Here is a 267,461-nt window from a genome sequence, read left to right on the forward strand (position 1 = left end):
GCAGGAGCCGCTAACGTCACCACCACTCCGCGGCCTGGAGGCCACCGCTGCTCCCTGCTGCTGCTTTGTTGCAGCAGGACGCTGTTGCTATACGGCCTGGAGGCCGTCCTGAAGCCTGCCTTCCTTGTGGCGCGAGCCCGGTCTTTCCTGCGGCAGGGAGACGCTCCCAGCTTCTTCTTGCAGCTTGAACGCCGCAGCTCCAGCGTCGGGGCCTATTCCACGGCCCAGCCCTGCTCGCTCAGCGGCAGGGACGCCGCTCTCCATGGTCCTGCCCACGTCCTGTCTCCTTAGGCGCGGGGCTGCGCCTCTCTTCAGTACTTAAAGGGCCAGCGAGAGAGTAGTGCTCCGGTGATGTCATTGAGGGAGTCTCCTCTTCAGCCCTATAAAAAGGGCCTGTCTTCATTGCTTCATTGCCTTCGCAAGGAGCCAGTCCTCCTTAGGACTTCTCATCATCTTGCTTCTCGTTGGCACTCTGTTCCATGTTGGAATTCCATGTCTTCGTCTCTTGTCGGATCCTGTGTCTTGTTCGTTCAAGATCCTGATGCGTCATCCTTCAGATCCACTGAGGTCCTGATGTCCTCTTCTTTGGATGTCTTCTCGTCCTCAGCTTCCTTTATCAAGATGTCCTCTGCATCGGCAGCGTAAGCCTCCAGAAGATTCCGGCTTTTAATCCGCCGAGCTTCACGTTCACACTCCGAGTTCGCTTGAACTTTGCGCCGAGCCTTTTACTCCGAGTCCCTGGGATCCTGAGGCCCTTCTCCTTTTCCTGAATCTAGTCCGGGTCTTCGGAGCCTCTTGCGTTTGCCTCCGTCCATATGAATTGAACTCTGCATAACCTGTATCGTATTAGCGTGGTCTGTGCCTTGCCTTAACTGGCTGTGGAGGGCGCGCCTCGGTGCAGGCCTCGTCAGAGTCTTCGTTGTGGAACCTCCAAGTAACCTGAGATGGGAACTGCGACCAGCCTTGATTGGCTGTGTAGAGCGTGTGGTGTGGCAGTACCTATTCAGAGTTCTTCAAGTATCCTTGTGACTCTTTCAAAAGAGTTCTTCTCTTCAAGCAACCTGAGTCCGCCTCAGTTCTTCAAGTCTTCGTGTCAATTCTTTAAGTATCCTGAGTCTTGTCTCAACCTTCAAGTCTTCGTCTCAATCTTGAAGTATCCTGACTCTTCATGTGAATCCCTCGCGTACCCTGAGTCTTCGTCTGATGTCTTCGCCCTTCAGCCTCCGTCCTTCCTGTCGCATTCGCTGTTTCCTTACGGTAGGTCCGAAAGGGCTATCGAATGGCCGGAGGGCTACCCCAAAGACCAACATTGCGTTGCTGGGTCTCTGATGCGATCAGGTTTGGCAGAGGCCAGGGTTCTTCATCTCCAGCCTGTGCTTGGACACTCCTTGCCTGCCTCAGCACTTCCCGGAGCTCCTCTGTGGTTGCGTTGTGGCTGAAGGGTACACAATCTCCCAGAAATGGGACCGCCTCCAGCATTCCCACAACAAGCCTATGCAGCACAAAGCTATTCTTAGTTCAGGCCGGCTCATACCCTTTGATTGTTCAGCATTAATTTAATTATGTATTTATTTTTTATTTAAGCTTTATTCATAGGCAATGCCTACTGTAAAACTAGGAGGCCAGGGGAGGTGAAGGGAAATAGTAAGATAACCTGACAAGGGGAGGAAAGGAGCAACAGGAAGAAATACTCAGTCCAGAGGTCCACCAGTGATCTACTAGATGCACGCCTAATGTTCAACCAGGGGAGGATCAGACAAAAAAGGCATCTTCCCCAAGCATTTCTCTTTTTCAAGCCGAAGCCTAAATCCAGAGTGTCACGTGTATACTATCCTTCCATCTGCTAGAGGCAGAGAATATTGGCAGGTCGAGGTAAGCATAGAATTCTCTCTCCCTCTATATACATATACATACACACACACACACACACATCTATGTATGGTAACATCAGCAAAGCTGTCACTCTGCCTCCATGTGTTGGTAAGGAAGCATAATACACTTTTCTGAACAAGCCAGTCAGAATGATGATTCAAATTACTTTATTGGCATGACAATTTAACATGTGTTGTGAAAGTAATAGAATGATTAAAATAAAAAAGAGTAAGAAAAGAAGGGAAAAAAATTATAAAATGGTAATAAGGGCTAGCAAAATGATAAGGGGCATGGAACGGCTCCCCTATGAGGAAAGGCTAACGAAGTTAGGGCTGTTCAGTTTGGGGAAGAGATGACTGAGGGGGGATATGATAGAGATCTGCCTGAAATCTGCGCCGTCACAGAAACCTGGCTCAAGGATTCCTACATTGTCCTCCTTAATTAGTTCCCCACGCTCTCCTACAATATTTTCACCATCCCTAGACCTAAGAAAAGAGGCAGGGCCTCCTTTTAGCAGTTAGAAAGCATCTAAAACTCAAACCTGTGAACACTGATACCCCTCCCAGCTTTGAAATTGGCCTGTTCAAATCCCCTGAACTCCAAATCTGCCTTGTCTATACCCCTCCTGGCCTTCTAGACCTCAACCCTTCCCCCCTGATTGAATTCATTTCTGACAACATCAATATCAAAATCCCAGCCATTATACTAGGAGACTTCAATCTCCATGTAGACTCCTCCCCCCTCATCATCCTGTGAAACCTTTCTTAATTCACTCCACACCATTGTATTTAAACAACTCATCTCTTCCCCCACCCATAAAGCCGGGCACACCCTAGACCTTATTTTCATTAATTCCTGCATCCATTCACCTAACACACCCTCATGCAACCCTGTTCCCTGGTCAGACCATTCCCTCATTGAAACCCTACTCTCTATAAATGTCCGGACCTTGTGCAACCCTGCACAAAGTGCCACCATTGTCTTCAGAAAATCCTGCTCCAGCGAGGACCTAATCTCAGCTTTCTCCACCTCTCTGTCCAAACTTGACAGTACCAATCCCGAAGCTGCACTTGCCTCGTGGAGCAACCTCATCCATGACATCGCAAACGATTTATGTCCAGTCACCAGCCGAGACTTGCACCCAGCATCAAAAAATAAGAAACCATGATACACTGCTGAGTTAAAAATGTAAAACAATCTCAGACGGAGTGAGAGAATCTGGCGTAAAGACCCCTCAGCCCAACATGCTTCCATCTTCATATCTTCCCTGCACTCCTACAGACTCTCCACACTTAAGTCCAAACGTGACTTTTATGCATCTAAAATACATGAATACAAGTACAACCCCAAAGCCCTTTTCTCCTATGTTGCGGATCTCACTATGTCCTCCACTCCCCCCATCCCTGACAACGAAGCTAGTAACAAATGTGAAGAACTAGCACTCTACTTCCACAAAAAAATAGCAAACATCCTCCTCAGATTCCCCCTCACCCCACCGGGTCCAAGCTCAACCACTGCCACCTTGACTAATCCATTCTTAAAAAGATTAAACCTGCATCCCTCCCTACAGACACCATCCCCACCAAAGCACTCCCCAACATCCCTAACACTATCGCCAAACCCCTAGCCAACATCATCAATTGTTCCCTCTCCTCTGGCACAGGCCCAGACACACTCAAACATATAGTTGTCAAACCCCTGCTCAAAAAACCATTGCTAGACTCCAACGACCCAACCAATTTTTGTCCTATCTCAAACCTCCCTTTTATTGCCAAAATCATGGAAAAGGTAGTCCATTCCCAACTCATGGATTACCTCGAAAGCAATATCCTACACCCTTCTCAATTCAGTTTTCGCAAGCACTTTAATACTGAAACTCTCCTACTCACCCTCTCTGACCACCTCATCAGAGGCATGGACCAAGGTCATTGCTACTTTCTCGCCCTATTTGACATCTCCTCGGCGTACGACACAATAAGCCACAACCACCTCACCTCCCGCCTATCTGACATAGGCATCTCAGGCTCAGCCCTTCTTTGGTTTAAATCGTACCTGTCCAATAGGCAATGCTGAATCCACTCATTACTCCCTCTCCCAAGGAGTTCCTCAAGGTTCTTCCCTCTCATCCACCCTATTCAATATTTACCTCACCCCCCTCTGCCATCTATCTGACCTTGGCCTCAAATTCTACCTATATGCCGATGACGTCCAAATCATCATACCAATTCACGACTCAATCTCCGATTCTCTAAAATTCTGGGAGAAATGTCTCGCTTCCATTAACACCATACTCACAAATCTCCACCTCACCCTAAATACCTCTAAAACTGAACTGCTCTTCATCTCCCAACACCATATCTCCAAACCCTCCCTTGCAAGTGGCTCGGCATATAGCTCCATCTCCTCTCAGCTCTTCGTACGAGACCTTGGTGTCCTGACTGACCAGCAATTGAACCTGAAAAAATTATCAATTCTATCCTCAAGGAAGGTTTCTATAAGCTTAATGTCCTGAAAAAACTAAAACCTTTACTCCATACCAATGATTTCCGTACAGTCATTCAAGCCACCCTCTCATCCAAGATGGACTACTGCAACTCCCTACTCCTAGGCCTTCCCTATTCCACCATAAAACCGCTTCAAATGCTCCAGAATGCGGTCGTGAGAACTATCACAAATGCCTGTAAATATGACCATATTACCCCTATCCTTAAAGACTTACATTGGCTCCCGATCCCTTCGCATATCCTCTATAAAACCCTTACTATTATTCACAAATCCATCTACAGACACAACTCCAACTGGCTTGATGAGCCGTTCCGTCTCACACTCTCAGACCGCCCTACCAGAGCAAACAATATAGGAACTCTCCATATTCCATCCCTCAAGAAGGCACACCTCACCTCCACGAGGGACCGAGCCTTCTCCATTGCCGGTTCCACCCGCTGGAACTCACTACCCACAAACCTCCGACTTGAGCCTTGCACCATCAAATTCAAAAATAAGTTAAAGACCTGGTTTTTCAAACAGGCTTACCCAGATTAGATCCCCTGCGCCTTAACCCCCTGCTGCATCAGTATGTTACTTGAACTTATTTGTTAAGTTATGTTACATTGTTTAACATGTTATTTCTTTATTCTGATTTCTTGTTTGCCAGTTCCCGGCTACCCTTCTCTCCTGTTCCTTGTAGTCCCACCCCCTGTCCCTATTTGATGTACTTTCTACTTTCAGTTCGGATGTAAACCGGTATGATGTAACCACTAATACCGGTATAGAAAATAATTAATTAAATAAATCTACAAAATCATGAAAGAACTTGAACAGGTTAATATAAATTGGTTATTTACTATTAGATAATAGAAGGACTAGGGGGCACACCATGAAGTTAGCAAGTAATTCATTTAAAACAAATCAAAGAAAATTCTTTTTCACTCAGCGCATTGTTAAGCTCTAGAATTCATTGCCAGAGAATGTGGTTAAAGCAGTTAGTGTAACTGGGTTTAAAAAAAGTTTGGATAAGTTCCCAGAGGAAAAATCCATAAACTGCTATTAATTAATAAGAAATAGTAGTTTGAGATCTATTTAATGTTTGAGTACTTGTCAGGTACTTGTGACTTGGATTGCCACTGTAGGAAACAGGATGCTGGGCTTAATAGACCCAGTATGGCATATCTTATGGTCTTAAGTCAAGTAAAGATACAGGTAAGCACAGCATCAGGGATATATCTAAGGTTTTGGTGCTGATCCGTGTTGTCCCTGGTCAGATTTTATTTGTGGCCTGGTGACAGGACACCACATATTTTGAGCTATTTCTCCTAAATTATAAAGAGTTTTTTTTGTTCATTCTTTTGTAAGAAGCCTTGGATTTCCTGTCAGTTTTGGGAAATGTGCACCTCATAACTCTGATCTCTTTGTTTTGCACAGAAACATTTCTGTTTCAATTTCCATGGTGTTAGTTACATACAGATTTTGCCTTCTTGAGGTTTCCAGTTTAGTTTTTATCTGAACCTAAGAACATAAGATATGCCATATTAGATCAGACCAAGGGTCCATCAAGCACAATATCCTGTCTCCAACAGTGGCTAATCCAAGTCACAAGTACCTGGTATGTACCCAAATGTAAACTAGATCCCATACTACTAATGCCAGCAACAAGAAGTGTCTATTCACAATTAACAGCAGTTCATGGACTTCTCTGGGAACTTTTCCAAACCTTTTTTTAAACCCAGCTATACTAGCTGCCTTAACCACATCCTCTGGCAACAAATACCAGAGCTTAATTGTGCACCAAGTGAAAATGAATTTTTCTCAGATTCATTTTAAATGAATAAACTTGCATCTTTCTATTTCAAATGAATAAACTTGCATCTTTCTATTTCAAGTCTGTGATCATTTATCCTGTATTTGATGGTCTGTCTGTGTTTTGCATTTGTGAGTGAGATAGAGTATTCTGCTAGTGTGTATTTTCTGTTTAGGGATCTGTAACAGTCCAGCTTGTTCTGTTTTCCAGTTTGCTCCTCCCATTAGGATGTGTGTTGGTGTTCTAATCTAGGGCACAATACAATATTTGCATTGCCCTATTTTTGTTTGCCGGGTTATAATGGTTCGAGCTCCAAGTGTTAGGGCTGGATTGGTTAGAACAGATTTACTTACATGGGTGCTGAGTCAGTTTTTTTTTCCTCCCTTGGTTTTGTGTTGTTTCACAGAGAGCCTGGTAACAAAAGGAGTTTGTGTCGCTGTTATTGAGATGACACCAGAATTTGTTTTTTTGCATGGGTAGTAGTAAACGACATAAGAGCTGAAATAAAGCTGGACCGACTCCCCGGTTTGTCCCTGGGTCTCCAGCACCCTCTCTTACAGCACAATGGAAACCAGCAATTCGGTGGTTGGCGCCAATTTTTTCATCCTGTAGCGCAGTTAGGTCATCAGCCGTGGCTTAGCCCTCCGCGCAATCGATCGCAGCCAGTCGGAGTCGGCTGCCTGGCCTCCCTGCGCGCCGATGGCTCTGGGAGCGGCTAGCGAGCCCTGCGGCCCCTGACCGTTTTTCACGTTGGGTGCCACGCGCGCGAGGCGTGCCATCTGTTGCCGTTCAGCGCCGGCCCGTTCCGACACCCTCCCCCCCACCATGGCAGACACGGAGTCCGCCGAAAAGCTCTACCGTGCCGAGTACGCGAAGAGCGGCCGGGCCTCGTGCAAGAAATGCCGGGAGAACATCGCCAAGGACTCGCTGCGGCTGGCCATCATGGTACAGGTAAGGAGTGCGCTCGCGGGGTGCACGTGGAGGGGCAGCCGGGAACTTGCTTTGCCTGAGTCATTCCTGCAGTCCTCTCGCATCTTTTCTTGGCATTTGATCCTTGTGGGTTAAGGGGAGATCAGGACGGGGAATATTGCAGATGTCCCCACTGGTGCGCTGCAGCCCTGCTTTAGGCCTTCTTTAGAGATGATTCAGTTCTGCAGAGGTTTGTGAGAAAGAGAATACGGATAGAAGCTGGGATTCCCCCTAAGGAGGTACCCCCAGCTCCAATGTGCTTTTAATGGAACTGCAAAATATCAAACAAACCCAGAAGTGTAAGAATAATACCAGTATCCACAAAAAAGATCTCACTTCGTGGCACAATAAGATATGTTATAAAGAGATAAGAACATGCCATACTGGGTCAGTCCAAGGGTCCATCAAGCCCAGCATCCTGTTTCCAACAGTGGCCAATCCAGGCCCTAAGAACCTGGCAAGTACCCGAAAACTAAGTCTATTCCATGTTACCGTTGCTAGTAATAGCGGTGGTTATTATCTAAGTCAACTTAATTAATAGCAGGTAATGGACTTCTCCTCCAAGAACTTATCCAATCCTTTTTTAAACACAGCTATACTAACTGCACTAACCACATCCTCTGGCAACAAATTCCAGAGTTTAATTATGCATTGAGTGAAAAAGAACTTTCTCCAATTATTTTTAAATGTGCCACATGCTAACTTCATGGAGTGTGCCCCCTAGTCTTTCTATTATCCGAAAGAGTAAAAAAACGATTCACATCTACCTGTTCTAGACCTCTCATGATTTTAAACACCTCTATCATATCCCCCCTCAGCCGTCTCTTCTCCAAGCTGAAAAGTCCTAACCTCTTTAGTCTTTCCTCCTAGGGGAGCTGTGCCATTCCCTTTATCATTTTGGTAGCCCTTCTCTGTACCTTCTCCATCGCAATTATATCTTTTTTGAGATGCGGCGACCAGAATTGTACACAATATTCAAGGTGCGGTCTCACCATGGAGATCTAATATAATAAAATAATTTTTAATTTCTTTGAATGACCTTCATAGTTATAGCACAGGTACAAGCACATGGAACACTGCTTTAGGTACCCTTGTGAAACCTGGGGGATAATTGGAGAAAGCCCCCCCCCCCCTATTTGCTAATAGTTATAATCATCAGTCATTCATATTGTGAAAAAAATATACACTTAACTATGTGTGGTGGAGTGATAAAATTGACACCGGGAGATATAACTTCAAAGGAACTATCCAAAACTGTCAGGAAATAACCATCTCTTTTCAACCCAACATTGCAATGTTTTGGAAGGGTGAATACCTTCCTTACTCAGGGGAAATACAAATGTTCTGTGAAGAACAATATAACTTGGTACTTTATTGTGAAAGCCAGAGAAAATTAAAAAGGCACTCCCCTTTGTGCACCCCTTCGTGCAACCCTTGGTGCTACCTTTTTTCGTTTTTTTTTCTTTTTAACTTCTATGTTTCTTCCACTTTTGTTTACCTTTCTCTTTTTTCATAGTTGTTATCCCTTGTTAACAATTTTCATTGTTATTAATGTTAAATGTATTTGACAAAGGTAACTTTTTTCCTGCATCTCCTGCTTTAATGTAAACCGGTATGATTTGTATATTATACAAGAATGTCGGTATATAAAAATTAAAAATAAATAAATAAATACATCTTGATACTTTTGATGCAACTCAAAACATTGATCTCTGCTTCAATGGCAGGGGAAAAGGGGAATTGGATTTAGGACAGCAACCAGGGAGGATCCTGACTTTTACAATCTGGGGAACTGATGAGCATGTGGGGTAACCAGCACAGAGCACCTGTTACTGCCTTTTAACAGAAGGCTTGGTATTTCTACCCTTCACCAATAAGCCTTGATGCTTTTGATGCAAGTGCACAAGAAACAGTAGGGCAGAAAACAGCCTCCAATGTCCATGTATTTGCAGACTTAGAATATCTTTTAATCATAATTCTCAGATGTATCATCAAGATGTTTCCAAATTAGGTGACAGAATTACAGGGTCATTCCCCCCCCCCCCCCCCCCCCGACACAGACCGTGTCTCGTACAGAGAACTGTGTCGGGCGGGACCGAAAATCACAACTTTGCAAGTTATTTATCTGCTGGGTGACAGTATGATTTTGATGGCAAAATAATTCTAGGATTCAATACATGTATTATGAATGCGATGAGGACTTTAAAAGTGTATATATTTAAGAACATCCAATCAAAACAATGAGGTTATCTAGGAGTTAAATGATAACATCGGGGAAAGCAAACAGTTCAGAGCTCTACTGTTTGTTGTGTATTGACTTTGGTTAGGGCAGTCACCTCCCTTTGATTTTGCATTTGATGCATCTGCAACATTGCTCTCTGCTTGGAAGGAGTGGGGTGGGGGTTGAAAGGCAAGAGAAATTTGGATACTGGGACAACAAACAGGAGCCATAACTTTTTCAATCTGGGGTACTGATGCTCAGACATTAAGGAAAAACAGGACTTCTACGGCCAAGCCCATAAGCAAAGCACGTCAAGCAATACTGACTGATACAAGGGGGTAACCTGCATGGCAAATATTTCCATTGGAAGTTTGCTAGGCAGACTAGATGAACCATTGGTCCTTTTCTGCCATCATTTCTATGTTTCTGTGAACCGTGGCGCGATGGAAACAGTGCAGAAAGCTCTTGTTCTGTTCATACCCTGGATCAGTCCAGACAAGTGGGTTTATGCATCCCTACCAGCAGATGGAGGCAGAGAGCAAAACTTTGAGTGCCACTTGCAGTCCCTCAGTATTTCTCTGTTTCCAGTAGATGGTAGAGGTGCAAACCTGCAGTCTGGAGTTTAAAAAAAAAAAAAAAGAGAGAATTTTTAAGAGATTTCGGCTCCCTGAGGTGCTAGGTTCCTTCATGGGCCATCCCTCGGGTTGAGCAGGGGGTTAGATATGGAAGCTTTTTCCACGGATTTTGTCCTTCTGCTTCATAAGGGCTATTTGGCCAGAAAGGGAGCAGGGACCAAGAAGCTTTTTCCCAGGAAGTCCTGGATAGCTAAGAAACCTAGGGATCGGGAGCATGCAGAGTCCGGAGGGATCCTGCTGTCTTGGGTCTCTGTTGGGCCGCAGTAGAAGAAGACTCTTCAGAGAAGACAGATGATCCGGATCAGATGCAGGGAGGGTCGGTGGATCTGGACACAGATTCTGTTAGTACTTTAGTGGATCCGATGCAGGATCTGGATCCTGTTAGTGCATTGGGGGATCCAATGCAGGATCTGGATGAGGTTCCAGTCATGGACAGTGATGACCCTCGGGTGGGTTCGGCTATTCCGTAGGGATGAGCTGTGCCACTTATTCCCCAGGCGCTGGAGGAGCTGGGGATTAAGGTCACTCAGGAGGATTCGGATAATGAAGGAGTAAACCCGGCCCTAGAGGAATTACGGGGACCCCTAAGGGTTTTCCGTTTCCAAAGAAGGTGAAGAAGCTGGTGGGTCGGGAGTGGGAATCTCCTGAACCGGGCTTGAACATGGCCAGGGTGATAGCTAAATTATATCCCTTGCCAGAACAGATGTTGGAGTTGTGGAAGATTCCCAAAGTGGATGTGGCAGTGTCCGCGGTTATCAAGAAGATGACCATCCCGGTTGCAGATTCAGCTGCACTGAAGGATGTCCAGGATCGGAAACTGGAAAAATTACTTAAAAGGATGTTTGAGGTGTCAGCCTTGTCTGCATGCGGCGGTGTGCGGAAGCTTGTTGCAGAGAGCCTGCTTGTGCTGGGTGCAGAAGACGCATGATAAGCGGTCGGGATTGGCGGCTCAAGCTATCTGCTTGGAAGCGGGAGTGGCCTATGTAGCGGATGTCCTGTATGACATGATCTGGATCTCCACCAGGAGTATGGTCTCTTTGATGGCAGCGCGGAGATTCCTATAGCTGTGAAATTGGTCGGTGGATGTGTGGTGTAAAGACCAACTGTCTAACCTCCCCTTCAGGGCAAGCTGCTGTTTGGGGAGGATCTGGAGCGGCTGGTAAAGCAGTTGGGGTAGTTGAAGGGCAATAAGTTTCATGAGGACAGGAAGACCCCCAAGAAGTATTTTCCTCCGCAAGCTCACTTCCAAGAGGCGAGGAGGTTTCATGCTGGCAGGAGCCCTGGGCCGGTGGCAAAAAAATAGAATTCGGGCAGGCAGCAGTCCTTTTGAGCCCAACGCAGACCTCCAAGGGATGATGGGTCCCAGAGAGGGGGCAGAAATAAGATTGGCCAAGGAAGGCAGGCTGGTCCGCTCCACTCTGGTGGCTATCTGAGGGAGACTGTCCCTCTTTTATGAAGACCAATAGGTCCTGGAAGTGGTAAGAAACGACTGCGCTTTAGAATTTTCTCGTATGCTCAGGGATGACTTTGTAATCTCCCGCTGCGTCTCCCAGTCTAACCAGGAGGCAGAGTGGGATACTTTGCAACGGCTGCAGCTCCGGGATGCCATTGTTCTAGTGCCTTCTCAGCAGAGGGGGCAGGGTTGGTACTCTGTGTACTTCGTGGTGCCCAAAAAGGAGGGGACTTTTCATCCCATTCTTGATCTGCAGAAGGTCAATACTGCTCTCCAGGTGCTGCGGTTTCGGATGGAGATGTTGCGCACGATGTTAGTGGCAGTGCGCAAAGGGGAGTTTCTGATGTTGTTGGACTTGTTGGAAGCTTATCCCCATATCCCCATTTGTGATGAACACCAGAGGTTCATGGGGGAGCATTTCTAATTTCGAGCCCTTCCCTTTGGGTTGGGGACAGTGCCGCGCATGTTCACAAAGGTGATGGTGGTAGTGGCAGCAGTGCTTAGGAAGGAAGGTATCCTGGTGCACCTGTACCTGGATGATTGGTTAGTATGGGCAAAGTCGGAAATGGAGTGGTGTTGCTTAGTCCAGCGAGTCCTGCTGCTTCTGGATTCATTGGGCTGGGTGATGAATCTGGTAAAGAGCCATTAAGCCGACCTAGTCATTGGAATATCTGGGAGCACACTTCAATACCTGGATGGGGAAGATGTTTCTGACCACGGAGGGGGTTGTCAAGTTGCAGAGTAGGGTCTTTCGCCTGCTGCGTATATTGGTTCCCAGGGTCTGGGACTATTTGCAGATCTTGGGTTCCACGGCTTCTACACTGGAGTTAGTTCCATGGGCCTTTGCTCGCGTGCGCCCGCTGCAGAGGGCACTGTTATCCCATTGGAATCCGCTTTCAGAGGAATTTCAGCTTCCTTTACCACTTCAGGGGGATGCCAGATCCAGTCTCGTGATGGCTGTCTCGGCACAATCTCGAGAAAGGGATGGATTTGGAAGTGCCCGACTAGGTAGCCTCTCTGGTTGGGGGGTGATGTGTCAAGGAAAATCGGCCCAGGGGCAGTGGTCATCAGACACGGTGACCTGGTTCATCAATCAGCTGGAAACCAAGGCAGTGCGCAAAGCCTTACTGGAGTTTTTCCCACTCATTCAAAACAAGGCAGTGCGAGTGTTCTCGGACAGTGCGACAACAGTGGCATATATCAACTGGCAAGGTGGAATGAAAAGTTGTCTAGTAGTGCTGGAGGTGCAAGAACTATTTATTTGGGCGGCAAAATATCTGGCAAAAATAGCTGCTTCCCATGTAGACGGAGTGGACAACGTGCAGGCGGACTTCCTCAGCAGACAGCGTCTGGATCTGGAGGAGTGGGAGATGTCGGCGGAGGCTTTTTCCTTGATTCAGGCCAGGTTGAGCAGACCAGCAGTGGACCTCATGGCGAATTCAGGAAATGCAAAGATGGATTGGTTTTTCAGTCGCAGAAGGGAGGTCGGATCGGAGGACATCGACGCTCTTGTTGAACCATGGCCAACACATCTGCTGCCATATGTGTTTCCACTGTGGCCTCTCATAAGTCAAGTGCTGCGGCGCATCAAGCTTCATCCAGGCAGGGTGATTCTGGTGGCACCTGAGTGGCCGCACCAGCCGTGGTTTGCAGTCCTTCTTCGTCTAGCGGTGGACGGCTCCGTTCGCTTGGCCCATCTGTCAGGGCTGTTGTGGCAGGGGCCCATATTTTCCGACTGGGAGGATTGCTTCTGTCTAGCGGCTTGGCTTTTAAGAGGCAGTGGCTCCGCATGAAGAGTTATTCTGAGCTGGTGATTGCAACTTTGCTTCTGGCAAGGAGGCCTTCCACATCATTGGCTTATGTCCGAGCATGGAAAGTGTTTGAATCATGGTGTTTGCTGAATAGGGTGCAGCCTTTGAATGTGGACGTTCTGTAGATTCTGGCCATTTTGCAATGTGGCTTGGCTAAGGGCTTGGCCTATAATTCCCTTTGAGTTCAGGTAGCAGCTTTAGGGTCCCTTCAAAGTAGGATTCAAGGAATACCATTGGCGTCTCATCCGGATGTGGTTCGTTTTCTCAAGGGGGTAAAACATCTTCGTCCTCTGATCCAGAAGATTTGTCCAGCATCAAATCTGAATTTGGTTCTTCGAGTGCTGGGTGGTCCTCCCTTTGAACCGGTTAGAAGGGCTTCTTTAAAGGATTTAACCCTGAAGGCTGTTTTCCTGGTGGCTGTCTGCTCAGCTAGAAGGATTTCTGAACTGTAAGCATTGTACTGTAGGGACCCTTTCCTGCATTTTTCGGAGGATTGATATGTGTGCCTGAGCTTGAGACCAACATGGAGACAGCAACTGACCGAGAATCCTCTGCTATCTTAGACTTCCTGGCTATGTGAACTTTAAATGCCTTACTGAGCCTGACCTGGAGGAATTCCAAGGACACCTGGACAGCAGTTGAAGCTGGTGACACTTTGTGATGCCTAATTATAGGGTCACAAAAGCAGAAGGCAACAGTTGGAACTTCAGGCTAGACTGTCACTACAGGGGCACAATTAACAGGAGCATCTGTAAACACAGCCTAAGATGTGATAATTGCCCTGACCAACAAGGTTCTAACAGAACAAAGGACTATCTAAAGAGTGATGGTAAATGGGCTCCACCTTGGACAAATAATCAGGGTAAGTTAGGGATAATCTATCATGCTGTTGACATGACAACTTATGTAAATGATTCTCTAGGTGGTCACGCACGTACAGAATTTCTGACCTAGTACTGTATTGTATTTTACCTATAAAAGAAGGATCAGTTCATGTATACAATGAGATGCTGGTCAGTTTGTTAGAGAAATGGCATCTCCCAAGAATACTTATATTGCTCAATAAAAAATTATGCTTTCTACAAAATCTAAGTGTTCTTGCATCCCTGGGTAAGCGTCATAAAGAATGACTTGGCACTTAACAGGATGGAGTTTCTTTAAGTATGCTTCCTTCCTTTTCGCTTAAGGTTGTGTCCTCTTTTCACCTTAACCAGGTTGTCGAGCTACCGGCCTTTCCAAATTTTAGCAGCCAATGCTCCGATGGCAAGGGAGCTTCACTTATTGGATGTCGTCAGATTCTTTTTCAATATCTTAAGGTGACTAATACCTTCGGAGATCTAATCATCTGTTTATCCTGTTCAGTGATGCAAGGAAGGATAATAAGGCTTCTAAGGGCACTATTGGTGATGGTTGAAGGAGACTATATGTTTGGCTTACATCTATAAGGGCCGGTCAATGCCGGAGGGCTTGAGAGCGCATTCCGGATGGGCAAGGGCAATCTCATGGGTGGAGTGTCAGCTGCTTTCTCCGCAGGAGATTTGTTGGTCGGTGATGTGGTCTTCTCCTCACACTTTTACCAAACATTACAACGTGGATGTGCAGGTGCCGGAAGAGGCGTCTTTTGGGGAAAGTGTGTTGCACGTGGGTATTTCGAGTTCTCGCCCAGAATAGAGGGGCTTGGGTTCATCCTACTTGTTTAGACTGATCCGGGGTTCGAACAGGAAAGGAAAACTGGTTGTTGCCTGCTAATTTTCGTTCCTGAAGTTCCCCAGATCAGTCCAGAGACCCATCCTCATTTTTCGAAAGACTTCCTTACTTCTGGATGTTGCTGAGCTGGTATGTGATATACTCAGATTAATGAAGAGTGTACATAGTTTGGTATATGCCTTATGTTAAGGGGCCTAGTTTTCAGGGGGCTCCAACTTTTAAGTCTCTATCCGCCCATGGTTTATTGGGGTTTGTTAAGGTACACATCTTGGCTTGGGTACAGGTCAATTCTGAGGGACTGCAGGTGGCACTTTTGGTTATGTAGCAGTGCCTCAAAGTTTTGTTCTGTGCCTCCATTTGCTGGTAGGGATGATTAAACCCACTTGTCTGTACTGTTCTGTGGTATTTCAGGAGCGAAGATTTGCAGGTAAGAACCAATCTTCCTATTTTATTTGCCTGTGTCAAGCGGAATGTGCTGAGATCAAAGTGAAATAATCAGTGCACAGAAAAATATGTGCTATGATTATTTGGTTTGTCAGTTTTGTTTGCTAACAACTCCACAAACAAAATGTGCCAGTTAGAACGTGAATCAATTCGTGCTTCAATTTATAAATAGAAAACGTAGGTAATGCTCCAGCACTTCTTGCAGCCTCAGAGTACCCCGCTGCATGTGCTTGGCACTTCAGTCACATCTTTTAGAGTAGGGTAGACTTACAAAATCTGCATTTCTGTTTGGAATCGGATTAAGATGTTATTTTATTGTATTATTTATTTGTAACTTGGAAAACTAGTTACTGTACATGTGGCATACGAAGGGAACATAATAGGATCTTGAAAGTGTGGGGGAGGAGGGGATGTTGTCACTCCTGACGCATCTCATTGTTGTTCTTGGCATTTAGTTTGTGTTCTTAAAAAATTATTGATGCTGAATAATTTTGGGGCAGATGTGCCAAGCTCTTCAGTAAATCCAGTCCCTTGAGTGGTAGAAATTCTTCTTTGGAGACAAGGTTATGTAATTTAGGTTTTTCTAGGGCCTTAGCCATGAAGTCTACATTTTATGTAACGCCCATTTTCCTAGCATGTAGCCAGATGGACTCAGGACCAATGGGTTATGTGCTCTCTTGATAGCAGATGGGAGACGGAGTCAGATTTCAAAGCTGACATCAGCCTACATATACCCGTGCTGTCATGGGAACTGTCCATCAGGGCCAGGAGGCGGAGCTTCTTAGTAGAATACAGAGCTTTGCTCTGTGCGGCTGCGCGTGCCTTCCCGCGCAGAAAAACAGTCTCTCCTCAGTCTGTGATGTTGCAGTTTTTGAAATAACTTGCAGACTATCCAGGGAGGTGGGTGGGTCAGCATGGCTAATTCATCCTGCTATCTACGGAAACACCGTTTACGGTAAGCAAACTTGCTTTTTCCTATTGATAGCAGGCTGAATTAGCCATGCTGTCATGGGAGTCCTAAGCTCCCGATCACGCTGCCAATGGTTTTCTGTTTGTTTTGTTTTGGGGGGTTTTTTGCGTGATCAAAGGTGTGGATAGTTGGTTGTAACTCAGGTGGACATCATTTGCAATACGACTCTTCCTAGCTTAGCATCTTCAGTTGTCTGTTGGTCCAGATAGTAGTGGGACATGAACGTGTGTAATGAAGACCACATCACTGCCTCACAAATGTCTATGGGCGGTACCTGAGAGAGGTGCACATTAGGGCGAGAATCTAATGGTAGGTTCTTCTTTGTGTAACAAAATTGAATGCATTGAACTATCCAGCTGGATATAGTCCTTTTTGCTACCGGAAGGCCGGGAGCGTTCGGGTTGAAAGAAACAAATAATTGGGACACTCATGTCTCTGAATGTGTACGTCGTTTATAATACGCCAACGCTCTCTTGCAGTCTAATGTATGCAATAACCGTTCCCTATCGTTCTGATGCGGTTTGGAAAAGAACGTCAGTAACTCGATGGATTGGCTCAAGTGGAATTGGGTGACTACTTTTGGTAGGAAAGATGGGTGCGTTCGCAGCACTACCTTGTTATGGAAGAATTGCAGGTATGGACTGTAGTGCACCAAAGCCTGGAGCTCACTGACTCTGCGTGCTGACGTTAGGGCGACGAGGAATCTACTTTCCATGTGAGATATTTGATGTGGGCCTCATCCATTGGTTCAAAGGGTGCCACCATCAATTGTTCCAGTTCTAAATTTAGATTCCACAGCACCGGAGGCTTTGAGATTGGAGGCCGTAGGTGAGTGAGGCCTTTCAGAAATCGTGAAATGAAAGGATGGACGGAGATGGGCTGTCCTCTATATGGGCGGTGATAAGCTGCTATCGCACTGAGGTGTACTCGAATAGACGAGTTGCGAGGCCCGTAATATATAAGGAGTGAACCCATGGTTAAGGAACTTCTATGTTTTCCCAAAGTGGATGCTATGATCTGTGCAGTCTCAAAACGCACTACGATTCCAGTGGAGGGGGGAGAGGCACTGAAAGATACCAAACAGAACAAGGTCTACCTTCCCCCTCCATGGAGAAGGAAGCTGAAGGGTCAATTACAAAAACTGTTGACCTCAGCCCGCCCCAAGGTATGGGACTACCTTCAAGTCCTCGGCCTCATGACATCAACTCTTGAAGTTGTTCCATGGGCAAGGGCCCATATGCGGCCTCTACAATGTTTCCTGCTGTCACGATGGAACCCAGTGTCCCAGAGCTACTCAATTCGCCTCCAGCTACCGACAGAGGTTCAGGAGCAGCTTCAGGTGGCTACAGGAAGAACACCTAAGCAGAGGCATAAACCTATCCGCACCAAAGTGGATCTTGCTCACCACGGACGCAAGTCTGCGAGGGTGGGGAGCCCACTGTCAGGAACTGATGGCCCAGGGACAATGAAACAAGGAAGAGGCGGGATGGAACATAAACTGCCTGGAAGCTCGAGCGGTCAGACTAACCTGCCTACGATTCAGCCACAAAATTCGAGGCAAGTCCGTCAGAGTCATGTCAGACAACTCAACAACCATTGCCTACATCAACCGCCAGGGAGGAACCAAGAGCCAGCAGGTGTCTCTGTAAATAGACCCCCTCATGGAGTGGGCGGAAACAAATCTACAAGGGATTTCAGCCTCCCACATCGCGGGAAAAGACAGCATCTCTGCGGACTACCTCAGCAGAGAAACCTAGACCTGGGGGAATGGTCGCTGGTGGACACAGCCTTCCAGCTAATAGTAAATCGATGAGGTCTCCCAGCCATGGAACTACTAGCAACTTGTCGCAATGCCTCAAAAAAGGAAAGAATACTTTAAATAATAAAATGGGAGGTCGACTACCACTACTATATGATCACGCGACAGTGAAGACTCATATTAATTAGCGTGATCGGGAGCTTGGGGACTCCCATGACAGCATGGCTAATTCAGCCCTGCTATCAACGAGAAAAAGCAAGTTTGCTTACCGTAAACGGTGTTTCCATAGATAGGAGGATGAATTAGCCATGCTGACCCTCCCTCCTCCCTGTTAGTCGACCCTTTTTTCTTATACTGCTATGCCTAAGCTTAATTACAGACTGAGGAGAATCTGTTACTTTCCTGCGTGGGAACACACACGCAGCCGCAGAGGACACAAAACTCTAACCTCTGCTTAGGAAGCTCAGCCTCCCGGGCACTGATGGACAGTTCCCATGACAGCATGCCTAATTCTGCCTCGCTATCAATGGGAAAAATGAGGCATGAATCACCCAGTTAAGTGGCCAGGAAAATGAGGAGTGTTCTCACAGCCGTGTTCTCTGATCTTCCTGACATGATTCAAATCATTGAAGCATAGCTCCACTGCCCCTCCCCCAAACATAGGCCCTTCAGTCTGTTTATAAGCATATTGTTAACTATAATCAAAGGCAACGGTCAGATCTGAAAGGGCTGATACAGAGACCTTCCTTTTTTGCAATTCATCTGTTAAGGCAACTAGGGCTATTTCTTTACCATGGCCTGGCTTGAACCCAGATTGCAGAGGGTGCAAGAAACTAGTCTTAATTAACAAGGCCTGCAGCGGGGACGCAACTGCACTCCCTATTCATCATCCCTAAAATAGGATATTGGATATTAATCTGAAGTTACCAAAATCTCTGGGTCCAGAGGAGCCTTTTTTCAATAATGGACTAACCAGAGTATCTGTCAAAGGGTTGGGATAATGCCCTTATTTAGGGAAGCATTCATAGATGGTTTAAGCCAATACGCAAGTCCGTTTGGACTGATTTAATTAGCCAGAAGGGACACAAGTACAACGGGAAAGTAGTGGGCTTTGGCTTCATAAGAAAGCCTCTTCATAGAAGAGAGTAAACATGGCTGAGTTTGTCCTGGGCTTATCAGCATTTATACTAGGTTAAGATGGGCTCACTGTCAGAAACCTTAAGCTGTGAGATACACTCTGAAATGAAATTTAAAATCAGAATGTAAAAGGGGGAAGGTTTTGTCTTGGCGGGCAGTTGAATGGAAGAAAATTTGTGTGCCTTGGGCGTTGTGTACAAATATCTATCCCCAAAGAGATCATAAAAAAGGATAGGTGAGAGAATGACGATTTTAAGTTGAACCTTGCATTATGACCGTCTGTGCCTTGCACTGAGCCCTCAGCGAGACACCTCATGGACTGGAATGCAGACAGCATGAAGGCAGTGTTTGGCTGGGAAGCAAGTGCATAATGTTAGAGGTTAATGCTCTCTCCTTGTTGCAGGTGATGTCGTGGTGGGAGGTTCGCCATCCTCTCTCGCGCGATGTTGTGACTGTCTTCTGCTACTGCCTTCTCTGCGTTAATGGAAATCCAATTACATTTTCTTTTCTTGCTTTTCTTCCTGCCAGTCCCCCATGTTTGATGGGAAAGTGCCACACTGGTATCACTATGCCTGCTTCTGGAAGCAGACCAGTGTGCACGCCCCCGGCGACGTCGATGGATTTTCAGAGCTGCGGTGGCAGGATCAGGAGAAAATAAAAAAGTGCATAGAAACCGGAGGAGACCCATCAGGTACGTGCAGGCCCCCTGGCAATGCCCTCATGTCGGAAACCAAGTCATTGAGCAGTGTTTAGTGCTCTGTAGTGCCAAAGGGAGACCTGGGGGGGGTCTGTTGTGGACTCTGGCTCCTGCTACCCATAGGGCTGTAATGAAAAGTGCACTACTTTGTTCTCTCCTTCCCCAAGAATTGTTAAATGCAAAAAAAAAAAAAAAGATCCCTGTTGAGCTCTCTCTGCAGTATTCCTTGGACAGGATGGGATATGGGACCTAATGTAATAAGGTGCACACATTTTATTCCCGATGCAGCAAGGAGTTTTGTGCACAAAATGTATGTAAAGCAAACATGATTTATGTGCAGAGAATAGCTAATACCTCCATTAGCATGGGATTTCCATGAGAGGGCACTAACTTAAAATTTGTGCACAGGAAACCGATTTGTGCACAACGCATAAATCACTCTTAGCCTGTGCATGTTTTCAAGTCGGCACACCTTTTAAAAACTTTGGATGCATTAGCTTGCTATTCGCTTACTGCATCAGGGGTTAAGATTTTTTGGAGCATGTGTGTTAAAAAAAATAAAATTCTGCACTGACTTTTGGCGCACGGTTTTAACATGTGGCTTATTGCATTGGCCCAAGGAGAAGCTACCCTTATGTGTATGATACCTGCAATATTTCTTCTCTCGAAACAGAGAAGCTGGACATGATGTGGAAGAGCTAAGTATACCCCATGTGTCCTTCGGCATCTTCGGATTTTCGGTGGTTAGTCACCAGTGTCCTTTTTGTCAGAAAAATCAAAGCAAGAGTTTAAAATGATATTATTCACCAGTCTCTCTGCATTCTTACAAGCTCGTTGCAAGCCTATGGTGTAGGTGTCCTGCCGGTATTGCACACAATCTCTGGTCCTGGCCTCCCATTTTTGACTTTTGTCAGGAAAATGTTGACTTAATATCATAACATTATCAACGATGGCAGATAAAGGCCACTTGGCTCATCCAATCTGCCCAGTTGAGGTTCTTCCTCTCTGTGGGGAGATGAGCACCTGCTTACCCCCTCGTCTTTTATATAATCTCTTGATGCTTTTCCTTATCGCTCTCCATAGCAAGCTCAGGCATGTTAAATTCCATTTCAGTGCTGACCACAGCCTCCGTTGGCAGGCCATTTCAGGCCTTGACTTCCTGTTTGATTCTTACAAGAGCAATGCTTCATCTAAAATCCAGGCCCCCTTCTACAAAATTAGTGAGGACTTTGTCCAGACTGTCATCCTCCCCGTGCTTGGGTTTGAATTGCCCTATGCTGGTTATCCCAGCCACTTTGGAAGGCTGATGGGCTGCACCGCCACTCTGCTTGCCAGCTTTTACTTTACCCTTTTTGGTCCTCAAGTTTCAAATGACTGAGCACTCAAGCCTTTCCTTCATTTCTTCTGTTATTACCTCTCTCCCCCCCCCCCCCCCACACACACTCACTCTTACTACATCACACTTTGCCCTGACCCAGACATGTTTAACTTCTGGGATGCTTTTCCTGGACACTGCCTCTACCATTAGGCTGTTCCAGGCATCTGCCTACCTCTCAGTAAGGAAGTGTTTTCTTTTGGACCTTCCCCCCTGCAACTTCATATCATGACCCTCTTCTCCTTGAATTTCCTTTTCTGTGGAAAATTGCACTTTCCCTGTACGTACCAGGATCAGTCCAGGACACCTGGGTTGTGACTCCGCACCAGTAGATGGAGACAGACTAAAACTTGTGGGCGGAGCCATATATGCCCCTGTGCCAGTCACAGCCCCTCAGTCTTACTCTGTCTCCAGTAGATGGTGCAGGTCCGGTCACAGCCCTGCCTGCCCTGGTTCTGGTACTCCGTCAGGGTCGGTTCTTTTTTATTCCTTTAGGCCAGTTAGGCTACGTTGTTTTTCTGTTTGGGTAATTTTCCAAATTGTCCCTTAGGTCCCTTTCGCCCTGCCTCCCAGGGGGGTTGTGAGGTTCTGAGGGGACCACCCCCCCCTGGTTGAGGCCGCTGCTAGGGTCGAGGACCCAGCTGGCCTAGTAGCAGCGTCAGGGGTGACACCGGGGAGCCCGGTTCACTCACCCCTGCTGGATTAGGGCTCCAGGACCGTGGACAGCGACAGGTTTTTTTGTTAAAAAAAAAAAAAAAAAAAGGTTTCGTTTTATTTTCTGCCGGCTCTCTCTTGCTTCGCAGCGCCGCTCGCAGGGGGGGGGGGGCGCCGCCGACGGGGGGAGGGCCGTTCGAATTTTTCTTCAGTTTTCGTCGCTCCTGCTGCTCCGTCTTCGCGCCTCTTCGCCGGCATGCCTCGCGGCTCGGTCTGCCGGGCCTGTGGCTCGGCGCGCGCGCGTCTTTCGCGCGAAAGTCTCTGCGCGGCCTGCATCCCGGGCGGAGAGGGGTCGTCGGGGGCGCCTCGGGGGGCTCGTTCTCGGCCCGCGCGATCGCCTCCGCGCGGGGGGGGGCGCCGTAGAAAAGCCCCAAGAGCTTTTCCCGATCCGCGCGGGAGTGGCGGCCATTTTGGCCACGGGCCGCGAAATGGCGCGGGAATCGGCAGGGCCTTCGGCCTTGCCTCCCGCGCTTTCCCCGCAGCGAATCGCGGTCGGAAGGGGTCCCTCGGGGGACACAGGGTCCCCGGGGAGTCCCGATGATTTTTCATCGGATTCGGGCTCTTTTTCGGAGGACCTTGCGCTTTTGTTGCGCAAGGTCCTAAAATACAAAAAAAGCAAGCGCGGCCGGAGTGAGGCTCGCAGAGCTCCACCGCTGAAGAGGTCCCGGAAGCCTTCGGGGGTCGCGGAGGGGCCCCAGGGCACCTCGCGGGGGAAGCGGCCTCCACGTGGCGTCCCACAGGAGGCCGACACCGATTCCTCCCCCGAGGAGGACGCTGATTCCCCTGAAGAGACCCAGAAGGGGCCCGACGATGTAGGAGCGGACGGCTCCGCTACGTCCGGCGTAGCCAAAGGCTCACAGGCTGTGGAAGGAGACGATCCCAAAGTGGTCAGGCTCTTCCGTAGGGATGAATTGCCACCTCTAATTCCAGCTATTATCCAGGAACTGGGAATAAACCCCCCTCCGGCGGTGGTTCGTCAGGAAGCGAACATGGATCCGGTCCTGTTAGGCCTCACGGGTCCAGCAGTTGCTTTTCCGTTCCATTTTTCCTCAACAGACATCATGTTCCGGGAATGGGACACCCCGGAGTTAGGGTTGAAGGTCAGCAAGGCCATGGACAAACTTTACCCGCTTCCGGAGGATGCGCTGGACCTTCTCAAGTTTCCCAAGGTGGATTCGGCGGTTTCGGCGGTAACGAAAAGATCTACTATCCCGGTTACGGGTGCTACAGCCCTTCGGGACCTTCAGGACAGGAAGCTGGAAGTACAGCTCAAGAAGATTTTTGAGGTTTCAGCGCTAGGAATTCGGGCCGCCATGTGTACGAATTTCGCTTTGAGAGCGGGCTTACGCTGGGCTCAGGTCCTTCAAGCCAATGCGGACCTTTCGGCAGACGAGGCAGCGCAAGCGGATAAGTTGGAAGCGGTAATAGCATATGGCGCAGATGCACTCCACGATCTACTGCGCACTTCGTCTAGATCCATGGTGGCGTCGGTCTCGGCTCGCCGCCTCCTGTGGCTACGCAACTGGGCGGCGGATGGCTCTTCAAAGGCTCACCTCGGGGCGCTGCCATTCAAGGGTAAATTGCTGTTCGGCAAGGAATTAGATGACTTGATGGCTTCCCTGGGGGAAAATAGGGCTCTCAGGTTGCCCGAAGATAGATCCAGGTCGCGGCCTTCCTTTTCAGCCAGGTCCCGCTTTCGTGGGCCCAGGAGGGCGCGGCCTCAAAGGTCGTCGGGGCACTCGTTCAGGTCTTCCTCCTCCCGTACCCCACAGTGGCAGCAGCAGCAGCAGCAGTCCTTTCGTGGGAGGCGTTTTGGTAGGCCAGGGGGTGCCCTGGCCATCACGGCGCCCAAGTCTTCACAATGAAAGAGGGTCGGCCCTTCTCCCGCAGCAGCCTCGGCACGCTGTTCCCAACGTCGGGGCGCGGTTGCTGTCGTTCTACGAGAGATGGGCCGGGATAACGTCGGACCAGTGGGTCCTCACCGTGATAAGTCACGGCTACGCGTTAGATTTTGCTCGCATTCCAGTGGACAAGTTCCTTGTGTCACCCTGCAAGGCTCCCGAGAAGAAAGTGGCGGTGCTAGCCACCATCCGCCGCTTAGAGGACTTGGGAGCCATCTCCCCCGTTCCTGTCAGCCAACAAGGAAAGGGCCGTTACTCCATTTACTTCATCGTTCCAAAGAAGGACGGCACGTCCCGACCAATTCTGGATCTCAAAGGGGTGAACCGATGCCTACGCGTTCCTCGCTTCAAAATGGAGACCATCCGGTCCGTCATCGCCGCGGTCCGGCCAGGCGAGTTCCTGGCCTCCCTGGACCTCACGGAAGCGTATCTTCACATAGGTATCCAGCCGTCATTCCAACGCTTCCTCAGATTCTGCATTCTGGGTCGGCATTACCAGTTTCGGGCGCTCCCCTTTGGGCTCGCAACGGCCCCTCGTATTTTCACGAAGGTGATGGTCGTGGTGGCGGCTCAACTGCGCCGAGAAGGTCTCCATGTCCATCCGTACCTGGACGACTGGTTGATTCGGGCGAAATCCGAGGATCAGTGTCGGATGGCGGTGGCCAGGGTCCTCCATCTGTTGCAGTCCCTGGGATGGGTGGTCAACTTCAGCAAGAGTCATCTGACACCAACGCAGACCCTGGAATATCTGGGAGCTCTTTTCGACACAAAGCAGGGCAAGGTGTTTCTTTCCCTCGAACGGATGGTCAAATTGCAAACTCAGGTACAACGCTTGTTGTCTCTCCGCCAACCACGAGTCTGCGACTACCTTACGGTCCTAGGGTCTATGGCTTCCACGCTGGCGCTGGTGCCATGGGCGTTCGCTCATCTGCGACCCTTACAGTCATCCTTGCTTTCCCGCTGGAAGCCGGTCTCGGAGGATTTCCACCTACCACTTCCTCTAGCGGGACACGCGAGATCCAGCCTGCGTTGGTGGCTGGACCCCAGTCACCTTTCCGCCGGAGTCTCCCTCCTGGTGCCCAGTTGGACAGTGGTGACCACAGATGCCAGCCTCTCCGGTTGGGGAGCGGTCTGCCTAGGGAGCTCAGTTCAAGGCCTATGGTCGGTGTCGCAAGCCCAGTGGTCTATCAATCGCCTAGAGACCAGAGCGGTCCGTCTGGCCCTGCAGGCTTTTCTACCATTGCTGAGAGGAAAGGCGGTCCGAGTGTTGTCGGACAATGCGACCACCGTGGCATACATCAACCGGCAGGGGGGGACCCGGAGCCCCCAGGTGGCGGAGGAAGCTCAGCGCTTGATGGCCTGGTCGGAGCTACATCTCAGCAACCTCGCAGCGTCTCACATTGCGGGAGTCGACAACGTGCAGGCGGACTATCTCAGCCGTCATCGTCTAGATCCCGGAGAGTGGGAGCTGGGGGACGAAGCGTTTCTTCTCATTTGCGAAATGTGGGGAGTGCCCCACATGGATCTGATGGCCACGTGGCACAACGCGAAGGCCCCGCGATTTTACAGTCGACGTCGAGAGCGGGGGGCAGAGGGCGTCGATGCGCTGGTGCTTCCCTGGCCGACGGATGTGCTGCTCTACGTGTTTCCCCCATGGCCGATGATCGGCAAGATTCTACGGCGCATAGAGTTGCATCCGGCCAACGTGATCTTGGTGGCACCGGAGTGGCCTCGCCGGCCGTGGTTCGCAGACCTCGTACAACTGGCAGTGGCGGCACCCCTTCGGTTCCAGGGAATGGCGGCCCTACTCCATCAGGGCCCCGTCTGTTTGGAGGATGCGGATCACTTCTGTCTCGCGGCATGGCTTTTGAGAGGAATCGACTGAAGAGAAAAGGTTATTCAGATGCGGTGGTGGCCACGCTACTGCGTTCCAGAAAGCAGTCGACGTCTTTGGCTTACGTCCGTGTCTGGGTTGTCTTTGAGGACTGGTGCGTGCAGCGCGGGGTGGACCCCACTTCGGCTTCCGTCGCTGAGGTTCTGGCGTTCCTCCAGGCGGGTCTGGCCAAAGGTCTGGCGTGCAGTTCCCTACGGGTCCAAGTGGCGGCGCTGGGGTGTTTGCGAGGTAAGTCTCTGGCGATTCACCCGGATATTGCTCGTTTCCTTCGGGGTGCTAAACACCTTCGCCCCCCGTTACGTCTGCCTTGTCCGGCTTGGAACCTCAATTGGGTTCTCTCCGCTCTATGCATGGCGCCGTTTGAGCCCTTGAAACGCGCGAACTCTTAAGGATCTCACTTTAAAAAACGGCATTCTTAGTGGCGATTGCCTCGGCACGGCGTGTTTCCGAGTTACAGGCCCTGTCCTGTAGGGAACCTTTCTTGCGTATCTCTGAATCGGGGGTTTCCTTACGGACGGTCCCTTCCTTTCTACCGAAAGTGGTCTCATCTTTTCACGTTAATCAATCGGTGGAGTTGCCCGCTTTTGCGTGCGGAGACTCCTCTGCTACTGAAGAGAGGGAGTTACGGAAGCTTGACGTGCGGAGATCCCTTCTCCGATATCTGGAGGTCACTAATCCGTTTCGGGTCACAGATCATCTGTTTGTACTGTTCTCTGGACCAAAGAAAGGAGCTACAGCGTCCCGCACAACGATTGCTCGTTGGCTCAAGGAGGCCATTGGTTCGGCTTACTTGATCCGGGGCAAACCTCTTCCCGTGGGGCTGCGAGCTCACTCGACTCGTTCTCAAGCAGCGTCTTGGGCGGAAGCTTCTCAGGTGTCGCCTCAAGAGATTTGTAGGGCGGCCACCTGGAAGTCGTTGCATACTTTTATCCGGCATTACCGGCTGGATGTCCGGGCTACCGATTCTGGGGGTTTTGGAGAGAGGGTACTCCGAGCGGGACTCTCTGCTTCCCACCCTCAGTAGGTTGCTCTGGTACATCCCAGGTGTCCTGGACTGATCCTGGTACGTACAGGGAAAGGAAAATTAGTTTCTTACCTGATAATTTTCGTTCCTGTAGTACCAAGGATCAGTCCAGGATCCCGCCCGCAGTGCTGCGCTGAAGTAATGGAGAGTCCGCTCTGTGTTTTTGATTTGCTCTGTTCCGCTTGTTCGCTCTCTCGGTTGGAGAGTCCGTTTCCAGAAGGGGTGTTTCTTTCCCCGTTAGTTAGCGGTATCTAGTTTGGTTTACTTCTCTGGTTGTGTTCTACTTTGACATTCCGTAAGACTGAGGGGCTGTGACTGGCACAGGGGCATATATGGCTCCGCCCACAAGTTTTAGTCTGTCTCCATCTACTGGTGCGGAGTCACAACCCAGGTGTCCTGGACTGATCCTTGGTACTACAGGAACGAAAATTATCAGGTAAGAAACTAATTTTCCTTTCCATTACTTTATTGGAGCCTGTTGATGTGATTTAAAAAAGGGTTGTGATTTAAAAAAGGGTTGGAAAAGACCATAAGCAGTTAGCCCAGTAGACTTGGGAAAGTCAGTGCTTATCCCTGGGAGTATGATGCAAGAAATAGACCAACTGTTGGGGATCTGCTGGGTATTTGTGACCCGGACTGGCCACCGTCGGAGACAGCATGTCCCTTTATCCTATTGTTTTTCCATTTTGAGGGAGCTGGCCCTGTGACTTGGTGGCAGGAGCTGTAACTCCTGGGTTTGAGTCCAGTGCTTGGCTTTCATTCCCTGGATCGGCTGGGGAGGTGTGGAAACATCACTTATGGTCCCTTTGGGGGGGGGGGTGTCATAATTCAACACCTAGTGGCTGGACTTAGGACCTATGATTGCAAGGTTCTGGAAGGAGCCCTTGTTCACGGCCCTGACTGAGGAAAATTTGTTGCAATGACTGAACTGAGGAGGCAGCTGTAAATAGGGGGAACCCCTGGTTCGCTGTGAATAAAGGCTGGTGGTGTTGTATCGCAGTGGAGGCCAATGCAGATTGAGCTGGAAAGCAGGAGGAAACTGCCAGGTTCAAAGAAGACATTTCTTTTAAGTCGCCAGATGAACAGGTCATCTGTTTTGGAAGTCGTACGCCCTTGCATGACTCTGCAAATAAATGTGAAACTTTGCAGCCTATTATCATTGTAGTTTAGAAATTGAGAATCCTAAAATAATCCAGCAGAGATCACATCCTATGACATGTCTAATATGAAGGTGTGTGTGGTATGCGCTGCTGTTGGCTCTTCATGACTTTCTCTCCCTTGCTGTGGTTTATATTTCTAATAACAAAGATTTTAATGAACAGATTTCTTATTTCTATAACGTGACACCCCCCCCGTTAGATTTGGATAAAACAAGGTTGTAGGAATTAGATCAAAAGAGGAGTAGTAAAGTGAAGCTATGAGAATTCTGTTGGAATTTCCAATGCTGCTTTAATGTTCCGGAATGTCTGGGGGCAGCTATCTTTGGGAGAATGTCTGCAAGTTGCTTGAAATAGAAGCATGTGGTTGGCTTATGCTCTGTGTGTGAAGTGTCCATGATGACATCACAGCCAGAATGAATGCAGTGTGTCAGGTGATTTGTGACAATGCTGGGAATTGGAGGGGAGCAACACGGGGAGTTCTGGTTCCCTGTACGTACCCGGATCAGTCCAGACTCCTGGGTTTTGCCTCCCCTCCAGCAGATGGAGACAGAGAAGTTTTGACAGACTCTGCCTTATATGCCAAGGTGCCACCTACAGTCCGTCAGTATTTCTCTGTCTCCTGCAGATGGTGGAGGTGCAAGACCTACAGATCTGTTCTGGTTACTTAGATTTAAAATAGACTTAGACAGGTTATTTAAAAACAAACACAAAAAAAACAAATGAACGAACAAAATAGTAATAATAATAAAGAAGGATTGAAAGAAGACACTGTTCAGCCTCCCAGAGGGTTGCCAGGTTCTGAGAGGACCATCCCCCCTGGTTGCAGAGGCACCTGCGACTAAGAGCTGAGAGCTCTATTGGTCTGTGAGTAGCAGCGCTGGGTGTGAAACCAGGGAGCCCGGCTCACTCACCCCCAGATGGTCCAGGACCCACAGAAGACTGGGCAAGTGTCATTTCATGGAATTTAATTGAATTTATTTCACCGATTTAAAAAAAAAAAAAAAAAAAAAAAAAAAAAAAAAAGTCTCTTTCGTCTCTTCTTTGCCTCATGGTCGCAGTTTCTGGATTGACGGCTCTCAAGGACTTGCAGACTAGAAAACTAGAGCTTCAGCTCAAAAAGGTTCTTGAGGTCTTGGTTCTGGGGGTCAGAATGGCGATGTGTAGCAGTTTCTCGTTGAGAGCGGGCTTTCGTTGAATTCAACAACTTCAGGCCAAGGAATCCCTATCTGCACAGCAGGCACTTCATGCGAGGTGTTTGGAAGCATCAATCGCGTACAGTGCTGATACTCTTTATGACCTGTTGTGGTCTTCTGCCAGCTCCATGGTTTCCGTAGTCTCTGCTCAGAGACTCTTATGATTAAGAAACTGAGCTGCGGATGGTTTCCTCTAAGCCTCAGCTTGGTTCTCTGCCATTCAAGGGCAAATTGCTGTTTGGAAAAGAGCTGGAAGATCTGATAAGGTCTCTCGGAGAGAATAAGGTGCACTGGCTACCAGAATATTGGCCAAGGCCGGGAGGTGCTTTTTCTTCTAGGTCTCCTTTTTCGAGGCGGTCGTAGATCTCGAGTGCCCCGTTCATCCACTACCACCTATACTCAAGATACCGGCAGACAACAGTCCTGGTCTCAGTCTTTCGTGGATGATTGTGTTTTCCAGGCTGGAAACTCCCAGTTGGCGCAAGGGGTTAAGCCTTCACGATGCTGGGCGACCGGTCCATTCTTCGGTTCTGATCGTACTGGGCAGACTGTCTCTTTCTGCGAGGCATGGACCAAAGTGACATCGGACCAGTGGGTTCTGTCAGTGATAAAACACGGCTACACTTTAGATTTACATGTTGCCTCCGGCATCGTCTTCCAGTCTCCCCGGGCGCCTATGACACGAAGAGTCGAGCGGTATGAAAGACATTGCAGCACCTTCTTGACCTCTGCGCAATCACGCCAGTTCCCCAGGCAGAACAAAGAAAGGGCCGTGACTCCATTTGTTTTATGGTGCCAAAGTAAGAAGGACTCTTCCGACCCATTCTCGACTTAAAATGGGTCAACAGATGTCTTTGCATACCCTGCTTTCGCATGGAGACTTTACGATCCGTCATTGCTTCCATTCGAAGCAGGGTGTTACTAGCATCGCTAGATCTGACGGAAGCGTACTTGCACATCGGAGTTCGGAATGACCATCAGAAGTTTTGAAGGTTCGCCATTCTGAGAAAGCATTACCAGTTTCGAGCTCTACCATTCGGACTTGCTACCACTCCCAGGACCTTCACCAACATAATGGTAGTTGTAGCAGCACAGCTACGGAGGGAAGGTCTGTTGGTGCATTCCTACCTCATCGAGCGAAATCAGAGCCGGGTGGTTTGTCAACCTTTTCATGAGTCATCTAGTGCCCTCTCAATCATTGGAGTTCCTGGGAGCACGGTTCGACATACAGCAGAGTAGATTGTTCCTTACGGCAGAGCGCATTCTGAAGCTGCAGGGCCAGATTCAAGTGTTGTTGTCCAAACATCCTCCTCAAGTTTAGGATTACTTGAGGGTCATTGAATCGATGATGTCTACTCTGGAACTGGTTCCGTGGTCTTTTGCTTTCATGCGTCCTTTGCAGTCAGCGTTGCTTTCTCGGTGAAGTACACTTTCAGAGCAATTTCATCTACCCCTGCCTCTTACAGAGGCCACGAGATCCAGCCTCGATTGGTGGCTGCTTTCCGACAATATGGACCGCAGAGTCCCCTTGGTACTACCAGAGTGGACAGTAGTTACCATGGATGCCAGTCTTTCCTGCTGGGGAGCAGTCTGCGGAAATCGGTGCAGGGTCAATGGTCCTGAGAGGAATCTCAGTGGTCCATCAAATCGCCTGGAAACCAGGGCGCTCCATTTAGCTCTACAAGCCTTTCTCCCGATGCTTCAAAGGAAGTTGGTATGGGTGTTCTCAGGCCAGGCGACCACAGTGGTAAGGAGGGACCAATAGCCGGCCAGTGGCTTTAGAAGCTCATCAGTTGATCAGCTGTGTGGAACGGCATCTAGGTGGCTTTATGGCGTCTCACATAGCCAGGGTCGACAATGTTCATGCAGATTTCTCAGTCGACACTGTATAGATCCCGGGGAATGGGAATTGGCCGAGGAAGTCTTTCGGATTGTTCCAACCATTGGGGCTCACCCAGAATGGATTTGATGGTGTCGTTTCAGATTGCCAAGGTTCCGCACCTCTTTGTTCGCCGCAGAGAAACGGGCTGCTGGAATAGACGCTCTGATTCTTCCTTGGTCAAGAGATGTTCTTCTGTATGTTTTTCCGCCTCGTAAAGTGCTCAGGAGAATAGAACATCACATAGTGGAGATAATACTCGTAGCTCAGGAATGTCCGAGGCAACCATGGTTTGCGGATCTAGTCAATTTGATGATGGCAGGGCCCCTATGATTTCAGGGTCTTCCGAACCTTCTTTTTCAGGGACCCATCTGTTTTGACGGGGCGGATCGCTTTTGTCTAGCAGTTTGGTTTTTGAAAGGCAGCGTTTGAAGAATAAGGGTTATTCGGATGCGGTGGTCAATACTCTCTTGAGATCTCGCAAAACATCCACTTTTCTCACGTATATCCGTGTGTGGAAGATCTTTGAGTCTTGGTGTGTACAACTTGTAGTTCTTCCTCTTCGGGCGTCGGTGTCTGATATTTTTTGTTTTCTTCAAGCCGGTCTATCCAAAAGCTCTTGGTAGTTTGCGTGGAGCAATTCATAGAGTGCTGTTAGCTTCACATCCAGATGTGGCCCGTGCGAACCATTTATGTCCCCCGGTCAGACATTCTTGTCCTTCCTGGAATCTAAGCTTGGCACAGCGCCCTTTGAACATCTAAAGAGGGCGACGTTGAAAGATCTCACGTTGAAGGTGATTTTTTTTCTGGTGGCAATTGCTTCAGCGCGTAGGGTGTCCAAGCTCCAAGCGTTGTCATGCCGTGAGCCTTTCCTGAGAATTTTTGGTTCTGGAGTTTCTTTGCTGTCTGTTCCTTCCTTTCTTCCAAAGGTAGTTTCGGAATTTCATGTGAATCAGTCCGTGGAGCTTCCGTCCTTTCCGAATCTGGACTGGTCGGATGCCGTCTCTAGGGCATTACAGAAACTGGATATCTGCAGAGCCTTGCTGCGTTGTCTAGAGGTGACAAACAGTTTTTCGTCGTCTGATCATCTTTTCGTGCTCTGGAGTGGACCGAAAAGAGGTAATATGGCATCAAAACCACTATAGCCCGCTGGTTGAAGGAAGCTATAAATTCAGCATACTTATTGCGTGGTAAGCCCTTGCCGTTGGGAGTGCGTGCCCACTGTACCTACTCGCAGGCGGCATCTTGAGCGGAGTGCTAACGGATATCTCCACAAGAAATTTGTAGAGCAGCTATTTGGAAATTTTTGCATACCTTTGCGAGGCATTATAGACTGGATGTCAGTGGTTCTGAGGGATTTGGAGAAGGAGTGCTCTGAGTGGGCCTCTCTGGATCCCATCCCAGGTAAGAAAAGCTCTGGTACATCCCAGGAGTCTGGACTGATCCGGGTACGTACAGGGAAAGGAAAATTAGTTCTTACCTGTTAATTTTCGTTCCTGTAGTACCACGGATCAGTCCAGAGTCCCGCCCATTTCGTAGATGGAACAGAGAGTCCGCTTGTTTTAGCATTTCTTGTTCTTTTCAGGTCTGCAGATCAAACTTGTTTACCAGGTTCTGTTCCCATGTGGGCCTAGTGATCCACTTTGGATTATAGCTTTGCTTATATAGATAGTTTGGTTTTGAACCATTCTGCTTTGATACTGAGTAATACTGACGGACTGTAGTTGGCATCTTGGCATATAAGGCAGAGTCTGTCAAAACTTCTCTGTCTCCATCTGCTGGAGGAGAGGCAAAAACCAGGAGTCTGGACTGATCCGTGGTACTATAGGAACGAAAATTAACAGGTAAAAACTAATTTTCCTTTACCATGCCAAATGCTGGAGGGGTGAAGGGGGTACTGTTTCCTATTAAAGCTGTTTTTGATGTCTTGGTTTCTCAGAGCCGGGAGGTAATCAGAAAGGAGGTGGCAAGGCGGAGAAGACCCTGGTTGATTTTACCGTGGAGTATGCCAAGTCAAACAGAAGCACCTGCAAAGGATGTAGCCAGAAGATAGAAAAGGTAAAGGGACAGAGCATATAAAAACTGAAAGGTGTTCTGAAGGCTTTTTCCCTTTTGAAATCCCATTTTACTGTTATATAGCTCTTTGATCTTATTTTCTGCAGAGCTGCTCAAATTTCCCTCCCTTACCGGGCTGCTTAGCTGCATGCAACCCCTGGGAGTCTGAAGAGAAGCAGCATGCAAGGAGTGCTCTGTAGCTTGCCTGGGAGGAGAGGATGCACTTGGTGCTTTAGAAATATGTGTGTGTGTGTGTCTATATTTTAGGTAGAAGCCCCAAGATCAGGCACTCAGCTAACCATCATCTAGCAATGGGGCTATTTTTATTTTACTGCTGCCTAGAAGGTTTAAACAGAATGCTAATCAACATTGGTGAGCACAGGAGCTTTGCTCTATGGCTCTGTCCACCCCAGCCTCACTCTCTCCCCTCCTGGTTGCTTTCAGGTGACTGGCATATTTGATTAACTTAGCATGGGACTATTTCCCATACATGCTTGATAATTGAACTTTTACTGTATATGCAAGTATAATATTTATTTATATATTTAGCTTCACCATTACAAAATGGTTTGCTGTACATCTGTGGTTGAGTGGGTTCCAGGCCAACTGGAATGGAAGGGTATGCTTTGGGATGCTAGCCCCCCCCCCCCCCCCCCGAGCAGGAGGAAACTGTCTGATGGATTGTTACAACTACGTGTCAGATAACCTCCCCCTGAGTAGGGAGTGCAAACCAAACCAGCTTTCATATATTCAGGTTGGCATTCCAGAGCTCACCTTGATGTAAAAGTGCATTGGCAGCATGCCAGCCACAAGTTTACAATAAGTTGCCAAGAGAGAGAAGGTTGGATTTGCTAAGCATTTTATCAGTAGAGACAATGGGGGAAAAAAGCTTTCTTACAGGTCGATACAGTACACTGCGCTCTGGTGGAGCGCACTGTTATCCCCGCGTTTGGACGCACGTTTTCGACGCGCGTCCAAACCCCCCCCCCCAAACTAATAGCGCCCACAGCATGCAAATGCATGTTGATGGCCCTATTAGTTATTCCTGCACGATTCACTAAGTAAAATGTGCAGCCAAGCCGCACATTTTACTTTCGGAAATTAGCGCCTACCCAAAGGTAGACGTTAATTTCTGCCAGCACCTGGAAAGTGCACAGAAAAGCAGTTTTTACTGCTTTTCTGTGCACCTTCCGACTTAATATCATGGCAATATTAAGTCGGAGGTCCCAAAGTTAAAAATAAGTAAAAAAAATAAAAAATAAATAAAATCGGTCCGCGGCTCGCGGGTTGAAAACCAGATGCTCAATTTTGCCGGCGTCTGGTTTCTGAACCCGTGGCTGTCAGCGGGTTTGAGAACCGACACTGGCAAAATTGAGCGTCTGCTGTCAAACCCGCTGACAGCCACCGCTCCTGTCCATATCTATGTTTCTACCAATATCAATGGGCCTTATTTACTAATAGTCCGATAGTGTAAAAATCGCGCGCACAGGCCACTCTCCTGTGCGCGCGATTCAGTAAATAAAATTATTCAAATTAGGGCCCACGGTACAAAGAGGCGCTAGAGACGACTCTTTGTACCGCGCCTCTTTGTACCGTGGGCCCTAATTTGAATAATTTTATTTACTGAATCGCGCGCACAGGAGAGTGGCCTGTGCGCGTGATTTTTACTGTATCGGTCTGTTAGTAAATAAGGCCCATTGATATTGGTAGAAACATAGATATGGATAAATATATACCTTAATTAGCAATAAAGATCAACTTACAAGTTGCAGAAGATTGTTTTATTGGACCAGCTTAATGAATTTGAGGCTAGTTTTGGAGAGCTGTGCTACCTTCATGCTGTGCTCTGCAGCTATGGGTTAACCTGCTGCTTACCCCGAAGGGAGGCTTGGAATGCAGGCTCCTCACAACTCTAAACAAGGTGTAATGTTGCAACCTTTTGTGTTGCTCTTGGTCAGGAAGCCGATGCCTTGGGCTGCCTTTGGCTGTACAGGGCCAGCTCTAGTGGTGACTAGCCAGATCTTGCTAAAACGTTCCAGGCTTGGCTGAAAGTGCAGAGGAAGCAGATTTGTGCCAAGCCCTTGCCCCAGCTCCATATATCCTAGTGAGGAAAGCCTACCCTGAACCTTCCCAGCCATTGGCTAAGTAACACTTGTTTAGACAGTGTTAGTTGTATAAGTCCCATTTATTTTACATGTTGCTTGCAGATTCAATCTTTTTTTTTTCTATTCATTGTTCCAACTGTTAATCACCTTTTCAGTTTGTTTCTGTGACTGACTGGTGATTCCCAGTGTTTTTTGTTTCTGGTATGTAGGTGCATTTCCTGGGAGCTGCATGACTTATAGGCTTTGTGGGTTGTCACTGTCCCTAGAAACCCAGGGGATAGCTTGTGGGGCAGAGTACTGGCCCAGTGCCAAATGGGAATCCAGGTTGCCAGTGCAGGAGCACGTGTGCGTGTAGGCAGGGCAGGGGCAGTGCTTGACAGGACCCTTCAAGTGTCCACAGGGTTAACCCTGAGTGGGTGTTAGGGGTAGCATTTGGCGGTTAGCATTTCATGACAGTGGGTGCAATAGCTTTTCAGCCACAAGATTATGAACTCCCTTGGGGATGTGGCCAGGCAGACAGGGCTATCCTCAACAGGAGCCAGCAGAATGTAGTTGCATCCTTGCCTTTTGGTTAGTTGAATATTTTTTATCCATGGTTTGCATTTTTAAATGTCCGCTTCCGTTTCAGGATCAAGTCAGACTGTCAAAGAAGATGGTGGATCCCGAGAAGCCCCAGCTGGGGCTGATTGATCGTTGGTACCACGTGGACTGTTTTGTCAGCCATCGGGCAGAGCTGGGCTTCATGCCATCTTACAGTGCCAGCCAGTTCAAGGGCTTTGCCATCCTGACAGCGGAGGATAAAGAGGCTCTGAAGATGAAGCTGCCTGCTGTCAAGACTGAAGGGTATGTGAGACCCCAAGGCCCCAGGGACTGGGGTTCTCAAAACTACTTCCCTGCCCCTGCCATCCCCCCCCAGCCCAGGGCTTGTTATGTGGATCCCTGAAATAAAATATGCAAATATACCCAGGGACATTAAAGTACAATTGGTCTAAGAACATGGTTGGTTCGTGTGTTTTGGATACCCCGAAACCAGACCAGTTTGGCAGGCTTGTGAAGGACCAGTTCTGAGAACCTTTGGCGTGAGGGAAAAGGAAAAAAATCATGCCAAGTTGCTTATTTTGCAAGTTCACACCACTCTCTGTTGAGATAAAAGTTTACATTGTTTATGCATGTAATTAAACATGAAGATTAAAAATTTGTTTGAGTACTGCAGAATAGAAAGTGTTAATGCAACAGGCACTATGCGATCAGTATCTTAGCCAGACAGAGCCTGAATTTTGAATTTGCTGCCCTTTGTGGTGGATTCGTTTTCTAGCTGGGTAATTCATTACCCGGATAAAAGAGATGCAACGCTGGGGGAATTTCAGGGACAGGGCTTAAATTTTATTCAGTGTTGATATTCAGTGCCACCTGGCTGAGGGGTAACCAGGTAAGCCCGGTTGTGGTAGAGAGCAGGTCCATAGCTATCCCGATAATTTTATGCTGGAAAACTTGAAACCTATTAGGCTATATTCAGCATATAGCCAAGAGAGTTTAAAAACAAACAACAACAAAAAAAAAGCCCTCACAGCTCAGCAGTGGCCTTATCCATCATCCATTCCCCAAACTAATTTAAAAAATGTTGGGGCTTTGGCATCAGGTTTCTAATTGATGATCCCAGCTGCAGTGGAGTGAATATCTGAAAATATCAAAGTGCCAGTATCTGTCAGCTGTACCGGCACTTGGATGATCACCCCACAGGGCACAGGGATAGTTTGGGGAGTTCGGGGGGGTGGGGAGTGGGAGTGGTACCCCACTTTTGTAAAAAGGGGAAGGGTGGATTGGACTGGGGCAGCCACCTTTAAACACATGGAGAGGAGGTCGGAGAGGGGTGCACAGTGGCCACCTTTTATTTAGAACACTTGTGGGGTGGGGCTTGGGTCCTACAGTGGGGGAGGGGCAGATAGGGCCACTGCTGGCCTGAGAGAAGAGTTTTTGTTTTCTAGTCTTCAGTAAGCCAGTGAGGGGCATAGTTACTCAGATAACTTGAGCTGAAAATATTCACCAGAACATGGATTCAACTGAATATTTGGCTGAAGTTATCCGGGTAACTTTGCTGCTCACCAGGCTACTAAATATTGACCCATTAATGCCTATGTATGGTGCATTTGGGTTTAGTGAAAAAAACCTAAATACTAGAGAGAGAGAGAACTGCAAAACCAATACAATAAATGGCAACCTTTATTTTGATGCCAGCGATGCAATGAATATGATACTATCCCCTTAATTTTAGGATTTTCCAGCTTTTAAAATGTGCTAAATACGAAACACTTTTTAATCTTTGCAGGTCAGGCAAGGCAAATCTATGACAAAGACACCCTGGAGGTGTCTGGGGGTGTCAGCTAACATCTGTTGTGCTTTGGGTTTTCCTCTATTGTCAGCCTTTTTTCTGTTAGCTGTGCTTTTGCCTTGCCTTAGTTACCCCCCTCCTCCGCCAGCCGAATCTTTCAAAGCTCTGATTTCCTCCCCTCATTCCCCCCATCCCTAATCATCCATGGCATACATATCATCAATGCTTACATTATTTTTTTAAAAAGCACAGGTAGGGGAAATGTACACTCAACACCATATTAAGGTGGTGGCTTGCAGGGTGCTTGGGCTTCTAGAGCCTACTAGTTGTGGGAATCAAATATATCGTTCAGACATGTTTTAGAGTTCAAATTCTAGTCCAGTACCTGGATTAGATAGAAGGTCCAAGGGGTCGGAACACTTTTGAGTAATTGCTGTTTCCAGAAGTTTAGAACAAAGGTCCCTTCACGTGGGGAGGGGGGCGGGAGGGGACAATAACTAGAACTTAACGTCCCTTCAGACAAAGCACTGAACAAGGTAACAAAAATGAGTCTCTGTGGTTTGCTTGTGATAAGTGCTAATTGAAAAACGAAACCTTATATGTTACCATACCACTTATTTATTTATTTTATTTAACAGTTTTTTATACCGACCTTCATGGTAAATAACCATATCGGATCGGTTTACATTTAACAAGGGTAAACTGAGGTAACAATTCTGGTAAACAATAGATAACAATGGAAAAAGGAATAAGTCAAAGTTACAATCAACAAGGAATAGAATAAACTTGGAAGCTTAAAACAAGCTGGAAGGAAGATGAAGGCAGGTAGAATAAATATAAAGTGATACGATTAATTTAACGGGTTAACGCTTATGCTTTAACCTGGAAATGCTAGTGTCCATTTTCAGGAGGAAGAGTGCCAAGGACCTTGTAAGAAGTGAGGCTCAAACTAGTGATTGTCTGGTGGATCCGGGAAGGCTTGGTGAAAGAGCCACGTCTTGAGTCTTTTTCTGAAGGTTAAGAGGCAGGGTTCCAATCTGAGATTTGATGGGATGTTATTCCAGATAGATGGGCCTGCTATTGAAAAAGCTCTGTCTTTGGTCATAGAGAGGCGTGTGGCTTTAGTAGGGGGAAATTTCAGAGTGCCTTTGTGAATATCTCTAGTTGGTCTGTTAGAGGAGTGGAGTTTGAATGGGATTTCCAGGTCGAGTTGGAGTTGCTGATGGATGGTTTTGTGTATTAGGGTAATAGATTTGTACAGGATTCTAAAATTCACTGGTAACCAATGTAGGTTTCTGAGGATGGGGGAGATGTGTTCACCGCGGCTGGTACTGGTCAACAGTCTCGCTGCCGCATTTTGTAACATCTGCAGTGGTTTGGTGGTAGATTTGGGGAGGCCTAGGAAGAGGGCACTGCAGTAGTCTATTTTGGCGAACAGTAGTGCTTGGAGGACTGTCCTGAAGTCTTGGAAAAATAAGAGAGGTCTAAGTCGTTTCAAAACCTGTAGTCTGTAGAAGCAGTCTTTAGCAGTTGTGTTGACCATTTTTTTAAGGTTTAGTCGATTGTCTAATATTGCCCCAAGGTCTCTAACGTGCGTACAGGTGATGTGAGAATTGTGTGGTGAAGGTGGAGGAAAATTGTTTTCATTTGAGGAGATGAGGAGAAGCTCCGTCTTTGAGGCATTGCGGACCAAGTTTATGCTGTTGAGAAGATTAGTAATGGATCGGAGGCAGTTATTCCAATAGGTGAGAGCTTTTGAGATGGATTCTGTTATAGGGATTAAAATCTGTACGTCGTCTGCGTACAGATAGTGGATTAGGTTGAGGTCTGTAAGCAGTTGGCAGAGGGGGAGGAGGTATATATTAAAGAGGGTTGGAGATAAGGAGGATCCTTGTGGTACGCCAAGGGTAGATTTTGTTAGAGGTGACTCCTTGTTATTGATTTTGACTTTGAAAGTCCTATTGCTGAGGAAGGACTTGAACCAGTTGTGGACTGATCCGGAGATGCCGATATCCTCTAGGCGATCCAGAAGGATGGCGTGGTTGACGGTGTCAAAAGCCGCCGAAATGTCTAACAGAACTAATAAAAAGGAGTGTCCTTTGTCTAACCCCATTATAATATGGTCTGTAAGCGAAATGAGAAGGGTTTCCGTGTTGCGTGATTTCCGGAAACCATATTGCGAAGGGTATAGGATCTTATGGTCCTCTAGATATTCTGTCAGCTGGGTGTTTACCAGTTTCTCTGTAAGTTTGGCAACGAATGGTAGATTGGAGATGGGTGTGAAGTTGGCTAGTACATTAGGGTCTAGATTGTGTTTCTTTAGGAGGGGCTTGAGTGAGGCGGTTTTTAGGCTGTCTGGGTAGCTTCCTTGAGTTAGAAGGCTGTTAATAATACTTGTTAGAGGTCCTGAGATCGTGTTTGGGATGAGAAGCAGGAGTTTCGATGGGATATTATCAGCCGGATGGCTAGATGGTTTCTGTCTTTTTAGAAGGGATTCAATCTCTTTGGTGGAGATTGATTCGAAGCTGTCAAATTTGGATTTAAAGGAATTGAAATTCTCGCCTGACTTGAGAGGTGTTGTATTTGGAGGAAGGAGGGCGAGAGTATTTAGAATCTTCCGTTGAAAAAATGAGGCGAGCTCATTAGCCTTGGATAGAGCTTGTTCGTCTGGAATAGGTGGCGGGGTTGATTTAGTGATTTGTGTTACGTAAGCAAATAGGGCCTGGGCGTCGTACTGGTAGTGGTGTATTTTGTTGGCGTAGTATTCCTTTTTTTTTTTTTGTAGTATGCAGGTCCTATAGCGATGTAAGAATCCCTTGTATGCTGAAAGGGTAGTAGAGTTGGGGGTTTTTCGCCATCTATTTTCTTTATGGCGTAAGTCCTGTTTCATCTGTTTTAGTTCGGTGCTGAACCAGGGTTGATTTCCCTTTTTTTTTTTGGATTGATTGTTTTGGAGGTTATTGGGTTACTTATGTAGTTTTTCTCCTGTTCATACCCTAATTCAGTCCATATGACTGGTTTTTGCCTCCCTGCCAGCAGATAGAGACAGAGAAGAAAAGCTATTCAGCCTAGTGTGCTACTTGCAGTCTCTCAATATTTCTCTGTCTCCAGCAGATGGTAGAGGTGTAAAACTTGCAGTCTGGAATTAAAAAAAAAAAAATTCTTTCAGGAGCTTCCTCCTAGGGGGTTGTTAAGTCCCTGGTGAAGGCCATCCTCGCTGGTTGAGGTGGACCCTTTGTGGTGGCTTGTCCCTGCATGGTGAAGGGGTTTCGATTAGCTGGTGGCCCACTTCCCTCGATCCCCTGGAGAGCCTTTGGGAAACAGCAGCTACTCTGCAACATTCAGGAAAGACTGTTTTACTCTATTCTGAATATATGCAGGAGGGTCTGTGGAGTCCTTCTGGTTCTACTGTGTTGCTCCTGCATGAGAACTTGGTCTTGAGTGCATTCCTGAAGGATTTCATCTTGTAGGCATAGAGAACTGGGTTAATGGCAGAGTTGGCATGGGACAGGATGATGGCCGTCTGCAGGAGAGGTAATGGGATTTGGAGCTCTGGGCAGAAAAGGATCAGGCAGTTGATGATGTGCAAGGGGATCCAACAGACTGTGAAGAGGAAGACCACCAGGAAGAGGGATGTGGCCGTCTTCACCTCTCTCTTCATGGAGGCTTCTTGGCTCCCGCTGGCTGCAAGGCGCCGTGTCTGCTTTCTTACCACAATGAAGATTCGGGCGTAGATGACAAACATGATGACAAGAGGCACAAGGACACAGCCGAAGAAGTTGAAGTAGACCATGTAGGTCATGTCCACCACCTGGGCAAAGAAGCAGTGGCTTGTATCACTCACGGGCTTGTGCCATCCCATCATGGGCACCAGCCCAATGAGGAAAGCCAGGATCCAGGTCAGAATGATCACGGTTACTGCTTTTTGGTGAGTTACAATGATGCTGTAACGGAGTGGGAAGAAGATGGCCACATAGCGTTCCACGGCCACTGCGAGCAGGCAAAAGATGGAGCTCTGTGTCAGCATGATGATCACAGACAGCATCAGAAGACACAGTTTTAGGTTGTGCTTCGGGAGGCCAATGTCAGACATGATGGCGCAGGGAATGGCGAGTGCTCCTACGCAGACATCTGCAGCGGCCAGGGAGACCACAAAGCAGTTTGTCACGGTCCACAGCTGCCTGTCCTGGAGAATGGCAACGCACACCAGGGCGTTGCCAATACTTGAGAGGACCGCGATGATGACCTCTGCTGCAGTGTACGGGATATTGAGGGAGGCATCTGGGAAGTCGGAGTGATGGTCCTGGGAGCTGCCGTTTGAAGGAACTCTGCTTGCGGAGACTGTTTCCATGGTTCAGAGCTGATGTTCGGTGTCCGGCGTGCCCCAGGCATCAGCTAAAAGGAGAAAAGACATTTTTCCATTAGCTTTTTGCATCATGAAGAAAAAAATAAGAATGGTCTGTGTCCTAGATTTGATCATCATCATCATTCTTATTTATTACCCACCTTACTATCGTAAGACCCAAAGTGGTTTACAGCAATAAATAATTGTCTTGGAAACTCATGAGAATTTTCACATATGTAATTAATAAAGCAGTCCAAAATCCACAATATCCAAATAAATAAAAGCAAAACACTCGCTCCCCAGTTTCATCACCAATCCCATAAACCGTAAACTAAAATGATTCTACAAAAGCTGGATTAAAAAGCCAAGAGGTCAGTATTCCAAAACTGTTTAGCCAGATAGCTCACAAGTTACCTGTCTAAATGGTGTATTTGACACATTCAGGTTCTTATCTGGCTAAATTATAGCTGGATAAGTCATTATCCAGCTATAATTGAGCTGGATGATACGGGAGTGTTCCAGGGCAGGGGTTTAGTTATTTGGCTGACTTAGCCGAATTTCAGATGTATCTGGTTAAGTTGCTTCAGAGCAGGCCTAAAGTTATCCAGCCTTGTGCGGTCGGGTAACGTGCCACTTCTCCAGATATCCTTTAAAGAAACTTTGCTAAGTAACGCTGTCAAAACTTGAAAAAAAAAAGAAATAAAAGGGCTTCCCCGCTGTTGGGCTGTGCTTCTTACGCCCTCAAATCTCTCTCAACCCAGTAAACTTCCTCAGCTTTGTAGGCGCCAGGCCCCCTACCCCAGTTTTCTGCAGCAGTAAAGATCGGGTCTCTCCCCCTGTGGGGGGGGGGGGGGGCACCCACCTGCACTGCTGATATAATGTGGAGGCCCCCCCAATATCTTTCAGTTCCCTGCTGGGAGCGAGGGACCACCTTTGGGAAGGAGGGAAGCGGATTGGGCCACAGGCCCTTTTGTTTTCAGTTTTAAAGATATCCGGTTGAGCAGAGCATTATCCAGCCACACAAGGCTGGATAACTTAAAAACCTACCTGGCTGTATTCAAATATAGCCAGTTAGGTTTTAAAGCTTTTTGGCTACATGTAGCCGGATAATGTCAGGCAAGTATTTTGACCAGGATCGTTTACAGAAGCGGCTCATCCAGCGGTCAGGCCTGTGCAATCGGCGCCGGCGTTCCCACTGGGGTAAGGCCTTCTCTGGTCACCGCTCCTCACCCAGGCAGAGCCGCCGCCGACCGTGAGGCTAAGACAGCAGGATCCCGGCCCCGACTTCGCTGCGCCCGAACCCCGCCCTCCCCAGCACAAGCATCCAATCAGGCGACGGCTACAGGGCAGCCAATCGGCTGAGGCCAGGCAGGACTTTTAAATCTTCTTACCAGCAAGCGAAGTCCCTCTCTGCCTCCAGGATCGTTTACAGAAGCGGCTCATCCAGCGGTCAGGCCTGTGCAATCGGCGCCGGCGTTCCCACCGGGGTAAGGCCTTCTCTGTTCACCGCTCCTCACCCAGGCAGAGCCGCCGCTGACCGTGAGGCTAAGACAGCAGGATCCCGGCCCCGACTTCGCTGCGCCCGAACCCCGCCCTCCCCAGCACAAGCATCCAATCAGGCGACGGCTACAGGGCAGCCAATTGGCTGAGGCCCGGCGGGACTTTTAAATCTTCTTACCAGCAAGCGAAGTCCCTCTCTGCCTCCAGGATCGTTTACAGAAGCGGCTCATCCAGCGGTCAGGCCTGCGCAATCGGCGCCGGCGTTCCCACCGGGGTAAGGCCTTCTCTGTTCACCGCTCCTCACCCAGGCAGAGCCGCCGACGACTGCGAGGCTAAGACAGCAGGATCCCAGCCCCGACTTCGCTGCGCCCGAACCCCGCCCTCCCCAGCACAAGCATCCAATCAGGCGACAGCTACAGGGCAGCCAATCGGCTGAGGCCCGGTGGGACTTTTAAATCTTGCTTACCAGCTAGGTGCCGAGCGTCGCGCGCCGAAGGAGCGCGACAAAGGGGCTGGCCCCTTTGTGCGCCCCTTCGTGCAGCCCCGTGGTGCGGCCCCGCAGTGAAATACTCTATTCGCTCTAAATCGACCACCTATGTTCTAACCTAATACCTCCTGATACTACAACTTTTCCTATTGAAAAGCGGACCCTTCCACCATTCCCAAGGGGAACTAAAATCCTCTATTACATTCCTTTGCTAGACCAGCACTCATCTATTGACAGTCTACTCCACAGGAAACCTACATGCCCTTTCCCACACACATACAAAGATTAAAGAATAAACTTACGTGCCAACATTTGACGACGTTGTCTCACTCTACCTATGATGCAAAGATACACAATACCCATCCTATACCACTGTCCCTCTACTAAGATGAAATTTCCAATGCAATACCAATTCAAACCATATAGAAACCTCATTCCAGTCATGATCTCCCCACTTACCCAATTCCTCGGGCTAGCCTTATTCTCTCTAACTCTATTCAATGCGCAAACAATTACCAAAAAAACCCATATCCTACATGACTACCTGCTTGATTCCAAACCAGACATCTGTGCGATCACAGAGACCTGGCTGAAGCCGACAGACACAGTCTTAATAAATCAACTTCCCACCCAGATATATGACGTCTTTTCAATACCTCGACAAAAGAAAAAAGGAGGAGGACTTCTCTTAGCAGCCAAAAAAGATCTTAATCTTACCCAACAACCCATCAATTCAACATCTAAATTGGAGGCAGGCTTTTTCAAATCAAAAACTCTCCAGATCCTCCTCATTTACGCCCCCCCTGGGGTGCTAGACCTCGATGTATCGCCTTTAGTGGAAATCATAGCTAAATACTTGACCTTGGATACACCTTCCATCATCCTTGGGGACTTTAATCTACACATTGACGTCAGGCCTCAATCATCTAATTGCGAAGCTCTCCTTTCCTCACTCTCAGCCATGGGCTTTACCCAAATTATCACCCAACCCACTCATAAAGGGTGTCACACCCTTGATCTTATCTTCACAAATAATAGCCTCATACAACTCTCATCCCCTTCCTGCCTTCCAGTATCATGGTCAGACCACTTTATGATCACCTCCACTTTTAAAACGACGACAGGATCTCTTGCACCCCTGCTACCAACAACACTGCACTATAGGAAATCCTGTCCTTCAGAAGCCCTTGACAATTCTCTATGCAAAGAACTACCTAACTTGGATCTTTCGAACCCTAACGCAGCTATATTTTCCTGGCAAAATATCACTGAAACCATAGCAAATAATCTATGCCCTCTATCATCAAAGAATATCAATCCATCTCAGAAACATAAACAACCATGGTTCTCTTTGGAGCTTCACACATTAAAACAAAGCCTAAGACAGAAGGAAAAGAAATGGCGGAACTCCCCCAATCCTCAATCTCTAGCCATCTACAAAGCAGCTCTCCACCATTACAGAACCATGACACTGCGAACCAAAAGAGACTTTTACGCCCACCGTATCCATGATATGTTCTTCGATGCAAAGGCCCTTTTCGCTTATGTTTCAGACCTCACCAAGATTACTTCAGCACCGATTTCTGATGATATAGCCCAATCAAAGGCCAATGAACTGGCCATCTTCTTCCAGAGTAAAATCGCTAATACCTTGGCTAGATTACCCTCCAATCCTATCACACCTTCTTTAGATCCCCTCTACCGCCCCAACTCATTCACAGCATTGGAAACATTCGAGCCCACCTATTCTACAGAGGTGGAAACTATCCTCAAAAGAATGAAACCCTCCACTCACCCACAAGATCATATCCCATCTAAATTACTGCTTCTAATACCAGACTCCATCTCCAAATACCTAGCAGACATTATTAACTGCTCACTTTCACAAAGTATCTTCCCAGACACTCTCAAACTAGCAACTCTCAAACCTATCCTCAAAAAACCAAACCTGGACCCAGATGATCTAAAAAACTATCGACCAATATCTAATTTGCCATTTATAGCCAAAATCATGGAGAAAGTAGTAAATAATCAACTATCAAATTACTTGGAGGAAAATAATATCCTTCATCCTTCACAATAATAGTTAAATGTAACTTTGCCTTATTCTTCTCTTGTTAATTACTATTTTATTTATTGCTTCAGTTATACCCTTGTTCTATGTAAACCGATCCGATATGGTTATTACTATGAAGGTCGGTATAAAAAAATGTTAAATAAAATAAATAAATAAAATATGGATTTCGGAAAGAACATAATACGGAATCACTCCTCATATCACTCCTTGATCAAGTATACCTGGGAATTGACAAAGGATGCTCCTTCCTGCTTGCACTCCTTGATATCTCCGCAGCCTTCGATACAGTCAACCATACTATATTATTAAACCGGCTATCCGACATAGGAATCTCAGGATCTGTCTTCAGATGGTTCGACTCATTCCTCAGTAATCGAGGTTATAAAGTTAAAATCAATAACATGGAATCTCCTCACACTAACTCCCCACATGGAGTCCCCCAGGGCTCCTCTTTATCTCCCACCCTATTTAATATATATCTCCTCCCTCTCTGCCATTTCCTCTCGTCGCTAAATTTGAAATTCTACGTATACGCAGACGATGTCCAAGTTTTGATTCCTATAACAGGCTCCTTGGACTCAGCAATGAAATCATGGGAATCTCACCTTCAAACTATTAACCATCTCCTTACCAGCCTCAACCTGGTGTTAAATACTGCTAAGACTGAACTCCTGCTTATCACCCCTGAAAATAGTCTACACTTACAACAATTGCACACTACCTCCCACATCACTCATGCTAGAGATCTTGGAGTTATAATTGACAATCATCTGAGCTTAAAGAAGTTTATAAATTATACTATAAAGGAATGCTTCTACAAGTTACAGGTGCTCAAAAAACTCAAGCCTCTCCTATATCACCATGACTTCAGGACTGTACTCCAAGCAATCCTGTTCTCTAAGGTCGATTATTGTAACTCGATCCTGCAAGGTCTACCAGCTGTTACATTAAAACCTCTGCAACTACTCCAAAACGCAGCTGCAAGGATTTTGACCAACACTAAACGCAGAGATCACATCACGCCTATACTAAAAGACCTACATTGGCTTCCAGTTAATTTTAGAATTATTCACAAATCCCTCACCATCATCCATAAAAACATCCACCACCAGACTCCCCTAGACCTACTACACCCTCTCAAATTACACTCTTCAGCTAGACCTTTGAGAGATGCCTATAAGGGATCCCTTCATGTTCCCTCAATCAAAATGGTACAAAGATTAACAATCAGGGACCGGGCTTTTTCAACAGCAGGCCCCACCATTTGGAATACACTACCCCCAGACCTCCGACAGGAAACCTGCCTCATAAATTTTAAAAAGAAACTGAAGACTTGGCTTTTCGGTAGAGCCTTTCCTGTCTCCTAGACTTATTCTACTAAGATATTATTCAATCAGCTGTGCTTCAATAACTAGCAGAATTTCATATAATCATGTTATAATGCTAGAGTTATTCTCCTGAGGTTGGCTTCAAGCCCCTTCTCTCTGTTATTTCTCTCTACTTTGATTATCTTTCTCTTCATTTCCAATTCCAAGTTACTCACCCTTGTTATAATGTAACTTTTTACCTTCTGCTCCCAATCTGTCTCCTCTTTTGAGGTTTGACTAGTTATTGTTAATGTACTATCGTTCTATGTAAACCGAGTTGATTTGATCTGTATCAAGAAAATCGGTATATAAAATCCCTAAATAAATAAATAAAATAAAGTATATTGGTGGGACGTTTATCCCGCTGAATATACAGGAAAAGTTATCCGGATAACTTGTCCACTACCTGCCTTACTGAATATGATCCCCAGCCCCCAAGTGTTCAACTGTTTAATTAAGGGCAAACTAGAGCTCAGACACAGTTCTCTAGGTAGCAGGTCCCACAGAGCTGTAAAAAAAAAAAAGAAAGCCCATTTCCTTGTTCGTCTGTCAAGCCAACTTTACTGAGGGCGTAGTAATAACCCCCTCCCACTTTTGAACATCAAGAGCAATTAGGATTATTATACCTTGTTGTTTCTGAACTCAGATAGGCAGATGCTAAATTGTGTAGTGCACGAAAATCTAAGACCAAAACTTTGAATTGAGTTCTAAATAAAACCAGTGAGGGTCATTTAAGATCGTGGTAATACAATCGACTCTCCTAACCCCCGAAATCACCCAAGCAGCAGAATTTTGAACTAGTTGAAGTTTGTGACACAAGTTTAAAGTTAGACCTGAAAGAATGCTATTATAATAATCTTTCCTAGAAGTGATCAGGCTTTTACTACCATTTCTAAAGCTGGTCTTGTTAAAATTACTCACATTTTCCCAAGAGCTCTGTCATATACAAACCTTTACAGATCTTAGCAATGTGCATGGACTGAGAGAGATCCTCCTCAAAAGCAATTTCTTCCTATCGCAAGAACGGCAGTCTTTGAGGGTTTAAAAGCAGTCTGGTTTGAAGCAAATCGAGAGCATTATCCTGGTTTCAGCTGATTGCAGTTGGTGCTGTGTTCCACTGAAATTTTAGGAGGCACAAGTTTAAGAAAATCAGTTTTCAGTGCTGAGAGAGGTGGAAATAGGTCCAGGCCTGGGCTTACACATGAGCCTACTAGGCCTGTACCTAGATCAGTAAAACTGTGGAAGTAGCAAATTTCCTGATCCCTGCTGTTCAATATTCCTGTTCCAGGCCTCCCGCTGCCCCCACCCCCTGTCCAGTGCAAGCCCTGCCCTCTCTGGGCTTCCATGTGGAGGCAGGGTCTGTGTTCGCACAGGCTTTAGTCCCCCACACTCACTGTGCTGTGAGGACCTGAGGTCCAGTGAGGAGTGGAGGGGGGAACATGGCATTGGCATTGAATCAGTGACTTAGAGACAGCATGGGACCAAATCTGTCCCCACGTAGAGCGACTCAGTAAAGTGTTTCCTGCATTGAGTAAGATTGCGGACATCACCTGGCAATTCATAGGATGATTTATTACATAGAAACATAGAAATGACGGCAGAAAAAGACCAAACGGCCCATCTAGTCTACCCAGCAAGCTCCCACACTTGTTTTCCCATACTTATCTGTTTCACCGACCACCAAGTTCAGGGCCCTTGTTGGTAATTGTTTGATTCAAATTTCCTGCCACCCCCTGCCATTGATGCAGAGAGTATTGTTGGAGTTGCATCAAAGGTGAGCATAAGGCTTAATGGTTAAGGGTGATAACCGCTGTATCAAGCAAGTTACTCCGATGCTTGTTTATCCAGATCAATGCCTTGTTGGATGTTGCCTGAATGTAAATCCTCTTTTCCACATTTCCCCTTGCCGTTAAAGCAGAGAGCAACGCTGTATATGCATTCAAAGTGATGTATCAGGCTTAATTGGTTTAGGGTAGTAACCGCTGCAATAAGCAAGCTACCCCCACGTTTATGTGTTTAACCAGACTGTGAAGTTCAGACCTTGTTGGTTGTTGTCTGAATGCAAATCCCCTTTTCCACATTTCTCCTTGCCATTGAAGGCAGAGAGCAATGTTGGAGTTGCATTAACCGTGTGAAGGCTTATTGAGTAAGGGTAGAAATCACCAGGTAATAACCTCCACTCCAGCAAGCCACCCCCGTCTCAGAGCATTTACATTGTGTGTGCACACTGCTGGATGGATTGAACCAAGATCAGAGGTCTGCTGAGCTCGTTCTTCTCCTTTGTCAAAGAAGTTTAGGTACCCCCTTTCTCCCCAGTTTCCTCCCAACGAGAGCCCTGATATCCCTCTGCTCTTTGGATTCTGTTATTGTAAATGTGCACATACTGTTAGGTCTCCAACAATGGGTGGAAGTAGACATCGCCAGCGCAGGTTTATTTTCACAGAATTATATTACTGGTGAGGAGGAGTTTGTTTCTTTGAATTTTAAACTTTTTTTGCATTGGTGCTGTGGGTTTATAGCCCTGTACAGCAGCTGACCCTCAGGACTTGTATTCAGCTAGCAGCAACATCCATAGCCACTGAAAATATGGATTTAAACACCTAGGATACCACCAGGAAATTCAGTTAGGATGCGGAACAATATATTCCCCTTTTCTGAAATGAAAATCATGCCTCCTGATAATTTTCACAAGTCGAAAAGATGGTACTCCCATAGGGTGTACAGAGGGAGTCCACAGCGTTCCTTATTCCTGGCACTTTGTCCTCACTGCCCTTGGTAACCTGTCCCTCTCTTCCTTCCCAGTCAAGAACTGTGTCTCTTACCCCTGTGAACCAGCATAGGCAGCCCAAAGTTCACTGCAGACATGTTATCCTCTATCCTCATGTGTGCAGTCCAACAGAGCTCTTGTCCTGTCCTAGGGTGCGCCGGCAGCTCTGGTCGGCGATTGCCGAGAGGCACAGCTGCTAGAATGTCTTTCTGCCAAGTGGGGGAGGTCACAGATGGCTGGATGGACAGGACCTCCTCGTAAGGCATCCTTTACATTCGTTTTGTAAAGAATGTCTAAACATTATGTTCGGAAGTAAAAAAAAAACCAAACCCAAAGTTGGCTTGCTGTCCTGTTTTGGTAATTGGGTTTATAGATTTTTTTTTTTTTGAAGCTCATAACTCTATTATGCAGTTTGAGGAAAAGCTAAAAGAATACATTTAATGTATATGTATGAATTCCCTGAAATGCTGCATTGAACATTGCGCCATATCATGATATTCGACTAGCTTTCACCTTGCAATTAAAGGTAGATTTCCTGGATGAGAGCGACTCAGTCTTACTGAACTTTACTTACTTGGCTTCCATATCTATCCACAAGCATCCTCTGGAACCTTACCATGCACTGCTGGGTGATGCATTTCTGCTTCCAGTGAGAGGGTCTGACAGTGTCCCCGCTGGCTCAGGCTTTGTGGTTACTTCCTACAATGAGGAGTCTGGCTGTGACAGGATGCAGTGCCCTCAGGTTTTTTCCGATCGTGTGCGGCCGAGGTTCAGTGTGAGGATTCTGTGTTGAGGTCTTTGTGTCTGTCTACTTTATAACACAGCAATCCTCTTGTTCTGTTACTGCTGTTTGACTGCTGGGATGTATGGCTCATTAGCATGGATGGGAAATTGCAGTAATTGGTTATCAGGAGAGAACTGATCATGGCCCTCGAGCCCTTGGAAAAAAAGCGACCAGAGGGCCTAATTAACTCCTCGAGGGTGTCTAGATTTGGACTTGATGTCGGCATGTTATTTGGGGCATGACTGGTGCAGCAGCAGATCATGTTTTTTGGGGGTTTTTTTTTGCCTGGGCATAGACATCCTCCCTCCCCGTGATTACTTGCAATGGTTTGCAGGTGTAAAACTCCTGTCCCACCACCATTTTTCAGTGTCCATCGGGAGTCTAGTATGGTGGATGAAAGGAGCAGCCTGGACTGCCTTTTATGACGTTTGTTTATAATTAATTAACAGAAGAAAGTAACTTTTTCATTTGAAAGGGTGCATGGAGTGAGTAAGATTAAGATCTCGCTGCTTATCTAGTTTTTTGCTAACCCTGCACATCATCTGGGCCCCCTCAGAGAGCGTACTGATATGGGAAGAATGCAGGCGTAATACAGGAACTAATTATTAATGCCTTCTCATGCGCACACAGGCTTCTGTGTACGTCTTTGGTCAACTCTAGACAGTTGCATCCTGTTTAGCATGTGTTGCTAGGGTTCTTACAGTGCTGGAACGCCGAGTGCCGCAAAGCGTGGAGGATACAGAGTGACTTAATTTGTTCTGCCCACTTGTTTTCCTCTCCTAGTTTTCTAATACTTTTGAGTAGATGACCATATTAATTCCCATCTTTAAAGCAACGCCAGCTCCCCCCCCCCCAATCTTTTAAATGACCTCTCCTCCCTGTTCCTACCACTATCCTCTATATCTGTTTCAAGCATGCTCGTCGTCATTGGGGTTAGTTCAAATCATGGCTGCTCCTTATCCTGAGAATGGTGGGAATTTGCAATACATTAAAATAAGGTAAAAATGATCATCTGTATGATTTATGGTATGCATATTTGGAATGTCTTATCTCTCAATATAATGAGCACAGTTTGTGAGACATGCAGTATAGAAACTTTTCAGTGTACACGTTATTCCATATTAGTTGTTCAAGTTGAAGCTAAAAGAATGATAACATAGAGGTTGATATTCCAAAAAAGCTGAACATCTAAATTTAAGGTCCTAAGTTAAGTGCTTATTTTCATCCAAACTTAGGAGCCTAAATGTAGACCTGCTGTTCATTTGCCTAGTTAAGCTAGATATTGGCTACTAGTGGGGGGTTCGTTGCTGGGGAGGTTGGGTGGGGGTGGGGGGGGGGGGGAATTGGGGATTGTATATATTGTATGATGATGTTGTATTTATGGTTTTAAATTGTTATACACCATCTTGGGCAGGTTTGTCCTGGAAAGGCAGTATCTAAATAATAAATGAAAGCCTAGATTAAGGCCTCGTAAGTTAGCATTGCAGAAGTATATATACTTGACGTCAGTTTGCTCCATTTCCTTGCTGGCAGGGGAACATAACTCACTGTTCCTGAGTCCATCAGTCTGCATGCTAGGAAATTATATATAATATATTATGGACTCAGGAACAGTGGGTTATGTTCCCCTGTCAGCAAGAAAATGGAGCAGTGGACTTAGCTGATTGTATAGCTGAAAGGCATCGGGTGCAGGAGGCCGAGCGCTGTTGTAATGGCAGTTGCCTTCTCCCCATGCAACCAGAGACCGTCTCTGTACTCAGCCGGTAAGCGCTGAGCTCGGGTAAGTTTAAAAAAAAAAAAAAAAAAAAGGAAGTTTTACCTTCAGAGATGGAGACAGAGGGGTTTTTAGGACTTCTCCTGTGTCCGTGCTTGGCGTGCTGTACCGACGTTTGTTCCCACTCCCATTGGATAGGTGAACTGGGCAGCTTAATGGGTTGAGCAGCCCCGGTGTGCTAGGCCCTGCAATTAGGCTTTTTTGTCTGTGCGCCGCATGGTAGGCTGTGGCGGCATTTTTGTACATCTGTGTGCACTTTACTGCCCTCTACAGGATGTTGCTGTGCGCAGTGCACTCAGTGTTAGTTGGGCCATTTGCATACACAACTTTTTTAAGCTTGTTGATATGCTCCAGCTTGGCACACAAAGTATGTGTGAACCTTGCTGCGCTTATTTCCAAGGCGCCTAAATTTTGCGCATAACTTTTTAAGCGTGAACTGTTTGGACACACAGTTGCTGCCGGTAAACAAGAAGCCTAAGTAACTTCCTTTTTTCGTTGCCTTTCATATTAGGGCTTCTCAGCCTGACCTGTCGTCCAATATGTTTCAGAGCTGTACAGATTTTCAGGGAGAGTTGTCTTCCTCTGATTTTGCTAAGCCTGGATCCTCCCATTCTGATGATGGTCTGGTTATGGTTTTGGCTGGAAGTACACCAGATCTTGGTACTTCCTTGACTGGTTCCTCTGCAGGGGATGGCAGTTCAGTTGGGCCTGCTCTAGCACCTTCTGGGCTTGGCTTGGATCTGGCTGCTTTTTCTTGTATGGAGTTTTTTCAGGGTCTGCAGGCCTTTGTTCAGGCACAGTCCTCCACTTCGCTCACTCCTGTCAGGTCGGACCTTCAGCCGGTGGCCCCTCCCTCTTTCGTTCCTACGGTTAAGCGCCGAGGCAAGCTTCGGTTTGCCACAGGTATCCCCAGTAGGGACCCGGTGGATCCTGATTCCTTGGAAGATGGAGAAATTCCTCCTGGTTTGGAGCCATGTTATGGTTTTTTCATAGTAATGAACTGCCAGCTCTGATTTCCCAGACCCTGAAGATGCTGGTAGTGTTTGGGGCAGATTCCATGTCAGAACCAAAGAAGAATCCCATTTTGGTTTCCTTGCGTAAAGCCTCTTGCTTTTCTCCTGTTATGGACGCCATTCAAGAGTTGATTGATCTTGAATGGGACGCCCCGGAGGCAAATTTCAAAGGGGTCGGGCATTGGAAGGCCTATACCCTCTGGATCAGCTATAAAAGAGCATTTGTGTTTTCCCAAAGTGGATGTGCTGGTCTGCACTGTCTCTAAACAGACGATTATTCCTGTGGAGGGAGGAAAGCGGCCTTGAAGAATGTACATGATAGACGGATTGAGTCTATCCTTAAGCAAGCCTTTGACACAGTGGTAGTGATCTATAGGTGGCTTCCTGTTGCGCTCTGGTGGCATGTTCTTGTCTGTTTCTCTCTCAGGACGTGGATGATTCTGGTGTGAATTCCAGAGCAGTTATGGAACCTGCTGCTGCCTTTTTAGCAGACGTGGACTGGATTTGGTCCATATCTCAACCAGAAAAGTGGCTTTGGTGGTGGCTGCCAGACATCAGCTATGGTTGCGGAATTGGTCTGCTGACAGCCTCCAAAGCTAATCTAACAAAAATGGCCTTTAAAGGCTCATTCTTGTTTGGGAGTGAGTTGGAAAAGCTGGCCAGTAAGTGGGGCGAATCTCCAGTTCCCTGGTACCTGAGGATAAGAAGCAATTGCAGCGCCCCTTTTTTATGAGAGGTCTTCTCAATGGTTCCAAGCGTTTTCGTCTCTACAGAAACTCGATATTTCAGAGGACTCGGCCTTTCGGTAGGTCTCAGTCCTTTCAGCCCCGACAGTCCAAGAGTGAACATAAGAAATTGCCATGCTGGGTCAGACCATGGGTCCATCAAGCCCAGCACCCTGTTTCCAACAGAGGCCAAACCAGGCCACAAGAACCTGGCAATTATCCAGACACTAAGAAGATCCCATGCTACTGATGCAATTAATAGCAGTGGCTATTCCCTAAGTAAACTTGATTAATAGCCGTTAATGGCGGATCGTCCCGAGCTTCCCAGTGAAGGTTTTTCAACCCACCTTCGGGAAGTGGAAATAGGGGGATGCCTATCTCTCTTTCATCAGAAGTGGGTCGAGATCACATCGGATCAATGGGTCCTGGAAGTGATATGGGAAGGATATGCACTGAAATTTTGCAGCATTCCTTGGGACATGTTCATGGGGTCTCCTTGCCACTCCCCACAGAAGAAGCAGGCGATGCACTCTACGCTTCTAAGGCTCCTCCGGCTGAGGGCTTTGGTTCCCCTGCTTAGGTCTCAGGAAAATATGGGGTGCTATTCCATTAATTTTATTGTGCCCAAGAAGGAAGGTTGTTTTCGTCCCATCCTGGATCTCAAGAGTTTCAACCAGCATCTGCGGGTGACTCATTTTTGCATTGAAACCTTACGCTCTGTGATAATGGCCATGCAATTGGGAGAATTTTTTACCTCCCTGGATCTGATAGAGGCCTAACTTCATATTCCCATCCATTTGGAGCACCAACGTTTTCTTTGTGTTGCGATGCTAGGTCGCCATTATCAGTTTCAGGCGTTGCACTTTGGTATAGTCGCCGCCACCCAAACATTTTCCAAGATTATGGTGGTTGCAGCGTGGCGTTGAGGAGAGATGGGAGTCTGGTGAACCCATACTTGGACGACTGACTGATCCAGGCCAAATCTTTGGCCTGATGTCCCACAATGTGATGTCTTTGTTGCAGAAACTCGGTTGGGCGGTGAACCTGGCCAAGAGCAGTCTCCAGCCTTCTCAGTCGTCGTAGTATCTGGGAGTTCAGGTCGACACAAGGCAGGGCAAAGTTTTTCTGTCGGATGCACGGATCCAGAAGTTGATGTCCCAGGTGCATCAGTTATTGAACACTATATGCCCGACAGTGTGGTGCTATCACTGCTGTCTAGCTGGAACCCACAGTCTCAGGACTATTCATTTCACCTCCACTTGCTGATGGAAATTTGTTCTCACCTCCAGTGGTGGTTGCAGGAGGCTCATTTGAGCAGGGGAGTGTCCTTGTACTCCTCAAACTGGTTTGTTTTCACAACAGATGCGAGTCTCCAAGTTTGGGGAGCTCACTGTCAGGACCTGGCGGCCCAGGGATATCCTCTGGCACATCAATCGCCTAGAAACACAGGCGATCCAATTGGCTTGCTTGTGGTTCAGCCACAGACTACAGGGTCAAGCGGTCTGTGTGATGTCGGACAACGCGACAACTGTGGCCTACATGAATCGCCAGAGAAGAACCAAGAGCCAGCAAGTGTCGCTGGAAATAGACCAACTTTTGGAATGAGCGAAAGGACATCTACAGATGATCTCGGCCTCCCACATCGCAGGAAAGGCCAACATGAGAGCAGGACCGCACGTGCAAAGTTTGCGTCCTCCCGGGCCTGCACATCCATACGGTAAAACCTGGAAAAGACGTGTAAGGAAGACCACATCGCAGCTCGGCAAATATCGACAGGAGACAACAGTCTTAACCTTGGCCCATGATAGCGCCTGAGCTCTAGTGGAATGAGCCCTAAACTGAGAAGCAATGACTGTAGCCTAAATCAACCGCCAGGGTGGAACCAAGAGCTAGCAAGCGTCACAGGAGATAGATCTCCTTATGGAATGGGCAGAAATGCATCTACAGATGATCTCAGGCTCCCACATTGCAGGAATAAATAACATCAGAGCAGACTTTCTAAGCAAGGAGAGTCTGGATCCAGGAGAATGGGCATTGTCGGCCAAAGCCTTTCAACTGATAGTAGATCGCTGGGTCCTCCCGTCCATCGACTTGCTGGCTGTGTCTCACAATGCGAAGGTTCCCCGATTCTTCAGTCGCAAAAGAGATCTGTGCTTCCTGAGGATTGACGCTCTTATTCAGACCTGGCCAGAAGAAGAGTTGCTATACGCCTTCCCTCTGTGGCCCCTGCTGGGCAGGGTCATTCACAGAATTGAGCACCACAGGGGATCAGTCCTACTAGTAGTTCCAGATTGGCCCAGGCATCTGGGTTATGCAGACATGCGGAGACTCCTGGTGGAAACCCCCCTGTGCCTCCCACCACACACGGACCTGCTACAGCAGGGACTGGTCCTTCACGAGGATCCCATTTTATTCTGTCTTATGGCCTGGCCCTTGAGAAGGCTCGCCTGATGAAGTGAGGATATTCTGTGGTGATAATTGCCACCTTACTCTGTGCCCAGACGTTTTCTGTGTCCCTGGCGTATGTGCGGGTCTGGAGAGTATTTGAGGCCTGGTGCGAGGCACATGGAGTCGTCCCCCGACCCCCCCCCCCCCCCCCCCCCCCTTGGGCGGTCAAAATCCCACTTATTCTGGAATTTTTGCATGACAGCTTGAATAAAAGTTTGGCCCTTAACTCCTTGAAGGGCAGGTAGCGGCTGTCTCCTGTTTCGGGGGTGAGTGAACAGAACCTCCATGTCGGCTCATCTGGACATGGCCCTTTTTCTGAAAGGGGTGAAGCACCTTCGACCACCCGTATGGTGGCCGGTTCCCTTGTGGAATCTTAATCTAGTATTGAAAGTTTTGGCAGGGCCCTCCTTTCGGCTGCTGTGCAGTCTTTCCTTGCACTTATTAACCTTGAAAACGGTGTTCCTGGTGGCTATATGCTTGATATGTTGCATCTCTGAACTGCAGACGTTGTCGTGTCAGGAACCGTTCCTCTGGCTAACTCCAGGAGTGTTACAGCTTTGTACCATGCCATCCTTCTTGCCCAAGGTAGTGTCGGAGTTTCATTTGAATCAGTCCATTTCGTTGTCATTCTTAGATAAGCACAAGAACGCGGAGGAATTCCACCGCATCCTTCATTTGAATGACAGTAGACTTTTGGAGTGATATCTGGAAGTTTTAGAACCGGTCCGAAAGACAGACTGCCTTTTTGGCCTTCACGTTGGAAGGAAGCAGGGCGAACCAGCCTCACGGGCTACCATGCTTGCTGGATTAAGGAGGTGGTCACAGGAGCCTTTGTGGAGGCAGGAAAGCCATCACCTTCTCAGGTTAAAGCTCATTCTACTAAGGCTCAGGCAGTCTCATGGGTGGAAGTTAGACTGCTGGCTCCCGTCGATATCTGCTGAGCGGTGACATGGTCTTCCTTGCACACCTTCTTCAGGTTCTATCACCTGGATGTACAGGACCAAGAGGACACAGCCTTTGCAAGGGCAGTGTTAACCAGACCGTAGGCAGCCTCCCGCCCCAAACGGGAATAGCTTTTGTGTATCCCATTGGTCCTGAGTCCATCTGGCTGCACCCTGGGAAATGGAGAAATTACTTACCTGATAATTTCGTTTTCCTTAGTGTAGACAGATGGACTCAGCATCCCGCCCTCGGTTACCCAAGAACTGTGTCAAGGATTTGCCCATGGAGTGGATATTGAATCCAAGACATTATGGGTAAGCCGTCATCCAGTCCCTAGATCAGTGCACCTATATTCTTATTGGGGTTCAGTGATTATGATTGGTTGAGTACAGTTAAGGTTAGCCGTTTTTAATCCTATTTTTATTCAAGCTTTTTCACTAGTAGGTCCACAATGGCTTTTGAAGAGAATACTGAAGGGCTTAGGTCACTGCAGGGTTGTATGTAGGGTGATCTCAACTTTGAAATCTGACTCAGTCTCCATCTGCTGGCAGGGGAGCATAACCCATTGGTCCTGAGTCCATCTGTCTACACGAAGGAAAACGAAATTATCAGGTAAGTAACTTCTCCAATGTAGTTTTTCTTTTGTTACTGAGCAGTCTGTAAGTAAGGTGATGAAAAGATACTTTAGAAATATTTCTTCATTGTTTTATGGGCAGGTGGTGTGGATTTTTCTGGATTTAGCACGAGTTACCCAAGAGAGAAGAAAAGGTTTTCTTGCTTTTAGGCAAAAACCCATCACCTTAGGATGTTCTTTCAAACTCTGGTATCCTTGTAAATGAGTTATTAGGTTTCAAAATGATTTGTTTTTTATTTTTACCTGAACAATTGAAGTCATTTTTGGCCTCCAGAAACTTAGTGACGACCTCTCCATGTTCAGTTAGACCTGTATTTATGATCCGGTATTTATAATGCAGCTTTGTCTCATGTTACACTAGTTTCTTTTGAACTTTATTTTCCTTATATCTCTCTTTTTTCATTGACCTCTTCTTTTCGATAAGTAATTTTGTTTATGGGTATCTATATTTAACTATTTCTTTTGTTTAATTTTTTGCGATATTTCATTATTATGATATAGATCATGTGTTTCTTTATGCAAGATTTGCATGCTTTGTATATTTTTAAAAAGCAATAAATTAAAGTAAAAAAGGCTAAAAGCAGTCAGCTTAGGAATTTTTCTCTCTTCCTCAGAAGTAAGCCATGTCATGAGTTTTGTCGGGCACTCCCAGGTACTGGTGTACTTAAGTCACAGAAATACAGGGAATCTCTTCTCTGGGTGATAGAACACCAATAAGGGGAATTCCCTGTCCCTCAGGGTAGGCATATGACCAAATTAGTGCTCAGATGCCTTCTCCTGGAGCCCTCAAGGACAGCAGGAAGGGCATCTGGAGTCCCAGTTTTCCTGCGAGACAATGGGGGGGGGGATGATTAAAGCCTCCTTATACCAGGAAGGAAACTATTTCCTCCTTTTACGCAGGTATTAGTATAGGGCCGAGGTGAAGCCTTCTGCTCACAGATCAGGATCTTTAATACTAACTAGTCTTCACTATAGAGCAGTCCTCAGTTGCCCCTTCTGCACTTGCACCCTTGGCATTAGCCATATAAGTTGAAGGAGCATATGGTCAGAACTAGCAGAAGTTTGGATGGGAATCCTAGCGGAGAACCAAGGCGGCTGGGCCCAGGCAGAGAACAAGAGCCAATGGTCTAGAATTTCCCTAATGGTCTAGAATTCCAAAGTATCAGCCACTAGCTCAAAGTAGGCAGCCTAGGAGATAGTAGCTAATAGTGTACCCTTCGTGGCTGGGAGCCAACTGAAAAAATGATTAGCTCTCACATACCCTCAGAAGTTAGTCAGATTCAGGCTTATGATGCAGTTGTTTTGCAGAACTGAGCAGCAACACACGGCCAACATAATCGTCCTACATATGAGGTACCTGGATCTGAAATGCTGCAGACGCAGAATTGTAAGATCTGGCGGAAATAGCCTTTGTCTTACTAGAGGTCGGGTAATGTGCTGTCATAAGGGTTTTGGGTTAACTTCATTAAGTTTTAGACAAGTAAGTTCTTAGGTCAAAAAGGAAAAATAGGAAACCAGGATGTTCAAATATTTTGGGAAGACCATAACTGGCATCCAGCCTTTGGAGGATTGAGGAGCCAGAAGCCCATATGGTCCCTGGACTTAGTCCGGAAGGGGCACAAAAGGACGCATTTTTCAATATAGCCAAAGAGACAGGCCATTGCCGTCCCCTTTACAGGTAAAGGGGACGGCAATGGGGTGGCCCCCATTGCCGTCCCCTTTACCTGTAAATAAAAAGTGTCATGAAAACGGAAAAAATTCTTAGTGAGCGCCAGGCTGGCTAACGTGACCAATAAAGAAGTGGGAACTCGTTGAGGACCAGTCCGGGTATTTAACACACTTTCAATGACCCGCAAAGCAGCAGGCTGGTATAGAGGGAACTTATATCAAGGGTCACAAAGAGAAAAGGCTCATGAGGGACCGGTGTCGTATCCAAGATAGAAATGAAATGTGCAGAGTCCCTAATATAGGATCGAATGAGGGGAACAAAAGGTTTCAAGAAAAGGTCCACAAATTGGGACAGGGGTTCTAAAAGCGAACCGATACCTGCCACAATAGGCCGTCCCGGAGGATTCTGTAAATTTTTATGGACCTTCGGTAAGGTATAAAAGACAGGAGTAGTAGGGTATTCTGATATTAAGAATTTAGCCTCACGGGGTGTTAAAATGCGGCGTTCCACTGCCTGTTCAACTATACCTTTAATCTGCTGGTGTAACTGAGGGGTAGGATCCTCCGTTAAAGGGAGATAAAAAGAAGTGTCACTAAGTTGACTCAGTGCTTCTGACATATACCGATCCCTATCCTGAATTACAATCCCACCCCCCTTATCCGCCGGTTTAATTATAATAGACTGATCATTCTGAAGGGACAAGATTTGGTAAGAGAGGTAACTGTGGTGGGGTTGCTTGGCAATAGTGATCATAATATGATCAAATTTGAATTAATGACTGGAAGAGGAACAGTGTGCAAATCCAAGGCTCTCATGCTAAACTTTCAAAAGGCAAACTTTGATAAAATGAGAAAAATTGTTAGAAAAAACTGAAAGGAGCAGCTACAAAAGTAAAAAGTGTGCAATAGGCATGGTCATTGTTAAAAAATACCATTCTAGAAGCACAGTCCAGATGTATTCCACACATTAACAAAGGTGGAAAGAAGGCAAAACGATTACCGGCATGTTAAAAGGGGAGGTGCAAGAAGCTATTTTAGCCAAAAGATCTTCATTCAAAAATTGGAAGAAGGATCCAACAGAAGAAAATAGGATAATGCATAAACGTTAGCAAGCTAAATGTAAGACATTGATAAGACAGGCTAAGAGAGAATTTGAAAAGAAGTTGGCCGTAGAGGCAAAAAAGTTGGCCATAGAGGCAAAAACTCACAGTAAAAACTTTTTAAAATATATCTGAAGCAGAAAGCCTGTGAGGGAGTCAGTTGGACCGTTAGATGATTGAGGGGTTAAAGGGGCACTTAGAGAAGATAAGGCCATCGCGGAAATATTAAATGTTCCCTGTACGTACCTGGATCAGTCCAGACCGTGGGTTATGTCCCCAATCCAGCAGATGGAGTCAGCCCAAAGTTTCGAGGGGGCGTCACCATAAGTACTACTACCCCCTCTGCAGGAGTTCAGTATCTTCTGACTCCAGCAGATGCGAGTAGGGGAATCTGGGCTTGCTCCCGATTTCCTGTAACCTATTCTGTTTTTCCTTGGTTAGAACTTTCTTCTGTCTCTGTCTTGTCTTGGATCAAGTTGTGCTTTATTTAAAAAAAAAACAAAAAAAAAAAACTAACTAGTTGATTAATTGGGGAGGCGGGGCTCCTTCCTTGTGCTGGCTCTCTGTCTCCTTTGTTTTCCTCAGCGCGAGCCTGTGGTCTTGCCGTGGTAAGTTGTGTTTTCAGCTTTGCTGGGCTGTAGTTTTTATTTTCAGCTAGCTGAATTACCACTGCCGGTGTGTCCGGCCTACCAGCGGGTTCCCTCGCTCCCGCGGCCATCTTGCGACGCTCCTCGTGGGCTGCAGGGAGCAGGGTGAGTGTTTTCAGCGGGTTGCGAGGCCAGGACAGGCCCCCCCGCGGCGCCGCTTGTTTTCTCCGCGGGTTGTGCAGGCCGTCCGGGCCCCCCCGCAGCGGCGCACCTTCTCGCGGCCCCCCCCCTCCCGCCCTGAGGCTCACCGAGTGACTTTAGTTGCCGGGGGTGGTTTTTCTGGGCGCCGGATATGCCGCGGCCGTCGCGTTGCTCGGCCTGCGGCGAGCCCGGTTCGCGCATCTCCAGGGAGGGCATCTGTGCCAGGTGCCTCCCAGGGGGGGAAGGCACGTCCGGGCCCCGCACTCGTTTTCCATTGACAGCCTTGCCCGGGCGCCGTGGGCCGGCCCCTCCCCCATTCATGGCGGGAACGGCGGCCATTTTGCACGCGCTGCACCGCGAGGAAGATCGGACAGCGCTGGGGGATGGGGAGGCTTCAGGGGACTCTCCCCCGAACCTGCTGACGGAGGAAGATCCGGAGCTGGACTCACAGGAGCAGGGCCCTCCGGGTCTCTCCCCCGCGGAGATTCCCCCGAGTAGGCCGGGGTTCTCCCCAGAGTTTATTCGTCTGATGCACACAGCGTACCTGCAGGAGCTGGCAGCTCCCACGGGGCCTCCGCCCCCCAAACTACCGCGACCTTCGTCCCTCGCCTCGGCCCCCCCCCCCTCCGGGGGGCGTGGGGGCCCCACAGCTCCCCGCACACGTCCGGCTTCCTGTGGGCTCGGGGGGGGGCTGGCTCGGACCCAGTTTCCCCGGGATCGGACCCTGCCGGTTCGGGACAAGGGGAGTCTACCTCGGAGGGAGAGGATCCACGCACGCTGCGCCTATTCCAGCGGGAAGAGCTGGATGACCTAATCCCACAAATCATTCAGGGGTTGGACCTCGATCCCCCGCCGGACCCGCCAGCTCCCGTCGCGCCCGCTGTCGTCACTTCTTCGAAGAAGGGGGACCCGGTCCTGGCGGCACTTCGTCCGCGGGCGCGGGCCTTTCCCATCCACGAGTCGTTCCTGCAACTTCTTACCCGGGAATGGGATTCCCCGGAAGCTGCGCTAAAGGGCAGCAGAACCATGGAGAGGCTGTACCCACTGCCGGAAGATTTTCTGGATCTCATCAAGGTACCCAGGGTGGACTCCGCGGTGACGGCGGTCACGAAAAGGACGACCATCCCGGTGACGGGTGGAGCGGCGCTGCGGGATACGCAGGATCGCAAGTTGGAAGTATTCCTCAAGCGGGTCTTCGAGGTCTCCGCAGTGGGACTGCGGGCAGCGATGTGTAGCTCTCTTGCCCAGCGAGCCAGTCTTCTCTGGGTACAGCTACTGCTCACTTCTCAGGTGCTGCCTCCCGAGGAGGCCGCCCAGGCGGATCGGCTCGAAGCCGCAGTGGCATACGGGGCCGATGCCTCCTACGATCTATTCAGGATCCTCGCCCGCTCCATGGCCTCGGTAGTGGCGGCGCGTCGACTCCTCTGGCTCCGCAACTGGGCGGCGGACACGTCCTCCAAGTCGAGCCTGGGTTCCCTGCCCTTCAGGGGTAAATTCCTGTTCGGAGAGGAGCTGGACCAGATCATCAAGTCGCTGGGGGAAAACGCGGTCCATCGCCTGCCGGAAGACAGATATCGCTCCACCAGGGCGTTCTCGTCCTCCCGGACCAGAGCCAGACGCAAAGACACTACAGGAGTTTCAGGCCGGCGGTCTCCCGGCCCCCTCCCTCCAGGGCTCAGCCCTGGTCCCGGTCCTTTCGCGGGCGCCGCCCAGCACGGGCCGCGCCCACGGCGGGACAGCCCTCGCCCAAATCCTCGCAATGATGTTCAGCTCGCCCACTCCGCCGTTCCCAGGATCGGGGGACGGCTGGCGTTCTTTTACGAGGAGTGGGCACGGATCACCTCGGATCAGTGGGTTCTGGACACCATAGGACACGGCTACGCGTTGGAATTTGCCCGCCCTCCGAAGGGACGGTTCATCTTCTCTCCCTGCGGTTCGGCCATCAAGCGAAGGGCGGTGCAGCTGACCCTGGACAGACTGTGGGAGATAGGCGCCATTACGCCCGTACCCTCCGGAGAGGTGGGCTCGGGCCATTATTCCATCTACTTCGTCGTACCGAAGAAAGACGGTTCCTTCCGCCCCATCCTGGACTTGAAGGAAGTCAACAGATCCCTTCGGGTGGTCCGGTTCCGCATGGAAACGCTACGTTCGGTGATCGCGGCGGTTCATCGAGGGGAGTTTCTGGCCTCCTTGGACCTGACGGAGGCCTACCTTCACATTCCCATTCGCCAGGAGCATCATTGTCTGCTACGGTTCAAGATCCTGGATCAGCATTTCCAGTTTGTGGCTCTTCCGTTCGGATTGGCAACGGCCCCGCGCACCTTTACCAAGATCATGGTAGTTGTGGCGGCTGCCCTCCGGAAGGAGGGGATTCTAGTTCATCCTTATCTGGACGATTGGCTCATACGAGCGAAGTCTTTTCGACATGGACAAGCGGCGGTAGCCAGGGTGATAGAGTTTCTGCAGTCCCTGGGATGGGTGGTGAACTTCTCCAAGAGCTCCCTCGTGCCCTCGCAGCGCTTGGATTTCTTGGGGGCGACCTTCGACACCCGTCTGGGAGCGGTTTTTCTACGGCAGGACAAGGCGCACGCCCTACGGGAACATATACAGCGATTCTCTGCATTACCAGCTCCCACCTCCTGGGACTATCTTCAGCTCCTGGGGGTGATGGGCTCCACCATCGACATGGTTCCTTGGGCTTTTGCGCACCTCCGTCCTCTACAAAGAGCTCTTCTATCCCGTTGGAAACCGCTCTCGCAGGACTACCAGGTGATTCTTCCGCTGCCCCAGTTCGCCAGGAACAGCCTGAACTGGTGGATGGTACCGGGGAATCTGGCTCGCGGCGTGTCCCTCGACCTACCAAATTGGGTGGTGGTGACCACCGACGCCAGTCTCGTCGGCTGGGGAGCCGTCTGCGACCGAAGCGCCACGCAGGGGACGTGGTCCGCGGAGGAATCGAAGTGGTCCATCAATCGCCTGGAGACCAGAGCGGTCAGATTGGCGCTCCTCCATTTCCTGCCACTCATTCGAAATCAGGAAGTCAGAATCTTATCGGACAACGCGACCACGGTAGCTTACATCAACCGTCAGGGCGGCACTCGCAGTCCGCAGGTCGCGCTCGAGGCAGCGATGCTGATGCAGTGGGCGGAACGGCATCTGCGCCGCCTCGCGGCCTCACACATCGCGGGCGTGGACAACGTCCAGGCCGACTTCCTCAGTCGCCAGCTCCTGGACCCCGGAGAGTGGTCGCTCTCCGACACGGCCATGCAACTACTCGTCCGGCGGTGGGGCTCCCCCCACCTGGATCTCATGGCGTCCGCACAGAACACCAAGGCGCCTCGTTTCTTCAGTCGCCGGAGAGAAAGGGGAGCGGAGGGCGTGGATGCTCTCGCGCTCCCGTGGCCGGCCGATCTGCTCCTATATGCGTTCCCACCGTGGCCGCTGGTGGGAAGAGTACTCAGGGGACGGTGATCTTCGTCGCACCGGAGTGGCCGAGACGACCCTGGTTTGCGGATCTCCTCCACCTGGTAATCGATGGACTCATCCGGCTGGGACATCTTCCCCGCCTCCTACACCAGGGACCGGTATTTTTCGACCAGGCAGAACTCTTCTGTCTTGCGGCCTGGCTTTTGAGAGGCGCCGCCTCCGCCGACGAGGGTACCCAGAGGCGGTAGTGTCAACTCTGCTGCGGTCTCGGAAGACTTCGACGTCGGTGGCCTACGTGCGGGTCTGGAAGGTGTTCGAACTGTGGTGTACCGACCGGAACACAAGACCCACGGAGGCGTCTGTCCCGCAGATTCTCCAGTTCCTACAGGCGGGAGTGGAAAAGGGGCTAGCTTACAACTCACTTCGGGTTCAAGTGGCCGCCCTTGGCTCCCTCCTGCGGGGAGGGGGATCTCTGTTACACCATCCGGACATCCTCCGTTTTCTCAAGGGCGTCAAGCACTTGCGGCCTCCATTGCGGGATCCTTGTCCCTCTTGGAGCCTCAATTTGGTACTACGTTCCATGTCAGGACCTCCGTTCGAACCACTGAGGAGTGCGACGATCAAGGACCTCACTCTCAAGACGGTGTTCCTGGTGGCCATATGTTCCGCTCGGCGTATTTCGGAACTGCAGGCTCTGTCCTGTCGAGAGCCTTATCTGCGGTTCACCGATTCGGGCGTTTCACTTCGTACTGTGCCCTCCTTCCTCCCGAAGGTGGTGTCCGCCTTCCATGTGAATCAGACGGTGGAATTGCCTTCTTTCTCTTCGTCTGAGCCGCGGGCTCTTCGTCTCCTCGACGTCAAGCGCACTCTGCGGGTCTACCTGGAGGCTACGAATGACTTTCGGACTTCTGACCATCTCTTCGTCCTTTGGTCTGGTCCCCGGAAGGGATCCCAGGCCTCGAAGACTACTATTGCCCGATGGCTGAAGGCCGGCATTGCCGCTTCCTACATCGGGACGGGGCGGACTCCGCCACCCGGTATTGTGGCGCATTCTACACGCTCTCAGGCGGCCTCCTGGGCGGAGAGTCGATCGGTATCTTCGCAAGAAATCTGTAGAGCGGCCACCTGGAAATCGTTGCACACGTTCTCGAGACACTACAGACTACACCTCACCTCGTCCGTCCATGGACACTTTGGCGAACAGGTTCTACGAGCAGGCCTCGCAGAATCCCACCCAGGTTAGGGAAGCTTGGGTACATCCCACGGTCTGGACTGATCCAGGTACGTACAGGGAAAAGAAAATTATTACTTACCTGCTAATTTTCGTTCCTGTAGTACCATGGATCAGTCCAGACGCCCACCGCATTTGGGTTCTACTCCTGCTCGGCTGTCTTGGGGTCTGACTTGACTCAGCTGTTATACAGTAGTGGGTTTCTTTCTTCTCCTACTATGTTCTCTCACGTGTTCCCCGTTTCACTGTTTGTGATTGTTCTTTTCCTGGGGGTCGACACGAGTTGTGACCTCCCATCCGTTGGTGGGATGGTACAGTTCTCTCTGTTTTAAATTCAGCGGCTCGTTATTGCCGTCTTGTTTAAACTTGATCCAATTCAGGGGGTTTCTGATTACTCGGGCTTTGATATTCTCGATACTGAACTCCTGCAGAGGGGGTAGTAGTACTTATGGTGACGCCTTCTCGAAGCTTTGGGCTGACTCCATCTGCTGGATTGGGGACATAACCCACGGTCTGGACTGATCCATGGTACTACAGGAACGAAAATTAGCAGGTAAGTAATAATTTTCTTATTTCTGTGCTTCGGTGTTTACTGAAGAGGATGTTGGGGAGGTACCCGTACTGGAGAAGGTTTTCATGGGTAATGATTCAGATGGACTGAATCAAATCACGGTGAACCTAGAAGATGGGGTAGACCTGATTGACAAACTGAAGAGTAGTAAATCACCTGGACCGGATGGTATATACCCCAGAGTTCTGAAGGAACTAAAAAATGAAATTTCAGACCTATTAGTAAAAATTTGTAACTTATCATTAAAATCATCCATTGTACCTGAAGACTGGAGGATAGCAAATGTAACCCCAATATTTAAAAAGGGCTCCAGGGGCGATCCGGGAAACTACAGACCGGTTAGCCTGACTTCAGTGCCAGGAAAATTGTGGAAAGTGTTCTAAACATCAAAATCACAGAACATATATAGAAAGACATGGTTTAATGGAACAAAGTCAGCATGGCTTTACCCAAGGCAAGTCTTGCCTCACAAATCTGCTTCACTTTTTTGAAGGAGTTAATAAACATGTGGATAAAGGTGAACCGGTAGATGTAGTATTCTTGGATTTTCAGAAGGCGTTTGACAAAGTTCCTCATGAGAGGCTTCTAGGAAAAGTAAAAAGTCATGGGATAGGTGGCGATGTCCTTTCGTGGATTGCAAACTGGCTAAAAGACAGGAAACAGAGTAGGATTAAATGGACAATTTTCTCAGTGGAAAGGAGTGGGCAGTGGAGTGCCTCAGGGATCTGTATTGGGACCCTTATTTTTCAATATATTTATAAATGATCTGGAGTGAAATATGACGAGTGAGATAATCAAATTTGCAGATGATACAAAATTGTTCAGAGTAGTTAAATCACAAGCAGATTGTGATAAATTGCAGGAAGACCTTGTGAGACTGGAAAATTGGGCATCAAAATGGCAGATGAAATTTAATGTGGATAAGTGCAAGGTGATGCATATAGGGAAAAATAACCCATGCTATAGTTACACAATGTTAGGTTCCATATTAGGTGCTACAACCCAAGAAAGAGATCTTGGCATCATAGTGGATAACACATTGAAATAGTCTGTTCAGTGTGCTGCAGCATTCAAAAAAGCAAACAGAATGTTGGGAATTATTAGAAAGGGAATGGTGAATAAAACGGAAAATGTCATAATGCCTCTGTATCGCTCCATGGTGAGACCGCACCTTGAATACTGTGTACAATTCTGGTTGCCGCATCTCAAAAAACATATAATTGCGATGGAGAAGGTACAGAGAAGGGCTACCAAAGCGATAAGGGGAATGGAACAGCTCCCCTATGAGGAAAGATTAAAGAAGTTAGGACTTTTCAGCTTGGAGAAGAGACAGCTGAGGGGGGATATGATAGAAGTGTTTAAAATCATGAGAAGTCTAGAATGGGTAGATGTGACTAGGGGGCACTCCATGAAGTTAGCATGTGGCACATTTAAAACTAATCGGAGAAAGTTCTTTTTCACTCAACGCACAATTAAACTCTGGAATTTGTTGCCAGAGGATGTGGTTAGTGCAGTTAGTATAGCTGTGTTTAAAAAAGGATTGGTTAGGTTCTTGGAGGAGAAGTCCATTACCTGCTATTAATTAAGTTGAGTTAGAAAATAGCCACTGCTATTACTAGCAACAGTAACATGGAATAGACTTAGTTTTTGGGTACTTGCCAGGTTCTTATGACCTGGATTGGCCACTGTTGGAAACAAGATGCTGGGCTTGATGGACCTTTGGTCTGACCCAGTATGGCATATTCTTATGTTCTTCTTGTAGAAGTCCATTAACTGCTATTAATCAAGTTGACTTAGGGAATGGCCTCTGCTACTACTGGCATCAGTAGCATGGGATCTTCTTAGTGTTTGGGTACTTGCCATGTTCTTGAAGCCTGATTTGGCCACTGTTGGAAACAGGTTGCTGGGCTTGATGGACCCCTGATCTGATCTAGTATGGCAATTTCTTATGTTCTTAATTGTACACTGTATTAAGTGAGCAATTGCGGGAATAGGTATGATGAAGTCAAAGCTGACAGCCTGAGGGCCTAAAGCACTCTCGACGCAGGCCCAGGCTTCATCCTGGGCATAGTATAAACTAGTGAACCCAGCAGAAATCTGCAGGGCAGATACAGGGCATTTCTGCATGCATTTACAGAACATTTGAAGCTGAACCTTCAGGAGAAGGACACAGCATTACCTTGAGAATCATGGAAGCAGGTCTAAGTTACTCCCACCTGGGATAGGTACAGCTTTGGTACACCCAACTTGTACAGACTGGCCTGGCAGGATGATCAGGAAGATTCAGTTAGGTTCTTGCCTGCTATTTGGCTTTCCTGGAGCCCTGTTAGACTAGTCTCGGGAAAAGAATGGGGGGGTTTAACAAAAAAAAAAAAAAAAGGGGGGGGGGGGGGGCTGCCTGTGTGCATATATATACAAATATATATATGTATGTAACTGGATAGGTTGACTTGCACATAGAAATGAGCGAAAGGATGTTTGTGTCTAATGTCTTTCTTTGAGTTCCGCTGGATCCTTATCCTCGGAAAACCAACAGCGAGAACGTTGTCCACATGGAAGCAGCAATCCTAATTGTGAGCGTGGAGTAGGAATTCTTGCTGCTGGTCTAGTAACCAGAGAGCGTATATTGGTGATGGTAACAGTTTTGTTTATGATGGGGATTTGGAAACCAAAACTTACAATTATCTTTGGATGTTTTAAGCTTTGGCATAGGCAGCACCGGGACCCTTATATGGAGAAGGGGCTCAATGATGAGCTTTTGGCCTCTGCCTCCATCTGCTGGCCGGAGGATAATCCCACTTGTACAGACTGGTCTGTCAGGACTCCAGGAAAGTCAGTCAGCAGGTGGTAACCTAATTGAACCATACAGCTTCATATCTCGATTGTTGCACCAGAAGGATGATAACTACATACGTCTGAAACTCCACTAATGTTATTGATCCTTTCATGGTACAGTGGAACGTCAGCACTAAGAGAACTGGGCTGAAGTAGAATTGTTAATGCGCAATGCCTCTGAGCTTAAATTAGCAGGCTTGCTTTCGGTGTGCAGGGATCCCCTTTCTCTTGCTGTATGGCTTTAATACAGGATGTGTCCTGTATGCAGGGCCGTCTCTTGGTGAGAGAAGTAGAATAATAATAATCAGGTCTCGCGAGAGGTAATGGGCAAAGCAGGTGGGTAAAAGTGCAGGGTGTGGCGCCCACTTTTACGTGAATTGTCTTTACATGAATTGTCTAAGATTTTGTAGTACCTGAAATGCAGGCACTGTGGGCGTCTTATGTGGCGGGTGGGGTTGGTGAGTGCTCTTTTATCAGCATTGAGGCTTAACATCCAAGCCGAAGTTTATGAACAGAGGATGGTCCCTTCTCCTTTTAGCTGAGAATAAGATCCTGTATGGGGGGGGAGGGGGGGATGGTTTTAATGCTCTGCGCCCTGATCTCATCAGGGACACACACACATTACCAAAACATGAAGATTAAATCTCTTTAAAAAAAAAATTCCCCAGAACTACAAGGAGGTGGCTGTATAGTTTTGAAATTCTTTGATTTTTTTTTTGCCCCTTAGTACCCTCTATGATCTCTGTTGTTCCTTCCCCTCTCCAGGCAGCCAGGGACCCCATTCTGACCCTAAATCTGGAGAGGAAGTGACGCAGAGATGCACCCTGAATGCCACTGGTTGGCTGGTAGGGGCCACCAGAGTAGCAGCAGCAATCTTTCTTCCCTCTATAAGCACAAGTTTGCCATCTCTACAGTGCACCCAGGCCCAATTGGGCCCATCAGGGGGAGGGGGGGGGGGGGGATCTGAACTCTTGTCTCCCATGCTGCAGCCTAAGCCACAGGGCCAGCCCTGAAATCCTTTCTTCTTTACTCAGAGTGCACGTGACACTTTTGAGTGAATGTTGTGAAGTAGATGCAGGGCAGTCCTTGACTAGGTCTCTACACACCCTGTTTTGTGAAGACCAGGAGTGTGGGGGCTGGAGGCGGGGAAGCTCGATGCACAGTACAGAGCTGCTGTGCTGGCATAGGAGTGAAAAAGAGCCTTTTGGGTTTTCTAGTTTGCTCTTTCCTCTGCTTCTTTATCATTTTTAATGATGTTCCTCTTTGTTGGAACAGCAGCTGGTGGTGGGATGTGGGGTAGTTATAGGTTTAGCTTAGTTTGTCTCATTGCTCATCTACCTTATAAATGGGCTCTGACCGAAGGCTCGCAAATGCGCAGTAGAGAGCAGCTCTACCGCGCTTGCGCGGGCGAGCACGTCGATCAGAACGGAGCGTGACCTGCTAAAAAACATGGCTCTGGGAGGAGCAGTGGCGAGGTGCACGCGAGGGAGGGACCCATGGAGATCTTCCGTCTGCGCCGTCCGAGGGTGACTGAGGGGGAGAGGGGGAGTGACTGAGGAGAAGGGGGGGAGTGACTGGGGTAGTGACGGGAAGGGGGGAGTGACTGAGGGGAAGGGGGGACAGAGATGTGAGTGAGTAAGTGGGAAGGGTAAGAAGTTGTGGAGAAGAGAAAAAGAGGGAGTGGAGGAGGGCTGAGGGAGAGGGAAGGGGTTGTAGATGAGCTGAGAGGGGATTGGAGGGGATGAGAGTGAGGAATGGGATTGAGAGAGGGTGGGGAGTGACTGAGGGAAGGGGAGGGAGGGGGAGGTGAGGGGAGGGAGGCAGTGGGAGACAGAGGGTGAGTAGGACTGAGGGGAGGGAAGGGGTGAGTGACCGAGGGGGAGGGAAGGGTGAGTGACCGAGGGGGAGGAAGATGAGTGACAGAGGTGAATGAGTGAGGGAGAAAAAGTGTAGAAAGGTGCTGTGTTCGAAAATGGATGGAAAAAAACAATGTAATGTAGCCCGTAAAACGGCTTGTTAAAAGATGCACCAGCATTGTCTGTGGTTGGTGATTTGGGTGAATAAGGTTCTCTCTGTGTTTCTCGGTTTGCACTGCTGTAATGGGATATTAATTACATTGTTCATTTTCAGCTAACATTTTTTTGGGGATGGGGGATGGTTAAGTTTTTGGTCTTTTAATTCTGTCTCACCTCCCTCCATTGCTCAGCCATCTCTGCAACAGTCCTGTGGCTGGGAGCTCCCTTTGGAGATTGTAGAGAGAGATTGGGAGGGCGGGGGAGCTGTGAACATTGCCTCGTTGACAGCTGCATCTCCTCCACCCAGCCCCTTGCTGGTGCGAGAAGCAGGTGCCAGGTTTGGGAAGAGTCCTGCACTGGGCCTGATGCGGTCATGTGTATATGTTTGAATCAGTAAGGCACAGTGGGGACTCTGCATCGTGGGACAGCTGTTCGAAAGTGCATTTTTTCCAGACGGTCACATTGTGTTTGGTGAGATTTCCTGGCAGGTGATGAGGTGCTCTGTGGCTTGGGATGGAACACATGCCTCTGCTACTTCGCACCGTGTAGGGGTTGGAGAGAGCTTTGGAATGTAATTCATGTTTTAAACTCTTTTTTTTTTTTTTTTTTAATTAATAAAGGCTGTTTGGTTTTCATTTTTTATTTCTGGCTTTTTCTATTTTGTTTTTGTTCTTTTAATTCAGGAAGAGGAAAGGAGATGAAGTGGATGGACCACCTGTATCGAAAAAGAAGCAGAAACAGGAGAAGGAGAAAGAAGCCCAGCAAGAGAAGCTACTGAAGGTGAGAGATGAGCCGATGGCCTCCCAGGGGGAGTCGCAGAAGCCTCCTGTACACAACAGTTTGCCTCATTAAGTTCACAGGAGTAGCTCAGACTTGAAGTTGCTACCCACCGGGTCCTAGCCAAGGGCATCTTGTTCTGCTGTGGCCAATTAAGGTCATAGTAAAAGCTAAAGTGCGATGCAGCAGGAATCTTAATATACTCCTTGCTGCCTCTGATCCTATATCTCAAGTAGCGCAGCTGGGCGGGTGTGCCTGCCTCAGTCCCAGGCTAATAGTCTCTCCCACCCTCATGTCCACTGCTCTTGGCCATGCCTTCCTTTCGTAGCACCTGTGGTGACCAGTGCCCTATCTGTTGTCAGAGCCATTTAACCTAGCAAGGGCGATGCCCTGCATGTAACTATAGAGAGAGAAGTCTGGATAAATCATTGGAAAACAGAGGTTTTGTGCCAAAGCTCCCAGTCGAGGAGCAGGTGGTCCCATCCCGATTTTCTCCCAATGCATAATCCTAAACATTCTCAATCAGAACTGCGAATATCAGCCTGCAGTAGGCTATGAGCAGGCCTCTTTGCTCCTTGTAATTCTGCAGATGCAGACACTTACATTGTCATTTGCTTAACAGATGCGAAATCTTTCCTTTGGTGGGAGGGGAAACTATAATTTTACGTTAGTAACTGGAAAAAATAAAGATAAAAGTTAACGATCCCAAAAGATCCATCTGGGAAATGACTTTATTCTTACAAAACATTTTAGGCTTTTTAGATTTCTAAGGAAACTAGACTGAGAACATTACGACCCTTAAATGCTTGAAAGGAGGCATGTAGAGGTAAACCATGGTTTTTGACGTGTATTTGGCATGAGTGCTCGGTCAGACTTAAGGTGCAATGGAACTGGGATCTGAAGGAAGCTGCAGTTTCTAGCCCCGGCTAAGAATCATCTCTGCAACAACTGAGTGGGCTATCCAGGGGAGAAACACCAGCTTGCAACTGAGCTGGAAGCCCTAAATGTTGCAGGGGAAAATTACTGGGCCAAAAATATATCCTTCTTCTCCATCCAGTTAGGCTAGTCCACACAAGTGGGTTATGCACTCCAGCCAGCAGATGGAGACAGAGACCAAAAGCTCGTTGCCGTCAGTCCTCATATACCTCTGCTCTGTCATCAGCCTGTCAGTATTCTCTGTCTCTAGCTGATGATGGATGTATTTCCCTTGCTGGAAGCTGAGACCTGGTTAGGCCGGACGAATAGGACGATTCTGGTGCAGCTCCTGAGGCGATAGATGATTGTCCCTTTTTCAGTTGAGCAGACGGCGAACATTTTCAAGGTGCTGGGAAGAGGGCTGGCACCTGCAGGTTGTCTTCCTCCATGGAAGTTCTCCAGAGGTGATAGCAGTAGCTCCCTTCCTCTGAGGAGTAAGATAGTACTAAGGCACTTGCAGAAATGAGGGTCTTTCATCCTTTCCTCCCTGATGTTTTCCCCCTGCCATTTGTTGCCCCTCCCCCCGGTCCGATGTTTCATCCTGGAGCTAAGCGGAGTATGTGGAAAAGAAAAAAAAGACGACCATGTAAAGGTTGGCAGCAATAGCTTTGTCGCAGCAAATGTGCTGAGCGTGTCAGCAGGGTGAGTGTTATCTTTCTCCCCAGCCATGTTTGTACAGGGCAGGACAGTGGGCTACCACATGGCCATGTTGGCAAACTGAGGGAAGAGCTTTGCATTGCTCTTGTTGAGGATGAGTGAGCCCGGTTATTTCTCCTATGATCCCTGCAGGGCCTGGTTGAGTTTGGGAAAAGTGAATTAGCTTGGGAATTTTTTTCCTTGGAGCAGGTAGCTCTCTCCTGGGATTTGTTTACCCACTATTGAGCCTTACATAGCTTTGTCGCAGCAAATGTGCTGAGCGTGTCAGCAGGGTGAGTGTTATCTTTCTCCCCGGCCATGTTTGTACAGGGCAGGACAGTGGGATACCACATGGCCATGTTGGCAAACTGAGGGAAGAGCTTTGCATTGCTCTTGTTGAGGATGAGTGAGCCCGGTTATTTCTCCTAGGATCCCTGCAGGGCCTGGTTGAGTTTGGGAAAAGTGAATTAGCTTGGGAATTTTTTTCCTTGGAGCAGGTAGCTCTCTCCTGGGATTTGTTTACCCACTATTGAGCCTTACCCCCCCCCCCCTTCCCCCCCTCCCCCCCTTGGGAACCTCTTATCTGGGAGCATGGCCTGGTAGGTGGCTCCCAGGTTCTCTTCTGGGGCTGGTTGAGCCAAAAGAGTCAGCTGGGCTCAGGTGTTCTCTCTTTTTTGGGGGGGGGGGGGGGGGGGGTCTGAGTATCCTTTTTCTCAGGGCCAAAAGCTGCAAGGGGATGAGTTGTGGAAGGGGGGGGGGTCGGGGGGGTGGGTTAGTTGGTGCCCAGGTCCCGGTTGGGCCTTTTGTTTTTTTGCAGCCATAGAGGTAACATTCTGGGGCTGTCTTCTTGGTGAATGCATTGTATGCCTGTATTTGGATTTCCCCTTTCTCAATGGGGTCAGCAATTACAATATGGACATAGTTCTACCAATTTCATACCATATTAAATGATAATTATCTAGTTAATTTCTGTCGCTCCTACTCCTACTTCACTTATTCCTAGCTACTCTAGCTCCCAAGTTTTAATACCCCTGTTTTATTGTAACTTTGATTGTTTCGACCTTTCTTATTTATAGTTACTTGGTTTTTCCCTTGTTTCATGTAAACCGGCCTGATATGAATCCCATTCATGAAGGCCGGTATAGAAATATTTTAAATAAATAAATAAATAGTTAAGGCCGCGTAGCTGGGTGGCAGTTTCAACATCTAAGGTCTGGCTTGGCAAGCTTTCTTTTATAGGGTGTGGCGAAACAGGGGTTTTGCATGCCTTGTAGTTTATTGTTCGCCCTGTGACACTTTTCCCCAGAGAGCTCATTTCCTGTGTGCTGGCCTGCAGGTGGTGTTTGACCTCTGCACTGTAGTTCAAGCAGAGGCTTTAGATGCTGGCTTGACTGAAGGTGGCATTGATCAGCATGCACATCCCAGCAGCCTTGAGTGCTTGTAACACTTAAAAACTCTGCCATGCCATTGGCCAGAAAGCTAATTGTTAATACATTGTGCACTGATTGGCCCTGTTTTTTCAGATTTACAGGCGTTATCTTGCAGAAATCCCTACTAGTATTTTTCCACATGGCTAGTCTTTTTGGCCAGTTAGACAATTACTTTCCCTACATTCCCAAAGGGGCAATGTCAAAATAAGGATAGGTCTCTCCACTTCTTAGTTCCCTGTACGTACCCCGATCAGTCCAGACTCCTGGGTTTTTCCTCCCAGCAGCTGGAGACAGAGAAAGTTTTACTGACACTGGCATATAATCTAATGTGCGACTTGCAACCCTCAGTATTTCTTTGTCTTCAGCAGATGGTGGATGTGAAAAACCTGCAGTCTGGACTTAGTTTAAAAAAAACAAAGAAAAAGAGTTTGTGATTCCTCCCAGGAGGTTGGCAGGCCCTGGTGGGGCTATCCCTTCTGGTCTTGAGGTGGATGAGCAGGGGGTTGGGGACCTTTAGTTTGTTCGGTCCTTAGTCGCTGGGGGTTTGAAAGCTGGTGGATCCAGCTCCCTCTGCCCCAGGAGGATCAAAGAAGCTGCTGCCAATCTTCAGAACAGGAAAGTGTGCCTCTTGTTTTTCTTTTTCCTTGTTAAAGTTTAAAAAAAAAGAGAAGAGAGTCACGGTCTCTTGTCAGTGGTGCAGCTCACACCAAGTGGTACTCAACGTTAGGAGGCTTTGCCCCATGCTCCTTTCCTCCAGCATTGGTTTCCCGCGGGTGGTCGCTTTTGAAGCATGCTGCGTGACTCAAAGCATGCTGGCTGTGGAGATTCGCACGCGTGACTTGGGCAAAAGCTGCTGCTCCCAATGCCTCCCGGAGGGAGAGGGCAGTTTGGGCTTGCCTGTGGGAGGAGGGGGGTGTCTGAACAGCAGTGCGAGTCGGGAGGACTTGTGCAAGCACCATGGGAAGCCCTTGACCCGTTTCCTGTCACTGCGGGAACAGCAGCCATCTTGGACACATTCGCGGGGCGGCAGGCTGCTGCAATTGAAGCCGCGGAGGGGAAGGAGTGCGGCTGCTTTGAAGGATCTTCAGGACAGGAAGTTTAAGGTCCATTTGAAAAAGATCTTTGAGGTGTCAGCGCTCTGCATTTGGACTGTGGTGTGCAGCAGTTTTATACTTCGAGCAGGGCTACATTGGGTACAACAGCTGCAGTCCGATAGGACCATATCCTCTCAGGAGACAAAACAGGCTGAGCGGTTGGAGGCTGTGGTAGCCTATGGCGCGGATGCACTGTATGACCTTATCAGGATGTCCTCTAGGACCATGATGTCTGCTGTCTCGGCAAGGAGACTGCTGTGGTTAAGGTACTGGTTGGCTGATGTCTCGTCCAAGTCTCAACTAGGAGTGCTGCCTTTCAAGAGGAAGCTGCCTTTTGGAGAAGATTTGGAGGAACTGATAAAACATCTCGGGGACAATAAGATTCACAAGTTGCCTGAAGATAAGCCTAGAGGGGCGAGGAATTCCTCTTCTGGACTTGTTTGCTTCCGAGGGAACAGGCATTTTCGTCAAGGAAGGTCCTCTGTAGGTGTTCAGAGACAGGCCTTGGGGAGGCAGCAGTCCTGGAACCAGTCATTTCATGGGCGAAAGCCCAACAGGGGTGGCTCTGGATCCAAGTCAGCACAATGAAACAAGATTGGTCTACTCCTCTGTCTCGCTTTTAGGGAGTCATTTGAATCTGTTATACAAGGAGTGGATCACAATCACTAAGGACCAGTGGGTCTTAAGCATGATAAAACAAGGTTACGCTTTAGAATTTGCTTGTCCACTTTGAGATCTGTTCATGGTCTCCCCTTGCACCTCTGCGGAAAAGAGACTGGTCGTTCAGCAGACTCTGAACCAGCTTTGGATCCTGGGAACCATTGTCCTGTATCCGTGGAGGAGCGCGGGAAAGGACATTACTCCATTTACTTAGTGATTCCAAAGAAGGAAGAGACTTTTTGTCCCATTCTGGAATTGAAGAAAGTAAATGTGGCTCTCAAAGTCCCTGGTTTTCGCTTGGAGGCTCTCCACTCCGTCATTGCGGTGGTACGCAAGAGGGAGCTCTTGGTGTCCCTGGATCTGACCGAGGCCTATTTGTACATAGGCATCTGGCCTGATCATCAGAGGTTTCATAAGAACATAAGAAATTGCCATGCTGGGTCAGACCAAGGGTCCATCAAGCCCAGCATTCTATTTCCAACAGAGGCCAAACCAGACCATAAGAACCTGGCAATTACCCAAACACCAAGAAGATCCCATGCTACTGGGATACTGGGTTTGGATAAGTTCTCTTCCAAGAACTTATCCAAACCTTTTTTGAACCCAGCTACACTAACTGCCCTAACCACATCCTCTGGCAAAACATTCCAGAGCTTAATTGTGCGTTGAGTAAAAAAGAACTTCTCAGATTAGTCTTAAATGTGCTACTTGCTAACTTCATGGAATGCCCCCTAGTCCTTCTATTATCCGAAAGTGTAAATAACCGATTCACATCTACTCGTTCAAGACCTCTCATGATCTTAAAGACCTCTATCATATCCCCCCTCAGCTGTCTCTTCTCCAAGCTGAACAGCCCTAACCTCTTCAGCCTTTCCTCATAGGGGAGATGTTCCATCCCTTTTATCATTTTCGTTGCCCTTCTCTGTACCTTCTCCATCGCAACTATAACTTTTTTGAGATGCAGCGACCAGAATTGTACACAGTATTCAAGGTGCAGTCTCACCATAGAGCGATACAGAGGCATTATGAAATTTTCTGTTTAATTAACCATTCCCTTAACTACTCTGAATAATTTTGTATCGTCCGCAAATTTGATAACCTTACTTTCGTTTTCCTTTCCAGATCATTTATATATGTATTGAAAAGCACCAGTCCAAGTACAGATCCCTGAGGCGCTCCACTGTTTACCCTTTTCCACTGAGAAAATTGACCATTTAATCTTACTCTCTGTTTCCTGTCTTTTAATCAGTTTGTAATCCACGAAAGGACATTGCCTCCTATCCCATGACTCTTTAGTTTTCCTAGAGGCCTCTCATGAGGTTCAACATCCTCTGCAGGCATTTTCAATTTTGCACCCTGCCTTTTGGGCTGGCGACAGCCCCAAGGACTTTCACCAAAGTGATGGTGATTGTGGCAGCAGCCCTTAGGAAGGAGGGAGTGCTAGTACGTCCGTATCTAGATGGCTGGCTGCTTCGGACGAAGTCGGAGACCAAATGCAGGCAAGCGGTAGATCTGGTGCTGCAGCGCTTGCAGTCCCTCAGCTGGATAGTGAATTGGACCAAGAGTCATCTTGTCCCATCTCAGAAGTTGGAGTTCCTAGGAGAGCGCTTCAATACCAAACTAGGGAAGGTTTTCCTGACGGAGGCGTGCATAGTCAAGTTGCAGTCGCAAGTGTACAGATTGTTGGAGAGCCTTGTGCCCAGGGTCTGGGTTTACCTTCAGGTTCTTGGCTCTATGGCATCCATGTTGGAGCTTGTGCCTTGGGCGTTTGTGCATATGAGACCTCTGCAGGTGGTGTCCCTTTCCCAGTGGGATCTGTTATCAGAGCAATTTCAGCTTCCTTTGCCACTTACGAAAGTAGCCAAGTCCAGTCTTTCGTGGTGGCTTGGTTGGCACCATTGTGTCAAGGGGTGGACTTGGAGATCTCAGAGTGGACGATGGTCACTGCAGATGCTAGTCTCTCCGATTGGGAGTGGTCTATCAAGATCAGTCGTTGCAAGGCCAGTGGTTGGCGGAAGAGGTGTCATGGTCTATCAATCACCTAGAGACGAGAATGGTGCGTTTGGCGGTGAGGGTTTTTCTCCCCCTCGTGCGTGGCTGTCCATTCAGAATCTTGTCTGACAATGACAACCAACCTCAAACCCTCTCTCACTAATTCCTGCTGAATATTTATCATACTATTACCATTCACAACTGTGTCATATTTATTCATTTGATTACCTATGTACCGTTTCATAGTCTTATGTTTTCACTTGCTATTCTAATGTATCAATAGGCTGAAATGTAAATATTGTGCTGTTCAATTTCTCCCCTTCCATCCCAAGTTTATTTTCCTTGTTTTTTGTAACTTTCCCTCTCCCTTTTTCTGATTCACTGTATTTAAAGTTCAAGGTTCTTATTGAAAATATTGTTTTTTACGTTACGTTATGCTTTACACTCCTTGTTATTTGTAAACCGGGTTGATGTGATGCCTATCATGAAACTCGGTATAACAAAAACAATAAATAAATAAATAAATAAAATGCGACAATGGTGGCTTATATCAACCAGCAGGGTGGTACCAAGAGTTGGGCGGTGGCTCAGGAAGCTCTGGAGCTGATCCACTGGGCAGAACAACATCTGGTGTTAGTGGCTTCTTACATATCCAGGGCCAACAAGGTGCAGGCGGATTTCCTTAGCCATCAGAAAGTGGATCCCGAGGAATGGGAGCTATCGGAGGGAATGGCTCTCATCAGTGCCAGATGGGGTGAACCCCGCATGGACTTAATGGCAACTCAGCGAAATGCCAAGGCGGTCCGCTTCTTCAGTCGCAGAAGAGAGCATGGAGCAGAGGGAATCGCCGCCTTGGTTCTTCCTTGGCTGAGGAAGAACGTTCTGCTGTATGTGTTTCAGCCGAGACCGCTAGTAGGCAAGGTATTGCGGCGCAAGGAGGTCCATCTGGGAGATGTAATTCTGGTGGCGTTGGAGTGGCCTCGAAGACTTGGTTTGCTGATCTGGTCAATCTAGAGATAGCTCGTATAGGCTCTCTAATCTGCCGAACTTTCTCCGTCAAGGTCCCATATTTTCGGATCATCCGGCTCACTTCTGCCTCACGGCTTGACTTTTGAGAGGAAAAGCTCAAGGGACAAAGGTTACTCAGAGGATGTTATTTCTACTCTTTTGCAAGCTAGGAAGTCCTCCACCTCCTTAGCCTATGTGAGGATCTAGAAGATGTTTGAGGATTGGTGCACGGAGCAAGGTGGTGTTCCTATGCGAGCTTCTGTGGTGGATATCCTTACTTTTTTGCAAAGAGGTCTGGTGAAGGGTTCGTCCTTTAATTCCCTTAGGGTTCAGGTGGCAGCCTTGCGATGTCTCTGGGGCAAGGTGCATGGGGCAACTCTAGCGGCATATCTGAATGTGGTGCCTTTTCTCCGTAGGGCGAAGCATTTGTGGCCTTTGGTTCAGAAACTGTGTCCCTCTTGGAGCCTTAGCTTAGTTTGAAAGCCTCTGAAGCGGACTACAATAAAGGATCTTATGTTGAAGGTTATTTTCTTGGTGATGATTTGTTCTGCTAGGAGGATTTTGGAGCTTCAAGCTTTATCATGTTGAGATTCTTTCTTGTGAATTATGGATTCAGGGGTTTCTTTGCGGACGGTTCCTGCCTTTTTACCGAAAGTGGTGTTGTCTTTTTACTTAAGTCAGTTTGTGGAGCTCCCAGCTTTTCCAGTTTTGGAGGGTTCAGCTTCTCATGCGAGGGAGTTGTGGCTTTTGGATGTCAAGCGCACTCTATTGCAATATCTGAAAGCTGCAAACAGCTTTCGCTTGTCAGATCATCTTTTTATACTGTGGAGTGGTGCAAAAAAAAAAGGGGGGGCCATAAGGTGTCAAAGGCCCCTATTGCACGCTGGTTGAAGGAGGTCATTGGCTCAGTGTACTTCTGTCAGGGACGTCAGGTCCAGGTGGGCTTAAGGGCTCATTCTACTTGTTCCCAGGCGACCTCCTGGGCTGAATGTCAGCAAATTGTCACCACAAGGGATTTGTAGGACGGCTACTTGGAAGTCTTTACACACTTTCACCAGACATTATCGTTTGGATGATCAGGCCCCAGAAGCCAAGGGTTTTGGGGGAGAGTGATTCGAGCGGGGCTCTCGCAATCTCACCCCAGCAGTTAGGGAAGCTTTAGTACATCCCAGGAGTCTGGACTGATCCGGGTAAGTACAGAGAAAGGAAAATTGGTTCTTACCTGCTAATTTTCGTTCCTGTAGTACCAAGGATCAGTCCAGAGTCCCACCCAGTGGATATGGGGAGTTCAGGAGAGTCCACTTGACATGTTTTTGTAATTAATCTGAAGAATGGCACAGGTTTTGTTTAGTCCTTCACGTTTTGTTATGGGACCAGTCTTTCTTTATTCTAAGTTTCCACTTCCCACTGCTTGTTCAAGGGATATTGATTAATATTTGTTATTCTGCTATCTTGGCTTTGATACAGGTCAATACTGAGGGACTGCAGGTGGCACACTAGGTTATATGCCAGTGTCAGTAAATATTTTCTGTCTCCAACTGCTGGATGGTAGGCAAAACCCAGAGTCTGGACTGATTTGTGGTATTACAGGAACGAAAATTAACAGGTAAGAACCAATTTTCCTATATTCATCAAATTCTCAGGTATCTAGGATGACTAATCTTTCAGGAATATCAGTAGGTTGGATGTTTTGTCCTGTGGATTTTGCAGTCCTCAAAATTATAATGGTCCAGGTGGATCATAAGATTGGTCCCTCAGCATATTATTGAAGAACCTTCAGGTTCTGGTGATGCTTTGCACTCATTTTATCAGAACTCGGGCATTCTCTGAAGCAGAGGCTACAGTGATGGCCATGGAGGAGATTTATAAGGTGGCCACTTGGTCTTCCTTAAATTTATTTTTTCACATTGCAATTTAGATCTGCAAGCCAGTGGGGATACTGCTCTGTGGGAGGCCTTTTCAGGGCAGCTTGCTTTCTTTCACCTGAGCGAGAGTGGGCTTGGGTACCTCCCATGTATTTTGGACTGGTCTAGCAGGATAGAACGGAAGGAGAAATTTAGTCTAACCTGTTAATTTCCTTTCCTTGAATCCTGCTAAACCAGTTCAGGACTCTCCCAGGAAGTTTGTGGCTGTGCTGTTTTTCATAGTTGTAAATCTTGGGTCTTTCAGAAGTTTTCACTCACTCCTTATGGGGAGAACCAGAGTACTATCCTTACCGCCTACTTTCTGTTATTTCTTTCACTGGATCACTGGTTGGGATTTCAAGTAGGGATTTATCTTGGAGGTTATTTCTTGTATACATTTTGATATTCTTGATGTCAGTAGTAGTTTTAGGATCAATATTTTTGCTTCCATTGCTTTGACCAATTTGTATATCAGTGATGTCACTGAAAAAGATGTGTCCTCTGCTTCCATCTGCTAGTAGGCGGTGTAAACCTACATGTCTGGACTGGTTTAGAAGGATTCACTGAATGGAAATTAACAGGTAAGACTAAATTTCTCATTGAGCAATGAACCTTTGACATTAAAAGAATGAATGTGTACATACCACGCTTACCATATGGTCTCAGTGGAGGGGTCAAGTGGTGGGCTCCTTCATATATTATCAGTTAACGCATCTTTCACAACATTTGTTTCCCAGCAGGCCTTCACTCCTGGGTTTTCCATAAATGGGCGAATTGGGGTATAGTCAATGTTAGTCACTTCTGGAAGGAGGGTGATTTAATGTCATCTCATGCTCTTCAAGATAGGTTTAGGGGGGATTTACAGGACTTTCTGGGGATTGCACAGGTTCGACATTTCCTGCAGAAGATTAGGGATACCCAGGCGGTCCGTCCTACTAAATCCCTGTTCGAGTCATATTGCGACCATGCTGACAAGATCAAGGGGGTTACCTCTAAACTGTACTCACTTTTATATACGCATTCTCCTTATGTCTTTTCACATGTACGGGCCTGGATGGATGAAATTGGGGATGTATTAACTGAGGACGATTGGAATATTGTTTTTCAGAGGACAGCTAAATGCTCTATCTCTGCAGCCATTCAAGAGCACTGTTACAAGTTACTGTACAGGTGGCATTTGACCTCGGTTAGATTGCACACTATGTATACTCATGTCACTGATAAATGCTGGCGGCAATGTGGGCAGGTGGGATCGTATATACACACTTGGTGGTCATGTCCTGTAGTGATCCCTTTCTGGGATAACATACAAGGATGGCTGAGGGAATTGATTGCGCTAGACATCACTTTCCATCCCGCCCAGGTTTTACTGAATCTCTCCTGCGAGGACGTGGCTAAACCAACGCAAACATTCGTTTCTCATGTATTTATAGCGGCTCGCTGCCTACTACACCATCTTTACCTGCAGTGATACACAGACTCCATTCATGTTAAAGGATGGCACATCTCACTGCCATACGACGAGACAAGCTACCTGCTTTTCAACAGACGTGGGAACCTTTATTAAGTGGATTAAGCTCAATCAACTGTTAGTGGCCAGTAAGCTGGCTTTTCGTTATCCAGTTTCCGTCGCAACCCCAATGGAGAAGTAACCACCAAGAGCTAAAATTGAGTCTTCATGAGCTTTATTCTTCAAAGAGTCCCAACAAACTGTCACCTTGTTGTTAGCGATAAGATGAACTGGACAATACAATATAATTAGCATACTGGACATTCTTCTGCTTGGGTCTTAGAAATCGGTTTTAGAGAAAAGAAGAGACAGGGGGCGTGGGGGGTTTACAAGGCGAGAAGATATTTTATTTGATTATTGAAGTTCTTTACATGAAAACTGTTTTGACCTCAATGTTTTGCTGTACTTCTATATTTGTTTCTTTGGTTCAATAAAAAATTTACATAAAAAAAAAAAGAATGAATGTGGGGATTTAAATAGTGTTTAAACAACCTTCTCACAGGACAAGCAGGATGGTAGTCCTCATATATGGGTGACATCACAGGATGGAGCCCAGTCATGGAAAACTTCTGTCAAAGTTTCCAGAACTTTGACTGGCCCCTACTGGGCATGCCCAGCATGGCACTAACCCTGCAGCCAGCAGGGGTCCCCCTTCAGTCTTCTTTTTTCCGTGCAGCAGTAGCCTCGCAGTAAAGGAGCTCTGCAGAGATTCCTGACAGGAATTTTCCTCACGGAATTACTAAAAGTTTATTTGCCCCACAGGGGTCCCTCCTTTAACTTTTTTCAGTCCGCGGTACTCAGGTAAGTTTTTACCCATTTTCCGTCGATTACCGTCTAGTTTAGCTCTCGCGGCCTACTGGCCGTCGACCATACAGCGGCTCGATTTTTTGCCATGGTGTCAGGGTTCCGTCTATGCCTGGACTGTAATCGCACCATGTCCATCATAGACCCCCATAAATTCTGTGTTGAAAACCGGACGCTCAAATTTGCCAGCGATGCCAGCAAAATTGAGCATCAGCTGTCAAACCCGTTGACAGCCGCCACTTCTGTCCAAAAAGAGGTGCTAGGGATGCACTAGTTTCCTAGCGCTTCTTTTTACTGCTGGCCCTAATTTAAATATTTTAGTTTACTGAATCTCGCGCACAGGACAGCAGGCGCTCTCCCGCGAACTTTACTGTATCGGCCTGTAAGTACTTAGACTGGTCCATAACTGAAAGCAGAGCCATTGATTTTGGATTCAGTTAAGTAGATGCAATAACATGCTTTTCAGTGTCAGACCTGAAAAAGAAGAGTTTTTCTTATGTGTGGCATGGCCTTTTTGTTTGGGTAAGGAACATGATGTCTGGAAGCATGTTTTCTCTTCCGACTTGCTGTAGAGTTTTGGCATTTTCGACTTGCTTTATCACAAGGTCTACCCTTGGGACTTCGACAAAGAGCTAGGGTTCTCAGTGGTGAGAGAGGATATAATAGAAGTTTATAAAATAAGTGGTGTGGAATAAGTTAATAGTGAATGGGTTATTTATTCTATCAAATAATACTAATACTAGGGGATACCCCATTATCAAATTAACTAGTAGCAAATTTAAGAAAGCATTTTTTCTCTTCGGCGCACAATTAAACTGTACTATATGTTGTCAGAGGATGTTGTCTTGGTAGTATTCCTTAATGTGTATTTATTATTCCTGGATTTAAAAATGGATTTTATAGTTATTAGGGACGGACCCAAAAAACAAAGCGGTAGCCGATCCAGTGAGCTGTGTAACAGTGACGACAATAGGAATCGGATGATAACAAGCCTTCGGTGCAGATGTGTTCTCACTCAAATAGACTTTCTCTAATCAGCATAGTATTGCTACGTAATAGCTGCTTTGAAGTCAAAACGTTCTGTACATGACAAATTTAGATTGACGAGCCGTATCTTAGCTAGTCAAGAGCTCTTGACTAGCTAAGATACGGTCTATTTGAGTGAGAACACATCTGCACCGAAGGCACAATCAATACGATATTTTCTGCATTGATCAAATCAAGTCCTGGTAAAATGAATTGCCCCTGAGGCAGCTCTGTGCAAGGGAGCGAAACTCGGCCAGAGTCGGCATTTTAATAAAGGGCTTGTTATCATCCGATTCCTATTGTCGTCACTTTTATAGTTATTAGCCGGGTAGACTTAGGGGTTGTTATCTCTTGCTTCTGGGAGTGAACCAACAGGAAATGGATCTTCCCAATAGTATCTGCCAGGTACTTCCAAGTGACTCGGATTGGCCTCTGTCTGAGACAATGCTGGGCTCAGTGGACCATTGGTCTGACCCAGCATGGTGGTACTTATGAGTTAAGGCACAAGTTGATGATAATGCCCACCTCTTGGCTATTGGGACTTCCCTGCTCATCTCTTCATATGTATTTAGACTGTTCAGGTGGATGGAGGAATAAGATCAGAAGATGAGTAGTAATGTGCCTTTGTACTCCTGTTATCCTCATCCAACAGGAGCAGACACAGTTGATCTGGAAAATCAAAGATGGGCTGAAGAAGAACTGCTCCACCAATGACCTTAAGGAACTGCTGATCGCCAATGAACAGGAGGTGCCCTCAGGGGAGTCTGCGGTAAGCTGTAGCTTCTATGGTTTTCAATCCCTTTATATATTCTTTTATTGACTTTCAGAACTTTGATATGAAAATAGCTCCAAAGTCTACTTGCCCTTAAATAAAAATGTATAGAGCTTCTTGTAAATCAGACTCATTTTGTACTTTTACACCTCTGATTACTCCATCCCAAAGGTCATAGTGCTTTTTATTCAAACAAAATGTGATCTTGCGCAATTCACTTTATCTTCCGTTGCCTCAGGCAAAAACTTAGGTTGAAGCCTTCTGGGGACAGGGAAATACCCACAGTACTTGAATGTAATCCGCTTTGAAAGTGCCTGAAAAGTAGAACATAAATAAATAAATAAATAAATAAATAAAATAAGATGTTGAGCATCTTGTCAGTTCGACCGCATACTTTGAATGCCCAAACTACATCACAGTAAAATTTGAAAATGAGAATTAGGAGGCATCCTCATAAGTGCCCCTGGTCAATAGTGTAATGGGCCCAGAGGTCTCCTCATAGAGTGCCATCCGGTTGGTAGTGCAATGATCTCAGGAGGCCTCCTCACAGAATGATCCCTGGTCTTTAGTGTGATGGGCCCTGAGGTCTCCTCACAGAATGACCTCCTGGTCAGTAGTGTCATGGTCTTCTAGCTTCTCCTCGCAGAAGGCCTCCAGTCAGTAGTAAAATGGGCCCCTGTTGCCTTTTTGTACTGTCCCCCAGTCAATAGTGTGATGGGCTCCGCAATCCCATAAGTGCTCCTGGTTGGTAATATAATGAGGGATTTTTAAAAAAATTATTCTCTTATTTAACCTTTCCAAGTTTGATACATGTATAAGAAAATAATGCAATTCTTTTACATCATGCCGTATAAAATTGAAGCATCCGTCTTCCTGATCTCTGTGTCAATAGACAACACTCCTTCACACCATCTGTTCTTTCCCTTAATTCATCAAACAAGTCCAGAGCATCTGATTTTCAGGTTGTTTTTGCCCAGATTTTGGGTTAAAATCTGGTGTGAGCAAGTTTTGGATTTCCAAGGGAAAAAATTTAAATGTTTCTAAAACCTAGAGTTCCATGACTCTCCTGTTCCCTTCATCTTCAGGATAACATGCCATCGAGACCTCCTGGCTTTAAATTCTGTCAGTGTTGAAAGATTATGTCCGCCACTGATGGGCATAATTACTGTTATTTACCTGTTGAGTGACTATGAATAAAATGTTAATTAAAAAAAAAATGTTGAATTTTATTTTTAATTATTGATCCTTTCTACCCACTGGTCATGATTTTATCTTGTTTCTGAAGATTCTGGATCGGGTGGCAGACGGAATGGCATTTGGTGGCCTTCTCCCCTGCAAGGAGTGTAGTGGGCAGTTTGTCTTCAAGAGTGATTCATACTATTGCATGGGAAACATCAGTGCTTGGACCAAGTGTGTGGCCAAAACTCAGACCCCCGACAGGATGAACTGGACAATCCCCAAGGTGAGCTCTGAGATGCTGGGGACACCGGAAAGTTGCTTACTGCGGGGGCTGGGGCTCTTCGAAACAAATTTCAGCACCTGGACATTAGGGACCTAGAAGGGTGGGTGTTGTGATAATTTCACCCTGGTTCATGTGTGGTTATTTCTTTGTTGTATTTTGCTCAGGAGTTCCATGAAATTCCTTATCTCAAGAAGTTTAAGTTTAAGAAGCAGGATAGAGCTTTCCCACCAGTCACTGTCTCATCCGTGAAAGTGTCAGCTCCAGCTGCCCCTGCTCCTTTGCTGGAGGCACCGATGCCAGCAGGTAAGCCATCAGTTGTGCTATCATTTCCTGGTTGTTGTTAGTCATGTTGAGAATGGCTGGTTGTGACTTGGGGAAAAAGAGGCAGCTGCCAGTGTGTTCCTGGCTTGAGCAGCATTTTTGAGGTGAGACATTTATCTGTGTCCCTGGCCCTCCTCCTGACACTCCTTGTGACCTTGTTCGACTTATTTACCCTCTATGGCCTGAGGTACAAACTTAGATCATAAGATCTTTGGGGCAGGGAAATAATTACCCTTCCCTGTACGTACTAGGATCAGTCCAGACCGTGGGTTATGTCCCCCGTCCAGCAGATGGAGTCAGAGCAAACTTCCGAGGGTGCTGACATATAAGCAGGTGCACCCTCCAGGGATCCTCAGTATCTCTCTGACTCCAGCAGATGCGAGTGGGGGAACCTTTGCTTCCCCAGTTGGTGGCTTCTGCCCCACTATTTCTATCTTTTTCTTCTCAGGACAGGATCAAGCAGGCCTGGGTTCTAAATTATTAAATAGAGTTTAAAAAAAAAAAAAAAAAATATTTTCTCTTCTCTTCAGGGAGTCTCTCTGAGCCCCTGCCCGGGTCTTGCAGCCCTGGTTAGCTTGCCAGCAGGACTAATTTTCTCATTTGTCTGCCCTTTGTTCTTCTGTTTTTTCCTCCTCTCTCCGGCGGTAAGTTTCTGTTGCTGTTATTTTACTTTCACAGCTTCGCCGTCGGACGGCTCAGGGGCACGCTGGTGGAGCCAGCCTCTCCCCTGTTCGGAGCGCCGCGATTCGCACCCCTCCCCCTCGGCCCTGCGACGTGTTCATTCCCCGGGGCCGCGGCAGCAGGGAAGTCCCATTCCCCTGCTGCTCCTGAGGGGAGGGTTCGCGGAGTTGAGCCTGGGCGGACGAGCCCGCTCCTCCCGCGGCGCGGTTTCCCCGGATCCGGCCCCAGGGGCGGTCGCTGAAGGGGTTCTCCCTCCCGACCGGACGCCATGCAGCGATTTCAGGGGGCTACCGGCGCCGACCCGGGGCAGGGCGGATCGCGGGATGTCTCCTCCGGCGTCGCTCTCCCCGGGGGGGAGTCCGGACCGGCTTCCCCGCCTTTTTCGCCGTCAGGCTCGGAGCGCCGCGGCTTGAGGGGAAAGGCCCCGCCCCCTTCTTTGGCGGGAGCGGCGGCCATCTTAGAGCTAGAGAGCGCTGCTGACTCGGAAGCTGAGGAGTCACAGCATGGGTTTTCGCCGCGCTTGAGGCCGATTCGAGCCTCATCCTCCCCCCCCCATCGCTTCGGGCCCCTCCACGGACCTCGCCCTCGCCGTCCCTCCACCGGCAGGGGGGTTTACGGCGGATTTTGTTCTCCTAATGCACCAGGCGTACCGCCAGAGCCTGCAGCCGGTGGGGGGGTCGCCTGGCGGTGGTCAAGCGAACCCCACGCCCGCGAAGATGCCCCGGCTGGTGGGGGTGGGGGGGGCCAATCCAGCGCCCTCGGGGGGCGGACAGAAGACGCTCCTGGCTCTTCCACCCAGCGGAGCGACCCCACCGCAGGACCCGGGGAGTGACCCGGCTTCGGCTGATGAGGATTCGCTACTGGCAGCGCACCTGGAGTGTGACGACCCACGGGTGCTCCGGATCTTCCGAAAGGAGGAGCTGTCTGACCTCATCCCACACGTCCTCCAGGAATTGGATCTCGACCCGCCCGTCGAACCGCCTGGGCCTCCGGCTCCCTCCGTTGCCTCAGCAAGCTCCAAAGGGGACCCTGTCCTGGCGGGCCTACGTCCCCGGGCGCGAACGTTCCCGATTCATGAGTCTTTCCTACACCTTTTGGTACGGGAATGGGACACCCCGGAGGCGTCGCTCAGAGTGGGCAGAGCCATGGACAAGCTTTACCCTCTCCCCGGAGACTTCTTGGACCTGCTTAAAGTACCCAAGGTCGACTCGGCAGTCTCTGCCGTCACCAAGAGGACCACGATTCCCGTTACAGGGGGAACGGCCCTCCGCGATGTCCAAGACAGGAAGTTAGAAGTCTGCCTCAAGAAGATCTTCGAGGTCTCTGCGCTGGGGGTCCGCGCAGCTATTTGTGGTTCACTCACCCAGCGTGCGGGGCTACGGTGGGTGCAGCAGCTCCTTACTTCACAGCAATTGCCACCTGAGGAAGCGGCGCAAGCGGACAGGCTGGAAGCCGTCATTGCCTACGGGGCCGATGCTCTCCACGACTTGCTGCGAGTCCTGGCGAGGACCATGGTTTCGGCTGTTTCCGCCAGGCGACTGCTGTGGCTTCGGAATTGGGCGGCGGACGCCTCGTCCAAGTCCAGCCTAGGCTCTCTACCCTTTAAGGGGAAGTTCCTTTTCGGCAAGGATCTTGACCAGATCATTAAATCCCTGGGGGAAAACTCCGTACATAGGTTGCCCGAGGACCGCCAGAGGTCATATCGTCCGCCCAATTCCTTCTCCAGGAATCGGTCCCGCTCTCAACGGCGATTTCGGAGCGCCAAGCCCCAGGGTCCGAGAAACCCCTCGAACAGGTCTCAGTCTTGGACCCGGTCCTTTCGTGGCCGCAGACCACCAAGGGATTCTTCGGCGCAGGGAGCTTCCGGCAAGTCCAACCAATGATGTCAGGCCGGCCCACTTCCCCCTCCCGAGGATCGGAGGACGACTAGCCGGGTTTTACGAGGAGTGGGCCAACATCACCACGGATCAATGGGTCCTGGATATTCTAAGGCACGGCTACGCGTTGGATTTGCGGCATCGCCCCAAAGACAGATTCGTCTTCTCGCCCTGCGGGGCAAGTCACAAACGCCTGGGAGTACAAAGCACGCTGGACCGGCTCCTAGCCCTGGGGGCCATCTCTCCCGTCCCCTCCGGAGAGGTGGGCTCGGGTCATTATTCCATCTACTTCGTGGTGCCCAAGAAGGATGGATCCTTTCGTCCCATTTTAGATCTCAAGGAAATCAACAAGGTCCTCTGGATACCCCGGTTTCGCATGGAAACCCTCCGCTCGGTAATAGCGGCCGTTCATCCGGGGGAGTTCCTAGCTTCCCTGGATCTGACGGAAGCCTACTTACACATTCCGATACGTCCGGACCATCACAGGCTCCTCCGCTTCAAGATACTGGGACAGCATTTCCAGTTCCAGGCCCTCCCCTTCGGGTTGGCGACGGCACCCAGGACGTTCACCAAGATCATGGTGGTGGTGGCGGCTGCGCTCCGGCGAGAGGGCATTCTAGTACATCCTTACCTGGACGATTGGCTCATCCGAGCGAAGTCCCTCTCTCAGGGGCAGCAGGCGGTCGACCGGGTGGTCGGATTTCTGCAGTCTCTAGGCTGGGTAGTCAACTTCGGCAAGAGCAGTCTCCTTCCGTCTCGGCAGCTGGACTTTCTCGGAGCACGCTTCGACACCGCTCAAGGCAAAGTCTTCTTGCGGCCGGACAAGGCCCAGTCGCTGAGGGAGCAAATCCTCCATTTTGCTGCTCTCCAGGTCCCAATAGCGAGGGATTACCTGCAGATCCTGGGCTCGATGGCCTTCGCAATCAACCTGGTACCTTGGGCCTTTGCACACCTGAGGCCCCTACAGATGGCGCTACTCTCGCGGTGGAAACCGGTCTCGCAGGACTATCAGGCGATACTACCTCTGCCGCCGGCGGCCAGACTCAGTCTTCGGTGGTGGCTAGACCACAAGAACCTGGCGCAGGGCTGTCCCCTGGAGTCGCCGGAATGGATTGTGGTCACAACCGATGCCAGTTTGACCGGCTGGGGGGCCGTGTGTCTCAGAAGCTCAGCTCAGGGGCAGTGGACACAGGAACAGGCGTCCTGGTCGATCAACCGCCTGGAGACCAGAGCAGTCCGTCTGGCGCTCATTCAATTCCTGCCTCTCATCCGACAACGTGCGGTCCGGGTTCTCTCGGACAATGCGACCACGGTAGCCTACATCAACCGACAGGGAGGCACCAAGAGCCCGGGGGTGGCCCTCGAAGCGGCCCATCTCATGGCCTGGGCAGAGCGGTTCCTCGACCGCCTGGCGGCCTCCCACATCGCAGGCGTGGACAATATTCAGGCGGACTACCTGAGTCGGCAGACGTTGGACCCGGGGGAATGGGCTCTCTCCAACGAGGCAATGTCACTCATCACTCGGCGCTGGGGAGCTCCCGCCATGGACCTCATGGCAACGTCGGGCAACGCAAAGGCTCCGCGGTTCTACAGTCGGAGGAGAGATCACGGGGCGGAAGGAGTGGACGCCCTGGTGCTACCCTGGCCTCCTCATGTTCGGCTGTACGTCTTCCCGCCGTGGCCTCTGGTGGGCAAGGTGGTGCGAAGGATAGAGGATCATCCAGGGCAGGTCATTCTGGTGGCGCCGGAATGGCCGCGGCGCCCGTGGTTTGCGGACCTGCTCAACCTGGTAGTGGACGGACCTCTGCGATTGTCACACCTTCCGCGGCTACTCCATCAGGGTCCGGTATTTTCGGACCAGGCGGAACACTTTTGTCTCGCGGCCTGGCTTTTGAAAGGCAGAGTCTGCTGCGCAAGGGATACGCAGTAACCGTGGTAGACACTCTTCTCAAGGCACGTAAGACCTCCACTTCAGTCGCCTATGTACGGGTCTGGAAGGTGTTTGAGGTCTGGTGTGCTGGACATGGAGCCTCCGCAACGGCGCCTTCGCTCCGTCAGGTCTTGGCCTTCCTCCAGGAGGGCTTGGAGAAGGGTCTCTCCTACAACTCCCTGCGTGTGCAAGTCTCTGCTCTAGCCTCCCTGGCTCGTACCACGGGAAATCCAAATCCTTCGTCTCACCCGGACGTCTCGCGCTTCCTCAAAGGAGTCAAGCACCTGCGGCCGCCGGTGCGACATCCCTATCCCTCCTGGAATCTCAACCTGGTGCTCCGGATCCTTGGTAAGGCTCCCTACGAACCGCTGCGACAGGCCTCCCTTAAGGACGTCACCCTTAAGACGGTGTTCCTGGTTGCCATAGCCTCGGCAAGGCGCATCTCCGAGCTTCAGGCGCTCTCGTGCCGGGAACCGTTCCTCCGCTTCACGGACTCGGGAGTTTCCATTCGAACGGTTCCTTCGTTCCTACCTAAGGTGGTGTCCTCCTTCCACTTGAACCAGTGGGTGGAACTGCCGGCCTTCCCGGCAGATGCGCCCCAGGCCCTCCGGCGCCTCGACGTGAAGCGCTCTCTGCTGCGCTACCTGGAAGTGACCAATGAGTTCCGGACGTCCGACCATCTCTTTGTGCTTTGGTCCGGGAACAAGAGGGGACTGCAAGCGTCTAGAACTACCATCGCAAGGTGGCTCAAGGAAGCGGTGTCCTCGGCCTACATAGGCGCCGGGAAGGCTCCCCCGGAGGGGGTCCGGGCTCATTCGTTGCGTGCCCTGGCCACGTCCCGGGCGGAGTCTCAACATGTTCCAATTCAGGAAATCTGTCGCGCGGCTACATGGAAGTCGCTACACACCTTCTCGAAGCATTACCGGTTGCAAATGCCGGTAGATGAGGCGGGTTCCTTTGGGGACAGGGTCCTCCGAGCAGGGTCTTCAGGGACCCACCCGGTTTAGGGAAGCTTTGGTACATCCCACAGTCTGGACTGATCCTAGTACGTACAGGGAAAAGAAAATTATTCCTTACCTGCTAATTTTCGTTCCTGTAGTACATAGGATCAGTCCAGACGCCCACCCGGGTTTTCTTTTCTTCAGTAATGGTCAGACGCCTGCTCGTGTACGTTCTATCTCCTGTCCCTCCAACTCCTGCATTCTGATGTTTTGTTGTGGTTGCCTAGTTCTTCACAGTTCTCCTTGCAAGTTGCATTGGTTATATGTTCTGTGGTTACAATTTGATTGGCGCTTGATCCATCCTACTTTCTGTCTAGTGTTGTTTTTCGCTAGGCTTTGATATTCTCGATACTGAGGATCCCTGGAGGGTGCACCTGCTTATATGTCAGCACCCTCGGAAGTTTGCTCTGACTCCATCTGCTGGACGGGGGACATAACCCACGGTCTGGACTGATCCTATGTACTACAGGAACGAAAATTAGCAGGTAAGGAATAATTTTCTTGTACTAATGCTTTTCTTTCTGCACGGCAGTTTTCAGAGCTGGATGCTGCATTATGTGAAAGTTAATGCCCAAATTCACATCTGCCATTTGTAGCACAAATGATTTGATGCTGCTGTAACAGCACAGCTACAGGAATTCTTGGAAGATGCTGGGGCTTTAGATCTGGCTTAGTCCGGTTTTTGCTTCACCTTAAGTACAGAGGCAGTATTGATCTTGTTAATGGATGTTCCTGTTCGTACCCCAGATCAGTCCAGACAAGTAGGTTTTGCATCCCCACCAGCAGATGGAGGCAGAGAACTAAAAATTTTAAGGTACTGCTACATAACTGAGAGTGCCACCTGCAGTCCCTCAGTATTTCTATGTCTCCAGCAGATGGTAGAGGTGCAAACCTGCAGTTAAGAAAAAAGAAAGAAGGGACAGAAGAGAAATTAAGACACTCCCCGAGGTGTTAGGTTCCTTTGTGGGCCATTCCTCAGGTTGAGCCAGGCAAGCAGAGGGGTTGATAATCTCTGATCAGCTTTAGTCCGCAGCAGATCCAGGGATCTGACAGCCAGGGGTCCTGTTCCCTCTTCCCCTGAAGGCTCCTTTCTAGAAGTATTGCCAGCAGCAGGGAAATATTCCTTTTTTTGCTTGAATTTCTTTCTTCCTTTGCTGTGGCTGTTGTTTCTTTAGAGGGAAAAAAAGGGTTAGTTTTCTTTTAGTAGCAACTGCTCTGGCTGTTTCTGGTTTGATCATCAGGGCAGTCCAAGGCTGGGGGAAGAGAGTAGTGTAGCTCCTCTGTGGCTTCGGGCTACTCGAGCTAGAGGCTACTTTGTGCCGTGTTCCCCTCCTCTCCCGCATGCTGCAGTCACGCGGCTTCTGTACTTCTGTAGCATGCCCGGCCACTCTGAGACAAGATGCAGGAAATCTTGTCAGGCCGGCAGCCTGGCTTAGGGATAGCTGAATGCAGTGGTGCTATGCCGCAATTCATTTCTGAAGGGGACAGGCCCTCTGCGGGGTGGGGGGGGGGGAAGGAAACAAGGCTGGTAGGAGAGCCACAGGTTCCCAAGGCCCTGTCAAGATCAATACTGGGAGGCTAAACAGCGTGTCACGCAGGAGAAGGGCTACAGCTCGGAAGTTGACAGACTCCTGGGAGCCCAGGGACTCCCTTCCCTCATTTCCAAATAGGAAAGGCCAGTGTACCATGTCGAAGGCCTTCTCCGCGTCTATGGCCAAGAGAAAAGATGATCAACCTGGCAATGTGAGGCCCCCTATATAATGTTTATGATTTTTCAGACATTATTTATTTTATTTATTTATTTAGATCTTTTCTATACCGACTTTCCAGTAACAGAATTACTAATCAATTCGGTTTACATTTTGAACAATAACAACAGTGACAAGTAAATGTCTTACAAGGAACAGGAAAAAAATAACTTGGAAATAAATATATGGGTTGATAACATAAAAGTACTATATACAAAGCCTAAAAGTGGGTAGAGGCACTAATCAATGGCGTGGGGCTGTCAGGAGGGCGGGTATTGGGTTTTGGACTGCCAAGGAGTTGAAGTTGGTTAGAAGAATTCTTTTGGTATTCTTTGTGGTATTTTTTGGGGTATTCTTTGGGGGTTCAAAGAAGTTCTAGAGCTGAACTTGTATAGTTCTTGTGTAGTTCTCTTGTAGGTTGTTGAAAATAAACTGAAGTTCTTATATAGCTCTCTTGTAGGATGATTGAAAATAACCTAGAGGGGTCCTTGGCAGATATTATTCAGCAGGCTGATGCTATGGAAAAGCTTGATGGAAGAGCCAAGTCTTAAGTTTTTTTTTGAAAATAATGGGGCATTGCACTGATTTGAGTTCTGGCGGGAGACTATTCCAGAGTTTGGGACCAGTTGTGGAGAATGCTCTTTTGCTTAACGTTGATTTCATTGGTGGAGTCTGGAGGTTGTTTCTGTAGGCTTGTCTCACTGGTCTAGTAGATGTGTGGAGTTGGAAAGGGATTTTGAGCTCAAGTGGTGTCAGGTTATGTAGTGCTTTGTGTATTGTTGAGAGCACTTTGAAGCGTATTCTGAAATTGACGGGCAGCCAATGTAGGCTTTTTAAGATTGGTGAGATGTGGTCTCTTTTGTTGGTCTTGGTTAGAATCCTTGCCGAAGCGTTTTGCAACATCTGTAATGGTTTTAAGGCGTTTGCGGGGAGGCCCACTAGAAGAGCGTTGCAATAATCTATTTTCGTGAGAATGATTGCTTGTAGAACCAGTCAGAAGTCTTGAAGATGGAGGAGTGGTCTAAGTCTTTTTAAGACTTGTAATTTGAAGAATCCGTCCTTTACTATATTGTTGATGAGAGCTCTATAATTCATTTGGTTGTCAAGTATAACTCCAAGATTTCTGACTTGTGGTGACAAAGTTAGTTGAGGAACGAGGTTGGTGCTGGGAAGTGAGTATGTTCCATCTTGAGAAATGAGTAGGTATTCTGTTTTGTTTTGATTAAGGATAAGATTTAGGCTTGTGAGTAAGTTGTTGATGGCTTGTTGGCATGTATTCCAGAAGTCCAGAGTTTTTTGGAGAGATTCAGTGATTGGGATTAGAATCTGTACATCGTCTGCGTATAGGTAGTGGATGAGATTTAGGTTGACAAGGAGTTGGCAAAGTGGGAGGAGGTAGATATTGAATAAGGTTGGTGAGAGTGACGATCCCTGTGGGACTCCCAAGTCGCAAGTGACTGGTTGCGATTCTTCCTTGTTGACCTTGACCTTATATTGTCTGTTCTTAAGGAACGATTTAAACCAGTTGAGAGCTGTATCTCTAATTCCAATGTCTGAAAGACGATCTATTAATGATTGTCACTGGCCATGCGACCTGGTATGAAACCAGCCTGGTCGGGGTGAATAATATGCGCTATAAAGCAGTTTATCCTGTCGGCCAGAATTTTGGCTAGGATTTTAAGATCTAGGTTTATTAGCGAGATTGGCCGATAGGATGCGCATAAGGCTGGATCCCTGCCAGGTTTGGCTATAATGGTAATACTAGTGATATTGAAATCTGGATTGAATGTTCCCCCTCCCCTTATATAATTAAAGTGACTCTGTAAATGCGGAGCCAGGGTATGGCTGAATGATTTATAAAATTTGGCTGTTAGGCCGTCGGGTCCCAGAGCTTTTCCCACTTTGAGAGTTTTTATAACCTCAAGGATCTCCGGAGTCGTAATTTCCGCATTTGGTCTTTCCCGCATTTCTAAAGTAAGTCGAGGTAGGGGGAGAGCTTGGAGATATTGAAGTATGTCTGCAGACTGGATATGGGATTCTGCTGAGTATAAGTCTTGATAAAATTTAAGAAATTGCTTTGTTATGGCCGAATTAGTAGATTCAATCTGCCCCTTTTCGTTTTTTATTTTAAGGATATGATTTTGGAAAGGCTGTTTTTTTAATTGATGAGCTAACACCCTGCTAGCTTTGTTGCCTCCCTCGAAGTGTAATTGCCTAGTGAGATTTAGTGCATGGGTAATATGGTCCAGTTCGAGTCTGTGCAAATCCTCTCTGGATTTGGTGAGCTGTGTCAAAATATGTTTGGAGCGTGATTTACTGTGCTGGGCGGTGAGGTTCGCTATCCTGGCCCTTAGTTGAGAGCAGGCTGCCTCCCTCTTCTTCTTAATTTGAGATGAATGGGAGATAAAGTGACCCCTTATATATGACTTAAAGCAGTCCCATACTGTGACTGGGGAGGGGACAGATCCAGCATTTATTGTAAAGAAGTCACGGATGACCTGGGTTGAGGTCTGTATAAACAAGGGGTCTTGTAAGAGGGAGTCATTAAGCCTCCAATATTTATAGCCATGTTCCCCAACAGGTATTCTGAGTTGAAGTGAAATGGGAGCATGGTCGGACCAGGTCACTATTCCTACTTCGGGCCTACTGATCATATGAAATAAATTTTTGTCTACCATCAGGTAATGGATGCGGGAGTAAGAATCATGAGGCTTGGGATAGAATGAGTAGGACCATGAATGTGGGAAAGTGGTTCTCCAAGAATCTACTAGGTTATGCTCTGATAGGAGATCTTTAAGAGCCCTGGTGTGAACCATTGCTGTATGGGTAAGACCCTTAGAAGTGTCCAGTGATGGAGACAGAGTGACATTAAAGTCTCCTCCTACAATAAGATGGCCCGAGACATGTTGGGTAATGATATTTTGTAGGTGTCTGAAGAAAACAGCCTGCTCCCTGTTAAGGGCATACTCAGTAAGTAACGTGAAATCGAGGTCAAACATCATTATCCCTAACAATAGATATTGACCTTGTGGATCTGAAATGACTTTCTTACACTCGAACACCATATGAGATGCAAAAAAGATGCCCACTCCTGCATACTTGGCCTGTTTATTAGCAGCAGAGAAAAACTGATAAGGAAATTTAGGGGACTTCATTAAGGCTTCGTATCTACGGGTAAGGTGCGTTTCCTGCACAAATACAATATCCGGCTTGGAGGATGCCGTCTCCCTATAGAAGAGGGATCGCTTCTGGGGATTATTGAGACCTTTAACATTTAGTGAGATTACTTTTATCATAGCCATTCATATATTGATGACTTGTTCAGAGAACATGTAAAGGGTGTCCATGCCCCTTAATGAGCAGTGGATACCAGCCATGATAGTAGCGAGTAACATAGAGGTTTCAAGAGACCTAAAAGTCATCTATGGAGATATATCAAAAGTGATATGGGATGAGATAGAAAAGTCAACCTGCCATTAGCAAAAAATATGCAGCATGGAGGAGTGACACATCGACAACTACAACAGCAAAAAGACAAGTTAGCATGATCCCTATGGGGACCCAAACATTCCTGTGATCCCCTGTAACAATGTCTGCCATAACCTCCAAGCAGACTAACTCCCATTCCAAGTTGGGGAAGTGGGTGAGATCACGAAGGAGAGAGATGGTGCATCACTGTCGTCCCCCCCCCAAATCCACAGCTTCAAATACACAAAGTTAAGGTGAACAATTCAACCACGTTCCATATTCAATACAACATTTTAAATACATACTGAATTAATTAAATGACCCCCTGGCAATAAAGGATTTGAAACTCCTTGCAGTTTATGCAAATATGAAGATCAGGCCAGACCCTGAATTGGAGGGGAGCCCCCTGATTGTCGGCGGAGCCGGCTATTCCGCTTCCCAACTCGCTGCCATGCTGGGTGGGGAGGGCGAGCAGGGTAGGATCCGGAAGTCTTTTGGGAAGGCTGTGGCTCTGCATAGCCCAGATTGGAGAGGCTTGGTATGGCTTCCTCCGGGGTCAAGCATCTATGCGTGATGCCATCATGAAAAAATGAGGCCAAATGGATGAGGCCATCGGTATCTCACAGATTTGCTGCGAAGAAACGTAGTAACATCTCTGAAGGACTGCCGGTTTTGGAGGGTCGCCAAAGAGAGGTCTGGAAAAATAGCTATTTTATGATTTTCCCAAGACTATTCATTCCGTTCCCATGCTGCAGCCACGATCTGCTCTTTGACTTTGAATGAAGTGAAGCAGACAATAATGTCACGCGGTCGATTAGGCTGGAGGGCGCGCAGGGCCCTGTGCGCTCGATCAAATTGAATTTCAGGGGGTTCAAATTCCCCATGCTTGTTTGTCTCCCGTAGCATATAGAGGCAAAAGTCGCGAGCTAATGCATGGCAATCTTCAGGCCCTGTCGCCTCGGTAAAGCCCCTGAAACGGAGATTGCTCCGTCTTGCTCTATTTTCCAGGTCTGCGATTTTAGCCGTGAGTTGGGCATTGTCGGCTCGGAGCATGTCATAGGCATTTTTATTGGCAAGTATTTGTTCAGACTGTCCCTCGACCCGCACATCGATATCTCCTACCCGATGCCCCAGGGCTGTGAGGTCCTCCCTCACTTCTTCTACGTGTGCTAATAGTTCCTGGCGGTAAGCTTTTAAATCTGACCTTATCCATGCGAACTATTCTCTGAATTCGGCCCAGGTCGGGTGGTCTGTTAGTGCACCGTCTGCGGAGTCGGAGGCGACTAGGGATGTCTCCGGGAGTTCAGCGCGCGAATCTCCGCCATCTTGGCCGCCGTCCTCCCCATCAAGGGAGCTGCCCACATCTTTGTTGCTTTCCTTTTGGTAAGAGAAGCGTTGGAGATCCGGATTTTTTTTCTTGCTGGTCATGTCGCGCTTCAGAGACAGACTCCCAGAGCTAATTGAGGCCAAAATGGTCAATTGGAATGCGGATTGCAGCGGATTTGTCAGATTGACAGCGGGAGCCCAAGGATCAAGCTGCCATCTCACAGCGTGACGTCACGCTCCCCCAAATTTCTACTTTTTAAATTGGAGAAGATCGAGCTTTGCTTCCCCAGTTGAGAATTCCTGAGGCGATTACCAAGATTCTTCAGAGGTTTGCCTTGGTCCGGTAGCTGGCTCAGCTGAAGCAGCTGAAAGGCAGCGGGTGCAGGAAGCCAAGCGCGGTGGTGATGGCCTAAGCCCGCCCCCCCCCCCCCCCCCCCCCCCCCCCGCAGCCGGAGACCATCTCTGTACTCAGCCAGTAAGTGCTGAGCCCAGGTAAGTAGAGAAGAACTCCTCTTATCCAGAGACGTTGAAGGGCTTCGGTAAGACTTTCCTCCGGTCTCCTTGCTTGGCACGCCATACCGATGTCGTTCCCAACCCCAATAGGGCAAAGGAAGGGGTTTCTGAGCGGGCTGCGTGGCCCTCCAATGGGCTAGGCCCTGCTTCAGGCTCAGTGGGCACTCCATGTGGCGGGCCCCGTTGACAATCTTGTGCACAGTTTTGTTGCGATGCCATTTTCCACCATTGTCAGTCGGTACGTGCAGTGAGGGCCGACCCTTGTGTGCCTAACACGCGCACTCCTGTGTGCATAACTACGTGCATAACTAAGAGCATAACCGAGCACATAACTACACGCACAAAGGGCCGCTCAAATTTAATCGTGCCAAGGTGGGCCTGTGCGCACTCGAGCATTATCTGGCTGAATGCACAAGATACAGAGTATATGGCCCCGGCAGCAAAGAAGCACAAATGACAATCCGTTTGTGCTGCCTGCCATATTAGGGTTGCTCAGCCTGTCCTGGAATCACTGTGTCAGCACCATGAGGAAGCCCAGGGAGGGATGGACTCTCAGAACTTTTCCGGCCCCTCCCAGTCGGAGGATGGCTCAGCCATGACCTGATCTGGCAGCCCTGGACCTGAACAATTCCGGGGCGCCCCTCCCATGAGAGGGCAGTTCAGCGGCACCTACCCCAGTTGTTCCTGGGCTAAATATGGACCCAATGGCCTTCTCTTGATTGGAATTCTTTCAGGGCCTACAAGCCTTTGTTCAGGCACAGTCTGCTACTGCCTCTGCCCGGCCAGAGCCCTAGCTGGGAAGGCCTCGTCCTCCTTGCCCTATCAGCATGCCTCGGAACACACCTCGCCTCACCAAGGGTATCCCTGACAGGCACCCGATCACCACAGACGACAAAGATTACTACCTCCACCTTCCTCTATTCCTGATGCCTTTCAACTAGCTTGATCACTCCATTCTTATACTTCACTTTCAATGCATATCCAGCATAGTTCTCTGCTTCAACAGCAGGGGAAAAGAAAAACTGTTACTTCACACATCCAGCAGAGCTCTCTGCTTAAACGGCAGGGGAGAAGAAAAAAGGGTTCGCACTCACAAAGCGGGGAGTAGCTGGCTTGTTACGGCGGTTACTACCCCAAACCAAATGTACCTGATACTTCACTCTCGACGCATATCCAGCATGGCTCTCTACTTCAACGGCATCGGAGAAAGACTGATACATCACGAATTTCCAGCATAGCTCTCTGCTTCAACGGCAGGGGAAAAGAAAAACTGATACTTCACGCATATCCAGCATAACTTCAACGGCAGGGGAGAAGAAAAAAGGATTCACACTCACAAAGCGGGGAGTAGCTGGCTTGTCACGGCGGTTACTACCCCAAACCAAATGTGCCTGATACTTCACTTTCGATGCATATCCAGCATAGCTCTCTGCTTCAACAGCAGGGGAGAAGATAAACAACCAATAAGGGCTGTATAACATAATCTGGGTAAAAACAAATAAGCATGGGTGTAGCTTGCTTATTGCGGCGGTTACTACTCCTACTACCTCTAACTAATCAAGCTAGATATTTCACTTGGATGCAGCTCCTCCACCGCTCTCTACATTAATGGCGGGGGTGGAAGGGAATTAGAACCAAGAGCTAAGAGAAACAGATAAGTATGGGAGAAGAAATGAGGGAAGCTTGCTGGGCAGACTGGATGGGCCATTTGGTCTTCTTCTGCCGTCATTTCTATGTTTCTATGTTTCTATGTTTCTATAAAGGGGATGCAGATTCATTGGAGGATGGGGAAATCCCTCCTGGCCTGAAGCCATACCGGACTATGCTTCGATTTTGCCACAGAGATGAATTACCAGTCCTGGTCTCCCAGACCTTGAAGACCCTGGGAGTTCCTGGCACGGACCCTAAATCGGAACCAAGGAAGAATCCCATCCTGGTGTCTCTACGGAAAGCCTCTTACTATTTCCCGATGCTGGAAGCCATCCGGGAGTTGATTGTTCTGGAATGGGACGCCCCAGAAGCCAGTTTTAAAGGAGGTCAAGCCTTGGAGGCGTTATACCCTCTGGACCTAGTGGCCAAAGAACACCTGCGTTTCCTGAAAGTGGGCACCCTGTTCTGCGCCATTTGAAGCAAACAACTATCCCAGTAGAGTGAGGTGAGGCCTTGAAGGATGCTCATGTTGGAATCCATCCTTAAGCAAGCCTTTGACGCGACAGCAATGACACTGAATATCGCTTCCTGCTGTGCCCTGGTGGCTCGTTTGTGTCAGCTTCTCTCGAGAGAGGCAGATAGTTCAGGGGCACATACCAGAGGATTGATTGGGCCCACCGCAACCTTCCCTTAGTGGATGCAAGCTCGGACCTAGTACGCACCTCTGCCAGAGGAGTAGCCTCAGTGGTGGTGGCCAGAAGACAGCTATGATTACGAAATTAATCAGCGGATGTGACCTCTAAGGCGAGCCTCACAAAGATGCCCTTTAAGGGATCCCTCTTTCAGGGCCTACAAGCCTTTGTTCAGGCACAGTCGGCTACTGCCCCTGCCCGGCTAGAGCCCTAGCTGGGAAGGCATCGTCCTCCTTGCCCTATCGGCATGCCTCGGGACACACCTCGCCTCACCAAGGGGTATCCCAGACAGGCACCCGATCACCACAGACGACAAAGGGGATGCGGTGAGTCGCTCAGCAGTGCATGGTTCGGAGAGAGGTATCTTCAAAGGATGCTAATGATGCATTAGAATTAGGGCATCCCGACAGTGAGGTTCCAATAATTAGAAAAATAGTCCAAGTGCCTGTAACTAAAGACTCACCTGAGCTAAAAAATTCTAACTTATCCCTATCAATTAAAAAGCAGAATGAAAATACAAACAAAAAACAAACTTTGAAATGTCTGTATGCTAATGCCAGAAGTCTAAGAAGTAAGATGGGAGAATTAGAATATATAGCAGTGAATGATGACAGACTTAATTGGCATCTCAGAGACATGGTGGATAGAGGATAACCAATGGGACAGTGCTATACCAGGGTACAAATTATATCGCAATGACAGAGAGGAGCACCCGGGAGGAGGTGTGGCGCTTTATGTCCGGGATGGCATAGAGTCCAACAGGATAAACATCCTGCATGAGACTAAATACAAAATTGAATCTTTATGGGTAGAAATCCCTTGTGTGTCGGGGAAGACTATAGTGATAGGGGTATACTACAGTCTACCTGGTCAAGATGGTGAGACGGACAGTGAAATGGTAAGAGAAATTAGGGAAGCTAACCAAATTGGTAGTGCAGTAATAATGGGAGACTTCAATTACCCCAATATTGACTGGGTAAATGTATTATCGGGACACGCTAGAGAGATAATGTTCCTGGATGGAATAAATGATAGCTTTATGGAGCAATTGGTTCAGAAACCGACGAGAGAGGGAGCAATTTTAGATCTAATTATCAGTGGAGCACAGGACTTGATGAGAGAGGTAACGGTGGTGGGGCTGCTTGGCAATAGTGATCATAATATGATCAAATTTGATTTAATGACTGGAAGAGGAACAGTGTGCAAATCCAAGGCTCTCGTGCTAAACTTTCAAAAGGAAAACTGATAAAAGGAGAAAAATTGTTAGGAAAAAACTGAAAGGAGCAGCTACAAAAGTAAAAAAATGTCCAAGAGGTGTGGTCATTGTTAAAAAATACCATTCTAGAAGCACAGTCCAGATGTATTTCACACATTAAGAAAGGTGGAAAGAAGGCAAAATGATTACCAGCATGGTTAAAAAGGGAGGTGAAAGAAGCTATTTTAGCCAAAAGATCTTCATTCAAAAATTGGAAGAAGGAACCAACAGAAGAAAATAGGATAAAGCATAAACGTTGGCAAGTTAAATGTAAGACATTGATAAGACAGACTAAGAGAAAATTTGAAAAGAAGTTGGCTGTAGAGGCAAAAACTCACAGTAAAAACTTTTTTAAATATATCCGAAGCAGAAAGCCTGTGAGGGAGTCAGTTGGACCGTTAGATGATCGAGGGGTTAAAGGGGCACTTAGAGAAGATAAGGCCATTGCAGAAAGATTAAATGATTTCTTCGCTTCGGTGTTTACTGAAGAGGATGTTGGGGAGGTACCCGTAATGGAGAAGGTTTTCATGGGTAATGATTCAGATGGACTGAATCAAATCACAGTGAACCTAGAAGATGTGGTAGGCCTGATTGACAAACTGAAGAGTAGTAAATCACCTCTTCAGCTTTTCCTGCCATCTTATCCTCCGGCACATTTAAAACTAATCGGAGAAAGTTCTTTTTTACTCAACGCACAATTAAACTCTGGAATTTGTTGCCAGAGGATGTGGTTAGTGCAGTTAGTGCAGTGCTGTGTTTAAAAAAGGATTGGATAAGTTCTTGGAGGAAAAGTCCATTACCTGCTATTAAGTTCACTTAGAGAATAGCCACTGCCATTAGCAATGGTAACATGGAATAGACTTAGTTTTTGGGTACTTGCCAGGTTCTTATGGCCTGGATTGGCCACTGTTGGAAACAGGATGCTGGGCTTGATGGACCCTTGGTCTGACCCAGTATGGCATTTTCTTATGTTCTTAACATTTAAATTTCAAATCTCACATCCACAATACCATAAAAACAGGTTTTTTTCAAATTGCACATCCTAAAGAAACTTAAACCCCTGCTATATACCCAAGACCTCTGCACAGTCCTACAGGCAATTATCTTAACTAAACTGGACTATTGCAATTCTTTATTTCTGGGCCTCCCTCTCTCCACTATCAAACCCATCCAACTATTACAGAATGCCATGGCCAGAATTCTCACAAAGACACGTAAATCTGATCACATTACCCCTATCTTAAAAGACCTCCACTGGTTACCCATAGCCTCCCGCATAAAATACAAAACACTCACCATTCTCCACAATTTATTGTTCAATCAAAATCACACTTGGCTCGAGAATGCACCACTTTTCCGATCATCAACCCACCCCGCCAGATCCAACCTTGCTGGAACTCTATACACCCATTCCCTAAGAACCGCTCACCACACCTCAACCAGAGAAAGGGCTTTCTCCATTGCCGGCCCTTCCCTATGGAACACCCTGCCCATGGCCCTCCGTCTAGAACCTAACCTGTCTAAATTTTAAAAAGGGCTCAAAACCTGGCTCTTTACATTAGCGTATCCAGATGTTGACCAAACTTAGCTTGCACTCTAACTCCTTAGCCCATTCACTCTCCCCTCCTCCTATCTGCCTCTCCTCTTTCTCCCCTATTCTTCCCCCCAAGCAAAGACTCCTAAATACTGTTATAAGTTCCCCTCCTCCACTCTAAGCTTATCCTACCCTGTCCCTCCCTCCCCCCCCCCCTCACCTTTCCCTTCACTGCCATCAATGGTCTGATACCTACCAGCCCACCTGTACATATATTGTCTATTGTTAATTTATATTCTTTGAAAGTTCCTTTCAAATTTCTCTCTTTCTCACAGAACAAGCAGGATGGTAGTCCTCACATATGGGTGACATCACAGGATGGAGCCCAATCATGAAAAACTTCTGTCAAAGTTTCCAGAACTTTGACTGGCCCCTACTGGACATGCCCAGCATGGCACCAACCCTGCAGCCAGCAGGGGTCCCCCTTCAGTCTTCTTTTTTCCGTGCTGCAGTAGCCTCGCAGTTTAGGAGCTCTGTGGAGATTCCTGACAGGAATTTTCCTCACGGAACAAATTAAACTTAACTTGCCCCACAGGGGTCCTCCCTCTAATTTTTCTCAAGCCGCGGTGTAAGTTTTTGGACTGTTTTCCGTCGATTACTGTCGAGTTTGACCCTTGTGGCCTACTGGCCATCGTCCATCCCGCGGCTCGATTTTTTTCTATGGCCATGGCGTCGGGGTTTCGCCGGTGCCCGGACTGTACTTGCACCATGTCTGTCACAGACCCTCATGGCGTCTGTGTAATGTGTTTAGGCCGTGAGCATGATGTCCTGACTTGCACCAAATGTGTCCTCATGACACCCAAAGGTCGCAAGGCGAGAATGGAGAAGATGGGACTCTTTTTCCGTGCTCACACCTCGATGCCGTCCATTGCATCGACGTCATCAGAACCGGCACCGTCGACGTCGCACCAGTATCGACTACCGTCCGGTGACCATCTACCATCGACGTCTTCACGGCCATCGCCACCCGTTACTTCCCCTGGGGAACGAAGGGAGAAACATCGGCATCGTAAGACTCGGACCATCGAGGGAGCAAAATCATCGACCTTGCCACCGTCCGAGCCACCATCGAAGAAACCCTGTCCAGGAACGGCACCGACCATTCCTGTGACCGGGGCATCGAGGCCACCCTCACCTGATTGGGGTTTGGGAGTCACGATTCCGCCTGTAAAGGTGGTCCCTCCGACTGTGCCTCCGCCTCCCTCTTCCGTCACGGAGCCGGGGCTGCTTGCTCCAGGTCTCTGGGAAGAACTGGATCTGCTGGCCCAGGAGGCCATCGACAAGGTGATGCAACGACTCCAGGTCCCTTCGGCACCGGCACCGATTGTGGAATCGCTGCTATCCCGGATGGAGGCGCTCATGACCGCCCTTCCACCGGTGATTCCCGGGTCTCCGATGGCTTTGGTGCGCTCCCAGTTGACAGCTTCATCGGGAGGAGAAACACCGTTCCGCATTCCTCCTTTGGGAGTTTTGCCTCAGCCATCGATGCCAATTCATCCCTCGCCACCGATCCATTCATCAGGGGCGATACGTACTTCGGCGCCATCGATGCCTTCAATGCCGGCACCGATGCTCTCCAGGCCATCCACAGTGCCCCCGGCGATTCCTTCGATTTTCCCGGAGCCTCAGCTGGGGCCTTCGGGTATCCAACCCCCTTCTCGTCCCACAGGTCAGTCTGCTGATCCTTATGACACCTGGGGTGATGATACTACTTAAGACACCGATGACTTACCTTCACCTCCCTCTCCTGCTGAAAGTAGAAAGCGTTCTCCTCCAGAGGACCTTTCTTTCATTAATTTTGTGAAGGAAATGTCTGAGTTGGCCCCTTTTCAGCTTCGGACGGTGCAAGATGATAGGCACCAGATGATGGAGCTACTCCAATTTCTGGATGCCCCTAAAGTGATCACTTCTATTCCCATTCATCAAGTTCTTCTTGACCTCAAAAAGAACTGGGAAAACCCTGCATCCGTTGCCCCCGGTTCATAGAAAAGCTGACACTACCTATTTAGTACAGACAGCCCCTGGCTTTCAAAAATCTCAGCTCGACCACCACTCAGTTGTGGTAGAATCGGCTCAAAAGAAAGCAAAAAGGACGAAGCCTCACTCACATATACCCCTCCTGTTAAGGAACACAAATTCCTAGACAATATTGGTCGACGAGTGTTCCAAGGGGCCATGCTCATCTCCAGAATTGCTGCTTACCAGCTGTATATGACCCAATACAATAGGGTCATCTTCAGACAGATACAGGACTTCTCTGAAACCCTGCCTGAACAATTCCAAGACCAGCTTCAAATCCTTGTCAACAAAGGGTTTGAGGCAGGAAAGCATGAGATAAGAACAGCTTACGATATCTTCGACACCTCTACTAGAGTGTCTGCAGCTGCCATTTTGGCAGGACGATGGGCCTGGCTCAAATCTTCTGACCTTCGCCCAGAAGTACAAGACAGGCTATCTGACCTGCCATGTGTAGGTGACAATCTGTTCGGTGAGCAGATCCAGCAAATGGTGGCTGAATTAAAGGACCATCATGAGACCCTTAAACAGCTCTCATCGATACCTTCTGACTTCCCTTCAAGACAGCCCTTCAGGAAGGCCTCTTAAGAAGTCTTTCTTCTGTCCAAGGAAGTACTTTCCTCCACCAGCAAGATCCCGAACTACGAGGCCTTATCAGAAACCTCAGCCTCGCCAGGCCCGAAAGCAAAAGCCACAAGCAGCGCCTCAGCCGGGGCCTGCTTCAGGTTTTTGACTTTCACTTGGAGAGCAGCAGCCTGATTCCTCTGCCAAGCATACCAGTGGGAGGTCGATTGTGCCACTTTCACAACATGTGGCGGTCAATCACAACCGACCAATGGGTGCTAGCAATCATTGCTCAAGGTTACCACCTAAACTTTCTTGCTCTACCACCGGACTCACCACTTCTGCAGGCATGGAGAGTATCAGACTACTCTGTCCTTCTGGAGCAAGAGGTTTCCCTTCTTCTCCAGTTGAGAGCAGTAGAACCTGTCCCACTCTCGCAGCAAGGCCTAGGTTTCTTATTCTCGGTACTTTCTGATCCCCCCCCAAAATCTGGGGGGCTTCGTCCAATTCTGGACCTACGTGCTCTCAACAAGTTCCTCCAGCGGGAAAAGTTCAAGATGGTGACCTTGGGCTCGCTTCTACCTCTTCTTCAAAGAGGAGACTGGCTCTGCTCTCTCGACCTCCAAGACGCATACACACACATTGCGATAACTCCAACTCATCGCAAGTACCTCAGGTTTTCAGTAGGCCCAAAGCACTATCAATATTGAGTGCTTTCCTTCGGCCTAGTGTCTGCACCACAAGTCTTCACCAAATGCCTCGTAGTTGTAGCAGCTTTCCTCAGGAAAGAAGGTGTCCACGTCTACCCCTATCTGGACGACTGGTTAATCAGGGCTTCAACCCAGCAAGCCGCTCGGTCGTCCCTTGTTTTGACCCTACACACTCTAACTTCTCTAGGATTTCTCATCAGTTACGGGAAATCCTATTTAATCCCATCTCAAAACTTGTCGTTCATTGAGGCAGACTTGGACACTTTACAAGCAAAAGCCTTTTTACCTCGACAACGAGCGCTAACACTCATGTCTCTCGCTCACCAGTTGCAGTCTCAACATACAGCAACAGCTCACCAGTTCCTCGTCCTGCTGGGACACATGGCGTCCTCCGTCCATGTTACACCAATGGCCCGTCTGGCCATGAGACTCATACATTGGACTCTGAGGTCACAATGGATTCAAGCTATTCAGCCTCTGTCGACCATTGTCCACATCACCAACTCCCTCCGTCTGTCTCTCACCTGGTGGAAAGATCAGACCAATCTCCTCCAGGGACTGCCCTTTCAAGTGCCAGATCCTCAACTCATTCTCACCACCGACGCTTCCAACCTCAGGTGGGGAGCCCACGTGGACAATCTACAGACACAAGGATCTTGGTCTCCAGAAGAAGCCAAACATCAGATAAACTTCCTAGATCTTCGAGCTATGCGATATGCTCTCAGGGCTTTTCAGGATCGCCTATCAAATCACGTCATCCTGATTCAGACGGACAACCAGGTGGCCATGTGGTACATCAACAAGCAGGGAGGCACAGGCTCCTTCCTCCTGTGTCAGGAAGCTGCGTAGATTTGGGCGGAAGCACTCTCCCACTCGATGTTCCTCAGGGCCACCTATTTGCCGGGAGTGGACAGTGTCTTGGCAGATAAATTGAGTCTCGTCTTCCAGCCACACGAGTGGTCTCTCAACCCCTCAGTGGCGACCTCAATTTTTCGCCAATGGGGAAACCCCCCAAATAGACCTCTTTGCATCCCCTCAGAACCACAAAGTAGAAAATTACTGCTTCCTCATTCGGAGCAAGCGCTCTCAGCCCAGAGATGCATTCTCCCTCTCATGGGCAACTGGTCTGCTCTATGCATTCCCTCCACTTCCTCTTCTCTCAAACTCTCGTGAAGCTACGTCAGGACAAGGAAACCATGATCCTGATAGCACCTCACTGGCCACGCCAAGTATGGTTTCCCATACTCCAGGATCTCTCCATCCGCAGGCACATTCCCCAGGGAACGGACCCGCATCTGATCACTAAAAACGACGGATGCCTTCGCCATCCCAATCTTCAGGCATGGATGTTGAAAGGTTAATCCTTCAACCTCTTAACCTTTCAGATTCAGTTTCTCGTGTCCTGATTACTTCATGGAAGTCTTCCACGAGAAAATCTTATTCCTATAAATGGAAAAGGTACACATCATGGTGCACTTCGCAATCCCTTGATCCCTTTTCCTGTCCAATCCCAAGGTTTTTGGACTACCTCTGGCATTTGTCTGAGTCAGGTCTAAAGACCTCTTCCATCAGAATGCATGTCAGTGCGGTAGCCGCCTTCCATAAAGGTGTCGGGGATGTCCCTATATCAGTACAACCCCTTGTAACACGCTATTTGAAGGGCTTGCTCCATATCAAGCCACCTTTACGTCCTCCGGCCCCTTCTTGGGACCTTAATCTGGTTCTCATGAAACCTCCATTCGAACCTCTTCACTCCTGTGACCCTAAATAACTCACATGGAAAGTGATTTTCCTTTTAGCTATTACTTCAGCTCGCAGAGTTAGTGAATTACAGGCCCTAGTTACCTATCCGCCTTACACTAAACTCCTGCAGGACCGGACGGTACTCCGCACTCACCCTAAATGTTTACCTAAGGTAGTTTCGGAGTTTCACATTAATCAATCCATCATACTACCTACCTTCTTTCCCAGGCCCCATTCCAATCCAGGGGAGCAGGCTCTGCATACCCTTGACTGTAAACGAGCTCTAGCTTTCTATCTAGACCATACAGTTGCCCACAGGAAGAACACTCAGTTATTCGTCTCTTTCCATCCCAACAAATTAGGGCAACCTGTGGGTAAGCAGACTCTCTCCTCCTGGTTGGCGGACTGCATATCTTTTTGCTATCAGCAAGCAGGCATTCCTTTTCAAGACCGTGTTAAAGCACACTCTGTGAGGGCCATGGCGACTTCAGTAGCACACCTGCGATCAGTGCCGCTTCTTGACATTTGCAGAGCTGCCACCTGGAGTTCTCTCCATACATTCACAGCCCACTATTGCTTGGACAAAGCCGGAAGACAAGATTCCATCTTTGGCCAGTCTGTCCTGCGTAACCTATTTCCAACATGTGACGTACCAACACCCTTCCGCCTGCCCGGTGGGGTTCAGGATGCCCTCTGCCAAATTCCACCCCAGTTGTTGTGCCTGTTGCACGCCGTTGGGTACATTTGGTGCATGTTCGGACATCCTCAGCTCGGTACTCACCCATATGTGAGGACTACCATCCTGCTTGTCCTGTGAGAAAGCAAATGTTGCTTTCCTGTAACAGGTGTTCTCACAGGACAGCAGGATGTTAGTCCTCACGAAACCCGCCCAGCGCCCCGCTGCCTGTAGCTTTCAAAACAAGACTGAAGGGGGACCCCTGCTGGCTGCAGGGTTGGTGCCATGCTGGGCATGCCCATTAGGGGCCAGTCAAAGTTCTGGAAACTTTGACAGAAGTTTTCCATGATTGGGCTCCATCCTGTGATGTCACCCATATGTGAGGACTAACATCCTGCTGTCCTGTGAGAACACCTGTTACAGGTAAGCAACATTTGCTTTCCCTATCCTTCCTACTGCTGTCCTCTCTCCTCCTTCATTGTTGCTCCCCCTTCCCCATCCCTGTTTATTGTATTTCACTCTCTTGTTAATTTGTTACAGTGTAAACCGGCATGATGTTCCAACGAATGTCGGTATATAAAAATCAACAAATAAATAAATAAAAATAAGTTACTGAACCTTCTTGACCTCTCTGTTGCTTTTGATATTATTGATCATGCTATTTCACTGAATCATACAAAGGGGCTGGGTATTGTGGGAACTGCAGCCAACTGGTTCTTGTCATTTCCCTTTGGCAGGTCACAGATCATTACTATGATGGCATAATGTCTAAACCTTGCCCTCATTCCTGAGGAGTGCCATAGGGATTTCCCCTATCGCCTGTTCTATTCAGTGGGCACTTTCAACCCTTAGGAGCTATTATAAGGAGTTTAAGGTTGAAGGTATACATCTAGGTTGCTGATAACCAACTCCTTCCATCTTTACACTGTAAGCCTGCTATAATCTATGCGGTAACTACCTGGACAAAAGCTAATGGGTTAATACTGAATGCTGAGACAAAAGGGTTTATGGGCTGGGAGTTCATTCCCCCCCCCCCCCCCCCCCCCCAAAGACCCTCCTTAGATTTTGAAGGAATCAGTTTTAAAGTGCCAGAAGTGAAAACTGGGTATTATCCTGGATTTGGCTCTTACTTTTGAGATCTAGATGTCTGTAGTGATCCGAAAGGCGAGTATGTTGTGAAGTTTGAGTGTTAGAACCCTTAACTGTGCATGTAACAAAATACCATAAGGTGGGCATGGGGGAGGAGTGGAATACAAGCTAATACATTTTTAAAACCTTTCATTTTCATAGGACTCATAAGTCTAGTTGAAATCTCAGTGAGGCTGGAACACGTTATGATGATGTCATGACATTGTTAAAGCTGTCCTGACGTTAGTTGCTGCCGTCAGAGGATTTCTGTGCAGTCCCATGATGCTCTCGGATGAACAGGATGTCTCTGACATAGAATACTGACAGTTTGCTTTTGAATTTCAGGTAAACCTTTGACCAACATGAAGATTCTGATCCTGGGAAAACTGTCCAAGAACAAGGATGAAATAAAGGCTTGGATTGAAGAGCTGGGAGGAAAGACCACAGTCACGGCTAACAAGGCCACGCTGTGCGTTAGCACACAGAGTGAGTGGGAACAGGGTGGACAGCTGTGCATTCTGGGGTTTAGGTAGGATGATTGGGTTTTTAGGATTACATTATCTCAGGTGGCTAGGTTCTGTGAAGGGATATTGGAAGAACACATTTTCATAGGTAATGTGGTCTGTGTCGTTCAAGTCCTTTAAATTTAGAGTGTAACATAACACACACAGATGAAAAAAATGTGAATTCCAGGAATCCCTTTTAGGCTGTGGCTGCATTCCTAGCTGCAGTGCTCTCTTGTGAAGGTAGGCATTTCCTAGTGAGCTGACCATATGCATGTGCTTGACAGCAAGTGATTAAGTGTGCAAGGTACTTTTGACACTAGAGGGGTGAGTTTGGCTGAAGACTAAAGCGTGAAAATCCATGGCCCTGCTTGGGCTGAAGTGTGACTTTTTCCTGCAGCTTTTATAGGGGAAGCTGCAGGAAGTGCAGGGGGATGGTGGCTTTGTTTCCCTTCTTTAATGTGTCATTGTTCATTTGTAATGAGCCTCTACCACTTCTGAATGTTCTGGTATTGCCAAATAAATCATGGGCAGTGGGGAGGAGGGAACATGAGTGAAAGTGAAGCACGATCTGCAGTCAGAACTGATCTTCTCATCTTTTCCTGCCCCTTCCCAAAATAAAACAGAGGAAATTGACAAGATGAATAAGAAGATGGAGGAAGTGAAGGCAGCCAATGTGCGAGTGGTGTCTGAAAGCTTCCTGAGCGAGGCAGAGTCTGGGAAGAGTTTCCAGGAGCTGTTGACTTTGCATGCTCTCTCGTCTTGGGGAGCGGAGGTGAAGAAGGAGGACATGGATGTGGCGACAGCGCAGCAGACCCTTGCCCCCTTCTCAGGGAAGAGTGCTGGCAAGGTGAAGGAAGAGCAAGGTAAAAATAACAAACAGATGCAATTCTCCAAGGACAAGCAGGATGGTAGTCCTCACACATGGGTGACATCATCAGATGGAGTCCCGATGCGGAAAACGTATGTCAAAGTTTCTTGAACTTTACTAGGCATGCTGGGCATGCCTTATGCCACGCTTGCACGCAGGGTCCCTCTCCAGTCTCTCTCTTTTCACAGAGCTGTAAGCCTCGCAGTGTGTGTGAGCTCACGTTGGCTAATTTTGACTTTGTGGAAAACTTTTTTTCTTGTGCTTTTCGCGGTTTTTCATCATTGTTCCATTGACGGGTCCCTCTTGGTGTCCTCCCATAGAGTGTCTCCTAGTCAGGGTTTTTGGCTATTCAGGTAAGTTTCCTTTCGTGGTGGATTCCTTGTGGCAGTGGTGCATCAGTGTATGCTAGCCATCGCTGCACGGCCATTATTGCCTTTGGTTTGTGCCCCTTTTGTTTCGTCTGTCATGGCCACAGTCCGGTTTTCGGCAATGCCCCCAATGCCTGAGGACCATATCTATCACAGATCCACATGAGATATGTGTCCTCTTCTGGGGGGCATCGCATGACGCCCGGGGATGCCGCTTATGCACCCAGATGACCGAAAAGGGACATCTGCTTCGACTCAACAAGATGGAGCAGCTCTTCGTGTTGAAGAAGTCCGAGCCATTTGCATTGGCGGCATCAAAGGACTAGGAAGCCGCACCGATGGACATTGAGTCATCGACATTGGTGGTATCATCTATTCTGTTCCATCGATGTCACCGGCAGATAGGGACACTGGAGACCGACCATTGTCAATCTTCTCAAGTCCAACAACATCCGTTCCTCATCATTGGCCGTGGCACCGGGGAAAGACCGGGCCGAGCATTTAAGGAAGCAAAAGAAGATTCAGTACCAGTCTCCTTTGAGGCACGGTGCTGGGCACAAGGATTCACCGGCTTTTGCTGCAATGCCCCCGAAGCAATCCTATGGAGAGGGGTGCCAATCCTCCATCGGTGCTGGGAGTCTGCAATGATCTCCGCCAGTCCTGATGCCACTCACCGATCCACCTTGTGGGTCTGAAGAGGGATCTGGCCATCCCTCCTTCCTCAAAGTCGGTATTGGCATCGGTAGCATTCAGGGAGGCGCTGGAGCGCTGAGTCTAGCTAGCAGTCGACCGTGCACTGCAGGACTTTGGTCCTATGGCACCAACAGCACCGGACCCAGTGCCACCCATCCTCGTACCACCTCTAGAGAAGCTCAATGTGCGCATCGGTGCGTTACTGACCCAGCTGGCACCGGTTCCCAGGATGGCTTCGGTGCCCGACGGGGCACCAAGGCCTCCCCTTTCTGATTCTGTGGTCATTGCCGGTTCCTCCGAGGAGGAAGCTCCACTGTGGCCTGCAGAGATGCTGAGGCCTGCCACCCCCCGTCCAGTTCTACTGGTGCCTGCATCCCTGGACAAAGGCTGAGCACCTAGGGACCTATCCCCTGTGGCTTACAATAAGGATGAGGAAACCTATGACCCCAGGGGGGATGATGCTTTGGAGTCTTCCTCTGAAGGATCTGAGGGTCTTTCTTCAGAACCTTCTTCTCCAGAGGAGCGAAGGAAGTCTCTGCCTGAGGACTTGACCTTCGCAGGTTTTATGAGGATGATGGCAGAAGCTGTACCATTTCAGTTATTGACAGAGGAGGATGCCAGGCACAAAAATGTTTGAGGTCCTCCAGTTCATGGAGCCTCCAAAGGAGATTGTGGTAGTCCCTGGTATACGAGATCCTTAAGGAGTTGGTGCTGAGGATATAGGAACACCTCCTTAATATGCCTCTCATTAATAGGATCTACCTCATCCAGAAGGCTGCCGAATTTGATACGTGTCAGCTGCCCCACCAGTTGGTGGTGTTCAAATCCACCCTCAAGAGGGCCAAGTGCTCTCAGACTCATTCCTTGGCGCCCACAGGGAAGGACATAGAGCAATGGACACTCTTGGGAGAAAGGTGTTTGAAGGCACCATGCTCCTTGCCCACATTGCTGCCTATCAGCTCTACATGAGCTAGTACTCGCAGGACATCTGGAAGCAGGTGCAGGAGGTGGCTGAGCAGCTGCCTCAACAGCAGCAGGATACCCTCATGTCGCTGGTGTATTAAGGACCTGAAGTGCAGAAAAACACGAGGTCAGTGCAACCTATGATATTTCAAGATGGCATCGAGAGTCTGTGCAGCAGGAATTGGCGCCCTCAGAATGGCATAGCTGCAGGCCTCGGATCTATGACGAGTGGTACAGGAACAATTCGCTGGCCTGCCGTGTATTGGAGAGAATCTCTTCGGAGACAGGTTGAAGGATGCTGAGGCCCAACTTCAGGACCACCTTGAAACCCTCCAAAAACTCTCTGCCAGTACTCCGGACCCGTCGTCCTCTTCTAGGAAGCAGACATCCAGGGCCAAGGAAGTCTTTCTTTCACCAAAGGAAATACTATCCTCCACCTTCTTTCTCCTGTCAACACCATCAGGGCTCTCATGGCGGTCCCAGGCAGTAGAGAGCCCCAAAGCCCCAGCCGGCGCCTCAGTCAACTCCGGGGATGGGCTTTTGACTGGGTCATAGGGAGTGTCCGCCAGTTGCCTGGACCCTCTGGTCAGGGGAGTACTGCGGTTCTTTGCGAACCAGTGGCCCAGTATAACCTTGGACCAGTGGATTCTGTCCATCTTCCATCAGGGGTACCAATTGAATATATTCAGTGTTTCGCCAAATTGCCCTCTGTGTCCATTTTGGAAGCCAGTAGTGCATCAGGAGGTACTGCCAGTGGAGCTCTCCTCCCTCTTAATGGCCAGAGCGGTCGAGCTTGTACGCAAAGAAAGTGAGGATTCTACTCCAGTACTTCCTGATTCTAAAGAGAACAGGAGGACTCCGTCCCATTCTAGACCTAAGGACCTTGAACAAGTTTCAAAGAAAAGTTCAAGATGGTTTCCTTGGGTATCTTGATCCTCTTTTTGTAAAAGGCTATGCTCCCTCATATCAAGATCTTCCCCGGTCACAGGAAGTATCTCTGATTTGTTGTGGGAAAACAGCACTTCCAGTACCGGGTGTTGCCATTCGGGCTCGTGTCAGCCCCACAGGTCTTCACAAAATGCTTGGCTGTGGTGGCGGCACACCACCGCAGGCTGGGTCTGCATGTTTTTCCTCTGGACAATTGTCTGGTCAAGAGCACATCTCAGGCAGGGGCCACCAGGTCCATGCACTTTACCATCTGTTTGTTGGGAGTCACTAGGGTTCGTTCTCATCTACCCAAAGTCCCAGCTCAGCTTTGCACTTCAAATGGACTTCATAGGAGCCCTGCCAGACATGGCTCAGGCGAAAGCCTTCCTGCCTTGCCAGAGGGCTGTTACCTTGACAACCATTGCAGCAAAGATTCAACAGAGCCAGCAGGTGTCAACCTGGCACACGTTGAGGTTGTTGGGCTATATGGCTGCACCTGTCCATGTCACTCCCTTAGCACATTTACACATGCACAGAGCCCAATGGACCCTGAGGTCGCAGTGGCGTCAGGCCACTCAGAGCCTCCAGAATTGCATCCGAGTCACCCTGTCTCTCTGGGATTGGGGGATCTCATTTTGAAGTCTCCTACCCAAATTGTCCTAACCATGAATGCATCCACCCTGAGGTGGGGAGCTCATGTAGATGGACCGAGCACTCAGGGTCTTTGGTCCATCCAGAAACACTCTTGTCAAATCAACTTCCTGGAGCTTTGGGTAATCAGGTATACGCTATGGGCTTTCAGAGATCAGCTGTCCAACAAAGTTGTCCTGATCCTTACTGACAATTAAGTAGCTATGAGGTATATCCACAAGCAGGGAAGCTTGTTATCAACAAGCAAGTATTATATTATATTAAGTGCCTTGTAATTTTATATTATATTAAGTATTATATTAAGTTTTCTACCCATGTAACCTGATCCAAGTTTTATGCCCTGTTCTCTGTAATTGCATTTCTCATGCCAGTTTTTCAGTTACAATGTAAACCGAGACGATATGTAACATTTTACATGAATCCCGGTATAGAAAAATGTTAAATAAATAAATAAATAAATATATCAACAAGCAGGGAAGTGTTCCAGATCTGGTCATTGGCCCTGTCCCATGGGATCATGCTCAGGGTCATATACACATAGCTGGTATGGAGAATGTGGTAGCAAACAGGCTGAGTCTAGCCTCCAGACTCAACGAATGGTCCCTGGACCCAGGGGATAGTGAATCAGATATTCCGCCTCTTGGGGAGCCCGGATGTAGATCTGTTCGCAGCCCCCTGCCAACAGGAAGTTGCCTCTTTTCTGCTCCCTGTACAGGACAGATGGCAAACCAACCTTGGATGCCCTTGCCCATCATTGGGACAAGAGTCTTCTGTATACGTATCCTCCCGATTCCTTTAATGGCTAAGACTCTATTGAAGCTTTGCGGGGACAAGAGGGCTATGATCCTCATAACCCTTCATTGGCCGAGACAGGTCTGGTTTCCACTCCTACAGGAGTTGTCCATCTGGAGACAGATCAGTCTGGGGTCTTCCCCAGATCTCATCATGCAAGATCAGGGCAGGTTATGGCATCCCAACTTCCAGGCCCTGTTGCTCACAGCCTGGATGTTGAGAGGTTAATTCTGCAGCCTCTTGGTCTTTCAGAGGATGTGTCTCGAGACCTGGTGGCTTCTAGAAAGCCTTTCACTAGAAAATCCAATGGACTGAAGTGGAGGAGGTTTTCCATGTGGTATGAGCAGAAGGCCCTAGATCTGTTCTCCTGCCCTCCACAAAAACTGCTTGACTATCTCCTACGCCTAACGGAGGAAGGCTTAAAGATCAACCCCATTAGAGTTCATCTCAGTGCAATTGGCGCATACCACCAAGGTGTAGATGGTACATCCATCTCTGTACAGCCTAAAGTTGCATGCTTCATGTGGGGCCTGCTTCAATTGAAGCCTCCCCTAAGGCCTCGTGCTGTGTCTTGGGACCTCAACATGGTGTTAGCTCATTTGATGAAAGCTGATTTGGAGCCACTGCGCACCTGTGTCCTGGAAGTACCTGACCTGGAAGATCATATTTTTGTTGGCGGTCATTTCAGCATGCAGGGTCAGCGAGCTCCAGCCTTAGTGACTTAGCCACCTTATACTAAGTTTTATCATGACAGGGTGGTCTTGCGTATTCTCCCTAAGTTCCTGCCTAAGGCAATGATGGACTTCCATCTTAACCAGTAAATTGTCCTGCCAACATTCTTTCCCAGGCCCCATTCGTACCAAGGTGAACAATGACTGCATAGTTAACATAAGAACATGCCATACTGGGTCAGACCAAGGGTCCATCAAGCCCAGCATCCTGTTTCCAACAGTGGCCAATCCAGACCATAAGAACCTGGCAAGTACCAAAAAACTAAGTCTATTCCATGTTACCGTTGCTAGTAATAGCAGTGGCTATTTTCCAAGTCAACTCAATTAATAGCAGGTAATGGACTTCTCCTCCAAGACTGCAAGTGAGACATAACCACCTATCTGGAGCGGACAGAAGCCCATAGATAATCCACCCAACTTTTTATTTCTTTTGAAAAGAATAGGTTGGGCAATGCTGTTGCCAAACAAACACCATCCAATTGGCTAGCAGGTTGCATCTCCTTCTGTCATGCCCAATTGGGACTGAATCTTGGGGGATCATGGCAAGGCTCATTCTGTCAGAGCTGTGGCAGTGTTGGTGGTCCACTTGCCAGCAGTTCCCGTGCAGGAGATCTGCAAGGCTGCGACATGGAGTTTCCTCCACACATTCACATCTCGTTGTCTGGATAGGGATTGCCCTCACGACAGTAGGTTCAGCCAGTCTGACCTTTGGTACCTGTTTGAGGTATAGAGCCCAACTTTCCTGCCTAGGGCCTGTTTGGGTACAAACAGCACTGGTGGTGTGCCCGTTTGCATCTAGTTGGTATCTGTTGGTCCCCTTTTGTGTTGGGGAGCAGCTTGTAGCTATGGATTCACCTATGTGTGAGGACTACCGTCCTGCTTGTCCTTGGAGAAAGCAGAGTTGCTCACCTGTAACAGGTGTTCTCCTAGGACAGCAGGATATTAGTCCTCACGAAATCCACCTGCCACCCCGCGGAGTTTTCTCCTATTTTTTATTTTAATTATAATTCTATTTTACAAGACTGGAGAGGGACTCTGCGTGGACGCTTGGAATAGGGCATGCTGAGCATGCTCAGTGTGTCAAAGTTCTGGAAACTTTAACATGATTTCCACATCGGGGCTCCGTCTGATGATGTCACCCATGTGTGAGGACTAACATCCTGCTGCTCTTGGAGAACACCTGTTACAGGTAAGCAACTCTGCTTTCTGTTCAAAGGAAGGTTTACAGGAGGTGATATCTGGCTTTTTACTTAGAAAGATATCCCCTTATTAATTGTTTTTTTTCTATTTATTAATCTTTATTTCAGTGATTTTTAAAAATATATTGCAAGGCTCATCTAGTTTGCCTGTGTTCTCTTCCTGCTTCAGTACCATGGATTTTGCTTAGTATCTGCTATCTTTTTCCCCCTTCTCATAGGTTTCTCTGTGCTTGTCCCTTGCTTTCTTGAATTCTGATATTCTTTTTTTATCTTACCACTTCTATCATCCTTAATAATGGTTGGCATGATGTGTTATTTGGAAAGGAAACTTTTTTATTTATTCCTTTTATTCCTGTTTGTTTTTAAGCATAATGATGGTTTGCCCTGCTTCCTTCCTCTGTGAAGGACAATCAGGACAGGCTCTGAGACTTGCAGATACCGCACTAGGAGTCTCTCGACCTTCAAATGATGGAGGAGACTATATTCCTCCGCGTCCTTGGGTTTATCTAGGGATGGCAGCGAAATAGACTGATTGAAATGAAATTTCAATACTACCTTGGGCAAGAAGGATGGAACCATATGTAGCTGTGATGCCCCTGGAGTTATCCAGAGGAACTGCTCCCGGCATGACAATGCTGCAGTTCTGAGATGCAACTTGCCAAGCATATAGTCACCAGGAGCACCGTTTTCAAAGTCAATAAATGCAAGGACAGACTATGCAGCAGTTGAAAGGAAGGACCTGCCAAAAAATCCAGTACTAAATTGAGATTCCACAAGGGAACTAGCAACCATAAAGGAGGTCGAAGGTGCTTCTTTCCCTTCAGAAAACAGATCATGTCAGGATGAGCTGGCAGGGCGGCCCCATTCATCACACCCCTGAAATAGGAGAGAGCCACTACATGCACTTTCAAGGACATAAGGGCCAAACCTTTATTCAAGCTGTCCTGCAAAAATTCTAGAATAAGTGGGATTTTGACCTTCCGAGGGAGAACACTGCTTGCTTCGCACCAGGCCTCAAATACTCTTCAGATCCGGACATGCGCTAGGGACATGGAGAACTGCTGAGCACGGAACAAGGTGACAATTACCACTGCAGAATATCCCCGCTTCATTAAGCGAGCCCTCTCAAGGGCCAGTCCATGAGACAGAATCGAGTCGAATCCTCATGAAGGAACGTTCCCTTTTGCAACAGGTCCCTGTGCGGTGGGAGGCGCAGGGTGTTCACCAGGAGTCCCCACATGTCCGCATACCACGGACATCTGAGCCAATCTGGAGCTACTAGTATGATTAGTCCCTGTGGTGTTCGAGTCTGCAAATGACCCTGCCCTGTAGGGGCCACGGAGGGAAGGTGTATAGCAACTCATCTTCCGGCCAGATCTGGATGATAGCGTCAATTCCTAGGGACAATGGATCTCTTCTTCGAATGAAGAATCGAAGAGCCTTTGCATTGTGAGATGTGGCCAGCAGGTCAATTGATGGGAGGCCCCAGCAATCTACTATCAATTGAAACTCTTTGGTCGACAACCCCCACTCTCCTGGATCAAGACTCTCCCTACTTAGAAAGTCTGCTCTGATGTTGTCTTTTCCTGCGATGTGGGAGAGTGATATCCTGTAGATGTACTTCTTCCCACTCCATAAGGAGCTCTATCTCCTGTGACACCTGCTGGCTCTTGGTTCCTCCCTGGCGGTTGATGTAGGCTACCGTCGTTGCATTGTCCGCCATCACGCGGACCGCTTGACCCTGGAATCTGTTGCTGAACTGTAAACACTCCTATCCGACTGCCCGGGCCTCCAGGCGATTGATGTTCCAGAGAGCTGCTTCTTCTGTCCAATGTCTCTGGGCCTGACAGTGAGCTCCTCAGCCCCGGAGACTCGCATCTGTCATGAGAAACTGCCTGTTCAGGGAGGACAGGGACATGCCCCTGCTTAGATGAGCTGCTTGCAACCACTACGGGAGGTGAGAACAGACTTCCGTCGGTTAGTGGAGGTAAACCACATAGTATTGAGACTGTGGGTTCCAACATGATAGTAGAGAGCATTTAAGTGGACGCATGTGTGCCCTCGCCCATGGCACTACTTCCAGGGTTGCCGCCATCAAACCGAGGACTTGGAGATAACGCCACACAGTGAGGCGTAGCGTGTTCACCAACTGATGCACCTGGAACACCAACTTCTGTATCCGTGTGGTCGGAAGAAAGACCTTGCCCTGCCTGGTGTCAAACTGGACTCCCAGATACTCCAAGGAATGGGAAGGCTTGAAGCTGCTCTTGGCCATGTTTATTATCCAACAGAGTTCCTGTAACAAGGAGAGCACCCTGTTAGTCACCTGGAGACTCTCTTTCATGGGCTTGGCCTGGATCATCCAATTATGGGCGCACCAGGATCCCATCTTTCCTCAATGCTGCCACCATGACCGCCATAATCTTGGCCAAAGGACAGCGCCCGAAACAGTATCGCAAAATGTAGGAAACGTTTGTGTTCTTGTTTGATTGGACTATCTAGGTAGGCCTCAGGGAGGTTAGGAACTATCCCAGTTGCACGGCCGTTATCATGGAACATAAGGTATCCATGCGAAAATGAGTCACTTGCAGGTGACGGTTGACACTCTTGAGGTCCAGGATGGGACGAAAGGAACCTTCCTTCTTGGGTTTGACAAAATAAATAGAATAATGCCCCATATTTTCCTGGGGCGTAGGTACTGGGATCACAACCCTCATCCTGAGGAGTCTTAGAAGTGTATTCCTGTTCATACCCCAGATCAGTCCAGAGGAAGTGAGTTTTGCATCCCTACCTGCAGATGGAGGCAGAGAACAAAACATTCAGGCACTGCTACATATCTGAGAGTGCCACCTGCAGTCCCTTAGTATTTTGCTGTCTCCAGCAGATGGTAGAAGTGCAAACCTGCAATCTGGAGTTTAGAAAAAAGAAAAAGAAACAGAGCAGGAAGATAGAAGATTCTTGGAAGGCTCCCCAAAGTGTTGGGTTCCTTCATGAGCTGCCCCTTGTGGCAAACGCAGAGGGTTGGAAACTCCTGATCTAGATCATCCCTTATCGGTCGGGGTGGGTGGGGGGTGAAAGCCAGGGGTCTTGGTTTCCTCACCACCAGTAGCTGCTCTCTCCTGGTGTCCAGAAGCAGAGACGTAGTCATCTTTTTTTTCTATTCTTTCCTTGCTTGGGCTTTGACTGTGTGTTTTTAAGGTCTGAGCCTTAAAAAAAAAAGAAACAAGAAGGGAGAAAGTCTGCAAGCGACTGTGTTGAGCGGCCGTTCTGCCAGGAGGCAGGGCGGAGTAAATGAGAGCAGAAGCCTCCCGATCGTGGGGCTGGGTGCTCAGTCGAGGTTAGGAACGTGCTGCCAATGGGTTTTTTAGCAGCAGGGGCTGTTTTTAGGCCTGACTGCATTTCAGCCTGATGCCCATTCAGAGCTGGAAAAGTTGCCACGGCTGCAGTTGGAAGGGTATTCATCTCTCTGCAACCGCGTTTTGTGCGGAGTATGCCTTGGGTGGGACTGGAACCTCCGCAGGACCCTCGGGGTGGGGGTGGGAGGTCCAAGCACGAGATTGGCCGGGCCAGTGCTGCAGGCCCGGGGGTGGGACTGTGGTGGAGAAGGTACAGAGAAGTGTGACCAAAATGGTAAAGGGGATGGAACAGCTCCCCTATGAGGAAAGGCTGAAGAGGTTAGGGCTGTTAAGCTTGGAGAAGAGACTGCTGAGGGGGATATGACAGATGTCTTTAAATTAATGAGAGGTCTTGAACGAGTAGATGTGAATCGGTTATTTATACTTTCGGATAATAGGAGGACTAGGGGGCACTCCATGAAGTTAGCAAGTAGCACATTTAAGACTAATCTAAGAGAATTCTTTTTCACTCAACGCATAGTTAAGCTTTGGAATTTGTTGCCAGAGGATGTGGTTAAATTCTTGGAGGAGAAGTACATTAACTGCTATTAATCAAGTTGACTTAGGGAATGGCCTCTGCTATTACTGGTATCAGTAGCATGGAATCTTCTTAGTGTTGCCAGGTTCTTGTGGCCTGGTTTGGCCTCTGTTGGAAACAGGATGCTGAGCTTGGTGGACCCTTGGTCTGACCCAGGATGGCAATTTCTTATGTTCTTATGTTCCCCTTGCATGCTCGTTTTCAAGACACAAGAAGATTTTGCCCGAGCAGATCATTGGTGTCTTCAGCGTCAAGGCAAGCATCGGGCAGTAGTCCTCTTAGGCGCAGTTTAGACCTCCTCGGACGGTAGTTACCGGGGGTGGGGGGGGAGCAAAATTGGACAGTGTATGCAAGCAGATCCACTCCTCTCTGGAGGCGATCGGAGGGAGGCTGTCCCTCTTTTACGAGGAGTGATCACGGCAGACCAATAGGTGCTGGAGAAGAGACAGCTACGCCGTAGAATTTTCTCTGCTGCTTAGGGACGCCTTGGTAGTCTCCCACTGCGTCTCCCATTCCAAATGGGGAGGCGTTTCAGGACATGGTACGTCTTCTCCGCCTACCGTTCATTGTTCCGGTTCCACTTCAGGAGAAGGGGACAAGAGAGGTACTCAGTGTATTTCGTAGTTCCCAAGAAAGAGGGGATGTTTCGGCCTAGTCTCGATTTGCAAAAGGGTCAATGTTTCCCTCAGGGTGCCCCGTTTTTGAATGGAAATGTTGCAGTCAGTGATTGCGGCCGTACACAAAGGGGAGTTTCTGGCCTTGACAAGACCTTCCTCCATATCCCCATAAGTGTCGGTCACCAAAGGTTTCTGAGATTCATGGTTCTCAGAGAGCATTTTCAGTTTCGAGCCCTTCCCTTCGAGTTGGTGACAGCACCACACAAGTTCACCAAGGTGATGGTGGTGGCTGCCCTCAGAAAGGAGGGGATTCTGGTGCACCTGTACCTGGACAATTGGCTCATCAGGCAAAGTCGGAGGCGGACTGTTATCGTTCAGTTATACATCTTCTGGAATTGCTGGGCTGGATGATGAAGCTTGCGAAGAGTCATCCCAGTCGGAATATTTGGGAGCTTGGTTTGATACTCGGTTGGGGAAGGTATTTCTGACCTCTGAGAGAGTGACCAAGTTACAGGGGCAGTTACTCCATCTTCTGCGATTGTCTGTTCCCAGCGAATGGGACTACTTACAGGTCCTGGCTTCCATGACTTCTATGCTGCAGTTGGTTCCATGGGCATTTGCTCACATGCGTCTCCTACAGAGGGCCCTGTTATCCCCGTGGAACCGCTTTCAGAGGAATTTCAGCTTCCTTTACTGCTTCAGGGGGATGCTAGATCCAGTCTGTCATGGTGGCTATCCCGGGACAATTTAGAGAAAGGAATGGCCCTGGAGGTCCCTGACTGGGTAGTGGTGACCACAGATGCCAGCCTCAAAGGATGGGGAGCAATTTGTCAAGGCAGATCAGCCCAGGGACTGTGGTCGCCAGAAGATGTGTCCTGGTCCATCAATAGTTTGGAGACCAGAGCAGTTCGCAAAGGCTTGCTTGCCTTTCTGCCACTTACTCAGGGGAAGTCAGTGCGAGTGTTTTCAGACAATGCAATGGCAGTGGTGTACATCAATCGTCAAGATGGAATGAAGAGTCATGTGATAGAGCAGGAGGTGCGGGACCTGTTTGGGCGGGGAATCATCTAACGAGGATCACGGCATCACACTTGGTCAGGGTGGACAACATGCAAGCGGACTGTCTAAGCAGGCAGCAGCTAGATCCTGAAGAGTGGGAGTTGTCTGCAGAGGCCTTTGCCCTTATTCAGGACAGATGGGGCAAGCCGGACTTGTACCTCATGGCGGTTCTTCAGTCATAGGAGAGTCATAGTTCTTGTTCAGCCGTTGCATAGAGCTTCATCTGGGCGGAGTAATTCTGGTGGCACCCGAGTGGCCACGCCGGCCATGGTTTGCGGACCTGGTTTATCTAGCAGTGGACGGGCCCGTGTGCCTAGCACATCTGCCAGAATTGCTGTGGCAGGGATCCATATTTTCAGACTGGGCAGATCACTTCTCTCTAGCGGCTTGGCTTTTGAGAGGAGGTGGCTCCACATGACTCTGAATCTGTGATTACCATCTTGCGCAAGCACGAAGGACATCCACATCTCTGGCTTATTACAGGTTGGGAGAGCATTTGAAGTTTGGTGCTTGCAGAATAGTTTGCAACTGTTAAGGGTGGAGGTTCCGCAAATTTATTCTTTTTGCAAAGTGGTCTGTCTAAAGGCTTGGCCTATAATTCCCTCCGGGTACAGGTGGCGGCTTTGGGGTCTCTTCTGGATAAGGTGCATGGAAGAACATTGACTGCTTATCCGGATGTGTCACGTTTCTTGAAAGGGGCAAAACATCTGCATCCTCCAGTCCGGAAAGTGTGTCCGGCCTGGAACCTTAAACTGGTGCTTAGAGTTCTGTGTGGTCCTCTGTTCAAGCCAGACCAAAGGGCATTCTTGAAGGATCTAACCTTGAAATCTGTGTTCCTAGTGGGTATCTGCTCAGCCAGGAGGATATCGGAACTGCAAGCATTGTTGTGTAGAGATCCTTTTTTGAGGTTTTCGGAGGATGGGGTGTTGCATACAGTCCCTTCCTTTTTGTCAAATGTGGTTTCGTCTTTCCATCTTAACCAGATGGTTGAGCTTCCTGCCTTTCCAAATTTGTCGTCTACCGATCCGGAAGCAAGGGAGTTGCATCTTTAGATGTGTGGTGAGTGCTCTTGCAGTATCTCAAGGTGACAAATGCCTTTCGGAGGTTGGATCATCTGTTTATCCTTTTTAAAGGAAGCAAAGAAGAGAAATAAAGCTTCCAAGTGCAAGATTGCCAGATGGCTTAGAGAGGCTATAAACTCGGCTTATATATGTAAGAGTTGTTTAGCTCCGGAGGGGTTGCAAGCGCATTCTACCAGGGAGCAGGCAACTGCCTGGGCGGTATTGAGTGCTAAATCAGCTTAAAGGCGCTCCATGAACACAAAGGCACCATACCAAATTTAGTAGAAACAAATTTAAATGTATTATTGCATATCAATAAGCAATGCAGGCCCCTTTGGGAAGAACATAGGGACAGGACCTCTCTGGCCAAATGCTCAAGAGAAGCTCTACCCTTTGTTTCTTTCCGTACATTAGTAAAGTCTTCTTTTTATAGATAACACAGTCTCAATCCGCAAATTGCTTAAATCCATGGGAGTATCATATACAAGGTTTCTTGTGTCAAAACAAGATAAATTAAACCTAAGTTACCCTGATCCCCCTCCCAAATTGCAGCCCACTTCCCTGATATTTACATCCATCTTCTGTTAGTCCTTTTGTCCTGTCAGGTTTTCACCCTCAGGGAGGTTTCCAAGACTCTGGTTACACTGGTACCACTTTAGCTGGAACATTAGTCCGTGAAATGCTAACCTTTTCCTTCTGCTTTTTTGTGACCCCCATTACCTTCCATCATACGTTTTGACGACATCTGCTGCGGTCAAGATGTCTCCTGTAGTTTCTCCAAATCAGGGTCAGTAGGGCATAGAAGGTTCCCATGGCCAGAACTGCAAGCAGGCCAAGGCAGCAGAGGATTGTGGGTGAGTCATAGTCTCCATGTTGGTCTCAGACTCAGGCACACATATCAGTTGTTATCTCCGCAAGAGATTTGTTGAGCTGTGACATGGTCTTCTCTTCACGCTTTCACCAAGCATTACCACTTGGATGTGTGGGCATCAGATAAGGTGTCTTTTGGGGAAAGTGTGTTGCACACAGGTCTTTCGGGTTCCCGCCCAGTATAGGGGAGCTTGGGTACATCCCACTCGCCTGATCTGATGTGGGGTATGAACAGGAAAGGAAAATTTGTTCTTACCTGATAATTCTCATTCCTGAAGTACCACAGATCAGTCCAGAGACCCATTCACTTCTTTTGAAAGACTTCCTCACTTCTGGATGTTGAGACAGCATTTAAACATATGCAGAGTTACTGGAAGTGTACATTAATTATTATGTTCCTTTGTTTTTGATGCTAAGGGTCCTGGTTATAGGGGGCTGCAACTGTATTCTCTGCTCGCCCTTAGTTTGCTTAGGGTTCATTTATTGGAACATCTTGGCTTGGTTACAGGTCAATACTGAGGGACTGCAGGTGGCAGTCTCGAATATGTAGCAGTGCCTCAAAGTTTTGTCCTCTTCCTCCATCTGCTGGTAGGGATGCAAAACCCACTTGTCTGGACTGATCTGTGGTACTATAGGAACGAAAATTATCAAGTAAGAATAAATTATCCCAGGACAAGCAGGATGCTAGTCCTCACATATGGGTGACATCATTGATGGAGGCCTATTGCGGAAAACTTTGTCAAAGTTTCTAGAAACTTTTGACTGGCACTCTGAGCCCACTGAGCATGCCCAGCATGCCATGATATTCTCAGCCACAGGGGTCTCCCTTCAGTCTTCGTTTTTCCATGCTGCTGTTGGCATCGCAGAGCAGGAGCCTATGTGAGTTTCTCACAAATTATCTGACTAAAAATCAGATATAAAAAACATTTATTCTCTCCCATATCGGGGTCACTCGTGTTACCACCGGCTGGTGAGTAAATTGTCTCTTTTTTACTCTCTGGAGTAGAAATAATTTTTCTCTCAATTTTTCTCTCATTTTCATCAACGGCTGTCGGTGAAAATATGGCCACGGGATTTAAAAAATGTCCCAACTGTAATCGGACTATGTCTATTACAAATCCACACCTCGAGTGTATCCTTTGCTTTGGTCAAACACAAGACTTAACAACCTGTCCCAAGTGTGCTGAAATGACAGCGAAGGGTCAAAAAGCCCGTCAAGAAAAGATGGAACATTTATTCCATCTACAACTTTTGCCTTCCCTGTCGACGTCTACTCAGTCGTCTCTGGCCAGAGTCTCGAAGCGTTTAATACTCAAAAAGCATCATCCAGAAGGCTCAGGGGATCGTTCATCGCTGACCCCATCCGTAGCATTGACGAGGTCAGCGGTGGAACATCGACCAAAGCATCGGCACCGACACCCATCGATCCCGGAGGCGCTTCTCTCCCCAGAGAAATCGACTGCAAAACGGCCTTGACTCCAAGAAACAACGAGGCCTTCACCGAGGCCTTCACCTCCTATCTATCATCGAACCTTCACAGGGACCTGTGGAAGGACCATCAACACCTCCACTGCCACCATGTGTAGCTGCTCTGCCTGCCCCAACTATCATGGAGGAAATGACAGATTTTATCCGTCAAGCGATGCTCCAAGCATTAAAGGACCAGCAACCGTCGATGCCCTCGCCGACGTCTATGCCGGTGCCATCACCGATGCTGGTGCTCCCGCCGATGCCGGTACCAACACCGAAGTCTGCACTGACACCGAGGCGGCCATCGATGCCGATGCCTCTACCATCGCCGATGCCTGGCCCAATACCAGAACCAATTCCGTCGATGCCGATGCCAGTACCTGAGGCCCCAGGACAGCCGGAATTAGTGTTGTTCCAGCTTTGATGAACAGATTCGATGCAATAGTCGGTGCTCTACCATCGATTCCAGCCAAGCCACAAGAAGATGTCCCTGGACGGATACCACTAGATGATCCACAGCCAGGTCCTTCAGGGCTTTCTTGACCGCCAAGGTCTTCTCCCACGTCTCCACGTCAAGAAGACCCTTACAATTCCTGGGAAGACAGACATACAGATACTTCTTCTGAAGGGTTTATGTCTGATCCTTCTCCTCCAGAAGAAAGAAAGAAAGAAATCTCCACTGGAGGATTTATCCTTTACAAATTTTGTTAAGGATATGGCAGACACCATACCATTTACTTTGGTATCAGAAGAGGACACAAGACATCAAACATTGGAAGTCCTTCAGTTCGTGGACCCTCCAAAGGAAGTCTTGGCCATCCCTGTCCTTGAAGTTCTGCTAGACTCTGGGAGCATCCATGCTCAGTACATCCATAAATAAGAGAGTGGACACCACTTATTTGATACAATCTGTCCCCGGATGCCAGAAATTGCAACTATCACATCAATCAGTTGTTGTGGAGTCTGCACAAAAGAAGTCTAAACGAATAAGACCTCATTCCTCCACTCCTCCAGGCAAGGATCAAAGATTCCTGGACTCCTTGGGCAGGAAAATCTATCAAGGAGCCATGCTCAGTACAAGGATTGCGTCATATCAGTTATATATGACGCAATACCAGAGAAACCTGTGGAAACAGATGCAAGATCTCTCAAATTCGTTACCACAACAGTATCAAGAAGCAGCTCAAACCATAATACAAAAAGGGCTTGAAGCTGGTAAGCACGAAGTCCGAGCCGCTTACGACAAATTTGAAACTGCTTCTAGAGTAGTGGCCTCAGGCATAAGTGCACGTCGCTGGGCATAGCTTAAGGCCTCGGACCTCAGGCCTGAGGTCCAAGAAAAATTGGTTGATTTGCCATGCATAGGGGACAACCTTTTTGGCTTAAAGGTGCAGGATGCTGTGGCCCAGTTGAAGGAACACACAGAAACCTTGCATCAACTGTCGTCCAAACAAACCGGGAAAAGCAGTGGGTAAACATACTCTGTCCAATTGGCTAGCAGATTGCATACAGTTTTGCTATGAAAAAGCAAGCCTTCCTCTCCAAGGGCGAGTAAAGGCACATTCAGTAAGAGCAATGTCAACCTCAGTAGCACAGTATCGTTCAGTGCCAATTCTTGACATATGTAAAGCAGCAACATGGAGTTCTCTTCACACCTTTGCAGCTCATTACTGTTTGGACAAAGATGGATGACAAGATTCAGCTTATGGGCAATCTGTCTTAAAGAACTTGTTTCAAGTATAATCCCAACTCCTTCTACATACAACCTGCTGTGATCTTCGGCTGCCTCATTTTCACCAACAATACTTCAGTGTTGTTTCACTACAAAATGACTCAGCCTCTAGCTTGCTAATCCTGCTTATCCTGGGATAAAGCAAAATTGCTTACCTTGTAATAGGTGTTATCCTAGGACAGCAGGATGTAGCCCTCACGAAACCCACCCACCACCCTGCGGAGTTGGGTCCGATACGTTTTATTATTTTATTTTTTGCTGAAGCTTATTGCTACATACGAGACTGAAGGGAGACCCCTGTGGCTGAGAATATCATGGCATGCTGGGCATGCTTAGTGGGCTCAGAGTGCCAGTCAAAAGTTTCTAGAAACTTTGACAGAAAGTTTTCCGCAATAGGGCTCCATCAATGATGTCACCCATATGTGAGGACTACATCCTGCTGTCCTGGGATAACACCTATTACAAGGTAAGCAATTTTGCTTTTTCCTATCTCTACTGCCTGCTTCTTGTGCTGGGAGTGCCAAGGAGACGATATGAATATGTCCCGAGGAGTGCTGCGAAATTCCAGCGCATATCTTTCTCATATGACTTCCAGTACCTACTTGTCGGAAGTGATCTTGACTGACCTTTGGTAAAAGAGACAGTCGACCCCCATCTTGTTTCGAAGATGGGTCGGTAAAATTTCATTGGGAGGTTCAGGTCAATCCAGAACCCAAATCTGCCTCTTTCTTGGGCTGTCGACTATGAAAGGACCGAGTTCTTCCAAAGGGCCGAGTTTCTGTAGGGGCAAAAACGTTGAGAGCCCCTGGATTGGCCCCTCATGGGCAAGGGGCGCTGCATTTCCTTCCTCTTATCTTCTGGTAGCCAGGGGAATGGAAATTTGCCCCATTTACTGGCCAGTTTTTCCAATTTTATTTCCGAATAGGAGTGATCCTTTAAAGGTTGGCCTTGGAGGTTGTGTCAGCTGATCAGTTCCGCAGCCATAGCTGTCTTCTGGCCACTACCACTGAGGCCACTCCTCTGGCTGAAGTAAGGACTAAATCCGCGGCAGCTAAAAAGGCTGCAGCAGCTTCCATTGCTGTTCTGGGGTTCACCCCCAAATCATCCACCTTCTGAGAGAGAAGTAGGCACGAACGAGCCACCAGAGCACAACAAGAAGCAATCAGAGGCAAAAACTCATAATAAAAACTTTTTAAAATATATACAAAGCAAGAAACCTGTGATGGAGTCAGTTGGACATTAGATGACTGATAAGTTAAGGGGGCTCTTAGTGAAGATAAGGCCATTGCAGAAAGACTAAATTAATTCTTTGCTTCTGTGTTTACTAATGATAGTGGAGAGATACCGGTTCTGGAGATGGTTTTCAAGGGAGATGATTCAGATGAACTGAACCAAATCACTGTGAACCTGGAAGATGTAGTAGGCCAGATTGACAAACTAAAGAGAAGCAAATCACCTGGACCAGATTGTATGCACCCCAGGGTTCTGAAGGAACTAAAAAATCTATTTAAAATGTGTAACCTATCATTAAAATCATCCATTGTGCCTGAAGACTGGGGTTACATTGGCCACCTTCCAATGTTTAAAAAGGGCTCCAGGGTGATCCAGGAAACTATAGGCCAGTGAGCCTGACTTCAGTGCCGGGAAAAATAGTGGAAATTATTCTAAAGATCAAAATCACAGATCATATAAAAAGACATGATTTAATGGAACACAGTCAGCATGGATTTACCCAAGGTAAGTCTTGCCTCACAAATCTACTTCATTTTTTTGAATGGGGTTAATAAACATGTGGATAAAGGTGAGCCAGTAGATGCAGTGTATTTGGACTTTCAGAAGGCGTTTGACAAAATCCCTCATGAGAGGCTTCTAAAGAAACTAAAAAGTGATGGAATAGGAGGCGATGTCCTTTCGTGGATTACAAACTGGTTAAAAGACAGGAAACGGAGAGTAGGATTAAATAGTCAATTTTTTCAGTGGAAAAGGGTAAACAGTGGAGTGCCTCAGGGATCTGTACTTAGACTGGTGTTTTTCAATATATTTATAAATGATCTGGAAAGGAATACAACGAGTGAGGTAATCAAACTTGCAGATGATACAAAATTATTCAGAGTAGTTAAATCACAAGCGGATTGTGATAAATTGCAGGAGGACCTTGCGAGACTGGAAGATTGATCATCCAAATGGCAGATGAAATTTAATGTGGACAACTACAAGCTGATGCATATAGAGAAAATAATCTATGCCGTAGGTACACGATGTTAGGTTAGGAGCTACCACCCAGGAAAAAGATCTAGGCATCTTGGTGGATAATACTTTAAAATAGTCAGCTCAGTGTGCTGTGGCAATCAAAAAAGCAAACAATGTTAGGAATTATTAGGAAGGAATTGTGAATAAAAAGGAAAATGTCATAATGCCTCTGTATCGCTCCATGGTGAGACTGCACCTGAGTACTATGTCCAGATCTGGTCACTGCATCTAAAAAAAGATACAGTTTTGATGGAGAAGATACAGAGAAGGGTGACCAAAATGATAAAGGGGATGGAACAGCTCCCCTATGAGGAAAGGCTGTTCAGCTTGGAGAAGAGATGGCTGAGGAGGGATATGATAGAGGTCTTTAAAATCATGAGAGGTATAAAAAGGGTAAATATGAATTGGTTATATACTCTTTTGGATAATAGAAGGACTAGGGGGCACTCCATGAAGTTAGCAAGTAACACATTTAAAACTGATCGGAGAAAATTCTTTTTCACTCAATGCACAATTAAACTCTGGATTTGTTGCCAGGGGATTTGGTTAGTGCAGCTGTTTAAAAAAACAAAGTTTGTATAAGTTCTTGTAGGAGAAGGCCATTAACTGCTATTAATCAAGTTGTCTTAGAGAATAGCTACTGCTATTACTGGCATCACTAGTAAGGGATCTACTTAGTGATTTGATACTTGCCAGGTACTTGTAGCCTGGATTGACCACTGTTGGAAACAAGATGCAGGGCTTGATGAACCCTTGGTTTGTACTCCTTTGTCTATGGGCACTTAGTTCCCTCCAGCACCCACCTTTCCCATGTTTGACCCCAAATCTCTGTTATAACATAACCTTGGTCTTATGTTCTTATGTAGTAAGGTCATTGCTACTGCGTCAAAGGCTTATTTAAGGATAGACTCGATCAGTCTATCTTGCGCATCCTTAAAGGCTGTTCTCCCTCCACTGGGATAGTTGTTCGCTTAGAAGCGGCACAGATCAGTGCATCCACTTTATGGAAATGCAAACGTTCTCTTACTGCTGGGTCCAGAGAATATAGAGCTTCCAGCGCTCAGCCCCCTTTAAAACTTGCTTCTGGGGCATCCCATTCCAGATCAACTCCTGGATGGTGTCCATCACTGGAAAGTAGCAAGAAGCTTTCCTCAGGGAAATCAGAATGGGATTTTTCTTTGGTTCGGTCATAGAAACTGCCCCAGGAACTCCCAGCTTCTTCAGGGTTTGGAAAACCAGGGCCAGCAATTCGTGTCTGTGGAAGAACCGTAACATGGTCCGATACGATTCCAACCCAGGGGGGATTTCCCCATCTTCCAAGAAATCTGGGTCCTCCTCTTCGTCCGTGCCATCAGGGTCCCCACTAGGGATACCCTTGGTCAGGCAGGGCATGCCTTGAGGTCTGCCAACGGGAGAGGGAGCCGGCTGGGGTTCCGTCCGGACAGGGGCAAGCGAGGAAGTAGACTGTGCCCATACAAAGTAGTCCCTGGAAAAATTCCACCCAAGAAAAGGCCGCCGGGTCCATGCCTAGCCCAGGGGGAAGTGGGGTGGGGCCAGCTGAGTTTCCCTTTCCCATGAAAGACCCAGCCCAGAGTACTTCCAGTTAAGGCTGCCAGTCCATCTTCTGAATGGGCAGAGCCAGGCACAGCAAAGTCTGGGGTGGCCAGATCCCCATGGGCTTCCTCACAGTGCTGACACAAGTTGGAATCCAGGTCAAGCTGAGAAGCCCTAAAATGACAAGCAGCGCAGAGAGCAAGACGCTTATGTTTCTTGGCTGCCGGCGCCATTGGTGGCGGTAACTGTGCGTTCGATCGGCTTGTGCTTAAAACTTTATGCACACACATTTTGGGCGCCTAGGCAGGAGCGAGGCGTATGCACAGCCCATATGTCTGGCTTTTCCTGTATCTTGTGCTTTCTTTATTGTGCGTTTAAGTACGCGCACGAGGTTATGCGCATGGTGCAGGTGCAGAGCCGATGCACTGTGCGTACTGATGGCGGGCAATTCGAGATGCACAAAGAAGCGCATAAGATGGTGCTGCTGCAGCACACCACATGGTGTGCCTACCGAGCTTTAAGCAGGGCCTAGCCCACCAGGGGGCCGCTCAACCCACTCATAAGCCCACTTCCCTATGCCCCAATGGGAGCGGGAACGATGTCGGTACAGCGCACCGAGCAAGGAGACCAGAGGAAGTCTTTCCGAAACTTCTCTGAAGGTAAATCTTCTTTTTTTTTTTTTTTTTTTTAAACTTACCTGGGTTCAGTGCTTACTGGCTGAGTACAGAGATGGTCTCTGGCTGCAGGGGGAGAGGGCTTCAGCCATCTCTGCTGCACTCTGCTTTTTGCACCCGCCGCCTTTCAGCTGCTTGAGCAGCAACGTCCACACCGGGAACCGGCTACCAGACCAAGGCACACCTCTGAGGGATCTCAGAAATCACCTCAGGAATTCTGAACTGCTGGAGAGACCTTTAGGTATCACCGCAGGGGAGCAGGGCTCAATCTGTTCTCCAATTTAAAAGAATTTCTTCCAAAAGGTACAGCGATTCCCAAAGGGAAAGCATGTCTACATCTGCTGGAGACGGAGAAATACTGAAGGGCTGAGATCACTGCAGGGGTATATCTAGGGTAACGTCAGCTTTGAAATCTGATTCCATCTCCATCTGTTGGCAGGGGAGCACAACCCATTGGTCCTGAGTCCATCTGGCTACACGCTAGGAAATATTTTGTTATGGCAGCGCATTTATGTTATAGAAAAGTGTATATTTGATTCAACCAGAAAAGATGCTCAGAGATACTACCTGTAATGTAAAAACGCCAGTAAACTCCAGATATTTTTTGTACCATCAAGGAACCCTTAATTAACTGGAAAATGAACACCTGCATTTAGAAACCCTGAATATGATATTCTCAGTTTTATTCTCTCTTCCTGTCTGAATAATTCCTAACGTTCTGCTTGCTTTTTTGAATGCTGCTGCACACTGAGCTGAGGATTTCAGTGTATTGGCTGCACTATAGCGCCAAAATGAACAATCTGCTATAGGAATGACACAGATGGAAAAACACTTTACGCAGCACTCTGTCTCCAAATTAATATGCAATGGATTCATTTTGCCTAACATATTAATTTGATAGCAGGGTGGATGACGGCAGAAAAAGACCCTGTGGCCCATTCAGGCTTTCCAGTTATTCTGTCCACTCCAATGATGTGTACCCACTATCCAGCTGCAAGATTTCGCCTTATCAGGGCAGTCTTTTATTTATTTATTTATTTATTTATTTATTTATTTATTTTGCTGTCCTCCTTTGTCTACGGGCAGAAGAGCATTCTAGATCCTCACTTAGTTCCCTCCAGCACTCACCTTTCCCATGTTTAACCCCAAATCTCTGTCGTAACCTAAATACCCAGCCAAACTGATGTAACTGTTGCCTGAACATCCAGCCTCTTAGGTGTGTGTGTGTCTCTCTCCCTCCTGCCCAAATATCTGGGGCCAGTGCACTGATGCCACATGCCCAGGTCTCTGACCAGCACAGGTTGCTTAGGCACGCTCCTCCTGAATATGTAACGTACATCTTCTCTGCTTCAGGACCCAGCAACTTGGAAAAGAAAATGAAGCTGACTGTGAAAGGGGGAGCAGCGGTGGACCCAGACTCTGGTGAGTATAGAAAGTAACGCAGCAGGTATGGAGGTAGGATAGCCACAGGTGCATCCCCAGAATACAGGAACCCCCCCCCCCCCCCCCCCACTCCACCCCACACACACGTTTACATGGCAGACCGACCTCCCGGACAGTCTGATTGCTGTCAGTGATGGCGGACCCGTAGCATGAGAGGGGAGGCGCAGTTAGTACACTTTCCAGGTCTTTGGGGGGAGGGGAACTGAGGATGAGATGGAAAGGAACTTGAGTAGGTACAGAGATGAGTTCAAGAGGGATGGAAGAAGCGGAGGCATCTGAGGAGGAGGAGGGTGGAGACAAAGAAGAGAAGTGGAGAGGAACCTATAAGCAGCAGAGTGGGAAAGAGGAGGATAGTTTAAAAAATAGCTATTAGAAATTAAAGATCACACCCTACTTCCCCCACCAACCAAGATATTTCCTACTTCTAGAATTTATCATCTTTCTACTTTTTAAATACAAAGAGGTAATTTTCACCATTTTAAGCTTTGGAAATTGCCATCTTACCCCTTCCCTCCCAATAAGAGGAAAAGGGGCACTGCTGAGGGCAGAATTAGAGCAGACCCCAGGGAAGCAAATTCCCACGCCTTCTTCATCCCATGCAAAAAGAGGCGGGCCTATGAGGGGGATGCATCAGCATGAAAGGTACAGACTCTGGGGTATAGAGAATAAGAGGTGGGCCTTTGGGGGAATGCATCAGCATACAAGGTATAGACTCCCCGGGGTACAGAGAATAAGAGGCGGGCCTTTGGGGGGATGCATCAGCATGTGTGTTCTGTTGGTGCAAGTTTGTTTTTTTTTCCCTGAATTTTGCATATAAATATATTGTTAAATACCAGGGAAACCAATCTATTGTTTTCTGCTTTTGTTCATTTATAACATTTTTCTTGTGGTTAAGCGTGTTCAAGGTCACTCCGCTGTACTCAGAGATGTGAAATCTGAACCTTTGCTCTATGGGGTAGTTTATGGAAGCTTTAAAGAGCGTTGGTTCATTTCAATAGTTAATATGCTAGGTGTTTAGCAATAATTGGATGCTTTCCCTGTACGTACCCAGTTCAGTCCAGACTCCTGGGTTTTGCCTCCCTTCCAGCAGATGGAGACAGAAAATTTCTTAGGCACTGTCCTATAACCCGGTGTGCCACCTGCATCTCTTCAGTATTTCTCTGTCTCCAGCAAATGGAGGTGGTGTAAAACCTGCAGTTCTGAACCCGAGTTAAAAAAAAAAAAATGAAAAGGAGAGCGGATTTATCCTCCCAGGGGGTTGGCAGAGCCTGGTGGTACCATCCCCCTTGGTAGTAGGGTGAGGATAAGCAGGGGTTGGGAACCCCAAATTTGCTCTTTTTGAGTGCCGCAGGTGATAGTCCAGCTGCCTCCCCTACAGCGAGAATTCTGATCAGCCTCTGCCACCTTTCTTCAGAAAAGTATGTCTTTTTATTTACTTCTAATAAAGTTTAAAAAAAAAAAAAAAAGAAGAGAAAGGTTAGAGGAGAAAGGAAGTTGAGACACACTGGTTGAGGTGCTGCTCGCCCTGTGGTGGGGAGCAACGGAAGGCAGTGTGTTCAGTCTAATTTTGTTTTTTCTTTGGTCGCAGCTGTCAGCTCCCATTTCCTGTTGCTTGCTGACGCCAGCTGCACGGTCTTGGTCACTCGACGCTATGCTCGCACAAGCCGCTGCTCGCTCTGTGGAGAGCGACTTTCTGGTCTTGCCCAGGCCAGCCAATGCTCCCGCTGCCTCCCGGGGGCTCTTCGTGGGCGACTATGACTGCACCATCGAAGCAGCGCAGCCCTGGACAGTTGCCGGCTGCCCCGGAGGATGAGGCCAACCGTTTCCTCTCAGCAAGGGAACGGTGGCCATTTTGAGAACACCTTTGGGGCTGCTGAAGGAAGAGCGGGAGGGATCTCCATCAGCGCTGTCGCCTCCTGATTTAAGCCTTGATGAGGCCCGGGAGACTAGTCAGGGGAGGATCCTGATTACCTGGAAGGGGATTTGGGTGGGTCGTCCTTACTTTTCTCCGGACATTTTGCTTTTATTGCACCAGGTATATTTAGCCTTGTCCCCTGAGGGGTCTGGCTAGCCCATCGATGCGGACCCCGATACGGGGGTGAGGGTTCGTCCTCGGACTCTTCTTTCTCCTCTGATTTTGTTTTATTAATGCATAAGGCCTTTAAGGCCCGGAAGGCGGGAAAGAAGAGACCTCACAGTCATGTTAATTGTAACTGTACTTTCGGTCACCTGAGTTCTAGTTTGATGTATTTAATGCACTCCCGTTTCATGTAAACCAGCAAGATATGTTCTCATGATTGCCGGTATATAAAAACCTTAAATAAATAAAATAAATAAAAAATATTTCTCTGCCGGAGGCCCAGAAGCAAGCCAGGTCTCTCGGGGGGACAGCGTCACTTGCGCGCTCAGGCACCAGTAGGGGACACGGATACCTCTTCCAGTACAGATGACCAGGATGATCAGGATTTGCCCATCCCACCACCTCGAGGGGTGGAAGGGGATGCCGAGCTGGTACAGAAAGGTCTGCGGGCATCCCATGGAGCGGATGGCGACGACCCGAAGGTAGTCAGGCTTTTTCGCAGGGATGAACTGGGTCCACTCATTCCAGCGATACTGGGAGAATTGGGGATCCAACTGCCCCAGGAAGAGTCGCACTTAGGGGCAGTGGTGCTGGGTCTCCGGGGTCCACCCTCGGCTTTTCCTTTTCATTTTTCAGTAACGGATTTGCTCTTCAAGGAATGGGATACTCCAGATTTGGGCCTTAAGGTGGCGAAGGCCATGGATAAGCTCTATCCCCTGCCGGAGGATGCCTTGGAGCTACTGAAGGTTCCTAAAGTGGATTCTGCGGTGGCGGCGGTCACGAAGAAAACAACCATGCCGGTTACCGGGGGGACGGCCCTTAAGGATTTGCAGGATCATAAGCTGGAAGTTCAGCTCAAGAAGATCTTTGAAGTTTCCGCGCTGGGAATTAGAGCAGCTATTTGTAGTAATTTTTCCTTGCATGCAGGTCTTCATTGGGTGCAACAGCTCCTAGCCAATGACTCACTTTCGCAAGAGGAAGCGCTCCAAGCGGGGCGCCTTGAGGCAGTCATTGCTTATAGCGCGGATGCCTTTTATGACCTGCTTCGCACGTCGGCCAGGTCCATGGTATCTGCTGTGTCAGCACGCCGTTTATTGTGGCTTCGTAATTGGGCAGCGGATGTGTCCTCAAAATCTCAGCTGGGTTCTTTACCTTTTAAGGGCAAGCTGCTGTTTGGCAAGGAACTGGAAGATCTGATCCAGTCTTTAGGCGAAAATAAGGTACATCGGTTGCCAGAAGATAGACCGAAATTGAGAGGGGCCTTTACTGCCAGATCTAGATTTCGTGGAGGTCGGAGACCGTGGACTTCCCAGGGGTCCGTTTCTTCCTTTCGCCACAATGCCAACAGGCAGCAGACTTACACTCGGTCCTTTCACGGGCACAGTTTCGGTAGACTGGGCTCCACCCCAAACGTGTCGGGTGGCAAGTCTTAATGATGTACAGCTGGTCCATTCCTCTTGTTCCAGTAGTAGGAGGTCGTCTGTCCCTCTTTTACGAGGAATGGGCCAAAATTACGTCGAATCAGTGGGTCCTCACTGTGATAAGACACGGTTATGCGTTAGATTTTGCACACCAGCCCCGACAACGATTCCTGGTTTCGTTATGCGGTCTTGCAGCAAAGCGCTGGACAGTCAGGGAGACTATACGGCGTCTTCTCGATCTCGGCGCTATTATTCCGGTGCCCTCCGCAGAGCATCGACGAGGCCGATACTCTATTTACTTCGTAGTACCCAAGAAAGAGGGAACCTTCCAACCCATCCTCAATTTGAAACGGGTCAACAGATGTCTGCGAATTCCTCGGTTCTATATGGAGACATTACGCTCAGTCATTGCGTCCGTTTGGCCGGGAGAGTTCCTGGTGTCCTTAGATCTCACCGAAGCCTATTTACACATCGGGATACGGGCAGATCATCAAAGGTTTCTAAGGTTTTCCGTACTGGGGCAGCATTATCAGTTTCTGGCGCTACCCTTCGGCCTAGCCACAGCTCCCCAGACTTTCACCAAGATTATGGTGGTGGTAGCTGCTCAGTTGCGCAGGGAAGGATTGTTAGTACATCCGTACCTGGACGATTGGCTGATTCGAGCGAAGTCGAAAGTGCTCTGCCAGGAGGCGGTTTCTTGGGTTCTTCAGTTGTTGAGATCGCTCGGATGGGTAGTCAATGAGACCAAGAGTCATTTGGTACCCTCTCAGTCTCTGGAATTTTTGGGAGCTTTGTTCGACACGAGTCAAGGGACAGTGTCCTTCACGGAGGAGCATATGCTCAAGCTCCAAGGTCAAATACGAGCCTTGTTGTCCAACCATCTTCCGATGGTCTGGGATTACCTTCAGGTCCTGGACTCCATGACTTGAACGCTGGAATTGGTTCCGTGGGCTTTCGCTCATATGCGGCCTTTACAATCAGCATTGCTGTCCCGATGGAACCCGGTTTCGGAGCAGTTCCATCTCCTTCTGCATTTGACGGAGAAAGCTCGGTCCATCCTGGTTTGATGGCTATCCCCGGTCAACTTGAGGCGGAGTGTTCCGTTGGTAGGTCCGATCTGGACGGTGATCACGACGGATGCCAGCTTGTCCGGCTGGGGAGCGGTGTGTTTGAGAAAATCGGTAGAGGGACTATGGTCTCCGGAGGAAGCTCGTTGGTCCATCAATCGTCTGGAGACCAGGGCAGTCCCATTGGCATTACAGGCGTTCTTTACGCTTATCCGGGGCAAAGCGGTCAGAGTGCTTTCCGACAATGTGACCACAGTGGCTTATGTCAACAGTCAAGGCGGAACCAGAAGTCGACCAGTAGTATTGGAAGCCCGTCTCTTGATCACGTGGGCATAACAGAACTTGGCCTGCATAGCGGCTTCTCACATTGCTGGGGTGGAGAATGTTCAGGCAGATTTCCTCAGTCGACATTTTCTCGACCCAGGCGAGTGGGAATTGGCAGACGATGCCTTTCAAGTCATTTGTGCCCAGTGGGGCATTCCCGGGATGGATCTCATGACGACATTCAAGAATGCCAAGGCTCCTCTGTTCTTGGCTCGGTGCAGAGACACGGAAGCAGAGGGCGTGGACGCCCTGGTCCTTCCCTAGCCGACAGATGTTCTGCTTGGTGTTCCCACTTTGGCCTGTCATAGGCAGGGTCCTGCGCAGAATAGAGTTACATCTGTCGGAGGTGATTTTAATAGCGCCCGAGTGGCCAAGTCGTCCATGGGTTGCGGACCTGGTGAATCTGGCGGTGGTGCCTCCATTATGCTTTCCGGACAGGCCGAATCTACTTCAGCAGGGTCCCGTCTGTTTCGACCAGGTCGAGCACTTCTGTCTAGCGGCATGGCATTTGAGAGGAAGCGGCTGAAGTCTCGGGGGTACTCGGATGCTGTGGTAACCATGCTCTTGCGCTTCCGTAAAGTCTCTATTTCCTTATCTTCTGTAAGGGTCTGGAAAGTCTTTGAGGTCTGGTGTATCGACAGACAGATTGTTCCTGCTCGAGCGACCGTTCCAGAAATTTTAAGCTTTCTTCAGGATGGTTTAGCGAAGGGATTGTCATGCAGTTCCTTGCATGTGTACAGGTGGTGGCGCTCGGCTCCTTACGCGGTACCATACAGGGAGCGTCCTTGGCGAGTCACCCTGATGTGTCTCGTTTCTTTCGGTGGGTGAAGCATTTGCGTCCTCCAGTATGCCAGTCCTGCCCATCTTGGAATTTGAATCTGGTTCTTAAGGCTTTGTGTAGATCACCGTTTGAACTATTGCGTAAAGCAACCTTGAAGGACCTTACTTTGAAGGTAGTGTTCTTGGTGGCTATTACGTCAGCACGCCAGCGGTCTGAGCTTCAGACTGTCTCCTCTAGGGAGCCCTTTTTGCGCATTACTGACTTTGTGGTTTCTTTGCGTATGGTTCCCTCGTTCCTAGCTAAGGTGGTGTCTTCCTTCCATTTAAATCAGTCGGTCGAGCTGCCGTCATTTTTGGATCTGGATCGGTCGGATCCCGTGTCTACGGATCTTGGGAAGCTCGATATTCGTAGAACATTGCTGCGATACCTGGAGGTGACCAATGCATTCCGGGTTTCGGATCACCTTTTTGTGCTGTGGAGTGGTCCCCGCAGGGGCAATATGGCTTCCAAGACTACCATCGCTAGTTGGCTTAAGGAGTCCATCAATTCTGCCTATTTGTTGGACAGTAGATCTTCACCAGTAGGTCTACAGGCTCATTCTACTCTGTCTCAGGCCTCATCCTGGGCGGAATGTCAACAAATTTCCCTGGAGGAGATTTGCCGGGCGGCTACGTGGAAATCTTTGCATACTTTCGCTAGACATTATCGCTTGGATGTGCGGGCACCAGAAGCAGGTGGCTTCGGAGAGGGAGAGCTTAGAGCGGGCCTCTCTGGATCCCATCCCAATTAAGGTAAGCTCTGGTACATCCCAGGAGTCTGGACTGATCCAGGTACATACAGGGAAAGGAAAATTGGTTCTTTACCTGCTAATTTTGTTCCTGTAGTACCACGGATCAGTCCAGAGTCCCACCCATTTATTTCCTTGTAAGGGAATGGAGAGTCCGTGCTCTTTACTGCTATTTTCTGACCATTTGTTTCAACCTTGTTATTTTGACATGGCACGGGTTCTGTATCCATTTGGGGGGTGTTGTGCCGGTTTGCGGTTATTAAGTTACTGTATATAGTTAGTTTGGGTTTTGTTTGATCCATTCTGCTTTGACATTGCGTAATACTGCCAGACTGTAGGTAGCACCAGCCTATATGAGGCGGAGTTTTGTTTGATAAACTTCTGTCTCCATCTGCTAGAGGGGGGGGCCAAACCCAGGAGTCTGGACTGATCCATGGTACTAAAGGAACGAAAATTATCAGGTAAGAACCAATTTTCCTTTTTATCATATTTTTACCTACTTTCCAGCAAAGCATTTTTGCTCTCCTCGCTTCTTAGTGATGGTTTGTGTCTTTTGTTCTTGTTTCTCTACTCCCAGTTTAAGGACTTGATTGAGCATTGTTGTGGGCAGCCGGGGGGGTGGGGGGGGCATGTTTCTTTTCCTATTTCATTTGGATCACTGGAAACATCTTGTGTTTCTTCAAATTATTCGTTATGGATTTGTCTGAATTTATTTGCATAAAAATAAAATTACTGGAAAAAAGTGCCAACTCAAAAAACATTTTTTAGGAAACTATTTTAAACCAGTAACCTGAACAGATAAGTTGCATAAATCAGGGGTAGCAAACTCCAGTGCTCAAAAGCCACAAGCAGATCTGCTTTTTGTTGTATCCACATTGATTATGTATGAGATTTATTTGCATACAGTAGAGGTAGTCCGTGTATTGTGGATATCCTGAAAACCAGACTTGTTTATGGCTCTTGAGGATTGGAGTTGGCCACCCCTGTTTATTTATTTAACAACTTTTTTTATACCGACATTCGTGGGGACATCATATCGTTTTACAGATAACTAGGAAGAGAAAATACAGAGAACAGGGCGGAAGTGAACCACAGAGATCATGTTGACCATGTGCCTTTTTATTGCTAGAGGCCCCCCTTGCTGTGAATGACACTGAGGCTAGTACAGGTTTTAAACTTGTCCTCCCCACCATGTACCCCATGTGCTTTTGGGTGGTGGGGATGTGCACCCCCTTTCAAATCTCTCAAATCTCTGGTGAGCATCATCCCTGTTCCTCCAAGGGAGTGTTCTGTTCTCAGCCTCTTTCACAGTGGAGCGGGTCCTGCTCAGGGCCCCTTAGATAAACTAATTTCTGACTGCAGCAGAATGTGACAGCTGTTTGTCATCCGCAAAACCGGTTCATTGTTTTTATGTATTACAATTAAATTGGTGTGGTGGAAGGACAACACAGGACCTGGGAAACAGACCGGCCTCTTGGATCCAGCAAACGTCTTGATATCTTTCCTCAGGTCTGCAACATTCGGCTCATGTCTTAGAGAAAAAGGGCAAAATATTCAGTGCCACACTTGGTCTGGTCGATATCATGCGAGGAACCAACTCCTACTACAAACTGCAGTTGCTGGAAGGTGACAAAGAGACCAGGTACTTTTTTTTCAGTTCCCTTTCCTGTCTTGGTATCTCAGTATCGCTCCCTTGCTTGCATCTTCCACACATAGCACCATCCCGTGCAGATAAGCAGCTTTCATACAATAAGTGCTGCCAGTGCTGGTGCCTCCCTGATGCAAGAGCTCTTCTGTCAGAGCACTGTCTCTTATAACCCCCCAGGCTGGTCACCAGTCTCTTCTCCCCTCGCCACCAACTATTTTTGCATTTGGACTTTCCTGTTATCCTCTACCCCATAGCCCATTTTTAATACCACCTGATTCTGCTTTGTTTGCGGCACCACCTCTGCTAAAATCCTGTTTCCTAGCATGTAGCCAGATGGACTCAGGACCAATCGGTTATATGCTCCCCTGCTAGTAGATGGAGACAGAGTCAGGTTTCAAAGCTGACAACACCCTAGATATACAACCTGCAGTGACCTCAGCCCTTCAGTATCTCTCCGTCTAGTAGCAGATGTGGACGTGCTTTCCCCATGAGGATCGCTGTACCATTTAGAACAAGAAATTCCCTGTACGTACCAAGATCAGTCCAGACCGTGGGTTGTTCCCCCCCCCCCCCCCCCCAACTAGCAGATGGAGTCAGAGCAAAAAAACTGAGAGAGCACTCTCTCATAAGCTGGTGCACCCTCTGTAATCCTTCAGTATTTTCTCTGACTCCAGCAGATCGGGTCTCACCTTCGGTTCCCCACTGTCTTTAGAGATATTTGTTGTTTCTTTCTCTGACACTCTTGCCTGGATGGATCATAAGTAAAAAAAAAAAAAGTATCAGGGAGGATTTCCTCTGTAGATGTTCTGCTAGAACTTGCAGGCAGAACTTTTGCTCAGTGGCAGATTTGTCTTCTTATTATGCTTACTGTTTCTCATTTGGGGCTAAGTTGTATACTTTCCCTCCTTACATGGGTTTCTTTGGCTGCCTTAGGGGTGAAATTTGGTAGTCCAACCTCTCCCCCTCGATCTGCTGCCTGAGAGGTCAGTTTCCTCAGGTCAGCCAGAGTTCCAGAGACGCGACACCCCTCTGACTCTTTAAAAAAAAAAAAAAAAGTGTTGTTTTGATTGCAGAGCAAGCGCAGCTCTTATTGCCTGCAGTCTCCGGAGATACTTGGATCTGCTTACCTCCATGCCGCGTCCATCGCGATGCAGTGCCTGTGATGAGCCTGGGTCGAGGCTCTCACGCGAAGGCCTGTGTGCCAGGTGCCTCCCCGGCAGGGAGGGCACCTCAAGGCCTCAGGGGAGGTCTGTTTCGTGCGCACACCAGGCTCAGGGAGGTCGGCTCCGGCAGCCATCTTTGATTCCACAGATGCTCCAGCGCAGCCCCCTGCTGACACAGACACAGACTGGGATTCGTTACCGCCGGTTCTTACTCCGGCTCATCTTCCAGACGCAGAGCCACCCTCGGGGGATCCCCCTGCCCCTCCCTCTCCCATTCCTCCTCCGGAACCCTTCTCGGCTGAATTTATTTTGCTGATGCACAATGCCTATCTGGCAAGGCTTTACCAGCACCAGGACCCTGCCCTAGCCCCCCCCACCCCAGCCAAGGTGCCCAGACTGGCGGACCCTCCAGACCTGGCAGGGCTGTCTCAGGCCTCTGTACCACCTAGGTTAAGTACCGCACCAGGGTTACCTCCTTGCCCGCCAGCCCCAGGGGCTCCTTTAGGGGTCCTGTCGAGTTCCAGCGGGGGCCCGCCCGGCTCTGCCTGATTCCCCTCCCCTGGGGGTCCCGGGGGTGGACCCAGACTTGGATGACTCTGGTCTTTTGGCGGACGTGGACGGAGATGACCCTCTGGTCCTACGCCTTTTTCAGAAGGAGGAGTTGGACTCGCTTATTTCGCATGTCCTGACAGAATTGGAAATCGATGCTCCCCAGGATACCCCTGGACCCAGTACTGCGACACAGAAGAAGGGAGACCCAGTCCTGGTTGGCCTTCGGCCTCCCTCGAAGACTTTTCCTTTTCATCCTAGGCTTCTCCAATTGTGGTCCAGGGAGTGGGACTCTCCGGAAGCCTCTCTGTGGGTCGGCAAAGCGATGGACAAGCTGTACCCGCTCCTGGAAGTGTCCTTGGACCTGCTTGAAAGTACCAAAGGTGGATGCAGCCGTTACAGCAGTCACGAAGCGGACAACTATTCCAGTAACGGGAGGAGCAGCCCTCAGAGACCTGCAGGACCACAAGCTTGAGGTTTACTTGGAGAGGGTCTTTGAGGTATCCGCCCTGGGAGTTAGGGCTGCAGTGTGCAGTTCCCTAATGCAGAGAGCTGGTCTCCGGTGGGTCCAGCAGCTGCTCGGCACACAAGAGCTTCCACCAGAGGAGGCTCAGCAGGCAGACCGGCTTGAGGCGGTTATTGCCTATGGGGTGGAAGCTCTCTATGATCTCCTCAGAGTACTGGTCTCGGCTAGACGCCTCCTCTGGCTCAGAAACTGGTCGGCAGATTTTTCTTCCAAGTCTCAGCTGGGCTCTCTCCCCTGCAAGGGTAGATTTCTGTTTGGTGAGGAGTTGGATCAACTCCTTAAGTCACTTAGAGAGAACAGAGTTCATAAATTAAACCGAAGCGATATGTACTAGTACATGATCTTCGGTATATAAAAGTCTTTAAATAAATAAATAAATAAATTACCAGAGGATCGTCCTCGGACTGCCAGGACATACAACACCACGCGATACCGTTTTAGGGGGCAGCGTCGTTTCCGCCAGGCAAGGCCTGTCCCTCTCAGACCACCCTCTTCAAGATCACAGTCCTGGTCTCATTCCTTTCGGGGTCGACAGCCAGCTCGAGACACCCTCCCCCAGGGGGCTGCTGCTAAATCCTCCCAATGAAGCTTTGCCGGCCCACTCCTCGACGCCTGCCCTATTCTACAAGGAGTGGGTCAAAATCACCTCAGACCAATGGGTCTTGGATATTCTACGGCATGGTTACGCTTTAGAGTTTGCTCGTCCTCTCAGAAACAGGTTTGTCTTCTCCCCGTGCGGATTAAGAAAGCAGGATGCCATGCTGCAGGCACTGGAGCATCTCCTGGATTTGCGAGCCATTCTCCCTGTGCCGCTCCTGGAGCATGGGTCCGGCCATTATTCCATCTACTTCGTCGTTCCCAAGAAGGAAGGCTCGTTTCGACCAATCTTGGATCTCAAGCTAGTCAGCAGGGCTCTCAGGATTCCACACTTCAGAATGGAAACCCTGCGTTCGGTTATTGCTGCGGTTCACCGGGGGGAGTTCCTGGCGTCCCTGGATTTGACAGAGCCTTATCTTCATATTCCCATCCTGATGGACCATCAGCGCTTCCTTCGCTTCAAGGTGCTAGGACAGCATTTCCATTTCCAAGCCCTGCCATTCGGCCTAGCGACCGCTCCCCGCACCTTCACCAAGGTAATGGTGGTGGTGGCAGCGGCCCTGCGGAAGGAAGGAATCCTGGTCCATCCCTATCTGGACGATTGGCTAGTCTGGGCAAAGTCCAGGGACCTGTGCCAGCAGGCGGTTGAGAGGGTCTTGTCCCTTCTCCAATCACTCGGCTGGGTCATCAATTTTGTCAAGAGCAGCCTAACTCCGTCGCAGTCCCTCAACTTCTTGGGAGCTCATTTCGACACCAAAGTGGGCACGGTCTCTCTTCGCATAGATCGGGCTCAATCCTCCTCAGCCAGGTTCAGTGCTTTCTGGACCTCCGGCTTCCCACAGCGTGGGACTATCTCCAGGTGCTTGGCTCCATGGCCTCCACTATCGATGTAGTGCCTTGGGCGTTTGCCCACATGCGGCCCTTACAAAGAGTGTCACTCTCCCGTTGGAAGCCGGTGTCTCAGGAGTTTCAGGCTCCGTTGCCGCTAACACCCTTAGCCAAGGATAGCCTGGACTGGTGGCTCAACCTCGATCATCTTCTCCGGGGGGGTGGACCTGGAGGTTCCGCAATGGGTGATCGTTACGACCGATGCTGGCTGAGGGGCAGTAAGTAGGCGGCAATGGACGCAGGGTTGATGGACTTCAGGTCAGACTGCTTGGCCCATCAACCATCTAGAGACGAGAGCAGTCCATCTTGCACTGAAGCACTTCCTCCCCCTAGTCCAGAGTCGCTCGGTCAGAATCCTCTCCGACAACGCGACGACAGTAGCGTACATCAACTGTCAGGGGGGGGGACAAGACGTCTCCATGTCACTCGGGAGACGAACAAGCTCATGCCATGGGCGGAACTCCACTTGTCCCGCCTGGCGGCGTCTCACATTTCGGGAGTCGACACTGTTCAAGCGGATAATTTGAGTCGCCAACGCCTGGACCCCAGGGAGTGGGAATTGTCCCACTCCTCTTCTCGCGATGGGGGACTCCCCATCTGGATCTCATGGCCACTCAAAAGAACGCGAAGGCTCCACGCTTCTTCAGTCGCAGGCGAGAGCACGGCGCAGAGGGCATCGATGCCTTAGTCCTCCCGTGACCAGGAGACCTCCTGCTCTAAGTGTTCCCGCCTTGGCCCCTGGTGGGAAGGGTGCTCCGAAGAATAGAGTGTCACCAGGGGTCAGTGATCCTGGTCGTTCCAGAATGGCCTCGACGACCGTGGTTTGTGGACTTGGTCAATCTAGCGGTGGATGGCCTGCTTCGGCTGGGACATCTGCCGAATCTGCTACGACAGGGTTCTGTATTTTTCGACCAGGTAGATCGCTTCTGTCTAACTGCCTGGCTTTTGAGCAGCGCCGGCTGAGAAGACGAGGGATATCCAGAGGCGGTTATCTCCACTCTTCTTCAGGCTAGGAAGCCTTCCACCTCTGTGTCCTATATCCACGTTTGGAAAGTTTTTGAGACTTGGTGCCAGACCGCGCAACTTTCTCCGCGCCATGCGACCATATCCCAGATCTTGTCTTTCTTACAGCGAGGACTGGAGATGGGATTAGCCTACAATTCTCTCAGAGTTCAGGTGGCAGCCCTTGGTGCTCTCGTTCATCATCAGGATGGATCTCCTCTTGCGACGCACCCGGACATAGTCCGGTTCTTGAGAAGGATAAAGCACCTGAAACCACCGGTCCGCAGTCTCTGTCCTTCATGGAGCTTGAATCTGGTTCTTCGAACGCTAGGGGGTCCGCCTTTTGAACCCTTGAAGAGGGCTACCCTCAAGGACCTCACACTCAAGACAGTTTTCCTAGTGTCCATCTGTTCCGCTTGCAGAGTTTCTGAGCTGCAAGCCTTGTCCTGTAGAGAACCTTATCTACGTTTCACGGATTCAGGAGTATCCTTGTGTACTGTACCATTATTTCTACCAAAAGTGGTTTCTTCTTTTCATTTGAATCAGTCAGTGGAACTACAGTCATTCCAGGCCGAGGAGTCCAAGGACCTTTGACACCTCGATGTCAAGCGAGTTCTCCTTCGATACTTGGAGGCTTCCAATGACTTCTGTGTGTCCGATCACCTCTTCATCCTCTGGGGTGGTCCCAAGAAGGGGCCGCAAGGCTTCTAAGACCACCATTGCCCGCTGGCTTAAGGAATCAATTTCTACGGTGTATGTTGGCGCTGGGCGTCCTCCGCCAGACTGCATAAAGGCTCATTCGCTCCGGGTTCAAGCAGCCTCCTGGGCTGAAAGCCGAGCGGTCTTGCCACAGGAGATTTGCAGAGCTGCTATCTGGAAGTCGTTGCACACTTTTGCACGTCACTATCACTTGAATCTTCCACCACCGAGCATGGGCTCCTTTGGAGCTCAGGTCATTTGAGCTTGGGCAATCATTGGCCCACCCTACTTAGGGAAGCTTTGGGACATCCCACGGTCTGGACTGATCCTGGTACATACAGGGAAAAGAAAATTATTCCTTACCTGCTAATTTTCGTTCCTGTAGTACCATGGATCAGTCCAAACGCCCGCCCTATGATTCTTTGGGGGTTCTGTTGTGGGGATACACTTTTCAGCTCGACTGTCTACTCCTTTTAGGACCGGTATGGGACTGATTAAGAGTTCTTGTTGCAAGTTGCATTTCTACGGGTTCTTATAGTTATTGTAGTTATTGTTAACTTTGTATTGATCCATCCAAGGTTTTTCTTTCTGGCTTTGATATACTTTTTACTGAGGGATTACAGAGGGCACACCAACTTATGAGAGAGCGCCCTCAGTTTTTTGCTCTGACTCCATCTGCTAGTAGGGGGGGAACAACCCACGGTCTGGACTGATCCATGGTACTACAGGAACGAAAATTAGCAGGTAAGGAATAATTTTCTTTTCTTGAACATATTCAGATCAGTCTAGGTCAGTGGGTTATGCATCCCTTCCAGCAGATGGAGTCCGAGAACAAAACTCTGAGGCACTGCTGCTTAACCGAGAGTGCCACCTGCAGACCCTCAGTATTTCTCTGACTCCAGCAGATAGTAGAGATGCACACCTGCAAGCTGACAAAAAAAAAAAAAATCTAAGATTGCTAGATAGTGAGTGTTAGGTACTAGAACAGCAGACACTCCCTGAGGTGTTAGGCATCTTTGTGGACCATCCCTCAAGCGGAGCCGGGTGACCAGGGTGTTGGATACTCTTGGCTGAGTTCATCCGCAGCATACCGGATGGTCCAATAGCCTGGGGTCCTAGCTCCCTCGACCCTCTGAGTCGTCAGTGGTGAACCTTGTCAGTGGGACTGCCAGCCAAGAGCAAGGAGTGGAGAAGAGCACAGCGGTCGGCAAGACATTGGCCCGGGGCTCTGTGGGATTGCGGCAAACAATGCTGCTTGTGCCCGGGAGGGGACCTTGTTGCCACTCCACTCTCGGTTGCGATCTCATGCACTGGTGGGGCAAAAAGTGAAGTGACCGCGCTCCTGGGAGCACCCCGGTGGAGACCGCATCGTTTTCCCAGCGGTGGCCTGGTGGTCAGGATTGTGCCGTGTGCAAGGCGCCATGCCATGTGTGAGGCCTAGTGGGGGTGCGCCGCACAGCGCCTTTCGGGGATATAGCACCAAAACATAAAATGTCCATGTGCCGCGCGACTGAACTTTTGTTCCCTCTGCCCGGAGTGCATATTGAGCAGGAGGGTCCCTCAGGAAGCACAGGATATTGCAGCTGGAGGTTGGCAGGGCCTGTTTCTCTTTCTGCTGGAGAGGCTGAGCAGGAGATTGCGGTGCGATTGGAAGACTCCTCCCACTCTCTCCCCTGTGAGGTAGAGTGCCTGGGGAGGGGGAGGCGGATGACAGTCCCTCAGGATTGGGGGATTTTTCCCCAAATTTTATCCTTCTACTGCACAAGGCTTATCTGGCCAGGAAGGGTGCAGGGAGAAAACAGGCAGAGGAACACCTACGGTTCCCCGCAGGTAAGAAGGCTAAAATGGCCCCTCAGGGGGCAGGCAATATTTTACAATGCCTGGGGTTATGTCGTGTCTGCTGAGGCCTATCCCAGGGACAGGGGAGTACTCGGATCAGTCGCAGCAGAACCACCTCAAACCTGGAGCTGATTCGGATGTGACACAGACTCCCAATGCGGATGAGTCTAAGGATGACCCTGATCCGAACAAGCTTCCAGTCCTGGAGGGAGATGATCCGTGAGTAGTGCATCTGTTTAAGAGGGAGGAGTTGCGGCCACTCATTCCTCAGATGCTGGAGGAATTAGGAGTGAAGGTCACTCAAGAGGAGTCGGATAATGAGGGTGTCAACTCAGTCCTGGACGGACTGAAAGGACCCACTAGCTCCTTTCCGTTACCCAAGAAGATCCGAAAGTTGCTGAACCGGGAGTGGGACTCTCCGGTTGCTGGCCTGAAGCTGGGCAGAGCGATGACCAAACTCTATTCCTTAATGAAGGACTCCCTGGAACTGATGAGGATTCCGAAGATGGATGCAGCAGTTTCAGTGGTTACCAAGAAGACTATTCCTGTGGCAGGGGCAGCGGCCCTAAAGGATGTCCAGGATCGTAAGCTGGAGGTGCAGGTCAAGCAGTTGTTTTAGGTCTCATCATTGAGTCTACGAGCAGTTGTTTGTGCTAGTTTGATGCAAAGGGCCTGTCTCTGTTGGGTTCAGAATGGTCCGACACAGATGACCTTGGGAGATGGCGGTGCCTTCCAGGCTGCTCGTCTGGAGGCAGGCATAGCCTATGTGGCGGATGCTCTGTATGATTTGGTGCATATGTTGGCTCGCTGCCTGGTCTCCTCAGTGGTGGCCCATAGGCTTCTGTGGTTATGTAACTGGTCGGCTGATTTGTTGTCCAAGGTCCAGCTCTGTAACCTTCCCTTTAAGGGGAAGCTGTTATTTGGAGAAGATTTGGATCAATTGATGAAGGTCTTGGGGGAGTCCAAGGGGAACAGATTGCCAGAGGACAGGAAGCCCGGTAAGAAGGTATTCCCAGCTCGAGCCCATTTTTGGGACTCTCGTAGGTTTCGATCCGGCAAGTCCTTGTCTGGATCTGCCTCGAAGCAGGGCGGTGAGTGTCAGTCCTTTCGTGGAGCCTGCAGGTCAGGCAGAGAAAGCATTGGTCAAGGTGCTGGGAGCAGAAAGTCAGCCCAGTGAAGCCAGTGATGCCCACTCTTACGTAGAAGCTGTAGGAGGCAGATTGTCCAGCTTCTATGAGGAGAGGGAAAAGATTACCTTGGATCGCTGGGGGCTGGAGGTAATATGAGAGGGCTGCGCTCTAGATTTTTTGTTTCCACCTCAGGAGGCCTTTGTAGGTGGGAGGCAGTGGGAGGGACTCTGTGGAGGTTGCTCGCCCTAAAGGCTGTTGTTCCAGTCCCTCTGGAGGTGCAGGGACAGGGAAGGTATTCCACTTACTTTGTGGTGCCAAAAAAGGAGGGCTCCTTTCCTTCCATTCTCAGTTTGCAGAAAGTAAGCCGGTTCCTTCGAATCCCACGCTTTCGCTGTGTACCGTGATTGCAGCGGTTCACAAAGGAGAGTTTCTAGCCTCCCTGGACCTTACGGAGGCGTACCTGCATATTCCCATTCAGAAGGAGCATCAGAGGTTTCTTCGCTTCAAGGTGTTGAGCCAACACTAAGAGTTCAGAGCCCTTCCATTCAGCTTGGCAACAGCACCCCACACGTTCACCAAGGTGATGTGGTGGCTGCGGCTCTTCGCAAGGAGGGATGATTGGTTGATTCGAGCGAAGTCCAGAGAGGAATGCGAGAGGTTTCTCCGAAGGGTGATGATCACCTTACAGTCGCTCGGTTGGTTATAAATGTGCAGAAGAGTCATTAGGAGCTGACTCGGTTGTTGTTTTATTTAGGGGCTCATTTCAACACTCAGCAAGACAGAGTCTTTTCTGGCAGCGGATAGGGTGACAAAGTTGCAGTCTCGGGTGAACCTTCATCTGGAGGTGCCCATGGTGTGGTATTATTTACAAGTCCTGGGGTCCATGGCATCCACGTTGGACTTGGTCCCGTGGGCGTTTGCGCAGATGAGACCGCTTCAACACGCGCTGTTGCCCAGGTGGAGTTACAGTTCGGAGGAGTTTCATCTTCCCTTGCCTCTGCTTCAGAAGTCCAAGTCCAGTCTCTCGTGGTGGCTGTCTTGTCCCAGTTTAGAGAAGGGAGTGGACGTGGACCCTCCAGACTGGGTGGTGCTTTCCACAGACGCAAGCTTCTCCAGCTGGGGAGCAGTGTGCTTAGGCCAGTCAGCGCAAGGTCTGTGACAGCCAGAGGACAAGTTCTGGTCCATCAATCATCTCGAGACGAGGATGGTCTGTCGAGCCCTGGAGGTTTTTATGCTCCTGGTCTGGTGTCAAATGGTTCGGGTGTTCTCGGACAACGCGACAGCTGTGGCATACATCAATCGGCAGGGTGGTACAAAGAGTCTGGGCGCCGGAGGCCCAGAGATTATTTGCCTGGGCGGTGCGTCATCTTGAAGGTCTAGCCACATTGCACGTAGCGGGGATAGTGTGCAGGCGGACTTCCTCAGCAGGCAGCAGCTGGATCCCGGAGAGTGGGAGTTGTCCCCAGAGGCATGGAACCACATCTGTGCGAGGTGGGGCGCTCACCAGTTGGATCTTATGACGACACAAGTCATCTTTAAGACTGAGAGAGTCTTCAGTCGAAGAAAGGAAATCGGTTCGGTGGGCCTCAATGCTCTGGTGTGCCCTTGGCCGACAGGAATCCTTTTGTTCGTTTTTCTTCCTTGGCCTCTTATAGGTGGGGTCCTCAGGCACATAGAGTCGCATGCAAGGAGCGTAGTTCTGGTGGCGCCGGGGTGGCCACGGAGACCATGGTTCGCAGATCTGGTGCGGTTGGCGGTGGAAGGTCCATTCAGTCTGGCTCATCTTCCAGATTTGTTGCGTCAGGGGCCCACATTTTCGGATCGGCAAATTTCTTATAGAAGAGGGCTGTGAAACCGTCTAACCCCGGTGACTTCCCATTTTTAAGGTCTTTTATCGCCCATAGGACCTCTGCCCCATTGATATCCTTATCCAGAATCTCCTGTGCCTCCTCGCTCAGAGGTGTGGCAGGGAAACGTCAGATAGGTAATTAGTGATCGCTGTGGGCTCTATGCAGTTGTCAGTGGCATAGAGATCAGAATAAAAGTGAATGAATCGTTGGCGGATATCTGCATTAGAAGTTAACATTGTACCTGATTCATCCTTTATGCGAACTATATTGTTTTGTATTTGACGTTTTTTGAAAAGTCTAGCCAACAACTTGCCAGCCTTATTTCCACCTGCATAATAAGATTGTTTAGTTAATGGTAAGTTTATGAGCTATCTCTGCAGCCTCGAGCGCTCCCAAGTGTGCCCTCAAGTTGTCCATTTGGGTGAGGATAACTGGATTCCCGGTTCGGGAATGTTCTATACTCAAATGCTGGAGACGACCCAGAGTCTCCACTTTGTCTCTAGTATTTTGTTTCTTTAAATATGCTCCCCTCGCAATACATTTTCCCCGGAGCACCGCCTTAAGGCAGTCCCATAATGTCATGGGGGAAATACCCTCCTTATCATTGTTCTGCATATATTCCTTAATATCAGTCTGCAATTGAAGGCAGAACTCAGGACATTCCAATAGGCTTTCATTCAGTTTCCAATATTGCGTGCCTCTATCATAAAGACCAATGTCAAATTGTAAAGATAGCGAGCCATGGTCTGACCACATAATTGGATGTATCTGAGGGTCCCCACCAAGTTAACACAACTTCTAGACATTAGCAAATAGTCTATTCTCGAATAGGAATTATGTGCCCTGGAGTAAAATGTATATTGGCGAACTGAAGGGTGCCAAAGTCTCCAAACAGCCAGGAGGTAAAGGCTATTAATGAAATTTTTAAAAACCATGCCATCCCCCTTGGACGATGTTTTTGCAGCTGCGGAATTATCTAAATAGGGATTGTGCGTGAGGTTGAAATCCCCGCCAATAATCAGGTTACCCTCGGCATAATCAGCTAACATTTGAAGCATCTTCTGCAAGAATAAGCCCTGACCAGTGTTAGGTGCATAAAGATTAACCAGTACATATTTTACGTTCCCAATTGAGATGATAAGTATTAAATAACGGCCCTCAGGGTCCCGAAAACAGGCCGCCTCCTCAAATATCAAGTCTTTGGCAATTAATATGCCCACCCCCAGATATTTATGAGCTAAAGGTCTAGCTGACCAGTATTGAGCTGGATACGAAGCCCGAGCCACCAAGTGCTCATGGTGCTTTTTCAGGTGTGTCTCCTGCAAAAAGGCAATGGACGTCCTCTTAGCCTGTAATTCAGCAAAAAGACAATGACGTTTGTAAGGAGAATTCAGGCCCTTTACGTTCAAGGTGAGAATGTTAAGCTTAGCCATCTAGTGTATGAGTTTACCTGTTGTAATAGTAAGCATAACAATGAAAAGAGATACCATTCTTATATCCCCCGGGCCTGTTTAAGTATATATACATCCATATATGTATAGTGCAATCCCTTTCAGTAATCGGAGTTTCCTGATAATACCCCAGGAAGCATTTCCCCACCCCTGTATCCCTAAATGCCCTTACCCGCTTTACCATCCCCGTCACGACAAGGATCGCAATGATCACCCCCGTCGCTATTAATAAGGAGGAGGACATCATCCTGGTGAGTTCCCACCCATTCAAACAACATATACACTTTATGGATAACTATAATCTCCTGTACTAGGCTGAAACTAGAAAAAATAAACAGATCAACCATCCAGCAGCACGATACGTCTCGTGCTAGTTCCTATGAGGAGCTAACATGTTTCCCTGTAACCGGAAACCAAGTTAGAGAGATAAAAAAAAATTAAACTGTGAGCATAATGTCTTAGCTAGAGTCAACCAGCTTCTGAAGTGAAATTTCTGTGTTTTGGTACCCCTCAGATAGTCCTCATGGTGGAGCCGTAGGTGTTGTAGGGTTATCAGTATGGCGCCGCAATCTCTTATCACCCTTGTGCACTCTCTGCCATCTGGGCTGATCCTCCCGTCGACTGTGTAACTTCGGCCCAGCTGCAGCTTGCTCAAATCCGGGGTAACCCGCGGCCTGCAAGACCCCTGCTGCTTCCTTTAGAGTTTTCACCCGATGCAGTTCCCCCTGTAGTGCAAAGCTCATCCCGAATGGGTATAGCCAACGATACCACACATTTTCTGACCTCAAAAGGTCAGTAATAGGTTTTAAGTCCTGACGTTTCTTGATCGTGATCGGAGAGATGTCAGTGAAAATCATAATGGTATGCCCTTTCCAGGTCCACGTGGCCTGTTTTTTCGCAATCATTGCTAGTTTGTCTTTAATAGTGAAATCGTGATAACATGCTATGATATCTTTAGCTTGGTTGTTACTCAGTCTGGGTCCATAAATGCGATGCGCACGGTCTATTTTGATAACCGTACCTGAGTCTGCTGGTAAAGTCGTGTCTTCCGTGGCCAGTAACATGGCGCTGATTTTTGTCACCACTGCCGCGCAGTCTGCGTGCTCGGGTGTTTCCAGTATTCCATGAAAATGTAAATTGTGCCTTCGAGAGAGGTTTTCTAAATCCTCCAGCTTTTCTTGTAATTTTTCAATCTCGCTCTTAAGCACAGTTTGTAATTCTCGCTGAGTTTTTATGTCCTCGCTTTGGGCGTCCACCGGAGTCTCCACTTCGAAAATGCGGCGGCCATGTTCAGCCATTTCTCCTTTCAACTCGTCGATGGACTGCATGATATCTTTAGTATTGTTGGCGTTTTCGCTCTTTAAGTCGGCAAACCAGCTTTTCATTTCAGCTTTAGTTGGTAAGTCTCCATCCTCCGATGTCTGATCCTCTTCAATATCTCGCGTGTCCGGTAAGATTTGCTCTATGTCCGCCATGCTGTCTTCCGAAGGTTCCTCATTCCTTATCATTTTTTTATAGGAATATTTCCGAAAATCCACAGGTTTTCGCCGCGTGGTCATCAGAAATGTTTGCTTTACCAGTGCAATGCCCTAGTGTGGGTTCTGAGCTCCGGATGGTTGAGATTGTAAGGAGATTAGTTTAGTAGGTGCAGGAGCCCTTGTTTTAGGCTGCCATTCACCAGGATGACGTCCCACATTTTCGGATCGGGAGGATCGCTTTTGTCTTGTGGCTTGGCTTTTGAGAGGCAGAGACTACGCTTGAAGGGTTACTCTGAAGGTCATCTCCATACTTCTTCAGTCCAGAAGACCAGCCACCTCTATGGCATATATTAGGGTCTGGAAACTGTTGTATGGTGTCTTTATTGTCGACTAGATCCTCTGACGCTGGAGGTGTCGCATGTGCTAGATTTCCTGCAGCAGGGGTTGTCCAAGAATTTGGCATACAGCTCACTTCGTGTGCAGGGGGGCTGCCTTGGGAGTGCTCAGAGGCAGGTTTCAGGGTTAGACTCTGTCCACTCATCTGGATGTTGTTAGATTCCTCAAAGGGGTTAAACTGTTACATCCTCCTGTGCAAAAGATTTGTCCAGGCATCTTAACCTGGTATTCGTGTCCTCTGCAGATCCGCCTTTGAGAAGAGCGACCCTGAAAGATTTGATGCTGAAAGTGTTTCTGGTGGCTGTTTGTTCATCTAGAAGGATTTTGGAGCTTCAGGCTCTGTCTTGTAGGGACCCGCTTTTGCGGATTTCCAGGGACGGAGTCTAGTTGAGAACAGTACCTTCCTTTGTTCCTAAGGTGGTGTCTTCCTTTCATGTTAATCAGACCATAGAGCTTCCGGGGTTTCCAGAGTGGTCGAAAGATTCTCTTCAGGATAGAGAATTACATCTTGGATGTGTGGCGGACTCTGCTTTGATATTTGGAAGTTACTAATGCATTTCAGTCGCTCAGATCATCTGTTTGTTCTCTTCAGTGGATTGAAGAAAGGGGACAAGGCCTCTAAGGCTATCCTATCTCATTGACTTAGAAAGGCCATTTGTTCGGCTTACATTTGTAAGGGGCAACAGATCCCTGTGGGTTTGAGGGTGCAGGCAGCGCCCTGGGCTGAGTGTCAGCTTCTGTCACCACGGGAGATTTGTAAGGCTTCGGTGTGGTCCTCGATTTATATTATCATCTGGATGTCAGGGAGCAGGACGAGCCGTCCTTTGGGGAGAGTGTTCTGCGTGCGGGTCTTTCGGGGGCCTGCCCAGTTTAGGGGTGCTTAGGTACATCCCACTGGTCTGGACTGATCTGGATATGTTCAGGAAAGGAAAATTGGTTCTTACCTTCCAATTTTCGTTCCTGTAATACCACAGATCAGTCCAGAGGTCCTCCCAGTTGACGCCGAAAGACTAATTTTCCTGCCAAGTTTTTCTTATTAGTGAAGATTATTTCTCTTAGAGGTGAGTTTAGTGGGGCAAGATTCAATTCCTCTGCGTGTTTTGTTCTCGACGAACAAGGGTGATAGTTAAGGGGGTATCCAACCCTTGGCTCCCTATGTCTGTTTGAAGGGTTTCTAAAATATCTTGGCTTGGGTATAGGTCAATATTGAGAGTCCGCAGGTAGCACTCTTGGTTAAGTAGCAGTGCTTCAAAGTTTTATTCTCTGACTCCATCTGCTAGAAGGGATGCATATCCCCCACTGGTTTGGACTGATCTGGGGTATTACAGGAACAAAAATTAGCAAGTAAGAACGAATTTTCCTTTCTAATTTTAAATTGGAGAAATATTGAGCCCCGCTCTCCTGCGGTGATACCTAAAGGTCCCTCCCCCAGTTGAGATTTCCGACATCCCTGATTGGTTCCACTTACATTTGTTGCGGTCATCCTGTCCCTGGGGGGGGGGGGGGTTAAGGGCTCATTCAACCCGGTCCCAGGCGACCTCCAGGGCGGAATGTCAGCTAGTCTCGCCGCAAGAGATTTGCAGGGTGGCACCTTGGAAATCTTTGCATACCTTTGCCAGACACTATACATTGGACGTTCAGGCACTGGAAATTGCTAGTTTTGGAGAGAGCGTCCTTCGAGCAGGACTCTCTCAGTCCCACCCAGGATAGGGAAGCTTTGGTACATTCCAGGAGTCTGGACTGATGTGGGTACATACAGGGAAAGGAAATTTGGTTCTTACCTGCTAATTTTCGTTCCTGTAGTACAACAGATCAGTCCGGAGTCCCGCCCAAAGGGTGTATACTTTGGAGAGTCTGCTCGATCTGGCTTTTTGTCTCTTGTCCTCATTGTCTGAAGAATGGCACAGGTTTCCTTTTCTCCATGAGGTTTTTCATTAGTTTTTGGTCATAATTGTTTTTTCCTCTGCTTGATCAAGAGGGTTAATGTCTAAAATTTGTTAGGGTTGTTTGTTACTGTATTTACTCGGGTACATAGTAATACTGAGGGACTGCAGGCGTTACACCAGGTTGTATGCCAGTGGCTGTAAAAATTTCTCTCTCCATCTGCTGGAAGGGAGTCTGGACTGATCTGTGGTACTACAGGAACAAAAATTAGCAAGTAAGAACCAATTTTCCTTTCCCTGTCAGGCAGAGAGGCACTTACATTGAGGAGGAGTCTCTGCTGCTGGTAGAGGTCTTCTGCCGGTTTTAATTTATTTATGCGCAAAGCGTGTTTAGCAAAATACTGGCTTTTGGCCCCAGTCTCCATGGATTCTTGGCCATTCAAGAGGCCTGAGCTGTTGAGAAGCTCTTCAGGCCAATGATTTTCAATGCTGGATGTTAAACGGATCCGGGCCTAAATATGCTGAAGGTGCAGGCAGGCTTTACTTAGTTGTGTGGTAGGCCTCTACAGCGTTTCTTTTCTCGCATGCATAGACATGTACGTGCATTCTCACCGTGTGGCAGTTGCATGTGCTGGGTTCTACGCGTGTAAGGCCACGGCCTAGATTTGAGCGTGTACGTCTGCAACCTAGACTTGAGTGCATATTTGCACACGTACTTGTGCGCTAAGGCCGCCACCTAGACTGGAGCACGTATTTGCGCAACTACTTGTGCACATACGACCATGGCCTATATGAACACGTATTTGAGCATATACTTGAGCATGTACGCCCGCGACCTAGTCTTGAGCTCGTATAAATGTCATGATTCCCAATAGGGGGTTAAATGAGCCTTGAACTTCCACATACGGGGAGGGGAGAGGGGCGCTTTCATATACAGCAAGTTGTTTTCTCAGCCCTGGATGTGGCGATTGACACATTTGCCCAGTCTCTAGTCCATGGCTGCTAGGTACTACCATCTGCTGGAATGCTAGCTAAAACCATCTGCTGGAATGTGCCCACACTTGGCACCGAGAAAACTGATCAAGTGCTCCCTTGGTTTTGCAGGTACTGGGTGTTCAGGTCCTGGGGCCGGGTCGGCACAGAGATCGGCAGCCACAAGCTGGAGAGCATGCCTTCCAAGGAAGAGGCCATCGATCACTTCTTAAATCTGTATGAGGAGAAGACTGGCAATTCCTGGCATGACAGCAATTTTACCAAGTTCCCAAACAGATTCTACCCCCTGGAAATCGACTATGGACAGGTGATTGTGCTATTGCGTTTCCTGTGATGGGGAAGAGAGTGGTAATATTTCTAGGGCAGGGGAAGAAGAAATGAGTTGATGTAAAATACTCTCTGTCACCTATATAATACCATGATGGAGATGAGGGGAATGTCTGAGAGAGAATCAGCAAGGAGCATAGCAGCGTGATTGACACCATAGGAAAGCACAAATATGTATCTTCGTTTTCTGGACAAAACACTTTAAAAAAAAAAAAAAAAAAAAGTTTAAATATTTATTATTTCCATAATACCCTGAGAGAATACCGATGCAGAAACATATCCACAGAGAGGCCATCAGCCAGATCCAGGGTGGGGAAGGCTTGCAGGAAGTTAAGAATTGCTTTTCTAATCCTTCCCTGTGATACTGTCCTCACTTCACTTCTATTTCTCTGTAACATGCAAGCATTAGATTCAGTCGCTGACGTGTTCAGGTAATTAGAACAAACACGATAAGGCTGGAGATACACAAATAATGTGAAACTTGGTGATGAATGGGAGACTTGGGTCAAGGAGTACGTTGATGCCCCTAACCTGGGATAATTCGTCATGTCTGGCATCGATGGACACAGACCTCCTCCTGACCCTGCTACAAGACACCAGCTTTATACCAACCCCCAGCTGCTTTGATAAGCAGTGTGATTGTTGCACTTACTGATGCAGTCTCTGAGAGAGAGCACGGTGGACATGTCAGTCTGTGTACTACTTCCAGAGAAACCCACAAGTTCTTCTGCTTTATGTAGACATTCTAGTCAAGGTAAAAGAAGAGCCAGGAAACACATTTTTCCTGTTCATACCCCAGATCAGTCCAGACAAGTAGATTTATGAATCCCTACCAGCAGCTGGAGGCAGAGAACAAAACTTTGAGGCACTGCTACATATCAGAGAATTCCACCTGCAGTCCCTCAGTATTTCTCTGTCTCCAGCAGATGGTAGAGGTGCAAACCTGCAATCTGTTAGTTAAAGTAAAATAAGATTAGTTAGCTCCCTGAGGTTCCTTCTTGGGCCATCCCTCTGGTTGAGCAGGGCAAGCGGGGGGTTGGAAATCCCTGGCCAGACTCAACCCTTGATTCCAGGGAGAGGGAAAGCCAGGGGTCTTGGTTTCTTCGCTCCCCCTGAGGTCCTTTCACCCAGGCTGACCAGCTGCAGCGTCCTGGAGCTTCCAGAAACAAGAAAGTAGTATTTTCGTTTGCTTTTACTGTTCTGTGTGGCTCAGCAGGCTGTTTCTTTAAGAGCTTAACTTTGGGGGGGGGAAAAAAGCTCAGCAGCTTTGAGGCTTTTTTATTTTTTCTCCGTCGTAGCGCCTGAGGTGTGTGTTGGGGTGATGAGGAAACCGCGCGGCTGGGGCTGTTTTTTCAGCACCTGAAGCAGGGACAGCAACGATGGCTTTATTTTCTCGTGCTTGGGGTTATTTTTAGCCGTGTTGCGCACAATACCATCTCCCATTGAGCGCAGGAAAGCCTGTCTGGCCGGGGGGGGGGGGGGGGGGGGGGGGGAGGCGCTCTCGCCTCAGTGTGGCCCTTCTCTGCTCTGCCTTTGTCTCTGGAGGCGAGGGAGTCTCGGCAAAAGGATCAAGGGTCAGATGCTGCACATGTGCTGCAGGTCCTGTGCAGGAGGACCGGGGAGGAGGGTGTGAATTAGCTCCACATGGCAGGAGCCCTGACATAGATGGGGAAGGCAGGTACTCCCCTCCCCTGCTTTCTCCTGAGCATCAGGAGCCTGGAGGAGGGGGAGATGTGCCAGCGGAAGCCGGGGAGGACCCGGCACCCGTGGAGCAGGGAGACCGCTGTGCATTTTCAGCGGATTTTGTTTTATTAATACATGAGGCCTGTCTCGCCAGGCAGGAGCTGGCAGCGAAGAGGCTGGCTTTCCAGACAATCTGAGGCAAGGTTAAGAAGGCTCGGGCTGAGGCGCCTACCAGGACGGGGTGCATTTTGGATCTGTTGGGTCTGGATCGATTTCGAGGGGAGGATTTTTCCTACGAGGATTCCGATGGTGGTGATCCACAGGGCAGCGATCAGCAGGACCTGCAGGTGGGCCAGGGCTCTGGTCAGGGCGTGGATCCGGTGACTAATCTGCTGGGTGACCCAAATGTGGACGAGGTCCCTCGCAGACGGGGATGACCCAAGGGTGGTCAGGTTATTCTGTAAGGAGGAATGGCGGCCTCTCATCCCTTAGGTTCTGGAGGAGCTGGGGATTAAGATTGCACAGGAGGATTCTGACAATGAAGGGGTAAACCCGGTGCTGGAGGGACTGCGTGGACCTCCGAGGGCATTCCTCTTGCCAAAGCAAGTAAAAAAGCTGATTGACCGGCAATGGGATTTCCCAGAAACTGGTTTGAAGGTGGCCAGGGCTATGGCAGGTTGTATCCCCTGCCGGAGGACACGTTAGAGCTGTGGAAACTGCCAAAAGTGGATGCAGTGGTGTCAGCAGTCACAAAGAAAATGAATATTCTTGTGGCAGGGTCAGCGGCCTTGAAGGATGCCCAGGACCGGAAGCTGGGGATCCTATTGAAAAGGCTGAAGTCTCAGCTCTGAGCCTTAAGGCTGCAATCTGCACTAGTCTAATGCAGAGGGCCTGTTCCCTGTACGTACCTGGATCAGTCCAGACCGTGGGTTATGTCCCCATTCCAGCAGATGGAGTCAGCCAAAGCTTTGAGGGGGCGTCACCATAAGTACTACTACCCCCTCTGCAGGAGTTCAGTATCTTCTGACTCCAGCAGATGCGAGTAGGGGAATCTGGGCTTGCTCCCGATTACCTGTAACCATTGTTCCCTTGATTGGGTTTTTCTTCTCTGTCTATTATATTTAGTTGTTTTGGATCAAGTTTGTTCTTTAAAAAAAAAAAAAAAAAAGTTAATTGGTTTAATTGGAGAGGCGTGGCTTCCTTTTGGTGCTGTCTCTCTGTCTCTCTCTCTCCTTTCCCGGCGACTAGGCTGTTGTTGTCCACCGGGGTAAGTTGTATTGGTTTTGCTGTATTTTTCTTTTGCAGCTTATTTGGACGCGGCGGCCGGTGGAACCGGCCTCCCAGCGTTTTCTCCCTCTCCCGCGGCCATCTTGCCGGCTCCTCGTGGGCTGCAGCAGGGAGCAGGGAGCTCTTCGGCGGGTTGTGAGGCCAGGAAGGCCCCCCCGCGGCCTCGTGGCCTGCAGCAGGGAGTAGGGAGCTCTTCGGCGGGTTGTGAGGCCAGGAAGGCCCCCCCGCGGCGCCGTTTTTCAGCCGGCGGGCAGTGCAGGCCGATCGGGCCCCCCCGCACCAGCGTTTCTCCTCTCGGCCCCCCCGAGGCTTTCTGATTTTTTTTTTTTGCCTGCCTGCTCCGTTTTCGCCAGCGCTCCCGATGCCGCGGCCGTTGCGTTGTTCGGCCTGCGGCGATCCGGGATCGCGCATTTCGCGCGAGGGGATCTGCGCTCGGTGCCTCCCCGGGGGGGAAGGCACGTCGCGGTCCCGGGACGATTTTTCCTTTTTGGCAGGCTTGCCCGGGCGGTGCGGGCCGGCCCCTCCCCCATCCCTGGCGGGAACGGCGGCCATATTGCATTCCCTGCGCCCTGAGGGGACTCAGGCAGCGCGGGAGGACAGGGATTCCTCCAAAGTTTGTTTTACTTTAAAAAAAAAAAAAGTTAAAAAGGGTTCAATTTGGGACGGCGTGACTTCCCTTTGCGTTGTCTCAATCCCCACCAGACCCGCCTGCCCCAGTAGCTCCCACTGTCGTCACTTCTTCAAGGAAGGGAGATCCTGTCCTGGCGGCACTCCGGCCGAGGGCTCGGGCTTTTCCCATTCATGACTCGTTTTTACAACTTCTCACCAGGGAATGGGACACCCCGGAGGCCTCCCTGAAGAGCAGCCGGGCTATGGAAAAGCTGTACCCGCTCCCCGAAGATTTTCTGGACCTCATCAAGGTCCCAAAGGTGGACTCCGCAGTGTCGGCGGTCACGAAGAGGACGACTATCCCAGTGACGGGAGGTGCGGCGTTGCGGACACACAGGATCGTAAGTTGGAAGTTTTCCTTAAGCGGGTTTTCGAGGTCTCCGCTCTGGGTATGCGGGCGGTGATGTGCAGTTCGCTTGCCCAGCGGGCTAGTCTCCTTTGGGTACAACAACTCCTCACGTCTCAGAACCTGCCGTCCGATGAGGCTGCCCAGGCAGATCGGCTAGAAGCCGCAGTGGCGTATGGAGCGGACGCCTCGTACGACCTTTTTCGGGTCCTCGCAAGATCCATGGTTTCGGTAGTGGCAGCACGACGACTACTGTGGCTACGCAATTGGGCGGCTGATACGTCCTCTAAGTCGAGTCTGGGCTCTCTTCCCTTCTCTATGCGTTCCCGCCATGGCCTCTGGTGGGAAGACTACTCCGCAGAATAGAAGCTCATCGGGGACTCGTGCTCTTCGTCGCACCAGAATGGCCACGGAGACCCTGGTTTGCGGACCTTCTCCAACTGGTGATCGACGGCCCCATCCGCCTGGGACATCTCCCTCGCCTCCTGCATCAGGGCCCGGTATTTTTCGACCAGGCAGAACTCCTCTGTCTTGCGGCCTGGCTTTTGAGAGGCAACGTCTCCGCTGCCGAGGTTACCAGGAGGCGGGAGTGTCAACGCTCTTGCGTTCCAAGAAGACTTCGACGTCGGCGACCTACGTTCGGGTCTGGAAGGTTTTCGAACTGTGGTGCACCGACCAGAACACGAGACCCACAAAGGCTTCGGTTCCTCAGATCCTTCAGTTTCTACAAGCGGGGGTAGACAAGGGGCTCGCCTATAATTCACTGCGAGTTCAGGTGGCCGCCCTTGGGTCGCACCCGGATATTATGCGTTTCCTCAAGGGTGTCAAGCACTTGCGACCTCCGGTCCGGGAACCTTGTCCCGCTTGGAGTCTTAACCTCGTGCTCCGCTCTATGTCGGAACCTCCGTTCGAACCATTGCGCAATGCGACGATTAAGGACCTCACTCTCAAGACAGTGTTTCTGGTGGCCATTTGCTCCGCTCGACGCATCTCGGAACTGCAGGCCCTGTCGCGTAGAGAACCCTATCTCCGCTTCTCTGACTCCGGAGTTTTGCTCCGCACTGTTCCCTCCTTCCTTCCGAAGGCGGTGTCTGCGTTCCATGTGAATCAGACGGTGGAACTGCCGTCTTTCTCGTCGTCTGAACCAAGGGCTCTCCGACTTCTGGATGTCAAGCGCGCTCTGCGTATCTATCTGGAGGCTACGAATGAGTTCCGGACTTCCGACCATCTCTTCGTACTTTGGCCCGGTCCTCGGAAGGGTTCCCAGGCCTCAAAGACGACCGTGGCCCGATGGCTGAAAGCCAGCATTGCCGCTCCTTACACTGGGGCGGGGCGGACTCCCCCGCCCGGCATCGGGGCGCATTCTACGCGTTCGCAGGCGGCTTCCTGGGCGGAGACTCGTTCGGTCTCCCCACAGGAAATCTGTCGTGCGGCCACCTGGAAGTCGTTACATATGTTCTCGAGGCACTATCGTCTACACCTCGCCTCTTCTGTCTCTGGGCATTTTGGCGAGCAGGTTCTCCGAGCAGGCCTCGCAGGACCCCACCCGGTTTAGGGAAGCTTGGGTACATCCCACGGTCTGGACTGATCCAGGTACGTACAGGGAAAAGAAAATTATTACTTACCTGCTAATTTTCGTTCCTGTAGTACCATGGATCAGTCCAGACGCCCACCACTTCTGGGTTGTAATCCTGCTCAGCTGTCTTCTATGGGGCGATAGTGATCATTCCTGTTTTTCACGATTTCTCAGTTCTCACTGTATTTCGCAGTCCCTCTTGGGGTTGGCGTGCTGTATTCATGTCCTCCTACCCGTTGGTGGGAGGGTTACAGTTCATTCTTTGGGTGTGCGGCTGTTTGCGGCTGTTTGTTGCCGTTCACTTTAAACTTGATCCAATACGGGGGTTTATTTGTTTACTCGGGCTTTGATATACTCGATACTGAACTCCTGCAGAGGGGGTAGTAGTACTTATGGTGACGCCCCCTCAAAGCTTTGGCTGACTCCATCTGCTGGAATGGGGACATAACCCACGGTCTGGACTGATCCATGGTACTACAGGAACGAAAATTAGCAGGTAAGTAATAATTTTCTTTTTGTGCTGGGTGCAGAACGCGCAGGTGAAGGTAGCGTAAACGTCTGTAGAGCCTGGCCAGGATGCTCGGTTGGAAGCGGGGGTGACCTATCTGGCCAATTCCTTCTTTGATATGCTTCGCACTCTGGCTAGGAATATTGGGGTCCATGGTAGCTGTGCAAAGGCTTCTGTGGCTACGTAATTGGTCGGCGGATGTTTGGTCGAAGGCACAGCTTTTTAATCTCCCCCTCAAAGGAAGGTTATTGTTTGGGGAGGATCTAGAGAAGCTGATGAAGCATTTGACAGATTTTAAAGAGAATAGATTGGCCAAAGATAAGGGAACTAAGAAGACCTTCCTGCCTTGCACTCGCTTACGTGAAATAAGGAGATTTTGCTCCAGCAGAGGTTCTTCAGGCTCTACGCAGAAGCAGGGTTCAGGAAGGCAGCCCGTAGACCAGCCAGAGAGAGTTCCAGACAGGGCTCCGGAGGTGCGAAGCCCATCTAATGAAGGCAGGCTGGTCCACTCCTCTCTGGTGGCAATCGGAGGAAGATTATCCTGGTTTTATGAGAAGTGGACCAGAATCACTTCGGACCAGTGGGTGTTGGAAGTAATAAAGCCCCCCCCCCGACACTTTTGTGGTGTCCCTTTGCGCTACGCATGGCAGCAGCAATTGAAGGCCATCCACCTGGTGCTGCAAGAGTAACACGGTCAGGGAAGTTATTCTGTGTACTTCATGGTTCCCAAGAAGGAGGACTCGTTTCTGCCCATTCTGGATCTGCAAAGGGTCAATGCGGCATTACGAGTGCCACGTTTTCAGATGAAAACGTTTAACAGTGAGTGATTGCAGCGCTGAGCAAAGGGGAGTTTCTGGCCTTCTTGTGTCTTACGGAGGCATATCTCTACACTCCCATCAGAGCAGACCATCGGAGGTTTCTACTCTTCACAGTGCTAGGGAAGCATTTGCAGTTTTGAGCTTTTCCCTTCGGGCTAGCTACTGCTCCGAGAACGTTCACAAAGGTGATGGTGGTAGTGGCACCGGACCTCAGAAGAGAAGGTATACTGGTGCATCCATACCTGGATGATTGGCTCATTCAAGCAAAGTCTGAGGTGGAGTGTCTCTGTTCCATTTGGCGAATGATGGAGCACCTGGAGTTCCTGGTCTGGGTGATAAACCAGACGAAGAGCCACCTGGAACCATCTCAGTCCTTGGATTATCTGGGAGTATGATTCGACACCCGGTTAAGCAAGGTGTTTTTAACCCTGGAAAGGGTGCTCAAGTTGCAGTCACAAGTGGTTCGGCTGAGCAACCTGTCTGTTCCCAAGGTCTGGGATTATCTTCTGTTGCTAGGGTCCATGACTTCTGTGTTGGATTTGGTGCCATGGGCATTTGCACACGTGTGTACACTTCAGAAGGTACTCCTGTCCTGTTGGAATTCGATATCAGAGGAGTTCCAGCTGCTATTACTGCTCCAGGAGGAATAAAGGTCCAGTCTCTCATGGTGGCTGTCATGGTCCAATTTAGAGAAGGGAGTAGATTCGGAAGTTCCGGACTGGGTGGTAGTAACCACAGATGCCAGTCTGAGCAGTTGGGGAGCGATATGTCAAGGATCTACAGCCCAAGGGCAGTGGTCTCCAGTGGAAGCATCCTGGTCAATCAACCGTCTAGAAACAAGGGCAGTCCAGAGAGCGCTGTTGTTCTTTCTTCCTCGGATTCAGGGATGGGCGGTACATATGTTCTCGGACAATGCAACAGTGGTGGCCTATATCAATCAACAGGGCAGAACGAAGAGTCGCTTGGTGGCTCAGGAGGTTCACAAACTCTTTGCCTAGGCGGATCTTCATCTAGCAGCCTCTCACATGGCAGGGGTGGACAATGTGCAGGCGGAATATCTCAGCAGACAACAACTGGACCTGGAAGAATGGGAGCTGTTAGCGGAGGCCTATGCGCTCATTCAGCGCAGGTGGGGTGAACCTCATGGCAATGAAGAAGAATGCCAAGGTGACCAAGTTTTACAGTTGCCAAAGGGAGTTTGGCTCCACAGGGATCGTCGCCCTAGTTTGGCTCCACAGGGATCGTCGCCCTAGTTCGGCTCCACAGGGATTATCGCCCTAGTTCAGCCGTGGCCAGAAAGGCTCCTGTGATATGTTTTTCCTCTGTGGCCACTCGTAGGTCAGGTGTTGTGTCGCATTGAGGGGCATCAGGAATGAAGGATCCTGGTAGCACCAGAGTGGCCGCACCGTCCATGGTCTGCAGATCTGGTTCAGATACCGGTAGATGGGTCCATTCAGTTAAGCCACCTGAAGGGAGTGCAACGTCAGGAACCCATTTTGTCGGAGCAGGCAGATTGCTTCTGTCTAACGGCTTGGCTTTTGAGAGGCGACGTTTCCACATGAAAGGATATTCCAAGCCAGTGATTACTACTCTTCTTCAGGCTAGAAGATCCTCCACTTCTTTGGCATATATCAGAGTCGAAGAGTGTTTCATTCCTGGTGTGGGGTTCATGATGCTGATCCTTAAGAACACAAGAAATTGCCATGCTGGGTCAGACCAAGGGTGCATCAAGCCCAGCATCCTGTTTCCAAGAGAGGCCGAAACCAGGCCACAAGAACCTTGCAAGCGAACGTTACCCAGGTCTTCACCTTTTTGCAGGAGGGCTTGTCAAAGGGTTTGGCCTATAATTCTCTCTGAGTCCAGGTGGCAGCCTTGGGTTGTTTCAGAGGGAGGTTGTAGGGAAGACCCTTAGCACCTCATCCGGACGTAGTGTGTTTTCTGAAAGGAGCGAAGCATTTGCATCCTCCAGTTTGTGGACTTTTTTCCATTCTGGAATCTTAACTTGGTCCTGCGAGTACTGTGTGGTCCTCCCTTCGAACCTTTGTGAAGGGCTACTTTGAAGGATCTTACCCTGAAGGCGGTGTTCCTGGTAGCAATTTGCTCGGCAAGAAGGATTTCTGAGCTCCAAGCCTTACTGTGCATCAAGCCTTTTTTGCAAATCTGCCGAGAGGGTCTCGTTGCAGGCGGTTCCTTCTTTTTTTGCCCAAGGTAAAGTCGTCTTTTCATCTTACCCAGGTGGTGAAGCTGCCAGGGTTTTCTCACCTGACGCCCGATTCTCCCCATGCGAGGGAGCTTCATCTTTTGGATGTGCGTCAGATTCTCCTTGGATATCTCAAGGTGACCAATGGATTTCGGTGCTAGACCATCTTTTTGCGGTGTTCAATGGATCAAAGAAGAGTTTCAAAGCGGCTAAGAGTATGATTGCTTGTTGGTTGAAGGAGGTGATAGTTTCGGCTTATATTAGTAAAGGTCGGTTGATCCCTGAGGTAGAATGCATGTGCATTCTACTAGAGCACAGGCAGCCTCCTGGGCGGAGTGTCAGTCAGTGTCACCACAGAAGATTTGTCAGGTGGCAGCTTGGTCCTCTGCACGCTTTTACCAGGCATTACCGTTTGGATGTCAGGACCCCAGAAGAGGGCTCAATTGGTGAGAGTGTACTGCGTGCAGGTCTTTCAGGATCCCACCCAGGTTAGAGGGGCTTGGGTGCATCCCACTTGTCTGGACTGATCTGGGGTATGAACAGGAAAGGAAAATTGGTTCTTGTCTGCTAATTTTCGTTCCTGGAATACCACAGATCAGCCCTGAAACCCAGTCCATTATAATGCTTTTCGAAAGACCTCTCCTGATTTTGGACACTCCTGGTGATGCAGACTTAAGTTGTGTGCTGCAGAATAATATTGTATGTAGCTCTCACTTGTTTGAGAATCAATTCTTTTTCTTGCCCCTAGTTCTGGGGTCAGTTTGGTTGGGAATTTGCAACTTGTGCCCCAGCTTTTTTTTTTTAGAGGAAGAGATCCTGGAGGATGGGGTTAGACATCTTGGCTTGGGTACAGGTCAGTACTGAGGGACTGCAGATGGCACTCTCAAAGCAGTGCCTCAGTTTTGTTCTCTACCTCCATCTGCTGGTAGGGATGCATAAACCTACTTGTCTGGTCTGATCTGTGGTATGCCAGGAATGAAAATTAGCAGGTAAGAACCAATTTTCCTTTCTGCAGCACTAATGTAAGAGAGTGGTGAATAGGGTAAGGAAGGGTGCATTCCTGGATCCTATGTCTCACATATTCTTCCTCCTTCCTTCCCTCCTGCCTTTTGCTCATGCTTTTTTTCCGTCCACCTCTGGTTCATGCTGTGTCCTCCCTGTGCCTTTTCCTTGTTCTTTTTTTCTCCCTCTCTCTCGCTTTTACTCGTGCTCCCGCCTTGCTCCTTCTGCTGCTTGAGCTCTTCTCGCTTTCCTCATTTTTACTCAAGCTCTCTTCCCTCTGTCCTTTGCTCATGCTCTTTCCTCCCTCCCTCCCACCTTTTGCTCATGTGCTGTCCTCCTCTCGCCTGTTGCTCTTGCTCTCTCCTTTACCTCATTCTTCGTCTCCCTTCACATTCTGCTCATACTCACTTCTCCCTCACCCCCTCCCTCTTCCTATTGCTTGTCCAATTCCCCACCCTCCTCTTGTCACTCATGCTGTCTCCCTCCATTTTTCTTGTGTGTCTATAGGAAGAGGATGTCGTGAAGAAGCTGTCCGTGAACTCCAGCACCAAGTCCAAACTTGCTAAAGCCGTACAGGAGCTCATGCAGCTCATTTTTGATGTCGAGAGCATGAAGAAAGCCATGGTGGAGTTCGAGGTACTAACATATTCTCATAGACCTTTAACCTGCACTAAGGGCTTTCGTTATCCAGAATTTGGAGGTGTTTTATTTATTTATTTTGAGAAACTTTTAAAGATAAGAGGTTGTAAGGCATTTATTTCTAAAATCCTATTATATTTCATTGAAAACTAGGACATCTTATTGTTTTTTTTTGTTTTAAGCACACATGAATATTTGAATGCACGGATGTAAAATTAAATCTGGCCCGCAAGCAGGTGCTTCATTGAAAAATAGCCAGGCTTGTTGGTGAGACCCACAGTCCTTGTCTGCCTCAGGCAGCAACACCCATTGGCTGTCTGGAGTGCACACTTTTCCCAAGGTCCAAAGTGGGTCCATGTGCTTACCTTGGAGGAGGTAGGAGAAGACTGACGTCAGGGAGAAATCTCCCAATACCATGTGCAAAGAGAATCTGTGGTACCTCTACATGGCTGTGAATGGGGCCGGAAGAGCTACCAATGGTTAGATGGAGGCAAACCAGTGAAAGAACTTTGGTCAGACTTGCACGTATGCACTCGGCGGCTGCACATCACAGAGTTCAAGTGTTATCACAGGACAAGCAGGATGGTAGTCCTCACATATGGGTGACATCATCAGGATGGAGCCCAATCATGGAAAACTTCTGTCAAAGTTTCCAGAACTTTGACTGGCCCCTACTGGGCATGCCCAGCATGGCACTAACCCTGCAGCCAGCAGGGGTCCCCCTTCAGTCTTCTTTTTTCCACGCAGCAGTAGCCTCGTGGTAAAGGAGCTCTGAAGAGATTCCTGACAAGAATTTTCCTCACGGAATTATTAAAAGTTAAGTTGCCCCACAGGGGACCCTCTTCTATCTTTTATAAGTCCGCGGTACTCCGGTAAGTTTTTACCAGTTTTCCTTCGATTACCGTCGAGTTTGGCCTGCATGGCCTACTGGCCATCGACCGTACCGTAACTAAATTTTTTCCATGTTGTCGAAGTTTCGTCGGTGCCCGGACTGTACCCGCACCATGTCTATCACAGACCCCCATAAAGTCTATGTAATGTGTTTAGGACGCGAGCACGATGTCTTGACGTGCACCAAATGTACCCTAATGACACTGAAGGGTCGCAAGGCCAGAATGGAGAAGATGGAACTTCTCTTCCGTGCTCAAACCCCGACTCCGTCCATCGCATCGTCGTCAGAACCAGCACCGTCGACTTCGCGCCAGCATCAACCACCGACTGGTGACCGACCGGCATCAACAATTACACGGCCATTGACACCCTCTACTCCCCCTCAGGATCAAGGAGATCGAAGGGAGAAACATCACCAACGACACCATAAGACTCGGACCATCGAAGGAGCGAAATCATCGACCTCGCCATCGTCCGAGCCGCTGTCGAAAAAACCCCGTCCAGGAAAGGCACCGACCATTCCTGCGACCGGGTCACCGAGGCAACCCTCACCCAATCGGGGATCGGGAGCCGGGGCCCCTCCGGCTATGCCTCTGCCTCCTTCTTCTGTTCCGGAGCCGGGGCTGCTTGCTCCAGGTCTCCGAGAAGAACTGGACCGGATGGTCCAGGAGGCCATCGACCAGGCGATGCAACGTCTTCAGGTTCCTCCAGCACAGACTGTGGAACCGATCATTGACCTGATTCCAGCAGTGCTGGCACTGCTGCTATCCAGGATGGAAGCCCTCATGACTGCTTTTCCATCAATGGATCATGGGTCTCCGATGGCTCCAATGCCCTCCCCACTGACAAGCATCATCGGGAGGAGAAACACCATTCCTCCATCCGGAGTTATGCCTCAGCCATCGAGGCCTATACGTCCCTCCCCACCGATCCAACCATTGGTGCCGACACGTCCATCAGCGTCACTGAGTCATCCATCGATGTGCTCGATGCCTATGCCGGTGCCTTCTATGCCATCGTCGGTGCCTCTGTTAATTCCTCCGATTTCTTCGGAGCCTAGACCAGGACCTTCAGGTATCCAACCACCCTATCCCCCTCTACTTCCTAGAGGAAAGGATATTGATCCTTATGATACCTAGGGAGATGATACCTCATCAGACACTGATGATTTACCTTCACCCACTGAGAGTAGAAAGCGTTTTCCTCCAGAGGACCTTTCATATATAAATTTTGTGAAGGAAATGGCTGAATTGGTTCCTTTTCAATTGCAGACGGAACAGGATGAAAGGCACCAGATGATGGAGTTGCTCCAATTCCTGGATGCCCCGAAGGTAATCACCTCTATTCCCGTACACCAGGTCCTTCTTGATCTTCTCAAGAAGAACTGGGAAAATCCAGGAACAATTGCTCCAGTACACAGAAAAGCTAACACTACTTACTTAGTGCAGTCAGCCCCAGGATTTCAGAAGTCACAGCTTGACCACCACTCCGTCGTGGTGGAGTCTGCACAAAAGAGGGCAAAGAGGTCAAAACCTCACTCATCTACCCCTCCTGGTAAGGAACAAAAATTCCTGGACCACATTGGACGCCGAGTTTTCCAAGGAGCCATGCTCATCTCCCGAATTGCTGCCTATCAGCTTTATATGACTCAATATAATAGGGCCATATTTAAGCAGATAACAGGATTTCTCAGACTCCCTGCCTCAGCAATTCCAAGACCAACTACAAACCCTTGTAAGTAAAGGGTTTGAGGAAGGCAAGCTTGAGATCAGAACATCTTATGACATCTTCGACACCTCTACCAGAGTGTCTGCAGCTGCTATTTCAGCGAGACGCCTGGCCTGGCTCAAGTCTTCTGACCTTCGTCCAGAAGTGCAAGACCGGTTGTCCAATTTGCCCTGTGTAGGAGATAATCTGTTTGGCGAACAGATTCAACGGACGATGACTGAATTAAAGGACCATCATGAGACCCTAAAACAGCTCTCTTTGATGCCTTCCGACTTCTCAACAAAGCAGCCCTTTAGAAAGGACTCTAAGAAATCGTTCTACTGTCCACGAATCGTTCTACCCACCACCAGCCAGATCCCGTGCTACGAGACCTTATCAGAAACCTCAGTCTCGCCAAACCCGAAAACAGAAACCACAAGCAGTTCCCCAACCAGGGCCTGCTTCAGGTTTTTGACTTTCACTTGGAGAGCAGCAACCAGATTTCTCTGCTGCACATACCAGTGGGAGGTCGACTGTGCCACTTTCTCAACATGTGGCATTCAGTCACAACCAACCAATGGGTATTGGCAATCATTGCTCAGGGTTACCATCTGAACTTTCTCGCCCTGCCACCGGACTCCCCACCTCTGCAGACATGGAGAACATCCGACCACTCTATTCTTCTGGATCAAGAGGTCTCCCTCCTTCTCCAGTCAAAAGCAATAGAACCCGTTCCACGCTCTCAGCAAGGCCCGGGGGTTCTATTTCCGGTACTTCTTAATCCCCAAAAAATCGGGAGGCGTCCGTCCTATTCTAGATCTATGGGCCCTCAACAAGTACCTCCAGCAAGAAAAGTTCAAGATGGTCACTTTGGGCTCGCTTCTATCTCTTCTACAAAGAGGAGTCTGGTTCTGCTCTCTGGACCTCCAGGACGCATACACCCACATTGCGATAAGTCCTGCTCATCGCAAATACCTGAGATTCCTAGTAGGCCTCAAGCACTATCAATACCGAGTGCTTCCATTCGGCCTAGCGTCTGCTCCACAAGTCTTTACGAAATGCCTCATAGTCGTTGCAGCATTCCTCAGGACACAAGGTGTTCACGTCTACCCTTATCTGGACGACTGGTTGATCAGGGCTCCCACTCAGCAAGCTGCTCTGTCGTCCCTCAACCTAACCTTACACACTCTAATTTCGTTAGGATTTCTCGTCAATTATGACAAATCCTACTTAGCCCCATCTCAAACCTTATCATTCATTTGGGCAGACTTGGACAACTTACAGGCAAAGGCTTTCCTGCCTCGACAACAAGCACTGACCATCGTGTCTCTTGCTCACCAGCTGCAATCTCAGCACTCTGCGACTGCACGCCAATTTCTCGTCCTCCTGTGACATATGGCGTCCTCAGTCCATGTCACGCCAATGGCCTGCTTGGCCATGAAGCTCATGCACTGGACTCTGAGGTCTCCATGGACTCAAGCTGTTCAGCCTCTGTCGACCATTGTCCACATCACCGACTCACTCCGTCTGTCTCTTGCCTGGTGGAAAAATCAGAACAATCTCCTCCAGGGATTGCCCTTCCAGGTTCTGCATCCTCAAATCATTCTCACCACCGACTCTTCCAACCTCGGGTGGGGAGCCCATGTAGCCGATTTACAAACACAAGGCTCTTAGTCTCCAGAGGAAGCCAAACACCAGATAAATTTCCTTGAACTTCGAGCAATAAGATATTCTCTCAAGACTGTTCAGGATCACCTGTCAAATCAGGTCATCCTGATTCAGATGAGCAACCAGGTGGCCATGTGGTACATCAACAAACAGGGAGGCACAGGCTCCTTCCTTCTGTGTCAGGAAGCTGTGCAGATTTGGGCGGAAGCCCTCTCCCATTCAATGTACCTTAAGGCCACCTACTTGCCGGGAGTGGACAATGTGCTGGCAGACCAGCTCAGTTGCATCTTTCAACCACACGAGTGGTGTCTCAACCCTTCAGTAGCGAACTCCATCTTCCAGCAATGGGGATATCCGCAGTTAGACCTCTTTGCGTCCCCTCAGAACCACAAAGTGGACAACTACTGCTCCCTCATTCGCAACAAACAATCTCAGCCCAGAGACGAATTCTCCCTCTCATGGGCAACTGGTCTGCTTTATGCATTCCCTCCACTTCCTCTTCTCTCGAAGACTCTCGTGAAGTTGCGCTAGGACAAGGGAACCATGATCCTGATAGCACCTCACTGGCCTCGCCAAGTGTGGTTTCCAATACTTCAGGATCTCTCCATCTGCAGGCACATTCTCTTGGGAAAGGACCCGCTCCTGATCACTCAAAACGACGGGAGCCTACGCCATCCCAATCTTCAAGCCTTGTCCCTGACGGCGTGGATGTTGAACGGTTAATGCTTCAACCACTTAACCTTTCAGATCCAGTTTCTCGTGTCTTGATTGCTTCGCGAAAGCCTTCCACGAGAAAATCTTACTCTTACAAATGGAAACAGTTCACGTCATGGTGCTCTTCTCAGTCCCTTGACCCCTTTTCCTGTCCAATCCCGAAGTTTCTGGACTATCTTTGGCATTTGTCAGAATCAGGTCTAAAGACCTCTTCTATCAGAATGCATGTCAGTGCGGTGGCCGCCTTCCATAAGGGTATTGGGGATGTTCCTATATCAGTACAACCCCTTGTAACACGCTTTTTAAAAGGCTTCTCCATATCAAGCCACCATTACGTCCTCCGGTCCCTTCTTGGGACCTTAATCTAGTTCTCGGTCGGCTCATGAAACCGCCATTCGAACCTCTTCACTCTTGTGAACTCCGATATCTCACATGGCGCAGCCGACGGCCCTTTGCCCTTACTATGTCACAGGGGTTACCGCCGCCATTGGTCGACCCCAGTGACATAGTGAGGGCAAAGGGCCGTCTGCGCCATTTTGACTATTGGCAGCCGACAGCCCAAGTCCAGGAGATCACTCCCGGACCGCTCCTGGACCCCCGCTGGACCACCAGGGACTTTTGGCAGGTCTTGGGGGGGTCAGGAGGGTGGGGGATTGTAGTAAATTAATTTGGTAGGTCTTGTATGGCTCTCACGGAATTACATTTTAAAATATGTGGCGTTCATGGCGCTCTCAGCCAAAAAGGTTCCCGACCCCTGCATTAGACTGTGGCAGCAATGCTCTCTCACCTTCAGCTGCTTAATCAGCTCGCTTCCGAAGGTCTTGTCTGCCAAAGTTTCAAACTCATCCTAATAAGGATTTCTATCATGCAAGGGGCAGGGTAGTTCAGGCAGCTCTGGAAGGGGAGAGTCATATTGTCTGACTTCATGGACTGCAACCATTTACTTTCCCTTCTCACTCCTGCTGTTTCCTCTTGAAGTATACCAAAGCATCAGTCTTGCACGGTAAGGAAAAAGTGATTGAAAGTATATTTCATTGGATGCATGAAGAAATAGACTCTGTCCTTGAAAGCTCATGATTCAATAAATTGGTTAGTCTATAAGATGCCAGCCAGCTCTTGTCATTTTTTGCTGTACCAGACTAACATGGCTACCCCTCTGAAGATATTTCACTGGATTTGTCCTGACCTGAGACACAATGTAGCTCACCATCAGGGAGGGAAATAGCTGTAACCTTGTCAGCTGGAGATCATGTTAAGATCTGACATAATATCCTGATGAGGGAACAGTGTTTATTTGCTCAGTGATCACGCTGCCTTTGCATTCTACAGCAACCTCGACTACAACCAGAATAATGTCTCTTAACATAAAAAAAAATCAGCAACACAGCAGTGTCCTTTTCTTGATTGTACCCCAGATCAGTCCAGACAAGTGGGTTTTGCATCCCTATCAGCAGATGGAAGCAGAGAACTAAAAACTTTGAGGCACTGCTACATAACCGAGAGTGCCACCTGCAGTCACTCAGTATTTTTCTGTCTCCAGCACATGTAGAGGTGCAAACCTGCAGTTAAGAGAAAAGAAAGAAAGAAGGGACAGAAGAAAAGAAGTTAGAAGTCACTCCCTGAGGTGATAGGTTCCTTCGTGGGCCATCCCTCAGGTTTAGCCGGGCGAGCGGGGGGTTGGTAATCCCCGATCTGCTTTAGCCTGCAGCAGATCTTGGGGTCTGACAACCAGGGGACCTGGTTCCCTTTTATCCCCTGAAGGCTCCTTCTCAGAGATGTTTCCAGCATGAGGGAAACATTCTTTTTTTTTTTTTTTTGGCTTGAATTTCTTCCTTTGCTGTGGCTGCTGTTTCTTTAAAGAGAAAAAAAAAAAGTGTTACATTTTTCTTTCAGCAGCAACCACTCTGGCTGTTTCTGGTTTGATCATCAGGCTGGGAGAAGGCAGCAGTGTAGCTCTTCTGTTCGCGGCATCGGGCTGCTCGGGGAGCTGGAAGCTGCGTTGTGCCGTTTTCCCCGCGTGCCACGATCATGCGGCTTCTGTGCCTCTGCAGCAGGCCCGGCCGCATGGAGACAAGATGGCTCCGACGGCGATTTCCCAGCATGGGAAAGCTTCGGGCTGCTCAGGGAACTGGAGACTGTGTTGGGCTGTATTCCCCTCCTCTCCCATGCGCCGCAATCACGCGGCTTCTGTGCCTCTGTAGAAGGCTCGGCCAAATGGAGAGAAGATGGAGCTTACAGTGGTTTCCCAGTGCAGGAAAGTTTGTCAGGCTGGCAGCCTGGCTCGGGGACAGCTAAATGCAGTGGTACTTTGCCGCAATTTGTTTCTGGAAGGGAGGGGCCCTCCGGGGGGGGGGGGGGGGAATGAGGCTGGTAGGAGAGCCACAGGTTCCCAAGGCCCTGTCAGGATCAATACTGGGAGTCTAAACTGCCTGTCACACAGGAGAAAAGGGGTATAGCTCGGAAGGTGACAGACTCCCGGGAGCCCAAGGACTCCCCCCCCCCCCCGTTGTCTCTGGCGACCCTGTCAGGGGGAGGGGGGGATGCAATCTCTGGGCTGGATAGAGGAGAGGATGACATGCAGTCTTCCTCAGAATTTGTCTTGCTTATGCATAAGGCTTTTTTAACCAGGAAAAGCACTGGCTATAAAAAGGCATTTCTGTCAGCCATCTCGTCCTGCTGCAAAGAGGCCAAAGGGGCTCCTTGGCCGGGGGTCAGGGAAGTTCCTTCGCCGGCTGGACGTGGACCATCCTGAGGGGCCTGGTGGCTCAGATGATTCAGACATGGATAACCTAGAAGATGGTCATGGGGTTGGTTTGAGGGTGGATCAGGATGACCCAGCAGCTCTCACGGTGGATGATGATCAGGCTGATCCCGAAGAGGTCCTGATAACGGAGGGAGATGACCCACAGGTGGTTCATCTGTTCTGTAAGGAAGAGTTGAGGACTCTTTATTTCCCATATTCGAAAAGTGTTAGCGCCGCTGGCACTAACGGGACGTGGCCACCTCCCCTTACCCGCGGCCCCATCTGTTCAGGGATCTGTGCAGCAGCGGCAAGCCGCCACCGGCCCCGATCTCCCCGGGCATCCCCTAGCTCGTGTGTGCTCCGAGATCCCGTCTCTTAAAGGGGCCGTGGTGGGAAAACCAGGTCCAGCTCCTAGCTGACGTCAGGACTCCTGGGCTTTTTAAGGCAGCTTCCCTGGCCACACTTCGACTTGGCAACAGGTCTCCCTTGCATGCTTTTGCTTGCTCCAGTGTTGGATCTTGCTTCTGCCTTCGACCGCCTGTTCCTGCCTCAGCCTCCCTTCTCCGGTCCCGGACACTGGTTCCTGTTTTTCCTTCAGACAGATTTCCCTGGCTTGACCTTTGGACTGGACTGGACCTCTTTACGCCTGATTGCCGCCTACCAGTGACCATTGGACTGGATCTTACTTTGCCTGCTTACGGAGCCCTCCTAAGTCCAGCCGGTCCTGGCACCCAAAGGCTCAACCCGCGGGGAATGGGATTGGTATTGGTGAAGTTTCAGCCGGCCCCTGTCGTCCGTATGCCTCGCCTCCTGACTGCTTCTCCTCCCCTCTCCTCCCCTCTCCTCCCCCTCCCCCCCCTGTGCTCACCCTCTCCTCCCCTCCCCTCTCCTCTGCTCACCCTCTCCTCCCTCCCCCACCCCTGCTCACACCCCTCCTCACTCTCTCCTCCCTCCCCCCTCCTCACTCTCTCCTCCCCCTCTCCTCACTCTCTCCTACCCCTCCCCTCAGCACAGCTCACTCTCTCCTCCCCCTCTCTCAATCCCCTCCCCTTTCAGCTCATCCATAACTGGCAGACGTGGGGTGTCGCCGCCGCTCCTGCTTGCCGCCGCCGCCGGTACTGCTACTCCTGCTCCTCGCTGCCACCGCTCCTGCTCGTCGTCGTCGCTGCCGCCGCTCCTGCTCCTAGCCACCGCCGCTCCTGGACTCAGCGCCATTTTTTTTTTCGGGCACGCTCAGCTCTGACCGACGTGCCTGCGCATGCGCGGTAGAGTTGCTGTCTACTGCGCATTTGCGGCACGTCAGTCAGGGCTCCCTTATCTAGTAGATACAGTACATATATTAAAATTATAACTTTGTTATTAATTAGAGCTACAAATATCACAAAATTATGGATTTTTCTAGAAGTGACACACCGCCCGAGTTATGCTCGGGTTTTTTATGAATTTTGACACACTGAGCTCAAAAGGTTGGCCATCACTGATCTAGGGCATATCTTCCCCTTCTGGTTGAGGTAGTAAGAGGTGAGACATACCTAGCACTGGCTGCAGCAGAAGTCCAGTCCTTTGATTTGTGGACAGTCACAGATAGAGACTCCAGCTTTGTCACTGTCACGGCACTGGGTGATGCACTGACATGGATTACTCTCTCTCTCTGGTAGATCGACCTGCAGAAGATGCCACTGGGGAAGCTAAGCAAGAGACAGATCCAGAGTGCGTACTCCATCCTGAGCCAGGTCCAGCAGGTGAGTCATTTTCGGTCTATGAGGTGGGGAGGGGAGATTCAGATGTCACTCTGGGCTGGAGCAATGGAACCTCTCAGTGGTTAGTTAAATAGTTTAACATTTAATATATCACAATCCTTGTTATGTATGTTTAGAAATGGAGACTTTAAAATAAGTGTCTCATCAGATGAGCCGATTCTTCCAGTTGTTTTTTGCGATTAACTTATTCATGATCTCCCTCCCATTCTTTCCTCATGCACTTTTCACCCTCTTTCTCATTTTTTATCTTTCGTTCTCTCTTGATCTCCCTCTCCCTTTCTCCATCTCTCAGGCAGTTTCCAATAATGCCAGTGAGCCCCAGATACTGGATCTCTCCAATCGCTTCTACACGCTCATACCTCACAACTTTGGGATGAAGAAGCCTCCCCTTCTGAATAATTTAGAATACATTCAGGTAATTGGGTTTATAGATGGACATCTACAATTCTTAGTGTGAGTAGCCTTGGATGTAGTTAAACATTTAGTAATTTGTTTTATCACTCTGCATTTCTACAGCCCTTTTTGCCTTAGAAAGAAATGGCAGAGTCCAGGAAGCAACCATAGAAATGGGAAGGCAGAAAAAGACCGAACGGCACAACCACACCAACCATAATGAGCAATTTTTAACTAGCTTTGTCTGTGCTGGTTTCTATTTATTTATTTAATTTTACATTTGCAGGCTAGGAGCTGCTTTACTTGTTGAAAAATAGGAAATTAAGATTTGAAAGAGTAGAATTCCTGATTCAAGCATAGCATCTTTCCTAGAGATCAGAAAGTGCTTTGTGGAGCTCATTCACACTGAGCCTGAGCTCAGGGTTATTGGCAGCAGAAAGATTCCATCCTCGGTGAGCAGAGAGAGAGAACTGCCATATTCTTGCAAACCGTTTCATTTCTGCACTGCTACTCCACTGTGTGCACCACGCTTGTCTGGATCGTGTGGCCTCTTTCCTCAGCATAGCTGGAAACTAGCTCCCAAGCACAGGCTGCAGATTCTCAGCTGTTTATGCTTTATAGAGTCATCAAAACATGCAAATTAACCTGACTCTTAGAAACATAGAAATGATGGCAGAAAAGGACCAAATCGTCCATCTAGTCTGCCCAGTAAGCTTATGGTAGTATCTGCTGTGCTGTGTAGGTTACCTCATGCTTATCAGTTGCCCAGGCTATAAAAGGCAGGGCTCTCGTTGGTGGTTGTTCCTGTTTATACCCAGATCAGTCCAGACATGAGGTTTTGTATCCCTACCAGCAGATGGAGGCAGAGAACAATTAGAACTTTGAGCACTGCTACATAATGAGTGCCACCTGCAGTCCCTCAATATTTCTCTGTCTCCAGCAGATGGTAGAGGTGCAAACCTGCAGTTCTGACTGAGAGTTAAAATTTTTGGAGTTAAAGAGAAGTGTTTGGCTTCCAGTCGATTGGAGTGGCTTCCTGAGGTGCTAGGTTCCTTTGTGGGCCATCCCTCCTGACTGTTGTAGCCCGCTGGTACCAGAGGCTTTGATGGCCAGGAGACTGGCTCCCTCTGGGTCTCTGAAGGCCCCCTCCTGCCTGCCACTGACTTTTTCAGGAAAGTACGCCTGCTGTTGTTTATGGGAAATTAAGTTTGTTTAAAAAAAAAAAGTCGTAAAGGGGAAAGAGACAGGAGATTCAGTCTCTGTTCAGTGTTGTGGCAGTCAGCCAGCTGGGCTGCTGGGATCGGCAGGAGGGTGAATTAGGAGGGCGCTGCTTTTTTCCTGTTTTCACCAGTGGGGAAATTTTCTTTGGTGCGCGGCAAGCCTGCTTGCGAGTTGCGTCGGCCCGCCGAAGGTTTCCTGCACTGCGCTTCTGTCAGCAGAGGAGCGTGGCTCAGCGGGGCGGCCACGTGGTGCAGCCTACTTCGGAGCAGTGCGCTTGGACCGCGTTCTGTTTACTGACTGCATTTTGTCATGGCGGTGACACTGCACATGGCAGCTTGCAGGGTCTGCGGTCTCTGGTCAGCCCAAGTTAATTCCTGCTTCCTCTGCACGGACTGAACATTGGGGGAGGGAGGGTTCTTCCACCGGGGGGGGGGGGGGGTGCGGCTAAGACCAGAAGGGCCCCCCGATCCTCTTGAACCACGACTGTGGACAATGTTGGGGTCTCTGCTGCCTCAGTGCCCGCGGGGGATTGTGCTCAGGGAGTCCAGTGTTTCTCATCCTCTTCTCTCTGGTGCAGTGCAAGGAACTGAGGAAGGCCAGGAGGGGGGAGCAGACTCAGAGGACAGTTTTTTTGGAGCAGGGGGCTGAGGATCCGGAGGGATCGTCTCCAAAGTTTGTTCTGGTGTTGCACAATGCCTTCCTGGCTAGGAATGGTATGAGAACAAAGAGATCAAGTGAGAGACGGCCTGTTTCACTCAAAAGACCAAAGCTGGTTTGACGGGCGGTTCTGACAATTTGCTCAAGTGCCGGGGGTTGCATCACGCTAGTGCAAGGGCAGTCCCAGGGACCTGGATGACTCAGAAGAGGTTCCAGATGATCCTGCGTCTCTGCAGGGGGTGGATCGAGATGGGGGGGCCAGACTCCTGATCCTGATTTGGATGAAGGTGCCATGCCCGAGGGTGATGACCCTCAGGTGGTCCATCTGTTTGAGGAGCTGCGCCCTCTCATCCCTCAGGTGTTGGAAGAACTGGGGGTTAAGCTGATTCAGGAAGAGTCAAACAGTGAAGGTGTGAATCCGGTCCTGGATGGGCTGTGTGGTCCGCCTGGTGCTTTCCGTTACCTAAGAAGATTCAGAAGCTGATCAGCCAGGAGTGGGATTTCCTGGAAGCAGGCTTGAAGGTCGGTAGGGCTATGGTGAAGTTCCCTATATGTACCCAAATCAGTCCGGACTCCTGGGTTTTGTCTTCCCTCCAGCATGAGACAGAGGAGGTTTTACTGACACTTAACCCGAGATGCCACCTGCAGTCCTTCAGTATTTCTCTGTCTCCAGCAAATTGGAGGTACAAAGCCTGCAGGCTGAGTTGCAAAATAAAAAAAAACCAAAAACGAGAGAAATCTGCAATTTGCAGCGGTGCAGGCCCCCCAGAGGGTTGCTAGGTTCTGATGGGCCCATCTCCTCTGGTTTTTGAGGCGGATGAGCAGGGGGTTTGGAGACTCTTATATGGCTCGCTCTCTTTTTCTTGCGGGACAGGGCTGAAACTCGGGGGACCCGGATAACTTGCCCTAAGGGACCAACGGAACCTGCAGCCATTTCATGGGAAGTGCTTGATTAAAGTTTTTTTCTGTTTACAAAAACAAAAAAGATGAGAACATAAGAAAATGCTATACTGGGTCAGACCAAGGGTCCATCAAGCCCAGCATCCTGTTTCCAACAGTGGCTAATCCAGACTACATGTACCTGGCAAGTATCCAAAAACTAAGTATATCCCATGCTACTGATGCTAGTAATATCAGTGGCTATTTTTTAAGTCAACTTTTATTTTATTTATCGTGTTGTGTATACCGTCATTCGGTTTCGCCATCAGAACGGTTTACAGAATCATGGAGCAGGTTGTATAAACATCATCACAGCATCTTATCATGTAGTGTAAGTTGATTACATATAATAGTTATTAATTGTAAGGGTCATTATATTCAGTAAAGAGCTACATATAGCAAAGATATTACATATATACTGTTACATATAGGCTTGGGTTAATAAGTGAGGGAGAGAGGAAGGTGTATAGGTTGGGTGAGATATTATACATTTGGATCTGTAACAGGAGGGGTTTGACAACTCAAAGTGTCTTTCTGATGACGTAATATATACTTGATTAATAGCAGGTAATGGACTTCTCCTCCAAGAACTTATCCAAACCTTTTTTAAACCCAGCTACACTAACTGCACTAACCACATCCCCTGGCAACAAATTCCAGAGTTTAATTGTGTGTTGAGTGAAAAAGAACTTTCTCCGATTAGTTTTAAATGTGTCACATGCTAACTTCATGGCGTGCTCCCTAGTCTTTCTATTATCCGAAAGAGTAAATAACCGATTCACATCTACCCGTTCTAGACCTCTCATGATTTTAAACACCTCTATCATATCCCCCCTCAGTCGACTCTTCTCCAAGCTGAAAAGTCCTAACCTCTGTAGTCTTTCCTCATAGGGGAGCTGTTCCATTCCCCTTACCATTTTGGTAGCCCTTCTCTGTACCTTCTCCATCGCAATTATATCTTTTTTGAGATGCGGTGACCAGAATTGTACACAGTATTCAAGGTGCGGTCTCACCATGGAGCGATACAGAGGTATTATGACATTTTCCGTTTTATTCATCATTCCCTTCCTAATAATTCCTAACATTCTGTTTGCTTTTTTGACTGCCGCAGCACACTGAGCCAACGATTTCAATGTATTATCCACTATGACGCCTAGATCTCTTTCTTGGGTGGTAGCTCCTAATATGGAACCTAACATTGTGTAACTACAGCAAGGGTTATTTTTCCCTACATGCAACACCTTGCACTTATCCACATTAAATTTCATCTGCCATTTGGATGCCCAATTTTCCAGTCTCACAAGTTCCTCCTGCAATTTATCACAATCTGCTTGTGATTTTGTATCCTCCTGCAATTTATCACAATTTTGTTTCCTCCTGCAATTTATCACAATCTGCTTGTAATTTTGTATCCTCTGCAAATTTGATTACCTCACACGCCGTATTCCTTTCCAGATCATTTATAAATATATTGAAAAGCACAGGTCTCAGTACAGATCCCTGAGGCACTCCACTACCCACCCCCTCCACTGAGAAAATTGTCCATTTAATCCTACTTTGTTTCCTGTCTTTTAACCAGTTTATAATCCACGAAAGGGCATCGCCGCCTATCCCATGACTTTTTACTTTTCCAAGAAGCCTCTCATGAGGAACTTTGTCAAATGCCTTCTGAAAATCCAAAGACACTACATTTAGTGGTTCACCTTTATCTACATGCTTATTAATCCCTTCAAAAAAAAGTGAAGCAGAATTGTGAGGCAAGACTTTCTATATGTTCTGTGATTTTGATCTTTAGAATACTTTCCACTATTTTTCCTGGCACTGAAGTCAGGCTAACTGGTCTGTAGTTTCCCGGATCGTCCCTGGAACCCTTTTTAAATATTGGGGTTACATTAGCCACCTTCCAGTCTTCAGGTACAATGGATGATTTTAATCATAGGTTACAATTTTTTACTGATAGATCTGAAATTTCATTTTTGAGTTCCTTCAGAACCCTGGGGTGTATACCATCCGGTCCAGGTGATTTACTGCTCTTCAGTTTGTCAATCAGGGCCACCACATCGTCTAGGTTTACCGTGATTTGGTTCAGTCCATCTGAATCATTACCCATGAAAACCTTCTCCGGAACGGGAATCTCCCCAACATCCTTTTCAGTAAACACTGAAGCAAAGAAATCATTTAATCTTGCCGCAATGGCCTTATTTTCTCTAAGTACCCCTTTAACCCCTTGAACATCTAACGGTCCAACTGACTCTCTCGGAAGCTTTCTGCTTCGGATATATCTTAAAAAGTTTTTACTGTGAGTTTCTGCCTCTACAACCAACTTTTTTTTCAAATTCTCTCTTAGCCTGCCTTATCAATGTCTACATTTAACTTGCCAACGCTTATGCTTTATTCTGTTTTCTTCTGTTGGATCCTTCTTCCAATTTTTGAATGAAGATCTTTTGGCTCAAATAACCTCTTTCACCTCACCTTTTAACTGTGCCGGCAATCGTTTTGCCTTCCCTCCACCTTTCTTAATGTGTGGAATACATCTGGACTGTGCTTCTAGGATAGTATTTTTTAGCAATGTCCATGCCTCTTGCACATTTTTTTACCTTTGTAGCTGCTCCTTTCAGTTTTTTTCTAACTATTTTTCTCATCTTATGAAAGTTTCCCTTTTGAAAGTTTAGCACTAGAGCCATAGATTTGCTTACTGTCCCCCTTCCAGTCATTAATTCAAATTTGATCATATTATATATAGAAACATAGGCTGGCATCTGTGGTCACTTCTATCTGGTTGGGCAGTTTGTCAAGGGAGATTCGCCCAGGGTCGGTGGTTGCCGGAGGAGGCGACCTGGTCCATCAACTGTCTGGAGACCAGGGCAGTGCGAAAGGCCTTACTGGCTTTTCTTCCACTCTTTCGAGGCAAGTCAGTACGAGTGTTCTCGGACAACGCGACGACAGTGGTGTGCATTAGTCACCAGGGTGGTACGAAGAATTGTCTAGTTGCGCGGGAGGCACAAGAGCTATTCGTCTGGGCGGAGAAACATCTGGAGAGAATAGCAGTCTCCCATGTTGCGGGGGTGGATAATATGCAGGCAAACGTCCACAGCAGACAATGCCTGGACCCCGGTGGAAGCCTTCGCCTTGCTTCAGACGAGGTGGGGCAGGCCAGGGGTGGACATTATGGTGACTCTGGGAAATGCAAAGGAGGTTTGGTTTTTCAGTCGCAGAAGGGAGGTCTGATCAGATGGCATCGACGCTCTAGTTCAGCCATGGCCGACATGGCAGCTCCTTTATATCTTCCCACCGTGGCCTCATAGGTCGAGTGCTGTGCCGAATCGAGCATCATCCGGGCAGGGTGGTTCTGGTGGTGCCTGAGTGGCCACGCTGGCTGTGGTTTGTGGGCCACCGTCAGCTCGCTCTGGGCAGTCCCATTCGCTTGACCCATCTGGAAGGGCTGTTGTGGCAGGGACCCGTATTTTCAGACTGGGAGGATTGCTTCTGTCTAGCGGCTTGGCTTTTGAGAGGCGGCAGCTTCGTTTGAAAGTCTTTTCAGAGCCGGTGAATGCAATTTTGCTGCAGGCAAGAAAACCTTCCATTGCGATAGCTTATGTCCACGTATGAAGAGTCTTCGAATCTTAGTGTTTGCAGATCAGGGTGCAGCCTTTAAAGGTGGACATTACTCAGGTCCTAGCCTTCTTGCACAGCGGTTTAGCGAAGGGTTTGGCCTATAATTACCTTCGGGTCTAGGTAGCAGCCTTGGGTTCCCTTCGTGGCAGGATGCAGGGTAGGCCATTAGCGTTGCATCAGGATGTGGTTCGTTTTCTATAAGGAGCAAAACATCTGCGTCCTCCGGTACGGAAGATCTGTCCGAATTGGAATGTAAATTTGGTTCTTCATGTGCTGTGTGGCCCTCCCTTCAAACCAATGCGAAAGGCTTCATTGAAGTATTTAACCCTGAAAACTGTTTTCCTGTTGGCCATCTGCTCAGATCAGCGAATATCAGAGCTATAAGCGTTATCTTGCAGGGATCCCTTCCTCCGTTTTTCAGAGGATGGAGTTTCCTTATGTACAGTTCCTTGTTTCTTGCCGAAGGTGATATCTGGAAACCGATGTGATGTCTCGTGCGAATGTCGGTATAGAAAAATGTTAAATAAAAATGTTAAATAAATAATAAATAAATCTTCCTTTCACCTCAATGAGGTTGTCGAGCTTCTGGCCTTTCCGAATTTGACAGCCGATGCTCCGAAGGCTAGGGAGCTTCAGTTTTTGGATGGGCGTCAAATTCTTTTGCGATATCTCAAGGTGACCAATGCCTTTCAGAGATCGGATCATTTGTTTTCCCTATTCGTTGGAGTAAAGAAGGGAAATAAGGCTTCCAATGGCACTATTGCTTGTTAGTTAAAAGAAATGATAGCGTCTGCTTACATCCTTATGGGCTGGTCGGTGCTAGGGATGTGAATCGGGCTTCGGACGATTGAAAATATCGTCGATATTTTCAAAATAGTCAGAAATCGGGGGCTCCCCAAAACAATAGGAAAACCCCACGATATTGTTCGTGAGGGTTCTCTTATCATTTTGGGGGAGGGCGGGAAAAACAGCACACAAAAATAACCCCTAAACCCACCCCGACCCTTTAAAACTAATCCCTTAGCTTCCCCCACCCTCCCGAACCCCCCAGTGGGGGTCCCGGGAGTGATCTCCCGCTCCCGGGCTGTCGGCTGCCACTACTAAAAATGGCGCCGATGGCCTTTGCCCTTACCTTGTGACAGGGTATCCGTGCCATTGGCCGGCCCCTGTGACAGGGTAAGAGCACTGGATGGCCCGCGCCATTTTTAAAGATGGCACCGGCCATCCAGTGCTCCCTCCATGTGACAGGGGCCGGCCAATGGCACGGATACCCTGTCACTTGGTAAGGGCAAAGGCCATCGGCGCCATTTTTATTAGTGGCAGCCGACGGCCCGAGAGCGGGAGATCGCTCCCGGAACCCCCACTGGACCACCAGGTACCTGTAAAATGTTTTTGGGGGGTTCGGGAGGGTGGGGGAAGCTAAGGGATTAGTTTTAAAGGGTCGGGGTGGGTTTAGGGGTTATTTTTGTGTGCTGTTTTTCCCGCTCTCCCCCAAAATAATAAGAGAACCCCCACAAACAATATCGTGGGGTTTTCCTATCGTTTTGGGGAGCCCCCGATTTCTGACTATTTTGAAAATATCGACGATATTTTCAATCGTCCGAAGCCCGATTCACATCCCTAGCACCGACCAGCCCATACAGATGTAAGCAGACGCTATCATTTCTTTTAACTAACAAGCAATAGTGCCATTGGAAGCCTTATTTCCCTTCTTTACTCCAACGAATAGGGAAAACAAATGATCCGATCTCTGAAAGGCATTGGTCACCTTGAGATATCGCAAAAGAATTTGACGCACATCCAAAAAAGGCCATCGGCGCCATTTTTATTAGTGGCAGCCGACGGCACCGAGAGCGGGAGATCGCTCCCGGAATCCCCACTGGACCACCAGGAACCTGTAAAATGTTTTTGGGGGGGTCGGGTGGGTGGGGGAAGCAAAGGGATTAATTTTAAAGGGGCGGGAGGGTTTTTTGTTTCGGCTCGGGCGCAGCCGATAAACAAAACCGCGATCGGGCCGGACGGAAAAAAAAACACATGTGAATCGGAACCGGAATCCGAACCGATTCCGGTTCCAATTCACCTCTCTAGTCGGTGCCAAAAGGGTTATGAGCGAAGGCAACCTCATGGGCCGGAGTGTCAGCTGCTGTCTCCACAGAACATCTGCCATGCTGCGACAAGGTGTTCTATACACACGTTTCTCACAGGACAAGCAGGATGGTTGTCCTCACAAATGGGTGACATCGAGGATGGAGCCCACCACGGAAAACTTCTGTCAAAGTTTAACAGAACTTTGACTGGCCCCTACTGGGCATGCCCAGCAAGGCACTGACCCTGCAGCCAGCAGGGGTCTCCCTTCAGTCTTCTTTTTTCCGCGCAGCAGTTGCCACGCGGTGAAAGGAGCTCTCTAACCACGTTCCTGACAGGAATTTGGAAGTTAATTTCCGAAGAAAATTTGCCCCTCAGGGGTCTCCCTTCGACAAATTTTTTACTCATCTTACGGAACCCGGTAAGTTTTTTGCCTTTTCCATCGACTACCGTCGATTTTGGCCCTCGAGGCCCGTTGGCACTTACCGATCCCCAGCCTAAATTTTGGCTTCCAGCCATGGCAACGGGGTTCCGTCGTTGTCCGGATTGCACCCGGACTATGTCCATCACAGACCCCCACAGGGTTTGTGTAATGTGTTTGGGTAGTGAGCATGATGTCCTGACTTGCACCAAATGTGCCTTAATGACACCCAAGGGTCGCAAAGCCAGGATGGAGAAGATGGGGCTCCTCTTCCATGCACCCACCCCAACGCCATCGATAGCATCGACGTCATCGGAACCGGCACCGTCGAAGTTGTACCATCATCGTCAACCCTCCGGTGACCGACCGCCATCGATCGCTTCTCGGCCGTCGACTCCCGTCCCTTCCCCGGATGGGCGAGAGGATCGGAAAGAAAAGCATCGCCATCGACGGCACAAGTCTCGGCCTGTCGAGGATCCACAGCCATCGACCTCCGCTCAAGCCGAGCCACCGACAAAGAAGCCGCGAACAGACCGGACACCCTCCACGTCTCGTTCGCCGGCATCGAGGAAACCCTCACCCTCTCGGGGTGTGGGGGCCGTGATCCCACCGGTTACGGTGGTCCCTCCGGCCCTGCCTCAGCCTCCCTCTCCCGTCGAGCCGGGTATGGTTACCCCTGGTCTCCGGGCAGAACTGGACCGGCTGGTCCAGGAGGCCATCGAGAAAGCGATGAAGAAATTACAACCTCCATCGGCACCGTCTCCGGCACCGGTTCCAGTGCCGCCCCCGGCACCGACGCCGGCGCTGACTTTGCCACCGAGGAGGGAACCGACCACCGAGCCGTTGGTGCAAGCTCTAGCACCACTACTACGCCGCATGGAGGCACTTATGACGGCCCTTCCATCGGTGATTCCAGTACCATCGACAACACCACCATCTCCAACTGGTTTCTCATCGGCAGGAGAAACACCGTTTCGAATTCCCCCTTCCGGAGTAGTTCCATCGGTACCTTCTGGTATATCTCCACCGATTTATCCTTCGGCTCCATCGATTCCGTGCCAGACACCGATTCCATCGGCAGCACCGAAGCCATCGATGCCATTTTTGGTTCCACCTACCGCACCGATTCCACCTAGGTTTCCATCGATGCCTTTAGAGCCTCAGCCAGGTCCATCAGGGCTACAAGCCCCACATGATCCCTACGATACCTGGGGTGATGATGATGATACATCTTCTGACACAGATTTGCCTTCGCCACCATCTCCTACAGAGAGTAGAAAAAGATCTCCTCCTGAGGATCTATCTTTCATTAACTTTGTGAAAGAGATGTCAGAAGTTGTACCGTTTCAGCTCCAATCTGAAGCTGATGACAGACACCAGATGATGGAATTACTTCAATTTCTGGATGCTCCAAAAATCATCGCTTCCATCCCTATACACCAGGTGTTTTTGGATCTGCTAAAGAAAAACTGGGAATCTCCTTCATCGGTGTCACCAGTTAACAAGAAAGCTGACTCCACATACCTTGTCCAGTCAGCACCAGGTTTCCAAAAACCTCAACTGGATCATCGCTCTGTTGTGGTTGAGTCCGCGCAGAAGAAGGCCAAGCATCTTAAGCCACACTCTTCTACCCCACCTACCAGGGACAACAAATTCCTAGATAGTGTAGGATGGAAAGTGTATCATGGAGCTATGTTGATTTCACGCATAGCTTCATATCAACTCTACATTACTCAATACAACAGAGCCATCCTTAAGCAGATGCAAGACTATGCTGACACGTTGCCGGACCAATACCAACCGCAGCTTCAAGCCCTTCTTCACAAGGGATTTGAGGCAGGGAAGCACGAGATTAGGATTGCCTACGACATATTCGATGCTTCCACGAAGGTTTCAGCCACAGCCATCTCAGCCAGACGTTGGGCTTGGTTAAAGTCATCCAACCTTCGCCCAGAGGTCCAAGATCGTCTTGCTGATTTACCCTGCTTAGGCGACAATTTGTTTGGAGAGCAAATTCAACAGATTGTGGCGGAGTTAAAAGACCACCATGAGACGTTGAAACAACTCTCATCTGTTCCACCTGAGGTGTCCTCCAAGCAACCGCAAAAGAAGGACTCTAAGAAGTCGTTCTTTCGACCACGTCGCTACTACCCTCCGTCAACTAGGGCTCGTCCTGCACGGTCCTCTAACAGGCCTCAGCCTCGTCAGCCGAGAAAACAAAGACCTACTGTAGCCCCACCTCTTGGGCCTGCGGCGGGCCTTTGACTTCCCTGTATTGAGCACATGCCAACTCCCTCTTCCACACATCCCTGTGGGAGGTCGGCTGTACCATTTCTTACATCATTGGAAACAGATCACCTCAGATCAGTGGGTGCTAGCAATTATCGCACAGGGTTACCACCTCAACTTCATAACACTTCCGCCAGACTCCCCGCCCCTTCAGGCATGGAGTCTAACCAGCCATTTGACTCAATTACAACAAGAAGTATCCCTTCTACTACAATCAAATGCTATAGAACCCGTCCCTCCTTGTCAACAAGGGAAAGGATTCTATTCCAGATACTTCCTAATACCAAAGAAATCAGGGGGGCTACGTCCAATTCTGGACCTTCGGGCCCTCAACAAGTATCTGCAAAAAGAAAAGTTCAAGATGGTAACCCTGGGCGCCTTGCTCCCTCTGTTGCAAAAGGGGGATTGGCTGTGCTCTCTCGACCTCAAGGACGCTTATACCCACATTGCGATAACACAATCTCATCGCAAGTATCTGCGTTTTCTGATAGGCCACGACCATTATCAATACCAGGTACTGCCTTTCGGGCTGGCGTCTGCTCCACGAGTATTTACCAAATGTCTCGTAGTGGCAGCAGCATTTCTCAGGAAGGAAGGTGTCCACGTCTACCCCTATCTGGACGATTGGCTAATCAGGGCCTCCACCCCTCAAATTGCACAATCCTCCCTAAAGTTGACAATTCACACACTCCTCTCCTTAGGGTTTCTTGTCAATTACGAGAAATCTTGCTTGGTCCCATCTCAGACCTTATCCTTCATTGGAGCAGACTTGGACACCTTACAGGCAAAAGCCTACCTTCCACTTCAACGAGTCCAAACTCTCATGTCCTTAGCTCGCCAGCTCCAGTCTTAACACACTGCCACAGCTCGCCAATTCCTCATCCTCCTAGGACACATGGCATCCTCGGTTCAAGTCACTCCCTTGACCCGACTAGCCATGAGAGTAACACAATGGACTCTGCGACACCAATGGAGTCAGGCTCTTCAGCCTCTGTCCTCCATCGTCACAGTTACACAAGCGCTACGCCTCTCTTTAACCTGGTGGACGACTCAAGTCAACCTCCTTCAGGGCTTACCCTTTCTCCAACCAGATCCACAGGTAATCCTCACCACCGATGCTTCCCATATCGGCTGGGGGGCCCATGTGGACGACTTACAAACCCAAGGGTTATGATCACCAGAGGAAGCCGATCACCAGATAAATTTCTTGGAACTTCGAGCAATCCGCTACGCGCTCAGAACTTTCAAAGATCATCTATCGAGTCAGATTATCTTAATTCAGACAGACAACCAGGTGGCCATGTGGTACATAAACAAGCAGGGAGGCACAGGCTCCTTCCTTCTGTGTCAGGAAGCTGCGCAGATTTGGGCAGAAGCCCTCTCCCATTCCATGTACCTCAGGGCCACTTACTTACCGGGAGTAGACAATGTATTGGCAGACCAGCTGAGCCGTGTCTTCAAACCACACGAGTGGTCACTCGATCCTCTAGTAGTGACCTCTCTGTTTCACAAGTGGGGTTTTCCCCGCATAGACCTCTTTGCGTCCCCTCAGAACCACAAAGTGGACGATTACTGTTCTCTCATTCGCAGCCAGCACTCTCGGCCCAGGGATGCCTTCTCCCTCAAGTGGACGACAGGTCTGCTTTATGCATTCCCTCCACTTCCGCTTCTGTCAAGGACTCTCGTGAAGCTTCGCCAGGACGGAGGAACCATGATCCTGATAGCACCCCACTGGCCACGCCAAGTGTGGTTTCCCATACTCCAGGATCTCTCCATCCGCAAGCACAGCCCTCTGGGAACGGATCCGCATCTGCTCACTCAAAACGACGGATGCCTCCTCCATCCCAACCTCCAAGCCTTGTCCCTGACGGCATGGATGTTGAAAGGTTAGTCCTTCAGCCTTTCAACCTTTCAGATTCGGTTTCTCGTGTCCTGACAGCTTCACGAAAGCCCTCCACCAGAAGATCATATTCATATAAATGGAAAAGGTATACATCATGGTGCACTTCTCAGTCCCTTGATCCCCTTTCCTGTCCAATCTCTAAGTTCTTGGACTATTTATGGCACCTTTCAGAATCCGGTCTAAAGACCTCTTCCATTAGGATGCATGTCAGTGCGGTAGCCGCCTTCCATAAAGGTATAGAGGGTGTCCCTATTTCAGTACAACCCCTGGTGACACGCTTTCTTAAAGGCTTGCTCCATCTGAAGCCACCCTTACGTCCTCCGGCCCCCTCTTGGGACCTTAATCTGGTTCTTGGTCGTCTAATGAAACCACCCTTCGAACCTCTGCACTCCTGTGAATTGAAGTATCTCACATGGAAAGTATTATTCCTGTTGGCCATTACTTCAGCTCGCAGGGTTAGTGAGTTACAGGCCTTAGTCACCTATCCGCCTTACACTAAACTCCTGCAAGACAGGGCGGTACTCCGCACTCACCCTAAATTTTTACCTAAGGTAGTTTCTGAGTTTCATATTAATCAATCCATCATACTACCTATCTTTTTTCCCAGGCCCCACTCCAACTCCGGGGAACAGACTCTGCATACCCTAGACTGCAAACGGGCTCTAGCTTTTTATCTAGACCGTACAGTTGCTCACAGGAATGGCACTCAATTGTTTGTCTCCTTCCATCCTAACAAGTTAGGACAACCTGTGGGTAAGCAGGCTCTTTCCTCCTGGTTGGCGGACTGCATTTCTTTTTGCTATCAGCAAGCTGGCATTCCTTTTCAAGACCGTGTAAAAGCACACTCTGTGAGGGCCATGGCGACTTCAGTAGCACACCTTCGATCGGTGCCGCTTCCTGACATCTGTAAAGCTGCAACCTGGAGTTCTCTCCATACCTTTGCAGCCCACTATTGTTAGGACAAAGCTGGAAGACAGGACTCCATCTTCGGCCAATCTGTCTTGCGTAACCTTTTTCCAACTTGATGTACCAACACCCTTCCACCTTCCCGGTAGGGTGCGGATGCCCTTTACCAAATTCCACCCCAGTTGTTGTGCCTGTTGCACATCGTTGGGTACATTTGGTGCAGGTCAGGACATCCTCAGCTCGGTACTCACCCATTTGTGAGGACAACCATCCTGCTTGTCCTGTGAGAAAGCAAATGTTGCTTACCTGATGTAACAGGTGTTCTCACAGGACAGCAGGATGTTAGTCCTCACGAAACCCGCCCGCCACCCCGCGGTGTTGGGTTCGTTTTAGTTTTTACTTTTTTAGGCACTGCCTGTAGCTTTGAAAATCAGACTGAAGGGAGACCCCTGCTGGCTGCAGGGTCAGTGCCTTGCTGGGCATGCCCAGTAGGGGCCAGTCAAAGTTCTGTTAAACTTTGACAGAAGTTTTCCGTGGTGGGCTCCATCCTCGATGTCACCCATTTGTGAGGACTAACATCCTGCTGTCCTGTGAGAACACCTGTTACATCAGGTAAGCAACATTTGCTTTACCAAACATTACCGCTTGGATATGTGAGCCCCAGCGAAGGCGATGTTTGGGGAAAGTATTTTGCGCATGGTTCTTTCGTGTTCTCCCCCAAAATAAAGGGACTTGGGTACATGCCACTTGTCTGGACTGATCCAGGGTACGAACAGGAAAGGAAAATTGATTCTTTCCTGCTAATTTTTGTTCCTGAAGTACCATGGATCAGTCCAGAGACCTGTCCCCATCTGTCGAAAGATTTCCTCACTTCTGGGTACGGCTGAGCTGACAGAGCTGGCATATGATGTACTCGGAATATTAAGCAGTGTACATAGTTTTAGTTTCGAGGTTAAATCAAGGGGGCCTAATTTGCAGGGGGCTCCAACTTAAGTCTCTGTTCGCCCAAAGTTTATTGGGGTTTACATCTTGGCTTTGGGTATGGTTCAGTACTGAGGGACTGCAGTTGGCACTCTCTATTATGTAGCAGTGCCTCAAAGTTTTGTTCTCTGCCTCCAGCTGCTGGTAGGGATGCATAAACCCACTCGTCTGGACTGATCCATAGTACTTCAGGAATGAAAATTAGCATGTAAGAACCAATTTTCCTTTCCTAGCCATGTTTATAAAGTTTGTATAAAAAAGGAAACTGAGGATGGGGGGGAAAAAAAACCTGAAATCTGTTAGACTTGAAAAAAAGAGTCCATAAACATGCACAGACTTCAAGAGGCAGGAGAGAGATGATCAGATGTGGGTTTATTTTCACATTTCTTTAGGCCAAAGTACAGATGCTGGACAACCTGCTGGACATTGAAGTTGCCTATAGTCTTCTGAAAAGTGGAGGAGAGGATGCTGGGAAAAACCCTATAGATATCAATTATGAAAAACTCAAAACCGACATCAAGGTAAGTGGAAGGGCAGCTCTACTGATTCGGGGCTTGATGCTGACAGGTCAACACCAGAATTTCTTCTTTGATCTTGCAATCCTGTATGAAGAAAGAGAACAAAAAATGTAGAAATTTTCCTAAGAACTTATTTCCAAATTGTTAAAGTAACCTTTCCACAGCCCAGTCTACGCTGTTTCAGGTCATTGGAGCACAAGTAAGGCTCGTCATCCTGGGAACGCTTTTGGCCTCACAGCATACCAAAGACATGCTATCGTGCCTTGCCAGGAACAGCACTCTTGCTGCTGGGAAAGCTGATCTGTGGAGTGGATCACAAAGATGCAAACCAATTCATCTCCCCTCCGCCATTCAGTGTGCGACCTGCAGCAGGTTGTTTCTTGGGGAACACATGTTAACATTTGATTGACAGGTGCCAGTGTCCACCCAGTTGGACAATGTGTTCGGGAACCCAAGTGTGTGTTGGTTTACCAGGAGGGAAGGCTCCTTGCCACTCCAAGCTCATCAGAGATGTTACGTTGCAATTGTGGGAAGGGTGGAAGATGATGGCATCCCTGATTGCGCTGTTGTGGGCACATGTGTGAGTGAGCACTCTCTTTGGTAAGCTAAATCAGAATCTGCTTGGATCTAAACATATGTTGCAACATAACAGTGAGCCCTTTGGGGAACAAACATTGAAACTAGCTTGTTTTTTTACAATGCTATTTTCTCTCCCACAATCGCTTCCCAATTGTCTCGTATTAAGGATAATTTTAAGAATAGTGGCAGCTGGTAGTGAGGACCAAGTGGTAGCTACATCCCACAGAGTGATACTGAATGTAGCAGAGCTGTAAACCCAGTCCTAAGAGAGAGCATTTGCCAAGGAAGCTCACTGATCACCTTTCTTCTTCCCCAGGTCATCAAGAAAGACTCAGAAGAAGCCAAGATCCTGGAGCAGTATGTCAAGAATACGCATGCTGCGACACACAACACCTATGACTTGGAAATTGTGGATGTAAGTTGTAACCTTTAAATGTGTGCTTTGCTATTTTACAGGGAACACTTTGGGCTGGGTAATTGATGTGTCTGAAAATTTTGAAGGTGTAGCTGAAAGGATAGTTCAGAATCCAGAATTCATTGTTACCAGAATCTAGGTACAGCCTGCTGAAACAGTGGTGAGCCAGGCTCCCTCCCACTAATTGGCAGAAAATAAAGCTTTCCTCTGCACTAAAGCAGGCAAATCCACAGCAATGGGTTATGCAACTCTACCAGCAGATGGAGACTGAGTAAAGCTGGCTTGATGCCATCACGGACATATAGCCCTGCCTTGACAGCCCGCCAGTATTTTCCATCTCCAGCAGATGGTGGACATACATTTCCCTACTGAGGGTTGCTTGAAGTTAAAAAAAAATAAATAAAGTTGACTCCACTTGTCATTGGAGCTGAGCGTCCAGTTGCAGTGGTAGTTACAAGCAGATCATCTCAGGAAGGTTTCCCTCTACATACCCAAATCAGTACAGATTCCTGGGTTTTGCCTCTCTTCCAGCAGATGGAGACGGAGAAAGTTTCACTGACACTGTACATAACCCAGTGTGCCACCTGCAGTCACTCTGTATTTCTCTGCCTCCAGCAGATGATAGCAAATTAGTCCTCACTCTCTCTCAGTTGGTGTCAGCACTATATACTCAAAGCAATTTGACTACTACAGCTTTTGCCCATGTTGGGACATCCCCTCAGCCTATGGTGCTTCGAGGGGAGTGGAGTGGGAGGTGAGGCAACGGTCAATTCTTCTCCTCCCTTGTTCCCGAGGGCAGAAGCTTCCCTGAGACAGAAATGTTGGGCTTATGTGCTCTGATTATAGATCCATCCTCCATCTGGGTGGAACGTTTCCAGGGCCTGCAGACCTTTTTGCAGGGGCGTCCAGTGAAAGCAAAGCAACCTATGTAGGGAACGCAAACTCTGGCCTCCCATTTGTCAAATGCCACAGGGAGGCTGTCCCTGGTACTGTTCAAGGGGTTGTTGATCATGAGACGTCGGAGGATTCCAATGCGGAATTGGCTTTCTCACTTCTAGAATAGGTGAGACTCTGCTCAGATTTTTTTTCTTTTTTCACAGAGATGTCTTGTTCCCTGTATGTATCCAGATCAGTCCAGGCTCCTGGGTTTTGCCTCCCTTCCAGCAAATGTAGACAGAGAAAGTTTTACTGACGCTGTCACTTAACCTGGTGTGCCACCTGCAGTCCATCAGTATTTCTCTGTCTCCAGCAGATGGAAGGTGGTTCAAATCCTGCAATCTGAGAAGATATTAAAAAAAAAAAAAAAAAAAGGGCAGAAAAGTTAGAGAGATTTAGCGGCAGTTTAGGGTTAGGATGGCTTCTTCCCTGTACGTACCCGGATCAGTCCAGACTCCTGGGTTTTGCCTCCCCACCAGCAGATGGAGACAGAGAATTTTTGACTGACTCTGTCCTATACCCTAAGGTGCCACCCACAGTCTTACCAGTGCAAGGTGATGCATATAGGGAAAAATAAACCATGCTATAGTTACACAATATTAGGTTCCCTATTAGGTGCTACTACCCAAGAAAGAGATCTAGGCGTCATAGTGGATAACACACTGTAATCATCGGTTCAGTGTGCTGCGGCAGTCAAAAAAGCAAACAGAATATTGGGAATTATTAGAAAGGGAATGGTGAATAAAACGGAAAATGTCATAATGCCTCTATCACTCCATGGTGAGACCGCACCTTGAATACTGTGTACAATTCTGGTCGCCGCATCTCAAAAAAGATATAGTTGCGATGGAGAAGGTACAGAGAAAGGCTACCAAAATGATAAGGGGAATGGAACAGCTCCCCTATGAGGAAAGACTTAAAGAGGTTAGGACCTTTCAGCTTGGAGAAGAGATGGCTGAGGGGGGATATGATAGAGGTGTTTAAAATCATGAGAGGTCTAGAACGGGTAGATGTGAATCGGTTTAGTACTCTTTTGGATAATAGAAAGTCTAGGGGGCACTCCATGAAGTTAGCATGTGGCACATTTAAAATTAATCGGAGAAAGTTCTTTTCACTCAACGCACAATTAAACTCTGGAATTTGTTGCCAGAAGATGTGGTTAGTGCAGTTTAAAAAAGGATTGGATAAGTTCTTGGAGAAGAAGTCCATTACCTGCTTTTAATTAAGTTGACTTAGATAACCACTGCTATTACTAGCAACGGTAACATGGAATAGACTTAGTTTTTGGGTACTTGCCAGGTTTTTATGGCCTGGATTGGCCACTGTTGGAAACAGGATGCTGGGCTTGATGGACACTTGGTCTGACCCAGTATGGCATGTTCTTATATGATACTATCCTCCACCAGCTCGGTCTCGTCCTTCTAGACCTTACCAAAAGGCTCCGCCTAGACAGCCTAGGCCTCAGAAGATGCAGCCACCTGCTGTACCTGGTCCTGCTTCAGGGTTTTGACTCCCTACTAGAGAGCGATTGTCATCATCCCCCGCTGCCATCCCTGCCAGTCAGCGGCAGACTCTGCCACTTCACCACCATGTGGCTCAAAGTCACCATAGACCAGTGGGTCCAGTCGGTCGTAGCTCAAGGTTACCATCTAAACTTTCTTTCCGTACCGTTGGACTCTCCACCCCAGCAGGGTGGACTTCCTCCAACCACTCTCAACTCATGCAGGGGGAAGTTGCTGCCCTCCTGCAGTCTTAACGCCATAGAACCAGTTCCTCCCTCATAAAGGGGACAGGGCTTCTACTCCCAATATTTCTCAATACCGAAAAAGACAGGAGGCATTTGCCCCATATTGGACCTTCGTGCCCTAAACAAACATCTTCGAAAGGAGAAATTCAGGATGGTAAGCTTAGGCTCTTTACTCCCTCTTCTCCAAAGGGGGGATTGGCTTTGCTCTCTAGATCTAAAAGACGCCTACATGCACATAGCAATTACCCCGTCTCACAGAAAGTACCTCCGGTTCCTCGTCGGAAACCAATACTTCCAGTACCAAGTACTTCCATTCAGCCTGGCATCGGTCCCTCGTGTCTTCATTAAATGCCTGGCAGTAGTAGCCGCATGCTTAAGAAAACTAGGCACTCGCGTCTATCCCTACCTGGATGACTGGTTACTGAGTGCTCAATCTCCAGAGGTGAGTCTTCACTCCCTCCATCTTACCGAGTGGCTCCTACTATCCTTGGGATTTCTAATCAATTATCAGACAGTCCAATCTGATACCGTCTCAATCACTCTCCTTTATTGGAGCAGATCTCGACACCATCCAAGCAAAAGCTTTCCTTCCCAGGGACCGAGCTCATACGCTGGCAGTGCTTGCACGCACTGTACAGTCTCACCGAACCACGACTGCTCGTCATGTCCTCGTCTTGTTGGGACATATGGCGTCCTCGGTCCATGTTATCCTAATGGCTCGACTTGCCATGCTAGTAACGCAGTGGACATTAAAATCCCAGTGGTCCCAGGCCCCACCATTCAATGTCCAACATTGTCCATGTCACCAGGCAGCTTCGTCTATCACTAGCTTGGTGGATCCAAGAGTCCCACCTGCTCAAAGGGCTACCATTTCAGGCTGTAGAACCTCAGGTCATTATGACAACCGATGCTTCCACTCTAGGTTGGGGAGCACATGTCAACCACCTGCAAACTCAGGGAACCTGGTCTGCAGCAGAAGCGCAACATCAGATAAACTTTCTGGAACTCAGGGTGAACAGAATGCCCTTCTATCCTTCCAGGATTGCTTATGCAACAAAACAATCCTAATCCAAACAGACAATCAAGTAGCGATGTGGTACATCAACAAGCAGGGGGGGACCGGTTCCTACCTCCTATGTCAGGAAGTAGCGCAAATTTGAGCTTTAGCGCTCTCTCATTCCATGCTACTGAGAGCAACCTACCTGGCAGGCGTGGACAATGTTCTAGCGGACAAACTCAGTCGTGTATTTCAGCCCCACGAGTGGTCCCTAAACCCCGCGGTAGCGGATCAGATATTTCAGAAATGGGGGTATCCAAGCATCGACCTCTTTGCGTCGCTTCACAATCGCAAGGTGGAGAACTTCTGCTCCCTACATCGCAGTCACAAAACTCCACCGAGGGAAGCCTTCGCCCTCTCTTGGGAAACAGGTCTCCTGTATGCCTACCCCCCACTTCCTCTCATCAGCAAGACTCTCGTGAAGCTACGCCGAGACAGGGGCCTCATGATTCTCATAGCCCCCTACTGGCCGCGTCAGGTTTGGTTTCCCATCCTTCGTGACCTCTCAGTCCGTCCACAAATTCGCCTGGGCACGGATCCGTCCACAAATTTGCCTGGGCACAGATCTCAGAAGAACGGACAACTGCGCCATCCCAACCTTCAGGCCTTGTTGCTGACAGCTTGGATGTTGAAAGGCTAATCTTGTGGCCTCTCAATCTCTCGGACTCGGTATCCCAGGTCCTGATAGCTTCATGAAAGCCTTCTACTAGAAAATCTTATCATTCTAAATGGAAAAGATTTTCATTATGGTGCATTTCAAAGGAGTTAGATCCCTTTACCTGCCCCACTACGAAGTTTTTAGACTACCTCTGGCACCTCTCGGAGTCGGGTCTACAAACGACCTCCATTAGAGTACATGTCAGTGCGGTGGCCACCTTCCATAAGGGTACAGGGGATGTCTCTATTTCGACACAACCCTTGGTAGTGCGCTTTATGAAGGGCTTGTTTCACCTCAAGCCCCCTCTCCGTCCCCCGGCCCCTGCTTGGGATCCTAATGTGGTTTTGGCGCGACTCATGAAACCTCCGTTTGAGTCTCTGCATTCCTGCGAGTTACGGTATCTCACGTGGAAGGTGCTCTTCCTTCTTGCTTTGACCTCTGCTCGCAGAATCAGTGAGCTGCAGGCACTGGTTACTTACCCCCCTTACACAAAATTTCTTCATGATCGGGTGACCCTTCGCACTCATCCTAAATTTCTGCCGAAAGTAGTCTCTGAGTTCCATTTAAATCAATCTATTGTTTTGCCTACTTTCTTTCCAAAACCCCACTCACATCCAGGTGAACGGGCTCTGCATTCCTTAGACTGCAAGCGTGCGCTAGCCTTTTATTTGGAACGCACTGCAGGCCATAGGAAGTCCACCCAGCTATTTGTCTCCTTTGATAAAATTAAACTGGGAATCTCGGTGGGAAAGCAGACCCTGTCCTCCTCGCTGGTGGACTGTATTTCCTTCTGCTACCAGCAAGCAGGCCTTCCGCTCCAGGGACGCGTTAAAGCGCACTCCATTAGAGCAATGGCAACGTCGGTAGTACATCTTCGGTCTGTACCTCTTGCTGACATCTGCAGAGCTGCTACTTGGAGTTCTCTCCATACCTTTGCAGCCCATTATTGCCTGGACAAAGCTGGCACACAAGATTCTATCTTTGGCCAGTCTGTTCTGCGTAGTTTATTCTCAGCTTAATACCCAACTTCCTTCCAACATCCTGCTGGGAATTTCAGGCTGTCCGTTATCCAAAATCACCTCTGTTGCATGTCTTTGGGTGCTTTTGGTACATTGCTCGGGCATCCTCAGCTCGCTATTCACCCATATACGTGAGGACTACCAGCCTGATGTCCTGTGAGAAAGCAGAGTTGCTTACCTGTAACAGGTGTTCTCACAGGACAGCAGGATGTTAGTCCTCATGAAACCCACCCGCCACCCCGCGGAGTTGGGTACGCTTGCGATTTATTTTATTTTTCGCACATACTTTTTACTATACATGAGACTGAAGGGAGACCCCTGCTAGATGCAGGGTTTGTACCATGCTGGGCATGCCCTGTAGGTGCCAGACAAAGTTCTAGAAACTGACAAAAGTGTTCCATGATTGGGCTCCATCCTGATGATGTCACCCATATGTGAGGACTAACATCCTGCTGTCCTGTGAGAACACCTGTTACAGGTAAGCAACTCTTGGAGGTGTTTGGGATTGAGGTCCCTCCGGAAAATTCCCACATGGGCTCCATCGATTCAGTCATGGTCGGTCTCCATGGTCTGACAAAGACCTTTCCTTTCACCTCTCAGTAACGGATTTGTTATTTAGAGAGTGGGATACTCCAGGATGTACATATTTAGAGGAAAGAAGGAGCAGAGGTAATATGATACAGACTTTCAGATACTTGAAAGGTTTTAATGATCCAAAGACAACGACAAACCTTTTCCGTCGGAAAAAAATCAGCAGAACCAGGGGTCACGATTTGAAGCTCCAGGGAGGAAGACTCAGAACAAATGTCAGGAAGTATTTCTTCACGGAGAGGGTGGTGGATGCCTGGAATGCCCTTCCGGAGGAAGTGGTGAAGACCAGAAGTGTGAAAGACTTCAAAGGGGCGTGGGATAAACAATGTGGATCCATAAAGTCTAGAGGACATGAATGAATGTGGAAAAAAAGATTTGCATTCACAAAATTGCAGGGAGTAGCTTGCTTTTTACGGCAGTTACTACCCCAAACCAAATAAGCCTGATACTTCACTTTCAATGTATATCCAGCATAGCTCTCTGCTTCAATGGCAGGGGAGTAAGACTGATACTTCACGCATATCCAGCATAGCTGTCTGCTTCAACGGCAGGGGAGAAAGACTTATACTTCACGCATATCCAGGATAGCTCTCTGCTTCAACGGCAGGGGAGAAAGTCTGATACTTCACGCATATCCAGAATAGCTCTCTGCTTCAACGGCAGGGGAGAAAGTCTGATACTTCACGCATATCCAGAATAGCTCTCTGCTTCAACGGCAGGGGGAATGAAGAAAAGGGGATCTATATACAGACAACCAACAAGGACTGAATTACATAGTTTGGGTTAGAAGTGTGTCAAGTGGCTGGAAGCTCATCTAGTAAGCATAATGTCGGACAATGCCACATCGGTGGCCTACATCAAGCATCGAGATGGCACCAGACGCCAACAGATGTCGGTGGAGGTAGCTGTGCTCATAGTGTGAGCAGAACAATATCTCCAAGATATATTAGTCTCCCACATTGCCAGGAAAGGCAATGTACGGGCCAACTTCCTCGACGGGCAGGGCTTGGACCCAGGAGAGTTAGAGTTGGCATCCAAGCCTTTCAACTCCTAGTGGCATGCTGGGATCGTCCATATCTGGATTGCTGGTGAACTCAAGCAACGAGTAGGTACCAGGGTTCTTCAGTCGTAGAAGGGATCTGAGAGTGTTGGGTTTCGATGTCCTCTTTCAGGTCTGGCCGCAGAGCTGGGTATTGTATGCCTTCCCACCATGGTTGAGTATAAACGGGCTTATTCGCAAGATTGCAAGTCAGACTAGAACTGTACTTCTGCCATGGTAAGCCGATCTTCAGAGTCTTCAGAGACTACTGGTGGACAGTCCTCTCAGGCTGCCACTCAGGGAGGATCTCATGCATCAGGGGTCCATCCTGCACGATGATCAGGTCGTTTTTTTGTCTTATGGTTTGTCTCTTGAGAGGGCCCGGTTACTGGAGCTTGGTTATTCTTATTCTTCTGCAGGGATTTCCACTTTGCTCCAAGCCAGGAAATTTTCTGCATCTATAGCTTATGTTTGGAGAGTGTTCGAGAGCTGGTGTAAAGAGCAAGGCTCTCATTCTCTCAAGCTTGAAATTCCACTGATAACTGGAATTTATATAGGACAGCTCCCTTAAAGGCTTGGCCCTTAACACTCTGAAGGTGCAAGTAGCAGCTCTTGCTTGTTCTAGGACAATGATGGTGAACTCCAGTCCTCAAGTGCCACAAACAGATCAGGTTTTCAGGATATCCACATTGAATATGCATGAGATAAATTTGCGTGCACTGCCTCCATTGTATGCAAATCTAGCTCATGCATATTCATTGTGGATGTCCTGAAAACCTGGCCTATTTGTGGCACTCGAGGACTGGAGTTCGCCATCACTGTTCTAGAGTCTGAGTCAGTCGTGGAACATTGGACACATCTGGATGTGAAGTCAAGTTTAAAAAATGAATTAAATATTTACGTCCTCCCTTGTGGCTATCAGTACCTCTTTGGGACCTTTATCTGGTCTTGAGTTTTTTGGCGGGTCCTAAATTTCAGCCACTGTGTGGTCTATCTTTGTGCCTGCTCATCTTGAGAGCGGTTTTTCTGGTAGTGGTCTGTTCAGCACGCTGGGTCTCCGAGCTGCAAGCTCCTCCTTGCCATGAGTCGTTTCTATGAATGACTCTGGGGATGGTACAGCTTAAGACTGTACCTTCCTTTTTGGCCAAAAGTCGTTTCGGAGTTTTATTTGGATCAGTCTATTTCCCTGCTCACCTGGACAGGGATAGAGAGGAGCATGATAATCCTCTGTTACATGCCTTGGATGTTAAGCAGGGTCTGATGTGGTACTTTAAAGATTACTAAATCTTTCAGAAAATCTGATCATCTATATGTGCTCCATGGTGTGGAGGTAAGCAAGATGAACCAGCGATGCGGGCAGCTATAGCTCGTTGGGCACTGCCGCCTATGTGATTGCCAATGTCCCTTTGCCTAGTTAGGTTAGGGCACCTTCTGGCAGTATCATGGGCAGAGCTTCGATTATTGTCTCCTGTCGAGATTTGCCAAGCAGCAACACTGTCCTCCTTACACACTTTCTCCAAGCATTGTTGCTTGGACGTGCAGTGTTGACAGGACCGCAGGCAGCTTCCCACCCTTTTTGGGAGTAGTTTTGGTACATCCCACTGGTGTGAATTGGTGTGGTGGAGTGCAGAGGAATGAGAAATTACTACTTACCTGATCATTTCCTTTCCTCTAAGGAAGGCAGGCCAATCCACAGCCTGCCCCTGAGTTGCCTAATTGCTTTTTGTTCGTGCCTTCTATGCAGACGACAGAGTGTTATTTCTATTCATTCGTTTGAATGACTGGTATGTGACATAACCAACCCCTAAGATTAGTGCATGTTAATTCTTTTGGCTGAGCTCAGTGTTCTTGATTGGTGGAAGCATGAGTGGTTGACTGTTAATAGTCATGTTTTAGTATAATCAGTTTGGCTTTTCCAGAGAATACTGGCGGGCTGATGTCAGGGCAGGGCTATATGTCAACGAGTCAGCTTTACTCCATCTGCTGGTAGAAGTGCATAACCGACTGGTGTGGATTGGCCTGCCTTCCTTAGAGGAAAGGAAATTATCCTTTCCATTTTGGCCTCCCCAGCTAGCCCGCGCGAACCCATCGGGGTTAGGGCTCTCCCAGCACCTCGCGGATCTCCCCGCTCCGAGTGCGGACTAACCCCAGGGACCTACCGGACGGCCAAACACCGGCACACCCGAACGGCGGTAAGCCCCGCCCACTGACGCAGAACGCGACCTCACTGAGCCCTTTAAAGGGACCACGCCAGACACCGGTGTCGTGCGCACGAAGGAGCGCAACAAAGGAGCCTGCCCCTTTCTGTGCCCCTTCGTGTGCTCCGAGTGCACCTCCTTAACTCAGTCTTCATTGGGATCGCTAACTGCCTCTAACTAACCCATTGTTTGTGACTGCTAACTGCTCCTCTGTGCCTCCTGACTCTGGTGCTCACACTGCTCCCCTAGATCTCAGCACCTCTACTGCAACTTCTCTCCAGCGTGTTTGTATACCTTGCAGTTCCTAAGGTAATTCACACTACTGTACAAATTTTCACACTACTGTACAATTTTTCCGCCTCCCATACTGCAGCTCTGATTTATGTGCCCACTGTATTGCTGCTCATATTGTAATTCAGATAATTTCTCCTTTGCAATGCCCTCCCTCTGTAATTCAGACTACTAGGGTAACCAGCTTCCTCTTGATACCTTCTGCTTCAGCCCACCACACCAGTCTTTCTGATTCAAGTTCTCTGACACACTGCACTTCTCCGCCCAAGAAACGTCTCTAAAGGAACTACACCGCCTTGCCCTCCATCCTTGGCGTCTGTGTCCCTGGGCCCTTCTTCAGGCGCTCACCCCCCCTTCCCTCTCACAGTGCCTCCGCCGTGGATCGCCTCTATCCCGGAGCAGCTCCAGCTCCACTAACAATAGCGGCAAGATGCAAATCTACCCTATCCCCATCATGAATCACCTTGACCGCATTCCCAAAAAAACACCCACACACAGACCCACCCCACAAGAATTCTCATCCCCATTATGATTTCGCCCCTTACTCAACTTCTGGGACTCACGCTCTTCACTCTAACACTGTTCAATGCACAGTCCCTCACAAAAAAAACACACATCCTCAACGATTACCTACTTGACACCAAGCCAGACATTTGTGCTATCGCGGAAACCTGGCTCAAACACACGGACATAGCCCTGATAAACCAACTACCGCTACAACTTTACGACATTTTTTCACTCCCCAAACAAAAAAAAGAGGAGGCGGCCTTCTACTAGCTGCCAAAAAAGAGTTTAGACTAAGTCCTCAGTCTGTGAAGACCACCTCGAAATTAGAAATAGGTCTCTTCAAATCCAATCAGTTACAAATCATGTTCATTTATTCTCCTCCTGGGTTACTAGACACGGATGCCTCCCCTCTCATAGAATCCATTGCGAAATACATAAACACTGACTCCCCAGCTATGATCATGGGGGACTTTAACATCCACGTGGACGCGACACCGCCATCCCCCAACTGCGAAGCCATCCTGACCTCCCTCAGGGCCATGGGTTTCAAGCAAATCATTATCAAACCCACCCATAAAGCGGGCCATACCCTAGACCTTATCTTCATAAACTCTGGCCTCACACTCACAACTTCCCCGGACTGCACCCCAGTACCCTGGTCTGACCACATAATGATATCTACTATCCTCTCAGTGAAAGAAAGACCTCCCCCCCCAAACTACCATCCACTTCAGGAAATCATGCTCATTGGATGATCTCAACACCCATCTCTCCGAAGAACTCCATAACCTAGACGTCTCCAACCCCAATTCAGCCCTCTCCTCCTGATACAATATCACAAACTCGATAGCCAACAAAATATGCCCCCTGTCGGCAAAAGTATCAACCCAGCCCTTAAGAAAAAACAACCGTGGTTCTCTCCAGAATTACAGAAACAAAAACGAGAACTTAGACACAAAGAATGCAAATGGCGCAAAGACCCTTGCCCCAACACTCTGACCGCCTACAAAGCCTCCCTTCACTGCTATAGGAGCTCCATTCTACGAACAAAAAGAGTCTTCTATGCCCGCAGAATCCATGACTTCCAATTCGATGCCAAGGCTCTGTTTTCTTGTGTGTCAGAACTCACGAAAATATCTGCCCTGGCCATCCCCGACAGCCAAGCCCAAAGTAAGTCCAATGAACTCGCAGCCTTCTTTCAGAAAAAGATCTCCAACCTCTTAACACTTCTCTCTCCCAACACTACTCTCTCCCACCCACCCCCCATTCGCCACCTCGTCTTACTCGGGAGCCAGCTTCGACTCCTTCGAAACTGCATCTTCACTGGAGATCGAGTCCATTCTTAAGAAAATGAAACCCTCCACCCACCCTTCAGACCACATCCCGACAAAACTTCTTATATCTATTCCGGACACTATATCCAAGCCACTGGCGGAAATTATTAACTGCTCCTTATCGCAAGGAATCGTCCTCGACGCTCTAAAACTCGCCACCCTTAAACCCCTACTGAAAAACCTAACCTAAATCCAGGAGACCTCTCCAACTTCCGTCCCATTTCCAACTTGCCGTTCATCACAGAAATTATGGAGAGACTGGTCAATTCCCAACTCTCCGACCACCTGGACAATCACAAAATTCTCTATCAGACTCAATTTGGTTTCCATAAATCTTTAAACACTGAATCCCTCCTAATCTCTCTCACAGATTACCTCGTTATGGGCCTAGACAAAGGAAAGTCATACCTACTAGTTCTACTTGATATATCGTCCGCCTTCGATACAGTGAACCACACTGTCCTACTAAATCGCCTATCAGACATTGGTATCTCTGGAACAGTCCTCAGTGGTTTGAGTCATTCCTCAGTAACAGACACTATAAAGTCAGAATAAACAACAAAGAATCCCCCAGCATCAAATCCACCTTAGGAGTACCTCAAGGCTCGTCCCTCTCCCCCACCCTCTTTAATATCTACTTACTGCCCCTCTGCCAGCTGCTAGCAAATTTGAAATTAAAGCATTTCCTATACGCTGATGACGTGCAGATTTTGATCCCCATAACAGAATCCCTACCCAAAACTCTCAAGTTCTGGGACAGCTGCCTGCACTGTATTAACCTCCTCCTCTCCAGCCTAAATCTGGTCCTTAACTCAGCTAAGACTGAACTCCTCCTCATTTTCCCAGAGCACAACGACCTTTCGCAGCAGACCTCCTCCTCCACCATGGTGACTCAAACGAGAGATCTTGGAGTGATTCTAGACAACCGTCTGAACTTAACGAAATTTGTCAATAACACAACCAAGGACTGTTTCCACAAATTACAAATTCTAAAAAAACTTAAACCACTCCTCCACTTCCACGACTTTAGGGCGGTCCTCCAGGCTACCCTATTTTCCAAGATAGACTACTGTAATGCCCTCCTGCTGGGACTCCCGCTTCTACCACCAAACCCTTTCATATGCTTCAGAATGCTGCCGCCAGAATTCTGACAAATTCCAACCGAGGAGACCACATCATGCCCATTCTCATGAATCTCCACTGGCTCCCTATAAGCTTCAGAATCCTGCATAAGTCCCTCACCATTATTCACAAGACAATACACAATCAGCACTCATTCGACCTACATATCCCGTTACGTTTACACACTTCCAAAAGACCTATAAGAGAGGTCTATAAAGGAACCCTCCATGCCCCCACTTCCAAATCCACCCTTCGTAAATCCACCAGGGAACACGCCTTCTCCACAGCGGGGCCATCCATCTGGAATACCATGCCTCCAGACCTCAGACAGGAACCCTGCCTGTTGACCTTTAGAAAAAAACTCAAGATCTGGCTGTTCCATCAAGCCTTCTCATAACTTGATACTCTCCCCCATGCCCCTGGGACTGGAAAGTCATAACCCTATCCATTTTGTTAATCCTCCTCCAGTACTGCCACGGCTCTGCTCCGTGGTCACCCTTGATTTCTTGTATAGAGGTTCTATTTTATTTATATATTTATTTTTGTATTGTTGTATAGAGTACGCGATATGTGATTCTTGGCACATACAGTACTTGTTAAGCTTATAATGGTTTAAACTTCTGCTGTCTGCTCTCTCAGTTTCCCAAGTTACCATGACACCTTGTTTTTTGTAACTTTTTCTTTTTTTCTTCTCGTTACCGCTAATGTTATAATACCCCGGTTCCTTGTAAACCAATATGATATGATAATTTCATGAATGTCTGTATATAAAAGAATTAAATAAAATAAATAAATAAGTAGTAATATCTCTATATGCACCATCTGGTGCAGATATTAAGTGCTCAAAAATATAAAGCTTTGGGGGAAAAACATTTTTAATCCCTATCCAGGGATCTTTGTCAGGACTGAAGATTTTTTAAAATTTTTCTTTCCTTGCCCCCCACCCCCACCATTAACCAGATCTTCAAGATAGAGCGTGAAGGAGAGCGTCAGCGCTTCAGACCATTCCAGGAGCTGCACAATCGCCAGCTGCTCTGGCACGGCTCTCGCACCACCAACTTTGCAGGTATCCTGTCGCAGGGCCTCCGCATTGCCCCGCCTGAAGCTCCCGTGGTAAGCAGAAATTGTACCCTACACACGCCTAAATGGGACCACCTTTTGGGATAGTGTTTATGAAACTGGGAGGGGGGAGGGAACGAGGTTCGATTTGATGTAACTAATTGCAGTACGTTAGCTATTTCCACCCCCTCTGAATTCACAGAACAATTTTATCACTTCTTTGTTGGAGGGACGAGGGGGGAAGGCAGCTGAAAACATTACAAAGAAATAAAATGGGAGCATGATCTGACAAGTTTGAGAAACGCTGCGCTAGAAGAGGGATGCTCGGAGACTGCCAGCGGGTCTGATGTTCCTGAAGCAAGGATATGTAGGAATATTATCTGTATTCATTATGTGTCCCCTGAAAGCCTGCTGGCGGCTCTCGAGGACTGGAGCTTAGAACCTCAGTTTTAGGATATGTTTGAATCTCATCAGCTTCTGGGATACATCCTGAAAGCCACAGTCTCTTCCACCTGCTGCTGACTTGTCACTGAGGTGGAGCTTCTTTTTCACTAGTGATCATGTACAACATTTGGCCATCAGTGTAGCATGTACAAGATGCTTCAACTGACCTTTCTTGCTGTACATTAACCAGAGGTCTTAGAATTGGCTGTCTCATCACTGGGCAATACACAACCCTGTGTGCTTTATTTTTTTCTCAGTAGATCGATACCTGGGTTAATCCAATAATGCCGAACTTAAAATCAAATCCTTCTAATGGCACTCGCTAATGAAGCCCCCTTTATTGTGTTATAATTACCTGGGAAGGACTTCTGATATAAGTACAGTCAAAATCACTGCTAATGTGAAAATAAAGAACTTTCAGACTGAGATTAAACATCCTTTATCTTCTTGTCTCCCTCCCCAGACTGGGTACATGTTTGGTAAAGGGATCTATTTTGCAGACATGGTCTCCAAAAGTGCCAACTATTGCCACGCGTTCACTGGTAACCCTATGGGCTTACTCTTACTGGGAGAGGTGGCCCTTGGAAACATGTAAGTGATTAATTTACTGACTGGGGTTGGCTGGCTATGCTAGCAGCACAATGTGTGTATATAGCATTGGGCTGAGAAGAAAGATGGATCTCTCTGCCGTATGTGAAGCAGGGCTTCCCCGAAAGTTAGCAGAAGCAGCAGGTCACTGAAAGACAGAACCAAACCTTCCCTTTTGTTCAGTAAATGAGAATGAGGCTGGAGAAGAGGGAAGGGCCATACAAGAACCAATGTGATCTTCAGCATATGTAAATAGTTGTTGGGGGCAGTCTGTACTCAAGAAGTCTGATAGTAAGGTTTTGATGGCTTATAAAGTTTGTTTAAGTCACACTGTTGCTATAATAAACTACACCTTTCCTGTTCATACCCCAGATCAATCCAGACTCCTGGGTTTTGTCTCCCTGCCAGCAGATGGAGACAGAGAAGAAAAGCTTTACTGACACTGCTATTTAACTTAGTGTGCCACCTGCAGTCCCCCAGTATTTCTCTGTTTCCAGCAGATAGCAGAGGTGTAAAACCTGCAATCTGGAATACTGGGGAAAAAAACCCCCCAGCAACAAAGGAAGTTCTCCCAGGGGGTTGTTAGGTACCTGGTGGGGCCATCCCCCCTGGTTTGAGGTGGGCGGGTGAGCAGGGGGTTATGACCCTTGGCTTAGGCTCATACCCAGTTCCCTGTACGTACCCGGATCAGTCCAGACAGTGGGTTGAGCCTCCTGTCCAGCAGATGGAGCCAGAGAAAAACTGAAAGAGTATCCTATATAAGGACAGTACTCACCCTGCACCCCTCAGTATTTCTCTGGCTTCAGCAGATGCAGACGGACGAACCTGCGGTTCCCTCTCCTAAGTGATATTTCTTTATTTCTTCTTGCGAAGTCTTCTGTTTTCTTTTCGCTAGGTCAAGCAAGTATTTCTAAAACAAACAAAAAAAATTCAGGAACAGTGAATTTTCTTTTCTCTGGAGACAGTTCTGTCTCCAGGCTCTTGTAGAGTCCTAGGGGGTTTTTTTCCCCTTGAGTAATTCAGCCTAGGTGTCTTTCCCAGTAGCCTAATTCCCTGCTTAGGGATGATACTGGTAGTCCAGTCATTCCTCCTCTTTTGCACTGGTGACCCTGAGATGTGACTATTCCTCAGGTCCTTTGCAGAGATGTTATAATTCCTCTGCTGTGGCCCAAATCCTTCAGCCTATTTAGCTGTTTCTCAAAAAAAAAAAAAAAAAAAAGAGACAGACAGAGGTGAATTTTTTAATTTCAGTATAAAAGTTGGAAAAAGGCAGTTCTTCACGGCTCTGGGCCGTCTGGCAGGGAAAGCAGCGGCTCGAAGCCATTCAGTCGGCTTCCCCACTTCACTGCAGTCAGGCTGGTTCACTCACAGCTGATTTACCAATGCCGAGGTCTGCGTTTTGTCATGCCTGCGGGGAGCCTGCCTCATGGCTCTCCCGCGATGGGCTCTGCTCGCTCTGCTTGCCCGGAGGGGAAGGACCCTCTGTGGCTCTTTTGAAATCGACGACCCGAGTCAGCTCGGCAAGCATGCGTCCGGGCCGTCCTCCACACAAAAAAAACGCAGGAATGGTGGCCATTTTGTGCCCTGACCTCGCAGCAGACTCAGACCCTCAGGGGGGAGGGGAGCCTGATTTTTGTTGTTTGCTGCCTGACTTAAGCCCTATGGGCTCTCCTGATGCTGATTCTGACCCTCCTCGAGGGGCCCCTCCCCCCCCCCCCCCCCCCCCCCCCCCCCCCCCCCGGGGCCCAGCAGAGCACATCCTCCTTTTTCACCAGAATTTGAGCTCCTTTTACATAAGTCCTTTTTAGCAAGCTTGGAAGTGTAGGAGGATCCCACTCCGGGCCCCCACACCGCCAAAAATCCCTCGTTTGGTTGTTAGCCAGGGCTCTGGCATCCCAGACTCGCAGGGTACTACTAGGGTCAGGACTGTACCTGGTGGGTCGGACCCACCTGACCCTCCTCCTCCTCCCACTCCGTTGCCCGATCCAGATGCCGACCCGGATCTTTTGCTTGATAATCATCCTGTGAATGGAGATGGGCTCTGCTTGCCCGGAGGGAGATGACCCAAGGGTTTTGAGGTTGTTCAAATGGGAAGAGCTGAACCTGCTTATTCCCTTTGTTCTGGGTGAACTAGGAATCGATGTGCCCACGGAAGAGCCCGCCACTGCCTCCACCTCCCATACCGTTGACCTAGTCCTGGTGAGTCTGAGGGCTCTGCCCTGTACTTTTCCCTTCCATCCTATTCTTATGCAGCTTCTGCTCAGGGAATGGAAGTCTCCCGAGTCTGGTCTCCGCGTGGGCAGGGCAATGGATAAGTTATATCCCCTCCCCATCCCAGCTCTTGAAATGCTCAAAGTCCCCAAGGTTGATGTTTCGGTGTCGGCTGTCACCAAACGCACCACCATCCCAGTTGTAGGGGCCACAGCCTTAAAGGTTCTTCAAGATCACAAGTTGGAAGTACATCTCAAAAGGATCTTTGAGGTGCTGGCTTTAGGTGTCCGGGTGACGGTTTGTAGCAGTCTCGTGCAGCGGGCAAGCCTCAGGTGGGTTCAGCAACTACTCAGCATCCAGGACCTCCCGTCTGCAGAGGCCGAACAAGCGGAGCGGCTCGAAGGTGCGATTGCATATGGAGCTCATGCCCTTTATGATCTCCGGGTGCAGCCAGGTCTACGGTCTCCGCCAGACGGCTCCTCTTGCTGCGTAACTGGGTAGCGGACTCCTCTTCCAAGTCTCAGTTAGGCACTCTCCCCTTTAAGGGTAAATTGCTTTTTGGGGAGAACCTGGATCAGCTTATTAAATCCTTAGGTGATAACAAAGTTCATAAGCTGCCCGAGGACAGCCCTAAACAGTCAAAATCCTTTTTTTTCTTTGTGCTCTCGATTCAGGGGTCAGCAGAGGAACAACAGAACGAGGGGGTCCTCTCAGCATCCTGCCTCCTCCAGATCACAGGCATGGTCTCATTCCTTTCGAGGACGTCGACAGTTCCGAGATGGCAATCCCCATGGATCTGCCGCCAAGTCCTCGCAATGAGATGAGGCAGGCCCGTTCCTTCGCTCCCTTTTTTTGCTGGAATGGGCCAAAATCACCACGGATCAGTGGGTCCTCGACGTGATTGACAAAGGTTATGCGTTAGAATTTGCTAGGGATCTTCCCGACAGCCACCTAATCTCTCCATGTGGCAGTCGAAAATAGCCAGCGGTGTGCCAGACTCTCGACAGGCTCCTGGAACTCGAGGCCATAGTCCCTGTTCCCCAAGAGGAGCAGGGATCCGGCCACTATTCCATCTACTTCATCGTCCCCAGAAAGGACGGTTCCTTCCAACCGATTCTGGACCTCAAGAGAGTCAACCAGGTGCTCAAGATTCCCCATTTTCGGATGGAAACCCTGAGGGCAGTCATTGCGGCGGTTCGCTCCGGCAAGTTCCTGGCTTCGCTCGACATCACAGAGGCTTACTTTCACATCCTGATTCACAAGGAACACCAGAAGTATCTTCGCTTCGACATACTGGGCCGGCACCTTCAGTTCCAAGCTCTCCCGTTCGAGCTCACCTGCGCCCCTCGCATGTTCACCAAGGTGATGGTGGTGGTGGCGGCTTTTCTCCAGAGGGAGGGGGTCTCGGTCCATCCCTTCCTGGACGATTGGCTCATCCGGGCGAAGTCGAAGCAGCTTTGTGTGATGGCGGTCAGTCGGGTGGTGTCGGTGCTCACCTCCCTCAGGTGGATAGTCAACTACTCCAAGAGCAACCTCTTGCCTTCTCAAGTTCTGGAATTTCTGGGAGCTCGTTTCGACACTCACGTGTCCAAGGTCTCCTTGCCCAAGGTCCGTGCACTCAAGCTCATGTGGCAGGTACAGCATCTCTTATCTCTGCCGATACCCACGGCCTGGGATTACCTTCAAGTTCTGGGCTCTATGGCTTCCACTATAGATCTGGTGCCCTGTGCGTTTGCGCATATGCGTCCTTTACTGGCCCGTTGGAAGCCGGTCTGTGAGGAGTTTCGAGCGCCCCTACCACTTCCCGAGCCTACCATCATCAGCATGCAGTTGTTGCTCTCTCTCGAGGGGCATGCCCCTGGAGACTCCCCAGTGGATCATCGTGACGATGGATGCCAGCCTCTCCAGCTGGGGAGCAGTTTGTCAGTCTCAATTGACACAGGGCTCTTGGCCTCCGATCCAATCCAAGTGGCACATCAACCGCCTGGAGGCCCGGGCAGTTCGACTGGCACTCAAGTTCTTTCTTCCCTTGATCCGTCGCAAAGCGGTGAGAGTCCTTTCCAACAATGCCACCACAGTAGCTTACATCAATCGCCAGGGGGGCACCAGGAGTCGCCTGGTAGCCCTGGAGGCCAGCCAGCTGTTCGCTTGGGCAGAGCGCCATTTGGATCGCCTGGCAGGAAAAGAGAATGTTCAGGCCGACTTCCTCAGTCGTCAGCATCTCGACCCCGGAGAGTGGGAGTTGTCAGACAAGGTGATGGATCTAATCATCTGCAGGTGGGGGGGGGTCCCCCACTCGGACTTGATGGCCACCCTGAAGAATGCGAAGGCTTCCCAGTTCTTCAGCCGCAGGAGAGACACTGCTCGGAGGGCGTGGATGTTCTGGTCTTGCCCTGGCCCAGCGATGTCCTCCTTTACGTATTCCCTCCTTGGCATCTGGTGGGAAAAGTTCTCAGAAGGATAGAACTTCACCACGGGCCGGTCATTCTCATAGCACCAGAGTGGCCTCGGAGACCGTGGTTCGTGGACCTCGTGAATCTCACGTCGGATGGCCCTCTTTGTCTCGCTAACCTCCACAACCTCCTGCGACGAGGTCCAGTATTTTTAGATCAGGCAGATCGCTTTTGTCTTGCGGCCTGGCTTTTGAGCGGTGGCGGCTGAGGAAGAGGGGCTACAAGGAGGAAGTGATTTCCACACTGTTGCGGGCCTGTAAAACCTCGACATCTTTCTTATGTTCGGGTTTGGAGGGGTTTTGATAATATGTGTATGGAGGCTGGGGTATCGACGCGCAGGGCCCCCCGGTCTCTCTGGTTCTTTCCTTCCTTCAGAACGGACTCTCCAAAGGTTTGTCTATCAACTCCTTGTGGGTTCAGGTTTCGGCTCTCGGCTCAACTATTGATGTGGTACCATGGGCATTTGTGCATATGCGGTCGTTGCAGGGGGCATTGCTCTCCCGTTGGAAGCTGGTGTCCCAGGATTTTCAGGCACCTCTGCCGCTCGCGGAGGCTGCCTTGAACAGCCTCTCCTGGTGGCTCCATCTGGACCACCTGTTGCGCGGGATGGATTTGGAGATCCCGCAGTGGACCGTCGTTACCTCAGATGCCAGTCTCTCCGGGTGGGGAGCTGTGTGCGGCAGGCAATCGACACAGGGGAAATGGACTGTGTCGCAGGCGGCGTAGCCGATCAATTGCATGGAGACCAGGGCGGTCCACCTTGCTGTGAAGCGCTTCCTCCCCTTGATCCAGGGCAGAGCCATGCGGGTGCTTTCTGACAACGCAACCAAGGTGGCGTACATAAACCGCCAGGGAGGAACGAGAAGCAGACAGGTCTCGCTGGAGGCGGACAGGTTGATGGAATGGGCAGAGCTCCACCTCGCTCGTCTGGCGGCCTCCCACATAGCCGGGGTGGACAATGTCCAAGCGGATTTTTTTAGCCGTCAACGCATCGATCCGGGAGAGTGGGAACTTTCCACGGATGCAGTGAATCTCGTTGCCAAGTGGGGTCTCCCACACCTGGACCTAATGGCCACTCGGAAGAATGCGAAGGCCCCGCAATTCTTCAGTCGCAGGAGAGAGCATGGGGCGGAAGGCGTGGACGCTCTGGTCCTTCCGTGGCCAAGGGAAATTCTACTCTGTGTTCCCTTCGTGGCCCCTAGTAGGCAGAGTGCTTCGGAGGATAGAGTGTCATCCAGGGCCGATGATCTTGATAGCCCCAGAGTAGCCTCGACGTCCATGGCTCGCAAACCTGGTCAATCTGGCGGTGGACGGGCCTCTTCGTCTCGGACATCTTCCAAACCACCTGCATCAGGGTCCTGTATTTTTTGACCGGGCAGATCGCTTCTGTCTTGCGGCCTGGCTTTTGAAAGGCACAGGCTGAGGAAGAAAGGTTATCCTGAGGATGTTATTTCCACCTTGCTTCAGGCTCGGAAGACCTCCACGTCTGTCTAATGTGTCCGGGTCTGAAAAGTATTCGAGGCATGGTCTTCACTGGCTGCCAATACACTACAGAATCCTACACAAGTCCATCACCATCATCCACAAATCCATCCACTCACAGGCCCCTCTCAACCTCCAAATCCCCCTCAGAATGCACTCATCATCCAGACCTATCAGAGACGCCTACAAAGGCTCCCTGACCGTTCCTCCAACTAAATCTACACTCCATAAGGCTCTCAGAGACCGGGCCTTTTCTACAGCGGGCCCCTCTCTTTGGAATACCTTACCACCGGACCTTAGACTTGAACCCTGCTTACCAACATTCAAAAAAAAACTTAAGACTTGGCTATTCAGGCAAGCCTTTCCGGAGTCAAATATCCATTGAGAGACCTCACTGCACAATGTTAATATCCATAAAGAGACATCACTGCACAATGTAAATAAGTTACCTCTGTAAATTTTTACGCTACTATCCTTATTTCCTTCCTCTCCCAGTTCTACAACCTTGTTTTATTGTAACTTTTGCTTCCGTTGCACTTGTTAAAAGAACAGTTTTTGCACCCCCTGTTATATGTAAACCGGCATGATATGATCTTATCATGAATGCCGGTATAGAAAAACCTTAAATAAATAAATGGTGTACCTCACTTCATATTTTCCTGCGTCGGGCAACAGGTACATACTTTCTTGCAGCGTGACTTGGAGAAAGGTCTAGCCTACAATTCTCTGCGGGTCCAGGTGTCCGCGCTCAGGGCCCTGGTACCTCGCCTGGATAGGGCATCTTTTTTCTCCCATCCTGACATAATGTGTTTCCTAAAGGGTGTGAAGCATGTCAAGCCTCCAGTCCATGCGGTGTCTCCTTCCTGGAATTTAAATCTGGTCCTTCGAATTCTCGGGGGTTCCCCCCTTTGAACCTCTGAAAAAGGCTTCTAACAAGGATCTCACTCTCAAGACTGTTTTCCTGGTCTCTATTTGCTCGGCTCGGAGGATCTCAGAGATTCAAGCTTTGTCCTGCCGGGGTTTCCTTGACCACTGTGCCTTCTTTTTTACCAAAGATGGTGTCGGGCTTCCATTTGAATCAGTCAGTGGAGCTGCCCTCCTTCACGGACGACGAGCCCAGAGAACTGCGTCAGTTGAATGTCAGGCGTGTTCTTCGCTACCTGGAGGTCACGAATGATTTCCGTCTTTCAGATCATCTGTTTGTGTTGTGGGGCGGACCCAACAAGGGCTGTAAAGTGTCTAAGACCACCATTGCACATTGGCTGAAGGATTCCATCTCGTCGGCGTACATTGGAGCGGGTCGTCCTCCACTGGACGGTATCCGAGCTCATTCACTTCGGGCCCAAGCAGCCTCCTGGGCAGAGAGTCGAGCGGTGTCGCCACAAGAGATCCGTTGCGTGGCGACTTGGAAGTCTCTACATACTTTCACACGTCACTACCGGCTGAATCTCCAGGCACCGGTTTTTGACTCCTTCGGGGCGCAGGTCATTCGAGCAGGTCTCTCGGGGGTCCGTCCTACGTAGGGAAGCTATGGGACATCGCATGGTCTGGACTGATCCGGGTACGTACAGGGAAAATAAAATTATTCCTTACGTGCTAATTTTCGTTCCTGTAGTACCACGGATCAGTCCAGACACCCTCCCTACTTATTCTGGGGGTTGAAGGTCTTCCTGCTCAAATGCTCAGTTCCGCCTATTCAGTGTATATTGTAAAGGATTAATGGTTCTTTCTGCAGGTTTTTATTGTTAATGTTCTCATACATTCATTGCATTTGTGTTCCATACAAGTTGACAATTGTTGATCCTGACTCTGATCCATCCAAGTGGGGGGTTTTCTCTCTACTTTGATATACTTTATACTGAAGGGATACAGAGGGCGCACCAGCTTAAGAGAGGGTGCCCTTTCAATTTTTGCTCTGACTCCATCTGCTGGACGAAGGACATAACCCACTGTCTGGACTGATCCGTGGTACTACAGCAGGGGTGGGCAATTCCGGTCCTCGAGGGCCACAAACCAGTCAGGTTTTCAGGATATCCCTAATGAATATGCATGAAAGAGATTTGTTTGCACTCTGCCTCAGCTGTATGCAAATCTCTTTTATGCATATTCATTAGGGGTATCCTGAAAACCTGACTGGTTTGTGGCCCTCGAGGACCGGAATTGCCCATTCCTGTACTACAGGAACGAAAATTAGCAGGTAAGGAATAATTTTCTTTTAGGGCTCGCACTGTCGAGGATGCGCTAGGAGTGATTGCGCACCTCTAGCGCCTCCTTGACAGTGTGCGCCCAAGAGAGGTCCGCTGTCGGTGGCTGTCTGCCAGTTAAGAAAACCGACGCTGAATTTATCAGTGTCTGTTTTTCTAACCAGCGCACATGAACAGGTTAGGAAAATGGATGCTGATAAATTCAGCGTCCATTCTCTGAATCTGTATAAATCAATATTAAAATGTTGGGCACTTAATATTAACTTATTCACTCCTTCATTTATTGCGGATTGGTCTGGTCCCTTCATTGTCACATGTTAGTGAAAGGACCAATCACCTTTCAGAAGGCTGTCCTGAAAGGGGATTGGTCCTTTCACTGACAAATGTCCGTGAAAAGGACCAATGGGCAATAAGTGAAGGAGTGAATAAATTAATATTAAGTGCCCGACATTTTAATATTGATTTATTCAGTCCTTACAGTGGGGCAGTCAGGTTCAGAAAATGGACGCTGAATTTATCAGCATCTGTTTTCCTAACCTGTGGATGTGCCAGGGGTTCAGGAACCGGACACTTGTCAACTGAGCATCCGCTTCCTGCACCTGACTGCTGGGGCTTTTTTTAAACTTTTATTTTTTAATTTTTTTTTAAAGAGTTGTTCCTCCTAGTTAATATCCCAACGATATTAAGTAGGAGGCAGTACAGAAAAGCAGGCGTTAATTTCTGATCGCTAAATTGTGCGTCCTAGATGCACTTTTTTTTTTGCATTGGGAGTGAATAGCTAATCCCCTTATTGCATAAGGGGATTAGTTAACGCCTATACAACCCGCGTCCAACTGCGGGTTAAACGGTGCACTTGACTGAGCCCACTGTATTGCATCGGCCTGTAGGTTAAGTAGCAGAGACAGTAAAGCTTTTCTTCTGTCTCCATCTGCTGGCAGGGAGACAAAACCCAGGAGTCTGTACTGATCTGTAGTATTCCAGGAACGAAAACTAGCATGTAAGAACCAATTTTCCTTTCCTTTCCTCTCCCTCCCCATTCGGAGAAGCAGAACACTCTTCATAGCTGTTGGGGGGGAGGGCTTTATTATATATGGCACATATTTTTGCAAGTGGTAGACTGCCCTAATAATAACCCCGCCCTCAGGCACACACCCAGCCTCAATATTTGTAATGCATAGATGGGCGTTTCTTGCTTATTTCTCATCTTTGTTGTCCTCTTTGTGGCTGGTCCAGAATGAACTGTAGTAATTATAGTGAATTGTTGCTCCTGGAGGTCTGTCCTCCAAGGCATAGCATCACATTTCAAATCCCAGAAACCCTTCCTCTCTCACATGTGATCGTGGCATGCTGCTTATACTTTCTGCTAGTACCAAGAGTTGAAGTCACAGGAATGTCTGGAATCTTTGGTAGTGAAATCTGGGGGAAAGAGGAAGCGAGGTTGGGCTTTATTGATGGCTTTGGTTATCTAGTAAAATTGATCTTTTTTTTCTTTTTCTTTAAGGCATGAGCTGAAAGCAGCCTCCCACATTACCAAATTGCCAAAGGGTAAACATAGCGTGAAAGGTAAGGGACACACTGAACAGTGCACATGCAGTGTGACAAACCTGTGAGATTCCTTGAAAACACCACTGTCTGCTGGATTATTCAAGATATTTTATTGGCTCTGCTTTTTGTCTTACTCTTGTGTTTTCCTTTCTTTGGATTACAGGGCACATGCCTTTTATTGCACTGGCATCCCCTGTGTTTACAGACTGAATGTCTTCCCCCCCCCCTTTCTTGCTTTACCTGTTAATGCTTTGCTTGTGTTTGTATGGTGCCTGCAGCTTGACGTTCTAGTAAGTCCCTTTCCTCTTTTTTTTGTCTATTGTTTCACTCACCCCAGAATATACCATAGAGTTCTACCCCTTTAAGCTGCAAGGCTGAGAGCAATTCATCCAAATCTTGCAAGAATTTCCCTGCTGCTCCAGTGTGACTGGGATCGCCTTCTCTCATTCTCTCCAGTTGACTTGTAATTAGGTTAATGAAGAGCTCCTTTTATTTGCATTAAAATCTTGCTTTTTTGCTGTCAGAAGTTTCCTTTTGTGTGAATATGGACTAGGGGTCCCTGTTACTAGGCCACAGTGCCTGGTAGGCATTTGAGTGCATCAGTGGAGGGAGGGGTACATGGGTGACCTCTTTATGCCCCAGAATGAAGCTGATAATTTGATCATCGGAGGAAACTGCCATCCTCCCAGCCCCTGGGTAGAACAAAGGAATTTTCCCTGTACGTACCTGGATCAGTCCAGACCCTGGGTTATGTCACCAATCCAGCAGAGGGAGGCAGAGAAAACATTCTAATGACTCTGACGTATACCCTGGAGCACCACCTGCAGTCAATCAGTATTTCTCTGTCTCCCAGCAGAGGTGGACGTTCCTAACCCCTGCAGTCTGTGGCAGTTTGTTATTTTTTAGTCAGGTAGTTTAGGAGTTAATTTTTTGCAGACTTTCTTTTTCTTTTGAAGAGAGCCTGTTCTTTTCATTTAAGTTATTAAAAAAAAAAAGAAGAGGTTTTATTTTTTCTTCACAGCCATTTCACTGCCTCCCGGGAGGTTGCCAAGTCCTGGGAGGACTATCCCTCCTGGTTTTTGAGGCTGCCAGAGTTGGGGAGGTTTTGTACCCAGCAACCACTCCTGGCAGGGGTGATACCGGGGGGGGGCCCGGCTCACTCACTCTACTTGGAGCAGCTCCTGGAGGCCGCAGCTTTTCGGTCAGGTAAAAAAGAAAAATAAAAATAATTCTTCACAGCTGAATCGTTGTTTACTTACCTTTTGGTGTTCGGTGGGCCCGTGCCTTTGTTTTTTGCCAGGGTTTCTTTTAGTTTTTTAGTTTATTTCATACTTTTTATTTCGTGCCGTTATTTCTTTATAATGCCGCGCGGCCTGCCGCGCTTGTGGAGATGCGCGCTTGCTTCTCTCCAGGGAGAGTCTCTGTTCATCCTATCTCCCCGGGGGGGGAAGGCTCATCAAGTTTGCCGATTAAAAAAAAAAAAAGGGACTCTGCCACTTCGCGCGGCACCAAAACCTCGGCCCAGCTGCTCTCCTGCCCCAAACTCTTTTAGCTGCAGTGCGGGAACTGAGGCACTCCTGTCTACTCGGAGGGTAGCGACACAACAAGCTATTAAGGGTGCTTCTGACCCGCCTCCGCTGTCGCCGCAGCCGGCGGTCCCTGGGGGGGGGGGGGGCAAGCCGCGTGAAACAGGGCCATATTTATCGGCTGAAAGCCTGGAGAAGATTTCAGATTCTTCTTCCTCTTCTTCTGCCTTTTCAGGGGATTTTCTTTGTTTTCTTCACAAAGCTTACAAATCTAAGAAATTTCATAAGAGACATAAGTCTCTCATCTGAACAGAGGTTAAGGCTACGTTCCTCAAAAAGGGCTAGTCCCACGGATTTGGGAGTGGGTCAGCTCCGAAGCGTCCCCTTCGTCGGGGTCCGGATCAGACAATTTTTTCTTTTTCAGATGATTCTGAGCATGGCTCTTTACCTATCCCGGACAAGTCCTTGCCGGAGGGGGATTTAAATGAAGACCCTGCTTTGAGTATTAGTTCAGACCCTCATGTTGCGGATGGGGACGACCCCAAAGTAGTCCGCCTGTTTAGAAGAGAGGAACTTAGTCCCTTAATTCCAGTTATTTTACTGGAATTGGGTCTCGAGGCTCCAGTAAAGGATTCTCGGATGGGTGACGTTGACCCAGTGTTGCTTGGCCTTAGAGGTCCCACGACATCATTTCCTTTTCATCTTTCTCTCACTGACCTTATGTACCGGGCGTGGGATACTCCTGAGTTGGGGCTTAAGGTAGCACGAGCCATGAAAAAATTGTATCCATTACCTGAGGAAGCTTTGGAAATTTTAAAATTTCCTAAGGTGGATGCTGCTGTTTCAGCCGTCACTAAGAAAACAACTATTCCAGTAATTGGGGCTACTGCTCTTAAAGATCTCCAAGATCATAAGCTGGAGGTTCAGCTTAAGCGAATTTTTTAGGTTTCTGCTCCTGGTGTGCGGGCGGCCATGTGTAGTAGCTTGGCTTTGCGAGCTGGACTAAGATAGGTCCAGGCTTTACAAAACAATTCTTCCCTCTCTAAAGAAGAAGTTGCTCAGGCTGATAGACTGGAAGCTACAGTTGCTTATAGTGCAGATGCATTATATGATCTCATTAGGACCTCGGCTCGCTCTATCGTTGCTTCTGTATTGGCTCGCAGACTTCTCTGGTTGAGGAATTGGTCTGAAGAAGCATCCTCCAAAGCTCAATTAGGGGCTTTACCCTTTAAGGGAAAATTATTATTTGGTAAAGAATTGGAAGATTTAATTTTGTCCCTAGGGGAAAATAAGATTCACAAATTGCCAAAGGACCATCCTAGGCCTAGAACAGGGGTCGGGAACCTTTTTGGCTGAGAGAGCCATGAATGCCACATATTTTAAAATGTAATTTCGTGAGAACCATACTAACTACAACCCCCCACTCTCCTGACTCCCCCCAAGACCTGCCAAAAGTCCCTGGTGGTCCAGCGGGGGTCTGGGAGTGATCTCCTGGACTTGGGCTGTCGGCTGCCAGTAGTCAAAATGGCGCAGACGGCCCTTTGCCCTCACTATGTCACTGGGGTCGACCAATGGCGGCGGTAGCCCCTGTGACATAGTAAGGGCAAAGGGCCGTCGATGCCATTTTGATTACTGGCAGCCAACAGCCCTTTGCCCTTACTATGTCACAGGGGCTACCACCGCCATTGGTCGACCCCAGTGACATAGTGAGGGCAAAGGGCCGTCTGCGCCATTTTGACTACTGGCAGCCGACAGCCCAAGTCCAGGAGATCGCTCCTGGACCCCGCTGGACCATCAGGGACTTTTGGCAGGTCTTGAGGGGCGTCAGGAGGGTGGGGGATTTTGTTAGATTTTTACTTTTTTATTAAAGATTTGTCTGTGAGCCAGATGCAGCCATCAAAAGAGCCATATCTGGCTCCCGAGCCATAGGTTCCTGACCCCTGGCCTAGAAGCTCTTTTTCATCTTGGTCTCGTTTTCGGTCTAACAGAAGATTTTGTTCTTCTCGTCCGTCAGCTCCTCCAGCTAAACAGTCTTCAGGTAGACAACAGAATTGGTTTCAGTCCTTTCGTGGCCGCCGCTTTGGTAGACCTGGAACTTCCCAAGTCTCAGGAGGCACAAAGTCTGTCCAATGAGATAAGGCCGGTCCTTTCTCCGGTTCCCGTCATAGGGGGCAGGCTGTGTCTGTTTTACGGAGAATGGGCCAGATGTACATCAGATCAATGGGTTCTATCAGTGATAAATCAAGGTTACGCTTTCGATTTTGTTCGGCGACTTCACCACCTGTTCCTAATTTCACCATGTTCTTCCCTACAAAAGCGTCTCATAATCCAAGACTCGCTACAGCGTTTAAGCGACCTAGGAGCTATAGTTCCAGTTCCAACATCAGAACATCGGAAAGGTCGTTATTCAATTTTCTTCGTCGTTCGGTCTGTCATAGTTTCGGTTCACAGAGGAGAATTTCTAGCATCTCTCGACCTCACCGAAGCTTATCTTCATATCTGCATTCGATCCGATCATCAGAAGTTTCTCAGGTTTTGCATTCTAGGGCAACATTATCAATTCAGAGCTCTCCCGTTCGGATTAGCCACAGCTCCCAGAACATTTACCAAAATAATGGTTGTGGTGGCCGCTCAACTCAGGAAGGAGGGTCTGTTGGTACATCCGTACCTGGACAACTGGTTGATTCGAGCGAAGTCAGAAACTCTTTGTTGTTATACATTCATCAGGGTAATCAGCCTTTTGCAGTCTCTAGGCTGGGTGATCAACGAAGACAAGAGTCGCCTATTACCTTCCCAATCTCTGGAGTTTTTGGGTGCACGGTTCGACACTTGTAAAGGGATAGTGTTCCTTCCAGAGCATCGCCTTCTCAAGATTCAATCACAAATTCGAGACTTACAGTCTATTCCTATTCCTTGTGTGCGGGATTACTTGATAGTTTTAGGTTCAATGACCTCTACTCTGGAGTTGGTTCCCTGGGCCTTTGCGCACATGAGACCACTTCAGTCTCCATTGCTTTCACGCTGGAATCCGTTTTCGGAACTATACCACCTTCCCCTTCCTCTTACAGAGACAGCTCGTTCCAGCCTAGATTGGTGGTTACAGACAGCGAATCTGCAACGAGGTGTACCACTAGAGATTCCGGAATGGACTGTGGTCACTACCGACGCTAGTCTTTCAGGCTGGGGAGCGGTATGTCAGAATACATCTGTTCAGGGTCAGTGGTCTGAAGAGGAAGCGCAGTGGTCGATCAATCTTTTAGAGACCAGAGCTGTTCGTTTAGCCTTAATCGCTATTCAACCTCTCCTTTGTGTGAAGTCGGTTCGGGTTCTTTCCGACAATGCGACCACGGTAGTGTACATCAATCGTCAGGGAGGAACCCGAAGCTTCCTGGTAGCTCAGGAAGCACAACAGCTGATCGCCTGGGCAGAGCAACATCTGCTCAGCATCACAGCCTAACACATTGCCGGGGTGGTCAGCATTCAAGCCGACTTTCTCAGTCGGCATCATCTCGACCCAGGCGAGTGGGAACTGTGCGATGAAGCCTATCAAATGATATGCATCATATGGTCCACTCCGGCAATGGATCTCATGGCCACATTTCAGAATGCCAAAGCCCCTCGGTTCTTCAGCCGCAGGAGGGAAAGAGGAGCGGAAGGAGTAGATGCTCTGGTACTTCCTTGGCCAAGGGATGTTCTTCTCTACATATTCCCTCTCTGGCCTCTAATCGGCAAGGTTCTGCGTCGGCTAGAAGTTCAACAAGTTGACGTTGTCTTAGTGGCTCCGGAGTGGCCATGCCGCCCGTGGTTCGCGGACCTGGTCAGACTAGCACTGGGCGGTCCCCTTCGATTTCGAGATCTTCCCTGCCTTCTGTCTCAGGGTCCGGTTTGTTTGGAAGAGGACGAACACTTCTCTCTAGCAGCATGGCTTTTGAGAGGTGTCTGTTAAAGAATAAAGGTTATTCAGATGCTGTAGTAACTACTTTATTGCATTCTAGAAAATCTTCTACATCTTTGGCTTATGCAAGGGTGTGGAAGGTTTTTGAATCTTGGTGTAATGAGCATCAAGTAGATCCAGTTCACGCTTCGGTATCCGATATTTTATCTTTTTTACAAGACTGTTTAGCCAAGGGTTTGTCCTGTAGTTCCTTATGGGTACAAGTAGCAGCGCTTGGATGTTTTCATGGTAAGGTTCAGGGATTATCCTTGGTTGCGCATCCGGATGTAGCACGTTTTCTCAAAGGTGGGCAACATCTACGTCCTCCATTTCGGAATCCTTGTCCTGCTTGGAGTTTGAATTTGGTTCTTAGGGCTCTGTGTTCGGCTCCCTTTGAACCCCTCAATCATGCGACTTTGAAGGATCTCACATTGAAGGTGGTGTTTCTTGTGGCCATTTCTTCAGCTCGTAGAATTTCGGAGTTGCAGGCCTTGTCTTGCAGAGAGCCTTTTCTTAGAATTTCTGATAGAGGAATTTCATTACGGACTGTACCATCTTTTTTACCTAAGGTAGTATCTTCTTTCCATTTATTTATTTATTTATTTATTTATTTATTTATTTATTTATTTATTTATTATTTTTATATACCGACATTCTTACATTAAAATGCAAATCATACCGGTTTACATAAAACAGAAAAAGCAGGAAAAAATATTTCCATAGTCAAATACAGAGAACATTTATTATAATAACATTGTTAACAAAGGCATAAGGTAGGAACTTGAAAAAAGGTTACTTAACAGAAAATGTAAAAGAAAAAATAGTAAATGAAGCACAAAGAGTTGACGTCGGGGGAGGGGCATGGTCACACATCGCAGTCACCCATTTCCCCTCACCTCCTGATGATAGTTCCGTTTCTTTTTTTATTATTTAAGATGGTGTTCACTTCTTGCGGGGGCCCAGGATGGAGGGTGGCCTCCCCGCTCGCTGGCGCCTGATGGTGAGGCGCTTTTCAACTGCCGCCGGAGCTCACAGTGACGTCGGGGGAGGGGCATGGTCACACAGCGCAGTCACCCATTTCCCCTCACCTCCTGATGATAGTTCCGTTTCTTTTTTTATTATTTAAGATGGTGTTCACTTCTTGCAGGGGCCCAGGATGGAGGGTGGCCTCCCCGCTCGCTGGCGCCTGATGGTGAGGCGCTTTTCAACTTTAAATTTAAATCAGTCCATAGAGCTTCTGGCTTTTCCGTCTTTAGATCGTTTGGATCCTTCCTCTAGGAATCTTAAAAAATGAGCTCTGTTGCGTTATCTTGAAGTTATAAACAATTTTCGATTGTCTGATCATTTGTTTGTTTTGTGGAGTGGCCCTCGCAAAGGTCATAAGGTTTCGAAGGCTACGCTTGCTCGTTGATTAAAAGAGACAATTCGTTCAGCTTATCTTCTAGCTCGTCGTGACCTTCCTGAAGGGTTGAGAGCTCATTCTACTAGGTCACAGGCTACCTCTTGGGCAGAATGTCAGTTAGTTTCTCCTCATGAGATTTGTAAAGCAGCGACTTGGAAGCCGTTGCATACTTTTGCTCGTCATTACCGCTTGGATGTTCACGCTCCAAGTTCGGCAGCCTTCGGGGACAGAGTTCTCTGAGCGGGACTCTCTGGGTCCCACCCTAATTGAATCAGCTCTGGTACATCCCAGGGTCTGGACTGATCCAGGTACGTACAGGGAAAGGAAAATTGGTTCTTACCTGCTAATTTTCTTTCCTGTAGTACCATGGCTCAGTCCAGACGCCCACCCTTTGTCTGTGTATTATATTTGTCTTTTCGGAGAGTCCGCTCGTTCACTGATTGGGTGATTAAACCACCTTTCATGCTGTCTATTTTTCTTAATATTTTCTTGTTTTTTCCCAAGATTTTTTTGGGGGATTCTGCTTCCATTTAACACTTGTGAGTTGGAAATTCGTTCTCCTATTTAGATAGCTAGTTAATGTTAGTAGTTAAATTTCTGCTTTGATACTGCTCAATACTGATTGACTGCAGGTGGTGCTCCAGGGTATAGGTCAGAGTCATTGGAATGTTTTCTCTGCCTCCTTCTGCTGGATTGGTGATATAACCCATGGTCTGGACTGATCCATGGTACTACAGGAACGAAAATTAGCAGGTAAGAACCAATTTTCCTTTGGTCATCATAGGAAGACCTGGCCTGGAAAGGTAGGAGTGGGGGGGGGATTAGAGTTTTAAAAATAAACAGACATTGTCCATACCAATGAAATAGTTATAGCTTTGTAAGTAATCGTGTAAAGATGCAAGCGCGACTTTTTGTGCAAGACTGCCAGATAAAGGCTTGCGAGGGTGTACACGTGTGCGGGACCAGTAACTCCTTCAGCCACCTTTCTTTCTCCTAGGATTGGGAAGCACAGCACCTGACCCCACTGCCAGCATTACCCTCGATGGCGTGGAAGTTCCTTTAGGAAAAGCAGTGACAACAAACATCAAGAATGCCAGTCTGCTTTATAATGAGTATCCTTTTCCTGCAGAGTGAGACTCAGTTCCCCTGTAGACTGTCAAGCCAAGGGGAGACTTTCTGTTTTGTCACACACTTGGTTGCTTCCTTAGGCATGACTTCTGTACATGTCCACATTAATGATTTTGTCCCCAAAAAAAAGGGAGAGAAAACACAAAAGGCAAGGTTTTATTTTGCTCAGCACTGGATTTTGGTTATTGTGATGGGATGATTATATACAAGTGTTCTGCCAGTATCTGTTGTCACTGTGCCCCCATCTGCTGCCCTCACACACATACTCACAGGTACACACAACGTTAGCATGTATGGAGAAGACCATTTCCTGGAAAAGTGACCTGTTTAGTGGGAGGAATTCCTAGAGCACTGAGGGGAGATTCTGTGGCTTTGGGAGACAGGGGCTGGTCCCTCTGCATTGGCTGTAGGAGCAGTGGCCCTCGCGTCTCTCTCCTGCTGCAGCTTCCCCTCGGCGTGATCCTGACTTATTCGCAGTGCAGCTCCTCAAGCTGCATCGTCGTCCTCTGTTGCTGACCCCCGAGTGAAGTGCTTTGAACCACTTGGCACAATTGTGTTCACTCAGTTCAAAACACAACAGCAGGTTGAGCCAGCAGAGAGCAGGGATGCAGCTTGAGGCACTGCATTGCTGTGGTAGTGCAAACAAGCAGGTTCTTTCCATGAATGAATGCAGCGCTTGCCAGAGGGCCAGGTCGATGGCGCCTTCCCTGGGTTTATCTCCCCCTATCAGTAGATGGAGACAGAGAAAAAAAACCTCGCTGACACCGTATCTAAGCAACCGTGCCAGCTGCAGTTCGTCATTATTTCTCTGTCTCCAGCAGATGGCAGAGGCTGTTAATCCTGCAGTTCTGCAGTTGACTAATTTTTTTCAGCTAATTTTTTCTTTTGAGCCTTCCTCCTGGGGTTTTCTTTTTTTTTTTTTTAGAATCCTAAGGGTTCTTCCCTGTCCGGTTGAGGCGGCTGAGCCGGGGGTTGGTACTCTTGTGTGTGCTTGGTCTGGGGGGGGGGGGGTGAGGAAGGTCCTCCATCTCTGTCTCAGGTCCGGGTTGGGGAACGGGCAGGAAGGGCTAGAAGGGGGGAGGAAAGCTCTGGTTTACCTGTTTTTCAACCAGATCATGCTGGTTTTGGTGCAGGGAGGCTTTTCTCCACAGACTTTGTTTTGTTACTTCATGATGCCTATATGGCCAGACAGCCGCAGAGTCCATCAGTCCAGCCCACTGAGGGTCCTTCGGTGGGTCCCAAGTGGTCTCCTATGCCTGGTAATAGGGTTCCCTCAGCACAAGGCTTGATTTTTCGCCCGCAGGGTGATGCAGCTGGGGCGGTTGATCTGGAGGATGCTATCATAGTTCCTGGTGGTACTGGTTCGGGGTCTGGCCAAGCTCCCATGGTGGCTCCGGTTATTCCGGCTGCCGAGGATGAGGGTCAGGGAATGACCCGGTCTCTTATTCATGAGGCAGAATATCCTAAGGTGGTCTACCTTTTTTAAAGGGAAGAGCTGGAGGTTTTGCTTTCCTTGGCTTACCAGGTTCTTGGGGTTAAAATGCCTCGGGAGAAACCAGAATTTGGACAGCAAGGACCCGGTACTAGGTGCCATCCGAGATCCTCCAACTTCTTTCCCTTACCACAAATCGGTTAGTAAGTTAGTAGAAGAGGAATGGGGGACTCCTGATTCTGGTTTAAAGGTTGCCAGAGCCATGGGGAAACTTTACCCTCTACCAGAACAGGATTTAGAATTTTTTCCCCTCCCGAAAGTAGATGCGGCGGTGTCTGCTGTGACTAAGCGCACCACGATTCTGGTTATTGGTTCGGCCGCTTTAAAAGACATACAACATCGTAAGATGGAGTTACACCTTAAAAGGATTTTTGAGGGTGGCATCCCTGGGTTTGTGTGCAGCGCTTTGTTCAAGTTTCTTGCAGTGTACTTGTCTTCGGTGGGTACAGCAGCTTCAAGGTAATTTGTCTCAATCAGGTGTGGACGCGGATACGGCTGAACGTGTAGAAGCAGCTGTGGCTTACAGTGCGGATGCCCTCTATGATTTGGTGCGTACTTCCTGCAGAGTAATGGCATCAGCTGTGGCCGCCCGAAGGTTGCTTTGGCTTCGCAATTGGGCGGTGGATGTTTCCTCTAAGGCACAATTGGCATCCTTGCCGTTCAAAGGTAAGTTCTTGTTTGGCGAGGATCTAGAGCAGCTGATCCAGTCTCTTGGAGACAAAGTCTCCTCAGGTTACCCGAGGATAAACCTAAGGGTAAGAGATTTTTTTCAATCAAGGTCTTGTTTTTGGTCCGACAGAAGATCGCGGCCTACCCGTGGTATGCCGGGACCGCAGGGGCAAGCACGGGGGACTCTCCTTTCGTGGAGCCAGAAGGTCCTTTAGGGGGTCCTCTGGTGGCTCCTCGGCAGGTGGTAAGTCTACCCAATGATGCCAGGCTGGTCCACTCCGTCTTTCCTATTATAGGAGGTCGCTTATAGCACTTTTACGATGAGTGGGCTAAGATCACTCAGGACCAGTGGGTTCTCAATGTGATAAGAAACGGTAACGGGAACTTTTTCTAATTTCCCCAAGCAGCTATCCGGTCAAGCGGCGGTACAACTGACTCTAGACCAGTTATGTCAGTTAAGTTCAGTAGTACCAGTTCCCAGAGCAGAGCTCCGTCAGGGGAGATACTCCATTTATTTTCTGGTCCCCAAAAAGGAGGACTCGTTTCGTCCAATACGTGATTTAAAGAAGGTCAATGCAAAACTAAAGGTGCCACACTTCAGGATGGAAATCCTCAGGTTGGTCATAGTGGCTGTACGCAAAGGAGAATTCCTGGCTTCCTTGGATCTCATGGAGGCTTATCTACATGTTCCCATCCATCAGGACTCTCAGCGTTTTCTCCGCTTCATGATTCTGGGTCATTTCTCCTCTTAGTTCTCTTCAGCTTGGAGAAGAGAGAGCTAACGTGTTTAATGTTTCCTCATAGGGGAATTCCATCCCCTTTATCATTTTGGTCACCTTTCTCTGTACCTTTTCTAATTCTGCTATATCTTTTTTGAGATGTGACAAGAACTGCACACATTACTCAAGATGTCACACCATGGAGCAATATAGAGGCATTATGATATTCTGTTTTACTCTCCATTCCTTTCCTAATAATGCCTAGCATTCTTTTTGCTTTCTTGGCTGCTGCTGCTGCACACTGAGCAGAAGATTTCAACGTATTTTCAGCGATGACGCCTAGATCCTTTTCCTGAATGGAGACTCCTAATGTTGAACCTTGCATTGTGTAGCTATAATTTGGGTTACTCTTCCCTAAGTGCATCACTTTGCACTTGTCCATATTAAGTTTCATTTGCCATTTGCATGCCCATTCTCCTAGTTTTGCACGGTCCTCTTGAAATTTCTCACAATCCTCTTGTGATTTAACAACTATGAATAATTTTGAGTTATCGGCATTTCCAGATCATTTATAAATATATTAAAAAGCAGTGGTCCCAGAACAGATCCCTGGAACACTCCAATATTCACAATTGTCCATTGAGAAAATTTTCTATTTAGCCCTACTCTGTTTTCTATCTTCTAACCAGTTCCCAATCCACAATAGGACTTCCCCATCCCATGACTTTTTAGTTTTCTAAGAAGTTTCTCGTGAGGGGTTTTATCAAATGCTTTCTGAAAATACAAATACACTAGTATCAACTGGCTCACCTTTATCCACTTGGTTGTTTATGCCCTCAAAAAACGTAGCAGATTGGTGAGGCAATATTTCCTTTGGCTAAAGCCATGTTGGCTTTGTACCATTGAACTATATGTTCAGCAGTTTTGTTCTTTATAATAGTTTCTATCATTTTGCTTGGGACAGATGTTGGAGTCACTCTGGGCCAGGTGATTTGCTACTCTTTAGTTTGTCAACTTGCTTTCCAGGTACACTGAGATTTGTTTCAGTTCTGCTGAATCCACACCTTTGAATATCATTTCTGGCATAGGTATCTCTCTATCTTACTCAGTGAAGACTGAAGCAAAGAATTAATTTAGTCTGTCTGCTTGGTTTGTCATCCCTAAGTACCCAGAAGCTAGAAGCTGTAGTTTCTGTTCCCTGAGAAGAAGGGAGGCAGGGCAGATATTCCATCTACTTTGTAGTCCCAAAAAAAGAGGGCACTTAATTTATTGCCCCATCCCTGGATTTCAAGAAGGTGAATGCTTCTCTGTGGGTGCCCTATTTTTGGATGGAGACTCTGTATTTGGTTTTTGCAACAGTCAGGAAAGGGGAGTTTTTTATGTCTCTCGATCTTATGGAGGCTTATCTGCTTATACCCATCCGAGAGGCGCACCAAAGGTTTCTCAGATTTGCAGTTCTAGGGAAGCTTTTCAGTACCAGTCTCTTCCTTTTGGTCTTACAACAGTGCCTCACACATTCACCAAGGTAATGGTAATCAAAGTGGTGGCCCTCCACAGAGAGAACATTCGTGTCCAGTCTTATCTGGATGACTAGCTTATTTAGGCAGTGTCATGGGAGGTTTGCTACCAGTCTGTCCTGAGGATGATGCAGAGGTTGTAATCCCTGGGCTGAGTGGTGAATTTGACAAACAGCTACCTGGTTCCTTCTCAGGAATACCTGAAGGCATGTTTGAAGACCAAGATGGGCACGGTGTTTCTTACCTCAGAAAGGATCTTGAAATTGCAAGGACAAATTCGATGGTTGTTACATCTTTGGACTCTTGAGTCTGGGATTATTTGCAAGTTCTTGGCTCCGTGGCATCTGCTCTGATTTGGTACTGTGGGTGTTTTCTCAGATGCGTCCACTTCAGAAAGTGCTGCTGTCGCACTGAAATCCTCAGTCGGAGGATTTTAGGCATCATCTGTCCCTTCTTCGGGATGCCAGGTCAAGCCTGTCCTGGTGGCTTTCACAGTCTAATTTGGAGAGGGGCATTGGCCTAGATATTCTGGATTGAGTAATGATGACAACAGATGCCAGTTTGACAGGATTAGGGGAGCCATCTGTCTTGATCAGGCGGTACAAGTCCTGTCCGACAATGCACTGTCAGTAGCTTACGTCAACCATCAAGGGAACACCAGGAGCCAGACGATGTCCCTAGAGACCCAGGAGTCATTTTCACTGGACAGAGTGTTGTCATCTAGTACTGTTGGCATCTCACGTAGAGAATGTGCAAGCAGATTTTCTCAGCAGACACATTCTAAATTCCAGAAAGTGGGAGGGAGTTGTCGAGCGAGACCATGTCTTTCATTCAGTCAAAGTGGGGAATTCCTCAGTTGGACTTGATGGCATTGAGGAACAATGCCAAAGCTTAACAATTTTTCAGTCACAGAAGAGAGTTGGGAGCAGAGGGTCTCTGCTCTCTCTGCCATGGCTGAGTAGGATCCCGATAACGTGTTTCCTCTTTGGCCACTGATAGGCAGAGTCCCGCAACGTATAGAGACTCATTGCAGAAAGATGATTCTAGTGGCTCCAGAGTGGCCACAGCACCTGTAGTTTGCCGATCTAGTAAACCTAACATTGGATGGGCCGTTGGGACTCGGGCATCTTCCCAGATTGCTTTTTCAGGGTCCAGTTTGCTTGGAGCAGGCAGATTGCTTTTGTCTCACAGCCTGGCTTTTGAGTGGAGCCAGTTGAGATTGAAAAGATACTCAGAAACATAGAAACATGACGGCAGAAAAAGACTTGTGGAGGTCATCGATGAAGGATCTTATTTTGAAGTCTGTTTTTGGTGGCTATCTGTTCAGGGAGACTTCGTACAGGGATCCTTTCCTCCAGTTTACAGATGTAGGAGTTTCTCTATGCACGATTCCTTCTTTCTTGCTGAAGGTGGTCTCCATGTTTCATCTGAGCCGGTCAGCAGAATTACCTGCCTTTGGGAACTTGGGGTTATCGACTCTTCATGCATATGAACTACATTTGTTGGATGCGCATCGATCCTTTTACGCTATTTAAAGGTCACCAACAGTTTACATAAAACGGATCATCTATTTGTTCTTTATGGAGGGAGTATTAAGGGGGAAAAGGCATTGAAGGCAACTATTTCCCAATGGCTAAAAGAGGCTATTGCTTCAACTTACATAGGCAAGAGGGCCCCAGTTCCAGTGGAGCTCTGGGTTCATTCCACTAGGGTGCAGGCTGTGTCCTGGGCTGAATGCCAGTTGGTTTTACCACAGGAAATCTATTGAGCAACAATGTGGTCTTCACTGCATACTTTTACCAAGCATTACAAACTGGATGTTCGGGCTCAAGACTCGGCTGCGTTTTGTGAAAGTATGTTGCGAGTGGGTCTTTCAAGTTCCCGCCCAGTTTGGGGGAGCTTGGGTACATCCCAGTCATTTGGACTGATCTGCGGACAAACACAAAAGGAAAATTGGTTCTTCCTTTGCACTCAAGCAGGCCAATTCACATCAGTGGGTATGCACACCTATCAGCAGATGGAGATGGAGTAAAGCTGACTTGCTTACATATAGCCCTGCCCCGACATCAACCTGCCAATGTTCTCCATCTCCAGCAAATGGTGGACATGCATCTCCCTTGTAGGGATTTTTATCGTACATTTACTTGGGTACAGTTCATAGTGAACGAATGTGGGTGGCACACTGTCTTAGAAACATGAAGACAGAAAAAGACCATGTGGCCCAGTCTGTCTACCCATCTGTCCAATTAATTTAGCATTATAATTCCCATCACTTCCTTAGAGTTCCCCTGTATTTGTCCCTGCTTTCTTAAATTCAGATACTGTTTTTGACTCTACCACCTCCACTGGGTGGCTATTCCCCTCATCCATCACCCTCTCTGTAAAGCAATATTTTGTAGGATTATTCCTGATTCTACCCTCTTTTAACCTCATTGCATGACCCCTCGTTCTAGAGTCTCCTTTCCTTTGAAATAGGCTCACTTCCTGTGCATGGAAACCTTTGAGATATTTGAATGTCTCTCTCATATCTCCCCTATCTCACCTTTCCTCTAGAGTATACATGTTTAGATATTTAAGTCTATCCCCATAAGCTTTAGAATGACAACCACTGACCAATTAGTAGCCACTCCCTGGACAGCTCTATGAATAGGAACCACATCCACCCTTTTCTAGTCCTTCATGACTACTCCATACTCTAAAGAAGCATTGAAAATGTTTTATGTACCACGAGTATAGTGAAGCTTTGTTCTGTTTTCATCTGCTGGTTGAGAAACAAAACCCAGTCTGGACTGATCTGTGGGACTTAAGGAAAGAAAATGAGCAGGTAAGAACCAATTTTCCTTTTTTAATCTGGTTTCTGGTGCCTAATGTTACAGCATAAAGTGCCTACAGCGGCAATAGAAAACAAATTCCCTCTCGGGCAGGATTGTTAGAACCTGTTGCAGATACTGTGGTTGTGAAAAAGGTCTCCTTTTTAAAATGGATGCTGGTTCCAAAATCCACAGCCACCTCTGGCAAGTGATTACATGATTAATTTACAGATTGCACTCATGATAAAAGAAAATGTGTGTGTGGCACTCCTCTTAATTCATAATGGACAGATTTTTGGGTTCATAAAAAAAAGAATTGGGTTTAGTGCATTCTTAAACCATGATTCTAGCAACTTGAAGAATCATGAAGCAGGTGGACAGTGCTACACAGGGCCTGTTTCTTAGATGCTTCCTCTGTGCATCCATGGCTCTCTGTCATTGGAGATAGGGTGCTGGTCTGCATAAGTATGACGGTTCTTATGTTGCCTAGAGTGTGCACCTAAAGCCTTCTGTGATGGTTTATTGTCCTCATGCACACCTGTAGCACTGCCAGCATTTCCTCCAGCCGTACTGGGCCACTGTCCAAGAAGCATGTTTGAGAATAGTTTCTTGTTCTCCCACTTCTCACTGGTACCATAAGGAGTGGGAAATACACGTATGATCCTTGACTCCTTCCTTTCAGATACATTGTCTACGATGTTGCACAGGTTAATCTGAAGTACCTATTGAAGCTGAAATTCAATTATAAGACCTCACTCTGGTGAACGGCAGCTCGGAACCCTCTCACACACAAGTTATCCTGTAGCTTTGCTATGTAGAGTTGACACAGTATGTTCGCATGTCAACTTTCTTTTCTGATGTACTTACGAACTGCGCTGCTGAGCACTGTTGCCAAAGCAGCTTTGTAAACTCACACTATTAAACTTGAATGCCAATACTTCCAGGAAAGCAAACTGATTCAGTCATGTGGGCTTTAAAACTGACAAGAAAGGGAGAGAGAGAGAGAAAATAAATGGTTTTAGTGAAATGAAGAGGAGGAGACCGTGTGAATGTATACAAACATGGCCCCCCCACCCAACACCAACACATTAAGATTTCCTCTGGTTTGTTGAAAATATGCTTCCATAGTTTTGATTTTGAATAATTGTTACTTGCCTTTATTTTAAAGTAAAAATAAAAGCTAATTTCTTATTATTGAGATTTTTATTTTTATTGTATACTGTTGCAGAAAGTAACCCTTTTTTTCCCCTTTGCTTTACCACCACAAATTGTAGGAGTGGTTAAATAATTGCCATAAGTGATGTATCTTACTCCACAGTATGGCCTTTCATCAGTGGAGGCTGGTACGACGCCCCATTCCCCTTTACCCCCCAGTTTCACAAACTCCCAGCCAATTTGTGAGAACATTTTGTGCTGTAAGAGACATCACCTGCACCATCAATCATCAAACTGTATAAAGCAATCACAGATCTCACCTTCAATGATGCTTTGTACATTTTTTTTAAAAACGCAACATGCTGGACAGAGAGAGCCGCCATTCTGCAGGTGCATGTTAGCAGTGGATCTTACTGTTCTCCTAGATGAAGATCATACTTGCACACCTTGACCATTCTGTGCTCTTGATTGGATGAATGTCTGGCTGCAGTCATGATTGGCTTCTGAGGCTGCCAGATGTCATGATGCACAGGTGTGGCATTGTGACATCACATACCCTTAAAGCTAAAGAAATTTAGAATATTGGTGACAGCCAATTGACTTCGGTCTCCAGAGGCAGTAAGTGATCATAGAAACCCACTGGAGATTGAGTGACATCTAATTTGGAAGAGATCCCAGAGAGTGGCTTGCACCTCCAAAACACATGCTGGGAGTGATAGCTGGGGCAACAGCAAGGCACAAGAGAGTTCTCCTAGGTCAAGCAGGATGGTAGTTTTTACATGTGGGTGACATCATCAGATGGAGCCCGGCACGGAAAACTTGTCAAAGTTTCTAAAAACTTTGATTGGCACACTGAGCATGCTCAGCATGCCACTATCCACGCGTCCACATGGGGTCTCTCTTCAGTCCTTTCTTTTCAAAAGAGCTACCGTCTCGCGGAGGTGGAGCTCGTGCTCTTTTCTCAGGAAACTCTTTTTAAAAAAAAAAAAATTTTTTTTTCACTTTTTCTTCCTGCACTGGGTCTCTCTTCAGTTCCCACTCCTTTCTCGGTCAGTAGTATTTTTTTGTGCTTCTCCTGTACCCACCGGTACTGACATATAGCCCTGCCCCAACATCAGTCTGCCAGTATTCTCTGTCTCCAGTAGTTGGTGGACACACATCTCCCTAGTGGGGATTGCTCTTGTTTAAAAAAAAAAAAAAAGGAAGAGGTTGAGCTTCTGAGGTGACATTATACTGGTCCCTCTCTGTTGAACGGTCAAGCCTCAATGCCAGGGCAAGGCTTAAGCTTAAAAAAAAAGAATATTGGAGGACAAGGGAGAGCTTGGCAGTGAAGGCTTGTGCCCCACCCCATAGCCGCTGGGGAAAGGCTGAACTTGGTTAAAAAAAAAAAAAGGAGGGAAGTAATAGGCCCCCCTTTCCTTACTGGGTCATTTCTCTCCCTCAGCACTAACCCCCGCCCCACAGACACACATCCGGGGAGTTAGGGGAACGTGGAGATGGCACAGGTCAGCAGATAGCATAGTTTTCAGTCATAGACTCCGTCGATCAGTTGCGTGGTGGGCAGCTAGGCCACTGATGATTTTTTTTCCCCTGCACGTGAGTATGTGTAGTATGGCTGTGGCCTACAGTAGGTGTGCATGTGTATTTATGCACCCAAGACCACGGCCTAGATTTGAATGCATAATTGCACAGGTTCATCCCCACATGCATTGGTACGCATGCAGGAGACCACATGCACAGGAAAGTGGCCTTTTGATGATGGATAATGGCGCTAAGGGCTAAAAGTCTAAACGCCTTTCTATTTGTGTGGCTTACCATATAAAGGAAATCCAGATGTCGCTCTCACGTCACCTATGCCAGCGCTGTCTGGAGGCTCAGGACAATTTGCCTGCCAAGGGTTTTGCTGCCATTGGGGCATCACACCTACTGATGGAGGACTCTGTCGGGGAGGGGCACAGAAGATGATATGATGGACAGTTCCCCTCCCGATGGGAGGAACATCCCTGGGGGAGGGTTCGAAGAGTGCTGTGTTCGGTCCTTTGGGTCCTGGTATTGATTCATCTTCCTCCTGGGTGGTGTTTTTTCCAGGGGTTACAGGCTTTTCTGAAAGGGCATCCAGTGGAGGCTAAACAGCCCCGTAAGGAGGGGTCACGTCGAAGGTCTTCACACTTGACTTCCAAGTCAGGCAAGCACCGTAAAATGGCTTCCCTGGGGAGGTAGAAGAGGATGAGGATTGTGAACTGTCAGATGATTCCAGCAGTGACTCGGATTTCACACATCTGGAAGAGGGGAAAATTCTGGCTGATTTGGAGCCACATAGGACTCTACTCTTTTTCTTTCACAAGGACGAGTTGCCAGGTCTGTTGACTCAGACCCTGAAAACACTCTGAGTAGATGGGAGTGACGCTATGGGATTACAAAAGAAAAATCCCATCTTAGTTACCTTGCTCAAGACATCCTGTTTCTTTTCACTCCTGGAACTGGTGCAAGAGTTAATTGACCTTGAGTGGAAAGCTCCAGAAGTGTGCACATTTCTTGGCAGGCCTGTTCCCCTTGGATCTGAAGGCAAAAGTGCAGTCGGGATTCCTGAAGGTTGATGCCTTGATGCGCTTTGTCACCAGGCGAACCACCATCCTGGTCAAAGGGGGAGCAGCACTGAAGGATATCCAGGATAGGAGGATTGAGGCCATCTTCAAGAAGGCTTTTGAAGCAATGGCAATGAATTTACAAATAGCTTCTTACTGTTGTTTGGTGGCACGAGCAGGTTTACGTCTCAGAAGACTCAAGGAGTGGACTGGCGATGGAACCATGAGCTACATTTTTAGCTGATGCGGGCTGTGACTTGGTGTGTAAAGCCACTAGAGGTATAACTTTCATGATAGTGGCAAGATGCTTGCTGTGGCTGCGTAACTGGTCAGTGGATATGATTTCTAAGTCATCCTTTAAGGGTTCTCTCTTCTTCAGGTTTGCTGTAGGACAAGAAAGCTCAGCGCATTCTTTTGGTGTGAGAGGCCGCTCCAAGAACTCCTATTGTTTTCACCCTTACAGAGGGGCAGCGAATCAGAAATTGTATCCTTCAAAAGATCTCAGTCCTTTTGGCCTAAGAAGCCAAATAAGGATGTGGGTTCCAGGACCAGAGTATCTTGATCTTTGCAATGAAGGTGTGGAGGCCCACCTACTGGTTCCGACAGACGTCTATCTCACTTTTTTCTCAGGTGGGCCCAAATCACAACGGATCAGTAGGTGCTGGATGTAATAAGAAATGGCTATGCTCTAGAATTTCCTCGAATCTCTCCAGATGCCTTTATGGCCTCTCCATGCAACTCGCTAACAAAAAGAGTGGCAGTAGAGGCTACATTGAGAAGGCTGCTAGACTTCAGGGCCATGATTCCAGTTTCCAGATCACATGAAACTATGGGGCAATATTTTATTTGTCATTCCCAAGAAAGAAGATGGTTCCTTCCAACCAATCTGGATCTGAAGGAAGTCGATGGGCATTTGCAAATGAGTCACTTCAGAATGGAAACTTTACGGGGAATTCCTCATGTCTCTCTATCTGACAGAAGAATATCTCCATATTCCATTTGACAGGAGCATCATCGATTCCTTCATTTTGCCATTCTAGGGCACCATTATCAGATTGAAGCCCTACTGTTCTGTCTGGCTACGGCACCCAGAACCTTCTCCAAAGTCATGGTGTTGGTAGTGGCATCTCTGTGCAAGAAGGGCATTTTAGTCTATCCATATCTGGTAGATGGGTTGACTCAAACAATGAGTGCGGAAGAGAGTCAATTGGCATCTCACAACGTGATCTTCCTACTTCAGGAGTTAGGCTGCATGATGAACTTAGCCAAGAGCAGTCTACAGCTGAGACAGATCCTGGAATACCTCAGAGTGTGATTTGATAGGGAGCAGGGCAAAGTGTTCCTACCAGAGAAACGCATCCGGAAGTTGGTGACTCAAGTTCAGTCCTTGAGGATAGCTATTCGCCCAAAGGTGTGGACTTACCTGCAGGTCTTGAGGTCAGTGGCAGCAGCATTGGAGGTAGTACTGAGGGTGAGGGTGCATATGTGGCCACGTCAGCATGTTTCTCTCCCAGTGGAATCCGTAATCACAGGAGTGATTTAAAAAGGGCTCCAGGGGCGATCCGGGAAACTACAGACCGGTTAGCCTGACTTCAGTGCCAGGAAAAATAGTGGAAAGTGTTCTAAACATCAAAATCACAGAACATATAGAAAGACATGGTTTAATGGAACAAAGTCAGCATGGCTTTACCCAGGGCAAGTCTTGCCTCACAAATCTGCTTCACTTTTTTGAAGGAGTTAATAAATATGTGGATAAAGGTGAACCGGTAGATATAGTATACTTGGATTTTCAGAAGGCGTTTGACAAAGTTCCTCATGAGAGGCTTCTAGGAAAAGTAAAAAGTCATGGGATAGGTGGCGATGTCCTTTCGTGGATTGCAAACTGGCTAAAAGACAGGAAACAGAGAGTAGGATTAAATGGGCAATTTTCTCAGTGGAAGGGAATGGACAGTGGAGTGCCTCAGGGATCTGTATTGGTACCCTTACTGTTCAATATATTTATAAATGATCTGGAAAGAAATACGACGAGTGAGATAATCAAATTTGCAGATGACACAAAATTGTTCAGAGTAGTTAAATCACAAGCAGATTGTGATAAATTGCAGGAAGACCTTGTGAGACTGGAAAATTGGGCATCCAAATGGCAGATGAAATTTAATGTGGATAAGTGCAAGGTGATGCATATAGGGAAAAATAACCCATGCTATAATTACACAATGTTAGGTTCCATATTAGGTGCTACAACCCAAGAAAGAGATCTAGGTGTCATAGTGGATAACACACTGAAATCGTCGGTGCAGTGTGCTGCGGCAGTCAAAAAAGCAAACAGAATGTTGGGAATTATTAGAAAAGGAATGGTGAATAAAACGGAAAATGTCATAATGCCGCTGTATCGCTCCATGGTGAGACCGCACCTTGAATACTGTGTACAATTCTGGTCGCCGCATCTCAAAAAAGATATAATTGCGATGGAGAAGGTACAGAGAAGGGCTACCAAAATGATAAGGGGAATGGAACAACTCCCCTATGAGGAAAGACTAAAGAGGTTAGGACTTTTCAGCTTGGAGAAGAGACGACTGAGGGGGGATATGATAGAGGTGTTTAAAATCATGAGAGAACGGGTAGATGTGAATCGGTTATTTACTCTTTCGGATAGTAGAAAGACTAGGGGGCACTCCATGAAGTTAGCATGGGGCACATTTAAAACTAATCGGAGAAAGTTCTTTTTTACTCAACGCACAATTAAACTCTGGAATTTGTTGCCAGAGAATGTGGTTCGTGCAGTTAGTATAGCTGTGTTTAAAAAAGGATTGGATAAGTTCTTGGAGGAGAAGTCCATTACCTGCTATTAAGTTCACTTAGAGAATAGCCACTGCCATTAGCAATGGTTACATGGAATAGACTTAGTTTTTGGGTACTTGCCAGGTTCTTATGGCCTGGATTGGCCACTGTTGGAAACAGGATGCTGGGCTTGATGGACCCTTGGTCTGACCCAGTATGGCATTTTCTTATGTTCTTATACAGTAAGGCTGTATTTGCTAATGGAAGTGAGCGAGCAATTGCAGTGGTGGTTAGAAGTGGACCACTTCAGGAAAGGAGTGCTCTTGGAGACACCAGACTGGTTGGTGCTCACAATAGGTGTGAGCCTTCTGGGTTGGGGGGGGGGCTCACTGCCTAGAGTTAATGGTACAAAGTTGGTTGAATGCTGAGGAACGATAGTGGACCATCAATCATTTGGAAGAGCATGCAGTTCGCTTGGCATGTCTACAGTTAGCCGAACAGTTGGCAGGTCGAGCGGTGAGAATGTCATGATGGTCGCCTACATAAATCATCAGGGCAGAACCAGAAGTCATCAGATGTCAGTGGAGATAGATGCTTTCATGGTATGGGCAGAGCAACATCTTCAGGCATTAACCAACTCTCACAGTGCCGGGAAGGACAATGTGAGGGCTAACTTCCTCAGCAGGCAGGCTTTAGACCCAAGAGAGTGGGAGCTGGCGGACTATGCTTTTCAACTCATAGTGTCTCATTGTTAATGGTGAGCTACAGCAACTTGAAGGTGCCACAATTCTAAGGTCACAGAAAGGACCCGAGTGAGCTGAGAATCAATGCTCTCATCCAGCAGGGGCCGCGGAGCGGGCTGTTATATGTTTTTCCACCTGGCTGGTGATCAGCAGGGTAATTCAGAAGATTGGGAGTCAAACCGAGACTGTGCTTCTGGTAACTCCGGATTGACCTTAGAGACCATGGTACGTCACTCTCTAAAAAAAAAACCCTAGTGGTCAGGGAGGATCTTCTGCATCAGGGGCCAATTGTGCATGAAGATCCGGGTCATTTTTGTCTTAACGGTTTGGCCCTTGAGAGGACTTGCCTGCTAAAGCTTGGTTATTCTCTGGCAGAGATATCCACATTGCTTCACACTAGAAAGTTTTCTACCTCTCTGGTTTACATTAGGGTTTGGAGAGTATTCAAGAGCTGGTACGGGTTGAGAGGTTCTCACCCTCTTAGAATAGAGATTCTACTGATTTTGGAATTTTTGCAGGAGGGTTTGGTTAAGGGTTTGGCTCTAAACACCCTGAAGGTGCAAGTGGCAGCTCTCACATGCTGTAGAGGACAGATTAATGATAGGCACTTGTTCTCCCATCCAGATGTATCTAGGTTCTTGAATGAGGTCAAGCATCTATGTCCTCCCTTGTGTCTACTGGTGCTTCCTTGAGACCATAATCTGGTATTGAGATTTTTGGCGGGTCCTACTTTTCGCTGCTGCATGAACTCTCCTTGCGGCTGCTTGCTTTGAATATGGGTTTTTTTTGTGGTGATCTGTTCAGTGAGGCATATCTCCGAGCTTCAGGCTCTCTTGCTGTCAGCCACTTCTATGAATAACTTTGGGGGTGGTGCAGCTCAGGACTTTACCTTCCTTTTTGCCGAAGATGGTATCAGAGTTCCATTTGAATCAGTCTATTTCCCTGCCCCACTGGACAGGGATAAAGATAAGCAGGATTATCAATTATTGCATGCCTTAGATGTGAAGCGGTATCTGATGCGGTACTTGAAGGTTACTTGCTCCTTCATCAATTGTTTGTTCTCCATGGTGGAGGTAGATAAGGGAAACTGGTGTCGTGGGTGACAGTAGCCCATTGGGTTAAAGAGGTCATCATGGCTGCCTATGTGGATGCAGATGTTCCATTGCCTAGGCAGGTCAGGGCACATTCCACCAGAGCAGTGGTTCTCAACCTTTTTTCTGTCGGGACACACCTGACAGATGGTTCTCACATGCGTGACACACTGATCACATGACCATCATAGGGCTAAATGTAAAAGTACAGTTTGCATCTACAGGAACCCCCCTGACCCACAATTATGGATGTAAAGCAGAATTATGACATTCCCCGTACAACTCACCTTACAAAAAATATTTTCTGGTTCTAGTGTCATCTCAGTAACAGCAACACAAACTCCAACTACCAGGCTCAACAGCCCTACTTATGAAAAGACAGCAGTTTATCACTAATGCATGTCCTCTTGAGAAAATACAACAAATAAGACTGATACAGTAAAATACCTCACCTCTGTCACATACACAGAACTGACCTAACATACTCCCAGGATCTGCAGTAATGCACATAAACTAATCCGCACACAGTTACACCTGTATTATGGAATACACTCAAACAGTAACACCCCTACCTATGAAAAGGCAACACTAATAATATTAAATCAGGCCCTAAACACCAATACACCTCCTATTAGGAAAACAGAACTAGCCAAGCAGCTATAGATCCCAACACAGAAATAATTGTATAAATATACTAATAAGAATAAATATTTCACAATAACTATGAACAGAATAATATCCAACAATTAAAACTCATAAAAATTATTTAAAATTCTCCAAACACCAATAAAATATTTAAAAACAGCAGACATCACATAATATTCAGTAATTAAAATGGAAGTCAATCAAGAAAAATAAACTTAAAAAGCCACCTTTACTAACCCCCTCCAGCCGCTCTCCTACTCCTCTTCCATGCAGGCCAGTATCACACACCAGAAGCAGTAGTGGCTGAAGCTCTCTACTCATGGTCCTCTTCCTTAGTGCCCACAACCAGTCTCTCTATCTCTCACACACACACATAACAGTCACACCCGCATGACCAGTTTCTGTCTTTCACACTCCAATCATCTCCCAACCAGTCTTTTCCTGGCGTGTAGCCAGATGGACTCAGAACGAATGGGTATAGTATGCTCGTGCTAGCAGTTGGAGACGGATCTGACGTCAGCACGGGTATATATACCCCCCACAGGAAGCGTAGCAACTCAGTAATTTCAGTCTCCAAAGCAGTTTGGAGAGCCTGCACGCTCGCTGAGCGTGTTTTCCAAATCTACTTTCTTTTTTTTTCTATTTTCTACTTTCTTTTCACTACAACTTCTACAGCATCGAGCCCCGCACTCCTGCGGTGATACCCTAAGGTCCCTCCCCAAGTAGAGTTTCCCGGGGTGATTTCCGTGATCCCCCGGAGGTTTAAGTCCTCGGTCCAGTGGCCGAATCGCAGCAGGGACGTAGCCCCCGGGCGAGGTTTGGGTGAGGCATACGAGGCGCCTCGGTCCCGGCATGGACGAGGCAGCGGGTGCATATCCTCAAATGCGGCGGTGCCCTCTCCCCCCGCAGCCGGAGACCGCCCGGGTTCCAGCCGGGAAGCGCCGAGGATCAGGTAAGGCATACGTCTTTTACTTTTGGTCTCCGAGGAACCGAGGATCGGCGGCGTGGCACGCCGTGGAGGGCGCCATTTTGTGGCCTTGTTCAGGTATTGAGCGCCCGTAATAGGCGCAGGTCTATGACTGAGCGCATATTCTATTCCTCATACCATTGAGCGTGTATTGCTAACTGCATATTGCTGAGAGCATATTGAATTCAATTGAGCGTGTATTCATGACCGCATATTGCTGAGAGCATATTGCATATCATTGAGCGTATCTTGTTAGCCGCATATGGCTGAGCGCTTGTTGTCTATATTGCTGCTTGAAGATGGTGTTCTTACTGGCTGTATCTTCAGCACGCCGCATCTCAGAGATACAAGCATTGTCCTGCCGTGATCCATTTCTCAGAATCACTCCGGAGGCTCTCCATCTTTGTACGGTTCCCTCCTTTCTACCTAAAGTGGTTTCACAGTTTCATCTTAACCAAACCATATCCTTGCCTACCACGGTGGGTTTGAAGAAATCTGAAGAAGGGCGTTTATTACGCCATCTCGACATTGGCAGATTGCTGCCCAGATATCTGGAAGTGACACAAGAACTACGAAAGACGGACCATCTGTTCGTCCTGCACAGCGGGAAGAAGCAAGGTGAAGCGGCCTCGCGGCCCACCATCGCCCACTGGATTAAAGAAGTTATCAGAGCAGCTTACGTGGAGGCTGGGAAGTCTCCGCCTCTAGAAGTCAAGGCTCATTCTACCAGAGCACAAGCGGCATCCTGGGCGGAATCCTGGATGCCTTCGCCTGCAGAAATATGTAAAGCGGCGACATGGTCCTCCCTCCATACCTTCTCCAGGTTCTACTGTCTGGATGTCCAGGCCAGGGAGGACTCCGCATTTGCGAGGGCGGTACTACATGGTCCTCAGGCAGCCTCCCGCCCAGGCTGGGAGTAAAGCTTTTGTACATCCCATTCGTTCTGAGTCCATCTGGCTACACGCCAGGAAATGTTGAGATTTACTTACCTGATAATCTCCTTTTCCTTAGTGTAGACAGATGGACTCAGCATCCCGCCCTGCTGCCTGTGTACATGGGTTTCACCGATTCAAGGTAAGCCATGTCACTTGTTTCCATAAATGCGTACACTCTACCTGGTGTCAACGCCTTCCGGTTGTGACTGCTGGCGGTCTCCAGCTACTATCAATCGGTCAGGGGAATCATGTTTCACTATTTCACTGAGCGTCAGTACACACATCCATAACAGCTTTTGCAAGGAAGATTACTGAGTTGCTACGCTTCCTGTGGGGGTATATGTACCCGTGCTGACGTCAGATCCGTCTCCAACTGCTAGCACGAGCATACTATACCCATTCGTTCTGAGTCCATCTGTCTACACTAAGGAAAAGGAGATTATCAGGTAAGTAATCTCAACATTCTCTTACATACACACCAGTCACCTTCCCGATCAGTCTCTCATGCACACACACACAGGCTTCCCACTTTCATGTTCTATCTTACATATACAGGCTTCTCACTCCCATGCTGTGTCTCACACACACCCATGTTTCTCACTCCTATGCTAGCTCTCTCCACATACACAGGCTTCTCATTCCCACAATCACTTTCTCCCTCACACACACACACTCCAGTCATCTCCCTGACCAGTCACTTCCATTGTCTCTCCTATATACATACATCACCTCTCTGACCAGTTTCTCTCAATCAAACACGTGCTGTCTCTCACACACATTACAAAGATCATCTCAATCAAATGTTCACATTTACACACAGGCTCTGTCACAGTTATTCATGCACACTCTCAATCACACATACATTCTCTCACAGACAGGCTGGCTGTCTCTCATTTCCTGCCCCCCCCCAAAGCACAAATGGTAGCTGCAGCAGACTCCTCCTGTAGCTCCTGCAGGCCAAGAAAGAAGAATCCCATCGGCCACGGGAGGCTGATTCTGCTGTCCCCTATGCCAATTTCTGGCTGCTTCTGATTTTGCTTCGGGCCCACGCTACTGCTCGGAGCTGCTGCTGTCGCTGCTACTTTTTCATGCAGCATGGCTCTGTCTTATTCCCGCGCATCCCACTGCACATCACTTCCTGTTCCGGGCCAGGGTGGGGGCAGGTGCGGGAAGAAGAAAAGGCCCAGCCGCAGTTGCCAGCCTCCACTAACTCTGCTGCCGTTCCCATTCGGGCTTGAACGTGCTGATAGCCCAGGCGGCAACGGCAGTGGTGGAAGCTCATCTGCCCCTCGCTCGGTGAAGGGAGAGGAGGGAAGAGCAGCGGGAGACTGGTAGCATGCGACACACCGGTTGAGAAGCGCTGCACTAGAGCACAGCTAGTCTCATAGACTGAGATTATTGTTGTCTTCTGTCGATATTTACTGGGAAGCAACATAGTCCGCCTTACATACTTTCTCCAAGCACTACCGCTTGGATATTAAGGCTCAAGAGGATGCGGCCTATGCGTGGGCGCAGCCTCCCACCCATTTCAGGAGTAGCTTAGGTACATCCCTCTGCCTGAGTGCAGAGGAAGGTAAAATTACTTCTTACCTGATTATTTCCTCTAAAGAAGACAACCAATCCACAACCCGCATGGTCTGCCTACTTGGTTTTGGTTTCAGTTTGTCCTTTATTTGGGGGCAGTGCAGAGTGTTCTTTGTTGTTTGAAGTACTGGTAAGTGAAAAACAAGCCCCTAAAATCAGCTGAAGTTAAATTCTTTACTAAGCTCAGTACTTCCCAATTGGCTGGAAATAAGTCATTAGCTGTTAATATTCATGGTTCAAGTATTAATCAGTTTATCCACAGTTTGGCTTTTCTAGAGATTCTGGTAAGCTGATGTTGGGGCAGGGCTATATGTCTGTGACGTCAGGTTTTTCCATTTTTATCTGCTAGTAGGAGTGCATAACCTACCAGTGTCAATTAGCCTGCCTTCCTTAGAGGAAAGGAAATTATCAGGTAAGAAGTAATTTCACCTTTGTGCATGCAAAGCATGATTTCTGTGCATAAATTTGATTTCCCTGTACGTACCAGGATCAGTCCAGGACACCTGGGTTGTGACTCCGCACCAGTAGATGGAGACAGACTAAAACTTGTGGGCGGAGCCATATATGCCCCTGTGCCAGTCACAGCCCCTCAGTCTTACTCTGTCTCCAGTAGATGGTGCAGGTCCAGTCACAGCCCTGCCTGACCTGATTTTGGTGGTTAGTCTGTTTTGGTTTTTTGGGGCAAATTTTGTTAGGCCTGATTGTTTTTGCGAGGTATTCGTTGCAAATTGGGTTTTGTTTTTAATTTTAGTCCCGGGTGCCCTGCCTCCCGGGGGGGTTGAGAGGTCCTGAGGGGACTACCCTCCCCCGGTTGAGGCCGCTGCCAGGGTTGAGGACCCGGCTGAGCTAGTGGCAGCGTCAGGGGTGACACCGGGGAGCCCGGTTCACTCACCCCTGCAGGAAAAGGGCTCCAGAACCAAGGACAGCTGCAAGCTTTGTTAAAAAAAAAAAAAAAAAAAAAAAAGTTTTTGTTTTCGTTGTGCGGCTCTCCGTTTCCTCGCGTCTCCGCTCCGTTTTTAGGGGGGGGGGGCGCCGGTAGCAGGAGGGAGGTCGCCGATTTTGAATTCTTAATTTTAGTTTGCATTTCGCCGCGTTTCCCGCCTGTTTTTTCGTCGCGCTCGCCGGCAGGCCACGAGGGTCGGCCTGCCGGGCCTGCGGCTCGGCTCGCGCACGCTTTTCGTGGCAGGGCCTCTGCAGCTACGGTCGCACGGGCAGAGAGGGAGTGTCCGGAGCGCCTCGGGGGGCCCAGTCCAGAACCGCGCAATCGCCGCGCAGGGGGGCTTGACTGATAGGCCCCAAGATGTTTGTTTTTTTTCCTGCACTGTGCGCGCGCGGCGGCCATTTTAATTCCGGCCGCGAAATCGCTCGGTTCACAACAGGGGATACAGCCCTGCCCCCCGCGCTTTCCCCGCAGCGGGATCCGGCGGGGGGGGGGTCCCCACGGAGGGGCCTCGTTCCTCGTTGGCTCCCGCGGATGGTTCTTCAGATTTTATCTGTTTTTGCGCTTCTGTTGCGCGGGGTTTTTCAAATATAAGCGTATTTAGCGCTGCCGGAGGGGCGTCGCGTGGGGGGGGCCACCCGCAGGTCTGTTCCGAAGGCTAGAAGACTATGGATGTTGCGGGGGGCTCTCGGGAGCCCTCGCGGGGGAAGCGTCCGCCGCATGGCGTACCTCAGGAGCCTGAGACGGATTCTTCATCGGCAGTTGACTCAGCGTCTCCAGAGGAGTCCCTGATGGGGGCCGGGGAGGCGGCTGCGGACGGTCCTGTCCAGCCCAGCGCGGGCAAAGGGGCACTAGCCGTGGAAGGGGATGACCCCCAGGTGGTACGGCTATTTTCGCAGGGAGGAACTGTACCTACTAACTCCAGCAATTCTTCAGGAACTGGCAATGGAGGCTCCGCTGGGGGGGGCCCGTCGAGAGACAAACATGGATCTGCCAAGAGGCAATCATGGATCCGATGCTCTCCGAGGAAGAGGAGCATAGGTCTCTCGGGGCCGACAGTAGGATTTCCTTTTCAATTTTCATCGACAGATTTCCTGTTCAATGAATGGGATACGCCTTTAAGGTCGGTACGGCCATAGACAAGTTTTACCCGCTACCGGAGGATGTGCTGGCACTCCTTCGCCTGCCGAAGGTGGATTCCGCAGTCTCTGCGGTGACGAAGAGGTTGGCCATTCCGGTTACGGGAGCCACGGCTCTCCGGGATATACAGGATAGGAAGCTGGACGTGTAACTCAAGATTTTGAGGTGTCTGCCCTGGGTGTGCGGGCTGCTTTCTGTACCAACTTCGCTATGTGAGCGAGTCTGCGCTGGGCCCAAATTCTTCAGGTGAATGCAGGTCTGTCGGCGGAACAGGCATCACAGGCAGATAGGTTGGAGGCAGCAATAGCGTATGGGGCAGATATTCTCCACGATTTGCTGCGTACGTCCGCTAGGTCCGGGGTGGCGGCTGTTTCGGCACGTCGCCTGCTGTGGCTGCGCAACCTGGCTGCAGATGGTTCGTTCAAAGCAGCTGCCCGAGGAGAGATTCAGGGCGCGCTCCGTCTGTTCGGCCAGATCCCGGTTCCGAGGGCCCAGGAAGTCGCGTCATCACAGGTCTACCGGTTCTTCTTATAGGTCGGCTTCCTTCCGTAACCATCAATGGCAGCAGTCCTTTCGGGGTACACGCTCCGGTAGACGGGGTGGAGCCCCGTCAGCTAGGGGGCCAGGATACCATCGGCCCAGTGGGTCCGCAACGTGATAACGCACGGCTACGCATTAAATTTTGTTCGTTCCCCGGCACACTAATTCCTGGTCTCGCCGTGCAAGGCTCCCGAAGCGAAGGCAGCAGTGCTAATCACCATCCGGCGCATGGAACATTTGGGAGCCATTTCCTCCGTTCCGATCAGTCCGCACGGCAAAGGACGTCACTCTATTTGCTTCATTGTTCCAAAGAACGACGGCACTTCAAGACCAATCCTGGATCTAACAGGGGTGAACAGATGCCTGCGTGTGCCTCACTTCCAAATGGAGACTATTTGGTCGGTGATCGCCTCGGTGCGTCCAGGAGGGTTCCTGGCCTCACTAGGTTCCACGGAGGCGTACCTTCACGTAGGCATTCCACCGTCTCTTCAGCGATGCCTAAGGATCAATTCACGGCTCTCCCGTTTGGGGCTCGCAACGGCGCCTCGTACTTTCACGAAGGTGATGGTCGTGGTGGTGGCGCAACTTCGCCGGGAGGGTTTCTGGTTCATCCTTACCTGGGCGATTGGTTGATTCGGGCGAAGTCCGAGGATCAGTGTCGACTGTCAGTGGCCAGGGGCCTACAACTCTTGCAGTCTCTAGGCTGGCTAGTCGAGTTCAACAAGAAGTCCATTGGTACCCACGCCGGTATCCACGCAGACCCTGGAATGCCTTGGAGCCGTATTCGACGAAACGGGGCAGGGCGTTCCTATCGCAGGAAGGAAGGTGCAAACTACAGGCTCAAGTGAGGCGCTTGCTGTCGCTCCGGCTACCGCGGGTCGGCGATTACTTCATGGTCCTGGGTACTATGGCCTCCACTCTCGTGTTGGTCCATTGGGCGTTTGCTCATCTACGGCCATTGCGGGCGTCCTTACCATCCCGCTGGCAGCCAGTTTCGGAAGCATTCTACCGTCCATTTCCACTCGTGGGCCGGGCGAGATCCGGCCAGTCCTGGTGGCTCGATTCCAGTCTTTTGACCTCTCCAGGGTCACTCCTATTGCCCAACTGGACAGTGGTGCCCACGAATGCCAGTCTCTCCGGATGGGGAGCAGTCTGCCTAGGGACGTCAGTTCAAGGCCTACAGTCAGCATCTCAAGCCTGATGGGCTACCAACCGACTGGAGACCAGAGCGGTCCGTCTGGCGCTGCAATCGTTCCTACCTCTGCTGAGGGACGGGCAGTCTGTGTTTTGTTGGACAACGCAACCGCAGTGGCCTACATCACTCACCAAGGAGGGACAAGAAGTCCACAGGTGGCAGACGAGGCGCGGCTCTTGATGGCTTGGTCGGAGCAAAATCTCGACACCATTGCAGCCTCTCACGTCCATTGCAGCTTCACATACATTGCAGCCTCTCACATCGTCGGGGTCGACAACGTCCAGGCGGATTTTCTGCCGTCATCATCTGGATCCCGGGGCATGGGAGCTGGCGGTCGAAGTTTTCGCCTCATCTGCAAGACGTGGAGTATTCCCCACATGGACTGGAGGGCCACAGGCCACGGGGACTGGTTGGCCACATGCCACAATGCGAAGGCTCCACGATTCTTCAGTCGGCGCCGAGGAAGAGGAGCAGAAGGAGTCGACGCCTTGGTGCTTCCCTGGTAGACGGATGTCCGGCTTTCCTCCGTGGCCGATGTTCGGCACGATTATGCGCCACATAGATTTGCACCTGTTCAACGTGTTCGTGATCATGGGGGCTCCGGCATGGTCTCACCGTCCGTGGTTCGCGGACCTTGTTCAGTTTGTCGGTGGCGGCTCCCATGCGTCCCATCCGTCTCCAGGGATTCGCAGGGCTCCTCCGTCAGGGCCCCGTCTGTTAGGAGGATGCGAATCCCTTCTGTCTCGCGGCCTGGCGTTTGAGAGGAATCGGCTAAACGGGGAAGGTTACTCTGCCGCGCTGGTGGCTATGCTGCTGAGGTTCCAGGCAGCAGTCTCCATCCTTGGCGTACGTCCGGGCCTGGGTAGTCTTTGCGGTAAGGTGCGTGCAGCGGGGTGTGGATTCCACTGCCGCTTCGGTATCTGATGTTCTGGCTTCTCCAGGCTGGTCTGGCCAAAGGATTGGCATGCAGTTCCCGGCGGGTCCGCGCTTGGTTGCTTGCGGGTCCGGATGTTTTCCCGTTTTCTCTGGGGGGCTAAGCTTCTCCATCCGCCATTGCGTTTTCCCCTGCCCGTCCTGGACCCTTAATTCGGTTCTTTCCACCTGGTGCTCCGCACCGTTTGCACCCGTGAAGCGCACAACTCTTACGGATCTCTCTTTGACGATGGTATTTTTGGTGACGCTTGCCTCGGCGCGGCGCTTTTCTGAGTTGCAGGCTCTCTCCTGTAGAGTTCCGTTTTGTGTCTTTCTGATTCGGGGGTATTCTTGTGTCCGATCCCTACCTTTCTCCTTCAGGTCGTTTCGTCTTTTCATCGGCATCAGTCAGTGGGGCTGCCTGCTTTGCGGACGGGAGCTCCTCTGATCCTCCAGCGAGGGACTTCAAGGGACTTGTTGTGCGGAGTTTCCTTCCACGCTACCGATGACAGATCTTTTGTTTTCCTTTTCGGGTCCAAAGAAAGGGGCCGCGGCATCCCGCAAGACGATTGTCCATTGGCAAAAAGGAACCATTGGTTCGGCATACTTTGTGCGGGAGGAAAACCTATTCCTGGGGGCTTCAGGGCTCACTCGACACGGTCTCAAGCGGCGTCTTGGGCGGAATTTTCACAGGTGTCGCCTCAAGCGATTTGCAGGGCTGCTACCTGGAAGTCGTTACATACCTTCATTACACATTGCCGATCGGATGTTCGGGCTACTGATTTCGGGGGTTTTGGAGAGAGGGTACTCCGAGCGGGACTCTCTGCTTCCCACCCTCGGTAATTTAGCTCTGGTACATCCCAGGTGTCCTGGACTGATCCTGGTACGTACAGGGAAAGGAAAATTAGTTTCTTACCTGATAATTTTCGTTCCTGTAGTACCAAGGATCAGTCCAGGATCCTGCCCGCAGTGCTGCGCTGTTGTAACGGAGAGTCCGCTCATTGTTGTCTTCAGTACACTGACCCCTTGTTCTTCGCTCTCCCGGTTTGGAGAGTCTGGTTCCTGTGGGGTTGTTGGGGTTATTTTCGTTTACCTAACAAGTTTGTGTGGTTAGCTATGTTGTATTATGGATTTTCTACTTTGACATTCGTATGACTGAGGGGCTGTGACTGGCACAGGGGCATATATGGCTCCGCCCACAAGTTTTAGTCTGTCTCCATCTACTGGTGCGGAGTCACAACCCAGGTGTCCTGGACTGATCCTTGGTACTACAGGAACGAAAATTATCAGGTAAGAAACTAATTTTCCTTTATATGCACCAAAAAAAAAATTATGCACTGAAAGCATTAGTGTGCACATAAATCATATTGTACGCACACAAAACAAGCATAAATCCTATCCGAAAGACTCTCCTGCTGAGCACACATTTTTTAAAATTCCCACTGTTATACGATTTGCTCACTGCATTGAGAATTACAAATTATTTTTTTAGCACTGGCATTGAACTGAGTGCTGAATTTTAGTGGAAGGCTTATTACATTGCCTCCTGAAGAAGGGTTAATAACTCCCAAAAGCTCATTAAGAAATGAATTATACATTGACAGACCCCTCTGATACACTGTAAACTGGTGTGATATGTACGATGAACATCGGTATAGAAAAACAAATAAATAAATAAAGACATTTTTCTGCTATCTGAATTTAATCTCTGGTAAGGTATGAGTGTGCTCCTTATTCATTCATGGATAATGCATCTTCAGCTCAATCTAGAGCAGGAGGACTTGGTAAAACTCAGCTCTGTAGCCCATAAGACATCCATATGCAGTCATCAGAAAGAGTTAAATATTTTACATTGTACATATAGATTTCCAGCCTATTTCAGGTTTAGTAGCTCTTGTCCAGGTTGTTGGAGGGGTTGTGTCAGTGGGATAATTTTTTTTCTATGTGTGGCAATGCAGACAATTTCAGGATTCCTGGTAGCCCGTTGAACATGAATATATACAGCTATTGCGCGTGTCCCTTCTCTTTTACCATCTTTTTGTCTACCAAGTGACTTGGACTCCATAGATTTCCCTTTGAATCAGAATAGACTGTTATCACATTTTATTTATGCAGCTCGACTCCTAGGGCTCGATATCCAGCTATCTTACATGGGATATTCAGCAGTACAGCTATGCATGGATACAAACCCGCAGGGCCCCACGCTGAAGAAACCTGTAATCCCAAACCCTGAAAACAGGCCTAGTGTAAGCAATATAAGGGTATACATAGCCAGGAGGAGACTGCCTGCTCCCCACTTCCTTCCCTCTCGGGGGGGATATACTGGCTATGCTACAGGAACTTTCCACTTATTACCTTAGATGTGAACCGAAAAGTCTAGGAAAGAACACATTTGTCTCAGAATCAGGCTACTTTATTTTCAGGTATTTTTGTCTTAGCAGTTAGAATAAGATAAGCAATTGCCTCTAATATCCTTCACCCATTACATGTTTATTCTGAGCATCATTAGTAAACTTAAATCGGAAACATTACCTAATTACAATTATTAATATACCCAAAGTAAGTTAACTACCCCCATAACCTTAGTTGATTACCTTCCGTGCACCCTAGAGTAGTCTCTGATTGGAGTAGTCTCCTGGAGCTCAGAGATGTTCTTTGCTAAAGAAAGCTTGCATTCTTGGTCCCTGTTGCTTGCTGGGCTGAAGAGGCTTGTCTCAGCCCTGGAGAAGAGCAGCCGGGTAACAGGCAGGACTCTTATGTGCAGACTTCTAGGAGACGGGAGCTCTTCTGCTTCGCTGCAGGGAGGGACAGGGGCAATGCTTTGAGTGTCATCTGCTGGTGTGTATGGAATTCTGCTGGTCCCACACACCCCCCCTCACCCCCTACCTAGTTGCTTTTATCAGCCCAGATATGCATGTGTAAACAGCTCATGCATAGTCAGAGGGGCAGATGGTGGTGTTTCTTCATTTAAGACCACTGGTCCCCATGGGGGGGGGGGGGGTTATTGCACCTGCTGCATGGCGACCCTGGATGGGTTCAGTCTCAGTTCTGGTAAGCTCTTGACCAGCACTGCTCTGCTTGTGTTTGTGCTTTTCTGTGAGCTGACCTGTCATAAAACTCGGCTTTTGGATAGGCTGTCTTTTGTCTCTAGGCAGGTTTGTTGTTTGTGTGTTTGTGCTTCTCTGACCTGTCCCAGGGTAGGTTACTTCATTGTTTATGGAAAGAAGCTTTAGCACTTAAGTTAACAGGTAGATGAGATAACCTGGGTATATTTTGTTCTGGTCAAAAGTTCCTCATCTTGTTTTTCTGTTGAAACATACATGTCAGCGTCCATCTTATGAAATCAGCATCTCTCTTGTGGGGTCAGTATTCATGTTTGGTTGCATACACTAGTGAAATGTCTGGTACCTCCTACACTAGAACCAGGAGAGTGAGGAATTGTGACCAGTGGGCTCTGTGGAAAAAAAGAGACTGAAGAGGCCCCTGCGTGGACACATGGTATATTGGCATGCTCAGCGGGGCAAAGAGGTCTAGAGGCTCTGATGTGGAGATTCCAGGCCAGGCTCCATCAGATGGTGTTGCCCTCTTGTGAGGACTGCCATCCTCATGATTGTCCACAGAGAACGTCAGTATCTAGTAGTTAGAATAGTTGCTTGGAAGACAGCTGTAGCTTTTCAATATCTTATGAACGGGAAACAGCTGGCATTCAGGGAATTATGTTTACATGTAAAAACTGGAATGCAGCATAGAAAGAAAACATTTATAGCAAGTGTACAAGGAAACACTGTGTCCCCACTGTTCAGTTGATATCAAATTGCGATATTTTGGGAGTCTCAGAAGCAGCAGTAATGGCCTCAGTTGAACTTCCAGAGTTAGGAGATTGATACACAGTAAAAATCTAAACAAATCAGATTAACTAGTTTGGCCTTTTCTTGCCTGAAACTCTCTTGTACTTGAGATATGCCTTGTCACTAAAAGTTGAAATAACCAATGTTGCACAGGGAGGAGTATGCTGTGGATTGTGCATATACTGCATGGATTCCTATAGTAAGCAGACACAAAAGTGAGTTACTGTATGCAAGTATTTCTTCTTAAAACAAGTTTGAAAACACAATGGGTTAGTAGAATTCTCTGTGACAATTTCTCCAAATGAGTTTATTTTGCGCAGGAATGAACCTCACTTGTAAGCAGTGACATTTTGGGGATGATCTCACTCTCAAATTTACTGCTAATGCCCTTTTTAGTACTTGCATTGTACAAAAGAGAGCCTCCTGAAGTTCATAAGGTATAACCTTAACAGGCAAACATATCAAGATGTTTACTAAATTTCTTAATGAGACCATCCTAAAAGCACAGTCCATATGTATTCCTCACATTAAGAAATGTGGAAGGAAGGTCAAGCAATTGCCAGCATGGCTAAAAAGTTAGGTGAAAAAGGCTATTTTAGCCAAAAGATCTTCATTCAAAAATTGGAAGAAGGATCCATCAGAAGAAAATAGGATTAAACATAGGTATTGGCAAGTTAAATGTAAGACATTGATGAGACAGGCTAAGAGAGAATTTGAAAAGAAGTTGGCCGTAGAGGCAAAAACTAACAATAAAAACTTTTTAAAATATACCTGAAGCAGAAAGCCTGCGAGGGTTAATCAAGGGGGTTAAAAGGGGCACTTAGGGAAGATAAGGCCATCATGGAAAGATTAAAACGATTTCTTTGGTGTTTACTGAAGAGGATGTTGGGGAGATACTTGTTCCGGAGAGAGTTTTCAAGGGTGATGATTCAGATGAACTGAACCAAATCACAGTGAATCTGGAAGATCTGTAGGTCAGATTGACAAACTGAAGAGTAGTAAATCACCTGGACCAGATGGCATAATTCCTAGGATTCTGAAAGAACTAAAAAATGAAATAATTTGTAACCTACAATTAAAATCATCCATTGTAACTGAAGACTAGAAGATGTCCAATGTAACCCTGATATTTAAAAAGGGCTCCAAGGGTGTTCTAGGAAACTATAGGCCAGAGAGTCTGACTTCAGTGCCGGGAAATATTGTGGAAACTGTTATAAAGAATAAAATCACAAAACATTTAGATAGAGCTGGTTTAATGGGACACAACCAGCATGGATTTACCCAAGGGAAGTCTTGCCTCACAAATCTACATTTTTTTGAAGGGATGAATAAATATGTGGACAAAGGTGAACTAGTAGATGTGTATTTTGATTTTCAGAAGGTGTTTGACAAAGACCTGCATGAGAGGCTTCTAAGAAAACTAAAAAGTCATGGGATAGGAGGCGATGTCCTTTTGTGGATTGCAAGCTGGTTAAAAGACAGGAAGCAGAGAGTAGGATTAAATGGTCTGTTTTCACAGTGGAAAAAGGTAAACAGTGTAGTGCCTCAGGGATCTGTACTTTGACCAGTGCTTTTTAATATATTTATAAATGATCTGGAAAGGGGTACGACGAGACGAGTGAGGTGATCAAATTTGTGGATGACACAAAATTATGCAGAGTAGTTAAATCTCAAGTGGATTGTGATAAATTGCAGGAGGACCTTGCAAGACTGGCCCATTACATTCCTCACTGCAGCACCAAATGAGCTAAGTCTAAACTGAACCAAGAAATAGGAATTTAGAGAGACGGAAGGGAAAGGGTTGAAATAGTGGAAGAGAGGTATAAGAGGAGAAAATGGGACTGAAAAATCAAAGGAAAGAGAGAAATTGAGACACTAGAAGTAGTTAAATTTCTTTAAGTAAAAAAAAAAAAGATGTATGTAACAATTGGAGAATATTTTATTTTTAAGAGGAGCATTAAGATATCTTCAACCAATTTTGTTTTGCATATGCAACTATGTAAAATTTTACAGACATGGCACACAAGTTAGAGGCATTGGAGATGGGTTGTAATTAGCAGAAGATAAAATAAGGGAGTAACATCAAGTTGCAAAGAGCAGATGCTTTTTGATACATTCATTTCCTACATTGTAGCTATAAGGCTGCACTCTGCTTCATAATAAATCGGGGCATGTATTTTTCATGGCATCCATTACAAAAGACAACAGATTGCCTTATTCCAAACTAGAAAAAAAAATCTTAAATAAGAGGACACTGGATGTAAAAAGCTCTCCCTTTCAAATGTAGAATCTAAGCACAGCAGACAAATTGTCATTCCTTTGGTCCGATGTACGAAAGTGCACTGGGACTTGAACACAGAAAAAAATGACTATGCTGCAATTACGTATAATCCTCTTTTGCAAAAAGCAGCTTGTGAAGACCTTTTTGCACATATTTTAGTGCTATGAATATAGGGGTAGATTTTATAACATTGCAGGAAGCACATATTTTATAACATGCACGCGCCTGTTATAAAATGCCAGGTTGGCGAGCGCAAAGGGAGGGGGGAGGATTTTTGCATTTATGCGCGGTGACACATCGGGGCCTTCCCCAGTTCCCTCCCAGTCCGCTCCAATTAAGGAGCAGACTGGGAGGGAACTTCGCAACCCCCTGGCCTGACCTCCCTTCCCCTATCCTGCCCTCCCCCTATCCCTATCCTAACCCACCCCCCAAAATCGTTTTCTTGCCTTTTGCTCCTGCTTCTGAGCCAGGAGCAAGTTGCGCCTGCTGGCACGCGATCCCCCGGTACAGTGGCAAATGGCCGCTGTGCCGGGCGCCTCTAGCCCCGGACCGCCCCTTTCACAAGTCCCAGGATTTACACGTGTGGCCGGGCCTTTGAAAATTGGCCCAGCGCGCATAGGTGATTTAAAATCTGGCCCATAATTAACTGCTTTGCACAGTTTTACATCACACCACCTCACTGACAGGTCGATCCAGTAAAGTTCAGTTGAAGATTTCTTGTCTGTAACGAGCTCGCTGCGCACAATTCGGACGCGTAAGGCAAACCAGCTATACAGTCTCCAGTTTTGCGCATCCGTAGCGCTTCTTAAAACAGACGCGTAACCCTTCCCACACCCGGCATGTAAATGAACGAATTAGCTGTATAATGAAGGAATTAGCTATTCCCCTCCGATACCGTAACGGGCACTCAGGTTCTCTCATTAGTAAAGCACTGTTTTGCCGCGGCCGTAACGTGTTAGTTTACCGCCTCCCCCTAGTAGGAGTTAGGACTGTGAGTCTAGTAACAAATCCATCGACATCGCTTAAGATACTCAAAAACAATAAAACACAATTTAAAAAAAAAGCGATACAGAGATGATCGAGAAAATGTAATGATGTGGGACACACAAAACCTGTCAGAAGAAAAAATAAAAATTTTTAAATACCTGTCGGAGGGCCGCGTGGGTCCAGGCGGCCGGCGGCGGCGGGAGCCGGGTGGTCGCGTGTTAAATCTAGGCCGCGGGCGGGTGGGCGCCTGTTCCAGGCAGTGGCGGCGGGGGGACACGCGTTAGTTCGAGGCGGGCGGCGGGTGGTCGCGTGTTAAATCTAGGCCGCGGGCGGGTGGGCGCCTGTTCCAGGCAGCGGTGGCGGGGGGACACGCGTTAGTTCGAGGCAGGCGGCGGGTGGTCGCGTGTTAAATCTAGGCCGGGTCCGCACAGACGCGCATTCATTCACTGCCGGTGGGGGCTGCCGGAGAGGCAGCCCCCACCGGCAGTGAATGAATTCATTCATCCAGGCGGAGGAGCCGGCTGCTTTCGCCACCGGCTCCTCTGCCTGGATGAATGAATGCGCGCCTGTGCGGACCCGGCCTAGATTTAACACGCGACCACCCGCCGGCCGTCTCGAACTAACGCATGTCCCCCCGCCACCGCTGCCTGGAACAGGCGCCCACCCGCCCGCGGCCTAGATTTAACACTCGACCACCGGCCCCCCGGATCCCGCCGGCCGCCTGGACCCACGCGGCCCTCCGACAGGTATTTAAAATTTTTGATTTTTACACTTCCTGGTGCCTGTCATTTCAAATGTCATTTGAAATGACAGGTACCAGCGCACCCAGGTTAATGTATAGGCGCTGTATTAAGCGCCTATACAGTAAAATGGGTTACGCGGGCATAACCCTTCCCTACCGCTTTAAAGCCGCGGCATGCATTTGCATGCGATTAGAGGAGAATATCGGGGAGTTAGTGAAGAGAACTGTGCGTGCGGGGAGGAAGGGTGCACCTGACACTACCGCACTGTTTCTACCGCGGCCTTACTGGATCGACCTGTGACTTTGATGTCACAAGAGTAAATTTACATGCAGCAACTTACATGCAAAACCAGAAAGATTTACAGTCTGCTTCACATATTTAAAAAAAAAAAAAAAAAAGTGGAACTTGAGTGAAATTCACACACATTCATTCATCACAAATCAGAATGAACAGCATAGGTTATAAGGAATAAAAAGGAAGTTCCCCTGGCTCTTAGTTTATAGACAGGGTTAAAAAAAACTTTGTTATATTAAAATAATTGTAGTGCCAAAACTTCAGCACTAAAGAATTACATGATGAAACCTCTCCCCACTTGTGCCCCTGACACCAGTCTCTTTCAAACACAAAATGCTACAATAGCTAATGTATATGAACACACACTCTTAGTGCATGCAACATCATCTGTGCATTGAAATATACAGCTAAAAACACATACAAGCATCCCATTGTTCACATCAGAAATATGAGAGCGCTACTTTCTCTGTCGTACAGAAAGCTACTTATTGTTCAGTGTTTTCCAATAAACAAATATTCTGGGGGGAAAAAACATTTTAGAGCCCCAGTTAAGGGCAGCAGCTGTATGAACCCGAAGCGGTGTCTATGCACACACATCATTGCCCCACACTTAGCAACAGGAACAGCAGCCTGGAGAAATATATGAATACAGGAAAAGTCTAATGAGATTGCATAGGAAAGATGAAAAAACAACATACAAGTAATTGAAAAGCATTAACACCCATTCTAATAATTAGAATCCATCACAATCTACAGATCATCCTTTCATGAGATGAGAGAGCTGGATTCGCAATTCCCACCCATTTTCTATCTTCCAACCAACAGCTGAAGCAGGACTTTTAGCTTTGCCAGTTAGGTTGTTGTTTTCTTTGAAGACTGAGTAGATAGTGCTTTCAAAAACTTTTATCTTAAGATCAGCATAGAGGAGTGCTAGCCACACGAGTTTTGAATACTGAGGACAGGCACATGAGGAACAACAGCAGAACAGGCTCCCTCCCCCTTTTGCTACCGATGGGAAGCCTGCCTGTGTTCTGTGTATGTGAATGATAGACTGCATGGGTGTACATGAATGGTAGCCTGCCTGGGGGTGGGGAGGGTTAATGGGAACCTGCCTGGGGGTGGGTGGGTCTTAATGATAGCCTGCCTCGTGGTGTGTGTGTGTGTGTGTGTGTGTGAATGGGAGCCTGCCTTGGTGTTTGTGGTTGTGTGTGTCTGAGAATGGGAGCCTGCCTTGGTGTTTGTGGTTGTGTGTGTGTGAATTGTAACCTGCCTGGGTGTGTGTGTGTGTGTGTGTGAGTGAACAGGAGCCTGCCTGGGTATTTGTGGGTATGTGAACAGGAGCCTGCCTGGGTGTATGTGTGTGTGTGTGTGTGTGTGTGTGTGTGTGAATGGAAGCCTACATGAAGGGTGGTGTGAGAGAGTGCATGTGAGAGTGAGAGCCTATGTGTTGTATTTGTGGGAATAGGAGCATGAGTGTAAAAGCATGTGAGAATGACAGCCTGTGGGTGTGTTTGTGGGAGCCTGTGTGAAAGACAGCAATTAAGAACGTACATGTGTGTGTGTGGGATTGGGATCCTGTGTGTATGTAAGAGTAAGGAAGGGTGGGATCCAGTGTGAGCAAAAGCATTTGTGTGAACAAACGTGAGAGAGAGTCTGTCAGGCCAATGCAATACCGTGCGCTGGCCTCTGCGCATGGCCAACACGTAATTGGACGCGCGTCCATAACCCCTGATGCAAAACGGGGGTTAGCGCATCCAAAGCACACGTCCAACCAACTACATAGCTAATAGCGCTCATCACATGTAAATTCATGTTAATGAGATTATTAGCTATTTCCCATGGATGTAACAATAAAATGTGTGCCTGACGCACACTTTTTATAATTTTATTTTTATTGAATTTTCATATTTAAACACAACATAATTGTTCAGGAAAAAATTAGATACTATTTATACATAAGCGAATACAAATTTAGAAATACACATCTAAATTTAGGCAAAACGTATCTAATATTATAGGTAGGGATGTGAATCGTTGTTTGACTATTTAAAACAATCGTCAGATATATTTTAAATCGTCAAAAATCGTTGAGTCGCGATACAATAGAAATTCCCCCGATTTATCGTGAAAAATCGTAAATCGGGGGAGGGCGGGGAAAAGCGGCACACCAAAAAAACCCCCTAAACCCACCCCGACCCTATAAAATGAATCCCTTACTTTCCCCCACCCTCCCGAACCCCCCCAAAACGTTTTACGAGTACCTGGTGGTCCAGTGGGGGCGCGGGGACCGATCTCCCGCTCTCTGTCCATCGGCGCCATTTTGGCTGCCACTCAAAAATGGCGCTGATGGCCCGATAAAAAAAAAAACCCACCCAACCCTTTAAAAACGACCCCTTAGCTTCCCCCACCCTCCCGAGCCCTCCTAAACATACCTGGTGGTCTAGTGGTGGTCCCGGGAGCGATTTCCCGTTCTCAGGCCGTCGGCTGCCACTCATAAAGATGGCACCGATGGCCCTTTGCCCTTACCATATGACAGGGTATCCGTGCCATTGGCCGGCCCCTGTCACATGGTAGGAGCACTGGCTGGCCGGCGCCATCTTTAAAGATGGCCGGCGCCTTCGTAAAGATGGCGCCGGCTATCCAGTGCTCCTACCATGTGACAGGAGCTGGTCAATGGCACGGATACCCTGTCATATGGTAAGGGCAAAGGGCCATTGGCGCCATCTTTATGAGTGGCAGCCGACGGCCTGAGAATGGGAGATCGCTCCCGGGACCACCACTAGACCACCAGGTATGTTTTGGGAGGCTTGGGATGGTGGGGGAAGTTAAGGGGTCATTTTTAAAGGGTCGGGTGGGGTTTTTTTTTTATCGGGCCATCGGCGCCATTTTTGAGTGGCAGCCAAAATAGCGCCGATGGCCCGAGAGCGGGAGATCGGTCCCCGTGCCCCCCACTGGACCACCAGGTAATCGTAAAAAGTTTTGGGGGGGTTTCGGGAGGG

The 267,461-nt window shown here is 48.5% G+C and overlaps 1 protein-coding gene and 1 pseudogene across 1 annotated transcript; one reads left to right on the forward strand and one right to left on the reverse strand.

The window, feature by feature from the left end:
* The first annotated feature begins 6,893 nt into the window (after positions 1 to 6,893).
* Positions 6,894 to 240,294, forward strand: PARP1 (poly(ADP-ribose) polymerase 1). Its single transcript, XM_029593046.1, has 23 exons — positions 6,894 to 7,120; positions 19,804 to 19,966; positions 33,052 to 33,170; positions 35,901 to 36,115; positions 72,782 to 72,878; positions 86,567 to 86,683; positions 87,972 to 88,148; positions 88,313 to 88,451; positions 113,387 to 113,527; positions 114,171 to 114,410; positions 137,313 to 137,381; positions 145,372 to 145,504; positions 162,066 to 162,261; positions 172,878 to 173,006; positions 182,391 to 182,474; positions 182,785 to 182,907; positions 198,295 to 198,423; positions 199,316 to 199,414; positions 212,874 to 213,026; positions 213,880 to 214,007; positions 223,856 to 223,917; positions 231,759 to 231,873; positions 239,779 to 240,294. Exons 1-23 carry the CDS (start codon positions 6,995 to 6,997, stop codon positions 239,858 to 239,860), a joined length of 3,036 nt encoding a protein of 1,011 aa, XP_029448906.1. The 5' UTR covers positions 6,894 to 6,994; the 3' UTR covers positions 239,861 to 240,294.
* LOC115088876 lies at positions 39,657 to 41,952 on the reverse strand (annotated as a pseudogene).
* Positions 240,295 to 267,461: the final 27,167 nt, after the last annotated feature.

This window comes from Rhinatrema bivittatum, chromosome 3 (genome assembly GCF_901001135.1).
Source record: "Rhinatrema bivittatum chromosome 3, aRhiBiv1.1, whole genome shotgun sequence".
NCBI classification, from domain to species: Eukaryota; Metazoa; Chordata; class Amphibia; order Gymnophiona; family Rhinatrematidae; genus Rhinatrema; species Rhinatrema bivittatum.

Bases quoted from the DNA above. Each gene is read 5' to 3' on its own strand.
- PARP1 (XM_029593046.1), top strand. From the start codon at position 6,995: ATGGCAGACACGGAGTCCGCCGAAAAGCTCTACCGTGCCGAGTACGCG. The intron at 36,116-72,781 runs GTATGTGAGACC...CTTTTAATTCAG, and splicing joins CCTGCTGTCAAGACTGAAGG to GAAGAGGAAAGGAGATGAAG. The intron at 88,452-113,386 runs GTAAGCCATCAG...TTTGAATTTCAG, and splicing joins GGAGGCACCGATGCCAGCAG to GTAAACCTTTGACCAACATG.